Source organism: Tyto alba, unplaced genomic scaffold (assembly GCF_018691265.1).
Source record: "Tyto alba isolate M040663 unplaced genomic scaffold, T.alba_DEE_v4.0 Super-Scaffold_20, whole genome shotgun sequence".
Taxonomy (NCBI): domain Eukaryota; kingdom Metazoa; phylum Chordata; class Aves; order Strigiformes; family Tytonidae; genus Tyto; species Tyto alba.
In genome coordinates, this window is record NW_024881283.1 from 5,945,638 (window position 1) to 6,191,510 (window position 245,873).

General features: G+C 48.1%; 6 protein-coding genes across 40 annotated transcripts in view; 4 read left to right on the forward strand and 2 right to left on the reverse strand.

Moving 5' to 3' along the window:
- MECR (mitochondrial trans-2-enoyl-CoA reductase) overlaps positions 1 to 2,057 on the forward strand; it is an 8,337-nt gene extending 6,280 nt beyond the window's left edge. The window contains exons 7-10 of the mRNA XM_042793941.1: positions 247 to 320; positions 820 to 880; positions 1,337 to 1,409; positions 1,708 to 2,057. Of these exons, the coding sequence (XP_042649875.1) occupies positions 247 to 320; positions 820 to 880; positions 1,337 to 1,409; positions 1,708 to 1,871 (372 nt within the window). The 3' untranslated portion in view covers positions 1,872 to 2,057. The remainder of the gene's footprint in view (positions 1 to 246; positions 321 to 819; positions 881 to 1,336; positions 1,410 to 1,707) is intronic.
- A 9,885-nt stretch (positions 2,058 to 11,942) lies between these two features.
- On the forward strand, positions 11,943 to 24,547 carry SRSF4 (serine and arginine rich splicing factor 4). Of its 2 annotated transcripts, XM_042793721.1 has the most exons (6): positions 11,943 to 12,092; positions 18,905 to 19,047; positions 19,925 to 20,037; positions 21,809 to 22,023; positions 22,850 to 22,933; positions 23,110 to 24,547. In XM_042793721.1, the coding sequence occupies exons 1-6, from the start codon at positions 11,986 to 11,988 to the stop codon at positions 23,885 to 23,887; spliced, it is 1,440 nt and encodes a 479-aa protein (XP_042649655.1). In that variant the 5' UTR covers positions 11,943 to 11,985; the 3' UTR covers positions 23,888 to 24,547. The 2 variants fall into 2 exon arrangements, with proteins under 2 accessions (XP_042649655.1, XP_042649656.1); XM_042793722.1 differs by lacking the exons at positions 11,943 to 12,092; positions 18,905 to 19,047 and adding an exon at positions 19,407 to 19,602.
- A 6,919-nt stretch (positions 24,548 to 31,466) lies between these two features.
- Positions 31,467 to 100,578, forward strand: LOC104358393 (lethal(3)malignant brain tumor-like protein 3). 5 transcript variants are annotated; one of them, XM_042793583.1, is made up of 21 exons: positions 31,467 to 31,552; positions 49,801 to 49,909; positions 50,469 to 50,640; positions 52,092 to 52,149; positions 53,209 to 53,297; positions 54,570 to 54,674; positions 55,286 to 55,421; positions 55,921 to 56,012; positions 56,981 to 57,132; positions 58,752 to 58,828; positions 60,261 to 60,346; positions 64,098 to 64,208; positions 65,404 to 65,518; positions 65,630 to 65,729; positions 66,568 to 66,747; positions 68,141 to 68,272; positions 68,676 to 68,737; positions 71,021 to 71,187; positions 75,746 to 75,808; positions 97,805 to 97,898; positions 100,530 to 100,578. In XM_042793583.1, exons 2-21 carry the CDS (start codon positions 49,848 to 49,850, stop codon positions 100,538 to 100,540), a joined length of 2,064 nt encoding a protein of 687 aa, XP_042649517.1. In that variant the 5' UTR covers positions 31,467 to 31,552; positions 49,801 to 49,847; the 3' UTR covers positions 100,541 to 100,578. The 5 variants fall into 5 exon arrangements, with proteins under 5 accessions (XP_042649517.1, XP_042649515.1, XP_042649516.1 ...); XM_042793581.1 differs by lacking the exons at positions 97,805 to 97,898; positions 100,530 to 100,578 and adding an exon at positions 79,150 to 83,404; XM_042793582.1 differs by lacking the exons at positions 97,805 to 97,898; positions 100,530 to 100,578 and adding an exon at positions 79,153 to 83,404.
- A 3,486-nt stretch (positions 100,579 to 104,064) lies between these two features.
- TMEM200B (transmembrane protein 200B) lies at positions 104,065 to 114,219 on the forward strand. 2 transcript variants are annotated; one of them, XM_042793584.1, is made up of 2 exons: positions 104,065 to 104,229; positions 112,431 to 114,219. In XM_042793584.1, exon 2 carries the CDS (start codon positions 112,454 to 112,456, stop codon positions 113,771 to 113,773), a length of 1,320 nt encoding a protein of 439 aa, XP_042649518.1. In that variant the 5' UTR covers positions 104,065 to 104,229; positions 112,431 to 112,453; the 3' UTR covers positions 113,774 to 114,219. The 2 variants fall into 2 exon arrangements, with proteins under 2 accessions (XP_042649518.1, XP_042649519.1); XM_042793585.1 differs by lacking the exon at positions 104,065 to 104,229 and adding an exon at positions 104,788 to 104,890.
- An 8,798-nt stretch (positions 114,220 to 123,017) lies between these two features.
- Positions 123,018 to 219,818, reverse strand: EPB41 (erythrocyte membrane protein band 4.1). Of its 27 annotated transcripts, none has more exons than XM_042793579.1 (25): positions 219,750 to 219,818; positions 174,429 to 174,880; positions 171,841 to 172,071; positions 169,284 to 169,388; positions 166,182 to 166,224; positions 164,127 to 164,202; positions 163,409 to 163,627; positions 161,131 to 161,218; positions 160,405 to 160,557; positions 159,427 to 159,524; positions 158,903 to 159,075; positions 157,691 to 157,807; positions 156,221 to 156,349; positions 155,043 to 155,144; positions 152,317 to 152,528; positions 151,172 to 151,198; positions 150,483 to 150,539; positions 150,327 to 150,374; positions 149,432 to 149,494; positions 146,336 to 146,515; positions 130,922 to 131,050; positions 129,109 to 129,210; positions 128,562 to 128,642; positions 127,611 to 127,718; positions 123,018 to 126,709 (listed from the first exon to the last, which is right to left on the reverse strand). In XM_042793579.1, the coding sequence occupies exons 3-24, from the start codon at positions 171,892 to 171,894 to the stop codon at positions 127,620 to 127,622; spliced, it is 2,355 nt and encodes a 784-aa protein (XP_042649513.1). In that variant the 5' UTR covers positions 171,895 to 172,071; positions 174,429 to 174,880; positions 219,750 to 219,818; the 3' UTR covers positions 123,018 to 126,709; positions 127,611 to 127,619. The 27 variants fall into 27 exon arrangements, with proteins under 27 accessions (XP_042649513.1, XP_032857995.2, XP_042649506.1 ...); XM_033002104.2 differs by lacking the exon at positions 219,750 to 219,818 and adding an exon at positions 210,639 to 210,795 and having other exon boundaries at positions 174,429 to 174,897; XM_042793572.1 differs by lacking the exon at positions 219,750 to 219,818 and adding an exon at positions 200,788 to 200,860 and having other exon boundaries at positions 174,429 to 174,897.
- A 1,605-nt stretch (positions 219,819 to 221,423) lies between these two features.
- LOC116963983 (CCN family member 2-like) lies at positions 221,424 to 242,597 on the reverse strand. Of its 3 annotated transcripts, none has more exons than XM_033002139.2 (5): positions 242,416 to 242,597; positions 228,916 to 229,129; positions 224,772 to 225,023; positions 223,971 to 224,179; positions 221,424 to 223,773 (listed from the first exon to the last, which is right to left on the reverse strand). In XM_033002139.2, the coding sequence occupies exons 1-5, from the start codon at positions 242,506 to 242,508 to the stop codon at positions 223,465 to 223,467; spliced, it is 1,077 nt and encodes a 358-aa protein (XP_032858030.2). In that variant the 5' UTR covers positions 242,509 to 242,597; the 3' UTR covers positions 221,424 to 223,464. The 3 variants fall into 3 exon arrangements, with proteins under 3 accessions (XP_032858030.2, XP_032858029.1, XP_032858031.1); XM_033002138.2 differs by having other exon boundaries at positions 221,424 to 223,776; positions 242,416 to 242,439; XM_033002140.2 differs by lacking the exon at positions 242,416 to 242,597 and adding an exon at positions 234,256 to 234,381 and having other exon boundaries at positions 221,424 to 223,776.
- Between the last annotated feature and the right edge of the window lie 3,276 nt (positions 242,598 to 245,873).

A 245,873-nucleotide genomic window follows, 5' to 3' on the forward strand; every position in this document is an offset into this window, starting at 1 on the left:
TCCCTGCAGTTCAGTGCTGCAGGGAAAGGTGCGGGGACAGTGGGAAGGAAAAACCTCTCTAGATCAGGATTTATCCCCAGAAGTTAAGGACTATTGCTGCTACCACAAGGGCCAGATCATAGATTTTAACTCTCTGACTCTTAGCTGCTAAATGTTGAAGTTAAGGCAGTTGCTCCCTCAGGAACCAGGGTCCTATCCTCAAAAGGAGCCCTAATATTTGGGAACCTTCTTAACAAACTTTTGCAGAGCATCCCGAAGCCCCGGCTTGCCCTGAACTGCGTTGGAGGCAAAAGCACCACGGAGATGCTGCGGCATCTGCAGTAAGTTTGGCTGGGTGGTGGCTCGGGCATGGGCTTGGGGACAGCAGCTGGCACCAGAGGGTCCTGCTCCAGAGCTCCGGGAGTGCAAGAGGTGGCCAGAGATGTTACTGCCTCGTGTTGGTCATCCCTGAAGTTTTGGAGAGAGGAGATGAGGGGAGAAGAAGTGGTTTTGGAAAATAGCAGTGACTTAAAGTTAACCCATCATCACTGCGTGTCTCAAATGCTGCCAGTGGCTGAAGGCTGGTGAGGTCCAGTTATGAAGGTGCACCTGGTTCTGGTCAGGTGTAACTGGTGTATTGAGCTGCAAATTCAGCTAATGGTGCGTGGGAGCGAGAGAGGAGCTCTGGGAAGTGGAGTCTGAGGGGTAACGGGGGGAGCCCTTGGTGCGAGAGCAGCCCCGTGGGTGCAGCGGTGGGGTTGGGTATGGCAGAGGGAGAGGTTGCAAGGTCAGAGCTGCTCATTGGGGACCACATAACCAAGTACCCCCTTCTTCTTCCAGGCCCAAAGGGACCATGGTCACCTACGGGGGGATGGCAAAGCAGCCGGTGATGGTGCCTGTGGTGAGTACTGGAGATGCTCTTGATTTTCCTCAGGGCACGTCCCCTGTGCTCCACTGCAGATGTCCCCGTCCCCTCAGCTTCTCCTCGGCACTGCGGGAGCTCAACTCTCACTGCCTGCAAACTGAGAGCCTCCAACCTTCTGTTTATTTAACTGATGGGGTCCATCACAGAACGAGCTGCTTTGCATCCCGGTGCAGGTCTCTCGACTTCATTTACGGAGGAATTGGGCTGCTGTCAAATTCCAGCAGGGAAACGGCCCTGCAGATACCAAGCATCCAACCCACCCTGACTCCACGCCTCGGAGTCGCATCTCCGCATCCCGCTGTGTCCTGACCCACTAATGAGAGTGCTAACGGAGGTGCAGGGAGCCTCCTCGCCCTTGCCACCTTTCAGCGCTGTCACACTGGGAGGGGACACGTGGGTCTCACCTGGGTGCGCGGCTCTGTCTCTCCACAGAGCGCGTTCATCTTCCGGGACGTGCGGCTCCGCGGCTTCTGGATGACCCAGTGGAGGAAGGACCACGCGCAGGGTGAGGGGTCGGCACGGGAACGGGTGCCAAACCGCCACGCCGACGCCATCCTCTTGGTTCTTACTTGTGTCATGAGTGCTGGTAGTCCTCAGGGTGGTTGAAACGCAGGCGAGGGGCTCGGGGAGGGACCGTGGTCTGCCACCGTGCTGGGGGCTCTTGCCCCGTCCCACACACCCGAGCTGGGAGCACATCGCGCCCCGTACGGCTTCGGGCGGTGTTTGCCCGGGGACGGCCGGTGGCTCCGGGACGGCGCAGGCGCGGGACGCGCAACGGTGAGAGCTTCCCCCTTCCCTCGCAGACCAGGAGACCCTGACCCGCATGATGGACGCCCTGTGCCAGCTCATCCGGAGCGGGCAGCTCGCCGCGCCGGCCTGCGCCGAGGTCCCTCTCCAGGACTACCAGGCGGCGCTGGAGGCCACCATGAAGCCCTTCACGTCCTCGAAGCAGATCCTCCTCCTCTGACCCCCCAAGACCTCGGCTTGTGGGTGGCAGCGGGCTGAGCCTGGTGCTGCTCCACCACAGCCAAGCATTCCCTTGCTGCCTAGTCCGTAAAAACCCCTCCAGATCCATTGAATTATTTTTTCTTTATTTTTTTTTTTCTCCCTTCCTTTCTCCCGTCCTTCCTTTCTCCCGTCCTTCCTTTCTCCCGTCCTTCCTTTCTCCCGTCCTTCCTTTCTCCCGTCCTTCCTTTCTCCCGTCCTTCCTTTCTCCCGTCCTTCCTTTCTCCCGTCCTTCCTTTCTCCCGTCCTTCCTTTCTCCCGTCCTTCCTTTCTCCCGTCCTTCCTTTCTCCCGTCCTTCCTTTCTCCCGTCCTTCCTTTCTCCCGTCCTTCCTTTCTCCCGTCCTTTCTCCCGTCCTTTCTCCCTTCCTTTCTCCCTTCCTTTCTCCCTTCCTTTCTCCCTTCCTTTCTCCCTTCCTTTCTCCCTTCCTTTCTCCCTTCCTTTCTCCCTTCCTTTCTCCCTTCCTTTCTCCCTTCCTTTCTCCCTTCCTTTCTCCCTTCCTTTCTCCCTTCCTTTCTCCCTTCCTTTCTCCCTTCCTTTCTCCCTTCCTTTCTCCCTTCCTTTCTCCCTTCCTTTCTCCCTTCCTTTCTCCCTTCCTTTCTCCCTTCCTTTCTCCCTTCCTTTCTCCCTTCCTTTCTCCCTTCCTTTCTCCCTTCCTTTCTCCCTTCCTTTCTCCCTTCCTTTCTCCCTTCCTTTCTCCCTTCCTTTCTCCCTTCCTTTCTCCCTTCCTTTCTCCCTTCCTTTCTCCCTTCCTTTCTCCCTTCCTTTCTCCCTTCCTTTCTCCCTTCCTTTCTCCCTTCCTTTCTCCCTTCCTTTCTCCCTTCCTTTCTCCCTTCCTTTCTCCCTTCCTTTCTCCCTTCCTTTCTCCCTTCCTTTCTCCCTTCCTTTCTCCCTTCCTTTCTCCCTTCCTTTCTCCCTTCCTTTCTCCCTTCCTTTCTCCCTTCCTTTCTCCCTTCCTTTCTCCCTTCCTTTCTCCCTTCCTTTCTCCCTTCCTTTCTCCCTTCCTTTCTCCTCTATTTTTTTTTTTTTTAAACTTTTGGGTGTCCACTTAGCCTCTGCAGCTTGGCATGGATGGCAGCGTGCATAATTGCTTCTGGAGGGAGGCTGCAATCTCGCTTTAGCTGGAGTGAGTTTGGGTGCAAGAGAAAGCTCAGGGAGCCCAGGGACGGCAGCTCGCTCGGCTCAGGGTGTCAAAAGAGTAGCAGTTCCCCCTCACACCTGGTTTTGGAACTAGGGGGTCTGCACCGCCAGCTCCTGCCTGGCTTAGCAGCTGTCAGTGTTCTGCTGTTTGCACTGTCCCTCCAGGTGATTTTTGGCTGCTTTTGGGTGACTTTGCAGGGTAACACAGGGCTGGTTGCTGCCATTCTCCCAGCTGGCGTGGCTGCTCTGCGCTGCTGCAGCCTCCAACCCACCTCCGTGTTCCCCCCTCCAAGTTTATCAGCCAAGTGTCCCTGGGCTGGGGGTACTCCCCACATTGAATCGCAGAGAAAAGAAAACTTTAAATATTTTTTTTTAAATTATTTTTCATTTTTACCTGCTCAGCCCCTGCAATGCTGGCAGGACAGGGGCAGGGGACACCTGTGCAGGCTGGAAGACAAGGCCACAAAGGGCTTTTTCAGCCTTTGGCATCAATTCATCTCAAAAATGAGATCAAGCAGCATTAAATTAAAAAAAGAGAAATGCAAAGTACCAGCCAGTGCTGCTGCACCAGTGGGAGATGTAAGACACCATCGTCCCTTTGGGGACAGCCCTGGATGGTGGCAGTCAGGGTGGGGACAGGACTCGCACAGCAGGTCACAGCTGGACCTGTGCAGGGCAAGGGGGGCTTTTTGCAATATCTGGACTTGAATTCAGTTTTGCTGCTGTTCCTGCTGCCACTACTGATTGTGATGAGAACCTCTTGGAAATCAATGTCTAATATACATATATTTTTTTAAGATGCTGCTAATAAATGTTTCTGTGCTCAGTCGGGTGCGTGAGGGTGGGCAGGGGATGGGTGGCATTGCGGGTGGGCACATCCAATGCAGTGGGCTCCCTTGCTGCCTGGCCCCTTCCCCGTCCTAACTCTCAGGGATTTTCCATCCTTTAAAGCTTTAATTACAATCGCATGTAAGCAATTAGTGTCCTGCTAAAAGTGGCTACAGGATGAATGTAATTTTGTGCAGCCAGCTGCTGGCTGCTGTAGGGGAGATGGGGGTGGCTCTGCCCTGTCAGTGCCTGTTGGGCACCAAAACCAGCATTTCTTACCCCAATTCAGTGCTCCAAGGCAGACAGACAAATTTTTTTCCCCCAATTGCAATGGGAGGGACAATGCTCTTTCTCAGGACAAGAGAGCTAGGGGAAAAGAGCCACAAGTCCACTCAAAAACCATCCAAAGCAATGCACTGATGATTTGAATTTACATTTTTGGTCTCAATTACAATATGCAGCAGCTTCCAGCATGCTCTGGGGCCAGCAAAGCCCTGGGGCGAGGGGCTGGTGCCTGCATCGGGGCACGCCTGCCCAGCCTTCCAAGACCCACGGTAAGTGGTAAAGAAACCCCAGGTTATTTATTCCCCCACTCAAACTGGCAGCCATCCGTGTCCTTTTGTTCACCGTGGAGTTTAGGGTTGGAAAAGGACAGTTCAGTCCTGAGCTGCAAGGGTATGAGATGCTGCAAGCACGATGCGCACCTTTACCTTCCATCCCTCAGTGTAACCAGTCTCATCCACACGCTAGAAGAGTGAAAATCCTGAAAATGTGCTATAAACCTCCATAAAACCCAGTGGTGGGATAAGGAGGGGAGAAACTCCTTGTACTGCTTGGGAGTGGGGTTCAGCTCTACTCAACTCTATTAGAAGGCAGACAATCCACACAGCAGCACTTGCAAAAGAAATATTAAGACAACCTGCTGAGGGATAGAGTGGGGTTTTGCCAATCTGGCTGCTCATGGCTTGGACAGATGTACTTCTCGCTGGGTAAAAAACTGGCTGATGGATGGGCCCAAAGAGCGGTGATGACTGGAGCTGAATCCAGTTGGTGGCAGATCACGAGTGGTGTCCCCCAGGGCTCAGTACTGGGGCCAGTTCTGCTTAATATCTTTATCTATGATCTGGACGAGGGGATTGAGTGCACCCTCAGTTTGTGGATGACACCAAGCTGGGTGGGAGTGTTGATCTGCCCGAGGGTAGGAAGGGTCTGCAGAGGGGTCGGAACAGGCTGGAGCGATGGGCCAAGGCCAATTGTATGAGGTTCCACAAGGCTGAGGGCTGGGTCCTGCACTGGGGTCACAACCACCCCACACAACGCTACAGGCTTGGGGAAGAGCGGCTGGAAAGCTGCTGGGCAGAAAAGGGCCTGGGGGTGTTGGTGACGTCCGGCTGAAGGTGAGCCAGCAGCGTGCCCAGGTGGCCAAGGAGGCCAGTGGCATCCTGGCTCGTGTCAGGAGTAGTGTGGCCAGCAGGGCAAGGGAAGGGATCGATCCCCTGTACTCGGCACGGGGGAGGCCGCACCTCGAAGAGTGGGTTCAGTTTTGGGCCCCTCACTGCAGGAAAGGCACTGAGGTGCCGGAGCGTGTCCAGAGAAGGGCAACAAAGCTGGTGAAGGGTCTGGAGCACAAATCCTATGAGGAGCAGCTGAGGGAACTGGGGGTGTTTAGCCTGGAGAAAAGGAGGCTGAGAGGAGACCTTATCGCTCTCTACAACTGCCTGAAAGGAGGTGGTAGTGAGGTGGGTGTTGGTCTCTTCTCCCAGGGGACAGGTGATAGGACAAGAGGAAACAGCCTCAAGTTATGCCAGGGGAGGTTTAGATTGGATATTAATAAAAATTTCTTCACCAAAACGATTGTCAGGTGTTGGAACAGGCTGCCCAGAGAAGGGGTCAAGTCACCATCCCTGGGGCTATTCAAAAGATGTGTAGATGTGGCACTTGGGGACATGGTTTAGTGGTGGACCTGGCAGTGTTGGGTCTTTTCCAACCTCTCTATGACTGCATGGCAATCAGTGCAATAGCTGGAATGTGGCCAAGGGTCTTGCTGGAGAGGGTCAGGGTAAGGAGTGGTCCATCTTGCCATTGCTGTCTGCTATTTAAAACTGTTCTTTTGATTGCACACTCCTATCAGTAAAAAAATTTATAGCATACACCCCCGAGTATATGTGTATTTATTTATAATTCATATATATGTTCTCCTGTACTAATATATTAAGAACCCTATAAGACATACACAGGCAGTAGAAACTTTAAAAGTAGGTGATAAAGATGGACAAAATTTGAAAACATTTTCAAAAATTATATTCTATTAATGGTAAACTCCCCTTGTTGGTCTTGCTAAAAAAATACCATTAATAATAACAATGTTTTATACTGAGGGCTCTGTGACTGCCTATGCTTCATTAGTTTTGAAAATCTTGGTTTAGCATTTTGTGATACAGTCATCCAAAGGGCTGGTTCTAAGTCCAGTATATTTTGATACTTGGTTTTAATGACTGTCACTGCTGAGAAAAATTCCTCACGCAGATGTGTAGATGCAAATGGAAGAACTGTGTCATCAGCTGCGCTAATTAAACCCCAACACTTGTTTTTCAATCCATCCACTGCTTAGGCAAAGGGTTTTCTTGGCTGGTAAATGTCCGTCTTCCCCAGTGTCAGCCAGTTGTGCATGTAAACTAGCTGGAGGTGTGCCACTTTGGGGGTTTTCGCAAATACTCTCTCCATAGCACGAATTTCTTTCAAAAAGCAGCTACGTTCTCACTCGTTCAAACAGCACCTTCACTTTGAAGGGGCACCTGACATGTGTTTATCTTTTGGACAAGATCTGCTAGGTCGCTTACTGATGACAGCAGCTGCTCTTCAGCAAGTTTGCAATACTTGTCTTTTGCAAAAGAAAACTCCTTTAAGTTCGACAGCTCTTCTGAGCCTTTTGCTGCAAGATAAGCAGCAAATCTCCGTGTGGTACGAGAGATGTTCATGGTTGGTCCCTGTCTCATCCCAGCATATTGTAAAGAAGCCATTTACTGTTGAGAATATACCATCTGTGTATGAGAATATATAAATAAAAAGAAAATAAATAGAAGTTCAAATTTTTCCTACTCACATCCTGATGGATTGTCTTGCACATGCCACTGTGGAGACCACTGGCTAAGAAAACCTCAGTGAGGAATGATCTGGGTGTCCTCCGCTGGGGACCGTGTTACAAGCCCAGAAGTCTTCAACACCTGGCTCGGTACGAGTGACCTCCCCGTCTCTGGATCAGTGTTTTTAACATTCCTGACTTCATCGGGTATGCCTCCATCTGTGAACCTTGTTTGAACTAGTGCTCCCACTTTGATCTGCCTCTCAATGACTTTGTGCAGACCTGGAAAGCTCTCAGATGCTGTTGAAGATCTCCGATTTGTGTAACCCGATCCACCAACTGAGCAATACCAATTTTAAAGCGCTTGGGATGGTGCAAGAGATGAAGTAAAGTCGCTGGGACAGGACATGAGATGAAACACATTTGTCTGTTGCTTCCCGATGCCAGCTGAGTTGGCTGCGGTGCTCTTCATCTGGCGTACGGATGCTGAGCTTGGGAGGTGGAATCACACGCTCAGCTCTCACCTTGGGACCTAATTTAGGGAATGTTTCCGTGATCGGACTGTGCCGTGTAGCGCTGCATGTTTACTGTGAACCTATGGACTCTCGATCTAATTTCTCATGAGCGCTGTGATTCTTTTACATAAATGGCCGTGAAGTGTGGAGCATCCCCCACGGCCGGCGTTGCAGGTCTGCTCTGACCAAAAAAAGAAACCCCCTGTTGTGCGGAAAGGAAGGGGATGGTGATGTAGCGTCTCGTTTAAATGCTTCGGTGGAAGCCCCTTCTCTAAGCAAGCCCGAGCAGCTGCTGCAGGGCGAGGTGCTTCCCCCGGTGAGCCCGCGCTGTGGCTGCTGCAGGACAGCCGCACGGCTCTGCCCGCGGCAGGGCTCTCGTTATCCCCAGACGTGCTGCCGGGTGGGCAGGAGGAGCCGCCTGTGCTCCCTGCAGCCCCGCTGCCCCCGGCCCCTGCTCTGAGCGGGGGGAGGACGGGCCGTGGGCTCCCCAGGAGCCGTGAGGGGCTGGTTTGCTCTGCGGGGCCCGGGGTGCTGGTGCAGCTCCGGGATTCGCCCCAGGTTGGCCTTTTGCTGGGTTTTGCTGAGCGCAGCGCTGGGGCCTGGGGCCTGGGGCTTCCGCTGCCGGAGCCAAACCCTTCGTGTCCCTGGAGGCAGCCCCCGCCCCGGGGGTCGAGACAGAGACTGTGGAGCCAGGCCAAGGCAGCTCGAAGAGATTTGTTATTGCGAAGCGGGGGCGGTGTGTCCCCAGCGGCCCCTCACGGAGGCTCCTCCGGCCCTGCGGCGCTCCCTCACCCCTGCGGGTGCATCTGCAGCAGAAAAGACAGACATGGGTATTAAAAAGGACTCTGCGGGGCGTTTTAAACCTCAAGTTTCGGCTGAGCAAAACGTTAGGATAGAGTTTCGTTAAGTAATAACCACCTTTGTGTTTTGGGCATTTGGGATCAGAGAAGTCGAGGATTTTTGAATGCCTGAAAACCGATGGAGGAACCCAAATATCACTAGATTTCAGGCAGCTTAGCATGGAATGCAGGTGTTGGGAATAATGTGATGCAGATGCCACAAGAAGTTTTAAATTTCTGGTGCAGCCAGCTGTGGAGCAAGCCCGAAAAAGGCTTGATACAATGGGACTGTCTTTGTTTCACAGACTGAAAGCAAGCAGAAATAGCCAAAATCTGTTCTGTCGGCATTTCTGCTCCTCCAAAATCCTGCATCAAGAACTCCAGAAAAAGACCCCCAAGACAAAATCAGGCCATTTGCTCCCACCCCCGTCCTTGCTCCCTACCTTGTAAAGGCTTATTTTATCTGAACGTGAACCTCTCCCCCTCCCCACGTGTCCCGAGGGTTCGTTCATGTGCAGAGGACCCGACGTACCTTGCCCAGAGCAGACCCTGCTGCTGCTACTGCTTGCAGCTCCTGGATGGAGGCCGATAGGAGAGAATCCCCTTCCATTTTGCAGAATCCAAGGAGGTTAAGTTGGAGAATGAAGCCTCTCATGGACTCGGTGTCAAAGACCTTCAGGGGTCCCCTCCTCCCCAGCACTTCCTTTCTGAAGAGTTTTTCCCCGATCACGACGCAGGTTCCATCGTCGCCCCACCAGACTGACTGGAAGCAATGGCTGCCGACAATCTTCCAGAGCTTCATGAGGAACAGGCGGGCTGAAGACTGGTTGGTGTTGCCACAGATCATTTCTGGGAGGAGATAGTGTATGATGGGGGCCCAGGATTCATCAGGGGAACCTTGGAGGGCCTTTTCTTCTGCGAGAGGTCCGGTGGCAGCATCCCAAGAGGCTCCCAAATCGCCTCCTGGATGGTTGGGAGAAGATGAAGCTGCCCAGCGAGCTGGCTCCTCTGGGTCGGAAGCCCAGGATGCCTCCCGTGAAGGCGGCTCCATCTTAACTTGTTTTTTCACAGCTTGGCCAAAACGTCCATCCGTGGCCCTTTCCCCGACCAGCCAGGCTTGGTCCTGCGGGTCAGCGGCGTGCAGGGCCCTGGCACCAGCTGCCTGGGAAGTTCCCCGACGTCACCGTGACGCCTGTGTTGCATCGTGGTGACGTCACTGCGTGGCGCCTGTCTCCCGGCAGCAGGAAGCGGAAGACAGAAGAAATTGCTAGAAAGCCCTGTTCCCTTTTCATGGCTCTCCAGCTGTTTTGAGCCAAGAAGTGAATCCAGCTGTATTTGCATTTGGTGTGTCCTGCTGGGACAGTGCTGGTTCCCGTTGCCCCTGGGCGTTGGTGCCCAGGGAGGGATGGGGAAGGCTGCAGCGCTGGGCATCAAAGTGCCCCAGACCTGAAGTTTTTCCCTTGGGCACCTTCCCCCCATGCAGAAATGCCCGTACCCTCTTCTATGGAATAACCCCCGCTCTGTGATTTGAGTGGTGCTGCTTCTGTCGTGGTGTCCATGCACCCAGGAGATGCTGTGAGCATTCAGCAGGCTCTCCGTGCTGCTCCACAGAATGAACTATATGTGAAACACCACCTAAATATATTTTCCAGTTGAAACAAACTGGTGCACCGGCTCAGAACAAGGATTTCGGTTATTTCATACACAGCCATGGTGCAGCGCCACGCCGTGACTCAGGTAATGCCATCTTCCAGCTGAGCATCCCACAATTTCAGACTTAATGCAGTATTTTTTCATTCCCATAGGGACTTTTTGAGTACTGCCAGTGGAGAGTGGTAAATGGCCACTCTGCTCCACGGCTGCCTTTTGCTGATGGCAGAGGAGAGCCGCAAGCGGCACAGTTGCCTCCCTGGAGGGTGACATTTAATGAAAAACACCAGTATGTAAAATTACTGCTACAGCAGGGAGTCTCACTGCAAAAACTCAGCTTTTGGGTGTGAAAAAGGGGACTTAAGTGTCATAGCTTGATTTCTGGGCATTTTCTGTGTCCTGAGGATTGAGAAGTGCAGCAGGGCAGGGACATGGCTCAAGGTTGGAGGGGGCTTCTCTAGAAATATGTGAGCTCTTAGAAGAGCAAACTACTTTGAAATTAAAACTCACAGCCTGTGTTAGCAACTAAATTTGCCTGGACATATCAAAGCTATTTTATCCCCCTTATGACCCCTCACAGTGACACCTCCCTTAGACAAAAGCAAACCAAGAAGCCTACTAGATGTAACCTGTGATAAAGTCCTTGCAGGCATCTCCTCTCTACTCTCCTATCGCTACTTTAAGCCCTCCAATATTTTGCATTTCCGTTATCCCCACAGCAATGGAGCAGAGTTGGAGACAGAGCAGCATCGTGTGCCCCAGCACTTTCCTGATCGACAAAGTGGGGAAAAAAGCAAGAAAATGACTTTGAGATCGTTAAGAGCACTATTAAGTATGACATAAACCAGAAAAATTAATGCAAAGCTTTTATTCTGTTTATTTGACTCGGCAATAAAACCTATCAAGCTTTAGAGAACTCTCTTACTTTCACAAAATGTTCCCGAGCGCTTACTCCTACACCAGGGCACGAAGGAATAAATAATTAAATTTAACTCTACTTGTCAAATGAGCAGGATCACGGTTGGAAATCCAGCTGCTAGCATTGCACATACATGGTATTAATTTGAGGGGGGGGGGGTAGTGGTGGTGGGATTTTTTTAGGGGGGTGGTGACTGCTAAAGCTGAAATGTTCCCGAGAGCCTCTGCTGGGGTTTGCTGTGATTTCGGCATCTGATGTGATGACTGAAACGATAAAAATAAGTCCCCAAAAATGGCACTTAGGGATCTGGAAAAGGGATGTTGTTGCTCACCAGTGGGAATGAGGAATGGCCAAGTGCAGGCAGGGATGGGGGACCCCTGTCCCCATAGCCCAGGGTGCTCAGGGGTCCCCCCATGGCGTCTGTCTTCCCTGGGATTTGGGGAAGGAGTTGCCCATCAGCACCCAGCATATTGGGAAGGGGGAAGCCCCTGGCATATAGGGGACCCCATAGGTACCCTGGCACATGGGGGACCCCCAACCAGTGCCCGGCATCTGGGGAAGGGGGACCCCACAAACCCCTGGACCCATGGGAAGGGGGAACCCCCATCATCGCCGTGTACATGGGGAAGGGGGACCCCCACCAGACCCCCGGACTATGGGAAGGCAGACCCGCACAACGCCCTGTATATGGGGAGGGGGGACCCCACTGGCCCCCAGTCCCGTGGGGAAGGACCCCACTCATGCCCTGTATATCAAGCGAGTGGGGACCCCCATCAATGCCTTTCATATGAGGAAAGGGGGGCCGATACAACCTCTCCATATGGAAAAGGGGGACCCCCACTCCTGCCATGGATGTGGGCAGGATGGGGCCCACACGCTCGCTGTCACATCGCGGACTCCCGCCAGCGGCGCGTCCCCTTTAAGCGGGGGGGGGCGTGGCCTCTAGTGACGCGCTCTCCCTTATCGCTTCGCACCCGCGCCGCGCCGTGACGTCGCTCTGCCGCTTTAGCCCCGCCCCCTCCCGGCGCGCGCGCGATCCGCCGCCGGTGCAGCCCCGCCCCCGCGGGCCGCCCGGCCCCCCCCCCCCCCGCCCCGCCGGGCGCGATGCCGCGGGTCTACATCGGCCGCCTCAGCTACCAGGCGCGGGAGCGGGACGTGGAGCGGTTCTTCAAGGGCTACGGCAAGATCCTGGAGGTGGATCTCAAGAACGGGTGAGCGCGGCCCGGCCTGGCCCGGCCCGGCCCGGCCCGGCCTCCCCCGCCGCCCGCCGGCGGAGCGCGGCCTGGCCCGGGCCCTGGGCGGCGGCCGTGAGGGGCGGGTAGGGCGGCTGGGCTCCCCCTCGGGGCGGGCTGGGGGCCGGGGTCCCCGCCGGGGGAGGGCAGGGCGGCTGGGCCTCAGTGGCGATTCGGGTGGGGGGGGGGGGTGGGAGGACGCCTGGGTTTCCATGGTGACGGGGGGGGGGCAGGATGCTGGGCCTCTCTGGTGGGGGGGAGGGGGCAGAACGCCTGGGTCCCTGATTCAGTTATTGGGGGGCTGGGGGGGGGAGAGGAGCAGGTCAGTGGTGTCCCCTGAGCGGTTCCCCTGTGCCCCCCTCAGGATGAGAACCCAAGGGTGAGCCAGGCTGGAGGCTGGGACAACACCCTCCCCACCCCCCAACCCCCCCCCCCCCAACCTTTTAGGGGGGCAGAACACCCCCCCTTTGCAGGCACCGTTGCAGCAGCAGAGTCTGTTCTCGGAGCCCCCAGAGTGGGAGGCGCGGTGGCAGCAGCCAGGGGGGTGTCCTGCCCCCCCCAAAGCCCCGCGACAGCCCTGACGTACGGTGTGTGCTCTTACCTGTGTGCTGTTCCAGCAACTGACCCCTTCCTGCATCTGGAGGGTTTGGATCCTGCTCCACCAGGACTTGCCCAAGACATTCAAGTGTGGATTTTTCAAGAGAAAACAAATTGCTTTTTTTTGGTGTTTTTTTTTCCCCCCAACACTTAAAAGTCCCATGAGTGTTGGTGTCTTTAGTTTTTACAAGAAACCCAACTTGAAGTCTTGTTTAGGAAGGCTGAGTGGAATATGGATATTATTATTAGCCTGGAGAGCCAATTATTTATTTCACTTTAGAAGTGGAGGAGAGGAATTTCTTGTAAAAGTTAGTCCTTGAGCATATTAAAAAAAAAAAGGCTCATTAAGTTTTAATGCTGGTTGTACTGGTAGGTGGACATTTAACAGGGTCTATAAGATTAATAAAATCTGTTATTAAAGCAAACAAGTGTGCTTGTGTCAGTGTTTTAATCAACACAGCTTCAGATGGTATTGAAGATTGCCCATAACTGAAGTATTGGAGTGCTCCGTTTTCCAGACCCATTGTGTATCCTTGAAGGTGTTTGGGGGGGGGACCGAACAGAGACAGTTTTCCCGTTGCTATTTAAAATCTCCAGATCAAATATTTCTGTTTCATAGAGAGATGATGGGAAGAAAAAACCTCAACTTAGCAGATCTAGAACTGCCAAGTTCTGTGGCTGATGGGGCTGACGGACTTGTCATCTTGCTTTTATTGAAAAATACCTACCAAGGACCAGCCCTACGATCCCAGCTTGTCATTTAGAAATCATCTGTGGGGAGGTGGTGTGGGTGCAGGAGTTGACTTTTGGGTGTGCTTGAGCAGCCTAAACTTGTGGCATCTTAAGAATGAATGGTAACAGGTATAGAGGAGAGGAGGGCACAGCCTGCCTGTACCTAAAATTCAGGTGCAAACGCTTTATTCCAGAGCTAAAGTAATTTTTGTAACTTCACTTGGGGGAGACAGAGTTCAAAAGTTGCAGATAAAGGAAGGAATGCAGGAAATTTAAGATAATGTAATTGAGTTGTCATTCCCCTTGCTGTTTGCTGCTTTTGTAGCACATTGCTTTAGTTGTGGGTTAGATAGAGCTCAGTCTGGATTTCTGGGATTAATTTAACAATTTTATACATTTTTTAGTTTTATATTCTGAAGTTCTTTCAACAGGCTACTGTTGGTTTATAGTTAAATTCCGGTTTGACAAAAAATTTATTTGAGCTCTCAGGTTCTGTGTCTGTTCCTTGGGATAGCCTCACGCTCCACTTTTGCTGGGGTTCTCTGTGGTTTGCTTTGTTTGCCCCCTGATCCTTTCTCCAGGACTTATTTTTAGTAGTGCTTAGCAGATGATTAAAAATTACTGCATAGTGTTTGACTTAAGAGATTCTTCAGTTTCTTCTGGAAATTTGTGGGCTATCTTCGATGCTCAACCATCAGGAGATTAGCTGTTCAGTAGTTTAGCATTTAAGCTGAAATGCTTGAGCAAGAGGATGAAACCGCAATGTGATACAGTGGAGTCCTAAAAGCTTTGCTGGGTCTCACTTGCTGCTGATTGTAATTTAAGCTTGCAATTCAATGGCTTAAAGCAATGTTTACCTGAGAGAAGGATGGAGAAAATAAAAATCCAGTTTCTGTAGGATTCTCCATCGCAAGTTGCAATTTCTAATTGTATGCTCATAGTTTTCTTATTCTTTTTTTCTACTCAGAACTGCATTGGCAATCAGAGCTGTGCATGGCAGTAGTCTGTGTATTAAGTGACCAGAAAATTGGACTTTTCAGCCTGCTTTTTTTATGTCCTAAAAACATGCTAAAAGCTAGCTGTAATAACTCTTAAGAGCTGCAAGCTTTCATTGATGGGGAAATGAATCTGCAATCTCACTATCTTGAAAAATAGTTCTGCCCTGCCCTGCATCACCCTGCCCAGCTTTCAAGAATTCATGGCTTCATCCTCATAAGATATTTGCAAGACAGAGGGATGTAACTTCTCCAACAGATTGAGGAACGCTGATCAAAACTAAAAGCTTCAAACTTCAGTTCTTTCATTTAGCTAGGTTCAAAGTCTGTATTTGTTGCCCAGAAATAAGTGATTTGATTTCTTTGAACCATCCCCACCAAAATATTTAATGCTTATTAATTAGAGCAAATTATATTAAAAAAAAAAATCAAATTGGTGTCACAATGTAATGATACCCAGTATACCTAGATGACAGTAAAGTGACCTGCTAATGAATTGGGTTTTAATTCCTGTAGATTTGTGGATATTTTTTTTTTCCTTTGCTAATATTAGAGTGAATAAGGTGAGATTTTAATTTCTTTTTGCTTTGAGGCGTTCAGTTGTGCTAGAAGACCAGAGATTCTCAGCAGTGTTTGTCATTCGTGCAGAAGCTTACAAGAATCACTACCAAATCTTACATTTTAGTAGTTCAAGTATGGAAATTCCAGTATTTTTTTGAGGTTGTAACTTCAGCGACTCATTTAAATGAGTGTTTTGTTTCAAGCAGCCTGAAGATGCTTTTCCTTGATAACACCCTGCTGCTGGCTGTAGGCTCCTCTGCGCGGGAGGGCTGCGGGGCAGTGCTGCCCGTCTCCCTGCCCTCCCCTTCCTCGCCGCGGTGCGGGCGAGCGTACGGCTCAAGCAAGCAGCCCCAGTGGATCACGAGCTGTCTACGAGTTGATGGTCAGAAGTGTTTTTTAGGGCTGGACGCATTGCATTCTTTCTTCCAAGCAAAGCTGAAGCCAGGAATTGGTTTTTAATGCGTTTCCTCCGCTGTGGCTGGTCATGTCAGTGCCTGCCTGCCCCGACCTCGCTCATCCAGAGGCGCAGGAGGAACGGTGGAGGTGCCATGGGCTCGTTTTGAAAACATCTGTCCATACAAAGCAATTGTGTAATATGAAATTCAGAAAGGTGCCAAACCATCAACTTGATTTGTTGAGATGAGAGCAGGGTGAGAGGGGAGCAGGCCTCTCTTTGTTGGGAACCTGCAGAGCAGCTGCTGAATCTCCCCTGCAGCTGCAGGTCAGGCTCAGACGATTGCCACCCATCTAAACTTCATGGATTTCATGGCAACAGGCAGAGACCGCAGCTTTGAGGCCCTTCTTCAGCACATGGGTGTTGTGCTTTTGGGCTCCAGCAGCAGCCATTGATGAGTAGTGGGAAAAAATTGGCCTATGGGGAATGCCATAGAGGTGGGCTGGTGTGGAGAGGGGATGCAGAGCCAGCTGAGAGGATCCATTGGGCTTTGAAAACGATGCAGGCAGGGGAGCAGCTGAAAGGAGGAGAAAGATGAGGGTCTGCCTTTTATTTCATGTATTAAGCAATTTTAGAAAATTACACTTTTCCTTTCACTTTGGATTTAAAACCCCAAACCCCCACCTTTTATGAGGTTCAGTCTATTGGAATCGCTCAGGGTAAGGACATACTTCTGTGGCTTTTTTCCTTTTTTTGATACATGAACAGAAAATGGTGTAGCTTCACATTAGCTGAAGTAAATTGCATTGACATTTTTAGTAAGTAGTCTTATGCCACATATGAAGTAGTAATAGTAGGCATTTAAAAAAAGATTTACTTGCAGTGCCATCATTGTAGCAGGTTCTGCTTGCTGTGGTTAAGGCTGTGTCAGCAGTTGTGGCTTTCTGTGGTATAAAACTGTGCTTCTGAAGGTTTTTATTAATGTTTTTAGATCATACGGTACAATATTATACATATTTAACAGGTGGATCAGTATTTCTGAGTGATACGGGGTATGATTTTTAGTATTCTTTACATTAATGTAATCTCGAGGTTTGTACGAGCTTGCTTGTTTGTCTTGAAGAAATTAGAAGTTTCTTCTTGTAACTTTTGCTTTTCCATCAGTTATATCTTATTCTAGGGGTTACTTGCATTTTACATATTCTCAGATGAAAGAGGCAAACAGCATAGGGTAAATGATAAGCATTCCCTTTTAGAATGAGTGAAGAGGAAAAAAAAAAAAAAATGCTAATGCTTTTCATCACTGTTTGGCCAGACAAAGTCCTGTTGATGTAGGACTGCCTTGGGAGCAAAATCCCGTGGGAGGCCAAGGGGAGGAACTGGTGTCAGCCCACTGGTGCTGGGCAGTGAGGTGATGCTGGAGGTGCTGTGTTTGTTTGGCGTGTGGTACGGGTGACTGAGTGCCCCCCAAGCAGCTTCTGGGTGCCCTTCTGGGAAGAGCAAGTTCAGTGCTGTGCTATGATCAAATTCAGATATTCCTCCATTACTCTAGCTTCAAATGCCTGTGCGTTTATTGTCTTGCAAGTGTTGGTGTGTATGAGGCACTTCACCTTGTAAGTAATTGCTTTTAGGGTGAGATCTCATTTAAACGTTTGTGCTCACTTGCTCTAATTTTGGAATTGAAGAGAAGAAAGTTGCAATTTGAATGGTTTTCATAATGACTGTGATTGTTGTTATAAATCAATCATGCTTGTTTCTTCCATGAAACTACAGCACTTGCATGCAAAAGCAGCCATCCTATTTGTGGTGTTTGAAGTCATTCTTAAGTATTTTGTTAATACAGGTACCATTATACAGCAGAGCTGGTAGCGCCATGGTTGGAGGGGAGGTAGTGAGAAAGCTTAAAAATGAAGTGACCTGAAAGAGGAGGCCAGCGTTTTTGGATCAGCGGTTTGTTCTTCTGGATTATTTACGACACCAGCACTCACAAAGATTCCCCACTGTGGCTTGCTAAGACCCGAGTTCAGGATTATGTGTTTCCCTGCAGCAGCTGGGGAGGTTGCAGCGAAAGGCTCCCAGTTGTGCGTGGGGCTGCAGCATCCTCAGCTATTGCCTGGGGACTCTGGAGCCTGGATCTGCTCTTGGCAGGTACCTGGAGAAAAAGTAATTTCAACACCAGGCAGACCCTGAACTCTGATAAGCAGCACTCTGGTGCTTTTTGTCATCTTTCCCTGACCCGTTGGGATAATGGGCATCTACACAATGTTGGTTTTTAAATAGGTGTTTAACTCTTGTTAGGTTAGAAATTAACAGGCTCGAGTTTTGCTTCAGTGCTGCTGTGAATTTGCTCTGCAGCCGTAAGCAAGTCACCAGTTTGACCCTGAGTACCAGCTGTAAGAAATTATTTAAAAACCCTATGCTTGGTCTTTTGGGATCCCTAGCCAACAGGGATTAGGCACTTGCAGCAGCCTGACATTGTCACTGATGCCTGTGGCACCTCTGAAGATTAAGCTGGAAGCGCTGGCTTTAACTTTTCAGACAAGCAGTGGTCTGCACGCTTTTGCCTCTGTATTGTGTTTGGTTTTGGTAATAGGAAACCAATGCCAAAATGTTCAGTTGAATGTTGAAATTAAGCATTATATATTTTTTTCAATTTGTACCCTTCCTCTTGAGCTTGATCTGCCCATGACTTCCAAGTCTTGAGCAAGGCTAGTGCAGCAGATGTTTTCAACCGCAAAACTTTGTTCTTCTCTGGAGCTGTACCCTGTGCTGCCCTCGCAGGCCCTCTTGGCTGTTCCTCATTACTGTTGCTGGATTTTAAGTCCCTTAGCAAGGTTTGGACTCGCCATGTTCTCTGGGATGCTAGGACATTGGAAATATAGTAGGCATAAGCTACTTTCTCAGCAGTGCATGGGAAGCTGCAAGTATCTCTGGAGGTTGAAGATCCGGCCTGTTGCATGAGCACATTGCTTTTCTTACCCAAACCATCAGTACTGTCCACAGTCAAGAGTACAATTAGTCTGATTAAAACAAAATCCCTTTTCCTGACCTGCCTTTGTATTTTTTATCTTGTTGGATCTTTAATGCAGGGTGTACAGACCACTTGTGTTTGCAGAGCTGAACGAATATTTCCATCTGAAGTGTAGGAATTAAGGTAGCTTCCTAATAGAACCAGGAATGAACCCAGGGCTCTTCAAAAATCAGGATAAATCCTAATCCATGGAACAGATACTGGAATATCTGTCAGATGCCATTTCAGCTTCACTGCTGTTGAGCAGATTTATTGACCAAAGTGGCATAGCACCATTTTTGGTGGGTTTATGGGTGTAGTGCTCATGGCCTTGATCCCTTACGTAGCCATCGCGCAACCGATGTTCACCTGAAGGACATCATGCAGAGGCACGCTCTTCGGGCTCTGCAGAATCCTGCTGTGGGATGTGGGTTATTTTCGAGTACAGATACCTTGGGTTTAGTTCTTTCCGAGTGATTCTTTTTCTCCCCCCTCTCTCTAGGTACGGCTTTGTTGAGTTTGATGATCTGCGAGATGCAGATGATGCTGTTTATGAGCTAAATGGTAAAGATCTTTGTGGGGAGAGAGTGATCGTTGAGCATGCCAGAGGCCCACGTCGTGACAGCAGTTACGGTTCTGGACGCAGTAAGCACTAACATGCATTTGTATCTGTGACTTACTTTAAATAAAAAAGTTTTTACTCATTTTTTTAAAAAAAGTAATTTTAAAAGAAAATTATATGAAGTTGTGAATAGTTTTCTGTAACTGTAAATGTAACTTGATCTGAATATTGATTAACTTGTTTGTTGTATTAAACTATTTTAATTGATAAATTAATAAACACAATTTCTTGTACCATTTTTATTATTATCATTTTGTTTAACTATTTGAATGGTTTATTTGCAATGTGATGTTTAACATAGATTTAACAAAGACCTCAATGTTTTAATTAAAAGAGTCCTTTGAGGCTAAGATGACTGCCCGTTCCATTTGCTGACCTTGGGTTACCTTTCCATGAGTGGCTCTTTGACCTTTGTGGCCCTTGGCTGACCAAAAAAGGAAGCCATGTGACGACCGCAACCTTTTCCCATTAGACCTGGGTGGTGAGGATCCCAAGGGTTAGAGACAGATGAGATTAATCTGAAATAGGTGCCTGAAAAGCTTTATTCATGTCAGATATTCAGAAAGCCTTTAAGCAATGTAAGTAACATTAGTCAACTGGCTTAATTCGGTTTCTTCTTTCAAACTGCTTTAAATATAACTTAAATTTAATTGCATGTTAACTGTAGCGCAATTGTAATTATGTGCATTGTTTTAATTATGTGCTTGTAGTAAACTTTTTTTTAATGCTTTGGATCTTTTTAACATTTTATACAAGGGGGATTGAATTTAGACTAGCGGGTGGGTGAATTTTTAATGTATTTTGGGAGCATACGGGACAGAAGAGTTGTCGTCCAGGATGTAGAGCGAGCACTCCATTTCCCTAGTTGAAGTACTGCTGTCTGCTTGTCACCTCCTAAAGGTGGATATGGTTATAGAAGAAGCGGAAGAGATAAGTACGGTCCTCCTACCCGTACAGAATACAGATTGATTGTGGAAAATTTGTCAAGCCGCTGCAGTTGGCAAGATCTTAAGGTATGGGGCCCCTTTCTTTACCCTCTCTCTATTAAAGAGCACAAAGGGTAAAAAAGTTAGCTTCCGTTTCAACAAGGAAAACTGGTATACACCTGTGTTCTTTACTCCAACTTGTTAATAAAACTGTGTGCTCGTGTGCATACAAGTAGATTTTGGAAGTAATACGTGCATTAAGTCAATAGGGAAGTGTGTTTGCATATATGAAATCGTTAATGCGACATTGGGAGTTGCACCTGCAGGCTTAGTGTCACTGGACAGTGGGAGAATAACTTTTTTCCTTAACACAAACCAACATCACATACAAATGTGTTTTTTCTTACCTTTAAGCCCTGTCAAAATAGACTTTAATCATGCCAGTGGTAGGACTCACTAGAGATGGAGGAGTTTGCCCTTGTCACTTTGGATTTTACTCATCAACTTGTAAAGTGCCTTTGGAAGCAATAGCGTCGTTCTTGCACAGTCCCTGTTAAGAATTTCCACACCATGTAAAGCTGTTTTAAAGAGAGTTTCAGGGACAGGACACTTCCAGAATGAGCAATCGTGTAAAACCTCTGCCAAAAGCTAGTATTTTCTTAAGTCCAAAGGAGTGGAAGGTGACTCTCAGCAGTGGAAGTGTTGGGTAACACTGTGTAGCCCACAGTACCTCCGAGTACACTGGAGGTGAAGTGTTGATCTGTGATTATCTGCGTCATGGATTGAGGGGGCAGGACAGGGAGCAGAATTTCAATAGTAGGTACAAAAAGATAGTGTTTCCTTGTCAAACTTAGCAGCAACGGTTAAAAACACTTGTTCTTACAGGAACGCTTTCTTTTATGGCTCTCTTTTAAGGATGTGTAAAATTTGTTCTAAACAAACTTTGACGTAGTAGAAACTGGTCTGTAATTGAATATGTAACACTAGTTCAGGTACGTACTGAGATTCTTCAAATGTCTTTTGCTGTTAATGCTTCACACCATCAGTAGCTTGTCTTTGCTTCTGGTATTAAAAATTGTAAGTAGAGCATGGCATGATTAATCCTCTACTGGATGCGTTGCTTTTTTTTGACTAGCTTTTCATTTCAGTGTACTTAAGATGGGAGTAGCTGGGTTGAAACCAGACTGAACTGGAGCTCTGTGCCCCATTTCCACTGCAGCCAAAGTCCACAGCGGCTGAAAGATGGCCCTGTCTGACGGCTTGCTCGAAGCAGGGCAGGGTGGCCCTCCCTGATAAAGAGAGGTGTTCAGTAATTGAAACGGAGAAGCCAGGAAGCATGAAGTGGGGAAATAAATTGAGCTTTTACGTGTGTGGGGGTTTCTTCCAGCAGAATGAGAGCTGTTACCTAGGTGGAGGATGAAGGGTAGTCTGCTTGCCTGTAGTCTTCTTGCCTCTTCATATTCAAACTTGTTTATCACCTTTCCCAAGTTACCTTTGAAAACATGATTTAGAGAGCAAGCATTTTATTTCTTTAATCGCTTTTGTAATTTGAAACTTAACGTAGTCCGGAGAATATTTGATATTCAACTTAAGATGGGAGACCTTAAATTATCATTTGGCTCAAAATTATCAACACCACCTTGGTTCTATTCACACAAACTCTGTGAAATTGTAGCGTGTTATTTGGCTTGCTCAGAAACCTTGGTGTTAGCGCTGCAAATGCTCTTTGGTTAAAACCCTTGCTGACATCCATGTGAATAGAAGAGGCTAAGGGAGCGTCGTTGCAGAAATGAACAGGATCAGCCTGGAAGCCTGACTCTGGATTTGAGGCAATGGTTATTCTGTCCTCTTCCTCCAGGATTATATGCGTCAGGCAGGGGAAGTGACATATGCAGATGCACACAAAGGAAGGAAAAATGAAGGTGTGATTGAGTTCAAATCCTATTCTGACATGAAAAGAGCCCTTGAAAAGCTGGACGGGACAGAAGTAAATGGCAGAAAGATTAGATTAGTGGAAGACAGACCTGGATCGAGGCGGCGCCGCTCTTACTCCAGAAGCCGAAGCCATTCGAGGTATGTCTCTTTATAATGTAGCTTAGGCTGAATCTAGCTGCAATTACATGAATATAGAGGAGGTTCCAAAACGCTGTGGAAGGGTTCAGCGTTGTCAATAAATCTAGTTTTTGAGAATGGATTAGTTACCTGCATGTAAGCAAGGGAAATGAGGCCTCTGGTGAGTGTGCGTACCTGCGAGCTGAATACGCGGCAGCGTTCTAGCCTTGCTGCCTTGCAGGGGGGGCTGCGTGGCAGGTGGAGCTGTGTGTACAGAGAGAAACAGAAGGTGCTTTTAGCACTTTGGCTCTGAACACTGTGTTCTGCTATATAAGCACCAGGACGAACAGTTCTGTCTCAGCTTGGAAACCCCCACCCATTCCCTGTTTCTTAGAGATTTGTTGCTTTTGTTGTATGATTAAAAGAACTGCTTCAGCATGCAACACAATATTTTCCCCTTTCCATTCTGGGGTAGAATTTGGTGTTGCAAGAAAACTCAAACTTCTACTGTTCATAGAACAGATTGCTTGTGCAACCAAAGCCTGAGGTCAAAGCTTTATCTTTGTCACTGTATTCAAACTCTGACTGAATTTGGCAAGTGATTCTTGCATCCTTATCTTAAATAAGGTTGCATATTTTTTTCCAGATTAGCAACCCTGTTCACTTCCAGACGTGGCAGCAGTGGGGAGAAGGGTACTTTCGGTTTGTAACTGTATTGTGTAATGCTCTCATCATTCAGCTGCTTGAAAGGTGCTTTAATACTATGGGGTTTTACCCACAGGGGACCAGGGGATCACAGGCTCTCCGTAGGCATGTGCTAATGCTAAGTTGATTGGTTTTGTTCCAGGTCTCGCTCTCGAAGCAGACACTCTCATAAGAGCAGGAGCCGCAGTGCCAGTAGTAGTCGCTCCAAGAGTAGATCAAGATCCAGGTATGTCTTTGCATTGGAAGAAATGGGGACTACCCACTTAAATGAGAAGCATCATCCTAAGTTTGCAGTAGGAACGCTGTTCTTTCTTTTCCCTACCATATTATGCGCACTATTTAAGTGCTAGTCAAATGCAAGCTGCACTAAAGTGGAGCTGTCTGTTGCCTTTGCATTTTCAGGTCTGTGTCCCGTTCCAGAAGCAAGAGCCGTAGTCGAAGCAAGAGCCGTAGCAGAGGCCAAAAAGAGAAAAGCAGGACTCCAAGTAAAGAGGATAAAAGTAGGAGCCGCAGCAGGAGTGCAGAGAAATCCCGAAACAAAAGTAAAGATAAATCTGAGGGCACTCTCCATAACAGTGATGAGAAAGCAAAGAGCAGGAGCCGCAGCAAGGAAAAGAGTAGGAGCAGGAGTGGGAGTAAGGACAGGGGAGAGACGAGGGAGAGCATGAGGAGTAGGAGCAAGGAGAAAAGTAGAAGCAAAGACAGGGAGAAGAGCATTAGCAAGGCTAGAAGCAGGAGCAGGGATGAGAGTAGGAGCAGGAGCCACAGTAAGGATAAAAGGAAAAGTAGGAAGAGAAGCAGGGATGACAGCAGAAGCAGAAGCAGGAGCCGCAGCAAGAGTGAGAAAAGCAAGAGACGCAGCAAGCGAGACAGCAAACCAAGTAGCAAGAAGAAAAGGAAGGACAGCCACGAGCGGTCCAGGTCAGCCTCCAAAGAAAAGGAGCATCTAAAATCAGATTCTGACAAAAAGGAGGCAAAAGGTGAGGGTGAGGATGCAGCCACACGTCGCGTGTCTCGCTCCAGGTCTAGGTCGATTTCCAAGTCAAAACCAAATGTCAAATCAGATTCTCGTTCCAGGTCTAAATCTGTTTCGAAGCCTAGGTCCCGGTCCAAGTCTAGATCTAGGTCTGCCTCTAGGTCGCACTCCCGATCACGGTCAAGGTCTCGCTCCAGATCCTAACCTTGCTGCAACCACACTTGGAATGGTCGGAAAAGTCTTTTGTACATGTTTAGTAGTTGTAGCGCAAGTGATTGAAGTAGAAAACATGTCGATGCTGTATATTTTTAACAACCCTGATGGTATGTCTGTCACTGGTAACTGCAGCGCTCCCTCCCTGCAATGCTCTCTGGTGCAAGGCTGTTCAGCTCATTTTCTATCCTAGAGAAAGGTTCTCTTTAAATGGAACTCTTCCTAGAGCACCGAAATCGCCCTGCTTCCCAGGAGGAGCCTCGCAGAGAATGAGCACTGCACCTTGGTGGGTCTCTGAGATTGCAGTGATGACTGATAGGTAGGTATGACGGCTTCAACAGCCTTTGCCCTTGAATTGATGCCCTTCGATGTATGCCATTTAGTGGAAGTGCTAAGTCTTAAGTTTCATACTACTTCTGTTTCATATTTTTTGGACTTACAAAGTTGTGAATAGCACAGTCAAAAGGAAAAAGAAAAAAATAGGTATTTGCAGTAATCCATAGGGAAAAGAAGTATAGTTCCATATTCTGGTATTGTGACAATATTCTTGTTTTATATTAAATTTTTTTATTTTATTTTTCCCTGTCTTGCAAAGTACAGTGATTCCTGTTTCCATGAAATTTGAATAAAGACTATTTTTGCTTGATGACATTTGGTGGCGGTTACATGAGGCTGTGTTGTGATTGTCAGTGTTTTATATTGACTGGTCTAAGCTTGAATTTGCAGAAGAGTTACAGAGAATGGGGTCTGGGTTTTGAAAGCCACTTTGTATTAAATGTAGTCAGGTCACTCGAACAAAATCCAGTTACAGTAACTTGTTTCTCTAGAAACACTTACTGCATTGTTTGGAGCTTTAACATTGCAATAAGGAGAAGAATATAGAAAAACAAGCCAGAAGTAATAATGAACGTGACAAGCCTGTTTTCCACTGTCTGTAGAAATGAAATGCAGTGAGCTTCAACTTCCACAGTACAGGGAAGAAAATGTTTCACCCACTTAACTCGCTTGACTCAAGCCAGCTGAAACAATTGTTTGTCCCGCAACATTTTACGCATTGTACAGCTGATGCTGGAGGTAAGTGTGGCTAGCACAGAAAGCGTGCTTTTCTGCTCTTTGCTTTATTCTGTAGATCATCAGTTCAATTGTTTCCTCTTTCACACTGTTGGCCTTTCTTATGGTACCTTTGGGAAGTGAAGGGGAATGAAGCACAGTGCTTTTATGGGGGTTTTCTAGTCTAGCACACTCAGCAGCAGAACACGAAGCCGTCCCCGCTGTTTACTTCTGGTCGTTCTTTGATTTCATGATCCCTGATGGCAAGTTTAGGATTTCAGTCGTGAACCGTGATTTTCTAAATAGGACAGTGTTAGTCTGACCCAGGTGGGACAAAGATGTTCGGGACTTCCATGAACCACCCTTTGCCCGGGGCACTGCACAGCAGCTAGTATTTGTCTTAACGTCCCCCAAAACCACAGGGGGACATTGCAGCTTGGGGATTTCCAATCACAAATTGAAGTTTCAGTTCATGTATGGCCCTTTCCTGGAAGGGAGCTGCTACACAGAATCCCCGTCTCCTCTGAATTTGTGGTGCCCAGACGGGCTCTGCCATCTGACTGAAATTCCCCAGCACTCGCTTTCCCAGTCTGGCTTCTCTAGTTACACCCAGAGTAATTTGGAGTTGAGGCTGGAGCCTCAGCTTGTCTCTTCTCAGCATATTTTCCAGGAGTTTTTCCTCCTAATAAAAAACCCTGTGCTTGGGGGGAACCTTTATAAAAAAAAAAAAAAAAAAAGTATAGGATGTGCTTCTGAGGAGCTCTGGGCTTGGAAATACTGGGAGTGGTGGGAGCTGCTCGGCGGTGGCATGTCCCCAGCATCCCCATGGACATGGGGAAGCAGGCAGCTTCCAGCAGGAATTTTGTAGATGTTCCTGAATAATATCCCAATTTTAGACTTGGGCCATTAGCAAACTGCTCAAACTGAACTTTCCACAAGCTCTTCTGTTGCACAGGCGGCTTTGAATGAAGAACTGACGTCCCCAGCACCCCACTCTGCCTGCCAGCAATGTTCCAAAAAATAAAAGGCAAAATGTGAGTTTTTACTTGGTCTGGAAAAATAAAAAGGTTAGTTATGGCTTTATGAAAAACTTTTTCTTTAGCAAATTTTAAACTGTTAACAATACTTATGATAGCAGTTCTCGCAGTTAGTTGTTAACTTCATAGGTGCAAGTAATAGCGTATAATTTGATCATTTGAAACTTGCACTGCCATATTAAAAAGATGAAAGGGCAATAGATCATAAGAGTTGCTTTCAACACAAAATATTTCCATAGAGTTTAAGAGGGGTCAGGGCTTGGTGAGTGGCTCAGACTTTATCAAATGTCGTATTACTAAAGCAGCATGAGAAAGCTCTGCAAACGTGGTATTTAATTTCTTTAGAAGGAAAAGCCTTTTCCAGCCATATGTATTTAGTGCTTTAACATCTTAGGATCTCATAATAACATTTCTAATCCCTTTTGCTGCTTAATCTTAGTACAGAAACAAACCAGGCTAGGCAAGATGTTTGCTAATAGGGGATAATTAGCTATAAAATACCTTCAAGAAAATCTGCAAATGATAAAGTCTAGGCTAAGACTTTAAAAAGTGACTCTAGCTTTTGCTGTCTGGCTGCCAAGGCTGCTCCTAATGAAGTGAGGGTGGTTTTAGTGAGCCCTTTGGGAGAAACATTTCTTCCTTAAATACCTGAAGACAAGCCTTTGGAAATGGAGGTACGTGGAAAACTGGCCGAGGTGTAAATCTTCATTGTGTGCAGTAAGGGACATTGCCTGCAACAGGAAGGACAAAAATCCTTCGAGGTTTCATGCGTGAGCCCGGGCGATGTTCAAGGTCTGGAGCCAGGACCTGCCCTGCGGGGAGGTTTTTGTGTGTCAGTAGGGTGTTAGTGTGGGGTCTTAATAGAATTACTTGTGAGTTCCCTGCTTTTGGTCCTGCCATTTTGAAAGCAGGTGAATGATTGTTGCAAGCAAATTATTGAGGGCTAAAAAAAACCCCAAGTTTTTATTAAAAAAAAGACATTTGAGAGTTGGGCAGCCTGAGATCAGTGCCTGTTTGCCCAAGTCTCTGCTTCTGTATCAGAAGGAGCCTTTGGCTTATCCTAATGGGGATGGCACATCAAAATATTACTTAAAGATACACCTATTTGGAAGCACTAAAATTTCAGTATGAATTTTAATTTCTGGATTTCAGTAAGAATTTTGTCACCTATCAGAGGCAGGGTCTTCTGCAAAGCCCAAGGTCGCTAAACCACTTCAGGCTCCTGCTACCTCCCCAAACCCTGCTCCGAGGCTGTGATCCAGCTGGATTTGTCCTGAATGTGAGTGACCCCCATGAATACCTGAGACTCTTCTCATACTTGACAGGAAGCCTGTACTTAAGCACTTGCTACAATTTGGGTCTGCACCCTTCTGTGCTTTGGCTTACCCCTAAATGTGTCCAGATCTAACTGGGGGCTGCAGTGACGGAGCAACCCCAGCAGCAGCATTACCTCCGTCCCAAGGACAAGCTGCTTCCTCAGCCTGCCAAGCCCCTTTTTTTTTTTTGTCTGGCTTGTGGTTACCATATCTCATACTATCACATGAAGTTGCAAAAAAAAAAAAAAGCCAGGAACCTGGCTGTGCCACCACATGCACCTGATGCAGCTATAACTTGTGCTGGGTACCCGCTCAGAAAAGTTGTGACAGGAGCAACAAGGGGGAGAGCATCTTCCTGAAGAGGTTTCGTTAGCTGCAACCATCAGGAAGGTGAAAAATTAAACCTTTGCCCCAACTCTGGGCTCTGGCCCTTTCTTGGGCATCCAATACCCCAGTGCCTTCCTGCAGCAAGGTCCCAGCGCTGGCAGCAGGACCAGCAAGTGGCTCTGCTGGGGCTGTGGCCCCATGTGTCCTGCTCTGGGGGGACCTGGCAATGCTCCCGTGGGGTGGATGAGGCAGGGAGGGGATGGCTGTCCCGAATTGCCCTGAGCTGCTGAGCAAAGCTGCCTTCAATGCCCTCATCCTGCTCCCTCCCAGCTGGGGCTTCCTTCCTCTGCTGTAAAGGCAGGCAGCAAAGGCAGCCTTTAGCAACAAGAGCTTTAAAGCAGGATTTAGCACATAAAAGGGGTTGCTGCCACTGTTTGCAGAAGGGAGAGAGGTTTGTATTAAGAAAACAAAAGGTGTCATTTCCTCCACCTCCTGCCTCTGTAGGGTGGGTGACTCCAGATGCCACTGAGTCCTCAGGGGTTGCCCACAGCCTCCTTGTCCCCCCCCTCCTGCTCTGCCCCGGGGGCTGCGTGGGAATGGGCTCCTTCAAGGACACAGCCCTGACCCCCATCACAGCCCAGGGCCCCCACTTGGAAGCTGAGATGATGATGGTCGTTGCCTTCAACATCTCTGCCCGTGGGCGCTCGTGGGTTCTGTGGGCTGGCGGGTCCTCAAACCTCTCCTGGTCCCTGTGTCCCCATCTTGACTGTGATCCCAGCATCTCTGCTCTTGTTCAAGAACTGAGACTTCCCTAAAATAACCCCGCAAGTTGCTGATGGCTGAGATGCTCCAATGTCCGGATGCTCCAGGTCTCATCCTGAGGGCACAGCGTTGCACCACCACCCCCTTTGCCACGTTTGGCCCTTCCCTGTCCCAAGAGAGCTGCTTTGGGCTGCAAAGCCCTCAATCACCTCGAGGTCTCAAGCCCAGGAGGTGGCACAAAATCCTCAGTGATCAACATTTTAAAAAGGCAAAAGAGCAGCACAGAAAATCAAAAACTTTTTTTTCCCACCACCCGCAGCTCAGGGGATGCCACAGTTCATGCAGAGCTGGTCTCCATGGGACACAAAAGCCTGCTGTAATCCAGGTGAGAGAAAACTCTTTCCCAAGCATTTTGGGTGCATTATGCTAAATTCTTACCTGAATTCGGCGGCTCTGGGAGGTGGCATCCAGCAGGACAGCACTGGCAGGGAGCATGTGAGGAGTCTCTTATTTCCTCATTTCACCCCTGCTAAATTTTTTGTCCAAAGGAAAAGGAAAACTATTTGAGACATGTCTAAAAAGCAGAAACAAATAGGAACACAGACACTTCCGTGTCATCTTCTCCTTTTGCTGCATGATCCTGGGTACCTCAGAGGGGCAGAGATGATGTGAAGCCTCAGCTTGCTGTCTGAACAGAGTGTGCCTCAGTTTCCCTACCAGAAGGATGGAAATATTGACTCGGGTCTGTCTGCTCTCAGGGTGATGGGTGTTACCACCTCCCCAGCCACCCTTTGCAGGAGCGCTCAGATGCTTTACCTTTACTGCCTGGGGAAGGGCAGCTGCCCGTGGGTGTGCTCATCCTCCCCAGGATGTTGGAGCAGGAATTTCCAGGGTAAGGACATTCTGGGGCACCTTATTCCCAATAATTAGGCTGAAGCATCGTAAGTGGCCCCCACGGCAGGGCAGAGTGGGTCACCGTGCCCGGCACGCCGCTGCCACCGGCACTGCCACGGGTAGCGATGGGCACGTGCCTCACTGGGTCCTGCTGTGTAATTTAATGTTCGTTACTGTCTCAGGGGTGTCTGAACATCACTGAGCGAGTCCCCCCCACCCCCCACTAATTTTGCATAAAAGGGTTGGGTTTGCATCTAAACCTTTGGCTCACTGGTGCTGGCACTCAGCGTTGCCCAGTCTGGAGCTGCTGCAGTCACGGTGCTGCACAACAGGCTCGAGAAGCTGCAGGGACTTCACTGGCAGCAGTTGTGAAGCCGCTGCAATAATGGTACTACTAATGATATAAAATAATCATAACACTGCATGGTCAGAGAGGAAGAATCAGCCTGCATTATTTCCAAGCAATTTTTTTGTCTGAATAATTAAATACAAGAGAGAAGCCAGCTTTAGGATGGAGATACCTACCCAGATGCACCAAGAGTCCTAAAATCTGATTGAGGGTGGGGAGACCCATCTCACAGGGGAAATGCAACCTGTAAGTGAGCTCTGGGGAGGGACAGAAGAAATTCGTGTGGCAGGCTCAGGGCAGGCTCTGTCCTGAAACAATCAGTCAAAGCAGTGGGATAAAAGGGTGAGAAGCCCCAAAACAGCCTCTCAATAAAACTTAAATTACTGCAATTAAAACCAAAATATTAATCTAAATAAACATGGATAGTTTAGTTATTTATAAGTTTCAGCTCCTCACCATTCCCTGGACCTAGCAGGTCCTTAAAACACTGGCCAGGAGCACCTGCAGAATTAGGGTTGTAACTTGAACTTGCTGATGCAGATGAGGTGAGAAATGTATTTGATTTCTGACTAATTTTAAAGATGGGTATTTTATGTGCCTCGTTCAAAGGATGAAGAATACTATGATGTGTATTTCAAATGAGCCATTTCAAATCTCATTTATTATTTTCCTGAAATCCCATTCCATTTAAGTTGTCACAGCTTGTGGCCTGCTCATGTTCCTTCCTCACTTACTATGGCAAAAAAGCCCCAAAGCATCATTAAAAAAACCTACCACCAGTTCTTTTATTGTTTCAAAATTCAAATACAAAGGAAAATAACATTTTCAGACGAGAAGAAAAACAAGTTTAACAAATGCAGGGAACAGAGGGAAATATTTTATATCAATCCATCAGCGAGGGAGGCAGCGCGACGGAGCAGTCCGTTGCGGTCACGAGCTGCTGGATGCCAGCAGTAATAGCGATTTATATCTCCATATCCCAAATCTCTGTGGATGAGCCTTAATGCCCTGCGGATGTGCCCAGCCCTGTCCCAGCCGGCTCACAGCGACCAGCACCAGGCACGGGGCTGTGCCCCACGGACCCACGCCTGCCAGTTCATCCCCATCCCAGTGCCTGTCTGTCCAGTGTCAGACTTGTCCCAGTGCCTCCCTGTCCCAGTGCCAGCCATCCCAGTGCCTCCCTGTCCCAGTGCCTCCCTGTCCCACTGCAGGCTCTGTCCCAGTGCAGGCTCCATCCCAGTGCCTCCCTGTCCCGGTTCATCCCCATCCCAGCGCCTCTGTCTGACTGCCAGCCCTGTCCCAGTGCCTCCCTGTCCCAGTTCATGCCCATCCCAGTGCCTCCCTGTCCCACTGCAGGCTCCATCCCAGTACCTCCCTGTCCCAGTGCCTCCTTGTCCCAGTGCAGGCTCCACCCCAGTGCCTCCCACCCCAGTGCCTCCCTGTCCCAGTTCATGCCCATCCCAGTGCCTCCCTGTCCCAGTGCCTCCCTGTCCCAGTGCAGGCTCCATCCCAGTGCCTCCCTGTCCCGGTTCATCCCCGCCCCGGTCCATCCCCATCCCAGCGCCTCTGTCTCACTGCCAGCCCTGTCCCAGTGCCTCCCTGTCCCAGTTCACCCTCATCCCAGCTCCTGCCTGCCCAGCGCCTCTTCCCTGTCCAAGCGCCAGCCGCATCCCAGTCCATGCCCGTCCCAGTGACTCTCCGTCCCCGTTCCTCCCCGTGCCAGCGCCAGCCCCGTCCCAGCTCCCCGTCCCGCCCTGCCCCCAGCGCCGCCTCAGCCGGGGCCGGGGCCGGGGCCGGCGCGGAGCGGGACCGCCGCGCATGCGCTCCGCCCTCCCGCGGGACCGCCGGGGCACTAATTGTTGCCGGAGTTAAAGAGAAAAAGACCCGGTACGCGAGAGAGGCACCGGGCGGCCGGGCCGGGGTGAGTGGGAGCGGCGGGAGGCAGGGCGGCGGCGCGGGAAGCCGCCGGCCGCCATCTTGTGGTGGGGGGCGGCGGGGCCGAGGCGGGCCGGGCCGCTTCGCTGTGGCGGAACGGAACGGAACGGAACGGGCCGGCCCGCCGCGGCCCCGGGGTCCGTGAGGGGAAATGGCGCCTCTGGGCCGCGGGGCGGTCCCGCGTCCCCTCACAGTTCGACCCCCGGCGAGGACGGGCGCCTCTCCGGGGGTCTCCTCCCCGCCGGGTGCTGAGGAAACCCCTCAGGGTTCCCCTCAGCGTAAAAGCTCCCGCTTGGGTGGGGAAAGTGTATTTTAAACCACTGAAAAGGGGAAAGTCCACTCTGAAGCTCAGCTATGGATGCACCCAGAAGACGAGTTAAAGTTGTTCACGGGCTACAAAGCAAAATCATAAAATATTGACAGTTTCTGGGTGGTTTTTTTTTTTTGCTGTTTCTCATGGGTCTGCAAGAGGCGGTTGAGAAAATCGGGGTTATCCAGCCCTGGTCCCGGTTTTTCTGGCAGAAATTTCTTGGGAGTGTTGAAAACTCAGAAGTATTAAAAAATACATAAATACAGTGCAACAGCGAGAGATCTTGGAGACTTACCCAAGATCAGAAAGATTTAAGTTTGAAAATAGACATTTTTACATGAGGGGAAAAAAAATCATCAAACTTCCTGACAGCAAATTCAAAGACTAGAACTAATGATATAAAAATTTTATGAACAGAGGGAAGGCCTGTGCCAGATAAACAGAGGAATAGATATAATATTTCAAAAGTATTTGATCAGTGCTCTGGGTAAAGATTGGTATGGAACAATCAACGATGTTTGGTGTTCACAAGAAAGGGATTAGGCCAGTTTTATTGATGCTCGGTGCCGCCAGGAATTGGATTAGACTTTTAATATGAAAACATTAATTTATTCAAATATCACCCAGATAAATTTAAAAAAGAAACAAAAACATGCACATTGGTCTGTAATTGGGATTAAGGGATAAAGAGCTCTGATCTTTTGTGCCAAATTGCGTAAGACCTCTCTGGTTCATGTCTTATATAATAAAACAGAAGTAAAAGGAGAGAAAATGGGTACTTGATGCTGCAAACTCTTCCTACTGTGCAGCAATTAGCAGTCTGACGTGGTCTCTTTAGCGTCAGTGTTTTGCTTCCCTGCTCTTCCTCGTCCCATCTATTTAACTTACATATTTTTGAGGGTGGGGATGGTCTTTTCCTCAGTGAGTATTTCTACTTGGCAGTGTAAGGTATGTAATAATAATTAGTAACAGTCCCCAGGGTAATTTGCTGGATTGTAGTTGTATAAAGTAATTACAGATGCAATTAAAACTGAGGACATTTTTGGCCTCTGTGCTCTAGTTTTGGCCTAAAATTGATTGCACCTTACAGTGCAAATAATCCCATTAAGGCTGAATGCATGTGAAATAAATTGTAATTCATCGTGAGTGCAGAGGTGGAAATAGAGCCTGAATTTGAGCTGCTGAGTACAACTGGGTACAACGACTGGGCAGATTGTGCAGGGCCAGATCCATTTTTCTTGGCCAGAGTTAATTTATCTTGCCTTTGTGGGTTTTATTGCCATGTAAGTTGCAGTAAGGTGAGTAGTTACAAACAGATGTGTTCTGCAGATGATTCCTGACCAACTAACTTCTTGTGGCCCAAGTGTGTGTTTTCTTTGCCTCAGCCATGCTGTTTGCACTTCTTATCACCAATTCTTTATTCACTGGCATTTTAAGGCAGTAGCAGAGTCATGGGTCTTTAGACTGATTATTAAAAGTAGCATCTAAAATTTATTTAAAACAGCATCTGCAATTTTACTTTATAATGCTTGGCTTAAAATTGTGTTGTTTTATCTGCAGGATAAGGTCTGTCTCTCCCTTATCTCACTTCTATCTTTGTGCAAAGCTTTTAGTCTAAACACTTCTGGGTATGATGATATATTCCATTGGTGGGGTGGATATGAATTTGAGGGTAAAGCCTCGTATAACCCTCCTTGCCCTTTTCCAGGTGAACACTGGTGGTTTTTGAGAGGTGAGAAGTGCATTGGGCTGCAAGCCTGACACTGGGAGATGGGTAGTGAAATCAGATTCTCCCAAGGTGGTGACAGAGATGTGGACAAAGATGTGTAGTCTGTTCAGTCTTCCTGTGCCAGCCCATGCCTCATCTCTGCACAGGAAAGGGTTTTGGAGGCCTAAGTCCCATTATAAGAATTGCACAATTTGAATATCAGGAAAACATAGTTAAACTGGGTCAAAACCAGACTGACCACAGCAGCAGTTACTCTGGACATTTATAGTCTTTCTGTGGAATAACAAGGTGGTTCCTGAGTTGCAATGTCAGTTCTTCCCCAGACAAATACTGTTCCCTCTCTCCCTTTGTTTATAATTTTTAATCTATTTCAGCCTTTTCTCAAGAATTCCAGCAGTGTGTTGTCTTCAGGTAGAGGAGAGGGAAGAAAGTAGCACAGTGGGTTGAAAAATGAGATCAAAGACTGGGGGGGAAAATGACCAAATGTTTACTTGTTAATGAAGGCTGGCAGCTGAAAGCTCTGACATGTGGAATCAATTAGCAGTTGAAGCAAACAGAGATCTGACCAAACCCCGTCCCTCCTAATTAGTAGCAGTAACTGTGCTCTGCAGGTGAGGTATGCGTGCAGATGTGTTTTGCTAAATTTAGCAGATTACTTTCCAGAGGATAGTTCAATTTATTGGCAAAATACTTCACCTCCAAGGGAATGGATATTTTATTATAAGGTTTAGCATCTTTTGGCTTATCGCCTGTTTGGTTTTGTTTAACTTCCGATTGGATCCAGCTAAATGACGGGATAAAAGCGTGGTAAATCTCTGCAAACAGAGGTAGAAACTATATTCAAGAATCACATAGGATTTGTTTTGATAGCCCTATCTATGATGTAGCTTTTAAACCAAACAAAATACATGATTTAAGCAAGAAACCTGAACATAAGCAGCAGCAGAGTTCATTCTTGACTGGTATGAGGCAGATCAAAGCTTCCTGGCACGTTACTGTTTGGCTGGTAGCAGGGCTGTGCAGAGCTGAGGTCCTGCTGGCACATCAGATGGTCCCAGGCACAGAAGTAGTCACCACTGTTAAAAGTCGTGTGGCTCGACTGTCTCTTTGTGGTGGGGTTGGTGGAGTCAGGAGTTTTGGAAGGCTTGCAGGGATGTGCTGTGTCTTCCAACCTGCATTAAAATGGCTTTTCAAATAGTACATGGCGGCTCTTCTTGTATTCCCGCTGCTCCATCTCTTTGTGTGACCCTTTCTTTTCTCTTTGCACATAGTTTGTTGGGTTGTTCTTTGTTTTTTTGGTTGGGTTTTTTTTTTTTTTGACTGCTTGCTCATATTTCATCTACACCATGCTACTTTATGGTGTCCCCGGAAGCTGGAACATGAATGGTGAGAACACTGGAGGAAAGAGAAGATAGCTGCAGTGAATTTACAGGGTGAGCTACAGTAGTTTCAGCTTTCACTTCCCTTGTTAATGCTAAACTCAAGTGCCCTTGTCGTGGCTCTAAGGAGCTGCTTTCTTCCCCATGCTGTGGTTGGAAGATGTCTTTATGGCTGGAGAGGGATGGCAGCATGGCACAGGACCTGGGAGCCTGAGCTCCATCCTGTCAGCTCCCACACACGAGAGCCTGGGCTCTGGTTTCTCCATTGGTGCTGGAGCTGTGTCCACTTTGGGGGCAGAATATGTGTAAATTTGGCATAATACAGCTTTTCAAATGAGATAACATAGGACTGGATCACTTAAGTTTTTTGAAAAAAATAAATACATCGGAAAAAGGTCAGTCCCATAAAGGTATATTTTAAAAAAATCTGTTTATTTCAAACAGTGAAAGGCTCTTACTGGCTCAGTAGTCCTTTTCATTGTGATTCACTTGTATTGAAACCAGGTGCAGATTTCTGTACTTCCAGCAGGTCACCCTTGGCTACAGAATGGGTATTGAGAAGGAATTGCCTTTGAAATGCCTGGAGAGGGTCTGCAGCTGCCCTTGCTTGCTCAGTTGAGAGAGTGTGCATGGACAGTACTGGGTTGTCAGAGAAAAATAGCATCTCAAGTCTGGTTTGTAACTCTTACTGTACTGAAGCTGATAGACAGATATCAGAGCCCAAGATATCATTGTTTATCCTTGTTTTATAAATCACAAGATGTTTATACATCACATTTGGAACATGTTGGTACTTCTGTATGGGTTGTGGGTGAGGGGTTTTTATCTTTCTGGTTTTTAAAGCATTAGCTGGAAATTTGGGTTATAACTTGTCAAGGTGAAAAGTTAGGTGATGTAGATAAAAAAAGTGTGGGGCTCTGAGCGTTTGCATAGATGCTGTCAGTGAAGCTCCAAAGCACACACAAAATCCTTTAGGAAATCAGATAGGACTAAGCATGAGTTTAAGTGCATTGTTGGATCAATAACAGCAATATTGCTCATGCAATTTGCATATTTTCTTCTCCTCACCTTTCACAACTGTGATACCAATCCATCTGTACTTGATGAAACTTCTGATGGGAAAGGAGGGATGGAAAATGGCTTATGTATGTTTGCAAGCTGTGCTTTTTTTCATATTATCTGAAAAAGTACTTCTCTAGGTTTTTGTTTAATTAGTTCCTTGACTAAACACTTCACTTTTCAGACTCATATGATTTTCTAAGAAGATTAATTTTTGACCTAACCTTTTCTGCAATAGGGACAGCAGTATTTTTGCAATTTCTCATTGTATTTAACACAAAGAAGGCATGTGATACTTAATTGAAAGAAGTTTGGATGTTTTTATATGGCCATCTGTGCCAGATTTTACTTTAATTCCTTCATTCTGTAGTAATACAAAATCTGCAAATTACAATTTGACTGTATGCTCTACCAAGCTATTTAGAAAACAAATACCAGAAGAAAAATCTGTTTTGCAATTTTTGTTGCACAATTATGTACACAGAATATGGGCACTCTGGCTGGTTCTGCCTCTTGACTTCAGCATCAAATGTATCTGAAAGACAAGCCTACACTTACTTGTATTTTTTAAGCTTTCTTCATTAATTCTGTGCATTTTTTTTTCTTTTGAAATACTTGACATGCATTATTCAATGTGGAACAATTGCAGCTGGTATCAGTATGACACATGAAAAACTTCTGGAGTAGGTACTGGTAGTTCTGGAGCTTAAGACTAGTCCCGTTAACACCAGTCATTTAGAGTTTCGATGACCAACCTTAATTATTCCCCAGAGAATTACGAGTATTCAGAAAAATACAATATAATGAAGTGGCTTCAGAACAGAAGCAAATAAAATAACTAGTGCAGAGATTTGACATCCCTTTAAAATGTCTGTCTGAGAGCCTATACCCAATGTGCAGCTGTTATAGATGTCAGAAATGTTGGAGGACAACAAAACATTATGGGTAATGGTGTGCTCCTCTTGATTGCTTTAATTAACTACTTCCACTTCAAGAGCATGTTTTATTGCAAAATTAATTCTTTGTGTCTTAGTTAAGCATGTAAGTGGTGTGCCTGAACTTTTAGTTTTCCATTAGAACCACTTTTTTTTCCCCACAACTGCAATTTTTATGTTGTCACAAAATTGACTTTATCCTGAATCACAAATCTTACAGCTTCCTTACAGGTCATTAAGTTTTGAATGAAAATAGTTCTGATTACGAGTGATGGAAAGTATTTCTATCTTGCTTCTGTTGTTGTAGAAATTAGATCAGATTTAGAAATGGCTGAAATTCCAGTGTCTTGCTAGGGAGTGCTGTGGGTTGCTCCTGCAGAGCTGCTTCTGAACGCGACGGTTTTTATGGTGTGTGATTTCTGTGTGGCAGTGGCTGACGTTCATTAGTGTGCCAAGTGTTGCACTGGTTAGAACTGGTTTCCTGGGACTGGGATTAGCAACATCATGGTCTCAGGCCTCGAGGAGACGTCCCTGGGCCTCCTGGCTGAGCCCACTGAGTGTGAGGATTGCACAGGGCTTTGGCAGTGGCCAGGTGCCTTCCACAGAGCCGCTGTTCTTCACAAGCAGTTGGAGATGAAGAGCCAGGGAAAAGCAGCTGAGCAGCAAGCACATTTAATGAAAGCTCTAAAAAGGAACGTAAGATACGCTTCTGTTCCTCGCTTTCAGTAAACAAACAGAAAGTGTTAACTCTGTGGGCATGGAAGTAGGTTTTGTACCTTCTTTTGCGTCCCTCCCTTTCTGTTTGGAATAGGTCGAAATGCTCGCCAGCACTGAGTGCCTCATTCAGCTCCTGAAGCAGAATGGACAGGAGAAAGGCTGCTTCCTTGCTGGCTTCAGCTGTCACATAAAGCTAAAGAGAAAGGTAGCAAAGTGAGTATGACTGCAGATGGGGGTAGTTAGACTAGAAGTGAGGCAGCGCCGCTCTCAGCCTTCACAGGGAGACGTGCTACCGCTGACTTGCCGCACGCTTCGTTCTCAGCGCGCTCCGTGGGGAGAGCTGGCTGGCGCGTCAGCAGGGCGGGGAATGGGTTTGTCTGTAAAACGGGCACTTCGCAGAAAGTGTGCTCATGTAGCGAGCAGCCACAGCCTGTGTGGGTGCTTTTCTTTCGACAGCTGAAACAAATATGTGCGTGTGGGGGTATTTTTGACATAACTGTGTCAAGAAACCAAGAGATAGCAGCTTCCGAACTACAGTGTTGGTTTGGGCTTAATACTAGGATCAGCTGCTGGGTTTAGAGTAAACTCACTATATTGCTGTCTGATCTTATAAACTGATCTAAGTTTCACTCCCATGGCGCCTGTTTCTTTGTCTCCCAGCACAATACCACCTAAGCATAATCCATACATTAATGTGTACTTAGGGTAACCTTGGAAGGGCTGTATTGTACAAATGAACGTGGCAAACTCCTGAAAACCAAAGTAGTTTATCTTAGTGGTCCTGCGGCAGAGCTAAAACAGAAGGTGTTTGCTTCTCGTCCATTCCAGCCCATGCTGTGAGCCCAAGGCATCCCTCCTTTCCTAGACCGTTTCCGCCCCCCCCCCCCAATCTTTCAGAGCAGTATTTTCCTTGTTTTGTTGCTACAATTTTTCTCTCTTTTAATGAGAAACAAAAAATTAGTAGGAAGTACAATGAATGGATCCTGGATTTCCTCAGTTCTGAGTTTTATCTTTTTTTTTTCCCTTCACTGACATAGATAGTGAAAGCACTTAATTCTTCACACTGTTAAATGGTTGCCAGTGGCTACTAACACTTTCTCTTGAGGCATTGGTACCGTTCTGTTGCAGGCTCTGAAAGTTCATTTCAATTCCTGACTGAACAACTTCACTGTTGTTTCTGGAGGTAAAGCTGGTTTTTTTTGGTAATGGCATTAGTTCAGCCTTGTAAAATATTACTTGCTCAAGGTGAGTAATAGGTTTTCATGGGTAAGTAAAGTATCATCAGTCATCAGTGTAGCAAAGGACAGGCAAGTGAGTGTTGTGTCTGAACTGGTAAGTGTTAAAGCAGTTCCTGACACCAAATTAGCTGTGCCCTGCAAGAAGTCATGATATACTTTTTTTTTGTTTCTGTTTAAATTGCAGTTCATTTCTCCACTAACGTCATGAGAGTGACTGGCAGATCTAATGTGCTGGGTGTCAGACACCGCTGCCAAATCTTGCAAGAAGCTAGGGATGCACAGAGCACTGAATGCCAGCTCGCTTGGAGTGCATGTGTATTACACTGAATGAAATGACCGGCTTTGCTAGGTTTCCCATTCAGTTTCGGCGAAAAAAGGTGATTTGTAAGGCAGTTATTCCCAGAACAGCACAGTATCAGATGGTTTTCTTGATGCCAGCTGCTTCTCAAATGGAATTTTGCCTCCTGGTACATGGAGGCTTAGCCAGAAGGGCTGCAAACTTCAGTGTTGTTACTTGATTTACAGTCTTTGGGTTTATTGTACCGTTGTGTTTCACATTTACCCTCATATAAAGACACTGAAATCCTCATGTCATTGGAAATAAACCTGGCAGCATCTGAAATGGGATTTCTGCTGAAATGTTTCTCTTCCCAATAAGGTCTGATGTTGTACAGAGAAATACAGCAAACCCCCATCCACCCATTTAGCCTTCACACTTTTATTTGTTTGTATGAACTTGCACCTTTTTTCTTTCTTTCTTTTTTTTTTTTTTTGGTTTGTCTCTAAACTAAAGCAAGATGGATGTTAAAAACCAAAGCTGCTTTTCTACAGTAATGATGAAGCAGTTTCCCAAGGCTGCACTGTGGTTCAGTGGCAGAAACGAGATCAAAACCTGAGTGTTTCTGACCTCCTCTGCCTATGGATTCCCTGTCTAAAGATAAAGCACAGAGGTCTGGGTGGTAGCATATTAATTATGAACCATTATCTCTGCCAGCATGGTAGTCATTTATCATTTCATAAATCTGAATCTGCAACTTGGGACTGAATGACTCATCTTACTTTTGCTGTATCTTCTTTTGCATTAATGTTTCTGAGTCTTAAAATGTTAAAGATGAAAAGCAACCACAAATAGGGACAAATGGGGAACATTCATGCCTGACTACGGCTCTTGACAATGTTTCAAGTTATTTGCTTCCTTTTATTGGACTATCTTGATTTTATTGTAGATTTTACTGATAGGGACCATTATAAGAAAAGTTATTTCTTTATTATATTTTTCTAGGAGTTTTACTGGATTTATAAAATACAGAGATTAAAAAGGCCCATTACTGTATGAGGTCTTCCCTGGTTAGTACAAGATTATTTTCTACACTGTGATTTTTGACAGTTTTCCTGGCCCAGTTTTAAATAAATTCTGCAACTTAATTACTTCTGTCCGAGTATCTTCCAAACTCCTTCTCCCAGAGGGAGGTCTGTAAATAGTCTTGGTGTTTGAGTTTCTTTCTTTTTGAAAGCCTGAATGCAAAGAATAACATCTAAAAAGCAATGGTTTTGCCGTTGCTGAAACTGGCATCAAAACATTGGCTGCAAACAGGTGTTTATAGATGTACAAGGCTGCATCAAATATTAATGTATGGCAAGCCTTTGGCTACAGTTGTTCAAAACCACCTACATAAGGCTTATTTAGTCCGGTTCATAAATCTCCGTGCAGCCGTGGCACGCGGGGCTGGTGCGGGGCTGCTCTGTGTGCATAGCCAAGGACACCAGCTGCGCATCTTCCGCACCTGCAGTTCGGTTAAAACCGGTGGAAGCTGAACTGCCAACTGCAGCTTGGCTGCTGCTCTGCTATGCTCCCGTTTTCACCCTCCTGACTCATTCTGACTAGTTTATATGCCGCTAATCTTCACAATTATGCAGGATTGTAAGTAGCTGGAATTTAATAATTTGGGGGGGAAAGGAGGAACTTCTACAGGGATTAGATTGTGATACCCAAAGATACTTGGTATTGCAGTTCACAAATGTCTGTCCTGCTTTTGACCCAATTAAGATAATCATAAAGAACTGTGACGCTTGAATTAGAGCTGCAGGAAAGCTCAAATGTTGTGTATTATCCTACATCAGAGCTGTGGTTTTGCCTTTGGCTGAATTAAATTTACACTTCCAACCTGTAGGTAGAAGGTCTAGCACGTGGAAGGCTCTAGATCAGGAGTAGAGTTTGCCTGCCCTTATTTAAGCACTCAGCAGTTAAAAACCTGCCCCAGCCATGTATCTTAAGGCACTTTCCAGTGCTCAAGGAGAGAAACAGTCTGCCAAAGACCCGTCAAGCACCTGGTCCTTTGGTGATGCCTGTTCTTACTCTGAATTAAGAGCTCAGAGTGACCTTATTGAACTAAAACCTTGAGATGTCAGAGCAAAGACCCCCACGGTGAGCAGTTTTGACCCATTTCCACAGGAATGCAGTTAGACCTATCAGCTGGACTGTGCTTTTTTGAACTTAATGTCAGTGGTTTTGCTCACACTGCAAAAATTAGTAGAGCTGACAGTTCAAGGGAAGGTTGTGAATTTTTAAATTTTTTTTATTTTTTTTAAAAGCAGTTATGTTCGTAGATTGAAAATATTCAGGTTATGTTCAAAGGGCAGGAACGTACAGTTAATTTATGGTCAGTGCTTGGTTAATGTCTACCACAAAAATAGTTGAGTAATTGGATATGGGGAGCCCATATAGCAGTATGGCTTTTAGTCAAGTCTTCTAATGGACCCCATTAGTTTATTTGCTGGGACGCGAAAGCAATAGGTGGAGCTTAAGCGTTTTAAGAGCTTTATAGTGTTCCTAGCGTAGAGCCTTGACATTATGGCAGTATAGAGGGACCTGGCAACAGCCATTAGATGTTGCTGCTCCCACCTCCCTGTTGTACAGGCTTGTCACTTGTATAAAGTATATGAGTTTGTGCAGGCACCTGTGTGTTTGTGTTGCTGTAATTTTAAATCCTGGTGCTCCTAATATCCAGACCAAAGCTCCTACTGAATCCACAGACCGCAGGATCTTGCCAGTGAACTGTAATTGGCAAAAACATCATACAGATTGAGTAACTGTTAAAATTTTCTGGTTTATCTTTTTTTTTTTTTTTCCTCAAGCTGCACATATGCTTAACACTTAATTTTCTATTCATATTTACTGAAGCGTCATGGGCAAAATGCAAGTTTGCCATTTTTTCCCATCTTTTGAAATTAATATTGCTCTGAAAACCCTTCATGAAATGTAAACAACAGGTCTGTTTATTCTGTGTCTCTTTTTTGTTTTGTTTTGTTTTGTTTTCACACCCTAGTTTTCTTTCTTAAAATTAAATAAAGAGCCCAAAGACTAAGCAGAAAGATGGAACAGAATGTCTCGGAGAGCATCATCAGCATCCTGACAGCAGACCCTGATTTATTGAATGCCTTAGACTGGAAAGATGGCATTGGTACCTTGCCTGGTAGCAACATACAAGTAAGAACCCAAGGACCACAATACTTGAGTGACCACCATGCTTTTGGCAGCGCAGAGCATTTACAATATATTCTGTAGTTTGAAATAAAAGTTGTGCAGGGAGAACACTTTTTTTTTAAACAACTGGGTTGGCATTACCAAGGAAGTGGTGAAATTTTAGTAATGTCTCTGAAAGCCTGGTGATACTCCCTATCCCCTTCTAATTTCTTGCTCAATTGATTTCTAAAGGCAGGAAGTATTTTAAGTAATTGTTTTCTGCTAATAGAAGTTATGGGCCTGATCTTCCTAATTCTCAGTAATGTCCATACAACATACTCAGACAACAAATCCCGTTAATTTCAGCCCAGCATGAAAGAGACATTTTCTCTGAAAGACAAATTTTCTCAATTTGTGGGGTTGAGTCTTTAGGTCCTTTTCACATCACTTGTTTTTTGCAGCTTTTGACAGCTGTCTGTATCTTATGTATTCATGATAGTGACAAATACAGCTCTTGTGTAAATCGGAACTAAGATCTTATGGTCACAAACATGGTGTTCTATGTTAGGAGGAGGAGGGTGAGTGTCTGTTGACAGTTTCCCAAATTACCTTCAACTGTTATTTCAGTTCAGTTGCACTTCTGGTGGCTGAAAATGAATACATAAAATTGCCCTCAGGGCTGCAAGTTCTGAATCTTGGGAGGGAGGCGGGGGAGGAAAGATGAATTCCAAGTGAAATAAATTGGAGCTTAAGGGACTTGAGAGCTCTGAAAAATCAGGTTGTTGGTATCACATCAGGCATTCAGAATCAGGACCCCCACCTTCTCAAGTGTTGACAGTCTTCCCCTTCCCTCTTCCTTCTCCTTCCTTTGTACAGAAAAGTCTTCTGCACGGGCTGTCAGACCTTGCTTAGGCTATGAGGAAACTGCTTCTGCCAGCAAGTCTCGAGAGAACATGGATGCATGCTTGGAGTATTTTGAGATCAGTGGCTTACACTCCCGTAAAACGGCCATGGAACTGGGTCCACTGACTTTCTAGGGGGTCCTTTGGATGGTTATTTTGCAGTGGCCTAAGTTTTGTCCTGTATTTAATCAAAGTCATACTTCTACTTCTTAAAAGAGCTCAACAGTGTATTGCCACAGGTTTTCTCTTAAACAGCAGTGACATTCCTTTGCAGAAACAGCTTCACTTTTATTGATTCCTTACAATGGTAGAGAATTAAACAAAGTATCATGTTATTTATTAGATGGAAAGACACCAAATAATATTGTATTGTTTCATACTAGATGATCAAGTATCGGAGCACTGAGTACCAGGCTTAGTGAGTCTGGTATAAATGTTTAGCTGGAACACTAGCTTCACAGGAAGCCACTTCATTCTTAAGATGCCAAACACTTTTTTTTTTTTTTTTTTTCCACTGCAGAAATGCTGAACACTTTTTTCTTTTTGCTTTTACTGTTTAATCCTTTTTTCCCCTTTCTTCCTGCTATATTCCAGTTCTTGCATGCACGATGAACTAGATTTTTCCTTAATTCCCTTCAAAAAAAATTCTCAGGAAGGACAGATTATTTCTGGAGGGTTTGTGTGGATTTCCTATTAGTAAACATGCTATATTGAACTCCTTTGTGTAAAGGAAGGTGCAGTCCTAATAGTAACACAGTTAGGCATTTCCAGAACATAGGAATGAGGGATATTGCCTTCAGGAGTTTTGGGATGAAACTGGAGGCTGCCTCCTGGTATCAGCCACTCCTCAGCATCAGATCGGAGACTGTTAATAAAGGTGCTTGTTGTGTTTCTAATGCAAACTTGCATTTTCTGGGGCATGGGCTGGGCTTCACCAGTTCATGTGACTGCAGGTATGCCATCTAATTATTAAAAGAGGAAATAACAGCCTGCTGTCTTCACTGGTTTGGGCTGAATCAGAACTGTTAATTTGTATGCAGGAGTGTCGCTACCCCAGAGACTAATCTGCTAATACAAAATGACATTGGCACCCTTCCCTACCTCCAGCTGTGAGCTCTGCTTCGTGTGAGCTCTGCTGCTTAATGGCACGTAGAGCTCTGGGGATGCTCCTTCCACTGACCTTCTGCTCATAATGCTGAGCTGTCCTTATCAGCCATGGCAAGGAACCCCTGGGACCTGCATCATTGTGCTGCTGCTCTTCTGGCATTTGAGGAAAGTGATAGGTTTCTTCTAAACTGGATGGTCTCCTGCAGGAACCTTAGACCACTTAGAATCATCATTTATTTCAAATGAATTGTTTCTCTTCATGCTGAAATAAAAATGATCCTCTGTCTCTTCTGCAGAGGAAGAAGTGAGCTTTTTAGAAGCAAGTCCAGCACCTCTGAAGCTTTAAGAAATACAGGCTTCAGCTAAAAAAGAGGGAACAGGAGGAAGAACTTTTTGGCTAAGGGTGCTGGAGGCAGAATCTGTAGCCCAGGAAGCACACAGGAGTTGGGGAAGAACAGTGCTTCTCAATGCAGTGAGGAGCCCTGCTTCAGAGGTGAAGCAAATGCTTTTAAACTGGGTTTAGCAGCTTTAGAGCGAAGAGCGGATGGCTGAGAAAAGATCTCAAACTCATAAAGTGCTATGAATAAAAGCTTTGGAGCAGAGCTTGCAAATGCAACCCACCTTTGACTTGTCTCTTTCATTCTGGAGTTCAGTAGCTCCGTATTGCAGACAGTAAAGAAGATCAAGGAGTAAGTAATCTTTAGAGCTATTTGCTCATCAGAAAGGTGACTTTTTAAGTAACTTTTTTTTTGGTGCTCAATTGCCTTTGCAGATCAGGGCTAATAAAAGATGAGCATTGACACTATTTGGCACACTTTAATAATTTTATCTGGACCAGTGAAATGTTCCTTCATAGCCTAAGAACTTTTTTAAGCTTAAATGATGAGAGTCTCTGCAGTCTGCCACATATCATTCCCATCCCACAGCTACCTGATGGTGTGAGTGTTTCGCTGTGTGTCTAGAGGGGCTTTCTTGTTCTGCATCTGAATTTACTCTTGGCGTGTAGTAGGACAGGCAGTGTGTGTGCAGGGTTGGCAGAGAGCAGAGGATGAGTGTGCTAGCAGGGCCTCCGTGGGAGGGTCACCTACCCCAGCAGCTGATGGTGGGTTTCTTAAGGGTCAAAACTTGTGGGATCTGGGACACTGTGACTCCTGGCCATACCGGTACATGTCACCTGCCTACCTGCACTGCCTGTACCTTCTGTTAGGTGTATTTCTAGGTTGTTTGGAAACAGCTGGTTTGGACTTGAGACTTTCCCCTCTCTCTTTGGGTCAGCCCCAACCCCCGTGGCTTTCACTAATAAGTGGTACTGTGCAAGGAGGAGCTTATCAGCTGAAGAAAGGCTACTTATTTCTCACTGTCTGCTGCTCTTCAGCAGTATTGCCTCTGCCTATCCTTGCATTCCTCTGCTGCTCTGGGAAGTTAATTTCCCACCAGACTGTCAAGTGTCATTGAAGAAGAGTTGAGAACCGCTTGGCCTCTTGCAGCTCCAGATGCTCACTGTGTTTATGCAGTCCCGGCTGTCGCTGTGCTCTGAGGTCTTTAAAGCCCAGGCAGCACCAGCTGAGGGATCTATTGGACAAGTTCTCTGATGGAATGTGATCCTTCTGTCAACAGCTGGGTGATTCCTGCTTACATTGAGATTTTAGGAAAGTTGCTGTACGTTGTAACTGCAGTAAATGTAATTGTCCTTTGTTGGATGAATTTGAACCATCAGAGCACAGTTTTGGGTTGAACTGCTTTTCCGAGGGTGTTTATTCTGATGTGGTCATCAGAGGTCAGGGTTTTATAAGGGGAGCACATCCAAAGCAGGTAGAATTAACATTGCTTTCCTTCGTTGGCAACAAAATGCATCACTGGGTTTTTTGGGGGCCCATTGGTGACATTTTGAGAAACAGTTGTGTAGGGTGTTTCTCTATTTTATTGTTACTTACTTTTAATGCTTTTTTATTGTACAATCAGCCGTTTCTTTTTGTCCAATACCCAGTTGCTCCTTAGAGAGTCCTATTCCTTCCTGTCCCCCTTCCTTGCCCTACTGCTTATTTGCTTGCTTTCTTCTCTTACCTGCAGTTCTGTTTAAATGAGTTTGGACTGCCAGAATTCATTACTGAAGTAAAAGCAGAAGCCATAAAAACTCTTTCAGCCTCAGCAGTAAATGCCAGTCCAACCAGCTTTGCTCCTGCTGCTATCAACACTTCCGCTGCCTCTAGCACTGATTTGGAAGGTGAGCTTTTTACTGTGGAAGAGAATATACAGTTTCTGAAAAAGCTTCTAGAAACAGGTCTGACTGAAATGTGTGTTTCAGTAGCGTGGTGTTCCCTTGCGCATCATGTGGAGTGAGTCACTGTCTTATTTAGAATATTTTAGGAGTATTTACAGTGAACAGAATTACTGCATAGTCATAACAGTACCTGGCACACGTATTGTGCTCGCCTTTGTGGAAGTTAAGTATGGTTATATAAACGATCTGGGCTAGATTTGTCAATGTAGTCAAACAACCCTCTCATGCTGAGTTTCAACTTACATCCTGGGATCTCTTTAAGTGATGATTCTGGGAAGTTGGAGCCCCTTCTTTCCATGGTAGTGGATCAGCAATGACATCAATGTTTCTCCTTAACACTGGTAATTTACTTGTCATGACAGCAATTAAGTCTGTGTCTGTTAAAACAAACTACCTGTTCTGGGGCTTTGAGAGACCAGAATGGTCTGGTCATATGCACCTTAGTAAATACTCTGAGCCTCCAAAACGGAGTGGTTGTACCCACTGGGCAGCACCTTAGCTCCATGCTAACTCCTGAACCATGCTTGGGAATTGCTTGCGCTGATGCTAGGTGTCCTAGGCCAGAAGTGCCCCGAGGCTGTGCTGAAGATGCATGTGGGTGAGTTGCAGGGTCTGGCACTGTGTGATTTACTCATATAGCTGTGCCTTAGCTGACTGCTCTCCGGGGCGACGGGCGTTTTCAGCGTTATTCCTTTCTCTGGTTGCATGCATTACACAATGTGGAGCATCAATGGATGGCACAGTGCTGTGCTAACCTGGCATTCTGGCTCAGGATGAATCCCCATTAGTGTTAGTTATCTTTGCAAGAACATCCTTGAAAATCTCCTCTTACCTGGCTCATGCCATATTAGCCATAAAAGTTTTGAGGTTTCCAAGGCTACTGTAATTGAAATTAGGGGAAAACAGTTTTAAAATGATAATTCAAGCATGTTACTGAACATGGATATCAATGTAATGGACAAAAAATATCTCTGCTCTTTGCAGACCTGTTCTTCCTCTGTTTATCCAGAAACCAGTAGCTCAAACCAGAATATTTATATGACAACCGCTGAGCTCTTCCATTCCGGACCACTCAGTTAAGCTGGCCAGCCTCACTTACTTTGGTTAAATTACTTACTGTTTCAGTAGAGCTCCCTTGCAGATGTGCCTGAGTGTCTTCCAGAGAGCGCTAATGGAGACCAGTGCTAGGGAGTGAGTGACGATTAAGAGCTCTCATCCCAAAAGTACCATTAGCCATCCAGCACAAGGTCATATTTTAAAGATGCTCTTGGTTAAGTGTGACAGCATGTGGTTGTGGCAAAGGGAGCCCTTGATAGGTTTGCCTGATGCCTTGTACCAAAACAGATCTTCTTCTAAGGTGGTGGCAGGAGACTTTGAGAATTAGCTTGGGACACATAGACACCACAGGACAGCAGATGGAGCCTGTTCAGTGTCTCATTGTTGTCAACATCGCCAGTAAATGCTGGTGCAATAACTGAAAAGATGTTAACTCTTTATATAAGGTCTGTGTTAGCAATGCTGCATCCCTGGTCGAGGCAAAGCCACATCACTGAAGTCATGCATTCCCCATGGAGGGAATTCCTCTGTTGAGGGGGGAATGATATCGTCTTGTTACCTGCCTTAACAAGTGTCTGCCAGTTGGCTTTCCCCGGGATTTTGATGGAACTATTTCGGTTTTCGGGTAGGAAGGCTTTGTACCTGTCTTCCCTGCTGGCTTTTCTCATCTCAGATTTCATTGTAAGCTCTGCAGATTCACTTACGCTTACAGGCATTTGCTTATGCTCCTGCTGGTTGTGGATCGTTCTCCTCGTCTGCGCAAGCTGTGGAGATGTCAATCCATCAGGCAAAGAACCAGCTCTTATATGGACACCTCAGCACTAAGAATTTTTCACACCCTTTTAGTCCAAGCATATTCAATAGATCAGTGTGACTTCTAATTGAGCAGAGATCTTCAAGCACTCTTCATTCTTGCAAGTCTTCCCTGTTTTGTCTTTTCCCTGCTTGGAATCATTAGTCCCCGACAGCACAGGGAGACGCTTGCGATACAAGCAGGCATGCGTGCACTCTGTGCATAGGCAGTCTGTCTGCCCAATTCCAGCCAGGACCATCTGACATCCATATTGGACTACAGGGAGCAATCAAATATAAATGAAAAATGTCAGTCATCTTAGCAGAATGAGTACAAGTACTGGTAAGGAGCCTATGAAAATGGCTTTAAACAAAAAGCAAAGTGACTTACATCTCAGCGTTCTGGATTGTGTGGTTTTTCTGGATTGTGTGTTTTTTCTTTTTTTCTTTTGATGTGTGTAATGGTGCATTCAAAAATGGATCGATCAAACCGGTGCACACAAACAGTGTCACTAAAACAGGAATGATGTATACGTAGGAGCCTCCGTGCGCAATATGAACGTCAGGTTACTTGAGCAAAGCATGCATCGGGGTAGTGCAGGTGCCCAATAGTGGGTATCACTGCCCTTGTGTTTTGTTAAAATATTAAACATAAAATAACTTGCACTAGGAAGAATTGAAATCATAGGAGGAAGTAAGCATAAATGATATATTGGAGTTATTCCTTACATTTTCATACTTTCATTCAGATGAAAGATTGATACATATCCCTTTCTAGATATAGAAATAATTGTTTCTGTTCTCCCATCAATAATGTGCTATTTTTAGAGGCTGCCTATGAAGGATTTTCATATGTACAAAGTATATATAAAAGTGGAAGTTTTTTAACTTAACCAACTGTATTAAAAGTATCAAACAAGATGGACTTGTTTGACACTTCTCTTTCAAGTTAGAGGGTTACTAGGAATAAAAATATAAAAAGATTTGTAATTGTATCTTGGTTGTAGCTTTGAGATTATATCCTCCTTTATCACTTTTACAGGGGGCAGGATTTCACCAGAATTAAAATATGACAGATAAAAGGGGTTTTTCTTTAATGAGGTGGTATACTCCTTCTGTGTGCCAGCACACAGATAATCATTTTTTTCCCTCATAATGGGATACTGAGGGTCACTTAATGAAAGTTGGTAAAGGACTTTGACAGAACTAATTGCATGAAAGGTGTTTTAACATTTTAATTTAATAGTTGTCTTTTTCATTCTTCAGTGCCTGGAGAAGACGTGCCCTGCTCCGATTTTCAAACCTGTGAGCCAATGGATTGCTTTGAGAATGGAAAGTTTTGCACTCAAACAGGTTCCCAGCAGCACAGGGACAGGTAAAGAAACCTCAGATTCTTCCTGTTCTGTGTTTTAAAAACATTATAGAGAACATTGTGTTAGAGAAAAGTGTTGCTGTGAGTAGAATGAAATCCTCAGAGCAAGTGTTACAGTGGTGTGGGTGAGGCAGAGCCACCTGCACAGCTCTGCCAGTGACCTTCCTGTTGTTACCCTTGAGGCTGCCATGCTCGACACAGGAAAGCTCCTCTCTAGAGCTCCATCCTCATTTATCTTTGCAACCTGCAGAAATGCTGGTTGTGTACTTGGTGCCTCAGTTCCCTGTCCTACAGGTAAGGATGATGTCATAACTTCCTGTAGAATTGTAAAAAAGGCAAAGTTAAAAACCCTCTTAAGCTGCTCTGGTGGTGAAAGCTGTGCTGGTGCTTTGGAGTGCTTTTAAAGGATATATATCTGGCAAGTTCTGCAGACACAGTTCACTTCTTTAGGTTCTCAGCCCAGGCATCTTTATTCTTCTAAAGAGGTACAGAGACACTGGGAATACTGCAGGAGTACTGTTGCGCTTTTAATTTGATTTTGTTTTCAATTTTGGATGTTTAGTGATACCAGAGACTTTCCTGATGATTGCAGAAACAGGGGAAATAGTAGAAATCTTAATACCAGCAGTGGCTGTCAGGTGAATGAGGCTGACAGACCTGTCAAACGTCTCAGAAGGAAGAGAAGACTGCTTCTGGAGTCTGAGGATGACGAGGAAAATGCAGATGAGGATGAGGTAAATGAGACTGCATCAATTTTCTTGAAAGAGAACTGTGAAAAGCAGGGACAATTCTGTGTCTCAGATTTCACTGTGCAATGCAAACTGAGCTGAGGGAGATTGTTCTGTACCGATGAGAATGGTCTGGGACTCATCCTGATTTACATCAGTAATGAGAATATCTGTTCTGAAGCCTGAGGAGTCGTAAGGGTGAATAGCTCATGTTGAAGCCAAAGTCAAGATTTCAGACTGTAACTTTATAGGTGTAGTTATAGCCCTGTGCACCAAGTGTATTTCACAGTAATAAAAACACATGCCTCCAAAAATGCTTTATCTAGCTACAGTCAAGTACTATTATGTGATACTGAAGATTAGTGTCAAACCGAAGATTGCTTTTTATTAGGTACTTCCATGTACACTCACTACACTACTAGAAATCTGGATTAATGGCGGATGAATAGAAGTACCTCAGTCCTGACCTGATCTTTTCTTAACTTTCATTAAGCATCTCACTCCCTTTGGGCCCTTCTTTTGCAAGCCTGCACTCTGCTGCCATGTGTGTAGCATCTCAGGCCTGAACCATTTTATTTATATTCACGTGTTGCATATGCTTTTGTAATGCAGAGACGCTGGGGGTGGGTGTTCGTTGGTAATGCAAGCTGAAACTTCCGATGTCATCAACAGTTTAACTCATCTTGTGGCTCAGCTTTTCTCTGTGATGTGTATAAGATGTTTCAAAGGACGGATGCTTTCAGAAGTACTTGCATTCTGTTTCTTCCCCCTTCTCCTCCTCCTCGTTTGAAACTGCCCCGCTGTCTCTTCTGGGGCATGTTTGGCGGGCAGTTTTGCATTTCAGATTTTGCCCTTTTTGGATTGCTTTGAGAAATGACAACCCTGGGTGAATTAAACATGAATTTGAAAACCACATAGAAGAAACGTGAACGCCAGTCTGTCTCGGAGTGTGACACAGGGAGACCACATTTTCTGTGGTGTTCATCGATGACATTAGTTACTTGAAGCTTCTGCTTCCTTCAGGGCTTCATAACTGATTTTTTTTCTGTAGCCATTCTCTGGCATAGATGGACACGAGAACCTCTGAAAGGAAAAGGAAAATGGAGCATTGCAGTAAGGTTGCTTACGTGAGCAGCAAATCCTGCATTGCAGAAATCAAATCCTGTGTATTGTAATGGAGATTTTGGGCCCATGCTGCTCTTCAGTAGCCACATTTAAATGAACTTTAGTAGCATATATTAAATAATTTGTAAAGCACTTTGGGATACTGCAGGATCAAAGTTATATATGTAACATACCCTACTAATGTTCTTGCAGGGTTATTCAAAAGAAAATAATGCTAGCTAATAGTTCTGTTAGTTACATGTTACATCCTTATTGTACCTGCATTGTGAGATGATCAAAGAGGGAGGAAAAAACAATATTGCTAAACTTTTTTTTAACATATCTGTGTCTAGGAGAAGAATAAATCAAATAATATGAAAAGCCGCAGAAACACTAAACCAATAAAACAAGGTGAGCTAAGCTCATAGTCTCTTTTCTTTAATGTTTATAGATTTTTTTACTAGCTATTATAAAATGAATAATAGTAAACAGAAGAGGAAAGGACAGTAGAGCTCATTTCACATTCAGAATAGCTTATTAGGTACATAACCCTCTTACCACAGTCAGTCTTCTGAAATGTATTAGCAAGAATATACTAGATTTGCCTGCATGATGGGCACAGTGTAGAGGATCTAGAAGGAGACAGCCCAATCCAAAGCTCACTGAAGACAATAAAAATCTTTTTTCCATTGACTTTGGAGAGCTTCATAGCCACATACTAAAATGCTAAATAGAAAATAAGTTGTAAACAACATGTGATTGATTATAGTCTACAGGTTAAGTTTATTATATACCTTAAAGGAATTAGCATGTGTAAGCCAGGGGAGATTTTTAATATGCATTTAAGACATTGTTTTCTGTATGTATGACTGTGGTCCTACTAGAATGAATCGAAGCACCTACCCAAGTTGTTGTTTTCATCATCTGTGTACTGGTAGCTGCCTCTCTAGTAGATGGATTGTGGTATTAGCAGGTTATAAATATATGTGTGTGTATATATATAAAAAATCTTGTGAACTGAACAAAAATTCACTTGCTTTTTCATTTGTTTTATTTTAGGTTTATTTCAGCTGCAATTATATGCCTCTTTGTGCTGTCTTTTTGTTTATATCTAACCCCTTATTCCTCTATGAAATATTACGAGAAGGAATTATTTTCCACAATTTAAAATTATTATATCTTGTCCAAACTTTACAGTGGCAAATTTCCATGGGCGGCTTGCCAGCAATCCAGGTGCCACAATTCATTTGATCTGTGATATAATACTTTTTTTTTTAATGAGAAATGAGCATGGTTTCCCTACTGCTGGAATTCATACCTTTCCTCAAAAGTTGGGTAACACTGCCTCCTTTGGGGTACAACAGCAAAGCAGCGTTGGCGTGTACGTGGGAGGAGAGAGAGAGAAGAGAGGGCAGAGCGGGAGGCATCTGAGAGAAACATTCATTTTTCTCTTTGTTTTTGATTGCTTAGTTGTTCCTGGAAGGAAGAAGGTATGGAACTGGGTTTCCTACTTAGAAGAGGAACGGATGCCAGCTGCTCCCCTAAAACTGTTCAGAGAGGTTGGCAGTTTTTTCAACTCTCTTCATATGTTTTTCTCAGGCAACATCACAGAATTGCTAACTCAGTGGAGGTAGGATTGGAGATTTACCCTGAAGCCAGCAGTTACATTTATGAGTTGTTTTGGTGCAGGCAGGCAGTAAAACCCCCACATGTTTGTTTCCAGCCCTGAAGCACTGTGGAAACAAGCATCTGCCCTGTGAGTCTCGTCCTAAACCAGAGTGTAAAAATTGCTGGCTGAATCTCACTCACAAATAAACAATGACTGTTTCAATCTGCTTTGGGTAGCTCTGGATAAATGGGCTGTTAGGCAATCTCCAGGTAGCGTTGGAGAGGGACAGCTTAATGTCTTTCATATGTCCTGTGCTTCATCAGTGGTTGTACAACACTCCTTCCAGCCTTCCTCTGTAGAAAACTGCAAGTTGTTTAGTTTTGTGAATGTTATAGATTGTTTCAGTGAGAAGTGACTGTTAGGAGGGAGCGTGGAAGTTGTGTTCATTCATAGCCTGGTACATCGAAGGTGGGAGAGGATGAATTTAGCCTTGGTGCAGCTGCTTCTGTGCTCCAGTGTACCAGCCCACATTAAAAGTTCAGCTCCCAGTGAGCATTTCAAAGCCAAGGGCTGTTGGCACCTTACAGAGTGAGATGAGAAGGAAAGTCAGGTAACTGCAGTGGATGCAATAAGCCATTTGCAATTCCAGTTCAGATTTCTTTTAAGCCTGTACTATACTTCAGATGTTTAATTTGGATTAACACAGCAAATAAATGAAAACCACAAATGTTTTCTGAATGACCGTGTAAATGGGCTCCACATCAGTCATGCCTTGTCCCTTTCACCATTTGAAGATGAGAAGTTACCTTTTTGGAAAGTCCGGGCTGATGACCTTGTGCCGACACAGCCAAAATGATTTTAGCTTTCCTGGCTCTGTTTCTGCCAGCCCTCCTACATTGGGCTGGGAAGGGGATTCTTTTGTGTTTGAATAGAGCTCATTTCTGCATCTGCTGAAAGATTTGTTCATAGCTAATTGCAGCAGGCTCATGGTTTGGTGTTTTTGAGAGATTAATTAGAATAACAAGTAAATCTGAAATATGGTAATCATGCCGTTATTAATCTCTGTACCTGTGCCTGTCTATTAAAGCAGCAATCATTTAGTGATAGAATTTTCTTCTCTGAATTGAAAATTTGAAGCCTTAAGTATATCTGATGACTGTTCTGCAATAGATGTTGTCTTTAGGAATTAAAACCAAATGTTTCCTTCTTCCCCTGTTCACAGTATCAGTCATTCCCACAAGGCCGAAATGGATTTAAAGTTGGAATGAAATTGGAAGGGCTGGATCCTGAACACCCCTCTCGATTTTGTGTTCTCACAGTGGCTGAGGTAGTTGCTCTTCCTATCTTTGATTCCAAAAGTCCCATGAACATTCAGGATTTTTTTCAATAAAAAGTCAAAACATAAGAATAATAATGCTTTAATTAATTAATGGTTAGGAAGAGTTCTGGGTGACACTGAAGGAGTAGTGTTACGTGGTTAAGGATCTGTACCTCACAATAGGAAACCTTGCATGCAGTGGATAAGTATTATAAAGAACAGTGCAGTGAGACCTTAAGTCTTAGTATACGTAAGCAAGTTGAAATGCATTTATGCTTGTTCAGCTCTCTGAAGTCTGTGTTGATCTGATATAGACATAAATGTTCTTGGACTGCATTTGTGCTCCAGATTGCTGCACAGGAATACGTGCATGAGTACAGTATAGGAGGCTAGGGAAGTTACACTGCCCAATTTTATTTTCAACTGTTTGAATTGAGGAAAGAGGAGCATGGAAACTGGGAGGCATAAATGATGAAAACTAAAACTAGACTTTTGAGAAATAAATGAGATCCTACATTTACCTTTATCTATACATCCAAATACAGAAAAAGCATTTGATTAGTATTTTTCTTAAACTTCTTTATGACCCTTTACGATAATCAGAGCTCCCCTGCTTATAGGTACAAGGGTACAGAATGCGATTACACTTCGATGGTTATCCAGAGTGCTATGACTTCTGGGTTAACGCTGATTCCTCAGACATTCATCCTGTTGGCTGGTGTGAAAAAACAAGTCATAAGCTGCTCCCTCCTAAAGGTATGGAAAAAAAATAGAATGGTGTACAAGAAACCATCAATTTTACTAAGAACTAGTTGTCCTCATTCTGCGTGTTTCATTTTTAGTGTGATTTCATTGTGGAACTCAATCTGAGTGGCTTAAAGGGAAGAGGTGTAACTAAGATAGTGAATCGGAAAAGAACAAAACAGCTTCCTTTTGATATTCCCAAAGATTGCTGTTGTTAGACAGATTAGAAACTCATTATTGGATGAGCGTGTAAAGCACAGAGTCTCTTTGGGGTTCAGAACTTGCTTCTTTCCTGCATTCAATTTCCTAGAAACATTTGAAGGTTGAGATTAATGATTGGACATTATACTGAAAGAGAGAGATGTTTTAGCTGAAATGCATAATCTCTGAAGGTTGTAGAAGGGCAGTTATCATGCAAAGTTCATATTCTTCCCAGGTGATTTCCATTTCTGAAAAACCAATCTGAATATAACAGGGCTCTGTAAAACAATCTTTTTATCTTTCTTTCTAGGTTTCAAGGAGGGAGAATTTAATTGGACTTCCTATTTGAAGAATTGCAAAGCGCAAGCAGCTCCAAAAAGCCTTTTTAAGACCCTCAGCACTGTAAGTGGTCACATTGAATACAAGATGTTCCAAATAGGTCTAATGCTAAGTGAGTTTTGACCAGAATATTTACATGTTTTTAATATGCTCATGTCAGAGGTACAACTGTGGTACAATCAGATGCAACCTATTTCCTGCTGTGATTTATTTTTAAGATGGGAAACTAGTACAATTTTTCTTCCTTCCCCCAGTCACTGGCTTTCCAGAGAGAGAATTTGTATTTCCCTTCCTCCCTAACACTGGAGGAAAAGATTTACTCTACCATTTATTGAATATATTACAACAGTCTGTTTTGCTGTGTCCCTACAGTCAAGATATTTGTGTCACTTTCCTCTAATTTAATCATTTCCAAAATAATTTCTGGTTTCCAGCAGCATACTCATGTCTACCATGGGATTCATTATGAGGCTATGGATCTTGAGCATTTTTCATCCTTCATGCACTGTTGCTTTCTTTTTGGTTGTTAGCCTCAGTTCCTGTATAACACTCACTCCCATTTTGTGTCACTCAGATGACACAAAGTCCATGGTCTGGCGGATTTGATGCCTCACATGGACAGAGCATTGACTTCAGTGGGATCAGGGCCCAACTGTGCAGCTCTGCTCTGCTTCTGACTGAGTCACCTGTTTTACTTGAAGACTCTCTAACTTTTCCACTAAGACAGGACCTGCAGTGCTCGCGCTTGTTCTCAGCCAGTACTCATCACTGCAAGGCACGTGCATCTTAGCCTTTGCATCTGTAGTGTTGTGTACCTGGAGATTCTGTTATTCAAGCTACAATTTTAGAAATAATAATCATTGCCAGAACACGTAGAAATCTTGTCTGTAGACCTCTTGTTAGTAACTATAGTGTGTTTTGGTCTGTGGGTTTGTGGGTTACAGCCTGCAACAAATGCGTTTGTAAGGGTAATTTAAACGGACTGACCTTGAATGTGGCTGATTTCCCTTTTCTGATGTCCTGTTCCTCAGCCTGTCACACCCTCTGGTTTTCGTCTGGGAATGAAACTAGAAGCAGTGGACAAGAAGAATCCGTCGCTGATGTGTGTCGCAACCATCACGGACATGGTGGATAACCGCCTGCTGATTCATTTCGATAACTGGGATGAGAGTTATGACTACTGGTAAAGAGATTTTATTTCTAATCTATATCTGCAAGTAGTCTGTGGTTTATTTCGCTCTCCCACTCAGGGTAATATCTAATACTTCAAATGTAGTCACTAATGTTGGGATCTTCAGTCAGTTTTCAAGGATCTGAATAATTACTTCAGGTTTTTCAAAAGTGCCAGTTGCCTGGTAGCTTCCCCTGCTGTCTGAGTGTTCGTCAGCTGGCTTGGTGCAAAACCAGTGGGGTGAGCTTGGACTGTGAATTCACTGTGAATGTGAAGGATTTGAGGTAAGAAGCTTTCAAGGTAATGCAGCTGGCTGACTTGGGCCGGGTCAGGGGATGTTCATATTGTCTGTTCCTCTGGCAGAGCTGAAGGAAGAGTAAGCTCCACTAGTGACACCACCTGGAATCAGTGACATTCTCTCCTCCAGGACTAGTAGTAGGTGTTGGCATGTCTCTTTGCAGGCTTACACTTGGAAGCAGGCAGTACTGAAGTCAGTAAAAACCTTTTCCATTTGCTTCAGTGGAGTTTGGCTAAGGCCCTTTGAAAATAAAAATGATTGCCAACATTTTAAGTCATGACCTGCACTGCAGTTCTGCATCTGAGACTCTTGATACCCTGCCCTCATGCTGGGGCCAGGTGGAATATTAGTCAAGGAAATGTTTTCCCCCTTTGGTCTGTGTTTCCCAGCCTACATGAATGGAGCAACTTTCTTCATTTTTGTCTGCGAAAGCAACACGAGGCACATGCTTGTTGAAATAGCACTGATTCGATCAATAGTCTGTGTTCACTTCCCTGGCTTTTTTTTTTTTTTTTTTTTTCAGAATAGGCACCTGTTTGGTGGCAAGTTGGTCTTTCCTTTCTTTGCCATAAATACATCATGTTTTGTAACACTGGTGTTTCCGTTTGGAGGACTTTAGATCTCATTCCTTTACCATTTTATCTCACAAACCTTTGTTTTCATGCCATGTTTTCTTTGGAATTTGAAAATTTGAATGGGAAACACAAGCAAACAAAGCTTCAAGGTAGAGCTTGGCTGAAAACACAAAATTTTTTTCCTAGATCTGAAGACTATTCTGGTCTCTTCCTTGGAGCAGATGTGACAAAAGGGGCTGTCTCAAATTGGCCCATTGCCTCCTTCAGGGACTCAGAACATCTCAACATGTAATGAAATTGGGAACCAGACAAACTATCACTAGGTTTCAGCTTGAATGAATGGATAACCTGCAGTTCTTGGCAAAGAACTTAGAAGCAATTTCCCCTTCTTCCACAGTAATGGTGTTTCAGTTAGAGATGAGGATTTGGTTTTTGTTTCTTTGCTTCCTTTGCATTGTGGCTTGGATGATCTGTGTCCAGGCCGAACTGTGGTTGGTATGGTCCATGTGGAGGGTGGGTTTTGTTGTTGTTTTTTTTTAAAGCACCAGACATTCTTATCTGTATTTCCCTGTCTCTTGACACAGCTTGAAAACTTGGTGTTATAAATTCTAACGAGGTAATGCTTGTCTTTTACATCATGATCACACCCACTGAAAGCATCTGCTAACCCAGCAAAGGCATATCAGACCAGCATTTGAAATTCTGTTTTTCTTTTTGCTTTAAAATTGACTAGTGCCAACTTTCCCTCTTTGATTCAGGTGTGAAGCTAGCAGCCCATATATTCGTCCTGTTGGCTACTGCCAAGAAACTGGAACCCCACTGACAACACCACCTGGTATGTTGAAAGTGAGACTTATCTCCTGCCTCCGTCAAAAACCAGCAGGCTTTATCTTCCACATAATTACGTATTTGCAAGTTACAGGTTCCATTCAGTACTCTTTTTTTCTACTAACTGAACAATATTATTGTTCATACTTTTTGCCACTGCATTTTATTTTGTTTCATATCTCTTTCAAAAAATGGAACAGGGTTTGGTAATCTGCAGTTGAATTTGATTTCAGAAGGGGAACAACTTTGAATTATTTGTAGCATTTCCTTTAAGGTGAGCTGGAAGAAAGAGGAATCAGTATCATGATTTCATAGATGATAAGATGGAGTTTTTGGAAATGAAGGCGTAATTGAAGCCACATCTCTTTCTCCTGCACTGGAATTCAGTAAATTAAGAGGATGTTGGCAAATGAGAAAGGACAGAATGTACAGGAAAATCAACGTTGTTTTCAGCCCTTGAAAGTGCTCATTCACCTGAAAAATAACAAATATAAAAAAATGATGTCTGCTCTTTGCTAGGTTGACAGCCCTAGAGCCAGAATTTCTGTAATTACTGCACACCAAGTTTAGTAGAGTGGATGGCACTACGAAATCCCTTTGCATTGGATCCCGCTGTGCTTTTGCTGCAGATGCAAAAGGGATTGTAAGCACTTACTCTTCAGCAACACCACATCTGTTCCTGCCCCTGGAACGCGCAACAAGGCTGTGATGTTCCTCTACTCACATCACGGTTGAGTGTGCCCCCAGCAGAATCTGCAGTCAATTGTGATTTCTCTGCTGAGAGTTTTACACACAGCAGTTTGCAGACTGTCCTGTGTTCAGTCATTGCACCCTCCTGCTGAAAGGAAACAATACTGAGGCTAAAAAATACTGAAATCAGAAGGGAAAAGAAGTAGAACAGTTTCTTAAATCTAGCTGCCAGGGAGAGACGTACCATTGTTGTTAGAGTAGTGCACCCATATAGATGTCTGAGATTATGGTAACAGTGATGGAGCCTTTTGTCTCCAGACTACTAGTTTTACTCAGCTATGGGTGAGTAGGTAGCAGAAGATGAGAAGTTTCTGCAATCTTGCAGGCACTCACACATAGAATAGTTAATAAAATAGGAAATTAATTTAGTGATGCCATTGCATGTCACATAATCCTCTGACTAGCTCTTAATTGGCAGCTTTCTCTAGACAATAAGCATTGATTAAGGTGTACAGAAATGAACTCTTCAGGTTTTTCAGGTCAGGGTTAAAGCCCTGAGTAGAAGCTGGGGAAACCTGCAGTGCTGCTGTATGTGCTGTAAGTGGTGTGTATGAATAAACAGACCAATTTCCAGCACCATCCATTGTAAGTGCTAAATTAACATAACTGTACCATAGCTGCTTTTCTGTTGATTGTAACAATAGATGTGGGGGTTTCTTACTTAAATGTTAATTTTCTGTTTTTTTCAGGATACAAGGATTCCAAAGCCTTCTCATGGGTAAAATACTTGGAAGAAACTAATTCCCAGGCAGCCCCAGCAAGAGCGTTCAAACTGGTTGGTGAATCTCTTTGACTGTCCTAGATCAGGAGGGTAGGGGAAACTGCTGTTACCTACCCTTTCCTTCTAGATGATGGTGGTTCACCACACCAAGAGGGTGAAACTGGGTTTTTTACTTTGACTTTAAGATGATTTCTCACTGCTGCTAAAACAAAACACACAGCAGACTACCAGATATTTTTTTTTTTAATACCACGAAAAGTTGTCTTGGAAAGGATTTTTGACTAAACATCTTCACTTGGTCCGTTAGCAGATTTAAGGGAAGAGCCTTGAGTCCACACAGATAACTGTAGTTTTCAGAGGAATATGTGAAGGGCAGTATCTTGCCTTAGAGAAGGCATGGAGGAGAAAAGAAGCTGGTCTTCTGCTCGAGAAGTGACTTCATGGGCAAAAGGGATCTCCCAGTGGACATCTGAGCAGGGCTGAAGCTGGTTGAAAAGACTTTCCAGACTCTCCCTTCACAGGGGTCAGAAGTGGATATCATTGGCCTGCAACTGGTGACATTTGGTGGGGAAGGAAGGAAGGGGTGGGGGGTGTGGATGTCTGAGGGGGAATAACAAACATGCAGTTTCTCCATCAGGTTCCTCCGCATGAAGTTTTAAAAACTTCTCTAAAGTATTTTCACCTTGCAGTTATGCAAATCCTTTTTCCCCTGGTTGGTGAGGCTGGAATTAAGGTAGAGTGAGAGGTTCCTATCAAGGACCTGTATGTTCTAATATAGATCTTCTAGGGAGGAGCCAGCTGTGCCCTCCACAGAAATAAGTGTGCTAACAGATGATAGAGCATCTCTGCCAAACTCCTAGATGGAGTAAGATCATCCTGCAGACTAAAACTGAAGATGGTTCTCTCAACCTTGGGAGCATGAGCTTTTGTTTCTTACATTGAAGTTCAATGTATTTATCTGGAAGCTCACTGTGAGCAGAAACAAAATAGAAGCCTTTAAAATAACTTAATTTAAAAAACCCCATACTTTAAAGTTTGTTGTTTGTTTTTTTTTTTTTTCCCCTTAGCAGCTTCTTCTGCTCTGCTGTCTCACCTTACTAAACTTTGCAATATGTTTATATAAAATTTTCTGTGCCATTGTGACATTTGTCTTGATTCCTTTTGATGAAGTTAGCATTGCAGGTTAATACCTGCTGCCTTCCCTTATATTTTGTTGGTAAGTTCTTTGGGACTGAGGAGGAAAACCAATCAAGGAGGCCTCAGATAAGGGAGGTAAAAATCCAGCCAGACAAGTTTGATAATTGCTAGATTTCACCAGGTGTCCATTTGAAGTTGTTGTAGGTTGCAAGGTGGGTGTCAGGGAATAGGAAGAGGCTGGTTTTGCCTTTTTAAAGGACTGTAAGGCCACAGCTGGAGTTATCTGCAGCACAGCTGAACTCCAAAACATCCCTTGGATTAAGGTTTTCCAGAGTTGGGCAGACAGCATCTTTGATCATGCAGCGCAGCACGTGAAGCACCTCGGAGCCAGTGTGCAGGATAATGAGTGAAGCTTGTCAGTAGGGCACATTTGTTTCTCCCAGTGTGTAGGCTCAGCTTTTTCTGAGCGGTGCTTGTAATATCCCAACAGTGCTGGAAAACGGGAACCTTCAGAACACAAGAGCAAAAGAATGCAGCAATTCGTCTTTAACACAATAGAGGAACAAGAGAAGTAGTTTTGTAGAGACAAATATTTTCAAAAGTTAATAAAACTCTTCATGAAACAAACAGAAACTCTGAAGTACGACCTACTTAAAACTCCCAGTCTAAATTCCTCAGTAATCTGTCATTATGGCATTCCTTCCTCAGATTTTCAGAATATAAAATGTGTTGAGAAATGTCACCTGAAGATAATAGGGCTTTGCTCAGGACAGGGAGCCTTTTCGGTACTGAGTACTCCCTTTTTTGGATTCTTCCAAAGTGAAATATCTTCCCAGAGGGGAATGCAACTGCCTTGTCTGCCTCTTTTCCTGTTTTACATACATCTCTGCAGCCATTTTTCTGCTCCTTCAGGTATCTGGCTTTGAGAGGATAGCAGAAGGGCCAATTTTGGCTCTCATGAAGCTCCAGAATATAAATTAGTATCCAAGACTGTTTCGAAAATGAGACAGAAAAAAAATGATGACATTTGATATATCAACAGTTAATAGAACTCTTTCATGATCAAACCTCGTTATTTTTCTGGCTTGGTTGGTCTGAAGTGCAAATACATGGCACAGTTATTGATTCTTTTTAGTATTATTCCAGCTAGCAATTACAGGAAATCAGTACATAAAAATATGGGTTGAGAGCCAGAACAGACATTTCTCACTGAATTAGTTTTTAACAGTTTTCAAGAGCTCTTACATAGTCTGGAGACACTGATCATCAGCACAAATAGCAGATCTTTTGTCTGGATTTCTGCCTTCTCCTCTACCCAAAAACTCGGGAGGAAACAGCTTGGTTGTCAGCATCACTATTTCAGCCCATTGTCTTGGGCTGTCAATTCAAAAACATTCATAAGCTATTGCCAGAAAGGCAGGAGTCCTTCAGCAAGACTTAAACAAATAGCTCTGCTCATCTTCTGGGCAGGATTTTGTTCTCAAGCACTTGGGCTCCTTCCTCAAGGAAGACAGACAAGGTTGGCTGGTTCAATAAGATGCTCTTAAAACTAAAAGCAGTTTAGATTGTCTGGCTTCCGGTGTGTTATGTGGCTGAAAGCCTGTGGATAAATGTCTGTGTCCCAGTGAAAAGACCAAAGAGAAACTTGAGGTTTGGAGTCTATAATTGCCTTAGCTCAGAAGTGGACCTCTATCCCTGCCCCCAGCTACTGGTAGTAAAAAGGGTAAGGAAGATTGTGAGGGAAGAGTGATTATAATCATCTCTTCATTAACCTGATCTTGTTCAAAGACAAGATTTATCATCTCTTGCTAAAATCCCAACCTTTGTGTGCAGAAGTGAAGAAGGACATGTTTTGAATGAATATCTAGTGCTCCATAAGCCCCAGCTGAGCAGGTTAGAGGAGGAATGTGCCGTCAGTCAGTTAAAGATAAATGGAAAAATTGGTAAACGCTGTCTGTTACTTAAAGGTTTACATCTATGGGTGCTGCAAAGGGCACTCATCAGGTCAAAGGACATTCTGGAGTTTTTACAAAGTAGTTTGACTGCTGAGGTTTGAAAGAAAGAGTAAGTCAGCAGCTGTAGATGGGAGACTGTGGTGGCTGGAGCTGCTCTTGAGTCCCAGCACTGCAGTCCTCAGCAGTTGTTAACAAGCAGATGCAGTTGTTGTCATAAGAAGTAGGTGGTAACCCACTTAATGAAGGTAACTCTGTAATATCCAGGTGCCAAGAAGGATGTTACATATAGTGTAGTGACGTTGTGGTGGTGTGTTTCATGTGTAAGACAGTGGTGAACTGGCCACTGTCCTTGTGAGATGTGAGATCATCTCTCTGCCGTGTGGGGGAGTTTTGCTGTCAGACTGCAGAGTCTATGTCAGTGGAGCTTGTGGTAGTATCTGGCCTTTTTTCTAGTAGGGAAGTGCCTCTTGCCTCTTGCCCTGGGGATCAAGGAGTTTTGGGCTGCTGGCAAACAAACAGCTTGATCCCCTAGGAAACTCTGATTTTAACCTCTGAAGCAGTCTGCTGAGACTTTGGCCCTTGTGAGATCAGGGGCCAAAGCTACAAAGGCATTTGAGTAGTAGATGAAAACTTCAGTGTATTTTATTCAGAGCAGGTGACTAGCTCTGAACACCCAGAGTTTTTAGCATTCTGCTTACAATCCTCTCTTACAGCGTCCTGCTCACGGATTCCAAGTTAATATGAAGTTAGAGGCTGTGGACAGAAGAAATCCCATCTTGATAAGAGTGGCAACAATAGTTGACAAAGACGACCATCGCATTAAGGTATGACCTTGCTTCAAAGTGCAGAGCCCTTGTGCTGAGGAATACAGTGATTTGCAGTACAGAAAAAATACCCATTTGGTATAAGGAGCAGCAAAGAAACGCCTAGCAGATGATCTAGCCTACAGGCCTGCCCAACTGGAAATAATTTCTGTTGTTTTGTCCTATTGAATTCTGATGGAATTGCCTGGTATTGTTAGTTACTGTTTTAGTGTAACTATTTTGAAATAACATTTGACAGCATGATTTTCCATCTCTTAGCAGTTTCTGTGTGATCTGTGCAAGTGAAGGCAGCATTAATGTTCTGCATTTGGGAAGCTACCTGACAATTTTTTTTTGCTGGCATACTTAAAGGAAAACCCAAAGCAAGTTAAACCCTGGTACATGTGGGAAACAGCTTCATTCTCCACTCTGCATTTGTTACATAAATGGATTTTAACTAATTATTTTCACATAAATATATTGCTAAAAAAATCTATTGTGCTTTGGCTTCTGAGAAATCATGTATGAGCCAGCTGAAGTGGAGACTGCTCTGGTGGAGGCTCCTCGGTCACAGACTTCTTCCCAAAGGATGATTATGTGGGCAGGAGTGTGAGTTCACTCCTGACCATTTGATTCTCAGTCTCGTCACTGTGATTGAAAGCAAAAGGAAAATTTTACCAATATATAGTAGCATGATACATAGTTCATACATTTGGAACTTTGCTGCATAGACAACCCAGTAGTCTAAACTGCAGTGATCCTTAGTCTCTGTTAACCTGACCTGGACCTGAGCTGAATACTGCTAATCTCTTCGTCCAGCAGAAAGTTCTAGCTTGATCACTGCAAAATTCACTGAACTTGTTGGCTTTTATGGTGTTTTGGGATCCTCAGAAAACAAAACAATTGAGTAAGCAATTGTATTTGCATAGATTTAGTCTTTGAGTATATAGTGTGCTGGAGCACCCCATGGTCTGTGCTTTCTTGCAGACTCTGTGATTTGACTGTGTTACCAGAATCTGTTTTTTCTGTAAAACAGAGATGCACAGGAGTCAGGAAAACAAATAGTTACACTGAGCACAAAGGATGATTGTGCTTGACTGAAAGATTGAATGAATCAGCCCCAAGCTGAGCAAGGTGAAACAAAGGGGGAAGTTAAAATAAAAGCTGAGTCATGTCCTGAACTGTATCTCTCACAGAGACTGTGTGCTTCTTTTAGATACATTTTGATGGTTGGGACCATAATTATGATTTCTGGGTCGATGCAGACAGCCCTGATGTTCATCCAGTAGGCTGGTGTGCAAAAACTGGACATGCTTTGCAAGTCCCTCTAGGTAAAGTAGACGTCATATTGTTACGTTGAATAATTTTCCTAAGTGCCATCTGCTCTTCAGATACAGGGAGCTTTTTACAAATCTGTTTAACTTTTTCTTTCTTATTACCAGGTGCTGTTGATCGAGTGGGAACAGTGGGGCAAGCGTGTCCTACTCCAGGCTGCAACGGTATCGGTCATGTCAGGGGACCACGATATGGAACACATTACACGTATGTATATGAGATCTTCTTATAAGGGTTCTGCCTGCGAGAGGCTGACTGCTGTCCATAATAATAATGCAGCAACAAGCACCTGCACTGCACTGAAATTATCTCAGGGTGTTTATTCTGGAGATAGTTATAACTGCAATTGCAGCTCCCTCTTGTGTCGAAATGTGCTGTTTCATCATAAATTCTGTTTATACCGGTATAATCATTACAACTGCAGTGCAATCCAGCATAGATTAATTCACCCCGATTTCTACATTCCAGCATTGCTGAAGGAATTTTTTTTGGTAAAATAATATACCCAAGAACAGCATGCAAGGAGACAGTTATAGAGGGGGGAGAGTATGGGTAGATGATTAAAGTATAAGAATGAGGAGAGCTAGCTCATGTTTACTGCTCTGCATTTTGATTTCTTATGTGCGCTTGGAAAAGGAAGGTTTGGTTTTACTCAATTAAACTATATTAAAGAGCAAGAAAGGTGGGAGTTCTGAAGATCTCGTAGTATGTAATGCGGTAAAGGGCTTTGAATTTTTCTGAGTGAAAGTTGCAGGACTCTAGTTGCATGAAATACTGTTCAGACAAGCCGGTTACAGCGGAAGAGCTCTTCTTGTTCTCTGAGGTGACTCTTCAAAAACAAGACTTTGTTTTCAATTCTGCCATGTAGTCCCCTGCTTTCCCATACCTAAAACTGGGTAATAACATCTCCCTGAGTGTCTCTGGCCTCATTTTTTCTGGGTTTGTTGATGGATATGTCTGCCTGAGTCTGGTAAAACTGTATGACTTAAAAACATGCATCATCATATCTTTCTCTCTGTTTTTTTTTTTTTTTTATTTAACACAGGTTAGTTGGCTGCCCATATTCTGATGTGAACCTCAACAGAGAAAACTTGTTACAGGACCGCCTGAGCGGGGAGAGACCTTCCCCTAGCAATAGCATGCAGAAAGCCAAGAGGCTGGAAACTCCTGCCCTGTTCCTGCTGGGAGCAGGAGAGTCTTCTCAGGAGGACTCTCCCCAATCCAGGTGAGCTGAACCCTTTTCTTGAGCAGGTACTGGGGAGCTAAACCATTTTATAAGGCTGAAAACCACAGGAATTGGCAGAGAAGCAGCAGAGCATTGAGTTAATCTGTCTGTAATATTGACCCATGCCCCAGACACTCTTAACACAGAGCAGTGCACTTTTATACCCTCATATGCCTTAATAGGTTTCTTGATTCCTTAATCCTGCTGCTCTGGTCACATTCCAACAAAGGAAATTGCATTCTGTCTCCATAAATTTTTCCTTGCTGTTTCAATTTTAAATATATTCTTTTGCTTCATTTCCTGTCCTAAAACTGTCAAGCAAGGTTATTTTGCACGACTAAACTGTAACTGCACTCCACCCCAGAGTCGGCTGCATTACACTGGCAGGCATAATGACTATACGTGTATCACTTGGCAAACAAGTTAAGAACCTTCAGATACTTTATTTTCTCAGATGAAAATCTTGGAATTGACTGGCATTGAAGCAAACTGTGTTAGTTCTTGGACTGCAGGAGGCAGTTAAAGTTTTGTGTCATGGGACAGACCTGGACATGAAGGCTTTTATTGTTGTCACCTTTAGTCTGTATGAGTCCAGTCTCGCTAGGGCAGACTCCAGCAATACTTTTGGTAATTGTTGTATATGAAGGTTTATATACATTTTAAAGTTCATTTATTTGCTTAGATTTATAACATTTTCGAGATATATTGGGCCACAAAAAAAAAAAAAAGGAATATTTCTCTCCCCTCCCTGGCATACATGGCCAAAGTTTGCCTTCTCCCATCCCAGAAATGTGCAGGCATCTCCATTTCCTAATTTTAACACCAGAATTGATTGCATTTCAATGGCACTGTTACCGTAAAGCATTCTCAAGTGCTTTTGGATTCTCCCAGAATAAATGGCATTCTAAAACTGTAATATATTTCTAGTCTTCTAAGTATTTAATTTCCTGATAGTGGGAGGTCTGAATTCGGTATCCAAATCTGGTAACACCCTACTGCTTGTCCTTCCTTGGGCAACTATGTGGATCAATTTATGCATCAAGCTCAGTCATGGAGATTCTTAAATGTTACCCAGAAGCATCAAGATTCAGAAATCTTAACTCTCTTGATTTCACCATAACACATGCTTCAGTGGGTTTCTTGTAGCTGCTGAGATCAGCATCTCAGTCCACAGGGGCTGACTGATTTCACATAATCTCTCTCAATCTGCACTGAAGAGTGAAAAAGCACTTTGTACTAAGCCAGTGATGATGGTGTGGAGAGGAAGGCTTCTACCACTAGGTGGTAGTTGTTGCTCTCACTTGCAAGGAGCAGCCAGGTTTCCTTTGCTCTCCTGTGGGAAAAGGGAACAGAGGATGTCAACTAAGGTACTATCATTTATCTGTCTTTCCAGAAAATCTGCACAAGACAGTGAAAAGTCATGTCAAAGCAGTGTTCACAGTCTGTCGGAACAGTCTGAAAACAATCAAGAAAGAGACTGGGTAGAAGAGGATTCCTGTGCAGACATCAAAGCCAAACCAAGAAAGTAAATAAGATTTTTGTGATGTATTTTCATGCATTAACAGTTGTGCTTTTTGATGCTGCTGCTATGTCTCAAATACAGATGTAAATCATAACTTAGAACAGCCAAATTTGATCAGAGATTTACAGCATAGGGTTTTAGATTGACATCGTAAATCTCCTCCCTTCCTCCCATTATTTTGGGCCCTCTCTTTCCTGCAATAAACTCAAATCTGAGTTCTAGCCATGAATTTAGTAGCACAGTCCTGAGCTTAGAGAAGGAGAGAGGTCAGGGACGGAGCAGTGCTATTGCCTGTTTTAAGGGGGGAAAAGTTTTTTGTTCCTAAAAGTCTCACTGATTGCTGGATAGAGAAGGAACTATATCAATTTGTGTATCTTTTCAAATTTTTTGTAATTGATGCTTTCAGGCTTGGGTGTTCGCATGCCTATATAAAGTTCCAGCTGGTGAAACAGGAAAGCAATGGGAAAGGTTGGTTAAATTTTATTTCTTTTTCTCTCTGTGTCCATATATGTGCAATATTCCACAGTCGCAAGGAGCATTTAAAACTTGTAATGGTAGTCTTTCCTCCTTTAAAACGGGGAGGAAGGGTAAAATTACTTAGAAATGAAAGGTTTAATGCTTTGTAGAGTGAAGCCTCATATTTATTAACTGAGAAGACAAGCTTGCACCATCTCTTGTGCCACTGCATACCGTTCTGCTGACAGAGCCAGCAGAGGTGTCAAGGGAGACTTGCTCAGAACCTGGCAAATAGTTTAAGTTCTGTCAACTTCTTTTTTTAGACCCCCCTGGGTATTCAGAAACAATCTGAATCATTCTGAGTGCTGAGTTTTTTAAGGTTCTCTTAAGGATGAAAAAGAAAATGAGAAATTAAATGAAAAAACAATGCCTTTATTTTTTCTGGTATATGACAGGTTAAGTTTTAAGAGAAGCTTTCTGATATCACTTTAGCAAACCATATGCTTAACTTTCAGATTTACTATAAAAAGCCATTTCAGAGAACCGAGCTGACCAGGCTTTTAGGAGGATTTAACATAGTAATAAGTCTCTAATCAGAAATAGCTAAGGCGGCATAAACTGGGACAGGTGGCTACCTTTTCTTTTTTTTAATACTCATTTTTACCTAGTGCTGACTTCTGCAGTCAGAGCTGGAGAAGTCTGCCAGCTATGAGCTGCAGTCGCAGCTGGCAGGGAAACCTGTCTGCTGTCTTCACATTCACCTTAAGCAGAATGATGGAAATCAGTGGGGGGAAATTCTGCAATAATCCACTGACCTGTAATTTCACAATTACCCAGAGCTTTCATCCCATCTGCATTTGAACTATTAGAACACTGCTTCTTTTTCAAAGGGCAAGTAATTTGTTTAGATTGCGGTTTTGGATGCTTACCCCCAAGGGTTTGGGCTTGGTGAAGGAAAGGAGTCAGTCTGTGATAGAAGCAGTGCCCACACAGCAGGGATGTGGCAGTACGTAAAACCTTGGGCACCTCCAGCAGGGAGGTGGGGGCGAGGCCAGCTGCTGCCCCCGCTACCGGGGAGGTGGGCAGCCCTCCCAGGAGCAGTGGCCTCTGCCCTGTTGGCACCAGGAGCATCAGCTCCTGAACTGAGCAGTTCTTACTCAGGCTTTATTTTTTGCTAATCCTCCCTCTTTGGTCTCATTATTAGAAATAGAGATCTGTATTTGATGCTGTCCCACATCCTTTAGGAAGGTGGAAACGAGGTAAAGTGACACAGCTGGGGACAGGGGAGTGAGGTTTTGCTAGGTCAGGCTTTATCTTCAGCACTGCTTTCACCTCTGCTGGTGAGGAGCAGGAAAATCATGGAAATTTGCTTATTCTTTATAATACTGTTTTCCTTTGTGCTTTACATGTAGCGACTGACACACCCCCACAGATCCTTACACACCAGCCTACTAACAACTGTTTGTGCTAACGCTGAGCAAGCCCAGCAGAAGCCAGCAGCAGCCGTACCGGCACAGGGCATGCTGAACCTTTCTGAAAGCAGGAACAAACCGGGAATTTTGTACGGTTGCCACGGGATGGCGCCGGGCAGGCTGCACACAGCCGGGCAGGGCGGGGGGCGAGGGGACAGCACACGATAACCGCTGTAAACCAGAGGAATGTTTCCCATCTTGTTTCCATCCTCTGCTTCGCTTCCTGTTGTATAACCAGGCAAGTCCCTGTAGGACCATGACTCTGCACTACTCGAGTGATCTCATTAGGGAGGGGTGATTTCTTCCTTTTTTTTGCCTTGATTTTTAAAGCTTCCGTCACTTGACACATGAGGAGGGAGTTGATGTCTGGAGGTAAGGTGATACACTCCTGGCCTGGGAGTCTCCTGGGGAGGTGGCAAGCCCAGGCCATCAGCTGGCTCTCATACTGCTCTTTGCAGGCTGGCTACAGCTGTGAGCTGGAACAATGCCATTAGTTTCCAGCCGAAGATGCTGTTACCAGAACTCCTCCACCTTGTCAATAAAACGCTGCAAACATCTCTGTTAGCAGCATGACATCATTTTCCAGGGAAGAAGCTAACGATAAAGCCTCCAGCCTGGCAATCTTATCTTTTTTTTCTTTCTTTCTCCTTCTCAGAAGGGTGGGAAGAATGCCCTGAAAGCTCAGCATGCCATGCAGTAGCTGTGCCTGGCCGCCTGCTCACCCTGCCTTTCTCTTCCCTCCAGAGTGTGACCCTTCCTCCCGCTTTGTTGTAACTGCTCCTATTTGAAGCCTCGCTCTGACTTGTCTCGTTTCCTTTTCCAGACCCTGATTTGGACCTCCAGCAGGCCCTCCACCAGTCAATCTTCATGCCTTCTCTGGCCTCTAACCCGACCCACCGCCTCCATCTCTGCTGGGAGCAGCACTGCAAGCTCTTGCCAGAGGTCTCGGGCCTCACAGCCAAACACGTGGCCAAATGGACTGTGGAAGAGGTGAGTTACCTGTTCCCTGTTCTGCTCTCTTGGGGGGCGGGACTGCCAGAGCCCTCTTCTGCCATGCTAATTGGAAGATATCTTTATTTTATTTCCTTTCCTAAGCAATGCTCTTCTGTTTGCTTTGCATATGCCGTAGCTGACTCAGCTACAAGTTATACCCAAGTCCCTTTGTAAGGGAGGGGAAGGATCCCTATTAAGCCTCTGGTGTCCATGACTTACTTCCCTGAATAGGATTCCCTCCCTTTGTTTGTTTGTTTATTTACCCCTTGATCTTTTAGTCCTCAGGCCTGAAACATGATTCTGACAGTAGATTCTGTTTCTCTCTGATCTCCCTCCCCCTCTCCTGTGACTTTGCTGAAGATTCACTTTTACATTGCATATAATTCCAAGCTGCACTGTGCATACTCACTCCTCTTCTGTCTCCCTGCTTGTTCCCATGGAACAAAGTGCTCACAGCCTGACTTGATTTCTGAGAGGGGTACCTGTGCAGCTGGGAATATGTCCCTGCAGTACTAGCTCTTGAGATGTCTCCTGTAATTAGGTGGCATGTGAAAAAGCTTCAGTCTTTTGTGTGCTGAGTAGCTGGGTTTTGCCTCAATGACTTGTGCATAAATAATATTTGTATCTCCACTTGGGAAGTGGTGACAATGTGGATCCTGGCACTTAATCACAGGCCACTTAATTCAAGAGAAATGTGCTGTAATGTTGTGCTTGCAATGATGTAGGTAATCTGCAAAGCAGGAGAAAGGTGCTGTTCTTCATGATGCATAAAGGATCTTCACAGACTTTTAGAAAGTGCATTTTCCCTAAGAGCCTCTTACATCCAGTAAATCCAATCTTGACTTTGCTCTTCATGCTGGAGAACTGCTAGGAGTCTGGTGGGATTGTAGTATCATAGGAGATGGGAACCACAGAAACTGTGAAGGGTATAGGGCAATTAGTGTTGCTGTTTTAAAACTTGATCAGTTTTTTTGTTGGGTTTTTTTTTAGTAATGAAAATGTGTTTGAAATAAATCCATAGCAAGGAGGAAAAAGATATATCTGAAGGATTTGCTGTTTGTATCCTTCTTTTGAGAAAGCTTCCAAGGATTTTTCCAAAAGGTCTTTTAGAAAATCAGTAAAGGCAGAAGCAGTTAATCCTCTGACATGAGAATCAGAATCTCTTCCTTTTGGATAAAACATGGAGGCTGGTTTGTGGAAGAACAGAGTCAGGATAGAAGCCAAATAAAATTTGTCCTTTGTAGTTGACCTTTAAAGCAACTGCTGGGTAAATTTAACTGGGATATTAGTTTGATAACGGATGAATGTAAGCAGGGACCACAAGGCAGGAATGCAGGGCACTCTGGATATAGCGATTCAAAACCCAGAATGCACTGAACTGTGCTCTGTGCTGCAGCCTGAAACAACTGATGAAGTTTTGGACTGCCAGTAGGAGTGTGAATGGCACATTAAAAAGATCAGTTGTGGCACCACAGTGGACTGGCTAAAGTCATTAAAGGTTTTGTCTTGAATTTCAGTAAAATGGATCTGGTTTTGCAAATGATGTTCATCACAGATTCCCATGGGAATCAATTTGGCCTCTGTATGAGCACTTGCAGGATCAGCATGTGCAGTGAAATGTAGCCGCAGGTCTGGAAGATGAAAGCAGCAGGACTTTCTGTGTTTTAGTGAGTCCAAAGTAGATTTGATCTGTCGGCATTTGGGCTCCTAACATCTTCCTAGAGGGCAAACATTTGCCTTTGGGTTGTGCTTTGAACTCTGCTGCACAAAGGAGGCCATTCTGCTGATCTGAAACAAGAGCAATGAGGGTGTAAAATTGTCCTTTAGTTTCAGACCGAAGAACTGTTTTTATTTTATAAAACCCACATTAAGGAAAAAAATGTTGCTTTAATTCTCTGTTGGTTGAGAACAGATGAAATGACAGAGCAGCAGCAGCGGTATTTAGGGGCCCTCAAGCTAAGAGACTCTTGGTAACACTGAACAGTCAACAAGAGTAGTTACTTTAATGCAGCTTTGTTATTTATTGAAAGCTTCCTGTCATGTTCTCAGGGCACAACTAGTGAAGGATATTGAATCACAGAACATTAATGTGTGCTAGAATCGCATTGTTCATTAGTTAATCCTGAATCAGATGCTAATACCTTGTGGGGGGACTGTCCTTGTGCTAATTGCATATGCGTTACTAAATCCCAGTTAAACCCAGCTCCCCTCTGCACAGACTCGTGAGGCATTGTCAGTTCTGCTATAGCTGGATAGGAAAGGGGTGCTGGATGAGGCTACCTTCCATCTTTACCAAAAAGGTATACCAGAACTGTGCTGATTTCAATATGCCACACACATCTGGGCTTGCACCAGCACTTTCCACATGAGTTGCATGGAGTTTCTAGGGTGTTCTCAGAATTACATAAAGCCTTTTTCAATCCCCTTCCCTTTACCAATATGCAGGTGTAGTGTAAGGTGCTTCCACCAGACAGGTCTGTGAGCATCGGGGTTGTTACCAGCAGGAAGGGCAGGCAGGCGTTCAGCTCCTCAGAGGAAAAGCCCTGCTCTGCCTGATCTCAGCATGGTCCTGACCTGCCCAACACCTCTCCCACCCTCATCTCGAGCCCTCCGGCCTCATCTTTTCCCTTGGTTCAAGGCTTCACTCTCACCCTTGTGGGGCTGTGTTGGCTTCCTCTAGCCCATGGTGTTACTGGGTTTTGGCCTTGTGCACCCGAGCCTGCCTTGTCCCTCAACTGCCACATCTCAGTTTGGGGGCTTTCCTCCCACAGCAGCGATGGACCAGGCAGGTCACAGTGGCTCAGTGGAACCCAGGGTCTGGCTCGCATCCTGGGGACTCCCTCTCCTGTATTCTCCTCTTACATCCTCCTTCCTTCTCTTTTCTCCGTTTCTGGTAAACCCCAGGACTCGTGTTTGTTTAAAAGGCTACTCCTGTGGTGCAGAGTGCTGGCAGTGTCTGTACAAATGACTTCTGGGACAGATCAAAGGCCCGTCACTCAGTGTCCGTGGCAATAGCCAGCAGCAGTTGTGCAGGGAAGGGCACAGGAGCAAGGCAAGCTCAGATCATTCTCCAGAGATTTCTACCAGCCTCTCAGTACCACAGACTCTAAAGGGCACTTACCATCTTCCCCTGAGGGGTCCAACTGTCTCTTAAATTCTGGAAGGTACCAGACTCTGCAGAAGGATTTTCATTTGTGTTTTAATTATAAGGAGGGAGGGGGGATTTAAAAGGAAAGTAGTATTTTGTTATTTGCTTGTAATAGGAGTTTGCACTTCTACAGAAGAAAATTTGAAGTCGCTGCCTGATGGATTTTGGGGTTCCCTTTAAAATGGAGCTGTCCCTACTAGCAGAAAATAAGGGAGAAACATGAGAGGAATGCTCTGCTTTTAGATTACATAACAGAAACAACAGGAGTTAGAACTGTTCACCAAAAATCAGCTTCTGCCAGGGTAAAGCAAAATGAGAGGGCACACTGACAGCTCTGTTCCTGCATGGTCAGAACTGGGGGAAGGGAATGAGTATTAGTCAAGTGGTGGGATCGGCTGGAGATGCAGTGGCACAATTTAGGAGAGAGAGTCTGACAATCCTGAGTTAAAGGGAAGCTTGTATTTGACAGTAACCCCTCCTAACTGTTTGCCTGTTTGTGTTCATGGAAGAAATGTCACATCTGTAATAACTCAGATGAATATGCCTCCTGAAACAGAGCTGTTCCTGCAAGGGAGCATCCAATTAGCATGAGATGTTTGATCTGATTATGCCTCAATATACAAATCTTCTATGAGCCAGTGAAGCTACAGCTGGAGAAGACAATACGTATTAAGTTATCTTCCACTGCATTCAGGACTGCTCCTTGCACGGCTTAGTGTTATATAATGTAATCCAAGGGCTGCTTGCATGTCTCTGGGGAGATTATTCCGAATGTTAACAGATTTCCTGCTTAGAAAGGTTTTCCCTAATGTGAAATGTAAAATTAACTTTTACTTATTTAGTCCTGTTGGTTCCATGGATCCTGTGCACCCACCACGGATTAAATAAAACCAAAACTCCTTTCCTTCCCTGCCTTTCTGCCTTCTGTATGTTGGTAAACCAGCAGTACTCATTCGGTTGGTTTGTCTTGTCTCTTAAAGGCATGTCATCATGAACAACTGTCTAAATCCTTTTTTCTTTTAATTTTCCACCAATACCATAAAGAAAGTGAAGTTGTGGATGGGTGAAAAGTAGTATAGCCATATACAGATTTTAATCTGTGAAAGTATTGTCGATATTTTATGTAGATCCTTTTGAGCAATGGAGAAACTGGGCTTACACAGCAGGATAAATGGTCAAAAAGCAATATGGGAAGTATTATAGGTTACCAGAATACACTTTGCAGGGGTATTGCAGCAACAACCCAGCAATATTTTTCATATATACCCTTCATTAATGGGAGAGTTATAAGTATTTAGATTTTAAAAATTCTTCTATATAGAACTCTTGTACAGAAATACAATCTTTCTGCTTGGTGATACTCCATTTTAATCATCCGTGTTTCTCTTTTCTCAAATGTAATTCCAGGTGGTAAGCTTTATCCAGCGTTTACCTGGTTGCAAAGAACAAGCATCTGTTTTCAGGGAAGAGGTAAGTCAAGTCTGCCCAGCTCCTGTGCCATGCCACTGGTGGGTCTGATGGCAGCAAGGTGTTTTTGTACCCCGTTACTCTGGAGTTACAGTGCAGAGAGCATAGACGCGTTCAGACTTGTCATGAAAGAGCCTGTGGCATTTAGGAGGCAGCTTCAGCACTGAGCTGAATTCCAGCATGGCTAATTGCATTCTGCTGCTTTAAATTTCCCCTGCAGTTCCAATCACTGAGCTTATGCTTAACATCCTGTCTTGGGCTATTGTGCAGTGGGTTTGGCATCGTTATAAAGATGTCCTGTTGCAGCGAAGATCTCATCTGCTCCCTCTAACGAGCACATATGCCTGCTTCTCTTGGTGATGCTGGCAGTCACAGGGTTTCACAGGAATTGCTGGCTTCCCCCATGGGCTGAGGTGAGAGCAGGAGGGGAGCCTTTCCTTGAGCAAGCACTGGTTGGGAAATCAGAGCATCTCCTGCAGGCAGCGTGTCCTGTCATTGCTGCCACGTGCTGGGCTGGACTCTGGTCCTTGTTTGTGGTGCATCCACCGTGGCTTCTGAGCAGCCGCAGCAGGGGCAGGATATGTCAGTCCTGGTTCTTAGCACACTACTCTGCACGGATCATAGACACTTAGTCTCTGTTGAGTGCTTTGGCTTCCAGTTACATTGCATGTATGACTTGGCAGTTCTTTAGGAGTCTCTGATTAATTTGCACAGACATACCTCCCTTTCTGTCATCACAGCTCTACAGGAGGGAAGGGGCTGTACTTTCTCTCTTCTGTGCAGTGCTGAGTGCACCCTCTGGACTCAGGAGAAGCATTGCACATTGTAGCAACTGTAAAGGGCAGGTTTTTAATAGATGACTGCTCTCCAGAGCTGGCTTCCTTTCAGGATGAATCAGGCTGTAGTGCATTTTATGGGATTTATGTATCTGTATTTTGTTTTCCCTTACTTTAAAAAACTTGCACATACACAAAATAAAAAGCGAAAGAAATGGAGGCTTGCAAAAAGCACCATTCACAATGTAACAATATACTGGACTACTGTTGAATATAGTGGAAATAATTAAATTTATTCCGATGAACCAATCTTTCAGTGTATCTGAGTGTAAAAGATGCATCCTGATTTCTAGTGAAGATGTATTTGGAGGTGAGTGTTTGGTAGGTAAGATGTAACTAGCAAATCTAATGAATCCAGCCATTCTCAATGTATTTTATTTCTTCTAGCCATAGTTTACATGGGTCCTGAACACAGTGACAGTTCTCTGGTTCAGAGAGTGGTATAGCCATGTTCTATTTGAATACCTTTCTTTCTGCAGCCTCCGAGTAGGTTTCCCTGTGCCAAATGAGAGGGGCTTGGGTTGTTTTTCAGGTTTATGCTCACACTAAATTGTCAGTTTGAAATTAAAACCCTTTTAGCAGTTTGGCTTTGGCCAGAATTCAGGTGTGAGTGACGGGACTGCTGAACTCTACCCGCACTGTCCATTAGCTGTAATCAGGCCTTTGAGTACTCGCCGTTTAGGATAAATAAATCCCTTGCAGATTTCTCTTGGCAGGGGGGAGAAGGGTAAGTTGCTGCTTACATTAGGAACGAAGAGAACAAATTGTGCACAGAATTTTAAAAACCATCCAAATAAGATGGAACAAAGATATGAATAATAAAGCACAGGCACTGATATTGTGCTTGTTTCTAGGTCCAGTTCAGAAAAGGTCTGTTTAAAATAAGCATCTTTAAGGCAATGCTATGAAAATGAAGCATAGTAGTAATATTGGACTCAGAAGCATTTTAAAATGTAGGACTGTTTTCCAGCAGCTTTCTGCCACTCTTAGCTCTGTATTATTTAATTTAAACAGCAGTCCATTTGTTTCAAACTATTTTTAACATGTTCATTGCAGTAGTGTAGACTCTAGGCAGCTTGCAAATAAGATTTGGGGATGTTGTGTGGCCATCTGTGGACTGGGAGCAGTCATTTCCAGTGTACATACTGGGAGGTGAAGTAACTTGCTAATGGCCTCTTGTGTGGTTAGAGAAGAGGAAGCCAAATCTCCTGGCTGGAAGCTCTTTGCTTTAATTATATGTGTGTCCAAGTTTATTCAATGTATCCTCTTTCACCAGCCTTTGACGTCGAAAAAAATTCTGGTTGGGAAGACTACAGAAATAGAAGAATTGTTATTCTGAATGAGTTGAGTGTCCGGTGTTGTCTGCTGCACTGGTGAACATCAAATGAGAGGATGAGATGCTGTCAGTCTCTGTAAATGGACTTTAATGGAATAACTTAGGGAGACACATATTGTTTGTCTGTGTCCATTAATCTTTGGCTTCTTCCCTGCAGCATTTGGGGTTTATATTAATTATATCTGTGTTGTCTCTGTTCTTGTAAACCCAAGTAAATTTTTAACCTCTTAAAATAGTATGTTACAATTTCACTCACTGCCACTTAGGGCATCCTGTATTTTCACAAGGTAGTATGTTTTTCACTTGCTTACTTTGAATCTAATCAAATATCTTTTTGCTGATGGATTAGGAAAGTGTGTGAGCAAATCCAGACAGGCATGTCTTTACTATGTCTTATTTTATATTAGCACATGATCTCTTTCACCATGTGCTAAGCAAGCCCATTTAGTGTCATTGGAAATGATTTCACAATAGTCTCCTGTTCCTCCTTTAAACAGAGATATGTTGTCTGTGGGCACAGTACATCTAGTTGTGAGAGCAGCCAGATGTTCACATCTCAGGCATTTTTCTCATCTGTAAGGTTTTAGCAGAGCTGACCAAAAAAAAGCGGGGAAAAAAAAAAAAGGTGTTTGGCTTTAAATTTTATGCTGAGCAGCTTAACAAGCATTGAAGAGTCTATGCAATGACAGTATGTAATGAATGCACTAGGAAATGGTGATTTTATATTTCTAATCATCGTAGATCAGTGTGTAATAATTCTTGGGTAGCTTCCTCTTGAAGTCTTGCATTCTGGATTTCCTGTTCTAATTTCTGGCCACCATAGGATTTTTGACAGTTGTTGGCTTTTTAGAGCAATTCTAGTGAATATAAAGCCTAATGAACAAGTTTCCTCCTCATGGTCTTTCAATAAGCCTTGTCCACACTTGGGCTTCTCTGTGCCTGGAAGAAGGGCTGCTAGGTGTGGTCTGAGGCTCTTAGAAAGGGCAACATGCCTGGGAGCTGGGGTGTGGGTGCCAAAGCTAGGGAGAAATACAAGGTTTCAGTCTTCAGACCTCTGTTTATACTTTTATTCCTCAGTTCAAAATATGTTGTTTATTTGAATGACCAGAAGTGAGAATCCTGCCCACCTCTTGATGGTAATCTTTGTCTTCTGTTGTGTTTCCAACTTCTAGCAGATAGATGGTGAGGCCTTTCTACTCCTGAACCAGAGCGACATCGTTAAAATACTCAGTATTAAGCTGGGTCCTGCCCTGAAGATCTACAATGCCATTCTCATGTTCAAGTCTGCAGAAGACAACTGAGAAGAGCTCTTCAGCAGAGGCCACGAGGAGTTGACAGGGAGTGGATCTTCAACTGCGAGCATTACAACGTGCTGAACAGGCAGATGGGGACCTAGATGTATTTTAAGTAGAACTTGTATTCTGAGGACATAAAAATCCTGCCACAGTCTGGAATATGGGGCAGCTTCACTTCCAAGAAGAGGATATTATTATATTTTGTAATTGAATTTGGTTTTGATATATCAATCTCTTTTTGAGATCTAGAAGAAACCTCCAGTTATAAGGGGAATCCAGGGTAATATTGGTGGAGCTGCAATAGCAAGGAGAAAGCTATGAGTAAAATGACTGCTGTGTCCAATGATAGTGCCTGAAAGAGAGACTGAATTATCACCAGCATGTTTAATATATTCTGTATGTATAAAAACTGAGAAGAGACAGTAAGAAAATAGGAAAAAGATGCACTTCAGAGCAACTCACCTGTATCCTTCAGTGCTGTGACTCAAGAGCTGACCTTTTCAGGACTGATTTTTAAATTCCCGTTTCTCCTACTGATCCTAGCTGTTCTAATGCCCCTGGCTACTGGGCTGCTTACACCACAGCAGAGGTAGCATGGGCACAGGGTTTCCATCAGTGATGGCTTGTATCGTTTCTGGTAACAAGCAAAATATTCTCATTCATGTCACCAGAGGGCAGGAAGCGAGCCCTGTGGAGGTAGCCTTTGGGTAGGCAAAGATCTCATAAAGATACCTCCCACAGGAGAAGAAGATAAATATTTGAGCTGTAATTCTCCTGTCAGTGCTTTTGTGCAGCTGCTGTTGGGACCAGGATCATCTTACAGCAAAATGGCACAATCAGGAGCACCTGGGAATTTGATGGGCTCATTCTTGTCCTCTCTACTGTCAACCAATTGCTAGGAATAGGAGTGGGAAACACAACAGTGGCCAGCATATGTGTACAGATGCAAACAGATTTCTTAGAAACAATTTGCTTTTAGTTTTGTACAGTCAAAACTCGTGAACGCTTAGTGCTTTAGCCTTTTCAGCCTCTGAGTGGGCTTCGGTCTGTTCTGCAAGAGTCAGTGTGCTGTAGCAGCAGGGCACCGGCTTCTCTGCCTCTCTAGTGGCAAGGCAGGCAGAGCACGCAGGGAGGTTTGACTGGAGGGGAAGCAGGGTGAAAACAGACAGCAGAACGAGGTAGGAATGACTTCTCAAAAGAGAGAGCTAATCTGTGTCAGGGAGGAAGCAAAGCCTGTGGCTGTGTTCCTGTGCATGCAGTCCGTGCTCTCCGGACGGGAGGGGAGCATGAGCATTTCCTGCTCTGCTCAAAGTCAGAGCATAGTTTCCTAAACGTGCGCATGGGACTGCGATGTCCATGGTGGAGGATTCCCACACCGTGATTTCCAGAGCCGTCCTCTTGCGATGGGAGCCCTGGGAGAAGTGGTGAGCCCTGCTGGGGCTCTGCGCAGTGTTACCGTTCGGACCTGGCAGCATGTGAGCTCGTGACTCTTCCTCTGGCCGCTCTCCTTCATAGATGTTTTGCTGTTCTGGAGTTTAGCTCGAACCACCTTAGCTAGGGAAGCCTTTTCACCCCTTCATTCAGAGCTGCCGGGCTGAATCCCACGTGTGTGAACCCTTCGAGCGCTGTGTGTGTGTTTACACGGTGTTGCCGATGGCAGGCGTGCCATCAGCCTCTGCCCAGGGTTGCATGAATTTCTCAGGGCACTGCATGATGAGATATGATCCATCCATACGCACCTCGAACTCCCTCCTGTACCTGGTATCTCTGTGACCAGTGGTGTTGCTGTAGCCCCAGCCCTGCAGCTTCTCGGAGAGCCCTTGGGCACAGAATGAACACGCTGTCCCTGACCATGCGGTGACACGAGGAACGCACTTGGTCTCCCTTCCCTGATCACTCCATGCCCTTTGTCCAACCTTCCAGCTGCTGAGAAGGTCCTTGTGACTTGCCTAAAGTAGTAAGTTCCTTAAAATTGTAAATAGAGCAGAATCCACACCGCTGAAGCCATTCAGTCCTGGATTAATATATAGAGCAATTTGTCTCCATACTTTCTATTTTTGTATAAGATGCCAAGGGCTTTAAGCCTTCCACAGAGAAGACATAGGGATAGTGGGATATTTGATAGCTGAAACATTAAATATTAGCCAGGCAGCTGCAAGAGTGTAATTTATTGCAGTGTTAAGGACTAGAGAAGATATGAATTTAATTTATTAAAATACTTTTTAGTCGGATAGCGAGGATATTCACCAAAGAGTCACATTCCTTTATCCCACTCTGCGCATGCAGCGTTAATGTAAAGACTTGAATTGTAAGCGGCATGTCCTGGACTCTGACACAACTCGCCTCCTAGGCAAAGCAAAATTGTTTCCTGACAACTGGAGCAGAGGATCCATAGCTGGACTGTTTTGTTCCTGGCTCTCCACCCACTTGCTAAATAACCTCGAGCCCTTTTTTGCTCCAGTTTCCCCCTCTGTGACACCCAGCCAGGCGCAGTGAGTGCAATCTCACCTTGCTTTTTTTTTCTAGCAAGCAGGTCCTGCCAGATTTTCTGTTTTACCTCCTTCCTTTGGGAGACTGAGTTGGGGGACAGCAAATTGCCTCCAGCAATAAAACAAAATACAATATTATTTCATCTCTTTTACTATATATAGATAGAGGATGAAGAGAATCCGTGAACCAAGCAATGAGATTCTAGTCACTGAAATTATTCAAACAGAGAGAAATCTTTAATCCTAGAGGCTTCCAAGCCAGCTGGATCAAAGAAGAAAATGTGTACTTGGAGTTTGTTCAGTGACAGCAAGAGTAGTGCTTTCAGCAAGGAGGAAGGAGGAACCCTTTTAGGGATAGAAGAAGGAGGAATGTGCTTCTTGTGCCTTTTTTTGTAATCCGATAATTGTCTTTGCAGAGCAAGCAAGAATGTGCACACATCTATTACTGACTCCTTTTCCAAATATAGCTATATTCTAATAAAGTCAAGCAATTTCACAATAACACAAGGGCAAAAAGATTTCTAGTGTCTTCACTGGACACATTTAAAATTTCCTAATATTTACAAGACAGAAAACCAACTAAACCAGCTCATCTTTTAGCCCCATCACTTATGAATTCACGGGTTGCTGATGCCGTTCCGCTTGCGTCGGGGCGCGTTGCTTTAACATGCGGCTCAGTGACTTCCTTCTGCTGTCAGACTCTGCCCGCACAAATGCGGCTCTGCCTCTTCCCAGTCCTGGCCAAGGCCTGTGGCAAGGCGAGGGGTCTGCAGATGCCTTTGATTGTCTAATGCCTCGTTGTCTAATTTGAAACATGCACTTTGAAGCAGAAAGCCAGAAGTTGTAGTTCTGTGGTGAACAAAGCTGAAACTGGTTAATGCCGCCTGGTTTTAGGAGGCTTTCGTCGTCTGATAAATGTCAGCAGAAACCAGCTGTTGGCCCAGCTGAACTCAGAAGTCACTTAGAAATATAAATATATTAGAAGCAACCCAGAGCTGTGACGACTTCCTGTGGGCTGGCAGTGCAATTGGGAAGTCTCAGTTCTCAATTAAAATGGATCTTATTCCTGGGTATGTTTTTGTTCCTGTATCCTTGGTTTTGAAATACAAAGCAATCAAATTTTTCTTCTTCTTTCTCAGTAGGGAGTCCTGTTAAAATGTTTCTGTGCTATCACCGATGATCATTCTTGTAATCCAGTAGCAGCAAATTTCTGCTCTGGTTAATGAACCACATTAAAGTTGGACAGAAGTGTTTGGCAACACTGATAGCAAAACTCTACAACCAAAGGAAAAAAAAAAAAAACAAAAACAACAAAACATTCAGCCCCAGGGGATAAGCCAGTTCAGCTGTAGAAGATTTCCTGCCTGCTACTTTCATGCCCTGCTTAGGGATTTATACAGCAGAAAGCTTTAAAGTTTTTGACATCCTCTCCATCATGTGATGAGCTAGCTTATTTTTGAAATTCCTATTACTTGAACTAGAAACACGTGCAGGGGAAGGGAGTGTGCGCCTGTTGTCTCAGTTCAGCCTCTGAAATGTTTGCCTGTTTTAAACCAAATACTTGAGCTTTTTGACACTAGCCATGACATTGCACTCCACCGATGCTTTCTTCTGGAAATGTGAATAAAATTAATATAAGTTCAGACCTGACTTGTTCTTTCCATGTTGGGGGCTGACCCCGGCACGTGCTCGCAGGGAAGCTGGGCTGGCTCGCTGCCCTGAAGGGCTGTCACCGCGGAGCTTTGTCCCCTTGTTTTCCTCCCCCTAAACCTGGCAGTCAGAATGCAGGCAGCATTTTCATCTCTGATCTCTCTCGTCAGGCAGAGCAAAGCTGTATATTTGAGCTCTCTTCGATTCATACACAGGACAGCATCAGCATCGGCCGGCGGGGCTGTGCCTGATCCCCCAGTCCCTTGCCGTCCTCTCCTGCTGACAGGGTATTTTAATCCTTCACGGTTTCCTATTGCAGACCATCCCAGGACTCTGCTGCCTTCCTAAAGCAGCTTCCAAATTTAAGTGTTTAAAACTAGTGAGAACTTGTTACCAGTACGAATCAGTGTTAAAACTCTGCATGTTGGGGGCTTTGTGTCTCTTTTGCCTTCCTGAATGCCCTCCTGGGTTTCTTCACTGTCCCCCCCATAATAATTTTAATTAACTCACCTGGGCATTTGCTTCCGCTCTAATTGTAGTTAGGTGACAAATTGCAAAACACTGTGCAATATGCCATCAGGCTGGTTTTCTCCCACAATCAGGTGGTGGAAGCTTTCCTCCTGATCTTTGCCGAGGGGTTTCTGACGGAGCCGAGCGGCACCTGCAGCGCGTCGCCGAGCCAAGGGCGAGAGGAGACCAGGGCCCAGATTCACTCGGGCAGCTGAGATTAGCAGACCTTTCAAAACTAAAAATATTGGAGAGTTGGCACCCAGCCATAATTTCTAAACTATCCCATCATCAGGGTAAACATTTGCTCTCATTGGTTTTTCCCTTCCAAGGTTTTTTTGCTTCTATTTAAACCCTGGCTTGTTTGCTTTTGTTACCGTGATCGGATTCCCAGTCTGGTTAGCTTGGATGCTTGTTGCACACTCAGTAACATCAAATTTTGCTTTTACTTGCTTGTTAGTTCCCCCGGGGTTCTGCTGGGACGCATGCTTGTCTGCATCGTTGCACCTGTGATACCTGAATTTCTCTGTGGAAGGGATTCTTTTTAACCAGGATTTTGATGGAGAAGTCTTAACAGAGCAGGGTGCATTAATCACCCAAATGGTTGATTATATTTGCAGATTATTCTGCTCAGGCAGACATAGAGTTTTTTTGTCCCGAGTCATATTTCTCCTTAGGCAGAAAAAACCTGTAGTTTATTTTTTGCCTGCTTGAATGCTCAAGTTGTTCTGCGGTCAGCTCTGACCGTGCTCCTTGGGACTGACTTCTCCCTCGTGCCGAGGCACTTACACAATTCCCTGGGGGGGTTTGCACACCCACGCAAGGGCTCTCGGGGGGTCTCTGATTGAAGGTGAGGACAAAATACGGTGGATGTGCCACCCACGTCGCTCCTTTGCGTCATCCTTCAGCCAAACACCTCTCTCCTCGCCAGCCTGGTCGCAGTCCCTCAGACCGGCTCAAGCCAAACTCCTTAAATTCTGCCTGTCCCAAATGCTCATCAAACCCTTGTCCTTGCACTGAGCTTCGGCAGCTGTGACTCAAGGGTTGTGTTTGAACACACACCGTTGCAGCAGGAGGGCGAACCCCTTAGCCTGGACCTCCAGAAGAGACCTCTTCGTCCTCCTCTTCATCCTCCTACTCCTCCTCCTCCACCTCTCCAGCAGCTCTGCCCCGTGGAGATGGTGATACCCAGCTCTGCGGTGAGGTACGTGCACGAAACTTCACTTGTTGCCCTTTCTTTGCTGAAAGCTTTTCCCATCAGCGAAGGGGTGACCTGCACTGCTCACGGCGGGTTGTGTGATTTTATCGCTTGCACAGAGCTTCGAGCTCCCCCTTCCAGCAGCTCCTTCGTTCTTGTTCACGCTGGTGTGAAAATTGGCCGAAGGGGCGAATGTGGCTGAAGGGGGTAGAGCCAGCAACGGGGAAAAGGAGCATCCTGCTCCCCTCGGCCCCGCGCGGCGCATCTCCCGCACCACAGAACAAGCGACCACCCGCCCTCTCCTCCTCTGCCTCTCCCCTCGGAGGAGCTGGCAGAGCCGCAGTGCTGCGTCCGTGTCTGTTGGCCTCAGCCGCGTGGTTTTGGCGTTTTAAGAACTGGTACTTGCTAGGCTGAGCCCTGCTCCCATCGTCGCCCAGTGAGATGGTGCAGCACAGAGGGGCTGCGGTGGGAGCGGTGGCGGCAGCGGGTTGGGGTTTTGCGGTTGGGATGGCGTGAGCTGGTTGCTTTCAAAGGTGACTAACATTAATTTTGAGAGAGAAGCTTGTGCTGGAGTTGTGTTGTTCCTCGGAAAGGTTGACTGTAGTCTGTATTCCCTGCACGTGTAACATGCCCTGGGCAGATCTGGGGGGCTGCAGTGGGGTTGCTCTGGTGATGAAGGTGTCCACATCCCCCCCCCCTCCCCGAGGTTCACCCGTGGGAGGGAGCAGCCCAGGGGCTGCTTCAAAGGTTGCTCTGCTGAGCATCTCCTTAAGTGAAAAAGAAGCCAAGCCCATTCACCTTTTAAGTGCTTTTAAGCACTTGTTTTCTTTGCTCTTTTGCAGCGGGGCTGAGGTGTTAATCAGCATTTTATCAGGGCTCAGTTAACCTGCTATTCCCAGGGGGTGTAAAAGAAGGTGTGTACTGAGCTCGATGCCAGCTCTTACCTCCTCATACGCCCCCACGGCTGGCCAGATCCTGCACCTCCAGGGAACCCCCGCAGGGTCTCTGCCCTCAGTTTCCTACACCCACTTTTCATCTGGCCACTTAAAACTCTCAAGCCCAGCAGCCTTCCCAGGAGCAGGGACTGTAAAGGCAAACATCTTTGCACTGCCCTGACAGCCCAGCCCCAGCGGGGAAGATGGATGCGGGGATGGAGGGGGGGACCTGCCCTCTCCATCCTGCACCTCTGAAGCTGACGGGAAAATTCCAGCTTCAGGACAGAGAGATAGCAGTGGCATGAAAGAAGAATGTTGTGGCTGGAGGGGGTTCAAGGATGAGGCTGGCTGTGCTCTGCACAGGGAGGACTTTAACAGGGTTCACTGCACCCCAGCCAGCAGCAGAAGTGCCGGTCCTTTCTCCAAATAACGTACTCGCTCCACTATTTATTGGCTTTGTGTGTCACGTCCCCTAATACTTTCTTACATCCTTGCCACCAAGTACAGCCTCAGCTTATTAACTGCCCCACAACGCTTTCTCCTCTCTACATTATTCACCAACCAGACACTGTTAATGTAAGCAAGATATTGTTGTTTTTCCCTTTTGGAGACGGATACATTTGCTGCTGGAATGTTTCCAGCCATTTCTCCGAGAAATGCGATGAAGACTTGTGTGAGCAGGGTGTCTGTACCACGGCCCCGGGAGATGCTGGCACGGGGAGGGGGGGCTCTGGCATCCCCTGGGCAAACCCCCTCCTTGCTGACCAGCTCCCATCTCAGAGCGCAGCACCGATGCCTTCGATCACACGGGTGTTGTGCTTGCAGTAAGGTTTGTCCTCAAAACCAGGGTTACGGTTTCACCAAGGTCAACCTGACGTCCCCAAGTGTCATCAGTGGTGGGCCCTGTTGGGCCAGAAGGTGGCTTTTTGCAGCAATGCGGATTTAAGAAGCTTTTCCACCCACAGAGCATTATCCGGGCTCTCTTTCAGCTCTGTGCTTGAGTTATTTCAAATTACCCAAGTGTTAAAAACAAAACAAAACAAAACAAAAATGGTTGTTCCAAACTCAGATGGTTTCCATGGTTGGGGCCGTGGCTGTGCTGGGAGCCAGCAGCTCTGTGGGTCAGGGTTGCCAAAATGCCTCTGCTTCATGAGCTGTCCTAAAACCCAAATAAAGCTCTTCCACTCTGGGCTCAGGTACCTGGGGCACGCGGCTCTGGGTTTTGTTAGTTCTGGCAGAAATGAAGCACAGGGAAGCTGTGGTATGTCTCTGTGTTACAAAGTGGGACCACACAACTATTCAATGAGTCTCTCTAGATGGTTTTTGCACCGTCTTGAACTTGTCTCTCTTATGGATGGAATTGAAAAAGGCCAGACGAGAGGCTCGAATATGAATTTCCCTTTTCCCAAGCATGTCTCTGCTGCTAGTCGATGGCTGGGGAAGGTCTTGCCCTTTGGTTTCAGTGGAAAACTTTTCAAGCGTCTTCATTTCAGAAGAAACACAATAGTTGAAATGTTGATTATTTTTTTTTTTCCCCATGAAATGGATTTTTGTCCTTCTTGCACTGTGCCAGAGCACCACAGACTGAAAGAATTAACTGAATTTGTCTTCCATTTTTCTCCCTGGGTTGTTTCTCCTCTCCCTGGTCCCGCCTGAGGGATTTCGCTGCCTGCTCAGCTCCGCTGCTCTGTGAAGCTGCTTCCCCATCAATCAGTTCTTCATGCGAATCAGTTAATTCTGCTGCTCTCCCACAGTCAGTTCTCTTCCCATCCATGAACGTTGCACACACATGCGTGAGCCTATAGGCTTCCCCTTTATCCCTGTCCCTCCTTTCCCCACCTTCCCAGCAACATCTGCTCTCCCAAAGGTCCACCTTGACCCTGCATCCCTCCCAGAGGTGGTTGGGCAGCAAAGGATGGGGAGTCCTTGGGACATCGCAGGGTAAAGACAGACCCACGGCTTTCCCGACAGCTCTTCCAAATCCCCTAACAAAACAGCACGAAGATGCTCTCAGACATCAGCAACGCAGCCCCAGCAGCAACACAGCCTCCCCTGCTCCCACCGGGCCGGGCTGCAGACCCTTCCCATGGCTGCTGCAGCCCAGAAAACCCAAAATAAATAGGAGCAAAGAGCACTGAGCCCACCCAGCCTGAGCGAGACCAGGAGCGCTGTCAGGAATCCCACAGCACTCGAGAGGAAGACTCCTCTGTCAGCACAGGATGCTGTCGGGATCTTTGCGCTCCTGTGGCGCTCAGCAGTTAGCGACTGCAGGCTGGGCTGGAAGGATTAAGTGAGCATCGGAGACGTAGCTGGTGTGAGTGGGAGAGCGGTGCTGGTGGTTGCAGCATGGGGCTGTGTTGCTCATCTCGTTGCAGCATCCTTGCAGCAAGACTCCAGCAAAGGCGGCCCTGGGAATGTTTTCCCCAGGGATGGGGAGGCCCCTTTCCCACCCTCTTCTCCATAAATCAGCCAAGAAGGTTTCCGTGTCTTCCCTGCCTTTTTCTCCACTTCCCCATGATTTTGCAAAACTCTGTGCTGAGCGACCCATTTGGAAGGAAACTGCCCTGAACAACTTGAGAACCAGACAACAGATAAAGGAATCATTTACATCTCAAATAAATAAAGCATTTTTGGCTTTGGATCAAAACATAGTTGTGTTTAATGTTATCAGTTTCAGAGTGAGTAATTTATTTTTTTTTATACCCAGGCAGTTACTCTTAAAAAATGCGCATGAGGACTTGATGTAAGCAGAGCAGGAAGCAGACTGTTTTTTTCACTATTGCACAGAGTTATCCCCATGACAAAGCTGCCAAAGCTCTTCTCTTGCCCTAAAGCCAGTGCTTGTTTACATCTATTTACAATCAAATTACATTAAACAGCCGGAGTGATGCAGAGGATAACACTCTTGCATGTTGCCACCATATTTCCAGCTGGATGTTGCAAATAACTTTACATCCACTACAAATGGAAAACCTTTATAAACTTGGATCAGAGCTCCTGATCATGGAGCCAAGGAGCCTTCTTCCAGACAGGATAAAGATGCAGGGGTTTGCCCCTGTAACTGCAAAGAAAAGGGCTGGATGTGAGCACAGAAGGTAACAAAATTAAACCTGTCCACTTGTAGCCACAAAGAGCTTGTGGTGGTAACCAGGAGGAGCATAATATGTTAATGCCTCCAAAAAACTGATATCCACCCCAGCTGGAGACTCTTGGCTCGGCAGAAGGCAACCATGAGCCTTGGCTCTCGTTCCAGGTGTTGTGTTTAACTAACACCCAAGCCATCAGGATGTCACTGCTTTTATGGTGAGATGATGGAGCTTCTGGTAGCTGCTGCTGCCCACCTCGTCCCTAGGAGTTTTCTGTCACCCAGGTGAGATGGATGTGATGTTTGTGTATGAACTTCATCAATGGGAAGAGCTGGGAATATGCGTTCAACTCCTGGATGGTGGAAATATGGTAACGACGTCTTTGCAGAGGAATGTGATGTAGTAAAGTGAATTCTCAAAGCACCATTTGATCTTCAGAGTCTTCATCCAGAGCAGTAGCAACTGCATCCCTTTAAGGAGACACGTCTGGTTAAGATCATCTACCATTTTCTCTGAAACAAGATTTAAAATAGGAGACCTCCCCTTCAAAGAGGTGTATTTGTTTAGCAGTAAAATTGATTAATTACTGGAAAGGATAAAGAAAACAAAATCTTCTGTTGATCCCACAGGGTGAGACCTGCTCTGGCAGAATGCAAATAACGGATGGTTTTACCTTCTGTTACCCTCATCACACTCCTGCTCTCGGGCAAAAGACAAACAGCTCTGGGACCATCATGTGTTGCTCTTGCCCAGTTTCAAGGGAGGGCATCATCCAGATAGGTGTAGATCTGTCTGCTGGTAGCTACAACATGGAGCATCAACTTCTCAGCTCAAGGGCAAGTGAGGACAAGAGCTCCAGCCTGAGCCCATCTCTACCACGTGCAAGTGCTGTCTGCTTTCATCCCTTCTCCCTGGCACATGAAGGAGAGAGGGAAATAAGATAGGACAGGGTTTATGTGATCTGGTGTGGTCCAGAGATTTACAGGGCAATGTCCACAAGTATGATTCATTTCAACTGGCATCAGCTGAACGTCTCATCTGAGGCATCTCAGCTCCTGTGCTGGTCAAGGGAGAAGAAACCAGCATCTGCGGAAATGAATTAATCCCCCTTTCCTTACACAGCTGTTTTGGGATCAGATGTGTGGAAACACCGACTTTCCCCCTTAACTCTTGGGAGAGCCCAGCGGACGGCTGATTTTCTGGTGACTGAGGTCAGACGTGGTGAATCCCCACAGGCAAGATGTACGGGATGCTTTCAGTATTTTTTATTGCACGTGGTATTATAATAACATGGCAGGATTTTTCTCCTCTCTCCTCTTTCCTTATGCCTGCCTGCACAGGCTCTGAGTGTGATTAACCCAGAAAAGCTCCTTGCAATATTTGGCAAGCACTGATTAACTTTGGGAAACCATTGGCTGGGAAATATCCCTGGCTGGAGGGGCCAGTGGTGTGGGCACGTGGCTCAGGTAGTCCCGGAGGTGAGGTGTGTTGGAGCTCTTTCCTTGCAGGGCAAGAGGGTCAACTAATAATTCACTGCTGCTCAGGCAGCTCAGTGTAAATCCATAGATGGAAAAATTCAGTAGTTGCACATGAGGTCATGAAATAGTCCCAAAAGAATGAAAAATCTCCACCCTGATACTCCCGTGGGAGCTCGGCTTCAACAGGATTCATAAAATCACCACTTGAGCCCCTTGGCAGAGTGTTAATTATTTTCCTGCCTACTAGAGCCGCCTGTGTAATTGTTCCAGGGCCTATTAGTGAATTCCTCTCCCAAATGACACCTTTTTTTTTTTTTTTTTTTCCTGGTTTTCATCTAGATACAGTCACTTGGAGACCAGATCCAAGTCTTCTACTTGGTGTGGTGTCAAAAATCATTGCTCATCAGATGATCCCTTTCCCCTGCATCGCTGAGAGGGAACGCATTTCGTCACGTTGAGATGCCGAAAGAGCTTCCACTGTTGCCTTGGGAGGGTTCTTTTCCCTTTTCTCCTGAAAATCATCCCAAATTTCATGTAATTTCCAGGACGATTAAGCAGCACATAGAGGAAAACAACACTCTGACAGCTGAGCTCCCTCTTGATACAGGATTGTTTCCTCCCAGAAATTCTTTCTCTCTGGGTGAGAGCCGAGACCAGTGCTATTCTTCAGTTGCCATTTAATTAGTTCCTAAATTCTTCTAGTGCAGTGTAGATCTACATAAATTAATGATAATAATCTGTATAAGCACCTTTGTAAGGAATGGAGCTTTGCAAGGTCCCTGCCTCACAGCACAGATTCCCCACCTTCCTTTTGGACCTGCACATCATCTCTCCTCCCTGTTTCTTGCTATTTTTACCCTGGTTTTAGCTCCTAGTCCTTGCTTCTTGCTATCCATGGCTGGGTCGGGATCTCCAGCCAAATATCCCATGGCAAGGGGGATGGGAACCAATGAGTTGGGTAGTTCAGACCCCTCGTGGGCGGCTCTGCCACCACCCAGCTCCACTGAGCCTCCAGCAAAGATGCTGCTTCTGTTTTTCTTCTGCAGCCCCCCGAGATGCTCTAAAAAAACTGAGCTTGACTCCTTGACAGATTTCAGCTAATAATCACACCCAAATGTGCCTGCAAATATAATCAGTGGTAAATGTGCAGATATAATCATGCCAGGGAAGAGAAGAGGTGCCATTTAGCAGCTCCAGAAAAGCCTGCAAAGAATCAGCTTTCTTCAGACTATCGGTCCTTGGGGAATGATAGCACATGCAATATTCAGTGGGACATGGAAAGCAACACTGAAAGAGCCATAAATATATCCAGGAAAAATATCACTGATGGAAATTATGAAGCTGAAGAGGATCAGGGGTCTGGAGAGCCTCCCTCATGAGCCACCACACCTTGAGCCCTTCATTGACTCCCCTCCAGCCCATGCTTACAGTGGGAGAAACCCACAGCTTTTACCCACAACATGATGGTGTTTTGGGCACCAGGAGGGTTTCCAAGTCCCGAAATCTGTGTGGGGAGCAGGAGAGGCCAGAGGGGAGCAGGCGTGCGGGATGGCCTGTACATGTTGCCACGCTGCTCACTGGAGGAGCCCAGCACAGCCCTAATCTCATTACAGTATTTTCCATAACATTACAACGCGGACATAACTATTACAGGATTTTCCATTACCCAGTCTGTAATTGAAAACTTTCTGGGGGAAACAGTGTCAGGTTCCCTAAATGAAAGTTATCCCTTTTGCTCCCTGAAAAACCCTTGATTTCTGGTTGTTCCCGCTCAGTCCATCTTGGGTTTGTTTGCTGGTGTCTCCGCCCTTGCTCAGCCCTTAGGTGGCCATAAAGTGTCTTCATTTCTGAAATCAGCATGGCTTAATCCTCTCCAGAGGGGTTATAGTCAGCATTTGCCATGGTTGTTGTTGTCTTTGCACTGGTGGCCGATCGGCTGTGACCGTCTTGGGATTTGCACTGGGGTGCCGGGCTGCCACGACCCTCCGGGGTTATGGCTATATATACAGGCACATATGGACTGGGATGGGTTGTATGAGGCTTGATGTTTTCTAGGTAAAACTTCTCAGCAAAGCATGGTAACTTGTGTTATTTCACCACCTGAAGTTCTGTCTGTGCATCCAGCCTCCTCACCTCTGCTCGGTGCTGTCGGCCCAAGCAGCCGAGTCCTTTCCAGTGAGGCTCTTGGAGAGGAGGGGGAAAACTCACCCAGTGCCAAGAAACTCTAGCCAAGGGCTTTGAAGCTCGCTGAGGTCCAGCGGCAAGAAGTACGACCTTGCAATGGAAAGGGCCGGGCTGTTTTAATTGCAAACAGCGTTACTGACTTTCCTTGTAAAACGACTGCATGCGCTGCCTGGCTGCACCAGCGCCGCGTCCGAGCCCGTCCCAGGCAAGCAAGAGCTCACGGCGGCTGCTCCCAGGGTCTGGAGAAGCAGATTTTGGATGTTTCTCCCCAAGAACCAAAGCACACGACAGAGCAGGGAAAGGCCGAGCCGTCCTTTCTACCGGGAGAGCTGACACCGGACTCCTTTCGGCAAAGGCGAGTTGTGTGCCAAACGCTCTCTGTGGGGGAGGCAGGTTGGCTTTGCACGCCTGCTCGTTAGCATGTGGGGTTGATTATGCACAAGGAAGGGCAGGAGGCTGGCAGGGGAGGGAGCGTGTGCGTGTGTGTGTGTGCGCGCACTGTTCCGGTTGCCGCGAGCGGTAATGGTTGCCATATGGAGCAATGCGCTGAGGATGCTTGGCTGGCTGGGAGCGGGCAGAGCCTAATTCTCACGACGGGTTTAAGCTGCAAAAAAATGTTATTTGTGGGGACCTTTTCCCTGGAGAACACCAGCCCGGGGGAGCCGGCAGAGCAGCTGTTTCAGGGATGTTCATGCGAGGCAAGTGCAGCCGATGTGACGTGAAACCATCCTGGCACCACTGGTTCTTGCCAGTGCGCGGCGTGGGGCAGGCGACACCGGGATGTCTTCTTGTGTTGCGTTCAGGTTGCACGTTTGCCCGACGCTTGGGCCTTGCAGGAGGCAGGGGCTTGCACTGAATTCCAGGTTTCCACTGTTTCTCCAGATAGGAAAATGTGAGATAAATGGGCATCTGCTGGCACATCGCGGCTCTCAGGAGTTTTGAGCCTCTTTGGGCTTCTCCTTGCAAACCCTCTCCTGCGCCACAGCAGGGAACACTCTCAGTGCTGACCTTGCGTCCCAGCAGGATTTAAGCCATCTCTCCCCTGGGGAGAGTCCGGAGAAGGGAATGGGAGGTTTGTCCAGCTGATGATGGTGATCACACCCAAAAGGGTCACAGATCTCAGCGGTTAACTGGGGCGGGAGGGTGCCCTGCACCCCACAGACAAAATGCAGAGCTGGGTGGTTTGGCTGAGGCTGGAAAGTCCCCAAGACACATGGGGGTTGATTTAACCCCCAGCCAGACGCTGTTGTTCCATTCATTTCTGACTGATCTGTTGGGGCTGAGCCTTTGGGTGCAAATTTATAAGCTACCCTGCAAGAGGTGTCTGGAGAGGCACCAGCTCCTGATGTACAGAGACATCGAGGAGGCTGAGGTTGGGACTGGAGGAGAGGTAGAGCGGGGGGAACTTGCTGTAAAGAAGAAGGAGAGCAGCATTTATCCATCACATTCTTTTTTTTTTTATTATTTATTTTTTTTCCCTCTGTCTTATTTTTAAGGTGAAAACGCATTTGCTGCAAAAATTCTGACTTTAATCTTAATTGCAGTCTTTAGCAGGGAAATAGTCTGGGGTAGCAAGCTCACTGCTATTTCAGTGGCCTAAAACTGCATGTTTCTGGATCATTTATCACCCGTGTGTCACCAGCAGTGCTTGTGATGGCGCGGGAATGAAGGGGGCTCAGGCAACAAGGACACAGCGGTACAGCCTGGTCCCACAAGTGCAGTCAGCTCACGGATGCTGCCGAGCATCAGCACGATGAGAGAGGTCCCACCTCCCCATCTTGCCCCATTTCCAAAGCCATAACTACCTCTGCACTCCCGCACAGGTCCAACAGTGTCCTACTTTATCCCCAAGCTCATTGCCTGTCCCCAGAGCCCTCTTGCTCTGGCAGTTTTACCTGGGTAAGCTCCAGCTGTCGGTTCCATTTATCTGGGCTGAGTTCAGTGGCTGGCAGGTTCCATTATTCTTTAAGTGCACATAGTTCTTCCAAAATTCATCTTCTTCCTAGTGAGGTGCAGCAGTTCCCACAGGCTAACAGTGGTGAAATTTTGCAACATCCCAGACAGTGATTCCCAGTGACCTTCCCCAGCTGGTCAGTGCTGTTGGATGCTGAAACTCCCATATTGTGCTTTTTCCTGGTAAATACGGAAAGGCAGGATTACAACTTCACCATTTGGGCTTTTCCTTGTATCCCATCAGCTGTGGATCTGCTCGTTTTTATCTAGAAAATAGCATATTGAAGGTATATACCTGTTGCTAATAGATTTTTCAACTGAGGTCAAAGTACAGTCCCTCATGACAGCTCAGGTGGTGGGAAAATGCAATTAAAAGCTGACTATTCTGCTAATAATAATTAAACAAGTATGTTTATTAGCCAGGACAGCTCCATTTCTGCTTAACACTGGTAGGATCTGGGGATGACTAGAGAGATGGCATTAATGGTGAAGTGTCCTGCATCGGGACTTCTGTTCTGGAGTGAAACATGAGATGTCCAGAGGAGGTGTAGCAGGCTGGGGCGAGGGAATGGAAATGGATTTTTATATCCCAGGACTGGCAGGGCATCAGCAAAGCAGAGCTGGGACCTGAGCTGGGTACTGCCCAGGAGCCAGCGCTCAGAAATGGGGATCCTCAGCCCCCAGCTCATTGCTCCGCATCCCTCTGGCTCTGTCCCCAGTTCATCCCACTGCCACTTCCAGTGCTCAGCATCCTGCCTTGCTCACAGCCTGACCGGGACCCGGGACCCTCCCCAGCACCAGCCCAGGAGGGGGAGATGCCTCCAGCTTTCCTGCGAGGCAGGAGAAGACATCAAAGGCACCAAACCCCTGACTCGTCCCTGTCCCGCCTCGGCCCCTCTCCCCCCCCCCCCCCCAGTTTGCATCATGGAAAATAATGTCCGCAGGCCGCCAGCCCAGGCCGCTGGCTCGGCTCCACGGAGCTGCTCGGCTCCCTCGTGCCCAGGGCTGGCTGAGACATGAACACAAGTTCCTCCTCTGTCCGGGGAGGGGGCATATATTCCCCTCCCTCCCCTGATGCTGCATCTCTTCCTCTCTCCTGGAATAATTATAGCTGCTCAGGAAACACCAAGGAAAGCCGGCAAAAGAAACCACTGCCTTTTTGTCCGTCCTTCCTTCCTTCTCCACCAGCCAGAACCAATTAAACCCACAGAAGCTCAGCTCTTCCCTGCTTCCCTTTTAATTTCAGACCCCCTGGCAAGGGGAGACATGATAAAAAGTAAGATTAAATGCCTAATACCTAGGATTTGGGATTACTGAAGCCAGGCTGGATGGTTGGAGGTAGAGGGGGTGTGTGGTTAAAGGGAGGTTTGAACTGGTGAGTCCTCCCCATATCTTCTCTCCCATCTGTGGTGTCAAAAGGGCAGGGCAAGGGTGAAACCCCTGCACAGATCCAGCCCGGAGGCATCCAGAAATTAAAGACTTTGCTCGCTGATGTTCAGAAGTGGCCTTGGGAGGGGGTTTCTCTACAGGGCTGGGGTTGAGGTCCAAAATCCCACCCCATGGCAGCAGGGTAGGGGTCCATGGGGCCAAGTCTCCTGGGTTTGTAGGTAACAGCATCAAGTAGTTCCTATCATAAACCAAACATACATCAGCTTGGTATCCCCTCTGCCTCTCGCTCCATACTGAAGGGTTTCAGGCTTTGATGGCTGGAAAGATGCTGCTTACTTATTCATGGCCACTTCCTACCCATTAGCTTTAATAGCTCTCATTGCTCCATCTATGCAGCCCACTCCTGTCCCTGCCTGGCCTTTACTGGGAAGGTCAAGCACAGTGAGATGTTGGAGCCTGAATAGTTTCCTGGAAACAGCCATTGTGCCAGGTTTCCATCCTCAGCATCTGACCTTTCCAGCAGGCAAGGAGAAGGATGCCAGCAAATGTCCCCTCTCTGTTTCTTCTGACTCAAGAGAAGAAAATTGCAAAGATGAAATTGTGGAGAGCTGGTCTGCCTTCCTCCCAGCTGCTCGCCAGCCGCGCCATATGGCAAACAAGCTCGGCTCTGACTTGCTTTGGGTGGAAATGTGCTCTTTGGGTGAATCCCAGCACTATGTGAGCCCCATGGCTGTTGATGAGGCCACCACAGCGCATCTCGCTGAGCAGTCAGGGGGTCCCCAGGACCCTCACAGCGGGGGGAAAATCTGATGTCTGAGATAAACCTCCATGTCTGAGCTCTCAGAGTGAAATGAGCTCCCTGGAAGATGCTGTTACATGCCTGGGTGCTCCTGCCCTTTGGTTCCCTCAGCTTCAAACCCATTTCCCTGATCTTGCTCCATACCTCCACCCCTCATCTGTAATTTTACCACCATCACCTTTAAACATGACCAGGATGCAGCTCCAGCCCCGCTGCCGGATTGGTATCCTTGAGGACCAGGATAGGAAGAATTCGGGGGTCCGTGCTGGGGTTCTGGTGCTGTAGGGCTGAAATCCCCTGCTGAGACCCTCGGGGGGCTGCCCTGCTGGGAGCATCACAGCGAGATGCGTGGGAGCTTTTCGCATCCTCCCAAGCCCTAGAAAGTGAGAGATGCTCTTTGTGTGTGGCAGCTCTGTGCCTGCGAAGCGATGTGGGTGGGGGGGATCTGAATCTGTCGAGGAAAGGACTGCAGAGGATGAGCTTATATCCAGGGATGAAGCCAAATATCCCAAATCAAGAATGCTTTGTGTCTGAGCTTCAGGTTGGGCTCACCTCCTTTTCTAAGGGATCTTGCCCAAGTCCTCCCCCCTGCCAAGGTCTCCACTCCCTGCCTGTGCCCTGGGATGTTGTTTGAAGCAGGGATGTGGATAAATGCAATAACATTTGAGAGATGCTGAAATGCAGCTGGTGGGTCAAGGAGCAGATAAATGTGTTAGTGCTGAGACACTGCTCAGGCTCCTCCTGCTCCCCCAACCTGCAGTAACTAACTTTAATGTACCAGAAAAGGCTGTGGCCATTACATTGAGGAATTTTTTTTCTTTTTTTTTTTTTTTTCTTTTTTTTTTTAAATTACTAATCCTTTAGAGGCTTGATAGCAGAACAAGAGCCTTCCCTGGGGCTGCCTGGGGAGCTGCTGCTCAGACACAGCAAGAGACACCGTTTAAGCAAGTAAGTATTGGTAAGGGCACATCTCTGCTTTGGGGACATTTGCTGCATTTGGGAAATGCAAGGCTCAGTTATCTTAATAGATCTATTTAATGTGCTGACATAAGGTATGTCCTCAGCTTGTGGACCATGGCAGGTGAGGGAACATTTTCCTCTCGTGGCTGCCCAAATGCCTGAGCCCTGCGGTTTTCCTCATGTGATGGAGAGGAGAGGCTCGGCTTCTGCATCAGCAAAGCGAATACCGAAGCATTTTGGGAAGGGGGCATTTGGCACGGGATGGCTCCGCGTCTCGCTGGAGGGAACAAGGGGTGGGGACGTTGACAGAGCCCGTTGCTGTCACCTCCATTGAGAGGGTCCCTCCGTCAGGCTGCCAGCGGGGGACAGCCCTCTCCCCCTGCCACACCAGCACAGCAAACTGCTAATGAGGGTGTGATTTAATAAGGGAGGGGACAAACAAGGGGCAGGAGGTGTGGAGGGGTCGGGGAGGTGGATGCCAGCTCGGGTCAAGCCTGCAGCAGAGCAGGTCTCCCACTGGGGTGAGCTGGGCATGCAGAGGACAAGGCTTTTGTGCTGTGCCCCGTCCCCTCGGAGCGCCGGTGCCGTAAGGGCTTCTGCAGCTGCAGACGTCACCCCCTCGATCGCGTTCGTCAGCTGCCGATGCAGCACTTCTCCATCAGTTTGAGTTCTCCTCTTTTGAGCTCGTTTGTGAGCTCCTACGGCAATGGGTTCAGCAATTCAAATTAAACAGGGTCTGAAAACGCGTCTTCCTCTGTGCACGTTAAAATTCGGCCCTGATGGTTTCATTGGATTCCCTCAGGATTTCTCCCGTAGGATGAGACATCAGGAAGATCCCTCGCCTTTCCCCTGACCCGCCGGGGTTCTACTGAGCTGCTGTACCTGCCTGCCATCAGCGAGAGCCCAGCCTGCCCGGAGACCTGCCCTGCCCACGCTGGCAAAGCAAGAGAGGGTTGAAAATACAAATTACCTTCCCCCATGAGCCATGTGGAGCTGGAAATGTTATGGCTCATTTTGAAATGAAAAGGCAATCTCAGAATATTGCATTTGTGTGAAATATCCTATCCCAGCTTGAGCTGATGCACTTCGTTCCAGCTTTTATTTTTGTTACTTCAAACATTAGCAAGTACTAATGCTTCGTAATTTAGAACATAACTGAGATGACAAACCAAAACATTTTGATGCACAAACCTCTCCGAAATCTAGGGAAGAGCTAGAAGGACGAGCCTTTTGGCGCATTTTGGGATAATCCTTCCTAGATGGTTCCCTCTTCCTATCAGGATTTGGATCTCAATCCCTTGTGTGATCAAGCAAATGAAGCAATGGCCAGATGCAGCGGCTCCAGAGCAAAAAAATCTCTCCTGAATTCTTCTGGCTGCTTAAAATTAGGGCACTGACCCCCAGCGCGAGCCACCCACCAAGGTGGTGGGTACAGACACAGTAGGAGCGACCTTCCCTCTAACTCTCTATTCTGTTCATAACACAGTATGTGTTCTGCTTTAAAGAGACACTGGGTGGAATTAAAACCATCTTCAGTGCAGATTTCCTGCCCCAGCTTGTCCAAACACTGCGTTGTCAGAGCTGGAAATGCAATGGCCAAGTGGCTTCTGGCTAGTGCTGGCCCCAGGTCTCCAGTGTCTCTCTCCCTGCTCCTCCTCCTCCTCCTCCTCCTCCTCCTCCTCCTCCTCCTCCTCCTCTCCTCCTTCTCTCCCCGAGTGGCTGCTGGAGCATCAGGAATGTAAATGCAGCAGGCAGTGTTATCTTCCCAAATACTTTCTGTCAGATATGGATATGTTTCTGTGGACTTTCAGTTGCATAAAACCTCACAGAGCTGCTTTTTGGCCTGAAGTTATCTGCTTGATGTTCCCTTCAGCTGGAAGATGCTTCTTTGTGGTTGCTTGTACGGAAGGAATAATTCTTTACATGGAGCTCTGCAACCTGTGAGCCTGGTCAAGCAAGGGGGAATTGCTTTACACGGCAGTGGAGGAATGATCCCATAAATCAGATCCCACCTTGTCTCCTGTACAAGTACGACTGGGTAGGGAATAAAATACAGCATCAAACAGTACAGTATGATATGTGCAATACAGGAGAAGTTTGCAAAACAGGATTATAAATCACTGGAAGGAGAAGAGGCATTTAGCTTAAAGCTTTGGAAATATATTAAAACTCTCTCATTTTGTAAATTTGGTTAACTTGTATTAATCTGTGAAAATATGCAGGTTTTATTCTATGTGGAGATGGATGACATTTCCAGAACTCAAGTCTTTAGGCTTTTCCAAGTTCTTACTGAAAAGCCAGAGATAATTACTTTTCCAGGGACATAAAGATAATGACTCCACATTTACAGGACATGATTAATAACAAGTCTGTTTATATTTACAGTCACTTCACTTACCCCTGAAACGGGGCCACCTCCAAAGCAGCCTATGGAGCTTTTTATCCCATGGTGCTGGGAATCTGGCGCTGTGGTTATTTCCAGGCGTGATACCAAAAAAATATCTCTGAAAGGGACTTTGGGAAGATGCCGGCTCATCCTCCTGCTCCTAATGCCTTGTCCAAATCCCCTTCCCTGCCTGCCTTGGCTTTGGTGGATGAGGGGAATGGTTTTTCCCCCTTCTCTCTGCAGGAACCTCGTGAATACTGGGGAAGCTGTCACAGCCTCGCCGGCTGCCTGGAGGCTGGGTGAGAGCCCTCGTGCCCTGCACGTGTCGGCTGCGGGCAGCCCAGGAGGGGATGGTGGTCTGACTCCTCAGCCAGAGATTGCTTCCAGCCACAAAACGATGCGCCTCTTCCCAGCACGAGGAGCGTGTGACCAGCGGCCAAGGATGCAGCAGTGAGCAACAGCCGTCACGAGGCTTTTTTTTTTTTAACCTCCGCAGCCGACTTGGTGGAGGGAATACGTCGCGCCCCCCGCTCTGTGCCTCGGTTTCCCCATTACCAGGGAAGGGAGAGGGACGTCTGCTTCGTACCTTGTACTTCTTCACAGCTGCAGCCCCAGGGCTGAGCAGAGCTGACCCATCCCATCTCCACTGCTCCGATTCCCCCAGGGCAACATCACCAGCCCCAGCCAAAAGCAGACAAGCCCCTGCAGGTCCCTCAGCCAGAAGGGACCCTGCTCACAAGAAACCTCCCTGCTAAGCCCTGCCTGCTGCCCAAAATACCTCTCCGGGTGGTGACCCTGCTTTGACAGGCAGCGTTCCCCTCCGCATCACCTCCAGCACAGGTTGGCAGATGCCTCTGCCAGATCAGAGACACCACGGAGGCTCCTTTCTCCCCTCTCTGCTAATGGGGAAGGCTCCGCAGCCTCGGCGAGCCAGTGCCAAATCCCGCTCCAACAGCTGTACGTTCTCCAGCATGAGTCATCCCCACCCCGAGCTTTCAGCCTCTCCATAACAACATTCCTTCTCTCTGATCTCAGATCCTGGCCGTGATCTCTCCCTGTCTAGTTCTCTTTCCTCCATCCACACGGTTCCTCCTGTCCAGGCTCAGTCCCCAGCCGAGGCAGCAGAGAGCAGAGGAGGCTTCTCCAGGATCACCAGAGCCTGAAACAAGGCGTATGCAGATCCTCTCCCTCCCCCCAAATCAGAAGAAAGTGCCCAATTACCATGAGATTCATTTTCTTCCCTCTGAAGAGGGACAGTGACGTCAATTCTTTTTCGTATTGTTTTTTGTTGTTCCTCCCCATCCAAGGCGTGTCTGTAAGAGCAGCTGCTGCCCACCCTCTCCCAGAGCATTGGGGAAAGTTCTCTGAGCCTTTGGTCCTGCACATCTCCTGTCCTGCCACGATCTCTGCTCCAGAGCCTCCTCCCTGACCCCCTTCCTCTCTCTCCTGCTGTCACTTTTGTCCCCAGTGGGCTCTTTTCTCCTCTTCACCTCTCTGCTCCTCCAGAGGTGATCCTACTGCCTGCAAGGACACAGGCAAGTCTGACATCCACCTCCCCCTCGGGGAGCTGAGTACTGCAGGAAGAGTGGAAGAGCCAGGCTGAGCTCTTCCTCCTCTGCAGGAGCTTTTCCCCTGCACAGTCCAGCTTTAACCCCTGGAGGCATCTTTTACCACGTTAGCGGTAGACCCACAGGGAGACCAACCCGCTCGGGGCATCACTGGGTGATCTGCAAACAGAAAACTGCTTTTGAGCCATCTCCTGCGTAGGGATGGGCAGTGCCTTGAGCACGACAGCCCTCTGCCAGCTCCGTGCTGCCAGCTCCCCTCCCTGCCCGCGCTGCCGAGAGCGCTGACCCTCGCTCCTAAACCCGCCGGCGCTGAGCTCTTGCTGCTTCCCCCTCCGGCTCTTTGGCCGGCTCCGCCTGGCACAGGTACAGCCTCTGAATAGGAATCAAATTTTGTTCAAAAGCATTAATTTCTTCTGGATCATGGAGTGCCCAGATGGTCTCCAGTGGTAGCGAAGGGAGACCTTGAACGTGTTGCTTGAACAGCGTGAAAAGCCAAAGTCAGATATTGTTCCTGCCTGGGCAGTTGTGTCTGTCATCTTGCCGGGGTGGCCAGGATGAGCGAGGCACCGCTCTGGTCCAGCAGTGCAGCTGGAACCTTGAACCCACATCTATAATCCTTCACCTTCCCCAGTGGTCACCGCTCAAGAAGCTCCAAAGTTTCCCAAACGCTGCTTTAACTGAGCCTGGCAGGGGGTCGGGGGAAGACGACCCCCCGCAGCATCTCCACAACATAACCCAGAAGTGGGGATTTTATTTCTCTCATCATTGACTCACTGGATGATGCTCCCCTGCCAGAGACAGGTGAGGAACCCGACATCCTGCGCATCATTTCTGAGTTTTACACCTAAAAATCTTTCCTGGGCAGTGCTCCCTGCCATAGAGCGGGCCGGCTGGATTCTGCATCTGCTTACAGACCATGGGGTGGCAAAGTCATGTGGGGAATTACAGAGTTGGGTTTTGTGGCTCCCTGGGGAGAGCAGGGGTCTGGTTTGATGCTCTTCAGTTTACCACAACTATGGGGAAGAGTAGGAATGCAAGCTCAGTACATTTTTAATTAAAGGCTGATAAACAGCCTTTCTGCCTGCAAACCATCAGTGGCTCGAGGATGTAACAGGGCCGAATCTCCTCAGCACTTACCAGTGCGTTGTGTGGGGGTGTTGGTGCGTGAATATGTTGGTGAAAGCTGGGATCAGCTGTTTCAGTGTTTCGCGATGGGTCAGCGCCAGTTACAGCTGTGGGACGCTGCTCGCTGCCCTGCAGGGATGGGGATGTGGGGATGGGGATGTGGGGATGGAGATGTGGGGATGGGGATGCGGGGATGGGGATGCGGGGATGGAGATGTGGGGATGGAGATGCAGGGGTGCAGTGCCATGATCCTTGGGGCTGATGGAGAGCTCTGTGTGTGTCTCCAGCAAGTTCAGGGGAAGAAAAGCAAAGCATCTCACGCAGAGCCAGCTCCTTGCAGCAGCTCTGCTCTTCCTGCCTGCCTGGAGCAGAAAGTGCCCCTGGAACCTCCTTTAATCACCGGCTGGGGGGGGGGGGGGCGGGGGAGGGGGGGCTGCATCAAACGTTTCTGCCTCCCCAGTTAACTTGGGGTGATGCTTTTATCCCAACTGCCGAACTCCCTGTGCGCTCACAGCTGGAAGGGGGAAACCACCGCAACCCCAGTCCCAGCGCAGGCTGGCCTGGCTGGGAGAAATGGGATCTGTTGGTGCATCTCAGGCCACGGGTGGGGCTGGGGGGGGTCTGTGCCGTGGGAGCGGGAGAAGGGTCTTCTCTGGGCTCCGGTAGTGGGGGGGGTCCCATCCTGCGCAGGGGGTGCCGCTGGGCAAGGCAGAGAGGGGACCGGGGAGAGGCGGGGGAAGCAGCCGGGCCGGGGGGCTGCCCGCCCTCCTCCCCGCCGCTCCCCGGGGCCCGGCCGGGCTCCGGCCCCGCTCGGAGGCAGGAAAATCCCCCGCGATCCCCGCAAAACGATCGCAACTTTCCCACGGCCGGGGACCGGCTGCCGGCCCCGCCGGAGCCCGTAACCCCACGGGGGGGGGGGGTGGGGACGACGACGACGGACTCCGCTCCCGTGTCCCGTGTGTGTCCCCCCCCCCCCCACTCCCCGCCATCCCCGCGCTCCGCCCCCCCGCGGGGCCGCGGCCGGGGCCGGGCGGGGCGGGGACCCGGGCGGAACCCGCCGCCCCCCCCCCACCCGAGTCCCCCCCCACCCCACCCCACCCCAGACGTCCCGGCGGCGGCGAGGGCGAGCTGGGAGCCGGTTGCCGGTCGCCCCCCGCTGCTCCATGGCCCCGGCCGCGGCGGCGGAGCCCAGCGCCCGCCACCCCCCGGGGGAGCGGCCCCGGCCCCGGCCCCGGCCCCGGCGGGAGGCGGTGAGTGAGGGACGGGGGGGGGGTGTGGCGGGGAGGGGAGCACAGCCCCGGGGATGGGGGGGATGTTCGTGGGGGTGGGCACCGGCGGGTGGGATACCCACGCGGGTACACACGGAGACGACACCGGCCGGACACACTCACATCAACCCCGGGGACACAGGATGCACAGCGGGCACCCACGGCCACGGGGGGGACCCACGGCCACAGCCATGCGCCCGCAGGCACCGGGGACACGCGTGCGTGGGCGCACCAGACGCGGGCACACGCCTGCAGCCCGGCACACACGCACACGCTGACACGCGGGCCTGCACAGCCGGGCACGCACACTCGTGTGCAAGCCCACGCACGGACACGCCACCCCCTCGCACGGCCAGAAACCGGGACCTGGGAAGCAGCCGGCTGTAGTACCCAAATCCCAGCACTTTTTGCAGTTCCCCGAGTCTCCTCGCAGGGGGTTGAGGCGAGGAGCGGTCGCGCAGCTAATCCCCACGCAGGATTTGATGTAGACACTCGAGAGAAGAGAAGTGGGTGGAAATTATCCCGGGAGCTCCTGGAGTTTGGGACCGGGGAGGGACTTTCAGCACAAGGGGCTCAGCTTTGCAGCTTGGAGGGGGGGTGGGAACGACCACAGCCAGACCCACGGCTCCCATCGCGCTTCCAGGTGGGTTTTGATTCCTGTTCGTGAAATCGGGGAGATGGGGGCCGGGGGGGGCGGGGGTGCATTTCGCAGAGTAAGGAGTAGGGGAGATGATGGGAGGTTTAAATTGCTGGAGGCAAAAGTAATCCCAGCTGGGAATACGGCCGGGAACTTCACTGCTTGCAGGCAGAGTGGGCCGTGGGTCCCTGGGGTGGGAGGAGATGGCTTCTGTGTGTTTGTACCCGCCGGATAACTTGGGCCGTGCCTGGGAGCAGGGAGGACTTGGCAGCCCCCCGAGTCCCATCCCCTCCCTCCCTCCCTCCACGCTGGCAGGGATTTTTCAAAGGAGCAGCAGGGAAGGTGCCAAATTCAGAAAGAGTTTGGTCCTAATTCCCTGGAAATCCCAGCCTACGGGTTGGTTTTTTTCCCTCCTTCCTTTTCTCTTGGCCGTGAGGATTTGCAAGGTGCTCGGCCGTAGCCTGCATCCCCGGGTGCCCTGTCACCCTGCACCGCTTCCCAGAGGCAGGAATTCTCCCAGGAAATCCCCCTGAGCTCCCCACTCCTCCTCCTCCTCCTCCTCCAAGCAAGCAAAAAGCTGCCATTAGAAATACGCTCTGTTTAAATTTAGATGCCTGCATTATCTTGAATTTGGATTTATTAATTATTTGCATCTGGTTCATATCAAAAAAAGTTGAGCAATGCAGATGTCCCGATTTCGGCATCAGCTTGGAGGAGAAACACAGAATTTGCCGGCATTTCTATTGTCTCCTTAAACAATGGCCTGTCAGAAGCAGCCCGGAATTATGATCCCCTTCGCAGGGGTCTGACATGAGTTAAGCATCCATCCAACTTGCGTGATCTCCTCGCTATGGGTGGCTGCGGCTCATTTCCCAGCCGTAGAGATTAGTCTAATTAGCAGAGCAAATCTGGGTAAGGCAAGCTCTTGTAATTAGTAATCAGTTGGATGTTTTCGCACACTTTCTTTGCCTGAGGGGTAGAGAGGAGTTTAGCGGATGGCCCCGTTTTGGGAGCAGGGAGGACTTTGGAGAAGTCAAGGTGAATGGAGCTGGAGCTACTGGTGGCACTGGTGGCTCTCCTCGCTCCCAGGTGTTGCTGCATCCCATTTGCCCATCGGGACCTTCTCGCCCGGTGGAGCCCCTCAAGCGCGGGGTGGAAAGCGAAGGGACAAACCCGTCTGTGTCCCCAGATCACCCCAGCACCACCTTTCCCCGTAGCCTGCTGTCCTGGATCGCGTCCCAAGGGACAGTGGTGGCCCCGGTGGCTCCTGGCTGCTGTCTGGGACGTGCGACCTGAAGATGGAAAGCCAGCAAGATGTTTCTCCACGTCTCGGCCAGGCGTGGAGCTGGTGTCTCCATCAGCAAGCGCGTTGTGGAGGTGGTTGTGTGTTAACATCTCGTCCATCCCGTCCTTCGCTTGGGAAATTGAGGTCTCGGCTGCTGCGGAGAGGGAATCGAGGGATGTTTCAGACTGATGAGCTGTCACCTTTGGGTGATGGGCAGAGGGTGGTCACGCCTGGGGTCCTCCGTGCTGCAGCAAAGGTGAAAATCTATCACAAGCCCAGTTAAAAATAGGCATGAGACCCCCCAGCCCAGGACCAGAATGTGATTCCCGCTGGAAAGGGGGATGATCTTTCCCACACCGTGACAATTCGCATTCCTGGGCTAATGTGGAAGATTCTATGAGGGAATGTAATTAATTGTGATTGATTAACAGGTGTCCCCAGCCAAAGCTGAAGCTGGAGAGACAGATTTTGTCACTTCGTTGGGAACATGTTTGTGCTGGGGTCACGGCAGGGAGGTTTTACCCCTTGGGACAGAGCCTGGAGGAGGCTTTGCAACTTTGGACTGGGAGCTGCAGGTGGGAACTGGGATGGTGACAGAGTTTTCTCCTGCTGGGAGAGACCCAGAAAGACGCCCGGCAGCTTTTTATTTTGTTTCTTCTCTCTGGACACCTTCAATGTGTTAGCCAAGGGGGGGAAGTCTGAAGCAGACTGAGAAAGATAGGAAAGGAGAAGGCGGCACACAGGGGAGGATTTGGGGCCTCAAACCACCCCGAGCATCCTCCGGGGTGGGAGGGGAGATGGGGAGAGCGGAGCCGGGTGCTCTCCACACGATCCCCTCCCTGCCCCGTGCCGGGGGCGGCGTTGGAGGTTAGGCTGAAAAAGGGAGTTATTTTTAAGCGTCACATCTCGGCGCAGACTGTCATTACCATTCTCTGTACCTTCCCCGGGGGGTGGGGAAGCCGGGGGGGGGGGGGCCCTCGCAGAGCAGCTCGGTGCATCCTCATACCCAAAAGTCTCAGCTGCCTGGGTCCCCCTTCCCCGCGGAGGGGGGGGTTTGGGGGAGCTCAGCCACCACGGGCTTTGGCATCACGGGCTCCCTCGGGGGCTTGGACGAGGTGGAGTGGGCTGTGCTGTGCCACGGAGATTTGGGGGGGGTCTCACCCATCACTGCAGCCTTTAAACACGCTGTGGGCTTTGCTGGCTGATTCGGCACAAATTTCAAAATCAGTTTATTCCTAAAATCAGGAGAGCAGCTTTAAAGTCACAATATTTTAGGAAAAGAAAAGGAAAGAGGAGGTGCTTTCTGTTTGTCAAGCGTTTCTTGAGTGTTTGTTAGAGCTTGGGGTGCTCCCAGTAGCAGCTCCTCGAGGTGATGCTCTGGAGACGTGACCTGCGGAAGACGCGTGGGATGGGATCAGGATGGGATCATGCTCCGAGGATGGGCAACGCAGCCTGGAGTGGGGCAGGTGGCAGCGATGGAAATGCTCTCCCTGGGGAGATGCTGGGGTTTAAATCCCTGCTGGCGTGGTGGAGTCCGTCCCACAGCGAAGCCCTTTCCAGGTGCGAGCCAAGCACGGTCCTGGAAAGAAAACTGGCAAGGGGGGTAAAACTGCAAGGGGGGGGGCAGCTGCTCTCACTGCTGCCTGCACTTGGCCCTTTTCCAGAGGGTGTTTTTGCAGCTCCAGCACATCACCGAGCTGGCTGGGCGCTGGCTGGCATCCCCGGTGGCACGGCAGGAGATGTCTGGGCATCTCCCAGGCATCAGCGCAGCCCCTCATCCTTCGGCTGGAGGGAGATTTTGAGGCCAAATCTGCTTTTTGATAGTCAGTGGCACGCTGCAGACTCAAGCTGGCAGCGTGGTCGTGGCACCCCTGGGGCACCCACGGGATGCGGGGATCTGCCTGCAAGAGGGACCCTTCCCAAATTCCGCTTTACCCCCAGTCCAGCTCTGCTGGCTTTGGATATGTTGGGATTTAGTGTCAAATTTTAGGAGCGTCTGTCTGTGAAGGTGGCGGGAGAGGATTGGGGTGGGAAGGTGGAGCCAGCAATATGATGGGGGGGATTAGAGAAATATTTGAGTTTATATTAATGCCAAGCTTATTGCGGGGATTGGAAGCTTAACTCTGAACCAGGCAGCAGAGCAGCCCTCATCTCTCTGGATAATGCTAACGGCATTTACATTTCTATACTGTCATTCCTCCCCACTGGGAATCGAAACCTCGAAACTGGAGGTGTCAGTCCGGCGAACGGCGGCTGCCCCGGGGCTGGAGGGAGGTGGCTGGGAGCCCTGAGCCACCCCCCGTCCCCGCCAAGGGACCGGGCTGTCCCCCTGTCCTGGCAGCACCCTCGGGACCCCCGGCCCTCCGGCTGAGCTGTGTCTAGTGTCGCGGCTCCAACATTGAATTAATCCATTCGCGTGAGTGTCGGCATCTGGGAGTTGCAGAATTGGATGGCAACGCTGGGGTTTATGTTTTTTTTTTTTTTCTTTTTTTTTTTTCTTTTAATTTTTTTTTTTTTTAAAGAGCTTATATAACCTTGGGGATTCTATTAATAAAAATAATGGTTTTGAACTCTGGGAACAACCAGCCCTGGCGATGAGCAATTAAATGTTCCAACTTCAGAAAGCAGGCAGTTATCCGGTGGCGAGGAGATAAGGGGAGAGGCAGGAAAGGTGGCAGGGGGCTGGGGAGGGGGTGAAGGGGATTCCCTGCCTGGGGGCAGATCACCCGGCATCTGCCCGTCCCTGTGCCCGGGGAAAGGGAGCGGAGCAGGGAGTGGGGTCTGGGCTGGATCCCGGGGGTGCGGGGTGGCTGGGCACCCTCTCGTCCTCCTGCACCCATTTTTAAGCACCCTCAGGTTAACCCCGGGCCGTATCCAGAACAGAAGTGTGGGACGAGCAGCCTGGGCCCCAGGGGGATGCTCGTGGTCCTGGGGGGGGGGGTGGGGCTCGGCGAGGGGGTTAGAGGAGATAATGGTGGAATTGGGTTAAAGAGGCGCAGCTGAGGCTCAGGGCCAAAACCAGGAGGTGGGTGGTGTGTGTGTGTGTGTGTGTTCAGTGCCACTTTGGGGGCCATGAGCCCTGGGGGGTTCTCGTGTGTCCCCCCCAGCCAGTATCAAACAGGTTTTGCTCCGCTCCTGCAGTTTAGGGGGTCTTATTTTTTTTAATCCCTAAGTAGCCAGCAAGGCATTTAAAGGGTTTGATATCAAATTAAGAGAGGTTGTATCTAAGATGATAATTAGAGAAAGCTGGGACATAACCTAAATCAGAGCATTTGGAGCCAAAAAAACCTCTATAGTCTTAGGGATGCATTTGAGTGCCTGGTTGTTTCCCTTTAATAGCAAAATATTTAAAACCTCATTTCCCCATTCAAGGTGAACATCACATTAGGTTTATTGTGTTTCCCCCTTTGCAATGCAGGATTATCAGCTTGTTTCATGGAAAAGTTTAACACCCCACTCAGCAGCAGGCTGTGGGTTTGGGTTGTTTTCTTTGGGACTTTATTTTTTTTCCTTTAAATCTCCCCTTTTCAAATTGTCACAGCTTGACAGTTTTGTGCCAGGAACACGCTGTCATCCTGAAACTCATATCTTTAATTCCTTTCCTCTGATGCTAATAACACCTTAAGATGATTAAGACCGGGAAAAAAACCTCAGTATCTTCTTTTTCTGCCATCGGTGATGCTGGCTGCTGGCTCTCGGTCCTTCATTCATTTCGGGGAGTAAAATTAGAGCGGTCGCCCTCCTCCTGCCGCCCATGCCGGGGTGCTTCTCCTTGGTTTTACCTTCTGGCTTTTAATTGCTGTTAAATGCAATTAATCCTATTGATGCTGCCGGGCTATCCAAACGCTTTTCTTTTGCGATGTAAGATGCCACGGCGCAGGGCCCCCTCCCGCAGCGTCCCTTGGCTGGGGGCCACCCCGCAGCGCTCCCCGCTCACGCCGGCGGGCCCCAGTTTGGGAGCAGCCCGGGCAGCGTGCCCGCACCAGCGCCGGCGGTGCCAGGAGCCGTGGGGAGGGCACGGACACGCCGTCCTGCCCGGGACGCCCGCTCTGCCGGGCATCGCTGGGCACGCAGCAGCCAGCAGCCAGGCTGCGAGGACACGGAGTCCTGTCAACGGGAGGTTATTTTATTTATTTATTTAATATATTGTCGGTCTGGGGCGCGTTTTAGCTCCCCCATATCACAGGGCACCACTTACCCCGTGGCACGACGGTGCCAGCCCAGCTGACGCTTCCCTGCCGGGCTGGTCACCAGCTGGTTTTGGCAGCGACTTTGACACCTTCTTGCTCATCTAGGAAACAAGGTACTGGATAAAATGAAATACCATGCGCTCTGGAGGGGCCCGTAAATCCCTGGGTGTGAAGCTTTATCTTGGTGTGTGCGAGGGCAGGAGCCTGTGGATGCACTGAGCAGGTCGGCTTCCCCCCCGGAGCGGGAGACAGCAGCAGATTGTGAAAAATGCCTCATTCGGCCTAAATCCCGTCTGGGTGCTGGGTCAGTGGGTCCCAGAGTCTGATGAGCGGCTCGAGGATGGTGGGACATTGGTTTAGCTTTTTAGGTCGTGTTTGGATAGTGAGTGGAGCAAACCGGGGAGCTGCATCGCTTGCAGGGCCCTATGCGGTGCCGCTTGGTCAAGACCTTTGGTTTGCGTTTCCACGTGCAGTCGTGCCTCAGTTTCCCCAAAGGGCAAATAAATGGCCCCTTCCCTCGCGGCTGTCAAGCTGAGCTGGCTGGTGGCACTTTCTGGAGGTTTAGTGGGACTTGGTGACCCAGGACAGGTCGTTTGGGCCCCCCGATGCCAGCGATTTAGCTGTGGCACAGCGGGGTCCTGGCCATCCTCGCTGCCCTGCGCAGCCCAGGGGCTCTGGGGATGGGAGTTCTGAGGGTTTGGCAGCGCGGCTGGAGGGAGTTCGGTAGCCCTGCCCCTGCTCTCGAGTGAGGAGAGAGAAGTGACCAGAGGAAAGGCAGGCGAGGGAGGAAAGCAAAGCTGCTGGTCCTTGACGTGCTGCAGCCTGCGGGCTGTGTCCCCTGTGCTCCTGGCATCCCCGTGTTCCTGGTGTTCCCGTGCCCCCCATGCTCCTGGCATCCCCCTGCTCCCAGTGCCCCTCTGCTCCCCGTTGGCTCCATGGTCACAAAAGACTTGTCAGCAGCTCGATGTCCAAGTGGAGAGCAGTGACAAGCGCCGTTCCTCAGGGGTCAGGGTTGGGCCCAGCGTTTTTCAACGTCTTTGTCAGTGACAGGGCCAGTGGGGTGGCTGCACCCTCAGCAAGTTCAGCCACGACCCCGAGCTGTGTGGTGGGGGGACACGCTGGGGGCAGGGATGGCATCCAGAGGGACCGGGGCAGGCTGGAGAGGGGGGACTGTGCAAACCTCCTGGGGTTCAACAAGGCCAAGGGCAAGGTCCTGCCCGTGGGTCGGGGCAATCCCCAGCACAAACCCCGGCTGGGCGAGGGGTGGCTGGAGAGCAGCCCCAAGGAGAGGGACTGGGGGGGCTGGTGGGGGGAAAACTGCCCGTGAGGCAGCCCCGTGCGCTCACAGCCCAGAACCCACCCGTGCCCTGGGCTGCAGCCAGAGCAGGGGGGGCAGCAGGGCCAGGGGGGGGATTGTCCCCCTCTGCTCCGCTCTGGGGAGACCCCCCTGCAGTGCTGGGGCCAGCTCGGGGGCCCCCAACAGCAGAAGGACACGGAGCTGCTCAAGCGGGGCCAGAGGAGGCCACGGAGATGCTGGGGGGGCTGGAGCAGCTCCCCTGGGGGGCCGGGCTGAGAGAGTTGGGGGGGTTCAGCCTGGAGAAGAGAAGGCTCCGGGGGGACCTTCGAGCGGCCTCCCGGGGCTTAAAGGGGGGACAGGAGAGGTGGGGAGGGACTCTGGATCAGGGGGTGGGGGTGGGACGAGGGGGGACGGTTTTGCACTGAAAAAGGTCAGATTTAGATGAGCTCTAAGGCAGAAATCCTTCCCTGTGCGGGGGGTGAGGCACTGGCCCAGGGTGCCCAGAGCAGCTGTGGCTGCCCCCTCCCTGGAAGGGTTCAAGGCCAGGTTGGACGGGGCTGGGAGCCCCCTGGGCTGGGGGAAGGGGGCCCTGCCCGGGGCAGGGGGGGGCACTGGATGATCTTTGAGGTCCTTTCCAACCCAAACCAGTCTGTGAGTCTATGATTCTATGTTCCCAGTATCCCCGTGCTCCTGCCATCCCCATGCTCCCAGTATCCCAGACCTGCAGCCCCCCAGTGATGCCTCCTCACCTTTTTTCCCCTCCCCATCCCACAGGAGGAGTGGCCAAGCCGGAGACGATGACTGCCAAAAGCGCTGAAACCAACGGACCCATGCGGGAGCCGGAGGCGGGGGGGACGAAGCCGCCAGTGCCCCCCGCCCCGCCGCGGCGCCGGGGCCGCAGGCTGCGGCACAAGTCACCGCCGGAGGTTTCGGTGAAAGGGCAGCTCCGCATGCGCTCGCCATCGGGGGCCTTCGTCATGGTGGGCATCTCGGTGGTCCTGGTGGGCATGACCATCGCCGTGGTGGGCTACTGGCCCCACCGGGGACCCGGGGGCACCGGGGCCAGCGTGGGGAATGCCAGCATCGCAGGGGACATGAGGAGGGAGGTGGCCGCCGGCCGCCACGTTCCCCACAGTGAGAAGCTCAAGCTGATCGGCCCCGTCATCATGGGCATCGGGCTCTTCATCTTCATCTGTGCCAACACCATGCTGTACGAGAACAGGGACATGGAGACCCGCAGGCTGATGGAGAAGGGGCTCTACTGCGCGGCGGCGGGTGTCCCTGAGGGGGCCGGCCCCGAGGACGGGCGCTGCCAGCACGGGGACAGCCAGCCCGTCCCCAAGGCCAACGCCGAGTGCGTGGAGGGCTGCTACCAGGTGGATCTCTCCTGCCACCCCTGCCCCAGCCCCGGCAGCAAGTGGTCCGACTGCTACGGCCCCAACAGGCTCCAGACCACGGCGGAGTTCCTCCAGCACCCAGCAGCATCCCCCGCCACCTCCCTCCTCAGCCTCCGCTCCGGTGCCTCCGCCGAGGCCAACCTCAGCCTCCCCCGCCGCGCTGGAGCCGAGTCCCTCCTCTCCTCGGCCGTCGGCGCCTTGGCGCTGCCCGTCATCAAGCTCAACAACCGCTTGCTGGATGCGGCGGCACGGGGGGCCGGCGAGAGGGTGGAGGGGGGCCCCACCGAACCCCTCCCTGAAGCACCACCACGGCTCTCCCGGGCTCCGCTCTCCGACGGCAGCAGCATCGCGCCCCGTGGCCAGGGCCGTGGGGGTGGTGGTGATGGTGGTGGTGGCCACATCATCATCGCCGTGGAGGGCGGCTGCCCCGGCGTGGAGCCGGCGGCAGCGGAGCTCGGCCCCAACGTGCAGCTCCACACCCCAGGACACTCCAAGTCCCTGGACCTCGGCCGGCCGGGGGTGCTGCTGGTGGCCCCCATCAAGGACCGTAAGAACCGGAGCTGGCCCCGGCTGGATCACATCAGCCTGGTGGGTTACGCCAAACTGGGAAGTACTGGCGAGTCCTCAGACCGGCTGCTGGACCCCAACGAGCCCCCGAGCCGGGGCGAGCCCCGACCCAGCTCCTGGGTGGTGGGGATGGAGCGAGGCGCGCAGGTCTGACATCCCCAACACCTTTGGGGACCGTAACGTCACAGTCCCTCGTCCTGACCCCCAGCACCCACCAGCAAGCCCGAAACCCCACGTCCAGGAGGGGTTTGGGGATGGCGTTTTTAAGTGGATGCCAAGAGGGAGGGTCCTGACCTGCTGCTCCTTGGGAAGGACTCACCCGGGGTGGGATGTCCTCTCTCAGTGGATGCTCTTGGCCGTACAAGCCCTTCTCCTGGTGGCTTTTCCAGAGGAGCCCTGGCTTTGAGACCCAACACAAACTGGGGGATGGGGATGTGGGGATGGGTGAAGCCCCACCAGCCCCCCGCAGCACTTTATTTCAGCAGGGTTGTGGGGATGTTTTGAGGGGTGGTGTCCCTTTGCCCAGCCTCAACCCACCAGAAAATTCGCTTGACCAGAGCACGTAAGCCCGATGGGGCTATTAAATATTATCTTGATGCCTTGTGGTCCCACCTTGCCTCGTCGTCTTCCCTGCGAGATGCTCGGGGTGGGCAGCGTGCCCGCGGCAGCCGGTCCCCGAGGGTCTCGGAGCCCCTTGCTGCCCCCACCCAGGCTCAGCTGGAGAGAGCTCTATAACCAGCTGCTGAATATTTGCAGGGTAAGGTGATAAGCTCAAGGTTTGGGGGTTGTTTTTTTTTTTTTTTTTGCAGAGTAGTGATGCAAGAGGTGCCAAGGGGAGCTGCAGGCAGCGAGCGAGGTGCTGCTGCCCACCCTCCTGCTATCCGGGCAGCCACGAAATTAAACTGGAGTCACTGGGGTGCAGCGGTTCCCAAAGCCTGTCTGTGGGTCGGGGTTTATTTGTGCTGTTTTCTGGTGGGGTGAAGGATATGGGTAGTGGGAGGAGGGACGTGATGGGGCAGAGAGGTAGGGGTGAGGGTTGGTGCTGGTTTTGCCAGGCCCTGTTGGGTGCTGTTGTGTTATTTGGTGCTTTTAGGATGCAGAACAGGAGCTGCATGAGGTGAGGCCAGAGAGCCAGCCTTGGTGCTGGGGTGGTGCAACCCCTGGGGAGAAGGTAGCACAGAAACAAAACCCTCCAAAAAAAAAGGTCATAGCAGAAAAATGCAGTAGGAAAATGTGGATAAAATGAAAAATGAAGTAGAGAAACAGGATTCACTGTGTTGGGCGCAGATCTGCTGCGGGATGCAGCTCACATCCCATGTCAGGAGATGGCTCCAGGCTCAGCAGCCGGGAGAAGGGAAATGTTGGCTGCTCATTTTCTTGCAGATGAGCAATTTTTCTCTGGCATTTCTTTTCAGGTCCTTTCCCAGGGCCTTTGCCATGATGGCCCCTGGGGAAGGTGTGGGCTGGTCACTGCTTTGGTGCTCAGCCCTGGTTGCTGTTGATTCCCCCCAGCATATGGCTGCGGCGTCCCTCCGATGTCCCCTGGGAACCCAGGAGGGCTTGGGGGGACAGGGGGGTGTCAGGTCCCACCAGGCATGGCACGGCCATGAGGCAGCAATGATAGAGCCTGGTTAAAATAAATAGGAACTGGAGGAATATCCTTCACCTTTGTATTTTTAAGGCAGCAGCTGGAGCATCCCAGCTGTGCCACTAGCTCATGCGAACGCAGGGACAAACCTTTGCTGGGGTGTCCTCCCTTCACCCTTGGAGGCACAACACCAGGGTTGGACCTTGTCCCAATAAAACCCCCTTTTTTTAACACCAAGTCCATCCCTGGCTCTGGTGGAAGCCTGGGGTGGGGGCTGAAGCACCAACTGAGGGCACCGAGGTGGGAGCATCCCCACAGGCCCCCCCGGGGATGGAGGGGCACCACTTGGGCAGACGGCTGCGTCTTCCCAAACCATCTTTTTTCTCTTTTCCTGCTTCTTTTCCCCCATGTCCGGGGAGATTTACCCTACCAAAAAGCAGAGGAGGAATTTTTGCAGCAGCAGCAGCTCTGCTTTACTGAAGCACCCGGAACCAGCATCTTGCCAGGCGCCCAAGGCCCACCCTGATCCTGTTCTCCAGCCAGAAACTCCCAGTCCACCCGCAGCAGCCGTGTCTGCTGGTGCTGGGGGCTCATCCCAGTCCGCCCCGCTCCCCCCAGCGCTGGGGCAGGCGGAGCCCCGGGGTGCCGGGGGGTGTCGAAGGATGGATAGAAGCGAGGGGGTGAGGATGGTTCTGCTCCCTGGTGACCCAGGAGGCTTCAAAATGTGACGTTGCATCTTAGACGGGATCCCACCGTGGTGTGTGTAAATGGCTGAAATATGTTTTATCTGTATGAAATGTTTTGTTTGGGTTTTTGGTTTTGTTTTTCTTTTTTTTTTTAATTCATTCCTGTCTCTGCTTCTCCCTCTCCCTGGTCTGAAGTGAGCACCGAGCCTTGGACCTTGCAAACCTCTGGGACAACATCCTTCTGCAGACCAAAACATCCCTGCAGAATGGCTTGGAAACTGCCTTTTCTGGCAAAAATACATTCCCAGCACAAGTGTTCCTAGCAGCTTGGAGACTTACGTCCCCCTGGCCAAGGGCTGGGGCTGGGCAGAGGGGAACCATCCCTGGCCAAGGGCTCCTGTCACCCATTTTTGTCACCCCATGGGGTTGGGGTCAGGGAATGGGGCTGCAGGAGCGACGTGCTGGCGATGCTGCTGTCTCTCACTTGGCTTTCAGCTCCTTCCACATCACCCCACATTGGCACCAGGACTGGGGAATGGCAGATTAAAGCCTGCAAGAAACAAAACTGCTCCGTGCTCATTTTAGAAAAGTCAGGGTTTCCATAACTTTTTTATTTTTCCCCTCCCTTTGAAAACTCAGCATGCTGTGTTTCAATTTTTATTATTATTCTTTCATTTTTATTTCTATTTTGCCTTTCAAACAGGAGCAATATCTGCTTCGTGCCCTGTTGCCTAGAGCAGATCTGTCCCCATCTCCACCTTCCCCGTGCCTTTCCACCTGCTCCCAGCCTGCCCCATACGAAACCCCCTCCGAGTCTGGGGCTGCTGAACCCCTCCTTTCCCAACAAGCAACCCCTAAGCTTCCCCCACACCCCTGCAGTGTTTTTTTGTTGGTTTTTTTTTTTTTTTTTTTCTTGCTTTACAAGAAAAGGCTGTCTCTGTTACTGATGCAAGCTCTCCCAAAGAGGTTGGGTACCAGCATCGCCCTTTGCAGGGAAGCAGAGCTGGGGCCGCCGGCTGCGGTTTGGGAGTCAGTAGCATCCCCGAGGTTTTGCTGGGAGCGAGACCAGCCCACAGCTCAGCTATTTATTTGGCTGCTTAATCTCAAAATTATTTAGGCACTGGTTCAATGCAATAAACAGCAACAACAGAAGTCACCGGCGGGGTCTGCCCGAAGCAGCATCCCAGAGGATGTGCCAGGAGATTGTTTTTAGCTGGAAATAACTTTTCATTCGGGCTTAACCAGCTGCAGCCAGAGCTAACGCCGGGCCCTGAGCCACACTTCGGAAAGTGGCAGCAAGGAATCAGAGCCCAAAATGCTGCAAGGAGCTGCACCAGGAGCTGCCTTAGGGCTGGGGACTTTTGTTTTAATTTTCCTGCTTCATTTTCTGGCTGGAGCTCAGACCAGCCTTGGGAAGTGGCTTCAACCCAGCGTGGCAAATGATGGGGGATGAGAGGGGAACCTGCCTGCAATGCCTCCTGCCTGGACCACGCAGCCACTCCAGCATCCTCCTCCTTCCCAACTCAGCAGCATCCTCTGGGGAGACATTTCTGAGCCACGTAGGGATCGTTTCAAAATGCAAAGCTGCTTTATTAATTAATCCAGTGGGGTGAGAAGACCCGTGTTCTCTCTGGGGAGAGCATCATCTGCACATCCCTCACCTGCAGTTTTGCCTGTGGACATGGTTTCAAGAGTTGGTGGGATTTTAACAGTGCTGGTTTCAATGGATGGGTGCTGTGGATGCTCTCACCCCCATGCTGCTCCCATAGTGTGCTGGGAAGAAAACTGGACAGGAATGGAGCTGGGTTAAAACCAAAAATTTTTAAATAAAGTAAAAAAAAAAAACAACCAAACCCTGGATCCCTCTGTTGACCCCACTCGGCTGCAGAGCTGTGAAGTTGAACCATCCTGGAAACATTGGAGATCTCGTGGTGTGCGGCTTGTGAAGAGTGATACTGGATGGTGCCTTCTCATCCTGCCCAGGAACCGGCTCTAGAAACTAGATTAAACATCCAGCCGTTATCAACCACCAGAGTATCCCCACCCCAGGAGGTGCCTGGGGCAGGAGGAGATTCCTACCAAGAGAAGGGGGATTTCGCCAGAAACACCAGCAACAGAAAATAGTGGGGTTGTCCCCAATGCTGACACGTCCAGGCTGCCCAGGAGTGACCATGGGTGTCCCTTGGGCCACCACGGTAGAAGACGGAGGCAGGAGAGGCCCCGCCCATTGCAATTAGTCCCACATCACCAAGGGACCTCTAGGCTGGGGCACGGCTATGGGACAGATGTAGGTTGGGCCAAAAATGGACAAAATGTGGACAATGGGTAGAGAGAAACTGCTGCTGTAGGCTGTGCGGGGGAGTGATGCCCTGGGGAGGGTGCAGACCCCCCCTCAGTGACTCTAAAAGGGTCTCCCATGCCCCGGGCTGCCCCAGCCAGTGCTGGGGGGGCTCCAGGTTTGCTGCTGGGACACTTCTATCCCCAGGGGAGGGGGTGGGGGGGTTAATAACAGACCTTCAACCACCTCCTTAACAGGTCACATACGTGGAGCTGGAGCTAAGGACTGTGCAGGGGGTCAGAGCTGAACCAAGAAACATCCCCCCCAAAGGAGCAAAAAGAGGGGGATGGAGGGAGAAGGGCTGGAGCAGCCACGCCACAAAGCAGCCGATCCCAATTGCAAAGGATCCAGACCCAAACCCCCCAGCTCAGCCGGCTGCGGCCGCGCTCGGCAGGATCAGCCGCAGCTGGGGGATGCTCACTCCCACCCCACACCTGATGCTGCTCAACCCACCCGGTCCCACCAAGCTGCCAGCCCTCGGGCTGGTTTGCAGCCCTTCTTCATCCCCCTTCTCCTTCCTCCTCCTCTCTCCACAGTGAGGGAGGCCGCAGCCACGGGGCTGTTTGACTGGTAAGTCCTTCCTTAGGGTTTTAAAGTCCCTGCGAAGGGAAGCACTCTGTGAGGGGCTGCGCACTCGTGGTGCAACCAGGGAATGCAAATGTTGGTGTGTTACTTAGGGCAAGTGCTCTCTGCTATAAATCTCCTTCCCCAGGCACTGGGAGGATGAAGTGTCAGGGCTTTCCATGACGGGGCTGAGGCTGGGGCCACTGTGACCTGTGGCGAGCAGTAGTGCGGCGCTTTGCGCCTTATATTTAAAGGTGAGGACCCCTAAGTGGAGGTGATGGGGCGTGGATGTGCCCACCTGTGCTACAAATCCTTGTGACCTTTTGGTGTGGCGTATAGGGTGCTGCTTTTGGGTGCTTTATTTAAGAAAAGGGAAGGAAGTGTGAGGCAAAATGCCTCTCTGCATTGCTGAGCCAAGGGTCTTGGTGCTTCCCAGCACTCAAGGACGGGGCTGGAGCTGGGGTGGGTTTGGGGGTAGTTGCTTGATTTTATTTGTTTTTCTTTATTTTTAGGCGCTTGGCGGGGGTTGGGGGTGTCCGTCACAGAGTCACTGGCACCTCAGGCCCTGCACATTTCTCCTGGTGCAGGAAAGAGCTGATTCCCCCACCCTGGGGCTGGTTCTGGGTGGAACAGGGTGAGCCGAGCTCCAAAGCCAGAGTCCCCCATCAGCAACCGTGTGATGTGTGATGTGTGCTGCCCCGGCAGCCGAGCACCGGAGCCCAAATCCTCGTGGCTTTGGCTTGAAGCCCATCAGGAAATGCTGCCCATGCTGGGGGCAAACCAGGGGAAGGAAAGGATGCATAGATAATGTGGTATGTCTGGCATGCGAGGGGCTCACTGGGGCTTGGGGCATTGAAGGGCGGGGAATTTGGGCTTTGGGAATCCATCCTCACCCCAGGAAGCTTGGTAGGATGTGCGTGTTGGGGAGCAGCAAGGGAAGGCTGGTGCCTTGACATTGTATTGCCACAGCGGCGGGTGGGGAACATCCCAACGTCCCCCCGTGTGGCTCCCTGGGGACTCCTGGACCAGCCTCGGTGTCCCACAGCGGGCAGGGAACGGGCTTTGGCCGGGGAGCTGCCGTGTCCCCGGGTTTGGGAGGGGGAGGTGAGGTGGTGGGGATGATGGAGCGGGCTGGAGGGATGCGGCTTCAGGTCAGCGGTGCGGCTGTGCTGGTGTGCACTTGGGTATAATCCCGCTGTTGGTTCGGTTTTCCAATCTCCCAGGTGCTCTGTGGAGCAATGGGGATGCTCTGCTCCCCCAAACCACCTTGGGGGGTGGCTCCTGGGGGAGCATTGACCCCTTAGAGCCAGGGTGGGAGTGAAGAGCTGCTGGGGCTGATGTCCCCAGACCTGCAGGTGTCCTGCAGCGGTGCTTATCCCAGAGGGACAGGGACAAAGTGGGCATGAACCCTGTGCCACCGACCCGGCTGCTGCAGGACAGGAGGTCACTCCCTGCCTCTGGCTTTGATTTCCGTCCGTTCCCCTCCCCCCCCCCCCCCCCCCGTGCCTCAGTTTCCCCAGTTATGGAGCTCAGAGCTGAGCCTGGTCTGTCCTACCTGGCCCGTTGCAAATGCAATTCCCCCTTTCCAACCCCGTTTTTCCCAGACCCCAACCCACCTCGGGCTCTCCCATCTGCAGGTGACAGAGTCGACCCCAACTGCTCTCCTGGCTCCCGCAGCAATTCCCCTCGGGGCCCTGGGAGCAGCCCTGACCCCGGGGCAGCACGCTGACCCGCCAGGAACACGACTGGCTGCCTGAGCCCCCGAAACGAGAGCAACGACCTAAAAATAGCCTGGGCTGGAACAAACTGGGGTTTGAATGGGAACTTTCTCCTCCCGGCGTGACGGCTGCTCCTCCGGGTCCCGGGTCCAGCTCCAGGGTGGAAACCCGAGGAAGGACCAGGGATGGGGAAGGATGACAAAGGGAATTGTTTTTTCGTGGCTCCTTCCCAAAGGATGGGACCTCCAAGACGGAGCTGTTGCCTTCAGTGTGGGGTCTGGGGGCTGGAGCTGGTGTGGGGCCACCCAGGAGCCCGGGCTCAGCCCCCCACGACCCTGCGGGCTGCTGCTGCCTTCTGCTGGTTTTGAGACAGGGGATTTGTTGGGTTGTTTGTTTGGTTTTTTTTTTTTAAACTTATTTATTTGCATCTCTCTAGATTGCCATGGTGTTTGTTTACCTAATATTTTCCCTTGCTTGTAGCCAGGCGAACTGCCACGCAGCTCTGGGCTTGGCAGATTTTGTAGTTTTGAGGGGGAAACTGAGGCACGGAGCTAAAGGGAAGCAATAGTGACCCCCACACACACACTCTGGCTGTGAAGGGGGGTAGTAAAGGAATCCTGTGCTTGGGACACCCACCCTGGGCGAGGCTTTAAGAGGGGTGAGCTTTAAGGAGAAGCCTTTTGGATCGTGGTGGTCTCGTGGTTGCCAGCCCCAGGGCGCGGTGGCAGAGCGGCAGTGGTCGGTGTTTGCTGTCCTTGTGCTTGTCCCCTGGGGAAACAAGCTGGGGGCAAATTTCACCCAGGCGTTTGAGATGGGGCTTCAACGTCCCCTGTGCCGTGGGTGCCCTCACACCAGCGATGGCAGTGGCCCTGCCTGGCAGAGCACCGTGGCTTGGGCGCATGGGACCGGGTCCTCGGTGCCACCGATGGGGAGGGGACAGGCTGGGACCCCCTGGGGGGGGGGGGGGGGACACACACACACAGGGGTGGGCATCAGCTCAGCGTCCCCTCGCCATAGGGCTGCCCTGGTGTGGGGCTCCCAAGGCTGATGGTTTTGCTGCCAGGACACACTGCTGGAGTCCAGCACTCCCCAGTAAGTGACGGCCCCCCCCCAGTATCGCCCGATGTGGGGCCGGGCTGGGACCCACCTCAGCTGCGGGGCAGCTCCTGGGAGCCAGGCAGAGCTTGGTGCTGCTCCCTGGGTGCTCTTAAATAATTCATAGAAGGGGCAGGTGATGGTTTGGCTGCTGAGTTGCGGGACTGACACCCCAAAGTGCTGCTGAGCAGAGCCATTAAGCTCATTTCTTGGCCAGTTTTGAGCTGCGGTTCGTGCCCGGCTGTGGCTCATCACACCAGCACCTTGTCTAAAGGAGCCTGGACCTCTGCAAGCTCCAGCTCCTCGGGTCCGGGATATTTAAAGTGAGTTTTGCCGTGCTTGGGGGACACCCTGACCCTAAAGTGAGGAGCCCGGGGCTGCCCCAGCCCTGTGCAACAGCCCGTGGTGGCTTGGGGAAATAACGTGATGCCTGACTCTGCCCCGCTGCTGTAAGTAAACCAAGTTGCTGTGACATGTTACAGACAGGCAGCTCCAGCAGTGGCCGTTTCCCAACTATCCGGGGCTGAATTCTGTGGCTCCTTTGTAATTTTTGCTTTAGAGTACACCCAGATGTAATCCTTGGAGCGGCTTGAAAGCAAACTGGCCAAAGGCAGGGCGGCAGCAAGCTACGACGACTTGTCCCTGGAGCAGTTTGAATTAACGTTGCTTGTAGCATGTGAATAGACGTGTCCATGAGCAGCAACTGGACCGTGTAACCCTTCCCTTTGTGTCTGTTGGGGAAACTGAGGCACGGGGTGGGTGGTACCGCAGCCGGCTCTGGGCTGCCACTGCCCACAGGGATGATTTCCCATCCCACCCCCAGTCTCTGGCTGCCCTAACTGGGCCAACTGGCTTTTGTTCTCTCAGGCTGGCAGCCAAAATGCCCCGTCAGCTTTTCTGCTCTGTATTTCTGTCCCTCCTGAAGTTGCTGGAGTCAGAAAAAAATGAGATAGCGGAGAAAAAAAAAAAAAAAAAAAAGAGAAACACCACACACAAGAAAATGCAGGTTAGACCATCTCCTGGGGTTCCAGTTCAGTCACATTTGCTTGGGGTTAAGCAGCAGCTGCTGAGCTGAAGCCCTCACCTGAGCTGACCCCAAATTCATTAGCACAAAGGGTTTGCAGCAAGCGATGGTGCTTTAGGGAAAACCTGGACTCTGGGGCTCCCTTCTGGGGACTTTGGTCTCACACGTGTCCCTGCCAGGAACCATTTACAGTGTCTGAAGCCACCAGGAGCAAACGCAGGCGGCAGAGCCCGGCGGTCACAGCACCGGCTCTGCCGGGATGCGCTGGGGAGGCGACAGGTCTGGCTTAGGTCAGGAAAAGCAAATTGCCACAAAGCCTGGCTGGGGAGAGAGACCTGGAGGAGGGCGAGGAGGAGAAAAAAGGCTTCAGGGCCAGGGAGAGGATTTTGTTTGAAAATTTATTGAAAAATGCAATACAAGAAGCAATACTGAACACTTACATCTGTCTAATTGCTACAGCAACTTTCCCTTTGATTTACTATGAAAGTCCAAAGTAACAGCTCCCATCACTAGTTGATCTATAAAGATTTGCCAATTTTAAAAGTTTCTATTTTTATAAAGAAGAGTGTAAACAGCTAGCCTAGACAATTCACAATTGCCTTTAAAAAATTTTACAAAGCTCCTTCATATTCTCAACTAAATTTTTTTTTTTTTTTTACAAGTTTCATCTCTAAGGCTGGGACACTACCACCTCTTAAGGTAATTGTACAATTCGAAAAATCAGCAAACCACAGTTTATTAAAACCAGAAATCAGTAAATCAGTCAGTCCTTTGCTAACACATCTGTGTTGGTCAGAGATTGCTATTTGGCAGCCAGAGCTGCCGTTCCAGTTTAATGGAGGAGAACATGAGCTCCTTGCCTTCCTTTCTATAAAAACATTCATTCATATATAAATAGCTTCCATATAATGTATATTATACAATCAAGACAGTCTCTGGGTGAATTTGTGGAGTGGGAAGAGCTGGGAACATTCATATAAATAGACCTTACTCAGCTGGTTTGTCCCTGGAAATAACACAGCACGCTAAGAGCCAAGGATTTTAAAAACCCGTTGGAGGTGGAAGGGGTGCGGGCAGCCCCGCCGCGGCCCCGGCTGAGGATGGAAGAAGCTTCTTCTGCTCTTAACTTTTATCTTCTCCGCAGGCTGCTGCTGCTCCTGCCCAGCTCCTGGGCTCGGGCGCTGCACGAAGGCGGCTGCGCTGGCTGGAAATCCCCCGTGGGGTCAGACAGCGGGGTGATGGCAAAGGTCAGATGAGGCTCGGGGCGAGGGATGAGCTCGCTCCTCTGAAACCAGCTCTGGTCAGCGCTATCGCCGTGAAGAGGCGGTGACTTGTTTAAAATACTCAGGGAGAAGCAAGAACTTAAAAAGGGGAAGTGTGAGAACAAACCACCTGGAAACAGCCACCCAAAATGTGGGGCGGGGGGTGGGGGAAAAAAAAGGGTTATTCTACTCTATGGGCCCTTAAAAAGGGACATACGCAGCCCTGGGGAGCACATCCTTTTGGAAAGGAACCACCTCTCATGCCAGCAGGTTTCTCACCACAGAAATCCCCTGCTCAGGGTGTTTTGTCCTGCTCATCGTGCTCAGGGCACAGGACACCCCAACCGAACACCCAGGGCCAAGCTGCAGCCTCGCACCACGTTCTCCTACATTCTCGTGCCAGCCAAGTGCCTTTAAGTGCTATGGACAAACTTAATTTATCACACTGGCTTTTCCTAGTAAAGCTCAGAAAACCTCTTACTGACTACTCGGCGTGCCTGTTTACTCCTCAGGTAGCTGCTACAGGGTGAGAAGGAAGGACCGAGTGGCAAAAAGCTGAATTCCCAGAAACGGGACCTTGCCAGAGGGAAGCTCAGCGCGACGGGCATTTAAGGCAAGCGTTACCCAGCTAAGTTGAGGGCAGCAGGGACACAGACCTGTTAAAGGACCTGCGCTGCAGAAGGAGGAAGGAAAGGGCTGTTCAGACATAAATAGAAAACTTAATCTCTACATTACAGCTGCAGAGCCCAGGACTCCCTAACTCCCCAGAGCAGGATGCCCGGTACCCAGCAGAAGGCAGAGCATCATCACGGGAGGGGACCGGGCACCCGGAGCAGCCCCAGAAGCAGCTACCAGCATGGGAAGGCTGGAGGCTGGGAAGGACCCACAGCCAGCAAGGCTCAAAGAAAGCAAAAATCCAGCAGCTCCAGCGTTTTCAGCATAGTCTCCAATCAATACTGACAGCTTAATTAAAATTGCACCTGAATCTGAGAAGCTACACTAGCCCCAGTGTAGTTCAAAGGCTGTTTGCAGTTAAACAGCAAGTCCTTGCAGCCTGAGCTAAATCCAGTGACTTCTGAAACACATTATTCAAATTTGAAATAGCAGAGAGCTTTTTTTTATTGCCATTTTCTTCCCATCCTCGACTGAGGAGCAGCAGCAGAGCACTCCATGCCCTGAGCTACCCCTGTGCCACACTATATATATAAAAATAAAAAGAAATCACAACCTCAAAGTGTACTAAAGTGTTCATAAGTGTCTGGGCAGACTCTTTACAAAGCTTGTGGCTTTTTTTTTTTCTTTTTGAATTTACATGCTGGAACGAGAAACCAGGGCATGATTAAAACATTTCCATGAAGCTCAGAAAGCAGCAGCAGGAGCTCAGCGCCCGGTGCCGTGGAGGGAAGCACATCCAGCCCCAGAAAAGATGTTTTCTGGTCATCCCCACCACGCTGGGGCTGGCCCCAGTGATCTGTAAGCTCAGCCTAAAGGTGCAGACACTAACCCTGGTATTTCATTCCAGCACAGCGGTCACGAAGCCAAAGTACAGACCCTTAAGCCAGTGTGGAAGAGGGGGCAGCAGCACTTTCCACAGGGCTTGGCTCTATCACGACCAGCAACACCTGACACCTTCTAAGATTTCTTGTTCAGCCTCTCCAAATACAGCTTTACAGGCCTAGGAAGGATTGTCTAAAGGACTTTAAATTAAATGATAGTAGAATATATGCCCTGGTGTATGGGTAACGTGTTTAGCTTTAAATAGCACTGTGAGGGGAGGAAAAAAAAAACACAACCCATGACTTACAAAAAAAAAAAAAAACAACCCCAAAAAACCAAACCCTAATTTAAAAATCCTGAACACAAACAAGTGAAAAACTACAACATTGAAAAAAGATCAGTTACTGTGAATGCTGCATAAGCCTACCTTAATAGCATTCAGAGTCCAAACACCTTAAACGCACACTTCTAAGGGCTTTTTAATTTAATGGCATCTAGAAAACACAAACAGGTAGGTAGCACTCAGCAGACACACAGAAGGCGAGGTGCTATCACAGTCCTCTTAAAGCTCTAAAATTCACAGTATAAGATACTTGAAGCAACTTCCAGTATTCCTTAAGTCTAGTCAACTATTAAGATGTGTGCATAGGCTACACCACAAAACCCTACTGTGTTCACACACTGGGGGCCTGAAACCCAACGGGGAGGAAACTCGGCGCGGAGGCAGCAGCTCTGCTGCGCACGCCCAGGTATCACGGCTGGAGTCTCAAGCTCCCTAGAGCTAAAAATAAAATCAAGAGGCAATCGGAAATGCTGCACAAAACTGAAGTCTGATTTTTTTTTTCAACTGACTCTCCCAGCAGAAGGACCCATGGCTTTCTGAAGGCGTGTACGGATCCCGCACTCGGAATATGCACGGATGTGGCTTATCTCCGTTATCCCTGACGAGGCGGAGGGAATACGACTTAAAAAAGCGTCCCTTTGAGTCCTGCGAGGTGTGTCTGGGTCTGTATCTGAAGAGGCTATGCGTGAGAGGGAATGCAAAATTGAAAACCTGTAAAAAATATTCAGTACAGTTAGAAATATGGCATACTTTTGTCACAATATATATATAAAAAAAAAAAAAATCTATATCCAATAGGATCCAGTGGAGTCTGGAAAATCCCAAGTAAAATGTCATAGCATAAATCCTAATAAAAGATACTAATGTCTCTGAGTGTCAAGTCTTGTAAATCCGAGGTCTCTGTGCTCCAGGTAGTTTCTTGGTAGTTTTGCTGGGTTTCTTTTTCCTGGTGTTGTGTCTGGCAGGAATGCTTCCTAGAAAGAGAGAAACATGATAAGTTATAGCTACCAAGAGCCAGCTTTCCTGGAAAAAGGAACCCACTTCCCTGAAGCTGCTGGACAACTGAAATCAGGTGAGTTACCATCAATAGCAGGTGTGAATTCCGGCTCAGAGCCACCACCAGGCACCTGGCACAAACACCACCCTGCTCCCATCCCTGAAGGACCATATTTTAAGAGCTGCAAGTCCAGGAACCATTAGGAAACTTCTGCCATTTTTACGTAGGTTTGAAAGTGAAAAAGCTTAACCACAGTGTCTGTGAAACCATGCTGTCTCTCCTCTCACCTAAAAACTTCTTGTTCCACCTCCCAAATCTCTGCAAGCACCAGCTTTGTTGGGATGGGGCAGGACACAAGCAGGGCCACGCATGGCACCAACTTGGGCAACACCAACATCACCGGTGTGGGGCAGGACGGGCTTCACAGCACCGATGCACAGGCAGAGCTCCTGGATTCCCTGAGCAGCTCTATCCCAAAACCATCGAGACTGCAGAAGAGGGATCCTTCCAGGCAAGTCAGGAGCTTGGGCTCCACCCAGAACCAATGCAGGCAGGGCTCTACACAAAACCTACAGCTCAGTGTGCTGCTGGTGCATCGAAGGTGTTTGGTAAAGCAGAACAGCCTCATCGCAGGCACCACGTGGCTTCTTTTAGACTTTCCTGGCTCATTTCTACTGCAGGATTAGTCTGTATTTGTGACTGCTTCACCAGCCTTAAATGATTTAATAGGAACAGCCTGAGTGGGACTCATCAGCTAACTTACTTAAACTCTGACCATATTTAGCCAAACCTTGGCTTGCACAAAGATCAAGCCCCCTGCCCCGGGGAGGGGTGAACGCAGCACCCGTCACGCACTTGTACCTGGCCCCCCTACCTACACAGCCTCGCTACTCCTCCGCGATCTCCGTCTCCTGGTGCACCACCACTTTGGTCACCGACATGTCCGGGTGCTGCTCCTTTGCTGCTTTTATCGCCTGCGCTAGAACCTGAAAGAGAACACATTTCAGAGCATGCCACCGAGGGTCCTCAGGGGCTCAAGTGACTATTTCTAACCCTGGGGAGAGAAAAAGGAAAAGTGATTCCACTTCAGCTGCACCGTTTGGTGACTTTTGGTAGTATTAGATTAATTCTGAAAGGAAAAGCTGTTTTGTAATACACTACATCTCTCCACTGCCCCATGCTACCAGATGGATCTATTCTTCCAGCAAGTGTGATGAGTACATTTCAGACAACATCTCAGACATTTTCTTTTGGAATTAATAAACTAGTTCTTGTTGTACGAATATTCTTCAGCCCCGTGATACTTACAACTAAAATTAAATTCAAAGTAAAATTCTCTGATGACAAAATCATCACTTCCAACACGCGCTAGAGGCCAATGAGGCTGACTCATCAGAAAAGCTTCATATAAAGCCGGTGAGATTTAATGCAGGTGCTGAGTGCTATGAAATGACTCCTGGCACTATACAGCAGCAATATCACTTCAAAGTTACTGGAAAATTAATGCAGATCACCCAGATGCAAAGGAACACATTTCACATTTTTGTGTAATTTTTTTTTTTTTTTAAATTGCATTTGTCCAAAACAATACTGGAATCAAAACTCTACTGCCAGCACCAGTTTCAGAGCAGAATTAAGTTTTGCTGGCCCGGCTATACAGCTCCATACTGTCAAAGAGGAATTTATTACTGAAATCAGTTTTGAAGTTTTATTTCTACCCCAATAGAATTTCCCTAGGTTGTTTTCTGATTAAGTTGTCTTTGGGAAAGCAGCCTGTCTAGTTCGTGCCAGCTCTGAGCAGCTCTTTTGGACCACTTCCAAGCTCCTACCTGGTCGTGATCTACATCTGCATCTCCCGTGATGACAATCCTCTTTTCAATCCGTGTCTCTGAAATGCCACCTTTTACAGTCTAGTACAAAAGAAAAAAATACTGTTAGTCTAGAATTGAAAAGGAATTTGTACTGGGGCTGCCTGTCTAAAGGCAGTATCCAAAAATAGCATTACCAACTACTGCCGTCATACCACAGTATCAGAATCATGAGGGAAAACTGCTGCTGCTCAAAGAGAAACTGTCAAATATTCATTTTCTTTTAACTGAGCCAGGAAAGAGCTTTGACTCACAGCACAGGTCTTACCCGTTGTACCACAGAACAGTCAGGGCCCATGTCCACAGACTGCACTGCAATTAATGCATAATCTAGTCTTAATTCAATGCTGAACCTGAGAACTTCTTGCTTTGTTTCAGGTATTAATCACATTTTTTTTGTAAAGAAAACTGGGGTTTAAGCTTTTTTTCCCATTATTCAGCTCCGCTGATCTCTCTATCATGGTGCTGGTTTAGCTGTTGCTGTTTTACCGTGTTCCTGTGCTGTTACCTTTGTGATCTGGGTGGTGGTGGTGCTGCTGGTGGTTTCTGAAGTGATGGTCTGAGCAGTCAGCAGAATGCCAGGGTCTAAATCTCCATTGCCACCATCTGTCTGTGGGACAGAAGAACAGGCCATCACTCTCTGTGGGCAGTGTGGACAGAAGCAGGGTCTCCACACCACCAGAGCAGGACACAGTCCCAGGACAGAAACTCCTCTCCATCACGGACCGCGGGACAGGGCAAGCCGACCTGCAGCGGGCCGAGCTGCGCCCAGCTGCACAAGGACCGTGCGGGTCTCTGAAGGCTCAGCACAAAGTCCATGGACTTTAAGGCTGGAAATGCAGGGATCCATAAAATCCCCCAGGCTGGACCTACGACACCCCTCAGACCAGGTGGGCTGGGATATACCCAAATGTGGGTACGCTGCTCCTCCATGCCAAGCGGCATGCTTTGGACCACGAAGGGAAACCAAAGCAGACACCTATCCCAAATTACACCTGCCTGGATCCACGGAGCTCCTTGAAGTTAGGGAGCACAATCTAATTCAGAAAGTACTTTCTACCCTTCCTCCCTCCTGACACCACCTTGCACACCACTCGCTTTAAACACTGCAGAAGCAATGAATGTCCAGACACTGGCTGAATTAGGAACGACTTCTTTTAGAGCTGGTTACTTGGTTCCCACCCTGCATGAGCCGTCGACCTTTCAAGGTCTGCTGAAAAACCTAAAATAAGTCATCCTTGCCAGCTCATGCTGGCTGTGGCTCCTGCACGGTGCACCGCTAAGGAACGCTGGGCAGCGTCCCCGGAGCCGCAGTGGGACAATATCTGGAGTTACCACAAGGTGGGACCATTTTCCACAGACTGGGAGAAATCTCACCGCACGTCACAGGTCAGTGCACGCACGGCCGACTTCTCCCAACCCCGGAGACACACTTTTCCTTTTCATTGCCCAGTTAGAAATGGTAACAGCAGTCACCGGAGCAGAACTGCTCTAATTCATCTACTCACTCGCTGAGAAATAGGGCGACACTCGCCGCCGCCCGGTGCAGGCATGCCTGAAAGCCCCCTCTACTCCCGCAGTCTGGAGGATGCTGAGCAGCCACAGGATTCCTCGGGAATCCCAAACTATACCAGTGTGGTCCATGGGCTACCCATACCTGAACCTACATCCCACAGTCACTTCACTCCAACAGCAGAGCTCCTAACAACCACAGTTATGACAAACCCAAAGCTAACAGACTCCAAATTCTCAAATAAAACCTATTTTAGATTGAGGATTAATTTTAACATCAGCAATGAAACCATACCTGCATATGCTGGTATCACTCCACAACATTTCTACGTTTCAATCACTGATACCCACTCTGGTTGCATTTATACAATATTTTTGGTTTTCAACACCTGTTTCAGGGTTGAAACCTAAAGGACAATCCACAAACGTTTTCAAAATCATTTACAAACCAAGTTCTGAAGAGGCATCAACAGCAAGGAGAGCCGGGGAAAGCAAGACAAGGCATCTCCTGCAGAAAACAGGCCCACTCGGGTTAACTCAGTACAGTCTAATCTAAATCCCAAATCCACAAGTGGCTGAAGATAAATTCTGTTTGCACACTCAAAAAAATAATTACTCCTCAGGGATAGTAAAACCACTGATCCTCTGAAAATACCAGATGCACCTGGAAGTATAATCCATAACACTGGGTAACTCCTGTGCTGCGACTCAGATGCTTGGAGAAAGACAGGTGCTGCCATCTCATCCAGAGGATTTGGAAATCTTGTGTTTAATTAAGCCCCTGGAAAATTAATCAGAACACACCTTACCTGTGCAGCTTCGTAGGTGATGGTCTTTGTCTCTGTGTGGACAATGGGGACTTCTTTTGTGGGAATTTCGCTTTTGACGGCGCTGGACACGTCGGAGATGGTGACCGTCTGTGTCTTCACTAGTGGTGGCTGTGAGACAGGGTTAAAAACATCTCCGTGAAGACCCAGTTAGCATTTCCACATCACGACTGTGCTGCTGGCAAACATTCTGACACTGATCTGATAAAAGCACTGTGGGAACCATGGACAGCCTGGAAATCTTTGGTCTTAAGCCTCTGGTACAACACACCGCTCAGAGGGCAGAGATCATGCGTGAGGATTAAACAGACAGAAAAATCCTCCAGACCTTCCCCAACACCGTGCCCTCAGGTCAGCCCAATGGAGGCATTAAGGGTTTAACCGGTGTGTCACAATACCACAAAGAAACTGTCTCCACTGATTATTAACCTTCTAATTAGTAGAAGCTCATTGCCAGCTGCCAGTAAAAGATGACCCTGATCTACTGATGACAGTGTCAAGAGTAACACAAACCCTGGGCAAATAAAGACTTGATCACAGCTGAGAAGCCTTATCCTGACTGCAAGTGAAACACTATTATTAAAAATCTTCATCAGATGCTAGGTCTTTAACTTTTATTAAATCAATGTCAGACAAAACAGAAACATGACATCTCAAATGAGAAAGGGGGGGGGAGGAGGGAAGAAAAATCAGTTGCTCCACCACCTGATAATTATCCAGAAGATGAGAGAGTTAGTTCAGACCCACAGTGTTTTCCCAGATGACTCGATTTCTGCTCACCATCCCCAAACCTGACAAACGCCACCGTGATTGTTAGCAGGGGAAGTGGACATCTACTTAACCGTAAGCAATTAACATCAACACTGAAGCAGGCAAAAATACCTCCCACAGTGGGGAGCAGAAAGGGGACATCAAAGCCCATGTTCACAATGTAAAAGCATGTTTGACAGTGCTTCGAATTGCTCTGCTGTGCTAAGGCTCAGCCTCCGGTACAGCAAGAGACAGCAAAAACCTTGAGGAACTAAAATTATATGCCTTTGGAGCCTAAATATTTCCCTGTTGGGGGATGAAACGGGATGCTTTGATCAAAGAAAGGCAAAGGGCACTGCACCGCAGCAACTGCATTTAATGCAAAGATAAATTGAGAGGGGCTTGTGTGCACTGACTGCGGGAGGTTAACCGGCTAATTAGCTCCAAGCACGAGTCTGAGCCAAGCAAGCACAGCTCCTCTCCGGATCCGTGGCCTCTGCTTGCTGCAGTGTTTGGGTTCCCGCTCCCAAGCCGGCCGGGGGGGGAGCAGGCGCTGGGGCTCACTACCTGGAAGCAGCGAATGACTGCCAGCAGCCCGTTAGCAACCTCCGAGTCGTGGCACTCGCCATTTAGCTTTCTAAGGGTGAATCTGTCTTCGCCATCCTCTGCCACCTCCTCCTCTGCTCCCCAGGGCTGCCCGGGAGGTGTGCCAGGGCTGGCGGGGGGCTCCAGCTCTGAGAGCTCCGAGGCCTTTTCCACATCCGCGCAAACCCCCTTTCCACAGCTCAGGTCCTCCTCGCTCACAGGGGGGCTCGGAGGCGCCTCCTCCTCCTCCTCGCTGCTTAGGGAGGAAGCACCAAAGCCACGGCTGGGAGAAGGCTCTGAGACAGGTGGCACTGGGGTCTCACTAAAAGCTACTGATTGCTTTGAGCCCTCAAATGCAAAGTTAACACTGCTCCTCTCTGGCACTGCAGCCACATCCTCTCTGGAGAGAAAGTCACTCATTTTCTAAAAAGAAACGAATACACAAAAAAGGCCAGAGAGAGAGAGAGAGAGAGAGAAAGCGTTAGGGAGAACAGGAGGTCATGAAGCATAAAGGCAAAACATTGTTTTTTTATATCACATCTCCAGTAATGCATGCAACAGCAGTGGGTTTGGACACTTGAAAGCTTGAAAACCTTTGTGCTATGTGATGCATCCAGTGTATTTACTGACACAGCCTTCCTGGTAGAGCAATAATCCACTCTGCTAAGTTTAAGATATTAAAACAATTCTCTGCCATGAAATGAAGAGCCACCACTAAGCACTTTTTGCCCAGTTTGGAAACAGGAATAATTTCAGTGTAGTAAGTGGGGACTTGTGCACATCCAAAATTCACATGTGCAACAAAACCCACCGACTACATCAAAACCACACCCCAACTCTGCTTTTAACTCCTTGAAATATTTTATGTTGTATTTTATTTTGCACACGGAGGTGAAGAGAATAAGCCTAGAATTCATGGGCACGACAATCTGCAGAGCCTGTGCTTTACTCTTTTCTTCACCCCTGGGAATGGTCACACCTCCGAGCACCCTCTTTGCTGCTGCAGTCTCCAGGATAACGAACACAGACTTGTCATTATTGGCATTGATAACATTACTGTAAGAATAGCTACAAGCTAGTATTGAAATCATCCGCTTCAATTACCAAGAGGCTCCTGAATTGACGATGCAGTCTGGTCACCTGAAAAAATTTGTATTATTTTGTCTAGACAGACCAGTTCAATTAACTCGCACAACTTAGCACAAAACTTTTCAGCTGAGGAACAAAGAAATGCTGCTTTGAACTGAAAAGCCAGATGGTCACGTTGATGTCTGCTGAGCCCATTGCCACCGAGCATGCAGTTCAGTTTATTGCCCAACAAGCTACCTTTGACCATTCACTCAAGACTAACAAAACACTTGTAACATACTTTATCCCAAAAGCAGTTGGCGCACGGAAACCTTTGCAGGAGCTAAACATCCTGAAGGTGCAACATAATTGGCATTTGTGATGGTGCACGGGAGAGAAGACACGTAATGAAGCAACTGAGCCCTCCGAGAAGCAAGCAAGCATGTCTAGAGCACCTGAGGTATTTGGGAAGAGCGTGCCAAGCCAGAGGGTTTAACTAAGGCTGGTGCTACTCTGCTCCCCGTTCAGCTCGATAGCAAGGTCTCAACTAGGTCTTCTCACACCTCTGGGAGCCCTCTAGCCAGGAGGGAAGCAACAGTGACAGAAGAGAAGAGAAGAGTTAAAACATGAACAAGACAGAAAGCTTTAGCAAAAATCAGCTGTTTGCCCAAATGCCCGAGTGATAAATATTTCATATGCACAGAGAAGCAGCATTTCAGTCACCAGCAGCGAATGACGGCTACAGTCCTGCCCTGTGCTAGAAATTGTGTTTCTCTCATTACTGACATGAGAAGTTGCCTTCAAGGAAAGGCAGAACAAGCAGTTACAGGCACCTACAATTTTACATATATCGAAGCAGTCACATCATCCAGCATCAGGGAACAAAGAGGGGAAAAAACCCAGAGGGATGCTACTTAATGCCATTACTGGTTCTTCTCAATAATTAACCTCATGGTTGATTTCTGATAATTTTTTATAAATATAGCCACTTTTCTGTTCATCCAAAACCAGTGATTAAATCTTCATAAAAGCATGGCAAGTTCATTTTGTCAACTGTTACTCTAATTTTGGTGGTGGTATTAAGATGAACAGAAACTGCTGCCTCGCTTTCTATTAAGAAGATTCTCTGGGCAACCGAAAAAATGTAATTTGTGCTTAAAATGTGAGGTGTGAAGCCTGTGGGTTATCCAGTACAATTAATTTTCAGTACACCAGAGGCTTTCACCCTGACTGACCTCATCCAATGGCACAGTTCAACAGTCTGTCAAGAATAGGAGCTGCTTTATATAGGAACAAACAGATGCTTATTTTAGTATAATTTCAAGAAATGACTCTTCCACCATTCTTCCCGGGTGTTTTTCAGTTCCCTGCTTCTTTATGTTGCAGATAGATTACCTGTAAGATTTCTATCCATTATTATTTCCAGCCTCTTGGGCTACTCTTAATTTCTTGGGATATTGCTTAGCAAAACCCATTTAACAGGAGTGAAGGGACAGCGATCAGCACTGTGATGATCAGGTCACTCCACACACAGGGAAGAAGTGTTATTTCTGATCAAAAGCCACTTCCATACATGCTCCAACAAAGGTATATCCAGATCCCACTCACATTTTGCCTAATGCAAAATACTACACTGCAATATTTCACAAGACAAAATAGAAACAAAGGTTACCAGCTTTGAACACCTATGCCTTAATCTTGCTTTAAAAATGGGATTTATATACTGCCAATATACTGATCTCTCCTTAATTATATATGCTAAATCTTGAAAATTAATCATGGGATCTTGAGAAGATGCCATACAGCTTCTGGAGTTTAATGGAGAATGCCTTAGGAGCAAGAATTTCCTTAAATACCAGCTGGGGCACTATTTTGACCAAGAGGAAGAATGCAACCCAAAGATAAAACAAAGCAGATGAAGCAGCTACATAAGTGCAGATCTATTTAAGAGACAAACATTTGTACCCAGTCAAAACAACTTCCCAGCTCCCTTTTGTATACAGAAAAATAATTTGCATTTTAGAAGTATCTTGTATGGTAAAAACATAAAGGAAGGGAAAAGCTTAAATAAAGCCTATGGGATACATATACTGGTTGTCAGTAGCGCAAAGTGCGACAATAAACATGCAAGCTATAAAGACAGAATGAAATCCTGATAAGATCAACTGATCAAAAGCACTTTTTTTCTTGCCCTCCTACTCCACTGGGAAGAAGAGAGACTAATTGAAAGGTGTTTGTTTCTATATAAAATTTTCTATTTACACATACTTTTTTTTAAAAAAAAAAATACAACTATGTTTGTTCCTATACTTAAAAACGCAGTTTGCATGTAGGCTAGAAAAGATTATCTTTGTATAAGAAAAAAAGGAAACACAACCCAAAAACCCCCTAGGAATTTGAACAACTGTTACGAATTCTGATCTTATCAAGATTTATTTTAATTTGCAAATACAAAAGCATTTCTTTTTCGAGCGCTCAGATTTGCAGAGTTCCAAGCTCTCCTTGAGACCCAGGAAACCTGGGAGTGCCTGGGCTGCAAACTACTCATTTCCAGAGACACAAAACTAAACCAGGGGTGCCTAAATCAAACACGAAGCAGGCTATTCGCACAAGCCATACGCAGTGTAAAGAAAATACAGGACAGGATGCAGCACCCCAGAAGAAACAAATTGAACCAGACATGAATGCAACTAAAACATTACCCTGCTAAATACAAATCTTTGTGCACCTGATGTTGACAAATACTGACAATATAGCTTAATTTAAGCATTACAGTGTAAAAAGTGACACACAGTAATTCAGAATGGGGATAAATTAATAACAGGCTTAATTGCATGGCTGATACCAGTGACCAAAAGGATTTCTTTTTCTTTAAAAATGTTTTTGTATAAAATCTGTATTTTTTCAAGAACCTACTACTTTGGATCAGGATATATTCAAATGATCCAGCTGCCCTGAACTGCCAGAGTGGATCCCCGTTTTCTGCAGCCCATGCAGGCATGCTGCTGCCTCTCTCCCCAGAAATATTCAACCACCCTCATCCCATACCAGACTCCTGTCCTGCAGGGAACTTAAGGAATACTAAAATGAAGTCAATCTCCAAATACCAAAGACATTTGATAAAAATTGATAAAAACATTAAATTACAGTGCATACTAACTCCCTACAATGACCACATTAAATGCTAGAAATCCCAGCTAGTTAGTACTTCCCAGTCCCCTTCTTGTCCACTGCGGCACTGCCGTCCTTCGTGCTGGTGCGTGTTATTAGGTTATCCCCGAACACGTATCCACAGAAGCTGACAGGCTCGGTGTGACTGTCTACAGATGCACAAGTAGATGATGATGTTGCTTTTGCAGCAAAACACACTCACCAGTGAGAACTCCCAGATCAAATGATGCTCAATCTCACAGTTGTCAAAGCACTTGGTAAAAAGTGTTATAAAGCAGAAAACAAGAGATCCTTATTTTACAGTACCTGCTGCCCCTTATAGAACTGCTTTGCCTTAAAGATAGAAGTTAAACAGTTTAGAAGCCATTCAACAAACACTGGCATTTGAAAATGATGGCCATTACCTACGGATTCGCAGCTTCGGATGGATTTTGTAATTGCCATTGATCTGATCACAACACCCTGACCAGCCCAGTCAAAATCAAGAAGGATGAAAGAATTTCACCAAAGTTAAAACTAAGGCTAGAAAATACACATCATGCTACAAGCTTAAAAAGATTAAACTGTTGTCATGAACAAGAATCCCAGGATATTACATGATACACAGCAGTCAGCCTACTGCATCAACAATTTGGCAACACGAAACAACCTCAAGATCAATACTTAGATTATTAAAATAAGGTTGCTGAGCAATATGATTCCTCTCCCCATCCATCCTGATCCCCTTCCCATCCCTTCTGTAGGGCAGATACCCTTGGATGAGAGGCTTCTTATTCCAAATTCCCTCTGCAGACAAGCTGCTGCTAGTAGCATTGCAAACACCGTCTCCGGTTTAGCGTAGCAGCAGCAAGTGAAAAGAGTGGGGATACCATCAGGGTTTATCACTGACATCAAGTTTATGCTGCTGCATTTCACTTGCATTATTTCATAAAGTTACAGCTCTGCTCTGGTGCCAGCCTCATCCAGGAGAGCAGCAGCACAATCACAGCCAGACTTGCTTTCCTGTGATCACTCATGACAGCACAGGATGAGCCCAACTGTTTATCCAGAAGTAAATATTCTCACAGATGAAAAGGTGGGAATTAAAATAAAGACTGCCTCTTGATACAACCCTAGATACAACCTCAGGCAGCTTCAACCAGCTAAAACCCAACCAGAGCCTTGCATTGTATTACCAAGCAGAAAGGCGCTGGTTAATTAGGAACATGGTTTCTTCACTTAAAAAAACAGAAAGGCACATTTGTGTCCTTAAATTAACACAACGTGCAGAGCAGAGACTCTTGCAGGTGCATTGTGCAGGACCTGCAACACTTCTGCTCCAGGGACAACTTTCTGCAAGCTGTTTTTCCTGTCCTTCAGTCTCAGAAGCAAAGAGGTAGAACTTGGTAGTGTTACATTAAGTATTTGCTAGAGGGCTGAACCTTTTGAACCCTCTGCAAACAAAGCCTTTCTTGAACCAAACTAGATTTAATCCTCAATCAAATTATTCTGGACAGTTTGAGAACATGCACTGGTTACAGCCACAGTCTTGCATGTGCCCTCTCCCCAGGAGCACAAAACCCACACTTGAGAGTGTCCAGCAGACCCAACACCCTGAATGCAAGCGGTAATGACCTGGGGTCTGATGGCTCCTGCTTTGAGAAAGCAACACTGAGGGTTAGTCCCAGGAAGTCGTTAACACAAGTCACATATACCTTTTTTGTTAATAAGCAGTGGAAAGAAGAATCTGATTTGCAATAACATTTATTAATGATAAATGTACATATTTACAAAGAAAAATCTGAGAAAAAATACAAAACCGAAAAGGTGTTCCAAAAGAGAGCATTTTAGGTAAAAAAGAAAGTGGTTTTAGTCCCCACAAACTGATCCAATGTGACATGTACCACTGGTAGAAGATCCCAAAGTGGCATAAACCAAGGCTAGTCATTCCCTCCAGCTTCACAAACCAGGACAGATGCAAACCGGGACCCAAGAGAAACCACTATTGTGAGGTTCTCCAAAGTCACCCCCTGGTAAATGCAGATTAAAGAGTTTCTAAATGAATCCATTATCTGTCTTTGGGCTAAATTTTTCCAGAGAGCATCCTACCTCAGTCTGTAAATCAGAACAGGTGCCGTTAACTCATGGCCAGGAGAAAAGAAAACCCAATAAACCAGTGGAATAATTCTCAGAGTGACACATTACTGACTCTTACGTGAAGTGAAAAACACTTTACCCATAACCTTCCTGAGAAGCCCCACGGAATGGACAGAGCAAGGCCAGCCCAACCTCATTCCTCCAAACTTTGGTGCCACACCGAGGAAATCCACCTCTCCTCATTATTTCAGGATAGGAGATAAATATTGAATACCTACTTTTCAGGGTCGTCACTAGTTACCACACAAACTGCAAGGAAGGAGAGCTCATCTGAGCTTAACTCCATACCCTAAACCTGACCTGCCCACAGAGAGGCCTCAGTTCATCATCTTACTGACCCACAGTGCAAAGCAGCACACAGCAGGAGATGCAGACAGTACCCTCATTTGTCTGTTCACCTTTAATAACAGAAAAGCAAAAAACGGATGTTATTTTACAGTAACCTACACCTTGAATATCAACAATGATCATCACAGACAGAGCCCGATATCTAACGCAGCCTCAGAGCTGAATCCGGCTTTGAAGCAATCAGCTCTGGCACACTTGCTGCTTCAAAATACTAACGTCCACCTTTTCCTGAAGTATGAAAGCACAAGAATCTACTCTGCATTTTATCTCATGTTGAGAAGAGATGGTATCAGGGTAAGAAGATTCAGAAAGTGAGTGCAGAGCAAACCACCAACTTCGTGATGGAAAACGCTGAAGCCTCAACAGCCGCTAAGTGGATCTCACACATGAGCACCAAAGAGCCCTGCTGCAGCCGAGTGGCCACACCATGAAACACTGGGAAAGTCTAATTAAACACCAAAACTGCTGGTAGTCTTATCATAGCTATGACACCGGCCTGGCAGAGTCATTGAAATGTCATTTTCTGCAGCATGTCACACTGAAAAATCAGGATTTCTCACGCCAACCTGGATGAGGTTACGTGCTGTGGACATTTCCAGCTTCCCCTTGGACGAGACAATTCAGTTCTCCCTCACTCACAGGCTGGCCCGGCACCAGCCACGTACAAACAGGGTCCATCAATCCCACCACCGCTCGGGGTCAGTGGCAGTGTCGGGGCAGGCAGCCGGGAGGGCTGCCAGTGCTTCCCAGTAAGTTTGTTCCTGAGGAAAAAAGGGAGCAAAGTACACGCGTTGGTTCCTCTACGAAAACCCTGAGACCTCTGCCCTTACACAAAGCTACAGCAAATCAACTCTCCCGGTGCACGGGTACAACAGCAGGCACCCCGAAATCCCTTCTTTCAGCACCGCATCCTGCGGGGACATCAAGGGAAAAGGGTGAAACCAGGAATCAACCAGCACAGCACCAATGTGTACGAGATACATAATGTGCAGGAACAAGACCTTATGTGGTCTGTAACTTCCTTTGCCTTACAAGCAAACGAGGAATAAAAGCAGAGAAGGGACTGGCAAAGGGGCTGGAGCAGAGCGGGCACATCACTGCGGCATCGAACGGATGAGGTTTCTGTTCCTGATAAGCTACAGGCTTCCTCTGTCGGAAGAGATCATATCCACCCGGATGAATATAGATAACTGGACTCTAAACTGCCATAGAAATATAAAGCATTTGTTCAGTTTCTTTATACTCTGCAGTGATAATTGTTATATAAATCTCCAAAATGTTCCTGAGCATTCTCAGAATGTAAAGTTTCAAAGTATTTTTGCTGATGACACCCAGCCTTATCTCAAGATTTAAAAAAAGAAAAAGCAAGAGAGACACCGTTTTAATTAAGAAGATAAAGAATTGCGTTTAAGTAACAGAGTGCATCTCTCATCACTCTGCGATGATACCCTGAGCACTATATTCAAACATTGCTCTGGGCAAAGATTTCTAGACTTCAGGTCCTTTAGAAATGGTATGATAGAGCTACAGAAACCACAGCTTTGCAAGAGCCACTGGTATGGCTTCAAAGTACTTATCATCAGTTCAGAAAGACAGCATGCAGTAACCTCAACTGCGCTCAAAGCAGCATCACAGCAGCTAACCCGAGCGATGGCTTTTGTAAAGGAAGCAGGTGTGTGTTTAAGCTGCTCTTCTCCAGGAAATATGGACAGAAAATGGACAGAGAAAGATCCAACCAACTCCTGTCCCTTCCCTCTCCACGCCGGGTTGGCAAGAATGAACACTCCCTGGTTTTCATCATGTCTGTTCCAACTTTGGGAAGGAGATTCAGGCAGGGAACCTCAGCCAGAAGCATCCCCCAGGCATCTTCCATCTTGCACCTTCTGCACAGCATGTGGCACCTCAGCATCCTCCCCCACCTCTCCTCTCCAGGGCCCACCTTCTCCAGATAGTCTTCCTAAACTTCACGCTGAAGCTCACTGGAGTTCAAGTGCTTTCTAGGGCGTGCTCCTAGGATGCAGGCACGCAGCCCAGCGAGCAGCACCGTCCGTCCGCTGCCTGTGCCGAGCACGCCGGCCGGCCGCGCCGCCGACAGCTCTCCCTCGCGCCACGGTACGCCTGCGCCACCACCCAGCGACTTCTACACTTCCAACTGCTGAAAGAGGAAGACTGTGTATTAAAGGCAGTGCGTTAAAAAGGGAAGAATACTTTCTAATGAAAAATCAGCATCCTCACAAAACAAAGTCCTAAAGGCACAAACTGGTGAACTCATTGGAGCAGGTTACAAGAGTAATTGGAAAGATTCCTGCAAGATTAAAGTGAAGGGCTTCACTAGCAACCTAAGTTTCTGAGACAGCATTTAGAGAGCCTCAACCTGTACACTGAGAGCAAGAGAGGCAGCTCAAGTGGTCCGTGATACACCACGGCCCTTCAGATCAGACAGCACATGCCATATTTGCTTTAAGTCTTCTTCCTGCAAGCTTATCTGCTAGCTTCCTAAATAACACTGTTCACACAGATACAGATCTATAAAGGGATATAAATACATGTATTTATAGATATTCACACATTTTAGTCCCTGTAATAAAGGTCTACTCCTTTCTCTTCTGTGCTGCTGGAGCAGCTCCCAACAATGATGGCACTGGTGGCTGTTCTCTGGAGTAACTGTGTCTACACCAATCCTCCAGAGAAAGCAACAGAAAGCAGATTACTACCGAAAGGAGAAGCGGTTGGCTCAGCTCAGTCCTGTAAGTACTATATACAGAAAAGAAACCCCTTAGACACAAAGTCCCATCTTCCCTCCAGCTCGCAAACCAGTTCTGCTCAGCCCAGCTGGGCAGCTCATCTTGGAGCCTACACAGCTCAACCAGGGTAACTCGGATAAATGTGAGCATCATCCAGACATTTACATTTGTAGGCAATAAACAACAGGCGGCATGCAAGGGTTTTGTTAGAGAAGTCAAAACAATCGATGGCTTTAACATTAGAAGTGTGTCCTGATGTGGTAAGGTCAACATGCTAACAGAGGAGACGTACCTAACAGCAGGTTACTCCATTCCTGTGACCTAAGCAAACATGCGTCAGTTAGTTCAACACAAATTAAATAAAACACATCTGAAGCATCAAGACCACCAGATTCAGAAAAACGATTAATCTATGTTTACAATAAATATTTCCTTGCAATGGGCTTTGTCCTATAACACAACGTATTTTCTTGGAAACGAGAATAGGGGTGCAAGAAGGAAGCTGCGATGCTTTGCAAAAAGCTTCCCCCACTGGGAAAATGAAAACTTGCCTGTCCCTGTCTCTAAGTTAACACTAACAGCAGCATTGACAATCAGCACTTTTTATTTAAATACCAATCTTAGTTTCCTAGAAAAGGAGTGGTTATGGATTAGATTCAACAGATTACTGTAAAGCCTCTGTCGGATCAGTATCAAATGTTCTTCAGCTTGTGAACATATAACTTTTAAAACAACAAGCTTAAAAGCAAGTCTTCAGCAACTCCTATGTGGCATCTCCAGGGGCTGAAGAAGCAAATGTCTCCTCCCACGTGTTTACACTCCCCGCCTGCCCTCTTACAGCAACCAGGAGCACGGTTCAGAGAATTTGTTTTTGCGCACTAGGAAACTTCAAAATGGAACTGGCAATCCATGACCACTCCCTGCCAGGTCCCGGATCAGAGCTACACAATGACACACAGCAGGATTAACACGACAGTCGCGGGCTGTCCCTCCCCAGGACAGCGAACTACGGAGATCAAAGACCAGGACAAGGAAGATGCAGCAGAGGCTACGGACAAGAAATTCAGGAGCTTTGGTCTTGAGGTTTCAACATGACCCTGTTGCCACTCAGAGAAAGAGCAGCCACCAAACAGTCAGTGCTACGACCAGGAGAAAGGACATCATAAAGGGAATATGTGGAGAAGGAAAAATGCTAGAGTACAGCTGACACTTTTTGAGTGATTTCTGCTCTTCAGGAATTGGAATAGAAACCTTTGGAAGAGTTTCTTCACTTGCTTGCCGGGGAAAGGCTGTCTCAGGAGGTATCGCCTGCTTTTTTAGTTTGTCTTCATCCTGTACTAACAGAGGACGTTCCTGTGTCTGCTTTCGTGGTAGAAGATCAAGAAAGACAGAGAGAGATGAACAAAAATGACAGATGGAAAGTGCCCAAAGTGATACTTGGAGGTGTGCAAAGCGTTAGGGGCAGCCTTCTCAACATAAAAATAAACTGCTGTGGAGAGCAGAGCTGCTGGTTGCTTGGGTTGCACCAGCCTTAGAGCTACAAAATCTACTCCTCCCTGCAGAGCTCATGAACATCTGGATCAGGATCGTGTGTGTTTTGTCCCAAACTTCTGGATCATGATCACACGGGCTTTGCACCTGCCCTCCCAGAGAAGTGTATGCTCAAAACCTACTGAAGTCTTCTGGAATTGGAATGGTTGAGAAAAAAGTTTGTGGCATTAGAAACAGAAATGGCGTAGTACAAAATGTGGTCTCTGACAGCTTCCTAGTCTACATTGCCCTTAAAAAATAGCATTTGTTAAATATCGTTGAACATCCAGACTGCAGTGAAGATACAAAAGGCTTTTTCAAAGTTCTGACAACAGTATCAAAATTTCGATGGTTTTGAAAATTCTACTGGAACAAGTGAAAAATTGTTGATCTTAGAAATCCTGTGTGTGGAATAGCCAGGATGGCAGTAGGAGCATTGCAAACTCCTTAAATTTTCCTCTGCATTTTAGCTCTTTTTTTTCTGGAGTCTAAAGAATGTAAAAAAACAGAATGAGTACATCGTCACACGGGATCATGCAAGGGCTCTAGCACTTCTGTTGAAGAAAGAAAAGATTGTGGGAAACATTGCTGTTTAGTATCTCTCCATCCCTTTAATTTGCCAGACCTGGTCAAAGCCAAGTGCGCCTAGGAGAGGAAAAACTTGGCTCTGAGCTCTCTCAGTTGAGCTAGCCTCCTTTGATCAGTGCGGTATTTTGGGACTGTTTCTTTGCACACCCCTAAGTGATGAGTATCAGGGAGAAAGTAGCTGGGAGACTGGGCAGCAAAAGAAAATATAAAATGCAAGAGTAACATGATCATTAAAACAAAAAACGGAAAGAAAGACAACATAAAAAGAACAGGGTACAGTTAAACTTTCATAATTGCTTTTCTCTCTCAATACACGGTTATATCTTTCATGCAGCTTTTTCGAACCAGCCATGCACCAAAGTAAGCAAAATCGAAAGCTGCAAAAGCTGCAGCGGTGCAAAAGTCCTCTCGGTGTGAGTTATGAAACTACTTCATGTAGCCAAAAGAAAAAATGTTATCCAGCAGCTGCTGTTGAGTTTTTGCTCGGTGCCATTGCAATAGCAAAAGTCTGGTTCAGAAGCACATATCAGAACAGCAGCTTTACCTCAAGCCCACCAACCTGTCTCTCAGAAGATAGGACAGTGACTTTCTTGACCTGGACACACAAAGCGTGTTAAGGTTCAGTTGTCTTGCAATAAAACACACAGGAAGAGCAGAAAAGCAGCCCCTGGCAGAATACCCTCCAGCCACTACAGTAGGGTGAAGATACCACCAAGAACAGGAGAAACAGGATTGCTTTGCATCTTTAAGCGACTCACCATCCTTCAACATTAAGTGATCTTCCGTAACCAATAGTAATGGTAAGTAATCATTAAGTGATTTACCATCCTTTAACATGTGCAGGTGAAAGAAAACACCCTCCCCAGCAGGTGCCTGCTGAAGATGCGTTTCTGGAAGCTCATGACAGAATGTGTCCACCTTCACCTCAGAGCAAGACCACTTCAGAGGGGATCAGATTAAGAGGGAATTTCCAGAAATGCAAATCCAGGGCTGACACCAATTCTTGCATCGCTGTGGCCCACTGCAGCCTTAAATGGGGAAAGCCCACAGCATCCAGTTATCATGAATAGCAGCCCCCCAAAACCTCACAATGGGCTCACCATGCAAGAAATTCTTCATAATAACCAAGAATGTAATTCCTGAACTGCAGCTGTGGAGCTCGAGAGCCCCTACTCCATCCCAGCCGCACACCCATAAATCATGTGGCATCGCGGGCAGAGCTCTGCTTCGCTCTACTGCCCAAATTCCTGCTGAACTTACACTGAGACTCAGCAACCAAAGAGAAAAGCCCATCCATGGGTTAAACAGGGTAATTCCAAGGATAATGACCAACACTCATTAGTTCATTTTGGGGGAAAAGCAGCCCTATAATTGTCATGGCTTTTCTCTGTGCTTTGAGGAGCCTGTAAACTTGGCCATTAAAACCCCTTGTACCTGTTCTAAAAACCCTCCATCCACTGCAAGATTATTTCTGTTCAAAAAGTATCTCCCTTGCAAGGGTTTGAAGATGAAATGCAAGCTTGTCTGAAGTGCTTTGGGTAGCAAGGGGAGAAGCTAGGCTTAAACCAGGAGAGACTTTATGACTGCCACCACTGCGGCCAGGATGCAATTTTTCAGTTGTAATGAAAAATCGCATTTAGTATTTAAGAGACTGATTACCATGGACTCTAACTACAGTTTTACTCAGAAGCTTCAAATCTGAATGAGGTAACACCGGTATTAAACAGAGCAGCTGTCTGTTATCCAAGAAGAAACCAGTTGGCAGGCAGATCTTTGCTGCTCCAACTTGGTTTCTTTGAAAAATTACCTTTTTAAGGGAATTAGCAGAGAAACAGTGAGTGTATGTGGCTACTAACATAAAGGCACTGTTCCTGTAAGGAGAAAGATTTCCATCATATATGAGCAGCCCTGCTGTAGCCACCTGAGGAGTCTTCTTGACGCCTCCACAGCAGATCAGCACCTGCAGATCCTAATGCAAGACTAAACCCAATGACATACTGGATTAACTGGAGAATAAAGTGACTTTTGAAAACTGAAAATACCATCCTAGTGCTTCTTCACGGGGTTATCTGTAATATTATCTCTGAAGTAGTAAGTCCCTTTAAACTTGGGTGTCCGGGTTTCAGGGGTTTTTTCCACATTTTGGGGAGATGCGTTCCCTGGTACCAAGAATATGCCAGTCCCCAAAACAGCCATGTGAAATAAAGTCTAGCATCATGGATGACAGCAACACTAGGAAAAGCAGCATCAAAACCAGGTAAAGAATCCTGACATTCTTTTCTATCAAAAAGATCACATTTTTATGATACTACAACTAAAGCATCGATGCTCTCAGAGGTCATTATACATGTTAGAAGTCAATATTAACTATTAAAATTCAGTAACTAGGGGGAGCTGGGGCTGAATCCTAGGTTGCAAAGCTGTCCCTTGGAACAATGCAGTGCACCCAACACCCACACGCCGCCGAGGTACTCACTCCATCTGCTCCCATGGGAATCTGCCCGTTGACATTGAGGGTTCGGAAAGGGGAGTGAGTGGACAAACGTTTGTCCCATTCACTCGGCCGAGGCTCCGGGACGGACTCCATAAAGTTCTTCTTCAACTCACTGATGTTGGCGTGATGCTTCTTTATTTCTTCTTGGGTCTTATCTAGATCCTATTAGTAAAAGGACACGATAAATGAAGAGACACGGAGCTGACACCTGCGATTGCCTAGGCGGCTGCATAGCAAAGCTGCGCTCAGCAGAGTTGTTGCCGACTTCCATCCATTGTGCTCACACTGCAAGCACACAAAGGGAGCGTCCTCTCTCCTCTTTCCTCTTGCATTAATTGGGATAAGCTGCAATGGGCACAGAGTGGGGTTTCCTCCACGAGCGGGATGTGCCGCCGGTTCATCTCAAGCCACACCAACAGAGATGACAGCTGAGGTATAATCTCACAGGTTTTCCCCATAAGGGATATTTTTAGGTTGCAAGACTATGTTTGTTTGAGTTATTTAATTTAATGCCTTTAAATTGGGTGGGTTTCTTTTCTTTTCCCTCTGTTAACCTGAATATTCATGGGTATAAATGCAATTAATGTTTAAGAAAAAGTTTTTCCAATTTTATTTATTCTTTTCATACCTATTTCTCTTTCATCCTACCAGGAATTATCTTGGTCCCAGAATACTCCTATTACCTTTTTTCCCCCCCTCATCTCATCACTCCAGGAGCTACCACAGGAGGTTTCAGACTTCTGAAATAAAGATGAGATGATAGCCCTTTAAAAATAAAACCGAGAATTTACTTTATGCTAGATCGATCAAGAAACTCCTGCTAAAATTCTTAATCTGGAAAAAGCCAGATTTCTATTCTTTGATGCTAGTTTACAGCATAAATGCCCAGACTTCAAGGCAAGTCAGCTCTCTTCAACTTGTTTAAAAACAGCTTTTCCTTGCAAGCAAAGAGTTTGTTGAAAACAAAGCTTTTGCATAAAATAGGCACAAGCCAAACAACAACTTTTCTGGACAGTGACAAAAAACAGCAAGCCTCACCCATCAGAAAGAGGGAAATTAAGGTCAGTAAAAGCATCACTGGAAAATTTAACTTTTTTTGTTCTTGTAGTTGTTACTCAGCCCACTGACTTTAGATGGGAGAGCAAATGCATCCCCCTAAAGGAGGGTGCCCCCCCTCAAATATCTGCGTCCCTGCAGCTTACCCAGGACACAGCACCCTCCCTCCACAGGGCTGTAGCCCCAAATGCTTCATTAAACAAGATCTGCTCTTTTTGGCATGGTTCTTGGGGGAAAAAAAAAAAAAAAAAAAAAAGGCTTGGGCATCCAACCCGGATGAAAGCACAAGGCAAGTGCTTGCTAGTTACAACAAAACAAAAGCACAAGTCAGTCTGCTGAGGACTCCAGGGTAAAGCCCTGCCCGGGTCCAGGACCCCTACAGCTGCTCCTGGTTTAGAGAAGAGAGAAAGACCACCTTGGCTATTCACCACTGCGCAAGAGCTGGTCCTGGGAGGGTTTGCAGAGAAGCTAAAGCCACGAGGAGCTACGTGGAGCCACAACGGGTCGTGAAAGCATCTCGAGGAACAAGCTCACTACGCATTAATGCTTTTCCTCCTGTTTTGCCCTTTTTGTAAGAACATGGAGCGCAGGTTATCAAGCACAGAGTGTTAAACAGCTTTCAATAAAATCAAGCGGCAGCTTTGAGAGTATAAGGTCTGCTGGAAAAAAAACATCTACTCTGCCAAATGCATGGATTTAAAAAAGAAAGAATAAAGGGGGTGAGCTGCTGGGGTCAGCCCATTTCTAGGGGAGGGCTGGAGCACCTGCAACAGAACCAGTGGGAAGGGCAGCGGAGAGGGAACAGGCTGGAGAAGGGGCTGGGTGCCAGAGCCAAGTATTGCACTCACAGGAAAAAGGGGTTTAGAAGCAATGAAAAAGCTCTGTTTGGGCTTGGGGAGATGGAGCTGTTTGAGTTGGGCAAAAGAAAGCGACAGGCAGAGTCTTCAGAGCGCTCTGGCGGCAGCTGAACCCTGCCCATGGTGCTGCAGACCCTTCACTTGTGGCTGAATGCTTAAATTGTAGCAATCAAAACTTAAAAAAAAACCCAACCAACCAACCAACCAAACAACAAAAAACCCACCCAAAAGCTGCAAAACTTTTAAAATTGAGATTAGGAGAAGGCAGTTAGTACACTTCACTTGCAAGAGATACCACCAGGGAAGCCCTACCAGCTGCTGGTGCTGCAATTTTGAGTAGAAACACATAACACAGAGTATCAGAAGCCACAAAACATCTTCTGTAACACAGTGTATTAAAAAAAATAAAATATACGATTGGCGTGGTCTGTTCTGAGACTGTGCTTAGGCGAAACCAAGTGTAGAGGGCTCCCAAAGCTGAAGGGAACAGCTGTATGCAGAGGGATAAATGGCTTGTTGCCCACTCGCAAGCCACCCATGACCACCGAGCCCCCGTGTCAGCTCCAAGGGGATCTGGCACCGATGCAGGATGGAGCTCTGGGGGAGCGTTAAGATGCTGCAAGGCAAGCAAGCCCTGGGAGGAGGATTGCAATGCTGCAAGCATCGCTGCAACGCCAGCAGCAACGTCCGAAAGGAGGACACACTCCTGCCTGAAGCAACATGGACAGCGTGGTGGCCTGAACACCGTGGAGGTGACAATTTTACCTGCAGCTTATCCTGAATTTTGCATTTTCATAGACTGCCCCAGGAAACTAATTTACTGCAAGCAAGGAGAAACTTGTAAATGAGCCCCCTGCCCTGATTCATGCCATTGTGAGCACCCAGCGGGTCCAAGAGCAGACCTGAGCACACAGCTCTGCCAATCATATATTCTGGGTAAGTATGAGAGAATGAAAGTCAGAAGAGGTAGAAGGAAGAATGCCTGCACATTGTCATGTTCAACGTCATCATGCAAAAGCATATTTAAAATTAAAAAAAAAAAAAAAGGTCTTTCATGCAACCGCATGCAAAAACAAAGGTAGCGGCAGAAGAGGAAGGAAAGTTCAGCGCAGATGCAGAATGTCTAGGCAAACGCAACTGAAAAAAGCTTCAAGTTCATACAAACCTCCAACATTAAATTGCTATGCCTGATATAAATGTTTTCACCATCTAGCCTCTTTGATCTTTTCTGTGAAAATGAAAGAAAAGGGGGAAACAAAAAAGAAAAAAAAAAAAAAAAAAGAAAAGCACAAAAAATTAAAATGTTGTTCTTGCGGGATTGACAAATTGGCAAATTAAAAAAGTTAACTCAAGGTTGGGAGTGCAGCGCTGGGCCAGCGTGGGGTGGGGACCCGGCGTGGGGCCTCCACCAGGAAATGGGGGGTTCTTGCTCATGGAGAATGGGGAAATGCAATGAGTCCTTTAAAGAGACAGCTCCCAGGGGTTCGGCGGCTTTTGCCTTCATTTACGTCTCTCACCACAAAGAGAGTTTACTGGTTTTCTGGGGAAGCCTTGCACAAAGTCACCACTTCGTATTCCTGACAGCGACGCCTGCCCACCCCAGCGTGCGAGGCTGAACTGCCTGGTGTAACTTTGACAAGTCCCAGTGTGCACAGCAACTATGTCTTAATCACCTTTCTCATGTTGAATATGTCCCCTATTACTTAATCAATGCAAAAACCGCATTATACTGTGGGGTTTTTTTGTATTTCCTGGAATGCACACTGTACAGTTTTCTTTGGTTTCTAACTAAATTTTTTACAGAGAAGATAAATTTTATAAATTAAACCAAATGTGTTTCTCTTCAACATTCAACATGCGTAATTTTAGCAATCGGACTAAGGGACAAAAATATTGTTCATTTTGAAATCAAATATTTGATAGTTGCAGTTTAAAAAACAAAACAAAACAAAACACAAAACCCCAACCCAGAGCACATTAAGTTGGAGCACTGTCTTTTTAAACAGGTCACAGATGCATGAATGATATGGCAAATTTGGTGAAAGTGTAAAATGGCTAACCTTCCTCATTCTTATCAGTTCTTCCTCTTTTTCTGCAGGCTGCTGCTGTTGGGCAGTGATAAAAAAAAAAAATGTTGGTTCATTTAACTGTGTTGAACCTCACTGTTTCACCTTCAAAAAAATGTGAGCAACCTAACTGAATTAATTAGCACAAACCTGGGGCTGGTCACCATTCGTGGTGGGTACTGTGACCTCAATGTGCGTTTTCCTCACCTACATTTAAGAAATAAATTGGTAAAAACATTTCTTGTTAGTAGACTTCTTTCAAGAGACCATTTAGTTTCAAAACACAGCTGCATAAAGTTGGTTTTGAAATGCTGGGTGAACATGCAAAAACCAACATGCAGTCCTCCGGAAAGAGTTAACGACACCGCAGCTCTCACAGTCTGTTAGTTAACAGCACATTTACAATAATTCCTTCAGCTTGAGAATTATTTGCGTTTGAAACCAGTGCTCTCCAGTGCTTCTGAAGAAGGGCTTTCCATTTGCATTAGCTTTGCCAGGCAATGTTTTCAAATTTCATTTGCAGCTGGACCTCCCAGTGCAATTTGTACCAAAAGCAACATGCTCAAATTAACACAGACCTTCTCAAAACTAGAAAATTATTTGTTACGCACAGGTATTATATTCACAGAGTAAGTAAGAAGAGACTTATCTACAAAATGAAGTCTAACATCACAAATTAAGTTCTTTACTGTCCGTAAGCAGAGAGCCAAGATTGTTGTAACACTTTAAGGAAAGTATTTTAGGGAAACTGGATTGCCAAATACTCTGAAGGCAAAAGCACTGGTGGGTGTTAAAAGAAGCAATAAAGTTACATTTGAGAAACAGGGTAAATTTGGCACCTTCAGATCCATAATTTCCTCCCACATCTACATTTAAAGAAAAAAAAAAAAAAACAGTGTTTAAGCATTTAGAAAAAAATCCTGTAATAAATGAAATGGGATGAATAAAATATACTTGTTCTCAGTTTAATGCTAGGGAGGGTGAGCAGCCATGCAGAAACAGCATTACAGGAACTGTGTGCCATGATGCACACTGCAAACTGCCAGCCTGAATATCCCTTCAGCATTTTCATTTAAAAATTACTGGTCACACAGGCCACAAAAATTTTTGAAGCAACTGTCCTTTCTCCACCTCCATCTCCCAACCTTAATTAAGAGTGATCTCCCCTGGAGTATGTCATACAAAACCCACTGTGTGATATGTTCTAGCAAAAACATGGTACCAGTAATGCTGAGAACAGCTAAATATACAGAGTAATGTGAAAATTGTATCATCTTCTGCTGCAACACTGGAACGTTTTAAGATTTGCAGAATATTAAGGACACTGTAATATGAACAGTGATTTTGCATATTATTTTGACTTATGAGAACAATACACATGTATCAACATCAGCAGAGGTCTCAATCTTTTGTAGAAAAATCAAGTAACTTATAAAAAAATTTCATTTAAACAATAAACCCCCCAAGGTCTTAACAGTGCCATTCAAAACCAAAGTTTTAGTCCAGTTTGCAGAAACATATTAACAGCTCTCCCAGAGAAAGCCTATCAATGTAAAAAACATTTGCATTCAGACGCTGGGCTGTGGACCAGATCTGTATCACTGATTTCACTGGAATTGCTCCTGCTGTCGTAGCAGGAATCAGCAGAGACAGCCCAGCAGTGAGTGAGCCCTAAACTGAAGTACCATGAACCCCTGTGCAATTCTTGCCAGCTTTTTTAACCATGTGACAGCAAGCTGCATTTAGTTTGACCGCAGCCACCCCGAACCTCCTCCCTCCTTGCACCCAGAGGGTCAGGGCAGGGATTTCCCTGGGACCCAGACCCCTCCGACCCCACTCCCACCCGATGCCTGGGTGAGGAATAAACCCCTCACTGCCTGGGAGGGGAAGGTGCACAGAGCTGCTGCTCTGGGGCAGCTTCTAGAGCTGATGTTTCAGGCGGCACAAGCGCAGCCTCCTCCAGGAAGACTCTGGTCTGACATACCTTCGATGCATCGGCTGGTTCCGGCTTGGCTTTCTCTGGTGGGATTTCTTCACGTCTCACATCGTGTTTCACTGTTTCCTTTTCTACTTTAGATGCAGCGACCGTGTCCTTCACGCCAGGCTTAGCTGGGACTGGCTCTGCAGCGTGACTCTGAGCGATGGCTGGGGCAGAGGTGGGACGGGGACTCCTCTCAGGGGTTATCACGGCCACTGCTGAGGATGGGGGAGAGACAGACAGGGACAAGGTTCAGAGCAGGCAATGTTTCCAACAAACTAGTCAAAATCTTTCTAAATTACAGTGCTGTTGCTTAAAAAGAAAGGGAGGAGGAAGAGGAAAAAAGGGAAAAGAAATACAGATGTTGAGCAAAGCAGCTTGTGCATTTAGTATGGGAAAGTTGAGATTATTTTCCTTACGGTTTAAATAAAATAAAACCCCACAACAGATGGTTTACAAAAAGCAAGCTTGCACTCTGCTGAGAAGCCACACCAGAAACGCAAATCTATTTTTGACACTGTGCCATCAATTTCTGGGTCCTTCACACACAACAGACACAGAAGTCCATCCCAGTGCAGTCATTAAAACAGAAACACTTATAGCTAAGGGGAGGTCTTGACTCATTGGCATCTCCTCAACCAGAAACAGATGCTTTCTAGAAGGGCAACACAGGCTCTCTCTCATCTCCCCAATTTTTTCAGCAATTAAAGCAAAAAAAATAATCGACAAGAATTGATCTATAAAACTTGACAGCGACTTCCAGGTGGGTTTCAAAGCAGGCTGGGGCTGCATGTTCGATGGGTATCTCCTGCTGCAGTCCAAGGCACTGCTGCAAGAAGATACCCAGCATCTCCAGATCAGTGACAGTGCAGAAATGAGTATCATGCTGCCAAAAAATCATCTTTCCAGGGGATGACAGTCCTAAATACAAGCACTAAGTACACACAAAATCAACTGCCTAGTCCTTTGCTTTGATTCCTGACTTCCCAGACTGTTCCCAATCCCTGAAAAGCCCAACATCTCCAAAATATTCGTAAAATCATAGAACAGTTTCAGTTGGAAGGGACCTCAAGGATCACCCAGTCCCACCCCCCCTGCCCCGGGCAGGGCCCCCTTCCCCCAGCCCAGGGGGCTCCCAGCCCCGTCCAACCTGGCCTTGAACCCTTCCAGGGAGGGGGCAGCCACAGCTGCTCTGGGCACCCTGGGCCAGCGCCTCACCCCCCGCACAGGGAGGAATTTCTGCTTTACATCTAATTTAAAGCTACCGTCTTTCGGTTTAAAACCATCCCCCCTCATCCTACCCCCACCCCCTGATCCAGAGTCCCTCCCCACCTCTCCTGTCCCCCCTTTAAGCCCTGGGAGGCCACTCGAAGGTCCCCCCGGAGCCTTCTCTTCTCCAGGCTGAACCCCCCCAACTCTCTCAGCCCGGCCCCCCAGGGGAGCTGCTCCAGCCCCCCCAGCATCTCCGTGGCCTCCTCTGGCCCCGCTCGAGCAGCTCCGTGTCCTTCTGCTGTTGGGGGCCCCCGAGCTGGCCCCAGCACTGCAGGGGGGTCTCCCCAGAGCGGAGCAGAGGGGGACAATCCCCTCCCTGGCCCTGCTGCCCCCCCTGCTCTGGCTGCAGCCCAGGACACGGGTGGGTTCTGGGCTGCGAGCGCACGGGGCTGCCTCACGGGCAGTTTTCCCCCCACCAACCCCCCCAGCCCCTCTCCTTGGGGCTGCTCTCCAGCCACCCCTCGCCCAGCCGGGGTTTGTGCTGGGGATTGCCCCGACCCACGGGCAGGACCTTGCCCTTGGCCTTGTTGAACCCCAGGAGGTTTGCACAGTCCCCCCTCTCCAGCCTGCCCCGGTCCCTCTGGATGCCATCCCTGCCCCCAGCGTGTCCCCCCACCACACAGCTCGGGGTCGTGGCTGAACTTGCTGAGGGTGCAGCCACCCCACTGGCCCTGTCACTGACAAAGATGTTGAAAAACGCCGGGCCCAACCCTGACCCCTGAGGAACGGCGCTCGTCACTTGGACAGCAAGCCAATACTGTTCAACAAAGGAAGCCCCTGGGTGTACCTACAGACATAATAAGCTATTTAGTTCTCCTGATGTTGGTTTTTATGGCCATTCCACTAAAAATATACCTAGTCACGTAAAATCATTTCTTTGACATAGTCTCATATTCCTAAATGCTGCAGCAAGGGTCACATTGTGTAACCTAACCCAGCCAATACTAGGTTATTAGTGCCCATCCAGCTAGTCAAAGACACTAGAAAACTTGGGTGTTAAAAAAGAAACTGCAATTTTAAGTAACTCCTTAGTAAGAACTCCTGTTTCACTGAAAAGATAACTGCATCTCATCTACTTTTATAAAACATTTATAGAATAAAGTATCCATGTGGCCAAAAACATACAAGATGGAGGCGCAAAAAAGAACCTGATTTTTCAGAGACTGAAATTATATTTTAAGAAAAACTCCTAGACACCACATCTTGCTGAAAATCCACCCTAACACCCATACCACCACTGCCGTCTCCATTACCCCCCCATGCTCTTCAGTACAGCAGTTCATTTCTGCGAGCCAGACATTGTGCTATCCTTTCAGAAGGACAACCGGTGCCATGTCTTGGTGTATTTATGCCACAGAAGCAGTGACAGCCACCAGAGAGGTTGTACAGGGGTACGGTGAGATGGCAGGGACAGTCAGGATTAGGAGGATGCCAGGTGTGCAAAGCTGTCGCGGTGGTACCTGACTCCTTCGGGACCGGCTCTAGTTCTCTCATCATCACCATTTTTTCTTCCTTCTCCTCTTCAATAGGGCTTATCTCAACATTGCCAAGAGCACGTTTGGCTAAAAAAGTTATGAATGTGTTAAAATGCCACCTCAAAGATGAAGTAGCAAAGGCAATACTGCCATCAGTAAATCTGCACGGTCACCTCTCCTGCTTCTCTCACAGTGCTTCAGAGCATCAAGACATGCAGGAAAAGTAACAGATACCAAGCTTTTCCTTTGCCACTCAACGATGTTCTGTGCTGTCCAGAACTGTGTTATTTTAGTTACATTTTCTTGATTAACTACCTTTGACTATTTTGACACATAACAATTTAAACACAGTAAAAAGCACTGCTCCAAAATATAAGATATAAAATATCAAACATCATCGCCCTGGCCAAGAAAATGGTCCCTACTGGGAACAAAAGTGTCAAGAGGAGGAAAAAGTGCAGGAGGTCAATAAGAAGAGGCAGCTGCAGCAGGAGACCCCTGGATGTGCTCAGGTCTGACACTGGCTGCTGCCCATCCTATGGAATATCCTGAAGTCTAAGCGCAGGGGCTGGTTTAGTATTTTTCATAATATTCAAGAAAACAGGTGAAGTTCCGAGTTACCTCCCTCCATGGCTTCCATCTCTTCATCCTGCAATGACTAACTAACTCTGCCTTTAATTACTATTAGGGTGGAGCTGTCTGCTGCAGTGAAATTGCTCTGAAAAAATAAAACCCAACTAGGGAAGAAGCAGGCTTCCTAGCAAAGAAAAAATCCAGCAGAATGTAGGTGACCTCCAGCAGTCCCAGAGCACACAACCTGATTTTCAGGCACCGCACGTTCCTACAGCTCAGGGGAATGAACCTTAGGAGAAGGGACAGTAACAGAGGAGCGTTAAGAGGCCACTGCACACTCATTTCAACACACAGGCACACAGCCAAGCCACGGCACAGCACCTCCTCGTCTCGACCAGAGGCACACCCCGATAAAGCAGCATCCGTGTATTGCAGCGCACTTGCAAAGCTGAGTGTGATTTTAATGGCAAGGAACACCACCACAAACAGTGCAACCTCTGTCCTACAGCACTGCATCACTTCAACCCAGCAGGTCACAGCCCGGGCGGCCGGGGCAGCCACGCCGGTGGCAAACACTGCTGCGGCTGTACCTGACCGCGGCTGCAGCGGCTCCGGTAACTTTGGCTTGGCAATGGGAACCTTAACCACCTCTACCTTCTCCTCCTCCTCTTCCTCCTCTGCAATGGGTTTCATTTCAAAAGCTTCAAGAGCGTGTTTGGCTAGAAAAAGGTTTGCATGCATTAATAAAGTGGTTGGAGAGCCACATGGACACACAACGGTTGCCACAGCAGAGGAAAGAGCGAGAGGAGATCCCTCTCCATGGCAGCAGCTGAGAACAGCGAGGAGGTTTTTAAAAGAGGCAGCTTAACAGTAATTTTCCACCACACAATTGTGGATCAGTCTTTCTAGTGCTGCCAGGCCCAACAGTGTATTGGATGAGAAGGGTAAAAACACAAGCGAGCTCTGCAGGCTTCTTGCCCAGCAGGGATAGATGGGGACACTCAAACGGCTCTTGAGTTTGGTACTAGGACTGGCTTTGCCTGACAAAGTCAGGGGAGATGCAGGTGCTGGCTGGTAAAATCCAGGAAAAACATACCCAGGCACTTCTAGATAACAACCCGTATAAAAACTAGCAGCTTTAAAGAAACTGAGTACTTGAGTGATCAACTTCAAATCTAAAAATTAAGAACATACAGCCATTTACTCTGGTGTCTTAAATTCTCCACCTTCTGTTTTTACAGCATCAGGCTTTCACTGCCAGGCAATGCTGAGTAGCGAGAACTCGAGGCAAGACAGGGGTGGGGAGACAGTCTGTTGCACTACTTCACAAAAACTTGATCTAGATTTGATACTAGAAAAACAGTGATGTCAAAAGCATGCTGTAAAAAAATCAGGGTGGAAGAAGGGAAGTGGAGCAGTACACAATGCATTTGCATACAAATTATCTCCAGCTCTAATGCACCACAGGCATTCGCTATTTAAGTGATGAAGACTGCAAATATTTGACAACACTGCTGCTGTGATATGCTTAGCAGTATTCAAATATGCTGTTGTACCTATACACCTCTTAAAGGCATTAATATTTATTGACTTTACCTATCTTAAGAGAAATATAAGCTCCATGTGGCAAAATAAGTGGCATTTCTCAAGCCCCCCAAAAAACGCAGAGTAGGCTTTAAAAATGGCAAGCAGGTCCCAGGATGAAGAATTTCAGAAACTTTACAAGAAGTTTCAAGATCGAACTTTAAAATTTTCTAATCCACATTTACAAAACCACTCAAATTTAGTGAGGAGACAGTTCTCAAGTGCCAGCACATCCTAAACTTTTCCCCACCTCCCAACAAGAATTACAGTCTAACGAGGTGCAAGGCGGAAATTTAACCAGTCTCCCAGAGCCAGGGCTCTGCTGGGCTGTCTCTCCTCTGACTGCAAAACTCTTCTTGCAAAGAAACGAAAAAAGAAAGCTGCCAGATTTGGTGAAACTTTGAGTTGCCAGGAACAAGCATGTAAAGGATAGGAAAGGCGCTGCAGAAGAGTTGTAGCCACCACCACAGCTATACCTGGCTTCTCTCGGATCTGATCCATGGGTTTTGGTTCGGGAACCTCAACCACCACCACCTCCTCCTGCTTCTCTTCCTCTACGGCTCTGAACTCAACTTTTTGAGTCGCACGTTTCGCTGAAGAAATGGGGCACATGTTAACAACTGCCCACACGGCAGATGGGAAAGGCTGCGGACTTCAACGGGCACAGAAGCATTACATTCACAGGCTGCTCTTTTCCAAGCTCTGACATTCATGTGAGGGATTGCAGCGGGGATTTCGCTACTCATACAGGGTCTTAACAGTCTACAGGGCATGGCCAAGGAGCAACCAACAGCACAGGTCCCCTTGTCTCCATGCAGCGTGCCTGGGTAACCTTGCATGCCCAGACTGCAGGCAAGCAGGCATTTTGCTTTGCTGTGGTACGGAGCTCAAACCAAGCAGCGCTTCCCTCCTGGCTCTGAGGCATGAAGCCCAGGCTTGGGGTGTTGCTGAGCCCTGTAAAGCCACGCCAGGAGCAGGGGCAGCCTGGCTGCTGCTGGCCACAGGGCACTGGGGCAGACCTGCTCCCTCCCAGCTCGCAGCACAACCTCGGGGCTCACAGCAACGTTGTTCCCGCTCCATCAGGTGTCCTTGGTGCAAAGCAATTCTCCCCTTTTCCTGGATCCTGATTTTATAAGCATCCCATGATCCACATCAAGGGGAATAAACTTAGGCACTCCCCCTTCCATGCCTCACCTACTCTAGCCTGCTGCTATCTGGCTCTTAAAAACGTCAGGGATGAGCCCACCTGATCAATATGCCACAAACCAACATTAGCACTGCTTTAACAGGCACCGAAAAAGTTTCAAACAGTTGTGACAAAGAATCTCCCCCTCAAGGAAAACTATGTAATTTAAGAAAGTACGTTAAACAAAACAAATACTAGAATAGCTTAATTCCTGATTCGCTAGAAGGAAAATGTGTTGAGATTGAATGAGGAAGTATCTTTACAACCAGAACTTTGCCATAAGCCTTCAGCACCCACCTACATCCTTTTCATGTCAGTCAGTTCTTGCTAGTACTACTATCAGTTTGCATTTTATATCCAGGTCTCTGTATTAAAGTGAGATGTTCTTTTTTTTTTTTTTTTTTTTTTTTTTTTTAAGCAGAGAATTTAGGTGGTATTTAAGGAGTATTCCAGCATTCTGCTGAATCCAGCCACGGAGAGGGAGGAGGCACCAGACACTCACCTCCATCGAGGCTCCTGGAGGCTCGCTTACTTGCCGTCCGCTCGAACTGGGGAGCGGGTCGGTCGATCAAGGCACTCGCCTGCCTTGTCTGCGCCTGCGTCCGGCCGCTGTAGCGGAACTTGGAGCCCAGCGCTAGGAACCTGCTCTTCGGGATGGCCTCGGTGGAAGTCAGCCTGAAAACCACACGCACAATTTAAAAACCATACCTCCAGTTATAGGAAGCAGCAGGTAAAGAGAAATTAAAATACAAATTAAAGAAGTCTCTTGCATACATCTGATTAACAAAACAACATGCACTAACAATAAGCCCCACATCTACGTAAGCTGCAAGACCTCTGTCTTATGTACCTTAGGAAGCAAAAGCTGCCTAGATATTTATTGCAATTTAAACAACTTAATGTCTCTGCAAGCATTTGACTCGATTTTTTTGTGAAACCTTAAGGAACACTGAAGGAGGGCTCATTTTCAGCAGCTAACCTAAACCATTAGCTATTCAAGGTGAACCTACCGTCTAGCAAACCCACCTGAAAAATGTGTGATGTTCAACACATACTTTCCACAGCTTCTTTGCTGCCCGGTAACTTGGCAGCTTGAACCCAATTGTACTTTCATACTGTTCTTGCTGTGGAAAATAGAAGTTATTTAGGTATAGCAAGAAATAAATGCAGCAGGAGTCCAGTCCCCAGCCCATCGACCTGTTCTGCTGTGGCACAAACTGCTGGTGTAGCCCAAGAGCAGCTGAACTCACTTCACAATGTGCAGAACGAGCTCAGATCTGAGAAAAGACAGGGCTTGGCCACAAGCCTGGGCATCTCTCAGGATGCACCAGGATTTGCAGAGGAGCATGCCATGGATTTTGCAGCTATTCAGACTCATTTACACCCCTGTCATACACCCAGCTGGAGCGGGGGGCTGAAAATTGACCTCCCTGCAAAGCTGCATCATGGCAGATCAAAACAGGAGGAGGAAGAAGAGGAGGAATGAGGCAGACCCCCACTGTAGCCTCTCTCCCCACTGTTTCCAGCAACCAGGCTGCTCCAGGGATATCCCTGTTCACAGGAGGCAGCATCAGGGCAGCCACTCCCTGCCTGCTGCAGTCTAAGTGAAAAGGTATGTGTCTGTACTTTCTTTTTTTTTTTTTTTTCCTAATGAAAGTGAGACAAAGAGCCTTTGTCTTTCCCCATTTCCAAAAAAGGAGTTAGTCCTCTCCCAGTTTCAACTGTGAACTTCCCACCAGTTTCCTCTGGATGCTGGGAATACCGTATGGTGCCAGGAGGTGGTGCTGGATGACACGTTTAAACTGTCATCTGCTGGTTTATAGCTTCAGCAAGGTCAGCAGGGCTCTACCTGAACTTAATACCAAGCCAAGACCAGAAACCCTCTGATGCTCATTCAGAGAAAAGCTTGCTCCCTTCCCCAACTTTGTTTTAGTGAAGTATACACGTTGGTGATAACTAAAAGGCAATTAAAGATGACATGAGCACAAAGAAGTCTGAACATACTTCCCCTGGCCGAATCTTTATAAAGAAGCTGCTGCGTTTGTAGGAAATCTTCAGGACTTTGGGCCAAGGGAAGCGGTTGATTCTCAGTTTATCTTTGTAAACAAGAAGGCCACTGGAACAGACTCCCAGAGTGATATCCACTCCTTCCAAGTCCTGGGAAAGCAGATGAGGATTTAAGCAGTGTCAGAGTTACAAGTTTCAGGTCAATATCTGCCTTCCAAGTTACCCCTTTGGTCTTCCCCCAAATTCATCTCCCCACCACTCAGACTTCAGACTCCAGCTCCCTATGCAGCCAGGGCCAGGCTAGCTTTTCCTTCATGTTTCTCCTTACAAGCTCCTCCCTTCTGCTCATCTCTCCTGTGATGGTGTTTGCTCAAAGGGCAGGTCTAGAGTCTATCCTGCATTTCCCTGAGCGGTCTGGCTCACCTTGCAGGATCAGAGACTTATTCCAAGTTCCTCAGATCAAGGGCTTGTCTGTATCAGTAGTTCTGCAAAGCTTCCTGTATTATATAAATAATAAGCAATTTGGAAGAAACACTTCTCTGACAACACTTGCAACAGCGCTGGAGGCATTTCTGTTGTGTGTCTATTTCTGTACCAGTAACCAGCTTACTTCCTATATCTTTCAAAAGGAGCTTCCTGAAATAGGTAAACATGCTCCCGCAAGTGAAGGATAATCAAATTGCAAAATCTACAGGCAGGTGCATAACACGTGCTGATTCTCACCTTGGCTTGGTGAAGGTCAACTCCATACATAGACAGCTTTTTTGCATTCTCAAGAAACTCCAGGTCTGCTTGGGCTGGAGTCATGGATCTGGGGAAAGAGAGAAAGGGCCTGGTACTCCCCTAACTGTTGCTTTTAGCATGGGACAGATCAGACTTCACAAACCATTTACCCATTAGATTTTCTTTTGCTTTCAATACAAACAAATCTGTACCTAGGTGATGAATTATTAAATTACTCTGAATACACGAATTTGTGCTTTGAGACATCCTCATAAAACGGATGCACCTTATGTTTGTGGAGTTGTACAGACACTGGAGAAGAAAGCAAGGAAGTACAGTGAGGGGTACAAAACTTGATTCAGTAGAAGAAACACCAATTCAGCCGAAGGCAGAGGGTGACAGATCCTCCCAGACCTCCTGCCTCCAGACCTCCCCAAACCCAGCTATTGTTCTCCAAACCAAACACAAGGACAACAGCTGAGACCTGTCGGCAGCGAATCCTGCTGGGGCAGACCAGATGAATGAGACGTTTTCTGGGAACAGATGGTACCCTGTCTGCAGGAGGGGCAACACAACACAACTTTGCTTTACAGAAACACCCTGATAATGGAGGCTATTATCAACATTATTGAAGTGCCCATGTTAATAAGTTTCTGGTGTACAAGGTACATCTAACAGCTCTGTTGGGAGAGTATTCAGCTGTATACATTTCATTTTGTTCCCTGCTTTGATGTCTTCCTTACTGAGCGCTTGCATACATCTTGTGTGCGGTGAAAATAAAGGTTTTAGTGGTGGGAGACAGAGCAGGCAAAGGCAACTGTAAGGATAATCCTCTAGGAAAGACCCAGGAGCAGTCATCATCTCCAACACGTGCCTTGTGCTTTGCAAATAAAGAGGTGGAGCATGGTTTAGAGAATTTTCCCACTGCAAACCCTCTGACAGTTTAATGTTCACAGAATACAGATCAGAAATTAAATGGGTACACGTTGCTCCCTCGTGCACGCACGAGCAGGTTAAATATAACTACATCCTATATTTTGAAGTATCCTTCTAATGAAGCCATGAATAATTCAGCAAGGTGATCTGCCACTTCTAGCACAGCTAACGGCCTTTGACTTCAAGTCACAAAGCTTGTCAGCGGCCTAATACTTACTTTCCCTCATTTCCTCTCCTCTCAGTGCAAATGGAGGAGAATCAATTTAGAGTATTGATTTGCAGGGTTGAGCGAGGTGTTAATTGTAGCGTTGGTCACAGCTGGGGGCACACGTCCACCCTTCCCTACTGCACTTGGGTTATTAGTTCCCATCTGCCTGCAAGAAGATCTTGTCTTTGCCCTGTTCTGGTTATTAGTGCATCAGCCAACAGCCTTTCACAGGTCAAGGGTCTGCTGGTTGAAGGCCTCAGTATCACCAAGTGGTTTTATGGGCTTTCCCCCCCCACCCCCTCCAAAGTCCAAAGGTGACTCTGGGAGGGTGCAGAAGCTGCCAGCTGGCTGCTCTCCACACTGGCCCTTTGCACTGCCGAGCACACAGCTCCACACAGCTTCTGCAAGCCAAGCACTCAAAAGCATCTATGAAAATAAACTCAAAATAAGATGAGGATTACTGTCACCCTTGAATCTGGTACCAGGGGGACTCCCAAGTGTCCTTCCAAGTGTTGTGGCTGCGCTGGGAAACACAAGGAAGAGAGCCTAACTGCAGCATCATCCGGAATACTTCCACATAAGAAAGTGCTACTCATTAAATGTGACAACAGAAAACCTCAAACAGGCTGCAGGCTACAGTACATACACAAAGAGACAAGATCTGGTCCAACCAGACTGCAATCCAAAAACTACATAAATTCCAAAGCAAGTATTTAAAAAAAAAAAAAAAAAAAAAAAAAAAAGAGAAAGGGCAAGGTTAAAAAAAGCAAGCTTTGTATTTTCACATGAAATAAACCCCACTTTGACAACTATCCTATTGAAAAAGAGCTTATGTTAATAAACAATTGCAAGACTTTGCACCTGCTTTCTGAAAACACAGTTTCTTCTTCACACAGGAAAAAAGAATTGCAGCTTCTAGGAATGTTTTGTTATAAAGTATTAGATCTTTTTTAAAAAGCTGATGTTCTCAGTAGCTGAAAATTCACACCTTACTGCTAAATCTTCTGCTGCAAACATCAAAAAATTGGTGCAGCAGGAAACCAAAAGCATACAACAGAAGTTGGGAAAATATCAGAAAGCCCCATTATTTCAGGCTGCTGTGCACAAATAAGCCCTCCAGCTACCACATCTTACCTGTATGTTTTATGAAGCTCCACAACCTTCTCTTCAAGCTCTTTTGTCTGGTTTGGGGCCAATTTAAATTCATTGATGTAATCCGGGCTGTGTAGATCAGGATCATAGTCTCCCAACTCAGACTGGACTGTGTATGAACCCAGCAGAGCCAAAGTTGCAAAGGAACAGGGCAGCCGCCCTGTAATGATGTCTTGTCTAAGCTGAAGACACAAGTAATACCTGGGGGGTTGGGGGGGAGAAAATACTATTTACAGAGAGCATAGAGAAACTTAAGAAACTCAAGGATTAAACAGAATCTCATTTTTTATGCCACTGATGAATGCAACATGATGTTTGTTTCTAATGTCTACCTGTATTTTTACTTATGGGTTAATATTCCCATGGTAAACAGAGTGGAGGACAGGAGGACTTAAGGTTACCTCCACTCTGCAAAGCGAGTACAGGACACTTATGATCAGAAAAATATTTCTTTTAAACAAAAAATTACTTTCCTATACTCATGTCAGGATTATAAATGACACTGCTTTACACAGTGGAGAGCAGAAGCATCCCACACATCCACTAAAAACAAACAAAAAAATCCCCTCCAAACCGTTAAGACATCTGATCTCCTTGCTGAAGGACGGAAAAATACCCAAATATTTAAAATTTCTATTCAATATTCACTGCTTTGCTGAGAGAGCTCCCTGGCTGGCAGCAAGATTCCCAGGTAATTCACCTGGTTATGTCCTCTGTCAGCTGCGCAGGATCCGGTGGATAAAACTTGACATTGAAGGTAAAATCCCAGGGGCCTCCTGCAGTTACAAAGGAGAGGTTGAGAAAAATAAACACACCAGAACATCTTTGTGATAGTCATTCGTTACAAAAAAAGCTGAGAATATCCACTCTGATCTTCAAAATGCAGCCAGCAGATCATAATACTGATTTTAATACTGCCCGCTCGCACAGCTAGCTGCTGCTTAGCAGACAGTATGATATGATTTCATTTACAGGAGCTAAGATACAAGCAGGGCAGGCAAATACACACGAATAATCCACATCTTGTGGACAAAATACAATTCATTGGTAAGAGCCTAAATTACGTATTTTCTTCATTGATTGGAAAGAAGGATTCATGAAGAGAGGTCAGACGTGTGCTATAAGTTAATGAATTAGTATTGTTTTATCACTCAACCCCATTTTCAAATTTCTCTTCAAGAGCAGATGTGCTAATTCACTCAGCAGCCTAATGCACTGTGGTCGGGTGGTCAGACCACAGGTTAAACTCAGCACAAGCATCAATCTCTGGATGAACCCAGCAAGCAGAGACAGAAGGAGCTTTACAAGTCCAGGCCTAAATGCTTTAAATACAGGTTGCTGCAAATCTTGTACAGCACCATTACAGGCATTAAGTGGGGCAAGAATCCACATAATCACACGTAGAACTGGTAGTATTTGTGGTATGAACAGTCTAGATGACACAGTTGAAGGGGTTACTCTCTCTTTCTTGAAAATAATCACATTTATGCACAGAAAATAGTCCTGAGTGACCCATTAAGCACTCAAAGTAATTTTCATAGTTACATCTGCCCCCTGCTGTGCCCTTTCACACTAGTTCAAAATAATATTTATTTCAGAAAGAGAAGATACCCCTGCGCTTAATTTCCTCAGAGATTTATCTCAAACAGGAAAGAGGGGGGGGGCTAGCTAGCATTCATGGATTTATTTCTTATGCAACACCATAACTGGGATTAAACACAAGGCATGTTGTTTTCATTATACACAGTTCAAAACAAGCTATTCCAAAAAGACATTTTAGGTAGCAGAGGTTAGCTAAACCAACCCACACTGGTGTACACATACTCATATAAACATTCAACGTATATTCAAGAAAAATCTAATAATTTGCCATTTAACTCATCTCGAGGGATCAGATTCTCTCGCAGGTTGCTCATTACACTTGTGAGCTGAATTTCACCTGCGCAGCACAGCCAGAGCAGCTCATGCCCTTTACACACAACCTGCTATCGATTCAAAGAGAAGTTGGTAACAGCAGGATCTTTGCGTGCTCCGCAGCCCTGCGGCATTTCCACCCTAATCTGTACTTAATGACATGCTTTGTTCTGCGTCCCCCACCAAAAGCATATGTAAAACAGTATTTTACTTTCATAAAACAGTATTTTACTTTTGAAGCAGACTTGCTCCTGAGAGAAAACAAAAGCCTCTAAAATATATTTAACTTTGACACTGCCCTCATCTTGAACTAATTTAGTGCTAGCAGACCTTAAAATACAACTCCGGATAGCATCTGGTATTTGCCCTGATACTACTCGAGCCATTTATCATTCCAGTACCCTTATTTGGATACCAAAACAGCCTCAGAGTCCGTAACACTTTGCCACAGCATAAAATTTTGCTCAGGCTCTCCCAGCCTCCTTTGAGATTTAAACAGTTCCCACCAACACCTATTTTCCCGTTCCCCAACAGGGAGCAGATCTCCCATTTCAGCATCACACAGTAGCAAGGACAGCCTGGGTTTGCATGGGGCAAACACAACCCAAACTATGTTTTCCCAAGGAAATCACATTTTCTCCTAAATCTAGAACCTCACTAAGTACTTAAGAAGAGGAGAAATGATGCACAGACTGCTCAAGCTTGTGCTGATCCCTGCCAGACACCCTCACTTGAACTCTCACCCATCATTGGGCCCCCCGGATCATCCGCCAGAGTCATGCTTATTTAGGGAAGGGGGGAGAAACCACACACACCCACATGATAAATTCGATCTACTTACCATGAACCTGTTTTTTTATTTCTTTGGCGGGATCCAGCCATGTCTGTAAGAGGATAAAAACATTCAGTTTAACAGATGTTCCAGGAACACCACAGAAAACTGCAAATTGCTAAAAATACAGCAAAAAGACAACATTTGACATGAACACAGCCGTGGAAACTGGAGACAGTGCATTTTTCACAACTTTTACTCCAGTGCATGGTGCTGGTGGGCGCAATTCCAACCCTTCACCTACCAGGTACTCACAGGGGAGGCACAAGGAGCAGGAATAAAAAATAAAATCAGTATATTAGGGCTGCAAGCATGTAGCAGTAGGTAACACTGCAGCTACATCCAGCTACAAGGAGCACTTCTGCAACACTTTTTTTTTTCCTCTAGAACCTTTAATAATAGACAAATAGGATGTCTTCATTCATTTTAGGCACCCTATCTCCAATATCTACCCTACTCAGAACAAAGATCATCAAGACTTTCTATTATTAACTATAGTTTTTATCAGCCTAATCACCGAAATACAAGTGAAAACCTCCAATTGCTGGGGAAGGCTGGAATCTTTTACAGAAGCGTGACAAACTTATGTCTTTTAAGTATGACTCAAGTTTCTAGTAATTATCTCAGCTACAAATTTAGAAATATATCCTTCCCCCCCCACACTCTGTAATTTGGGGTTTTGTGGGATGGTGGTGCAACATAAGCCTCAAAAAAGAACTCCTGCTTTTGCCAGTTTGGTGTGAGCAACAACTGGCACGTCAAGTCTGAGCCTTTCCCTTTGCAGAGGTCAGGGTCTGCCCCGCTGAAGGGGACGGCGCGGTGCTAGCAGCCTTCCTGGAGAGGCTACATTAAACCACCTTCTTCATTTTCTCATGTCCTGAGCAGGATTTGGACATCCAGGTCTCCCAAGGTGAAGGAATTAACTCATTGAATCCCCCAAGCTAATCTGTCTTGGCCAGAAGGACACGTAACTTCATGGCAGGGAGACAGCGATACTTACATTTAATCTGATCTTTTTATATGCTTGCCCCTCTAACCTATAAAACTAGGGGTACAAAGTCCATTTGAAAGGTAGACATGCCCCTTGTTGTCATTTTAGAGCCACCGTTTTAAGCAGAACATCTCTACATCTACGCTGGTGCCACTGCAGTGATAACAGCTGGGTTTTGAGCAGCCAAGCCTGGGGTGCAGTCACACATCCTCGGCACTGGCCCTGCCTGATCCAGCAGACAATGACAGGTACAGCAATTAACGGCACTTCTATCCACACTGCCATGAATCAGTGGGAAACAATCCTCCCTTTCAGAGCAGCATGAGCATCAAGCTCCTTCTGTGCTTACCAGCTGCTCAACCCACTGTCGCAATCTCCTATTCCCACTGTCACCCTCTGCTATTCCCATGTGGGAAAACGCCCATCCCCAAGAAGGTTTATTTCCTAAATATCAAGGTGGAAAATGCCACATACAACCCTTCCCTGTCCAGGAATACACACGTGCACCTCCACCTGCTCCACACTGCTGCGGGTAAGGTGCAGAACTCATCCATTGGTTTCCCATTAACATCATTTCTACCTGTGAACCAGCAACATGGTGTCAGGTCTTGTTTGAAGTTACAGCAGGAGAGAGATGGAGCTTCAGATTTCAAAGTTCAATGAAACATAACCAGAAAGATTAAAAAAAAAAACCAACAAACAAACCAACTTAAAAATGGTGTTTTCCCCCATCAGAGCAAACCAGACTTTCACCAAGCAGCTTACTCTGCACTGGAGTTAAACCCATGAAAAGTGGCTTTACTCTTCTCAGCTCCCAGCTCTGGGACACAAATCTGACAAAACTATCTGTTTTCAGTCCCTACGGTTAAAAAGCTGCACAACCTCTTAGCCCTTGTCAGCTGAGGGGGAAGGAGGTACATGCTTTTGCATTCGGAAGAATTGATGCCAGCACGCTTGGACATGAGAAGAGTCCTGGGGGTCTGGGAAATGCAACAGTGAGCACAAGTGTGAGAGGCTGAGCTGCAAACTCTTTTTGCTCTTAACTGGATCTAAAAGCACACCTATCCCTCCCTCTGCAAGCACAAAAAACTCCTAGAGTAAAAAAATCCGGGCTATATACATGGAAACAAATTTCACATACAAGAAAATAACAAGACACCAGAGACAGCAAAACAAACCGAAGACAGAGCTCTGTCTGCTTCAGATAGTGATGGGATGTTATTTTGCCTGTGTATTAAAAATTCACACTTGCAATTATTAAGTATAATGACAAATGTCTGTCAGCCATAGTAACCTGCCCATAAGCGACTGCTGTAGGTGAAGCACAGAACAGTCAGAATGTGGACCACTGTAACTGGTCTAAGGGATGTAAAAGTGGGCCCTTGATTTCAATTTAGCACACTTGCCTACTTTCATGAAACAGAGCTTGAGTAGTTGCATGAGTTAAAGCATAACCAAGGGTTTAAGAGGTAAGACACTGCTTGAGTCTAAACAAACAAAGACCTTCAACTGAAACCATGACTAGGAGTTTTGGTATGAAGAGTCACGTGTGTCCTTTCACAGGGTAAAGCCTCAATTCAAAACTGCTCTGCACGGCTCCAACCAAACCTTACAGAAAATGACACCAGTGCCAGGGCAGCCAGCTTTTAGTCCTGCTCACTTTGGGGAACACAGGCTCCAGGACTCTCAAGTCCACCTGCAGTGTGTCAACATTCAGGCTCATCTTCTACAGCCTAACCTAGCAGTAAACCTCTTCTTATAATCACAATAAAAAAAAACCTGCTGCTTTTCTAGATTGAAAAAAAAAAACCTTATCTTCCCCTAACTTCCTCAGCTATAGCTTTACAAATTAACAGCATCATTTTGCAGTAAACTAATATAATGAATTTTCTTCAGGTGAAGATACAAGTTCACATAGCTTTTTTACTAAAACCCAGACTCTTGTAGTCATTTATTCACAACTTCTGCCTCTGTGATGACCCTCTTAGTCCTTTTATAGGGAGAACACCAAAAGCAGTTTTAAGAAGAATTTATGTACCATCTCCTCCCTGGGGGAGATGGTCCTTCAAAAGAGCTGCACCCACCTGGGTGCAGAACAGCACACAACGGCAGCTGCTTACCCTGGAGGTTGGCGTGTCCCATATGGCCAAACCAAAGTAGTCTTCTTCCAGGAGATTGAGGTGGTCGCAGACTTTTTTAAGTAGATCCTGCCCCTTGGCGTGTTTCTGCAAATAGACAAAAGCAATTCCGTAAGAAGGACTGGGTTTTGCCTGCCCTTGTTCACAGGAGAGGCGAGAAAGGGAACATAATCAAACCACACTGTACACTGCCAAGAAGTCCTGAGTAGCTCAAAATCAGACCTCCTGCCTGTTTCTGAGCAAGTACCCCTTATAGGAAAGGCCATGAGGCATAAAATTTCAAACCAGAGAGGCAATGGGAACTGCAGCAAGTCTCTCAGCTACCACCAGCTCCGTGTCTGAAGCCCCCCCCGAGCTGAGCTTCTCAACACAATTCAATAAACACCGAAGATCTGTATGGATGTTCCCTCCCAAAGTACATCTTACTGGACTGGTATATCCCAGCTCCAGGCTGCCAGACAATCAGGCACTGATCAAAAGATGATCAATGCAGGGTATGAAACTGCTTCTACAACCCACTGCTACAGTGTCTCATTTTGGGGGCAACCTGACTTAGCAGGGTCACAAAAGAAACAGCAGCTCAGAACCAAAGACCATCATTTCCATGGCCTTTTCATCTACCCCATCTGCTGATGAAACCCAGCCTCTCCTGTTTTGCCTTATGCACCGAAAGCTGCTTAGCACACAACTTCCTGCCTCAAGAAATACACTGTGAATACACTTTGAGCATTTCTATTTCCTCTTTTTTTTTTATTTTTCAACCCCCTCAAATCCTGCAGAAGTGAACTGGCCCTAGGCACAGATAGCCTTTTAGTCCAAAAGCATGAAGGAAAACATCTCTGAGGCATACAACTATGGTAACCAGATGCAGCTCATTCTATTGGAGGCTCTACTAAAAAGAAATTGCAATTCCAGTGACGCAAAATCAGCTTTACTAATGCACTGCTTGTGCCTGCATCTCTCCTTTTAGTCGTATTTGCATGGCAATTGATCCAAGATCACAGCCTTGTTTTATTCCAGTCCTCCAGCTGTAAGGTCTTTAGTGCATACATTGTGACTCTGTAATATAGTGCATGTGTTAGCCTGGATATTTCTTAAGGAATCGGCACTTAAAGACATACAGGAATTAAAAACCTTCCATGGCCATCAATTGAAAAGGATGTCTGAAAGCACTTCTTGGATAAAGGCATTTGTGCTGGTCTTTGCCTACACCTGTGCAATTCCTTCCCAATTAAATGCTGGTCTTTGCCTACACTTTTGCAATTCCTTCCCGATTAAGTCTCAATAAATTCTCAAAATGATACAGTAGGATTATATCAGCGTTAAACTAAGGTTACTTGTCAAGTCAAGAGGGTCTCACCAACACAGCAGCCCCTCCTAATCCTCTCTGCAGTGCCCACCGCGACCCTCGGGACCTACAGAAAGAGACTTCTAACATCCTGCTCAAGTCAGGACCAACCACACCGCCAGCAGCTCTCCTGCCAACACTGTCCGCACAGCCTGCCAGTATTTGAAGGCACAGCTGCAGCAAACTCACGCACGGAGCCACTGCAGGCTGTCACCAGCATTTTGGGGAACAGCTTCTTTTTGGGGGCTGTGTACAAAATCCCCAGCAAAGGGGCAGGCGATCGGGGCAGTGACGCTCCGAGCTGATCCCAGGCAGTAACAGCAGCAACGCCGTCACACAAACAGCCAGCGCTGACCTACTTGCCCAGGATCACCCAAGGTAACTGCTTTCACAAGGAGCCCTGTGCCCAGATACCCTCTCCTGGCCCATTTAGCCAGAGGGACTGGGGAAAAACAACCTGAGGGGAATATGTTCTAATGGCGAGTACCAGATTATTAATATTCCGGACAAGCACTTCAATACTGAAATGGGCATTTTTGCTAGCTTTTTATTGCCCTGACAGCAAGGCAGCCCTGTGAGAGAATGCACAAAATAAAGCAGAAGAAAAGCTCTCAGATTAAGGGTTTTGCATGGCTGTAAATCAACATAATAATTTTAAATTGTTTACTGCAAATATATTTAACTGTAGGCAAAACACAGCATGTTTTTCTTTATATCCAAGCTCCAGGAGTTATGTTAGCCAGCAGCCAGATAGGTGAAGGAACCTTGGGTGAGCAGAAAAATCACAAATCAACCTGACAATTCGTTTTATTCAAAGGAAAGGAGCAGAAGATATTTACACAATCCCAGCCTAACACAAAAACCTTAATTCTAGTCTGGGATACAAAACGAGAGAGAAGATGAACAGCAAGTAAGATTTTTTTTTTTTTTAAACTGCCCTCCACCCTTACACAGCAAGGTACCCTGAAAATTGTAGAACAAATAAAAAAAAATTCCTAAGTACCCAGAGATTTTTACAACGCACAAAGTTGTTATAGCTTAGAGCAATACTGTTCTGCAGTAAAGCCTGTCATGTAATTCACTGGCAGCAAATTAGGCCGCTATTAAATTGTGTTTGTGGCGATTTTTTAAGGGGGAGGAAAAGGGAGAGGTAAAAAAGGCACAGCAGAAACAAACCCCAAGACTACTTACATCCACGGCGCACTCAAAAATGGTGTCATCCAGCAAGACGACTTTGCAGTACATGTTTCTGTGTCTTTTTACTGCTTTCTGGGCAGCTTTCAAATCCTTCTCTGCTTTGGTCTCCGGAGTCTCTTGTTTTGGCTCTGGCTTGGCACACTCTTCCTTCGCTTCCCCTCCTTCCTTGTCCCCGAGGTCTTTGCTCGCCGGCTCCTGGTCGTCCCTCCTCTCCTCCTGCGCAGGCTGAAACCCCCAAATCACCCAAGGTGCAATTTAGATGTGTCAAGCAAAAAAAACCTGACATGAAACAAGCACTGCATAGGTAGGGCTGGGATCTCACCCCAGAATTAGTATATCCGAGTTAAATGTGTAACCCAGGACCTGAAGCAGCAGCTTGGGTGAGAACTGTAATGATATTAATTTTTAAAGCCCTTCAAGTCATTCTCAAGTCTTCATTTAATAAAGGATGTAATAAAAAATAAAAAAGGGTTGATTAAAGAAATCAGGGCAGATTTCATCATGCAAATCTTCATGGTCTTAACAAAAATCACCTTCTGGACTAGTAAGTTTTTCCCCTCCTGGGCCAGACACCCAACACACCCACTGCACGGGCCTCCGCGCTCCCACTGCCACCCTGGGCGACGGGTTTTGCTCCAGTGCCACCAGCCCTCAGTATGGCAGCAGTGGCATTAAAAGGGGGGGGTCAGTGCTGAGATTTCATGGCCATCTGAGTTGATCAAGCAGCTCTCTGCCTCCAAAAAGGGAAGGCAGGCTTCACATCACTCTCCCTTTGCCTACTGAAGCACTTTGTAAGCCAGTTTAATTCACTAAAATAGGAGAAAGAGATGCAGTTTGCGGGCAGGAGGAGGAAGGAAGCTGTGTTTTTTTTCCCACTGCCATTTCAGCAAGTTAAAGGAGTTCACAGCAGGCTCTGACAAGTGCTGGAAGTGGCTTGATGCAGCAGGAGCACGCAGCCGTGGCAGAGGAAGAGCAAAACCCTGTCTTTTCAGCCCATCGCATCTCATGAAATCACACCCAGGCACAACTGCACGGAGGTATTTAAAAACTAAATAATGTCCGCAAGCTGCTGACTTCTGTTCCAGCAGGGCCGGGACAATTAGGAGCAGGGAATCAGTCAAAGCTCGTAATGCCCATCGGTCAGCATTTATCAAACAGGCAGCACCTCGCAAATGCTTTCACAGCAAAAATATCTGCCGAGTGTCACAGTTCAAAAAGCCACTGACATTGATCTAAAATAAGAACTAAAAAAAAAAGGCACAAATGCTTCATTTGAAATGAACAGTCCATGGTGAAGGAAGGCTGTGGGTGCACACTCACATGCACTCAGAAGCAGCAAATCACAGTTAAGCATGCATTTCCTCTTGAAGATGTGATTTCAGGGTTGAAATTGCATGAAAATTTCCAGCTCCTCCCCATTCTGCTAATTCCAACTTTTAGAGGTACAAAACACAATCAGAGATCATCACATGACTTTCACAGGCTCAGAAATTTGGGTAAAGAAAGAAAAAAGTGTTACCTACTACCTTTTCTACAACTTCGTAATTTTAAGGAGGTGGATTTACAATTACTGCCTACAGTTAGCAATGCTCTAACTTGTAAAGTATTGCTCCAAAAGTCAGAGTTTGCAGATATGTAATACCTCGCTGGGGTCCGTTAAAAACTTAAGGCGGCGGGGTAATTCATTCAGATTTTCACACAAATGTGCTATGATTATAGCTATAGACACAGATTGGCTGGGTGGTAAGAAATCCCCATCTCAGGAGAAAGCGCACCCCGCCTTCCTCTAACTCCAGACAGCCGCACACGTAACAGCAGAGCTGCAATTACCCAAGTAGTAAGAGCGGTCATCCAATACCCCCCAAATCAATAAGTAGCTGCAGCCTTGTGAATGTCTCCCGGGGGGGAGAGTCTGCCTCAGTTTCTACCACGCTTTAAAAACTTTAAATTTTGCATGAAAAATGACCCTGGCTGTAAAGAGTAGACCCCAGATGGCTACTAGGAGCTGGGCTCAGCCCACGTGCTGTGCAGAAATCCCTGTCTACACGATGCATAAGCAGAAAATATTTGTATTTGGCAGGCTCAGCACCAGCCCAGGCTGAACAGATGACCATGTCCTGAAATGCCAACGCTTGTGATCCCTGAAGTTGAAGAAACCCTTTCCCAAATCCATGTCCTCTTGCAATCTCCACCTCACACCACTGACCTGCCTTTATTCTACACACACCAAGGACATCCTGACAAGCAACCGTGAATTATGTTATGAATTATGAGTCTGAACCCTAGTTCTGATATGACTTCCCATGCCTCAGCTGAGTAAAGAGTCAGAACGGGGCATTTTGAGTTATGCTGTGAAGCGTGAGCACAATTTCAGCAGCAGGTACTGTGCAAGACAGTCTGCTAATGGAATGAAAGAGTGAGAAGCACACAGTGCCACACAGGGAGCTGACAGCCTTTTTAGCATCTCATGAGTTTTTCTGATCAAGCTTACCAGCCTAGGATATGAAGTTTTTATAGTTTTGGCTAAAAGACACATTTTCAAGAGCAGAAGGGAATTTGCCACATGGAACAAAGTGTTTTACCTGTGTTTCTGCACTGCTTAAGGAATGGAGATCTAGTGATGGATCAGTTTTGAGCTCAGGCTCAGGAGCTGCAATTGGGGCTTTCACCAAGATGTCTTCATCAGGGCTGGCTCCTAATCCTGGGTCTTTCTGGTCACCTCCCGCCTCTCTAGGAGCATCAGTGTCTTTGTCCTCTTCTGACACCTGAGACTTGGGCCTCCTGAGAAAGGATGAGAACAGGCGGGAGAGACCCCGGCCCTCGGAGGTGCGGCGCTCCTTCTTGCTCTGCTCCTCGTGCGTGGGTGTATCACCGTTGGAGGCCGCCTGCTTCTGCCCCACTGCAGCCTGTCCCTCCGACGTCTGCTGAGCCCCTTCCTCTAGGGAAGCCTCTTGCTTTTGTGTTTCAGAAGCTCCTTCCTCCTCCTTGGTTTGCTGCTGATCCGAATTGTCGGCGTCTGCCGCTGGACTCTTCTCTGTTGTCATGATGATGCTGTAAGAGAGGTTCAAAAGGTCTCAATGAAGAGTTTTTCAATATTCAAGTCTGCATTAAGCTATTCAAACCAAGCCACAAGCACAGACACACCATATTCTCCAGTCACACACCCCTGTCCTGCCAACTCCAGCCTACAAAATCATTAAGAGCAAAATCATTCATTTTGCTAAGGTTTGCTTTGATAGAAACATCTCTATCAACATTTGCCCATATGTCTTCCACCATTTGGACAACATTGATTCCAAACTGCTGAATGCCCTGGCACCAGGTCTGCAGCCTGGCAAGAGCAAACGATTAAAAAATGGAAACAAGATTAGGGAAAGCAGAGGAGGTGGCGGAGGGTCTTGTTCCACGGGGCTGTCCTGAGGTCCTCTCTTCCTCCAAGTCCCTGTTTCCCCCTGGCAGCACTGGCTGTGGGAGCGGAGCAGATGAGGACACACGCATGACCAAGCAACCCTCCTCCATGCCAAAACCCCAAGCAGCCTGCAATGGCTTGCAGCATCAAAACACCCTTTACCACCACTGCAACTGGAAGGAGAAATCTGCTGCTTGAGAGAAAACTCATACAGCCAATGAGAGTCAAAAACTGCATGGCCACAAATTTTAACAGCTGCTCACTTGTAAATGTCCCTGAAAGAGGCCACAGATCCTCACCATGAACTAAAAAGGGGGGGATCTAGACATGAAAAAACACACTGCTGCTCTGCTTGGGACCATTCTCATCAGTGTTCATCAGCTTTGTTGATCTGCACAAGACAGGTCCAGTGGAGCCAAGCAAGCTTCAGGATTCGTGAGATCTTTGCACTGCACGCTGGAAAAATGTAAAACAAAAAGGCTTCCAAATAATCTCCATAACAGAGAGCAGAGCCTGTGCTACTAAACTGATGCAACGTTTATTTCAACTTTAGCCTGAGCTGTTGACACAAAAAGATGGAAATCACATGGGAAGAATATCTATTTAAGGTATAAAGAGGACCCAAAATAATCATGCTTTAGAGAGGATAGAACTAATCTTTGGGTGTTGCATCACATGTATCTGCAGCAATAAATTGCCACTGCTTACACAGAACAAAGAACATATAATCCAATATGCCTTTCAATCCCTCCTAGCCCAAGCCTCGGCATACAAATATCTGCTCAAAAAACATACTTAAAATTAAGAAACATTTCAAGATGTCACCCTCCTATATATTATTGCATTCAACAATTTTAATTTAATTCATCCTGATTGCCAAAATAACAAGAGTGCTTGAAAGAGAAAAGCCCTCTCCTAGCCTTCCAAAGTACTCTTCCCTCACATTTAATGCAAAAGCTTAATATTATTCCTAATGCTGTGGTTAAAACAAAGCAGCTCCAGAGACCTTCACTGAATTTGTTTCTCCAGCAGTGCAAATTTCCTGAGTTTAGCAGGTTTGTTTTGGATTTGGTTTTGCCTTTTTGGGTTTTTTTTTTGCAATAAGGGCTTTTGGAAAAGCAGGGATGGTAACCCACAGGGTCTGCTCCCACCCGAGTGATCTGGAGCTGCATCAGATTTGGGACAGGATCTCTGAAACCTCTTCACTTGGACTCAGTCCCACCAGCCAGCTTTGGGGACGAGCTGCAGGGCCCACTTGAGCCTGGTCTCCTGTAGAAGTCAAGTTTAAGGCATCACACTCTACATGCGACCATCTGCTTGGTGAGCTGCTCTGGGTTTCTCCAAACATCACGGAGAGGTGGAGGCCACTGAAACAGCAGCTTTCTACCTGCACTGAGAAAACAGGGATCCAAGCAGGCAGCCTGCACAGGCATCCACGGGCTCCTGAAACACCAGGGACATCCCAAGGCAAAGATGGTGATGAAACTCAGATGTGGCAAGGCTCTGAGCTAGATGAAGATGCAAATGTGCAGAAAACCACACTGCATTGGTACTCCTCCTCCAGTGCTTTGCACAGGAGAAAACAGAACACCTTGGCGTAACCCAACCAAGGCAGCGAGAGCACCCCAGGGTAATTCTCCAAATTGCTTTTGAGTTGGGCATTATGTCACCTCATTTCCCCCAAAGTCTTGCAGGAGTTTGTTTTTGTAGGATTATCATAAAACAGGAACTGCAAGAAAGCTGTAAAATCCAAGTTAAATGAAAGTCTACAGCAGATTCATGCAGCACCCAGGTGGCTCCCACCACCACCCTTGGGGAGGGGGCAGCTCATGCCTGCTGATTGTGCAGAATTTCCTTTTCCACTAAATCAGAAATGTCAACAAGAAGGCAAAGGAAGTTAAACCCAACCACACACGAGACATGAGAGCTCTCAAACCAATGGCTCACCACGCACAGAGTACACACCATACAGTGAATACAATAAAGCTGCAAATAGCAGCAAACTAAAAGGGTGAGGGATGGCCGCCAGTTCGCAGGGGCAGAATTGAGGTTACTGCTGCTTTAGCAGGGCCAAAGCAGGATTATGGTGCGAGTGGGGTCTGCGGTTTGGTTCAGGAGAGGTTTGGAAGGGGCTGGGGGAGTTAAGGGGCAGCAATCAGTTTGCAGCTGGCAGCACATGGGTCATTTGCCTCTGCAGCTCTTATTGATGTTTCTCTTCCTGCCATGATCCCTCGCTAGGGATGCTGCCGGCCCCATAAGCAACTCAGGGTGTCATCTGCAAAGACACCCCAGCCACCATGAAGCCAATTCAATCACTCAACTACTCCCCAAAAAACTCCTAGAGATGCTACAAGGCAGTGCAGGGTGCAAAGAACTGTGTTCAGCCAAACGCACATCACCCCAATCCCATGATGCAGGACAGACTCACCATGGCCAGCTCCCAGGGCAAAGCTCCTGGTGCCCCGGCACGCACGGAGCGGGAAGGACGCATTGCAAAACTGACAATAGCGAGCTCCCTTCTGCACCAGCTGCCAAAGCAGCCTGCTTTGTAGTTGCTTCCCACTGTGTTTGTTTTGAATAAATACATTTGCAAGAATCATTATCAAAACACACAGCATTGGAAGCGTGTTGCTCTTAAAAATTAAAAAGGCAGAATCAAGGCTCTTGAGATGATGACTGCGGGGAGGGCATAGCTGAAGAGCAGCTCTTATCAGCCGTGGTAAACAACAGAAACAGTCCGCAAACAAACATTTCCTCTGTACATAGTTTTCTCTCTTTAAATACCAACGTTCCAGGAACAAGAAATGTTTATTTCTTTGGATTTCAAAGCCACAGTCATGGACCCTTCCCAGTGCAGGAAGGTGGGTCTCGCTGGAGATGAGCAAATGTCTCCACATCTTTCCTCCATCCCCCGGGAACCACCTCACAGCTCGGCCAGATCCCCTCGGCAGGACTGGGGATGCTGAGATGGGCACGTACGAGCCCTTCCCTTCGTGGCCCTTCCCAATAAACATTTAATAGCGGCAGCCAGCACCAATAATTCACTGGGTGCAGGCAAACATCTTGCTGTAAGACCCGAGTGCGCATCTCCGATGCGCAGGCTAACGGCTGGTTCCTGCTCTTTGAAGTTTTATGTTCATAAATGGTTTCCCAAGCGCTCGACTGAAAGCAAAAAGATCTGTAAAGTGAGCAACATAACCGAGAGGCTGTATTATTTAAAAAAAAAAAAAAAAACAAAAAACAAAACCACCAAAAAGAGCACCTTTGCTGCACTGAGATCTTTGCTGAGTAGTGTTTTGCTCCAACCCAGCCCATAGCAAGGGCCAACACGAAAAGCGAGGTTCCAGCTCTTCAACTTGTTATTTGGAGAAAGCACTGCCCACAGCCAAACCACAAGCATGTTTTTATTTAAATTAAATTTTCCTCCACTGCTATTCCACCAGGCAATTCTGCAGAGCCTGCAGGTGCCGTGGGAGCTCCCTGGATGCCGGAGGAGGATGCTCTGCCCTTCTAGGAGAACCCAAGCAGTGCTGCTCACCTCCTGCTCTGAGCTGCCACACTTGTAAATGCTGGATCTGGGGTTTTGTTTTGGTAGAGGATGAGGGTTTGATGCCAGACAGCCTGTAAAAGGCAGGCTCTTCACAAGTCTAGTGTAGAGAAGGCGTTTAATGCTACGGAAATACGCAAATCACAGCAAAACTCAGATATGATCCCACATAGAGATTTCGGAGTAAGAATCTCATCAGAAAAGAGTTCAAGTATGTATCTATATTTAAGCATTTTTAATTTTAAGAACATGCTACTCCAAACAAGAAGACTTCAGCAACAGGAAGCAATCTCAAGAAAAGGTAATTTAACATACCCAGAGCAGCCTGTGGGGAAACAAATAGGCTTCTCCCCCCCCAGGAGACCCCACGCTGCAGGTCGACCTCCCCACCAAGAGCATCCCCCCCTTCGCCTGCACCACACCAGCCCCTAGAAGAGGACCTGGACCTCCTGGTGTCCCGCAGCACCGCCGGGAATGTCGGCGCTTCGGTGATGAAGAGAGAGCCCCACACATCGCTTCTTAAAAGGTATCAGCAACTCTGAAGACCAAGTGTCAAAGCAAACTGCTACACAGGCAACTTAGGAACCTGCTGTCCCCTGCACAGCAGACCCTCCAGCCACACAAATACCCTGAGACCCCCAACCTCAGGGCTCACCCCTGTTTCTGTCCATGAGCATGGCTGCAGGGAGCACACAACATCTCTGCAGGCTTGCTGTCACCTGCTTTTCTGCATCAAAATCCTTCAAAGAAAACAGACTTGAGCCTTAAAAGGAGGGCAAGGGCCCACTGCTCATCCTGTTCCTAACACCAATGGTTCAATCCAAAATTAATTAATATCTGGCAAGCAGAGGATAGCAAAACTCAGCTTCAACCCCACACTGATCTACGGGCTCTGCTCTCGCAGATATCAAAAGACAACCACACTCCAAGTCAAACCATTCTCCTTTTCCAGCCTGCACACATGCATGACAATTTATCTAAAATACAGATTTTAGAGTAGCTCAGCAGACCCCGATGGCTCCCTGTTGAGAAAGCCTTCAAAAGCCTGGAGCATGCCGAATTACTCACTGCGCCTGTGCTCCCAGAAGTTTGTCATTAAGTGATGGTGCATTAGTTCTCTGGAAATAACGATGCTGCTCATTTGGGCTGTTTCATGACAAGTTACAGAGCCTCAAAGAAACACTAATATTTAGATACACATCCATCACTGTCTCCTACCTGTCAGCATGCTCCAGTCTCTCTTATTTAGGCACACCAATAAGCATAGTAATAGTGAAATCCAACTTATCCCTGCTTCCAAGCCTTGAAAAATGATTTATGGCTCACACCATAACTGACTTAATTCCCACTGTTTTAGTCCTTCGGAGAGAAAAGAAAAAGGACTGTCCACCAGGAAAGTTCATTTCTCAGAACCACAAACCGTTTTGCAGCAATGTCCAACGTCAGATAATGGTAATCACGTTGCTGGAACAAACTGTCTTGACCTTCCTACCCAAAAATGCATGGCTTCGCCAAACACTACTGCAACAGCAAGAGCTGGAGACAATGATAAGAGAGAAATTTCTGCCAAAAATAGGAGAAAAATCAAATAGTTTCAACAACAGCGTGTATTTTAAAATGTGTTTCTTCCCATTTCATAATGTGTGTGAAAAGCACACAATTCACCAGGGAAACTGTGCAGAACATTCCTCTGAAATAGCACAGGCTGCAAAATTAGTTTTTTCAAGACTTGTGCATGTGCAACAAACCTGTGTCTGTGGGTGGGAGAGGAGGAAACTGCAACTGCCACAAGCAGGACTCGCCCCACGCGTGTGTTCAAGTTACATATCCTACATGTGATTTTTACTACAGTTAAAAAACAACATAGCAGAGAGCTGTTTGGAGCTTTTTACTCAAATTAAGAAATTCAAATGCAATAAAATAAGCCTCTCAATAAGAAATTCAAACAACTTTAAAACACCGTAAAGCACCAGAACCTTTCAAAATTTATTTAATATATTTTATTAGAGGAATAAATAGTGCTGGCATTTTATGACCCCTGTTAGAATTAACATACATCATCTTTTTGTGCTGGTACTTTGGATCCCGAACAAAAGGGATGCTGTCACTCAGCTGGCAACGCTGCCTTACCCAGAGGGTAACAGGAGACTTCAGGAGCCTCATCGAACAGGGGAAAAATAAACCACCCAACACAACACAGATGGCACATTACAACCGCCCGGATTTAATTCTCACTAGACCAGCCCTTGTAATCTACTGTATGTCAGCAGCACCATGACCCTCTTTCATCTCCTGGTATCGTACAGCTTTCCTATTTAAATGAGGGCAAAAAATAGTAGCTCACCATCTGCTGAAAGCAAATCATTTATGTCAAATTGAAGACTGGGCTTATAAAATGACCTGACTAAATGGAGCAGTAAGTGCATTACAACCAAAGGGAGCTGGAGGTTCCTCCCCTGTATCCTCAGAAATCCTTCTAGATGCTACAGAATTCCTTATGCAGGAATTCATGGGCTTTGCTCATCGGTAAAGCACTGAAATTTAAATGAAAACATGTACTTGTCACTGGAGCCTTGTCCACAGCAATGGGTTTGGAAAGGCTGCCCATGTGGGATCTGTTAAGAAAACTCACTTGAACTTGGAGCAGTTGGACCCAGAATAGAGCCACGGGGAAGGCACATGCACCAGGCTGCCAGCAAACTAAAGCTGCTCACAGACTATCCCTTCTCACATTGCAACACAGAAGCAAATCAGTAGTTTTCTAAAAAGACTAAGAAAACCATCAGTTTAATACAAGTGTTGCTTCCTACCCCACAGTGAGCAGCAGAAGTGACTCTCCGGGCTCCCCCCCCCCTGCTTCTACAGAGGTCGGAGCAAAAACAAGGTTTTGCCTCGAACGCACGGTGTCTGCTGAAGCTTTCCCTTTGCGGGAACAAGTCTCCAAATCACCCGACCGCACCAAACTCCCAACGGAGGCAACAGCGAGCTCAGCCTCACCGGCGAGAGGCTGCACCAAACGGCTCCTCTGCAGAAGGAGCCGGTATCTGCCCAACGCCTCGGAGGAAGGGAGGGACCCCCCCGGCACCCGTCCCCACCCCGCAGGCAGCTCCGGCACCTGCGGGCTGCAGATAGCATCCCCCGAGGGCTGCTCCGTCCACCAGCCTCCCGCCCGGGCAGCCCCAGCACGCACGGAACCAGGCAGGCACCAAAAATCTGTGCGAATAAAAGCAGCGGGAAGCGAGCGAGCAAAGCCAAGGACGTGCGGGCTTCGCCCCAGCAGCTCGCTCTGCTCCGCCACGACCGCTCCCGACTCTGCGCTGGAGGAATACCCAGGGTGGCGATGGCAGCAAAACAGAGACAGTAACGCCGGCGCAGCACACGACAACAGCCTTCCTCCTCCAGCAGCACACTGCTTCCTACAGCAACAGTTAAACAGAAATAAGCAACAGATCTCAATCAACCGACTAGGAGGATTTTTTTCTATGCATTATTCATAAGGGTTTGTTTTTTTTTTTTTTTTTTCCCCCTGCCTGAACACAGATGTGTTTACTCACACTGTGCTTCATTTACACTCAAGGTTTAGCATAACAGGGCTTATTTTCCTTCCTTACAGTTTTTCAAGCACAGGGGTAAAGCGCTTTTTGCTTTTGTCATTTTCCCTTTGGCTGTTTCCAAACCAAAGCTATAATTAGAACCCAAGAGGGACCTGCACACTCCTTTGATAAAGAGCTGCCTGCTAGATAAATACCACCCGTGCACACGCACACACAGGCACCTGCCAAGTACGTACCGCTGCAGCACCGAGAGCCAGAAGGATGTTCAATGCTAAAAGCTCTGAACAGGCTTCATCCCCTGCTGCTGCTCTGCCGCGGGTACCGACGGCTCCGGCTCACACGCACGGGCTGTTCCTCTGCTGCCTGCTGGGGACATCCTCCTTAACTGCTTCATTTGTAGTTACGTGGCTGCAATGCAATTTACATTCATCCGAGCGCCTCAAACACACCTGCCACACCCTGGTTCAACACCCAAAATTCATTAAAAATAACCTATCGCACCAGTTATTTTTACCTTATTAGCTGCACAATAAATGCACAGAATTTAAACTATCTAAGGGGAACCACTTACTACAAGGGCTGGCATGGCCTGAGTCACGCTAGGCTCACGCTCCACCAAGCCCAGGTAAAAGCTGGCTGAAAGCATCCTCAACGTGGGCTTTAAGTTGGGCTTACCACTTCTGGACTGCCACTGAGTATGAAGGATATTTCAACAAGTTAACACCTGTGCTACCCTAAGCTGATTTCAAGACCTTTCATCCTGTAAATCGGCCGTTGCTTCTCTTCCTCCTGACACCAACACTCCAAAAATATTCAGTGCAAAGGAGACTCATTCTCCCCAGCAAGAGTCTGCAGTGAGGGATACCCCCAGGACACACTGTCTAAATCAAGGCTCTGCCCAGAGGCAGCAGCAATGTGGGGTTTTTGCCGTTTTAACAAGTTGGTACCAGCTGCCAGGCTGAGTTTATTTACAGAGTTTGCTCTAGCATGCTCACCACAATCACGGAGCAGCAAGCAGTGAAATGGGGGCTGCAAGGGGACAATTACCTTTACAGTAACTACCAGCAAGCCCTGAACAGTGCACTTCTAATGACTCCCACCTAGGAGTGCTGAGAGGCAGTGGCCAGCTGCAGATTGTCCTACTAAATTCATCAATTCTTAGTTTTCTCAACCGGATGGCCAAGCCCCAGTCACTTACACCTGCAGAGCTATACAGGGGATGGAGAAGCTGGAGACCTCCTCAGCATCCACCAGCCTGGAACGATCCAGCCCCATCATGGCCACAGCCACTGGCTCTGGAAACACAACTGAGATGGCTGCAAAAGCTTTGACAAGCCCAGGATGACCGAGTCAGCTAGCAGGGAGGTTTGTAAAGCTCAGTTTCACAGGGTGGGTACGTACCACCACAAGTATCATACTCACTTTGTTTCAGGAAGGTACCACCCTTTGGTGTTTTCCCTTTTCTGAAGTCTCCTCTTCTCCTTCCAGGGCTTGCCATCACACACAGCAACACCAGGACAGGGAAGGAGAAGAAATCTGTTCCCACCACAGACCTTGAGCTGTATACTCCCAGTATCACAGAAAGAACCCAACCTTTAACTATTTGAAAGCTCACATGACCATGTAGCTTAGCTTCAGAAACCACTAAGAGCTAATTAAAGTCTCCGAACAAAACGGGAAGAGCCTGCAGAAGCACAACCCTCACAAGCCCTATCGAAGCTGGCTGCAGCTCCCCAAGGCACATAGCAAGGGGGAATGCAAATTGGGGTGCAGACCCCCAGCCTGCTGCTGACCTTGCCTCAAGGCTAGGAACAGCAAAGCATCTTCTGTTGGCATTGTGCACAGAGGAGAGGGTGGGGACACACCTGCTCCAGAAAGCTCCCCTCTTTTTTTCCTTTAAGAAAAAAAAAAAAATAGTACAGGTAGTGAGTTAATTCAAACTCTGCATCGTTCCCAGAAAAGCATCCCATAGGGATGATCCCATTGCACATCTCCAGGCTCCTGTCTGGGCCCAAGGATAGCAGGCAAACACCAGCACCATTTCAAGCCTGCGAGCAACCGTGTTCTCAACCAGACCTGGTCCACGAGTAATCAACAGGCAGGCCTGCGAATGAGTCACTCAGATGTTTTCCCAAATACTTGTACACAAGAGTCAGATGCTGTTTGTAAAGCCTCAAGGTATTGACTCAGTTTGATTGGGACAAACTCAAAAGCCACCAAGGTCATAGAAGGACATTGCCCTGATGAATGCAGCACCATGTATTACAGAAGACTATTGGCACGCATCCAGACACTTAACACCACCTCCACAAGGATGTTTTTTTCCCATCTTTGCTGCTCGTGATGCCCAGTGACCCCAAAGTCACCCTTCGCCCTGGGACAGCTTCACAAGCTGGAGAGCAAAGGAGGAGATGGTTCCTGGAAAATCACAGCAGGCATTGCAACACCTCCTGCACAGAGGGTGTTCCCCCAGCAGCCCTTCAAGGATCCTGCACCCCCACAGCACCCAACACCCATCTGGAGTCAAATAAGCAATGGGAGATCATCATGTCACGATTAGTGAGACATCCTCATTAGCAGCCCCCATCCCACAACAAAGTAGTTCTCCTCTTAGCAAGGATAGGGAGAAGCCCACGTTGAGCACAGCTTCCTACAATTTCCATTACACAGCATTCACTGTCCCAGATTTGGCACAATACTGCCCATTTCATGCATGCAAAAATCACCTCATGGATGCCTGAGGGTCCTGCCCTGTGTCTAGCACCTCATAAACACATTTTGCTTCTGCTTCTATGCAACAAGATCCCAAACCACCATCCCGAACAGCCAAGAGCTGGTGATGGGTACTGAGAAGGTGGGGGGACACCAGGGCAAAAACCCACCATGGGTTGACACGACTGTGACCTCCCTGAGGCTGCACCGCAGCACAGCTAGCAGGGGATGAGAATCCTCCCATCCTCACTAGGAACAGAAACCAAATGGGAGGGAGTGCAAAGCAGAGATTAAATATCTCCTTCTACACTCAGCAGTCAATTATGCAAAAATTACAGAGCAGCTCAGTCCTGTTACCCTCCCAAAAGCTGCTCCTTTCTGTACCCCTGATGTGGCTGCAGCAAAACCAACCTACCCAAGACTTGGCCTCCCAGCCGTTTCTACCAGTCTCTGTTTGTTTTTTCCACCCAGCAGTGAAATCAGGCAGCTTTAGGTTTTAATCCCCTTAATTAGGGGTGTGCAGCAGTCTTCATTCCTTAATTACATCCATTGACACATCTGATGCAACACATTTACAAACAACCATTTTCACTGGAGATGGCTTTGAATCAAAACTGCCGTCTTTCCCACACTGGCTGCGCTGTGTCGCCAATGGGGAGAAGACACGACCCAGCTTTCCAGATGCTTTAACAAGACACGCTCATGCACAGTTCGGAAATGCGATTTCCATTAAATAATCACCTGTTTCTCTGGCAGGATTTGAGCACAAGATGACTACAGCACTAAGAAACCACTGGCAGTCTGCTCGAAGCAGCAGAGCGGGAGCACAGCTGTTAAAAGTTTGCACCAAAAAAGTCACCATTTCAGGCAATACTTTCGATATTGGCCACAGGATAGAGGGAAGGCATTTCAATGCCCAACCCAGTTATTGTGGTACATCGCCTTTTGGTAGCTCGGTTAAAGGCAGACAATGGCACGCTTCATTTCGGTTACTCAGCTGTCAGGAATCCCTTTGATCCTCTGGCACAGCAAATACCCATCGAGCACTTTATTACCACCACTTCTGCTGCTGAACCAAAATAATCGCTCTGACACCTTCTGCCTGCCCACGGAGCCATCACTGTGTTATTCCACAGGGTGCCTGTGTTCACTCTTGCCTTGAATTACTACACCAGAGTCCCATCTTAATGCACTAATAGCTCACTAGGACACAGCAGCTGAGCTCCAGCATGCAGCCTGTCCTATCAGTGATAGGAAATAGTAAGCAGGATATTAAATATCGTCTTGGGGAGAAGGGAGAGAACGGATTTAAAAAATGGGAAGGAAGGTAACATGGCATTGTGAGTTTTTTTTCCCACTGCTAGAGACACAAGCAAGAATCCTCACAGCACCCCCTGCTCAGCTCCCGCTCATGGTCGTTGCAATCATTTGCATGGAGGAAATGTGCACAAATGTTGCTTTCTTCAAACTACAGAAAGGAAATGGAAGCTGTGCTCACCCTGCAGGGAGGGGGTCAGAAACACACTTCGCACCCACATTACAGGGGATGTTTGCTTATATTCTCGGTTGCTGCCTTCCTTTCTGCATGGGTTGGTATGGGAAGGGTTTTGTAGGTTTTAATTTCACTCAACAAGCACTCACACTGCCATGTTTGAGCAGTTCTTGAGAGGTATTTTTTACTTCTTCAGCTCCCACCTTTGCCACCCAGCAACCTAGGAGGACAGTATTAGTGCTGATGCTCCTGGATGGCCCTTGTATTTCTGAATAACACACTGCATCTTCCTTCCCTCCAGCCATGCTTAAATTCTGCTAATCCAAATATCGCTCCACCCAAGAGTCTGTACGCTGCTCGTTGGACAAGATGCACTAAAAGGATCTCTCCCACCCTCCTGTCCAGCTGCACTAGACCTGCTCTCCCCTCCACCACCCCACTGGACCCCTCCTGCCCTCTCCTCACTCTCAGGGGCTGCCCAGGTCCTCCATTCCCCAGCCCGCTCACACCTTTCCTCCACAGCCCCTTCAACCTTCTCCCTTTCATTCTGCATTAAATGTCGCACCAGGAGAAGCTTAACATCCCTAAAGGCATTAAAGAGAGCCTGGGCATAAAGACAGGCAGGCAGATTGCAGGCATGCACGCTGAGGAAACCAGGGCACCTCTTTGAAGTTGTAAACCAGCTTTCTCCGCTCCCACCGGTACCGATACACACCACTGTGGCACAGCCAGCATGTTGCCAGCCACCATCCAGCTGAGAAGACAACAGCTCACAACTTCTTAAACATTGCAATATTGAAAAAAAAAAAAAAAAAAAAAAAACAGAAGAGCCCTGCAAGACAAAATATTTCATTTGGTAGGGATAAAGCATATGCAGAAAAGAGAAAGCAGCTGGTTTAAATATCTCCTCGTTAAAATAAATTGTAGCTGAGGCTAGCACTGCTTTCTGGATAAGCTACTGGTCTTGTGTACACAATTTAGCATCCCATTGATACTTATTTTACAAGTTAGGTCTCAGAATAATCCTTACTCTATTCAAAGTGTAAGCATGTGTGTGTGCGCGCACACACCCAACAATACAAAAGTGGTATGAATAACTGCATGTTTTTTTGGAGAAGCTTTGCTTATTTTTCCCTTTTTCATATTTAAATCCCGGTTGTGCAATTGCCTCATGCACAGCTGAAGCCTCATTGAGCCCAATGCTGCTTCATCCAGCTGAAAGCTCCGCAGACTCATGGGGACTCAGTGTGGCATCAGGTATTTATCAAGTACTGAAACCACTAGAAAATTAAGAATAAACCTTTTTATCCTTGGTATTTTGGACTCAAAACCTACTGGTCTTGCCCAGCACCCAGTACTGAAGACTGAATGGAGAGCCCCAGCTAAAATTATGCTGCAAAAGGGCTGCGAGTGCCACAATCGCAATACCAGACAAGTGAGCTACTCTTTTCACTGTGCTGCTGACAGCAGGAGCCACACAACAATATTGCTGAAATCCACATTCATGCAGCACAAGGGAATAAAATGCCACACAAATCCTCTTTTCTGCAAGCTCTGTTGATATCATTGTTCAGGCTAAAACTGCGATAAGAAGACCCTTCAAATGAGGCGAGGGAGAAAGAGTGGAGAGAGCAAAAAGCATCAGTGAGCTCACCCACCCAGGCTCCACGGCCAGGCGGCTCGTGCCAAACCAGTTTTTTACTCCTCCAATAAATATGTTCTTAAACCAACTCCTTTGCATTTCTTTCAGGTTCTCTTTCTATATACACAAGCTGAAGGTAAATGGTCACCTGTTCCTTCATAAGACAGAAATAATGAGCATGCAAACGAGGTCTGACCAGGGTCCAGCTCACTCTAAGACACCTCCTTGCCAGTGTAAGCTGTTACCAGAACAGTCTGGAAAATGAGATTAAAGGAAAGCCACACCAACTCCAGAAAGCAGGTTGGGTTTTGCAGCCCTCACAGTGGCAAGAAGAGTGGTTTAAGAGTAAAAAGCAAAGCAAAGACAGAGACCAATGTCACGAGCTGGTCTCCCATTTAGGACGTTGGTACATACACACACAGAGAGAGCAGCCTGAGCTCATTCCAGCTCCCCAAACTAAACAAGTTGCAAAAAATGTTTAGAAAGTGAATTACAACTCCACATCAAGAACATTTCATTATCTTATTCCTAAGCGAGGGAGATGTTTAAAAAATATCTGTCTTACCAGGTGGTGTTCCCTCTTCAGCACCCAGGGAAGGAGGAGAGGAGGTGCTCCTGCCCTGCATCTGCATGTTTCGCATTCGCTGGGTTTGCTCTGAAGCATGCCCACGTTCAGCACGGACCTTGCTCACAGATGCTCGTAGCACGCATCACTGCCATGTGGATTTGCCATTTCTCAGGCCTTTTACCCACTGACAGTACGATTGCAAGGCTGCTTGTTTTATTTAACCATGCTCCTACTCTTAAGCTACCATCCAATTACTGCTCCCAATTACTCGGTGCTCAAGAGCTGACATTAATTACAGAGTTCCCTGCGCACGAGGCTGCTGCCAGCTGCGCTGCATGGAGTTGGAGGCACTGCTTCAAACCTGCCAGCATCCAGGACCAGCCTCTCCACTGGGACAAGAAAAAGAAATTCCTGGTCTCGGTGGTGAACTAACAGCCCTGAGCAAGAAGAGCAGGTTTGGTGAAACAGCAGATGAGCAGAAGGTTGTCGAAGCCTCAATGCCCAGATTTCAGCAGCCTCTGCCAGCCCCTCAGATCCCCCATGTAGTCACAGCACTAATGTCTGTTTTCTTCTTTGGGATTCAACAAAACACAGCACCAGTTCAGGACCGGGGACATTAACCTGGAAATCTCTGGGATGTGGGGCATAAACCATCAGCAGCCAGCGCCACAGAAATTCATGCAAGTTGCAAGTGTCTTTGGAACACCATTCAAAAAAAGGAGGATGGAGAGCCTAAACTGCCCAGACTACTGGAGAAATGCCTGAAAACCATCTCCCTCCAAGCACGAGTCACCTTAAACCGTGAACTGCAACCGTTCGGGCATTAACACCAGACCTGGGAGGTAAGACCCAAAATAACTCCCTGCCACAGAGCCTAGGGACAAGGGAGCACAGTGTGAGCCTTCAGAAATGGCACACGACCCTTTGCAGCTTGCAAAGCCTTCACAAGCACACTGGCATCTGCAGAGAGCAGCACAAGAAATTACTTTGCAACTCACATTGCTCAGATTTAATAATGACTCCGGTGCAAGACAGCCTTCTGGTGGATTTTGAAAAAGATCCATAAACTTTGGTCTCTTTTCTCTTTCTACAAATAGATACCTATTGCACAAAGGACTGATGCAGTGCCACTTGTGTGAAACAGCCACACGCCTGAAGGAAATATCTCTTTACCACAATTATCTGTTCATTTTTTATTTGATCATTAGACTTAAAAAAAAAAGTGCTTCTCCGTGGTGCAGTGCACTTTCAAAGTGTTTCACAAACAGCACTGCAAAGCTCACTCTTGACAACAGCAGGCAAGGTCAGTGCTAGACAACTTTTATATACAAGAGGAAAAATAAAAAGGTAAATAGCTCTTCTCTGTGCTTCATTTCTGCTCCCAGCCCTTGCCAAACACAAGATTTTGGAGAATAATCCATCTCATTGCTACTCAGCAGCAGGGCTTGAAGACCCTGCTGGTTCACAAGCAGGGAACACAGTGGTGGCATGAACTGCTCACATCAGGGATGTGCCTGCATGGGGACATGGGGAACATGGATGACTCGTGCACATCTGGGACCACTTCAGTCAAGTTTTGGGGCAGCAGAATGTGCCTTTCTAAGCCACATTGTATTTCATATTAAGAGCGGCAATTAAACCAATTAGTGGTCACCCAGTGAGCTGCTAGTTTACAAAAGGCCTTCATTTTAAGCAGCAAAACCAATTTCCAGCAAGGTTTAAAATAGGAAGATGCTATGCAAACATAAACATGCTCATGCCATTAGGAATTAGACAATGACTGCATAGGCTTTTACTGCAGGTGGCATATACCAAACACTCTTGTTTAATAAAAGAGATGGGTGGATCTCAGATTTCGAATGAAACACACACACCTCCATTTACAGTGATTCAAGCATAAAGCCAGTCCACCTACTAAAATGCAAGTGCCACATCCATTTTTCCTCGCAGTAAATGCAGATCACATGTATGATCACTGCAATCCTACAAAGCCATAAGGGGCCATACCGGGTACCACACTGGCTCATTACTTGCACGACAAACTATCAACTTCAAAATCAAGTATCTGCACTGCTCTAAGCTGAATTTGTTCCAGTTTGCATTTAAAAAAAAAATCATAATTCACTGCTTGGAGCTGCAAAGACAGATTTTTCCTTAAAACAAATTTCAAGCATTATTTCCCAAAGTAGCATTAAAAGAGCTCATAGCTGCCAATACCAAGAGGTCTGAATCTTTTTCTGTCTTGGAATCAACCCTTAATTTTAAGCTTGTGCAAAGTCTGGGCATCTCCCATGTTGTTTTCAAGAAACCTGCCCCATCCCGAGATCTAGTGACTCACTCCCAAACATCTAACTCGCAGAACCCAAACTGGCTGCACCCACAAAACACCTTGTGACTAGGCAAAACCACAGTAAATAGGTGGGAAAGCAATGCAAGGAGAGTAACTCAGAAAAGCAGATGAGAACTGCTTGTTCCCCAGCTGCTGTTTCCTCTGGAGAAGCGCTGGGCTTGGCTTATGAAGGGATGTTGAGACGATGCTCAATTTTGCGGGGTGCAGATGGCTGCATTTCTGCACCGTTTTAACAAATCCCAAATGCTGTTGCTCCATTAGAAAAGCTAAGATGATATTTTCCAACTGAAGGAATAGAGAGGCTTGTGCTTTTCTCCACGTGTTTTTTGTTTTAAAGAAATGTCTCAAAATATTTTCTCAGGGAGTGTTTCTGCTGAAGTAGATCAGGATATTCAACACAGAAGGAAAAATAAGCTGACCCTTGAAGTACACAGGAGCGACTCACCCACAAACCTTGTGCTTCAGAGGTGCACGGCTACAAGTTCAGCCTATGTCCTCTCCATCCCCAGCTAGATTATGATAATGCTTATTAGAATAGGTGTTTTTAATGAAAAAATTAATGTTCTTCACCTAAAACTGAAATGTTAGAAAAGTTAAAATTAATCAAACTTTAGTTTCAGTATAAGTAATCACTACTTGTTTTTTTGCCAGAGTCATAAGTTTCAGAAGGTTAAACTGTTTCCAAAACAAGAACAATCTATCAACAGTTTTTCAGATGATTTTATAGCTAATGCATCCAAAGGGCACAATTCTGTTTCCTTAAAATTCTGTTTTCAATTTAAAAGACCCAGGCAGGAGGTGGCATGCTGCACAACAAAACCAGGGCTGAGAGCTGTTTGCATCTGTTCCTACTACATGAGTAAATCACAACTGTTTGCGATGAGAAATCATGCAAAATAGTTAATGTGCAACCACTTCCACAAGCAGCATTAGCCCAGCAAACCAAGCTAACTCAGTAATCAGGCTTGCACCTCGCCAAGCCACCGATTAGCTCAGTGCAAACCTTACGACCTACTGAACTTGTGCGTGATTGATCTCTGGGCACAGGGTGCTCACATGTCTCCCCACACCAGCTCTGCTTATCACTTCACCTGTGTTTGCAATGAATCTAATCAATGGCAGAGATGCAGCTGTGCATCTACCACAAAAAAAAAGGAGAAAAAAGTTTAAGCCCACTGTTTGCATTACTGGCTCACCTGCCTTTCCCGCGATTAGCACTGCACGGATCAAACCCGGTCTGAACAACTCCACCAGTGTAATAATCAGACAATACTCATGATGGAGAGTCCAGTTCAATTATAGAAAGAAATAAAGCTGCAAGAAAAGCATCACAGTGAAATACCAAATTTCACTGTAATTGCAAGCCTCCTTGCTTTGCTGAAGTCATCTCTCATGTTCATTATCTAGTCTCATTCCTGCCTCTGGAGGCACACAGGCATGTAACACTAATATATTCAGCTTCCCCAAGCTCTCGCTCTCTATTCATCATGTGGTAAGAACTCTTTTTAATAAACTACATCTTTACAAAAGGAATATCGTCATTTGTCACCATCAGGTCAGATGAAGAGAGTCAATCTTCATTTTTACATAAGCCAAGAGCAGCAGCTGCAAAATATGAAGCCAGTAACCCTGCCCCGTGCCACTGCTGGTTCCTCCACCAGCATCCACGATGCTGTTCAGCTGGACATTTGCGGGTGGGGATCAACTGTATCTGAATGCAACTGAGAAGAGGACTATCTTCTGCATTGGTGCCCCAAAACTGAGGGGCTAGGAGACACCAGCTACTCAAAGCATCTCACTTCAGAAGCAAAATAAAATAGAAAAAAACTTGCTCCAACATGCAAGCAGGGGGAAAAGGTCATTCTTTCAGACAAACAGCTCAGGCACTACTAGTCCTTTGGGTTCTCATTACTGTTTCTAACGAGCAGTCGAAGCATCCCAAACCAGGCTGCAGAGAGGGGAAGGGACACAATCCCCGCACTGGGACAGGCGTGACGGCTATTCTGACCTGATCAGCCAACTCCAGCTTTTTTCCACCATTTCCTGGGGGAGGGAAGGGAAGCGCAGAGACAGGTGGGAGCAAACAAACCAGATACTGCCGCCCATAAACAAAGGAAGAGTTTTTTGATGACAGCATGTAGGTAGACAGGAAGGAAGTAACAGAAGCAGCAGTTACAAAAACAACAACAATTTAAAAAAAAAAAAAAAACAACAAAAAACCTCAATGAGAAGGTCTAAAGAAACTATTTCCTCTAACAAAACATGCTGGAAACGGTATCAGACACTGCTGAAGTCAAAGGAGTTCAGTACATGGCCATTTTCCCGTCCTATCAGCAGCACACCCTTCCCCTGTTAATGCAGTCGCCCCCGTCACTCCTCCTGGCTTCACCACAGATACACGCCCCTTCTCCAGGGTCCATCCTGCCCCCATTCTCTATAATATTAAATTATTTTCAAGAAACTCCTGAAGAATTAAGTCAGCTGATCTGTGTAATTAACTCAGCAAACCCATGCGTCTGCAAGAGCTCTTTTCCATCACATTTAAACACCCCAGGGGGCCCAGCTGCACACAAAAATCGATAGAAAAGCAACACATTTAGCCTGCATTTTTCCCCTCCCAAACTGGTTTCTCTTTCTAGTTGCTCCCACTCTCCAGGAAAGCGTGGGGGTCCTTAAACCCTTTTGAGTAGAGCTACGTACAACAAACAGCTGAAAACAGTCATTTTCTCTGCAGCTGGACTCCTCCTCAGATCCCAAACATTTCCGATTTGTACCTAGATGAAAATTATTCCAGCAGCTGTACCAGACAGCCCACACTTCGATTTTATAGTATCGCTATTTCATAGGCTTTTTCACAAAGACTTTCACTTGCTTCTCACCACACATACTCGCTTTCAAGTTAGCAGTTGGAGATAAAAAAGCAGCAATATTGGCATCAGTCACCAGCACCAACCCCAGGAGGGATGGAAGGACACTGGGGCAGTGCTGGTCCTCCCCAGGAGGGAGGGAGGGAGGGAGGGATGGACAGACATCCTTGGGAGGATACATCCCCGGGAGGGATGGAGGGACACTGGGGCAGTGTCTGGTACTCACCCCATCTGGTTTCTCACTGCTCAAGTTTTACTACTTGCTACTGAGGATCCTAAAAATGCTGTTTTCTTGCATGGGATGTGACTCCTTTCTCTTACAAGAAGCCTGGGAACACATCCTCTGCCTTCTGCCCGTGTCAGGGCACATTTATGTTGTAGATGGCCTCTTTACTGCCTCTGCTTACACACACTCACACAGGAGAAACCGAGATGTTTAGGCAGTATTTCTTTTGACTTTGCACAAAGAACAAACCCCTGCACAACTTTAAACACGTAATTTCCATCTTGCACATCAGTCGCTGCCAAACCTAATACAGAAAACTTTGGCCTAATGCTGGATTTTAGGACTTTTCAGACAAAATGAACAGCTGTGCTTACATCTATGTGAAGAACAGGAGGGCTCCCCAGGCTGGGGAGGATTACAGCTCACCATCGCTCTTCACCCCCGTCCACCCAAGGGGCTGCAGCCCCATAGGGTCCCACCAGCTCGTGTCTCTAACAACTCATGTGCACATAAGGGCAATGCCAGTGGGATACATGTGCTTGCAAGCAGCACTAGAAAACTACCAGCACACAGAATCCAGTATTAAAAGACAAACTAGCAGTTTTTGTTTGGGGATTCAAGATGGTTTTTTTGTCAGACTGAAAAATGCCACCCTGAGCTGCCTCCGTACCTTCCTGTAAAGTTCCAGGGCATCCTGCTCTCCTCTGGCCCTCATGTTAGGGAGAGAAATCAGGGATATTTGGTTGTAGGGCCCCCTTATCGTTTGTTTCAGAAACTGGAAGGCACCAAGCAAGTCAGGGCTGCAGAAGGAGAAACATCTCCTAGCTACAGCAGCTGAAGCTAGACCCAAAAGTTTTTTACCCTTCCATGAACCAGCCCCTGCCCAATGACGAACGAGTCTGAAAACTCCCCAGGAATGGTCACCAGCTGCATGTTTCTCATTTTCCGAGTGCCTGGCTTGAGGCACTGCAGGCAGCTCAGAGAGGCAGAAGCCAGGGCTTGAATATAAAATGTCCACCTGTGGTCTGCATCTAAGGGATAAAACCAAACCACCCTTCAACATTTATACCATTACCTGTCCCGAAGCATCCAGCCCTGTCTCACAAGTAAACTGCAAACACCACCTTGCGCTTTTGATGCATTTGCACACAGGCATCACAGATGAACCCGCGCAGGAATTATTAATCCTGTCTTCAGGGAAGAGTTTGAATAGCTATAAATAAATACAGCCTGTGGCCCCGTACACAATGGGACGGACCGTTCCCGCTTAGCGGGTGGCTTTCTCTTATATTTAGCAATATGCAAGCCCTGTGGGGAAACAGCCCGTATGCAACCACGCACCGAGACCACGCCGGTCTGCGCTCGCACAGAAAGGCAGAGGAGATGCTGCGGGACCAGCAGCAGCACACGCCATCTTCCACCTTCAAGTGTTTGACTCTGCAATTCTACTTATAGAGCTGCGTGAGAGGCTTAGTTATTTATTTAACTAAAAGCTTTTAATTATCTCTCTCACACACACGCATTACATAGGGCGGGGAAGGAGGGGGAATAATCAGCCTACAACTGGTGACCCACAGGTTCAAAGGAATTGGGTTTTTCATAGAAATAGCTAACTAACCCAAATCTTCCCTTGCTGCTTCCAAAATGTGCTTCCATCCGTGGTGTATTTTGCTGTGATTACAACTCAGGATGACCTGATCACTGTAAGAAGGACCTTGGTTCGGGCAGAGCAAAGGCTCCTCCCCAAGTCTGGGCTGCAGGTTTCCTCAGCTGGCCACAGAAGATGTTATTTCATGATGTGAACCTGCCTGAAAGCCCAGCTGACATCCCAGGCCACAGAAGATGTTACTTCATGGTGTGAACCTGCCTGAAAGCCCAGCTGACATCCCACGGCACTCATCCTTGCCAACAGATGGAAGGGACCAGTCTCCAAAAACACACGCGTGGGAGGGAAGCACACAACACAATGGCCACGGCCACACGACCAACCAGCCACAGAGCTCTCCCACCACCAGAAACACACTGCAAGCAGAAACATTCCCCAGAGCTGCTCTTCTTCCTACATCTTCCAGGCTCTGCACTGAGATCAGGGAGACACAAAATACTTGGTCCCCTCCAAAAGCACCAGAGTTCAAGTACTGCGCAACTTAATAAATTATAAATTATGAACCACTGCTGCAGACATTTGCTCCAAGCACAGCGGCCAAAGCAAGCTGGCATGGGAATCTGTTTAAAAAGCCCGTATCAGAAACACAGAGGGGTCTGGAGGAGGGTGTCCTGGAAGAGTACGATTGCTTGAAACACATACCCCAAGCCCATGCAATTTTCCTCTATGTGGAACTGCTTCATTAAGACAAAAAAACAAAACAAAACAAAAAAAAAAAAGACATTTAGTCCATCTAAGCAGAAGAATTAAAAGTATTTGCTTTTAATACATAATGTTAGTGGCTTTACACAAGCAAAAAATTCACATAAACAGAAACCAAGCGTAAACAACAGACTGAATTTATAGAAACTAATAATATTAATCTGGATTAAGTACAAGCCACGAACATTCCTACCTAATCCATCTGACGGACAAAGATAAATCCCCGCTATGTCATATCCTACAGTTCTTTGCAACTTAAGGAACCGTAGTACTGATCAAAACAGTGTAGCAGATGAGAAGTATAAGGTGAAATCTTTACGTATAGCTGCCTGCTTAATCTACACAAGATTACATCAAAAACCAAGCACCCAGAAAGCAGAACCATCATTGCAAAAGATCACTAAACCCAGAGTGAAATTTCCACTCAAGATGGAAGGCTTCGTGTTGAGCTTCCCCAGAGAGATGCACAACAGCAACAAAACACAGCTCCAAATCTGAATAATCTGAATATCTCCCACTTCTTAATGCTTCAGAAAAGTTGCATGGGGGTGAACCATGGTTAGGCAGAAGCCAGTAGATCTGCAGCATTAAAAGCACAAAATAAGGTTTATAATAGGAAACGATTTGCACCATAGAGCTGCTGCAGGCCCCTCAAAGACTACCTTTATTAAAGCAACACCTCTGATTCATCACAGCTTATTACCACGAATGTCAAAGCTGCTTCAGCAAGCAGAGCAAGTCCAGACACTAACCCTGTGCAGCACACAAATACAGCCCAGCTCGAGTTCCCCGTCCGCGGCGCCGTGGGAAGCGCCCGCCCTGCCTCCCGCTCCACTCAGGTTTCTGTTCCAGGCAACCCCCTGGCCCAGACACCTGGAGAGCCCCGAGCTCTCGCCGTCCATCATGAACACAGCACCTCTGAGCAGCAGGAACTTCTCAGGCTTTTTCCAAAAAATAGATGCAATGTGACAGTAAGAGGCTGAAGAAAAACTCACTCGGCAGCAGAATGGGTACTGACATGGTCCCGCCAAATGAAGAGGCTCTCATCAAACACCCCTCATTAGAGAACACAAGGAAAGGTGTTTGATGAGAAACTCCTGGCCAGGTGCTGTGGACACGCATAACCCAACACCTCCACAAACTTCCCCAAGGATAAAGAGCCAGAGGTTTACTCACTGACACTGAAAATCCAGTTCCTTTGATATACTAAATAACTCCTGGTGAAAACCTAGTAAAGAGCCACTGTCTCCCATCAGCAACGCTTTTATACATACAATCTTATTCCAGCATGTTACATGCCACATTCCCAGCATCATCATCCACCCATCAACATATCTAAGCACGCGGAGCATCCCAACATCCCGTGGCTGGAAGTCTGCAAGCTACCCCAGCACAGCAACACTCTGATCACTAATGAATGAATTTGTAAACGTGGTTGCTTACTAGAGAAGCCACGTACCTACCAGCCTACCTCCCATCAATTCAAATATTTGCTCAACAAGCAGTAAATGGGGTGTCAGAATAGATATGTTTTACCACTTGCAGAAAATCAAATGCTGTCAAGTGAAAATATCACATCTACTCATGCAAAGCACACGAGCAGTTGGCAGCACATTTCCGAAACCAGAAGCTGTGGATTTGGAGTATCATTGTCTAAAGCATTTTTAGGCTTTGGGAACATACGGTGTGTGAAACAGTCTGAGAAGAGTCCTTCTGCCCCTCACCCTGGCCGGGGGGCCCAGGAGAGACTGCTGCCTACCACCTCAAACACTGCTTTTGATAAGAATTTCGTTTAAATTGCAATTGTGAGATCAGATGAAAACGCAGATAATTCCTGGTTTTATAATCTAAACTGATGCAGGAAATAATGTGTTTATGTTAGGAAAAAAAAATAATTTTCTGTTTCATAAGGCTCTAATTGGGTTTTAAAGGAAAGGAGCGCTATGTTTATCCCGATATTTACCTTCTGCAGCAGATTATGTTTGTCCATGGGAATCCTACAAAATCCTCACCTTCTTTATTAAGGCCATGTCAGCAGAGATATGCAAAGGACCCCACTGTCTTTCAAATCACATCCAACGCTCAAAAATGTCACAGAAACGTAACTGAAGATGCCAGGGGTTGGCACCACGATGTAAAAAAAATAAACATTAGCAGCATTAACCCCCAATACACACCACAAGCAGGACATCCCCGTTAACAACCACCACATTGCAGGAAAACCTTCAGTGAATTAAATACAGTTGTGCCAGCCAATATAAAAAACCCCTACTATTGCACCTCCACAAAGCAACCTTTCAGGCGAAGGGAGCAGCTCCTGGGGCAGTGACACGCCAGTCAGCTAATTGTGAAAGGAACTGCACTCCACAGCATCGCCACAGCAATGAACAGCAACAGCAGCCAGGTCAGAGCCCCTCCGCGTCCCCCATCAATGCACGGCTGCGTCCTCCTCCCCCGCCGAGACCTTACAGGGATCATTTTTACATTCAGTAACTCAACTGTGAAATAAGAATCAACTAATTCAAAGGGCCATCCCTCCACATCTACCTAACTTAGGCAAACAAAACCTAGCATCTTTAGAAAGCCTTAAAATCCTAAATAAGCAACAAAATGCAAAAATTAGTTTTGTGCTATTGCTCAGAAATAAGATTTTGATTTGCTTCTATTTTTACCAGTATCTTAATTATAACACAGATAATTTAATTATAACTGACCTATAATTTCCAGCACAACACCTGCCCCAGAATTTGGACAGTCTGTAAGAAATTTTCTTTGCAGCTGGACATGCAGTTCTTAAATAAACATTTACGCACTCACAGCTGGGAGACCTGCCGGCCCCTCCCCAAAACCAGCCCCTCCAAACCACACACAACCCCTTCAGCGCACAAAGGGGGAGCAAGTGCCTTTTCCCCAAGAAACACTTAAGCGAGGACAGCGCTCGGGACACTTGCAGTTGCTCCACTCACAGATGTGATCAAGGTGCGATTTTAACTCATTCCTGGCCCTTTGGAGTGGTTTTCATTGTAAATGTTGCCTCGCTGAAGATAAAAAAAATAAAAATATGCCTTGAAGGAAAATCCTTTTAAGTGAAGAGCGTTGCTTCCCAACAGGCTGAGGTGTTTTCTTGAGCTGAAATTCAGAGGGAAGCGGGATGCACGGCTGAGAAAGAGCCTTCACCCGGCTGGTGCCAGACCACGGCACCCACGTTCATCCCACGAGTGGGTGAGCGGGGCCCCACCGGTTCGCAGAGCCTGGAGCTCTTCCCCACCATGTCTCCTTCCTCTGCCTCCTCCTGCACAATGGACTCCGGACAGAGCTGGGGACCCCGGCTCGGCCGCCAGCAGCCCCGGGCATCCCCGGCAAGGGAGGGGGGGACACTGGGTGCCGGCTCCCCTGCCTTGTGTCCACTCGTCCCACCATCCCCACGCCCGATGGAATCTATCTCCGGCTGAACCTCAGCCTTTCGGCTTTCACTTCTCCGTGACACACGCACCCCTACAGAGACCCGGCACACCGCGCTGTGCACACCCAGGCACAGCGTGCACACCCACACCGTGCACACATGCAGAGACCATAGCAGACACACACCCTGAACCCCCAAGACACACACACACACCCCCCCTCCCCGCACACACAGGGCCCACGCAGACCATGCATGCACGCTCCAACCCCGTGCACACGGATCCCTCACGCGCGCAGAGGCACCGAGCACACAGCCCGTGCTCGCCAGCAGACACCGAGCCACCTTGCACACTGACCGCGCACGCATGAACACACGCACCGTGTGCACGCACAGGGACGCCGTGCAGAGCTACCCACACACACACACACGCACATATATATATATGTATATATATATATATACACACATGCCCAGACGGCACAGAGACCGCGGGCTCGCACTGATACGCCGTTTGCACACACACACACCCCGCGCAAAAACCACGCGCGCCCAGATAGCCCCCGTACGCACAGACCGTGCGTGTACGCACATACACATACACACGGTGCACACACACGCACATACATACACACATACGCTCCCGCGCGCGCACCTACCCGGCCGCCGAGAGCGAGCGAGCGCGCGCGCGGCCGCCCCCGCGCGCGCGCGGCGCCCCGCCGCCCTCACGCCAGGCCGCGCAAAAAAGCGCGCGCGCGCGCCGCACAGTCACACACACCCCCCCCCCTCCCCGCCCGGTGCGGCACCTCGGGGCCGGGTCGTGCCGCTCCGCTCCGCTCCCCGCCCCGCACCGAGCCCCGCACCGAGCTCCGCACCGAGCCCCGCTCCGCCCGGCCGCCGCCGCCGCCGCCCGCCGCGCCGCGCACCCCCCGGCCCCTTCCCCCGCCCACAACACTGTAGTAAGTTCCCATTGGCCAACAGCAGGGGGCGGGGCGCGAGCACCGCCTCGCTATTGGTGGAGGGGAAAACCGCGGCTGGCGGGGAGGGTGGGGGGAGCGGGAGCGCGCGCCCCCTCATCGCTTCCCCCCCCCCGCCGTTTCCGTCCCTCAGGGCCGGGGACTCGGCGCCCGCGGGCGGCCCGCAGGGACCGCGGCCCTGCCCTGCCCCGCCTCGGCCGCCTCCCTCAGCCCGCCGCAAAAACACCCCCCGCGTCCTGGGAGGGGGAAGGCTGAACGGACAGAATTACCGGCAGCCCTCCCCCCGCCGGCCCGGCGCTTAAACTGATGGAGACGGGCGGAGCGGGGGAAGGAGGGAAAGGGCCGCGATAATTTGGCGCCGCCCGGAACCGGTACGAAAGGAGCAGGAGGGGCCCTGTCGGCCGGTAACGCCGAGCGGCAGCGAGCTGCTCTCCTCCCTCCGTGACCTAGATTTTAAACACAGTTCGCTGTCTCCCAGAGAAAGTTGTGGCCCAGCTCTGAAAGGAGGAGCGGGGTTGGTGGTGGGGTTTTCTTTATTTTTTTAAAAAACATAAGGCCCTTAGGAACCAAACAGGTACTGGCTCAGTGGAAGGGGTGCCGAGCTGATTAAGCAACAATTGAGGTGGTGAGCGCTTGGTCAACAAGAATACCCCACAACCAGCCTGGTGAATGTGCAAAAACAGGAGCACCAGCACAACCCCACAGGGGCAAGCGACCTGCCTGCCACTCTGAAACCATGCCTGTAACAGCATGGAGTGGCTTTTCCTCGTCTACAGCCAAATTATAAGCTATTTTTGTCAGCCAGATCTGCCCAGCTCTCTCCACTCCGTACACCAGAGCAAAACACTCCCCAGCTTCTCGTCAGCACTTCCACAGGGCTCCAGCAAGGTTGCCGCCAGCACACCAGCCTGACCAGATTGGGGGGACCCAATCCCTCTCAAATATTTACACAACCCCAAAAGACATATGGCACCAAGGCATCTCCGTTTACCTCTCAGAATTAAGCCATCAGACACATTATTCTGCTTGCATTAAGAGCAACTGTCCTACCTCTTCATCAACAGATAATACCCTGGGCTGATATGCACCCTGGTTGGGACAGCTTCATCCTCGTGAAGCCCTCACTAGTACCGACCTAGCAAGGACCTCTCATACCCTAAGGACGCTTTTACTCAATGGGAGCCAAACCAACCCAGTTTTCTAGAAAAATTAACATGTTTCTCACAGCTCTTTGTCTATATGTCTGTCACTCATTTCTGCCAAAACCCACAGAACAGGGCAGCTCCCCCTTTCTCTCGGTGTTGAGATCACTTGCTAAAACCTCCTTAACGGGAAGGAAGAGAGGTAATTTTGCCCCAAATCTGGACTATCTGGTGTTTTCTTTGGACGCAGATGAACATTTGGTTCAAAGACACAGGCTGGGAAAGGGCTGGCAGCTGTAAGTCGCTGCTCCTACACCAGGGACAGGCAGTTCCCCTGAAACATGCCCCAAAGCTCTGACTTTATTCCCCATGGCCTTAAATTAACACATTTTAATAGCCCAGGCTGTGAATGGAGGAGGCTCAGATGTTTGGTGCTGACCCACCACAGTAACTGCTGCTTTTGCTACTGCTCACTCACGGATGAGCTGAAAACAGACTGTGTCAGAAGAGAAATGCGAGTCCAAAGGGCTTTAAAGAAAAAAACACTGAGCAGAGAAGCCACAATTTTTGGATGCGAGGGGTTGGCAATAACTTCTTGCAATTAAGAAAAATAAGCAAACAAAATCACATTGCTGCATCGTAACACACTGACGGCAGCTTGCAGATTACATGGAGAAGAGACCAGGGCAACAAAAACTTCACATCAAAATGGTGATTTAACACCACACAACGCGTCATCCACCATGCGCGGATCACCAGATGATCCCCAACTCCATCTGCCAGCATCTGAGCACTGAGAGCAGCAGCTCCCATATTTTGAGCCATTAGTTCCCAGGTGTCTCATTTATCCAAAGGGAGCACCAGTGCGAGCTGCCATACATGCTGTGCACGAGGGCAAAGGATGCTGATACCTCTTCAAACCCCAAACAAACCGGCGAGAGTTCAAATGGCAGGAGAAACTTAAGACCAGTAGAGTCATCAGACATGAAGAGATGCATGTGGTCTGTGCCAGCAGAGTGCCCTGAAAATGTCTTTCTGTGGCAGGAGGATTTGAACCTAGGCCAAGGCAAGGCAATCCTTTTGTAGGGAGCCGAAAAAAAGGAAAAAAAAAAAAAATAAAAAACCCAAACCCAACACACTTCTGCATATGGAAATACCACCATCAACACCACACTTCTGCTGTAAATTGCTGGCTTAGCTTCTAACCTTTTCCTTCCTACACAGCCCCAAACTGACCTCTGAAATCCCATAGGAAGTAATGGAAATTTCTTAAATTCTTCACTATATGAACAGTTTGCCCTGTGCCAAGCCCAGATTGCAAATATTTAAAGAACTCTCCCAGTTATAGCTGGTTTAAGTCGCTTTATAGAAGTCAATTAGAGACTGAGAATTATTTTCATAAGTCAGGATTTCTTGGTATTCAGCTGCTGGATATAGGAATAAGGAGAGGAATTATATTTATTTTAGGCATGCATTTGTGGTCTCTGCAGCAGAAGCTGTTCCTTGCAAGCTGAAAGGCCACTCGGCAAGCACTCAGATCCCAATGGACTCGGTCCCTGCAAATCAACTGGGTCACAACAGAGAATGATGCCAAACCCTACCCTCTGCCTATTTAATGTGCATGTAGCTAGCAAGCGGCTCAGAAGTACATACTCTAGCATCTTAAGAGCACTTAGACAGTAGCTTAAATCCAGCTCCAGTAAGTTCTTAATTTAAAAAAAAATCCTTTGTAAGGTGATCCAGTGTTCTGCAGGCCCTCACAGGATGCACTACTGGTAGGATTTGTTACAACAAATTTGTTAAAACGTCTCCCAGCTCACACCAGTGCTGGTGAACACTGTGCCTACAGCATTACGGGCACAACAATGAACTGCACAGAGCCCTCCTAACCCCGAGGAGCTTCTCTACGTGAGGAATTCCCAATCAAAACAAAGGAACTGTGCATCACACTGCTATCTGTGCTCCCTCCCCCCAAAGCAAGCAGGATTTAAGGTGAAGAGAAATACTCAGGATTATGCCATATTCTAGGAAAACAAAGAAATTAAGCTGGTCAACGGAATCATTTATCCACTGCTGCTCTAAATAAGATGGTTGTGTCTGTATTCTGCATACATGTGTGTACACACAATAGGCATATTCAGTTTACGTGCCACATTCACACACTTCACTAGCAAGTGATGGTCTCCAAAGCAGCAGCAGCCATTTCACAAGAGCAAACAAGGTGGGAGGAGAGCAGGTGGCTCAGTTTTGCCAGCCCCTGGCCCTCTGCCCTTGGCTTCTCGTCCGAGATTTACTGTCACCATCAGCAGTGCTGATTTGGCTGAGAGCAGAAGGCCAGGATGAGGTGTAAAGGAAACCTCCCTTCGACTTCAGGAGCTTTGTTTTACTGTAAAACTGTGATCTAGAACAAAGATATTTCAGGTAAATGATTTACCTAAAAGGAATGGGTGCTTCAACTAATGCTGTGTTTCTTCAGTGCTCACCCCTCAGTTTAGCACACAAAGTGGCAGGCACAGCAGAATTCACTGCCAGAAAAAGCCTCTGACAGGCTGAATTGCAAACTCAAGAAATTTTCACAAAGAACTGGAACACGCTGCACCGCTTTGCTACAACACGTGTGTGCACAGTGAAGGCAACCTGGAACATCTACACTCACCTGGCTCTGTATCAAGTATTTAACCAAAGATTAAATCTAGTCCAGCCCATTGTAGCAGTCTCCAAAACCAACAATCGATTCATTGTTAAGCAAGTTAATAAAGGGCCAAGCAGCACCCTCCATAGTTAAAGAGACTAAGTGATTTTGCATCATGGCATCATGGCAGTTAGCCTCAAGTTTTGCTAAATCCAAGCTGCTTCTCCTATCCTTTTCTGTGTGGTTTCCTACTGGAAAGCTTTCCTTTGTTGTTTAACAGCAGGAGCTGTGCCCTTTAAAGGCCATTGTTGCCAAACTAAAACCGCATGTTCTTTCTTGTGGGCAGAAAAATCCAGTTTTCAAGCCACTATATCTTTCTGGTACTGGGCTGGCTTATGCGGATGCCTTTTGGAGAGATGGGGAAGGCAGAGGGAACAGCTGGGCAACTGAGCCTACACACCTAGGAATTCCCATCCCACCCAGAATCTGGTTAATTTATGCAAAAAAGTTCCCACCGCAGGTTTCATCGGTTTGCACAAAGTTGATGTTCACTTGAGTCAGTGTCTTGCAGCACAGCAGACTATCTCCAAGAAGAAAGAGGAATAAAATAGATGAAAAGGAGCATCGGCTCGCTCCAGGCTGCATGCCAGGGCAGGGAAGAACAGCTCCCTGGAAAGTCAGCTTTGTTCCAGGGCTTAGAGGTGGTGCATAAAGCACGTTTCTGCCAAGATGCACCATTTAAAGATTAGAGGAGGGCAGCTTCAGATTGCAGGATCGTGTTGGAATACAGTAAATGTTTCTACATTGAGAGACAAATACTCTTCCCCTCAAGTATGGGTAGGAAGTATTAAATGTATGAGTGGATGCACTTAAAGGATCTAGAAAGTGCTTAAAAAAGCCTGGAGTATAGATTACAGGCGATGCTGCAAATACAAACAGTGCAGCCTTGGGAAAAAGCATCAGTGCAGCATGAGCCTAAACTCCAGAAAGAGCCTGAGAAATGGACTGAACCACAGAAAGAGCTGTCACAAGAAACACAGCCAGCCCAACTGCACGCTGACCTCCATCAGGTCGTGAGCTCTCCCTCATTTCAAGCATTTACCAGATTTTCATTCCCTAGAAGTCTTAGTGAAAAGAAGACACAACTAAAAATAGAGGAGCGTGCTCACAGAGAGCTCGACTCCCTGCCCCTTGTTAATAAATTCCAGGAGACGCTGCTGGAAACCTCTATGTTTGGGCAGCAGGAGGAAGTTCAAGCCCTTGCGCCAGCCTCCTAAACCAAACACGAACAGCCAGCTTGGCCAGAGACACAGCTGTCACTTCAGCAGGGGACAAGCTCAGCTATGCAGCCTTTGTTGAAATAAACCCAAAAATAACAGTCAGTGCCACCTAGGGACCAGTGCTAAGGCAGGGAGGCAGAAGAGCCATACCACAAACAAAGGATGTCAGGGGCTGATTTACTCCTTGCATAGATGAGAAGTCAAACTGCAACGAGGAAAGGCTCTGGTCTATTTAAATAATACCAGGTGGGTGCTTTTTGAACTGCAACTTCTCCCCAGAGGGGCACCAGTGAGGCAAAGCTTTCACAAGGGGCTGCTCAAGCCCAGAGTTAACTCCATGCTGTTACGCTCTCAGTTTGGGCAAAGAGCATCCCTTGGCTTCAAAATCCTCAGAGCTCGCTGGTTCAGGGAAGGAAAGTTTCAAGATGAGGGTTTATTTAGGATTGATGTGTACAGCACCAAGTTAGAGCTAGCTCCTCGGTGGAGAGCCCTCCAGACTGTCCTAGCACATCGCTTGTAATTCAAAGGCCGGGCAGAAAATTCACCCAAGCCATGAACCCAGCACTAGATAACTGACAGCTGTTCGTTATTGCAGGCTAGATCTGCACATCAGTGAGGGACACCTGGCAAGACCTAACATTTATTTAATTAAGACATTAGGTATGGAGACCAAATACAATTTCTAAACAGAGCACGAGCTACCTTATTTCTTCCAGAAACAAGAGTTGAAGCTCTGCACCACTGTTCAGTGCCGCTTCCCCTACCTGCTATCTCCTTGGACCTTGCAGGGTTTGTCTTAAGCTACTAACTGGATCAGACTCGTCACCCTGAGTCCTTTCTACAGATGATCCCACAACCTAATACAGCACAGCCAAAGTCTGCTGAGAGAGGCATTTCTGCAGGTGCGCAATGATTAATTGGTGCACATTTCCGTATCACAAATTTAAAAAGACTTTTCAGCTTGGTTGAAATGCAGTATATTAACCTTTGAAACTGGCAGTCATGAATACCAGCTTCAAAAAGATTAATATCAATACGACAAAATCACAGAGGATAGCATCGCATTGCTGACAGTTTTTCTGGAGCTTTAGAAAAATAAGGCATTTTGAGGCTTTATTTAAGGTCATATCCTTCCATACTCATTTTATAAAGAAAACCCAAAGCAGTTCAGATTTATAGGCAGAATCCAAGTACTGGGGGGAGGGGAGAGGCAGGGAAATCAGAAGTAGGAGAGGAAAGCTGTGGGTAGGGATGGAGAGACTGGGAGGAGAGGGCTGGAAGCATGCTTCATCTGAGCTGTTGCCATTGTCACAGTTAATTGCCAAGAGTCATCGTCTCTGAAAAAGATTTGTTACTGAAATAAGTAATATAATTCCATTCAGCACATCCTGCAGGTCTGCAGGGGCTGCAAGTTAACACGGTGTACACGGTAAATCTTTTGAGCAAGAGATTGCAGCAACAGTTTCAAGATGCACACTAGCTGGATCTTACCCCTGCATTCACCACAGACTGCAGCAGAAAGAAGCTAATAATCATTAAGCTGCCATCTTTTATTTCTAATTATTTGTCTCCACAGCAGGGTTCCTCCAACCATCAAGCAAAAGGGAAGCAAGTCTCAAAGGAGTAACTGTTTTGAAGAGGGCTTGCAGCTGCCACCACATGAATGGCTCTCCAAGAACAGTAGCAACTGCTACAAACTGCCCACAAAGCTAGGAGGAAAACATCTCTGTTTAGCCTGGTTTTCGATGTTGGTTTTTAGGTCAACTAAAACAGCTTTTCTTATGCAACAAGAGATGCAGAAAGCTCACTTGCTTTTGAGTTTTTGCTTTCATTTAATTAGATGGTAATTCAGAAGGCAGCACCGCTATTTTAAACACCACAATGAGAACTATTTCACTGCCTTACAAAGCGCTAAAGTGAAACCACTGAGCTAAGCCAGCCCTAGAACTTGACACCGCGTTGGATTCTGATGGTGTCTTCTGAAGGGGTGGGACAAGTGAAAGTGATACCCTGTTACCACATTTCCAGAAGAGTTTCAAAGCAGAAATCTCACTGAAAGGTGGAAAAGTAGGAGACCTTATTTGTTCTTTTTCTTTGAGCTATGCATGAATAAGAATTCAGACAAGACCCAAGTTGACAACCCAACTGCTGTTCAATGGCTTCGCGAAGCAATGCCCTTCTCTAAGTGACCCATGAATTAAGGGTTAGAAAGAAACAATTTCACAGCTAGGTAAATTTTAAGATCCTAACATGTGGCTCCCAGCATCACCAATGCCAATGTATGGCAAAACACAGCCCAGCCATAGCCCCGTTAAGAGGCGCACCGCGCTCACCACCTCCTTTGCCACAAACATAGCTCTGAACATTTTTTCAGCCAGCACGCATGACCTCACCTCAGATTTCTTGACAGCCTTCAAAAAATGGCAACGTATGTGAATCTTAGACTGAAGGTCAAGAGCACAACCTCAAATGTCACAGGCTCCTTTTGCTCCACTTGCATCTTCAGCTTTTTTCTTGACGGTTTCTACCCTCCAGCTTCTCGCAGCAAGTCCTGCCATGGAAGCTGCTGGTGTGTTACTTTTAGGACTGATGCCCAACACTCTTATCAGACCAGGAGAAGAGATTCATTTACTACAGCTCCCATGCATTTTATGTTTACCTAAGAGATAAGCCAGGCTTAAAGATGGAAAGGCAACCTGAGCCTGCCGATTTCTCTGCTGGGTGAAGGTCAGGGCTGTCCCTGATCCAGTGAAACTGTACCACACCACCTTTATCTTTGCCATCGTTAACAAGGTACCACTTAGCTTTCTTGTTTGCTGACCAAGATTAAGACCAAGTATTCAGCAAGCAACAAGTTTCATCTCGTATCGGGGTCAAAACCCCAAAAGCCTCTAATAAGCAGGACCATTGAAATGCAATTCTCTACCCTCTGTGCAGTACATGAAAGACAGCAGATTGCTTACACAGACAAAAGTTGTAGTGAGACTTCTCTGGGGAGAGCAAAGCGGGGGCTGCCCAGGGTACCTGCTTTCCTCAAGGAAGAAAGTCACCCTTGACCAGAGACTTGTCACGCAGCAATAATCAGATGGGTGACTGTGTCCTGAAGGTCTGCTCAAGCACGAAGCGGGAAGATCCTGATGCTGTTCACCCCGTCCAGGACACCCTGGCCATGCTGGCACAGTTCTAGCTGCTGCACATGCCTCTTGCTAACCCTCTCCGACAGACACGCGAGTGAGCGCTTGCGTTTTGCTCCAAACACGAGCTCCCAGCCAGCGCACTGCCCGCCTGCATTTCTTGCAGCTACGCCTTCTGTGCAAAGGAGTTTTATTCTGCATTCAGATGACCGATGGGTGTTTGGTGGGGACGGGAGCTCAGCACCTTCGATCAAGGCAGTTTCTGTAGTTAATTAACGACCCTTCTTTTAGGGATTTGGTAGCAAAGAACTACTCATTCAGTACAGCAGACAGCTGCTCATCTTCCAAATATAGTGCTTCAACTCCTTCTGTGTAAGAACACCAGGTCTATGCTTGGATTTGATTCATCTCTCCTGCCCTCCCCTGTGAGGCATCATATAATAATACTGAGTTTAAGAATAAAGCAATCTGTTCCCAGCACCTTCCTCTGCTTTCCCTTCAAGTCTTTCATCAGTGGCTGGCACTACATTGAATGCTTGGGAATGGAGCAGAGCTGCTCTAAATATGCTCAGTCCTTCCCATTACTAGGAGAGGAGTGGATATTACTGGGGAGGGGGAGACGGACAGGAAAAGGGAAAGCTTAGCAGGAGTATACTTTAAATTAAAAAAAAAAAAGGTCTGTTAAAACCTTCTGAAGTTTCCAGAGATAGCAACCTCAATGCAGAGGCACCACTGCATCCAGAGAACCAACTTTACCGAGCAGACGCCTTCCTTTCCTCTGCTTTGAGCACACACACCTTATTTTGAGAGGCCTTAATACACAAACAGCACCTCACAGCCCTGCTCAGGGGCAGGCACCAAACCTCTTCTGGGAAGCCACAAGAATCCACCCCACCAGGACGATTTTCCCCCTGTGCAAAGCAGGATCTCCATGAACGCAAGCTGGAACATCAGTGCCCACTGCACTTCCCCAAGCTCGACACGCATTTCCCCTCCTCCCCTGCCAGAAGGGCCCCAGGCTCCCCCCCGTGCCCTGCAAAGTGCCGCACACCTGCAGGTTTGCAAAGGGGAAGCCAGCCCAGCGCTGCGCTCCGGCCTTCAGAGAGTCCCTTACACAACCACACACAGACTTACCATCAATAGCTGCCAGGAGGCATCTGGGGAGAAACAGGGTGGATTGCTTTCCACTACCAAAAAAAAGAAAAAAGCACTTGGTGTGCTTTTATGACCAGGTCAGCGCTCCACAGCCCAGGCTGGCAATAAAAACTACTGCCGTGGCTTTTTCATGTTGTGAACTTGGCCTGAAATTTGCTATATTAAGTGCTTTTCAATATCCAAAGTCTTCACACACACACAGAGCATAGATCCCACTGTTTGATCACAATCAATGCTCCAGAGTTTAAGACAGAATAAACAGGTCAGTTCATTATTTAAGTCCAGGTGAGTCATTTCAGCGATCTCCCCTCACTGATCTAACGAAGCAGGTACTTACCCAGAGATGGGACAGCCGGGCAAACCACGCACGCGAGGCACCAAAATCCATCACGGGGACATGAACAGAAGAGAAAGGAGAAGAGACACTGGTTAATAAGCAGTTCCAGCTAAACATGAAAATCCCCACGCACCTGCCGGAAAAATCCCTCGAACCACAAAGCCAAGTGCTCACACTTGTATTTTACACAAGCGCTGCAAACAGAGTTCAAATAAGCGAACTTTGGTGTCTGACTCTTCCCAGAACTGAAGCTGGAACCGGACGTTCACGTTGAGCCACTTCTTAGAAATGTAAACACCAAAGAGGGGAAGGAAAAAAAAAAAAAAAAACAAACCAAACACACCACCAAAAAAAACATTAGCCTGACATTACTTAACGCTGATAACACAGCGAGCGGTGACGCAGGCGTCCCGTGGCTGCCAGGCTCTGGCAGGTACAGCCCCTGGAGCCCCAGCCGGTGCCCGGGCAAGGTCAGAGCCGGGCTGGAGATGCAGCGAGCGCGGTGTGGAGCTGCAGACTGGCCCCCTGTGCTCCAGCTCCTCCGGCCTTACATAACTTCTCCAAACTTCTGCCGGGGTTGGACAGCCCAGCGCCTCCAGCCCCAGCTCCACAGGGCTCCGGCTGAGCCCTCTAGTGGGCTTTAAAAACTCAGCAAAACACCCAGAGACTTAATTTAATTAACACACTGCCAGAGGCCTCTAAACCCTAATCCTCTCAACAAAAGGATCATTAACTAAATGAAGAGATTCAAAGAGAGCAACGGTGCTCTCAGCTGCGGCAAGGCGGGCACACGCCGGGGCCGAGCAGGGTACAGAAATCCAGCCAGACCTCCAGCCCACGCCACAGCCCCACTGAGGGTCCGGGGACCTGCTCGACACGAGCGCACGGACGAGTGCTCACAGCACCCAGGGCAAGGCCGGCACAGCACCACGCACCTCTCCAGCCGTCCTGCCCACCCGAGAGACGGGCGCCAGCCCACACCCGTCCTCTGGGATGCACCGCAATGCTGACAGCCTCCGTCGAGACTGAAAGCCCCAACTGCTGAACCTGGAGAGGATTTAGCTGGAGTGCTGGTTGGTTTTAAGTGTTATTATCCATCGATGTCAAGAGGCTGGCAAGCAGGTGAAAGAGAGCTCTCCTTTCAAGAGGCGGCCTCGGTCCTTCAACTGAAGGCTGGGAAAACATCTCTCCGCCCTGCCAGCATGAAGGGTTGCCCTCACTTAAGAGAGGGGTGTATGTTAGCAGACAAATTTACAGCGTGCAGGGTGCAGTCTGGTAAGGTGCAGTCAGGGAAAAGCCTTTACAGTCAAAGGTTCCCAGCCCGTGAGCCTCACCCCAATGAGACAGGGGTGGAGCTTTGGGGTTGCCCTTTCTCTTGGAAAGCCACCTCCAGCTCCTGAGCCACACCGCGGATCCAGAGCAGCTGCAAGAAGCACATCCACAGGACTACGCATTAGTATGGTGAAGAGGAGCAGAAGAGAGCTTAATTACAGGGCAGGGATTGTTCCCTCTGGGTTTGGATGGCAGCAGCAGCTTCGGCTCACCCGTGCCACGTGCGGAGCCTGTGGCCAGCGAGATCCTGGTTGGGGCTCTGGATGAGCCACGGAGCCTCAGGCTCACAAATGTGAGAGCCCAAAACAAGGAAGACTTTAGGTGTTGCTTGCAAAAAAACCTCCTCTGTCAGCAGCAGCCTGCACAGGTCTCTTTGGAGATGCTACTGGTCCCTTGACTTCAGTGCTATAGGTAAGCACCCATCTCAGCAGCAGCTTCTGAAGCTCAAATCCAAGCTCCAGCCGTGGCATTCACCAGGGCAGAGACTGCAATAGCTGCTGGTGGGGCAGGCTCATACCCCGGAAGGCTGACACAACCTGGGGCAGGGCTTTTAGGGTGGCCAGGAGATGCTTTAGCACGCTACACCTCCCCAGACAAGGCAGCCTTCCTTGGAGAGGCCTCAGCCCTCCCAGGTGCCAGCCAAGCCCATCACAGGCCCTCTGGGTTTGGATGCCGGAAAGAATTCACAGAAGTCTCCATTTTCAGTAGGTGCCTTTTGTCCCTGCTCCCTCCCTACAGCTTTTCAGGACGTGACTCCAGGATAGAGCTGACGCGTCGCCACGGCCTCCTTGCCTGAAGATGCAGGAACAACTGTTCCCAGAGCTAATGAGCTGTCCTGCTTTGACCCAAGGCAGTTTTCAGCAGACACAGAATAAGCAGTCCTCTCCATGTTCAACTCCTGGAATAAATCCCAAGAGCTCCTGTCTCCCCAGCCCAGGCAAGAACACAGATGGTCACAGAGATTAAAACATACGCAGAATTAACCACCCTGTGCAAATGAGCTTCTTCATCCAGCCCAGCACTGCCAGGTGGTTTGAGGTACAGAGCTTGGATGTGATCATCACGGTTTGCTGAGCTCCGATAACAGCCTCGTATCAACCAAAACAGTGGGCCAGAAAGCCAAGAAGTTTGAAGGCTATGAAGGCAGTTTGTAGGGGAGGCAAGATGCAAACTGCCAGAACCAGGCAGCTGCCGTAACCACATTTGCCTCCTGCTACAGCAGTAGAAGAATAAACAGCAGCACCAGGAAAAAGCCCGGCCGCAGCATAGATCAATTCCACACTTGGATATCTTGTGTATTCCCACCGAAAGGCAGCTCGGGTGGATCAAGCAGCACTGCAACCCCACCGTGAGCCAGCTGCAACTCAACGCTGCTCCGATACCTCCGACTGCTGCTCACAAGGCACTGGGCACCCACAGGCTGGCAGCGAGCAATGAGGGAAACCCACACCGGCCCCCGCCGCCTTTCCTAGAAGGATGAAGTCTTGGCACCCGGCTGAGGCACAGGATTTGTCAGCACAGCACACCAGGAAGGATCTGACCGTCGCACGGGGCCAAGCAACCTTCCTGAGAAAGGCAGGGGTTTCTCCAGGCTGCCTCCCAGGGAGGAACTGCACCCCAAACCCATAAGCACATCAGCATCACCAGTGATGGGTTTAAACCTTTTTACTTTTACTCAAAACCATGGAAAAAAAATCTGAAAGGAGCCGACTTTTTGCCCAGCCACATCTCAGCTGCAAGTCAGTATTTTTAAGGGACGGGTTTCAAGCTATGCGATGACACAGGCGACCACGTTTGCTGTTAAAAGCCTCCACCTCACATCTGAGGAAATCCCCCATCTGCCAGCCTGCAGTGAAGCTCCTCGCAGCCACAGATTGGCCGAGGCCGATCCCGACCGTACGGGAGATGCCCACCTCCACGTCAGACACAGGCACCTCCAGCACAACAGCAACACAGACAGAGAAAATCACGTCACAGCCCAACGCGGCTCAGGGCTGGGCCAGCATCTGTCCTCCACTGCTCCCATGCTCAGAGCTCGAGCTCACACAGATGCCAGGAGGCGACTCAGTGCTGTTCTGATACAGACCCTCAACGCAGAGAAGGAGCTCCCCTCAAGTTGTGAAGTGTCCACAAACAGCTTAACCCACCTCCAAGGGTTTTTAGAGAGCAGATATAGAAATACAAGCCCTTAAAGGCTGGTGCTGCCTGGCAAGCAGCTAAACCACCGCTGCAATCGGGGGACAGCAACCAAGCAGGGATCAGCTCACGGAGGTCACGTACAGCGTGATAAATGCTGCAAAGCATCAGCTGCGCTAACGCCCTGGCTACGATGATGCTTCAAGGCATCGGTCTACCTCAGCTCCCACCCATGAGCACAGCTCAGCACCGACACCGGGCTCGCCAGGCTGTGAGTGAGCCCAGAGCTTCCCCACATCTCCCGTCCCATCACTGCGACGCGCTGGCTTGTCTGCAAGACCTACAAGGTTGCTTTAACGCCTCTTGCAGTCGAAGCTCGGTCGCTCCAAAGACTCCCCAGCAAGTGTCGAGCCTCACACACACCCCTTGCTCAAATCCAGCTCAGCTCAACCACGGCCAGATGTAATTACCTGCATGAAAGGAGCTGGAAGCCACCTCTACTAAGATGTATTTGTGCCATCAGACCAGCGTTCCTCCTCCTCTTTTGCTGCTTACCAGGGTGCCAAAACTTGCCTCACGTGAAGTGGACCAGCAAGAACTTAACCTCATTCCTTGCTACCAAACGTGGCTTTCCCAGAAACAGCAAGAAGAGGCAGGTTTCTCAGTCACCTACTTACAAACAGGAGTGGAGAACATTTTAACAGGATTTTCACTTAATTGAGTAGTGCAAGGCGACAGTGGCTTTAGTCTCATTGGCAGAAGGCTTTGGGATGAGCAAGGGTAGGCCCTGCACCCCAAAACACTTCCCAGGGCCAGGCAACATGCCGCTGTTGAGCCCGCAGGCCGGTGTGGGGCTGGGGTGGTTCCCGACAGCCTCAGCATCCTCCCAGGTGCCTTCTCCCAGCTGCTCCCAAATCACCAAGCTGCAGGAAGCGGCAGCGATCACCTCCAGCCTAAGGGGCACAGCAAAATAAGACGTCCCGAGCTCCCTTCCAGCCTCTCCTCCTAAAATCCACAAGCAAGACAGGCAGCTTTAGAGCCTTCCCAGAGCAGCAGGGTCCGACTCACATGAGCCTCAGACAACACAAAGCCATTCTGACCCGGCGTTTTCTGTCCCTGAGCAGCCACTCGGGCCGGGAGCCCAGATGGTGCCTCTGTGTGTGCTGCCCACGGCGCCCCGTGCCTGCACGGCTGATATTTCAGGATTTTCTCGGGGGGCATCAGGAGGGGCCTAGAGACAAACCATGCTAATTGGATAGACGAAGAGTCCTCCGCAGCCCTATAAAGCTGCAAGCAGCTGCTCAAAACCTCTTGTGAACCACAAAAATAGTTTCATCTAAGGAGCGGGCGTGGATTAAACACCGCAAACGCCCTTTTCTTTTCTCTGTGCAAAGTGCATTTTTTTTTTCCCCATTGCGGTCCCGAAACAAAAACCAGACCTGCAGATCAAACCAGGAAATTCAGCGAACTTTGAGCACCAACAATAGCAGGAGGATTTTCCAGACCTTCAAGCTTGTTTTGCAAGTCCCAGATTATGTAAAGCGCTGCTCTGCCATTGTCGGGGAAGCCGCGCTGGCTGCTCGGTGCCGGAGCCAGCTGGCACCGCGCTGCCCTCCCTAAGCGGGGGTCTTGTGCAACACCACAAATTCCTTCCTAGGCACCTTCCACTGCATCTACTGCCATGCAGCAGCAACGGCTTTTTATTTTACACCTAATTGTTATGTGATTCATCATCTTCCCAGGGTCTGGGTTTGTTTTCCAGACTGCCATCCTGCCCAGGCGTTAGGAAGCAGAGTCTCCTTTGTGTCTACAGGGCGGCTTTACCGTGCCGTCGCGGCTGTGCCCAGCGGCGAAGTATCCCTTTCATGGCTTAACTAATCCTTGGCTTTTCTGCCAGTTGGGATACACTGGAGGGGTGAAGCGGCTACCACTGCTCACACATCCTCTGGGAAGACAATACGAGGGGCTGAATTCATCCTGCACTCAATACGAGGGGCTGAATTCATCCTGCACTCAGCGCCCGGCTGGAAAAACCCCGTGGGCACCCCTGAGGCAGGCAGGATGAGAGCCGGCATCCCCGGCTCCAGGCATGATCCGTGTCCCCTGGCAATGGCCTCGCACATGGTCCCGGTGCATTTGCCTAATTAAGACCTAATGAAGCAGGGAGATCTATTGTGGGCCTGGCAGGGGAGCAGATGTGCCCCCTGAACCCGGTCGCTGACGGGGGAAGCCTGCTGCTGTCTCCAGGGTGAATCAGCAGGAAAAGCTCAGGCTGGGATGCTCAGCCCTGTAAATTCAACACCCTGCTGCTCTGTCAGAGCCAGGGAAAGAAAAATGCTCTGATCATCAGCAGCCTCTAGTGGGGAGAGGCACGCAGACCGGCCCGGCGCTTCGGACAGACCCCACCAGCCCCCGCCAGCACAGCCTGGCTGTCCTCACCAGCTCAGCCCCGATGCTCACGGGGTGTAAGGGACCCCGAGAGCCGCGAACCGAACCACCACGGCCCCAGCGGGGCACCCAGCACGCGAGGCTGCTCAGAGGGGTCACCCCCACACTGCTGGCTGCGGCACCTCCCCGCAAAGCCTGACCCAGAGCCTCGAACAAATCACTAGGTGAAGAAAAATGAGTAAAAAGGGACAACCGGCACATCCCCGTCCTTCCTGGGCAGCTCACTGAGAGTCAGCTCTGCGGGCTGCTAGTGGGTGAGTCCCTGCCCCCCACCCGAATCACACCTCCGCCAGCTCCCACCCCGCCAACCCGCAGCATCCAGCACGGCCAAGAGGCAATTTGGACCCCAAACTTCCAGCCACCACAGCCTTGAGTCTCTTCCCACCGCTGGGAACATGCAGGCAAGGTAAAACACTGCTCGTCACAGAAAGGACATCTGCCCTCCGGGGTAGGGCCCATCTGCAGCCTTGCTCCCCTCCTTGGGGAACGGCGGCAGACGGAGCTCAGAAGAAGCTTTGTTATATATTAAATTAGTGACATATCTCCAGAGTTCCCCGCTCGGAGAACGGCTGATGTTTCGCTTACCCTCCGAGCAATCTTCACCCGCCGAGAGGACGGTGCCAGCCCGGGAGGGACGCGCGGTGCGGAGAGATGCGGCTGCAGGCAATTCCAGCAGCTGCCAGGCTGCGCGCCGGGAGGAGAGCCTCGCCAGAGCAGCACCGCCGCCGATGAGAAGGCACTTTCTCTCCTCGGCAGGGTTTCAAACCCTCTCGAGAAGGCCTGAAGTTTCTCTCAAGCGCCAGGCAAAGCCAAGCAAAGGGATGGGGGAGCGCCCCCCCCCCCCCCCCCCCCCCCCGCAGAACAGCTTGAGCATGACCACGGGGAAGCAGTTGGATGCACGGAGGAACTTTTTGCTGCCGCTGACTCGTCGTTACCATCACGACACGCGGAAGCGGCACGTGCCCGGGGGGACACGGACACCCACGTCGACGCACGCCCCGGCGCTCGGGGAAGAGCCCCGCACCCAAGGGGGACACAAATTGCTCCACAAGTTTTTGTTTGCCTCCTTTCGGGGATGGGCACGGCGTAGCTGCATCACCCACGGGCACGTTTAGCAACGAGCAGGGCTGCAGGGGAAGGGTTAGGCAGGAACAGGGAACCTCGGTCCCATGTCACCCGGAGCTCTGGCGCAAGTCACTCCCACGGACTAACCAGGTTGCTCCGGCAGAAGGAGGACATGGAGGGGAGCATGTGCACTGCTGCCGGCAGCCCTGACCCCGGCTCTTCCGGAGCCGCATCCGTGCCTTTGTTAAAGCCTTAGGAAGGGCGCAGCAGAGGGGTGGAGCGGGTTTTGGGGTGCACCTTGCAAGAACCTAACTTGCTCCCACGCCCTAAGGCGGCTCCTTTCCCACAGGGCAGCAGAGATTTCCTCCCACCGTCACCCTTCCCGTTTGCTCCGGCTCACCCTGTCCCGCTGCCAGGCGGTGGCAGAGCAGAGGTGAGGGTGCTGGGGGGGGGGGGCCCGGTGGTGCTCCCCACATCGCCCCACACGCCCCTGAGCAGCCCGACCTCGCGTCGCCTGACGTCAGGGCCGGCCAGCAGCCCCGCTGCAGGCAGCTGCCAACACCGCCCGACCCCAGACTTCAGCCCCGCACCGGGGCCAGCCCCACAGCCCTGCTACGGACCCCCACGGAGGACAGGGCACCCCAACAGCCGCTCCCACAAACGGCAGAGCAAATGTTGATTTTTCTCCAGGTGGGAGCCTTGGCCTAAGTCAATCCTCAGGCAAGGAGGCGGCTGAGGGCAGCGCCGAGCCAAGGCACACCCCTCCATTGCAACACAAGCCCTAAAGATAGCTGCTGTCCCCTGCGACTCCGGCCGGCGGCTCGGACCCCGCAGCACCTGCCGAGCCCACCGGGAAGCGGGGAAGGCAGAAGCCCCCGGCACGGACTAACCAGGAGGTTCACTGACCCCTCGCCCCACCACGGCTGCGGGAGGGTGAAATTCGGGAAGGGTAGAGATTGCAGGAACCGCTGGGGACGCCGAGTCCTGCCGCACGCTCCTCTGGTTGCGACATCAGCGCAAAGCAGCCCCGTCTAAAAGGGGATGTGGCGACATAAATTGCCCCGCTCCGGCTGCCGCGCCGGGGGGGGGGGGGGGAACGGAGCAGAAAAGTCGATGGCGAGGTTTTAGCGCTGCCCGGTCGAGCGCGGCATCGATCCACGCCGGGACAGGTATCGACGGGGGGGGGGGGTGGCCCCCCGGCACCCCGCAGCTCAGCCGCCGGCTTCGGGAAGGGTCTCGGCGGGGTCTTGGAGAGAGGGGAAACAGCGGGACCGGCCCGGAGCGCCGGGCTGAGGTGCGTCCCCAGCGAGCCCCAAATATCGCTGGGAAACCAGAGCCGGACCCAGATGCCACCGCGGGAGCTGTCACCTCCTGTGGGCCCCCTCTGCTGCCCCCACCCCATATCCTCTCCCTCAGCCCCACGCAACCCCCCAGCCACGCTCAGGGTCCCTGCTACAGCTCCAGTGCACGCCGTTCCCCCCACATTTCCCTCACACCCAGCCTGACCCCACTGGGCCCCCCTACCCACCCCAAAGCACCCCACTTTCCCCCCTTGTGCCCCACACGCTCCCTGACACCACTGTGGGTGCCTCCCTGGTCTCCCCCAGCCCCAGGACACCCCTCATTTCCCCATAACCCCATTGCCCCACACCTCACTCGCTGTGGGGCCCCCACACCCAGCCTGGCTCCCCCCCAAACCCCAGAGCACCCTGAAACACCTCACATCTAGCTCGACCTCTCTGGGTTGCCCTGGTCTCCCCCAGCCCCAAGACACCCCATCCTCCCCTCACACCCAGCCTGACCCCACTGCAGGTCCCCCCCACCCCACAGCACCCCACGGCCCCTCATAACACCCTCCCCCCCAATCCACAACCAACCTGACCCCCAGAGCACCCCAAACCCTCCTATAACCCCCCACCCCAAAACCACAGAGGCCCCTCTAGGGAGCCCCAAATCCCCCCACAGCCCCCCCCCGTGAACCCCATAACCAGCCTGACCCTACTATACCCCCCCCCATAACCGACGTGACCTCACCACGGGTCCCCTCCCGCCCCACGGCTTGACCTTGAACCCGCGGGACCCCCCAACCGCTTCACGCCCCCCCCCCCCGCCCCGCCCCGCTCCGCTCACCCGGGCCGGGGCCGCCGCTCCGCACCGCGCTGCCTCCACCTGCACCGCCGGCCCCGCCCCCCCGCTGACGTCAGCGCGCCCCGCCCCGCCCCGCCGCGCCGCCGGCCGCGCCCACTGGCCGCCACCGCCGCCCGTCAGCGCCGCGGAGGGGGGCGGGGCCGCCAGCGGCGCGGCGCTGCAGTGGGCGGGGCGGGCAGGTGACGGTGTGACGTCACGGCGGGCGGGGGGGGGTGGGGCGAGGAAATTCCTTCCCTACCCCCCCCCCTTCGCCTCGGGGGGCGCGTGACGTCACCGCTCGCCTCCGAGACGTCTCCACCCCATATAAGGAAAAAGTGCTCCCGCGGGTTCCCCGCGGACCCCCGGAGTCCCCGGCTGCCACTGGCGCTGCCGGCAGAGCCCCAAAACCCAGCAGAATCGGGTCTTTAATACATTTTTATGCTCGTTTTCACCCGTCTCCTTTTTTTTTTTACCTTTTTTAAGGACATAAAAAAAAAAAAAAAAAAAAGGCAAAAACTCTCCCTGCGCGGGGAGCCGCTGTCCGGAGCTCGCCCCGGGTGACGCTGCGGCGTGGCCGGGGCCGATAAGGGCAGCGCGGGGTCCGACCCCCCCCCCCCCCCGCCCCTCCCCGCGGTCCCGGGGCGGCTCCGGCTGCCGCAGCCCCGGCCGCGGGGACCCGCCGGGGCTATCGTGCCTATCGTGCCTATCGTGACGGCGCAGGCGGCGGCTGCGGGCGATAAGGGGGGAGCGGGGCTCTCCGGGCCCCCCCGGGGGTGGCAGCGGGCTGGAACGCGGCCCCTGCGCTGGGCTGGGGGCGGGGGGTGCTGCCCCGGGGTGCTGCCGGGTGCCCCCCGCACCCACTCGGCTCCCCAGGGGCTGGCCACGGCCCCGCGCCCCCCCTTGGGGACGGGGGAGGGAGGTGCCTGGTGCCACCTAATAGCCCCCGCCCCTGGGGACGCTGGCAAAGACTGTCCCCGTGTCCCCCGTCTGCTGCCCCTCCAGGGGCCCCCCCCGACCCCCAGAGAGAGACGGGACAGATCCTGCCCCGGGCTCAGCACCTCGACCCCCCGCAGGCACTTGTGTCCCCCCCTCCCATCACCTGCCTCTCCCCAGGGAGCCCTAAACCTTTCCCGGGGAGGAGGAAGATTTTGGGAGGAGGAAGATTTTGGGAGGAGGAAGGTTTTGGGGGGAGGAAGGTTTTGGGGGGAGGAAGGTTTTGGGGGGGAGGAAGAGCCTCTCGCCCCCGCCGAGGGGGGAGCCCCTGGTTGATGTGCCGGGAGGGGGATGAAGCCGTAAGCTGTTAAGCCACCACAAAATCCCCCCGTGTTCTGGCCCCGTTATTGCCGATTTCTGCTCACATCTGCTCCCAGCGTTATTTTTAACCTGGTATTATGGATTTCTGGGTCCTTCAGCAGGCACAGGCAGGGCCCCACTTGTGTGTGTGTGTGTCCCCCCCCCCCCAGACAGGAGTTGTGGGTGCCTGTGAGACACTAACACCAGCCCCACTGCTCTTTGGGAGGGGGAACAGGGCCCCCCCCGAGACCCCCCTCCCCTCCACACCCAGCCATCAGCTTTGCAGGGGATCCCAGCACTGGTCCCAGCATGCTGATGGCATTGGGGAAAGGCAGGAGGGGAAGCCAGGCTGGAGCCTTGCACAGAGGGATGCTGCCAGGGATATAAAAAATAAAGCAGTATTTATTAGCGTTGAGTAAAGTGCAACCTCGGCGTAGTTTTACACTCAGAAGCCGTTTAAACGGCAGGCAGAAAAGTTCAGAGCAGACCTGGAGGGCAAGGGGAGAAAAGGCCCCGAGCAAGGTTGTGCTAAAAGGATACAAGAACTGTACAAAGGCCTCTAAAAAAAAAAAAAAAAAAAAAAAACCAAACAAAAACAAGAGAAAACATCAGATAAATTATTTACAGTTCAAATTGATTACAGGAGGCTGAAGGCTCACGAGCTTCCGCAGGCTGGGAGAGTAAGAAAAGAGGGGCTGAGGGGAGACACGGGCCCCGAGGTGGCGTTTCGGCGGGGTTACGGGCCGCGGGGCAGCGGTCGCGGGCGGCTGGGATTGTCCTCGGGCACCGGGTTCTGCTTTGGGGGGGGGGATGTGGTGGGGTAAAGCCTCGGAGCTGCAGCGTGGCCCCTGCTCCTGCCCGGCGGGGACAGGAATGCATCGCGATTTCCAGTGGTGAAAGGCAGGGAAGATGTCAGGAATGAGATCAGGCCCTTTACCTGGATGTTCCTGCTAAAAATCAGCAGAGGCTGAACGCAACGGGATGACGGAGGCTTCGGAGATGCGGTGGAGCTGCCGAGGTGCACGGAGCTGGGCCAGCCGGGCTGGGGGCCGGCACTCGGCACGTCCTTAACGGCGGGGACACTGCAGGGGTCTGGCAAGAAGGGAATCCCACAGCTGCAGACCCCGGCACCACGCAGCTTCCCGTGCCACTGCCCCGGGAACTCCAGGAGGGATCCGCTCCATTTACAAATACGGGCATTTTTCTTGCCACTGCCTTAAACTCCCCCCGGGGAGACCGGGGCTGAACCACATTCCTCCGACTTCTGACCCACCGGCAAAGACTCCGGAGTTGAAAACGGAGCTGCAGCCCCACTGTGGATGTATGAGCTGGTGGACTCCAGCCCCTCTCCCACCCCGGAGCCATTTCTGAAGAGATTACCAAAAGGGACAAGAGGACACGCTCATCACGGCACCAAAAACTGTCAGGAGCAGCACCCGCAGGGGACGTGTTTCAGCCTGGAAGAGCTCCTCAGGTCTGAAACAGGCCCCAGGGACACTGCCCTGCGAGCCCCAGAGGCAAAGCTACAGCCTGGCCAAATCCCTTCTTCTGTGAAGAAACTCCTACCTGGGCTCAGATCTTCTGGGGAAGTCCCTGAGCCACAGTCTCCTGCAGCGACACGACACAGCTTGTTGTTTCCTTGTCCTCACTGTCACCCTCACTGCCACACGAGGCTAAAAGGAATTTAAGGGGGAAAAAAGGCATCCCAGCCTTGAGCTGCCCAGAGAGTGGGTCACCCAGCAGATGATCCGGCCTCTCTTAGGAGCAAACTGATCTGGGACAAAGCTGCTGGAGGGAAAGCACGTGGGAGGGTGAAAGGTGGGCACAAGGATGGGGAAGAGTTTTTGCCAACTGATCCAATTTGCTAAAAAACAATTGAAAAACTCAGCAGGAGCCCAGCACGGGTCCGGGACCACTTTCCTCACTGAGAAGCTTCGCATCAGCGCGCAGTGGAGCCCCGCTCTGCTGGCAAGCAGGCTGCAGAGCTTGGCTTCAGCTCAGGCCTCCTGGGCTTGCCCCGTCCCACGCTCGGGGTTCGCCGCATGGGTTTGGCAGGCCGGTGGCCACGGGCAACTGCACCCGCTGTGCTCTCAGCTGGAGACAGGCTGGAGCCACGCGGCTTTGATCCACTCTCCCATCTGGTCAGTGGGAACATGGATCAAGTTTGCAGCTCAAGCCTGTTTCTGGTTCCTTCAGAGACCTTTGCACCACCACGGGTGAAGGTCAGGAGCCTGGGGCAGGCGGGGCTGTTCCCTCACACACCTCGGCCTGTTAGGAAGGGCCACTGGGACCACTGGTGGTGAACGGTGCTGTCCTAAAGAGCACAGCCCCTCACAGAGGGGGAAGAGGCTGCATTGTCCTACAGCCACGAAAGCACTGCAGAGCCCTCTTGACACCTTGGCCTGTGGATCTGGCACGGAGAGGGCTACTGCCTCTCTGTCTTGACGTGATCTCCAATCATCCTCCTGTGATACGTGGCCAGGAAGATGTCGTTGTCTCGGGGGCAGTCGTAGTGGCAGGAGCACATCTTGATGAACATCATCTTCCGCTGGAAGAAGTCCCCCTCGGGGCAGCGGAACTCCACCTCCACGGTGCTGGTGAGGTACGGGGTGCAGCAGCGGCCGTCCGTGCAGCTGCCGCAGAACTTGGGCCGGTAGGAACGGGTGCTGGTGCAGCCCGAAAACTCGAAACGGAGGCTCTGGCGTGGCTTTGGGGTCCGCACACACTTCTTCCCCTTCTAGGCAGAGAGCAGGTGGGTTAATAAGGACAGAACAACCGGACAACAGGTCCACCCAGGCCTGCGCTCTACCACTGGGCAACAGGACACCGAAAAAGTGGAAGCCCTTTGAGATGGGCTCATGCCCGACAAATACCTAATTAGGTTCTCCCTGGTGTTCCCGGTGCTGTGTCCCCTCTCCCCGTGCCCAGTACCTTGGTTTTCTCCACGGGGAAGTCGCAGGGCCGGACCATGCAGAGCCGGGTCTCCTTCTCCAGGCGGCACTGGGGGTTGTCGTTGGTTACTCGGGCAGAGATGCCCATGCCGCAGCTCTTGGAGCAAGCGCTCCACTCCGTGGTCTGCACCAGGCAGTTCTCCTGCAGGTTATTCAGCTCCGGCTTGTGTGCTGGATCCTCCCTGAACACTGAGCCGCGGGGAAGAGACACAAGGCAAGGTTCAGGGCTTGGGACGAAGTGTGGCAGCTCCGCGGCTGCTCCCAGCTCGGTCTAACTCTTCAGGGCCAGCCGGGCTGGGGGCTGGCACTCGGCACGTCCTTAACGGCGGGGACACTGCAGAGGTCTGGCAAGAAGGGAATCCCACAGCTGCAGACCCCGGCACCACGCAGCTTCCCGTGCCACTGCCCCGGGAACCCCAGGAGGGGTAGCAAAGGTCTGGTCCACCCCACGAGCTCCTCGGCCTCTCAGCGGAAGGAACACACAGGCAAGCACGGGGCCGTCTCCTACCTCAGCCCAGCTCCAGCCAGTTCTGCTGGAACATCAGCGGGTGTGCGAGCCTCCCCCCGGCACCACCAAGGTCTCGCCTTCGTGGGTCTGGAGTCTGGAGTACCCGCTCCACACCTGGCACCCACACCCCCGGCGCACCGAGTGAGCCGTCACCGCCAGTCCCAAAGCAGACGTGACGCAGGGCCCCGGGCCAAAGGCAGTTTGGATCCACCTCCACACCCCCCCCCCCCCAGCAAACAGCCCCCAGCCCCATCGCGCCCGCCCACCACTCACCCGCCATGGCGGTTTCGAAGCGGTTTTCCTCGCTGCCCTCCTCGCAGACCCACTCTTCGCAGCACTTGTTGCGGAACTTCACCCGCCGGGGGTTGGGGCACTCGGGGGACGGCAGCCGCAGGTCGTCGGAGCAGAGGGGGATGCAGCCGATGGCCCCGTCCATGCAGATGCACTGCAGCTTGCAGGTGGGCTGGAAGCTCTCCCCGTTGTGGTAGATCTTGCCCAGCAGGTCACAAGTTGCGCCCTCGTGAGCTGGGGGAAGGGGGAAGAGGAGGAGAATCTGAGGAGATGGCAGGGGGCTGGCAGCACGGCCTCTGCCTCGGGGGGGGCCCCTCCTGATGAGGGACAAGTGCCCACGCGCAGACTCTCCCCGGCTCTGCCATCCCAGTGCTGGATGCAGCAGAAGTTGGCACATTTAATATTGGGCTCCCTGGACCCAAGGCTATTCCTGACATTGATTTTTAGAAGTTGGCTCCAGCTGTGCCAGACCTCCCAAAGTTCTCTAGAAAAATCTCTTCTTCACTTGGACGAGCTACTAAGTGGGACTTTGTCTTTACGGCTTGTAAACAGCCTGTTCTCCAGTCAGAGGTCTTCCTGTCCAGCTCAGTGCCCCAGTCAGTGGTGTTGTGCAAGATGCATTCCTGACACGACGCGTGAGCCAGCGGCTTCGCTCCTCGACACTCCTAGGAGACCAAAAGGCAACATTCTCCTAAGAGCAGCTGGTTCCCCACATGTCTAAAAGGTACCTACAAAAGGAAAATAACACTTTGGGTTTATGACCTTTTCGGCTTCTCTGTGATATGTGAATCTCTTCTTCATTCCTGCCACAACTTTTTCTATTTCTCTCTGTTCTGATCTCCAGTTCTCTCTTCTCCAGCCCTCCTATGAGTCTTTTACTCCTTCCCTGTAAAACTTAAACGAGCAAAAAAGGAAACGCAACCATATCTGACACACAGGAGCAATCCTCAGTCTGTGGGTGCAAGCAATGCTCACAAGTTCTTACGTCTGTATTAGCCAAAATTTTTCCAGTGGAAGTTTTCCAGCAGAAAAAAAGTTTGATTAAGAGTTTTGCAGGCACGGATCAATGTCAGGAATGTTTTCAATGAGAAACAACTGAAGCATTTCAATTTGATATCAAAGATTTCTTTTATGCTCTTACAATAGCTCAACCAAAATACTTGTTGGCCAGTATCCATAGGGGGGAACATTTTGCTCGGGTAATTATTTTAGATACTATAAAGATCAAGATGAAACATTTTGATATAATGGAAGTGGAAAGTTCTGACATAGCCAAATGAGTATTCTAAATAACTCATGAAAAGTTTTGAGATTTTCATTTATTTTTTTTTTTCTTTAGCCTGAAATGAAATGTTGAAATCTCAGAGTTGTTCACAGGACAGAAATCCTGCTTTTGGACAGTTCTCATCAGCTGCTTCTTTCTGCAATCCCGACCCTTAAAAAAAACAAAAAAATCCATGCAAACCTCTACTGGGAAGTTACCAAAATGAAGGATTCTTGGCTGCTTGTGGAGGCTTACCAGGAAACCTGATCTATTTTCCCCTTAGTCCTGCTCGCCCGTGGAACATTGTCTCAGACAGAAAGAGTTTGGACCAAACACGGAGCGAGAGCCACTTTCCATCCCACCTAGTCCTTGAGGGGACACAAATCCTTCTGGGCTGCTAATGCCTTGTTTCTAAGCAGAGCTGGATCTCAACTTGCAACTCTGTTCAATGCCATTGGTATAAAAATACTCCTGTGCTCCTACTTAGAAGTTTCAAAATCCTCACTTTTTCCATCAAAGTGGAAGCCATCCGCTTTCCCTCTACACAACCATTCATACTTATTTTTAAATCCTCTTTCACTGTTTTTTAGCCCAAGCCCTCTCCCTTCCCAATGAACTGATCGTGCTGTTCCCTCAGCAGCACTCCTCCCCACCCAAGGAATGGCAGCCCGCTTGGGAGTTTTATTATGTTTTCAAAACTCAATCGTTTTGTCATGCCCTTCATCACCCTACAATGACCTCACTTTCCTGTTGACCTGATCCAATTACAGCACCAAAACGGATTGCTCCAGCGGAGAGAGACAGCTCTTTATTTACCAGCTCCGCCTGGCACCAGTGCCACCTCCCGCCTCCAAACTCCAACTCCAGCCAAGGAGACTTTTGCCCTTTTCCGAGGGGAATATGGCAGAGCTCAACTGAGCTGCTCCAGTCGCTGCAGCTCTGCCAGCTCCCTGCACCCACCCAGCCCACCCTACCCCCTTAGGCGCTCCTACGCCAGAATTACTACAGGATCATCTCTACCTTTCTGATACTCCAAGGTCTCAGCAGGAAGGGATGAATTGCTCTGCGATACGTGAAGTGCTACATACTGGGACAACTTTAAACAAACATACAGCGATTTTCACCCTGATGGTTCCTTTCGTTTCTCTTCTGATATGGCTTTTGGGCTGGTACCCAACCTAGAAGCCTTTCCCATGACGCCTGAACACCTCTCTGCTCCTTTCAGCTCCCATCACATCTCTCCTATTTGGATGCCTGCAAGTCTTCTCTAATCACAAACACTGATCCTTCCCTTTGTTCAGTTCATCACTCCACCTTCAGTTTCCTTCGTTGCCTCCAAAATCGCCCATCTTCCAAGAGGTCAGTGTGGACATCACAAAAAGATCACCCAAGGACATTGTATCTCAAATCTTCAGACCAATTTAGGGAGATATCCTGGTCTATGTTCATCTGGGGCTTTCGCCATGAAAATCTTAGTTTCTCATTTAAACACCTGAAGGGCAGTTGTGGTCTTCAAGTCTGATTTTCTACACAACAGGCATCTGGGATTCTCACTCCAAAATCTCTGTACCAAACCCATACGTCATGGTGACTACAAATCTTTTGAAAGATGTCCAGTCTCCATGTGAAGTCTCTGTGAATGAGACTCCTCTATCCTCCTGAGCAAACTGTTCCAGTGATTTAGCTGTCTTTACTCTGCAAACATACACCTCATTTCCAGCCTGAATTAGGCAGTCTACAGCTTACACCCTCTGGATGTTATTACGCCCACGTTTACCTTATTAAGCTTCAATCATCAGCTCTTGGGTGCACCAATGCCTATAGAAGGTAGTGACTTCTAAAGATCACAATAACTGGGGGAGGGAAATTAAACAAATAACTTATAAAAACTTCTCAAAAGAAAGGAGAAAACACATTCTCCAAGTTAAATTCATTATTTAGTGGAAAAAAAAATTGGATGTGATCCGGGCGCTGCAAAACAAAGCAGTTCCACCCCAAGCCCCCAACGCCCCTGTCTCGGGTTGGTGCGAGTGGTGCAGCTGCTGGAGCATTTCCAGAGATGCCCCGTGCGGTGGCTGAACCCTTCCCAAAGTGTTCACATCAGCCTTCCAGCCTTCGTGTCTTCCTGACTATCTTGAAAACCTTAAATTAAACAAATGGTCAGCTCCTGGCAGAGACAGGGGCAGAAGAGTCTTGTTTTTAAACAAAGAACAGGAGACTGAGGAAATACTTTTTTTTTTTTTTCCTTTACACCAAACTAATGTTTGCATGATTTAAAAATAGCTGCTAGAAGAAAAAAATCAAAAATATTTCTGGCTGAAAAGGGAAAACAGGTCTGCATTTGTATTTACCTGGCTCAGTAATTCCCATGTTCTACATATACGTTATTTTGCAGACAAGTTGTTCAGCTCTTTACACCCACGTGCTACAGCCAGAAATACAGTATGCCTCTTGCATGTAAGCAGACAACTGCAAAATGCCAATCTGTCGTGCAAGGCAGTGAGATTTTGGATAAGATTTTCCAAGCAACTGTACTTTCCAGTAAAAGTCCAGATTGCTGATATTCACCCGCAGGCACTACGGGGGTAGGGGATGTCTCCTAACAACGTCACAGGAACAAAGGAGAGTCCCAAACCCCGACTCGTGCCTTCGGAAACGTCCCTCATTGCAGGAGGAAGTAGGTTGCGTGTGTATTGGTATCAGTGAATCTGTTGGCTCGCGGGGCTGGCGCAGCATCTCTGATGCTGGACGGAGCTCCAGGCACTACAGGAAATTCTGACGATGCCGCGGGCTTTCTGGGAGGTCTGCAGGCAGAGGGGGGCCACGAGAAAACCGCACAATAACAGAACATACAGCTCTCACCTAAGCAGATCCCGCTGCCTCTGTGGGTTTTGGAGAAGTCGCAGTAGAGTCCCTTGTGATGATCACAGGGTTTCTGCAGGGAACAGAGCTCGCCAAGCTGCCTGGCACACACCTTGCAGCAACCACAGGCATCCAACACATGGCTGGTGCCAGCGGGGCACTGCAGAGGCTGGGAGGGACACTGGCATGGATACGTGCAGGCCTGCGGTTCTACCTGGAGGGCAGACAAGCCGTGGAGAGAATGAGTCTCCCGCAAGCCAGCCAGGCAGAGAAATGAAAAACACGATTCTGCTTCAAGCACAGACACCCCATCCAGAGGAGGGAAGACTGGCTTCGCCCTCCACCGGGGAGCCCTGCTGCAGAGGATGTGCGTGCAGCTCCTGAGGACTCGTGGGACTAATCTTTTTCTCATCCCTAACTCATCTGGAGCTCAAGGAGAAAAAAAAAAAAAAAAAAAAAAAAAATGCCTCTGGGAAGCAGGGCCAAAACAAACAGGACAAGCAGTAGCTTGGAGTCCCATGCACAGCTCAGCCCCCCACTTCCCTGGAAGCAATAAAACAGTGATTATTAACAGTAAGCAATTCCCAGCTCTTACATAGCACTGCACAGGAGAAAACATCAAAGCACTCCGCAGCAGCAGCAGCCTCAGTCCAAAGATAGAAAAACTGAGGTGCATAGCGAAAGGACTTGCCCAAAGTCAGCCAGCAGGACTGCGGCAGTGCTGAAAACCAACCCAAAAGCTCCCGAGTCCCATTTTGTCCCCTGGATCTCAAACTTCCTTCATTATTCCCAGAGATGTGCCCTCTTCTTTCCCCTTTCCAGAGAACGCAGCATAACCAACCTTCCTTGGGACCTTGTGAACCTACAGCCGCCCCACCTGGCAGCGTTTCAGAAGTGCTGGGCACCTCTCGAAACCCACTCTTGGCTTTTATGCCACTTCGGATGCTAAACAGAGATCAGGCTATGTCTGAAGGAGCATTACCTGCTCTGAAAAACCCAGGATGCTTCAAGCGCTCCAGTAACTCAGTCTGTGGCCTCCTTGTCCTGAATCAGCTCGGAGCAGGCACACCAGCCTCAGCTCTGGATGTGCCCAGATTTGAATAAGGTGTAAAACCATGACTGTGAAAGGTGCAGAGCGTATGGGCTCTCAAGGTCCTCTTATAACTCCTCAGCAACACCAGTGTGCCACCTCTAGCCTGGTTTTCTGTTGAGCTTCTGCCCACTAAAATTCTCCAGGTAGCAGGGAGGGATGCAAGAGCACTACTGAACGTGCTGCGCGGTGCTTAGACAGGGGCCAGCTCCCAGCCCAGGGGCAGCTGCTGCCGCAGGGCCGATACAACCCTCGCACGGGGACGATGCCAGCAAAACGCTTTGGGAAGCTGAGCTGGGGTGAAGGGGACAGCACCCCACGGCACAGAGGCCTCACAGCTCCACTGCCACCCAGGGAGAGGGGCTGCAGCAGTGGGAAGGAGCCTGAGGGCAGGCAGGAGGGGGCACACCTGGAACGGAGGTCAAAAAAATATCTTGCTACGGCTCTGTCTGCACTTGTTATATCCCATCCAGCCCTTGCTTGTGAAACAGCTTCCTTGGATATGGTGTTTGTCACCAATAACAGTAGTAAAACTGTTCCAGCTGTTTTGACTGTTGCTCAAAACAGCTGCTCTGACTTGAGCTCACATGGGGTCAGAAGATGCCAACTGCTTTGTACTTCTGTAACAACCAGCGCAGTATGGTGTAGGACAGAGATCAGACTGAATCTTAACTCGCAAGTCCTCCCAGAGTCTCTCCCTGCTCAGCAGGAATCGGTAAAATTCTCCTTGAAAACTCCGAGCGCAAAGTATTTTGGAAACAAGCCTCTCCTGCCTGTAGCCCAGCTGTTCTCAGACGGCAGTCTCAGAGCCACTCGCTGGGAGCTGGCACGTCACAGGGATCTCTTCCCGACTGCTGAAGTGCATTAAAAGACGCTAAAAATACATAAATGCTTTCCTACTGGTTTTCATGTATGCAACCGCTGTAGCTGCCAAAAGGACGTGTTATTCAACCATGGATGAGTGGGTGGGGGGTACATGAGATCATAAAAGAGGCAAAGCATTCCTAACACAGGACCTATATTAAGATGCAATCCAAGCACTTAAAAAAAATAATGACAACAAGCATTTTCCAATGCAGTGTCAGCCACAGGCCATATAAAGAAACACTCTCAGAATAGCTCTCCTACTGAAAAACCAACCAAAACAACCTCTTTCAAGATAACAGAGAATGCAATGGAATTAACCGAGTTTTCTTCCTCGCCTTCATTAATCATTGTTAGCGCTATTTATTTCTTTTAATAACTCACCCAAAGAAACCAGACCACCTGGTTTTACCTTCTGTTCACAATCAGCTTCACTTCCTCATTATGTTACAGCTGCTTTTCAGCACGAGAACATCTGGATTGCGATCTCCAGCGTATCAGAGACCCGCTGGGAAGCTGCACCCCTGCCTCTGCTGTGCCTCATTTCCCCCACCTGTGAGCAGAAGCACAGCTTAAAAGGCCCAATTCATCCATGTTTGCAGGGTTCTTTTCAATACTTCGAGGTTTTCTAACACTTCAAGATTTTCCAATCAGTCAGCTCAGACATGCCTCTTCATCACCCAGTCCACCGGGCGCTAGGGTGTGTTGGGGCTCCTCTTTGCTTGTTTGATTAGTGAGCAAAGTCAGCTCATGCTATTTATGATTCCCATTCCTCTCACGAGCCCAAGAGACAAGAGAATGAGCTGAAATCTTTTTTGGCTCATGCACGCTCAACAGTGAGCACTGAATAACTTCTTCAGTTGGGAACAGCTGGTAGAAAGTTACTGTTGAACCAACTTCCTAGAGTTCTCCATTACTTAATTTGCTTTCACAGCAATTTCAAGTAGGCTAAATAATGAATTATATTGCAGTGGCATGGAGCACCCTTCAGCCTTCGATACAGTGTGGAAACTGCCCAAACTGTCCCCAAGAACTGCAAGGACCCGCATTCAGGGCTTGGCTACAGACCCATAAGTAACACAAAGACCAGCACAGAATGTGCCACTGTCCTGGGTGCAGAGGGATTCAACTGCGAGAACATTTCATTTTCTTCCCTCTGCAGAAGGGTCTGTCCCCAAAACTACACTTTTACCTTCCTTGAGGAGGATCCTAACTTCACATTCACTATAGCCTTGACCTTGTTTCTGTTGAGGCTAGCAGTGCATTTCTGTGAACTTTGAGAGCAGCAGAACGGAGCCAGCGTTAGAGATCAAGGCTACAGATTTAGGAAAGCGCTAAAGCCTGGAATATCAGCTCTCCCTGCTCTCGGCTTTGCTGGCAGCTCTCATATCAACGACAAACACCACGTGTGAATCTGCCACTCCCGGGACCCCCGAGCGATGGCCAAGCCACAGCAGGAGTGCAAACAGTCTGACTAGAGGATTCCCTTGCCTGTGCTCCACGCATGTGCTCCACCACTGACTCCCAGGTCCCATCTGCTCAGCTGACAAGCCAGAACAAGCTTCCTCCCAACTGCCAGCACCAAACCCAGTTACCTGGGGGGAAAGAAAAAGTTAGAATGTTCTTCCTGCTTCATATTCACAGAAAACCTCTTCCCCCTACACCCTCAGGAAGGCATGAGCAGGGCAAGATGAGCTCACACCACTGCAGCCGTCCTGTGGCATCGTCAGGACTCCTCATTCCTGATCAGACAATGTCCACGTGAGCCCAGGGAACCAGCTAAGAGAGCCAAACCAAAGAGGATTTTTAAAATGCGTTTGGGCTCATGACTGCATTCAAAGGGCTTGGAAAGGAGCATTTTGAAGCTGAGCTAGCTGTTTGCAAAGTGCTTTGAGAGCCAGGGGTTAATGCTGCAAGGTAGAAGTAATATAACAAACCCATAACTGGTTCTCTTTCACACTCCAAGACTGGCAGTAGACAAAGCAGCCAAAACGCAGCTATTCACATCTTCCAAGCACCGAATTATCATGGATAATACCTGCTCTCCCTCCGTCACGGGCTCTCAAGGCACCTTCCCAACGTTGCTGCAGCACGTTGTACAACAGCCTATTATGAGAGACAAGAACCACTACCCCCATTTCACAGACAGAGAGCCGAGGCGTGGAGACTTGCCCAAGCTGAGCCTGGCAGAGCTAAACATAACTCCCAGCAGTCCTGGTTCTGCTCTCATCTCTGAACAACACAGGAGGCAGATGCGGTAGCAACAGCTCTCATTTCCTTGCTCAATCCACTAAACATCACTCCCAGAGCTCAAAGAAAGTCAAAAGTCCCATTTCTGAGGCAGTTGACAGGTTTAGAGAAAATGACATCACTGCAGAGTAACTGTAGAATCATAGAACACCAGGTCGGAAGGGACCTCAAGGATCACCTGGTCCAACCTTTCTTGGCAAAAATAATACATTTGGTAATCATAAAGGGTCACAGCAGTGGGAGTCACTGCTATCACCTGTATGACCAATCTGATGCTGGCAAAGCTGGCTCTCTGCAAGAATCAAGAAGATCATCCCAAACCACAGGAGTTACCCTGAGATCACAGCGGTGTTCGGTGCACAGGACACCTTGCCTGGCAGGACAGGGGCTGGCACACGCTGCGTGCTGCCCCAAGCAGCCAAACAGACCTTGTCAACCAGAAGTTTATGGCACCTACCCGCACAACAAGCCGTGCAAGGCACAGCGGCTCTGTGAACCTCATTTCTTCACTGATCCAAAAGGCACTTACTGCAGTTTAGATACATTAATGACCGCAGCAATGCTCCTGCTATTACTGGCACTGTAATAGCACACAAAAGTCCTAAGCAGAATCAGCTGCTCTGTCAAGCACTTGTATTAACACAAAAACAGGCACAAATCCTGCTCTGGAGAGGCTGCAGTCTAGTTTCCCCCGTGGGATCACTCTTTTTGGGAACACATGGGTGGATTCAGTGGCAGCTGGGGAAGGATGGTTATGGTAAGGAACTGGGATATGAGACTTTTATTCCTTGCAGTGACATAAACTCAGTGACTTCACCTCTCTCTGTTCTCTTCTCCCCCCTTGTAAGCCAGAGCTGGCTTCTAGCTCACATGAGTGGAGTGAAGCAAAATCCATTCACATTTGCCAAGAGCTTTGAGATCCGTAGGTGACAGGCGTTACGCGCGGTGCAGCTCCGCGCGTGATTTAGTTACACGGTGCATTTGCACTGCTCCGCTAACAGCCAAACTGCTCTCAGAAACCTTCGGAGGCAGGTGGCAGCTGGGAAGAGTTATTCAGCCTAAAGCATTCACATGCATCAAAGCAAGAAGCTGCAATGCCCAGGCAGCAAACGGAGCTGCTGCAGTGCAATACATACCCAGCCAGGCGCAAGGAGGAGGAGGAGCAGGGTCCAGGTCACTGTCCCCAGGTTGCCAGACATCCCGAGTAAAGGGAAGGGAGGGGATTCAGGCTGCCGACTGACTCACTCCTTCTCCTTCGGAGTTTCTCCTCTCTCTTTGGAGAAAGTTGCACACCAGCTCCTCTTTAAATAGCCTCCTGGAGGGGGCGTGCCCCGCGCTTGAGTGACAATCTGGAAAGCAAGCCGAAATGGGTGCAACAAAAAATGTCCAAATTCCAGGGAACATGAGCAGATTCCTGTGGCCCTGGCGGTTACGGGGCTGCCGGCACAGCCTGCAGCTTGGTTACTTTCCACGTGGGTAAATCAGATCCCAGTAAAAGCAGGATTATTATTTTTTAATTTTTCCTCTTCTTAACTCCAGAAGTATGAAGCCTGTGACAACTTTCTTGACACAACCCCCCTTTCCATACCTACATCCATTCCTCTTTGGCTGCAAGAACTGAGGACTTAAATAAGTACAGCTTTGTGGTGCTCAATGTTTTTCCTTTGAACAGGAGGGAAAGATGGAAAGTTCAGCACTGTTAGGTGCAATTAGGTACCATAACTGACCGTGCATCACCAGTGCTTGCTGCTGCCAGCTCCAAGAAATGAAAGTTTCATGACTATAAAGGCTGCTGTCTGAACTCCTGCAAGGAGGAGCTGCTTGTTTTACGAGGCAATGAAAAGCCATGGGGTGACAGTTATTGATAAAGGGCAGCAGTTCCCCATCGTGCTTTATTTGCACCTTGGGATAGATGCAGGATATAACATATTTTTATCTCAGGGCATGATCCTTTCTGTTTGCTGCTGAAATATAGAACCAGGCTTCTGCACAGCCTGCACAAGATGACTTTTAGAATATGAAAGAGTTGGTTTGTGTATTAAAGAGTTGTTTTGTTTATTCCCAAACAGCAAGAGGAATGCTGCCATGGCAAGATGAAGAGAAGGAGTGCAGCAGAGGGCACTCTTAGTCCTCACTGGCCTGGGGCGTGACAGAGCAGGTTGGGTACGGGACAGGAATCCTCTGTGCTGCACATCAAGTGGCCTTAAAAAGATGGAGTCGTGCCTTTGAGTCAGGGACCTTTCCAGCGTGGGAGTGCTGCAAGATCTATGGGCTTACTTTGGGCCAACATAAAGCAGTGCTGCAAGATCTGTGTGCTGCCTTCGGGCCAAGATAAATCAAGGAGCAGGCGAGTATGCAGAATGCACTGTGCCATACAGTCCCTACCACATCCCAGCAGGGGGTACTGGGAAGTAGGACAGAAAATGAAGAAAAATACAGGGAGTGTGCAGTGGGTCATTTAAATTCAGTCTCCTGCCTTCCTCCCTCCAAGTGTAGGGCATCTCAGCTGGGAATCAAGTGCTGCATTTTACTCAGGTCCTTTCAGGTGCCTGTGCAACACCAGATCAGCCTCCACACTCCCTATGCCACTGTTTGTCCACTGCTGAAAACAGACAACTCTGACTTTTAATTAATTAGCACCTGGAAAGCCGCTTGGGATTTGGGGCTGGAGGGCATTAGCACAGTGCAAACCACCTCAGATGCACCTCCTTCTCTTCCGTAAGATGAGGGATTTCACAATCATTTCCACAACAGCTACCTCTACTAATGTCACAATGAAGGATTATGTTTCCACACAAAAGATTTGATGTACTGGAGGTGGCATAAACATCCAGTGCCCTAGAGCAGCTCAGAGCTAAAGGCAGTCTACCTGGATATACATTTCCTCCCTTTTTGGAAGGCTTGGCACTTTAAACTATGTTGTTGCCTCACAATTTTGCAGGACGTTTTCCCACTGCTCGTAAATAAAACAGGGATAAAGTTCTACACACCTCTGTTCTCGTTTTCTCACACAGCAAGAATATAAACCACAGCTGAATTCCAAGTCATATGGGGCATTCGAAGGTGTCGTATTTGTGCCTTTTTAAAAGGACAGTGTGTAATGTATGGCTTGATTCATACATTGCTCTTCGTCCAAGAAGCAGCAGTTGCACCTTGGACCATGATCTTCCAAATTCAGCTTTTAACATAAACCTGCTGCATGACCTCGAATGAACTGTTCAACCAAAGCCAGAACACTTGCTCACCTGTCAGTTTTGTGGGGAATATTCAGCACTAAACCACATTATGATGGCTGATTAAGTTTTCAATCTACAATAAAGGAATAATTCGATTATAAAACATCCTTACCAAGCTGCTCATCATCATCCACCTGAATGCTTTCATCTTCCCAGAGCAGTAGCATAAGCAAAATGTACCGAGTTGCAATCCTGCTCATCCTTCAAGCCACCTTAGCTCTGCCACAGCCAGCTGCCTCCCCTTCCTCGCCAAGAGACGAGCATCTGGATCCACTCCAGATCCTTTACTGGACAGCAGAACCAACATTTTGCACCGGTCTCTTCACTGCACGGTGCCAGGAGCGGTGCTGAACCCTCCAAATGAGGGTTGCTGGGGACAGTGGAGCTGACTTTGCCTCTCAGAGCCCAGAGCAAGTCTGCCACAAAGGCACCTTTTTACTGCAAGCTGAAAAAAAAGTAGAGGAGCAGCAGGACACGAAGGACAAGTGTCAGCTGGAGATCCCTGGATTTTGGGAGCCCTCTGCACCCATGGTGCAAGATTTTCTTAGGACAACCAAAACTACCCGTAGTGCTAACAGCTGAACTGTTCACCCCACTGGACACGCCAGTTGCCAAGAAGCAAGAGAAGAACATGAAGGTTAAGTGACTCAGAATGATCAAAGGAAGGAAACACCCAAGTTAACACCAATTTGCATCTCTTCTTTTTGCCTGAGCTGCCTCAAGTGAAGGGATAAAGATGTCAACCCTGCTTAAAATCTCCCCCAAGCAAAGAAAAATGGGTGTTTAATTCACCTTGTTACGTTCTTCTGGGTTCACTCACCATGCCCAACCAGTAGCTTTCCTGAATTTATAGTAATTTAAAAAAGACATTTAGATAATTGCTAAAATTCACATAAGGATAAGGAATAAAATAAAGGCAAGCACACACACAGTTTTTTGGCCTAGCGCGATCTCTCCCAGTGGCACTCTGCCTGCAGAAGTCAAAATAAAAAGCCGGTACAAGCAGCATGGCAGGGGGAATCATGCTCATCCAGCCCTCAATGACTTCAGAGCTGTCCCCTGTCTCAAAGCCGCTCGGTTGTCCACAGGACGTGCTGGTGGCTCTCAGGACTGCTCCTTACGGGAAGGTTTTCATTCTCACAGCTGGCCAGTCTTGGCAGAAGTCACTGCTGGAGTGGATCACAGGCAATCACTCTAATTTGGCACTCTTTTAACTTTATGAGTCTTGCTGCAATTATATCAAACATAGATTTGGCCCAGCAAAGATGGTGAGGTTCATCCAGCTAGACGGTCTGAAACACAGGAATTTCACTTAATTGTTCATTACCCAACTACTGACACCTGCTTGATGTGTCCTGCTCACATGCTCAGGCTAAACTGATTGCCAGATCTGGGGCCATGAAGGAGTCCCGTCCCCTGCTTTTTGCCTTCTGTAGTTTAATGATAAGGTTCAATTCTTAAGATTGGCTGGGCACTTTCACCCAGTTTCTCCCCTGCTGATAAAAAAGTGACACTGTTGATTTCTCCATCTGTGGTATATTACTAATAAAAGACCAAGCCCCATCAATGTCTACCAAGGTTGTAAGTCTGCTGCAAGTTTGGGAAGTAGTTCTGCAGGTCCGTGTGCTTTGGGGTAGGACAGGTGAGCAGCCTCAGAATGCTTTTGGGCTAAACATGATTCCCAGAGACTTAACAGCTGAGAAGGTCTCTTCCAGACCGGTGTTCCAGTTCAAGTTCAGTTCTAATTCAGCATTTGCCTAGAGGGACATTTGGGGTCAGATTCACACCATCTAATCCTTAGGCACTTAATTAAGGCATCTACATGAGAAGCCTGATCTCTCTAGGTGCTCTTTATAATCCATGGAGAAGGACCGAAGCTCCTGAACGGCTTTCTCATGGTCCCTGTCTCCATTGCTCCATATGCACCAGCTGTATCATGATATTATTTGCTGTAAATTTTCAAGAAAAAGTGGCAACACCAGAGCTCAGCAAAAGCTAAATGGGACGGCATATCTGACTCCAGTCTGGGTGGGAAAGGCTACCCTGCCCTAAGAACGGAAAGGGCAGGAAAATTCACCCCTCCCCACTTCAGCCCAGCCTTGGGATGAGATCCTGACTGCACGGAAACACCCACTGGCTGCAGCAGAGCTAGGATTCCCCTCTCCCCCCAGCTTGCCAGATACTGCAGCCCCGAGAGAGAGGGCACACTGCTGTGCCCATCGTTTAAGGGATGTCAAGCAGGGAACAAATTTTGTCCCTGGCTGCAGAGTTCACTAATGAAGTCTACAGTTGTTTTAGTTCTGGAAGGAACACTCCATTGTATTTGAGGATTTATTGTGAAATCGAAGCCTATCAAGGGATGCAAAACTTGGGATGGGTGGGGTGCCTGCTGATGTCCTTACAAAGGAAGTAAATATGTAAAAATGGTCTTGGCATCATGAGTTTGGAAAGAGCCAGTGCTAAGATTCAGAGCTTGCCAGCAACAGCACACAGTCTCTTCTGAAAAAAAAAAAAAAAAAAAAAAAAAAATGCCCCTTTGGAGCCTGATCTTGACAGGATGAAAAAAGCCTGTTCTGCAGCTTCCCAAAGAGTGTGCAACCAAGGGCACCCAGGGGGGCTACCAGGAAGGACACTAAACCCCATTTGTCAACGCATAGGATTCCTATTTCAGAACAAGTGAACAGTAAGGAAGTCAACACTTCTAAGGAATTGTTGCACATATACGCAACAAGAAGCCTTCCCAAAGCAGAGCACCTCAGGCGTTGAGCTCTTTGCAAAAAATGGGCCTTGGTTTTGGAAGCAAAAGACTTGACAGTCTTCTCCCACCTTTTTGCCCTGTTTCTGTTGTGAAAAATCTGGGCTTTCACCCCAATGCAGGGCTTAGCCAGCTGGGAGGCTCTCAGGCCAGCTCGGACCGTTCTAATTGTCTGACCTGCCTACTTGCCTAAGGTAGGCTGGAGGATTTTGCCTAAATAATGCACAAGATCCTGCAACAAAGGTTCCTGTGTCCAGCTTCTGTATTCTGCCTCCTGGCAGGCTGCAAGCAGCTCTGAATGCGGCGAAGAGGCAGAAGCTCATGCACAGCCCGGGCTCTGGGCTGGAGCTCCGGGGAGCCCGACCTAACACCCAAGACCTGCGTGACCTGGGCACAGTGTGGCTTCAGCCCCTTCAAAGAGGGGTCCAGAAGGGGCTGTCAGCACAGCTCGCTCCCGGACCTGGCAGTGCCAAACATCAGCCCTCCAGGGAAATGCCGACAGAGCTGCCAGCAATCACACTGAGCCTCAAGGTTTGTCAAGGTGCAATAAAAAAGTACCTGTTGCCTGCAGACTAGCACAGGTCTCCAGGTGGTAGTGTAACAGTGGGTGACCTGATACCCTTAACAGCTGCAAAACTGGAATACAAAGGTGAGTCGCCATCAGGGCCAGGAGCATTTGTGCCAAGACATTGGCTCGCACGGAACTGCAGGAGGAACAGGCCCTGGGAGGAAACAAGCAACTGCACCCACCTGTGAAATGGATGCTTCCTTGGGTTTTTCCACTTCTTAACTTACTGCATGCTTAATTATCCTGAAGGAAAACTGCAGGGAGGGAGGGTATGTTTAAGGTAGACTTGGGCAGGCTCATTTAAGGAGGCCTCCTGATCTACAGGAGTCTTTTGGTGCACAGCTCTGCTGTGTGTGAATAGCACTCTGTCTTTCATGAGATTTGGTCGTCACAACACCTGCACAGATGAGGCACTAAAGGATGTGCTCAAGGTAATATGGCTTGTGAAAGAGAAGGAACTAACATGAGGTCTCTCTAGCTGTGGGCTACTGCATTGATCACCGGGTTCTACCACCCCCTGACTAAGCAGCCACTCTGCCATCATTACCAGGAGCTTTTTCTAGTGCCTAAGTGCACTGCTGTGTCTACACAGCCACATGGAAAAGGGTGCAAGGTTGAATTCTCCACTGGACCCCATCTCTCCACAGACCTCTGTCATTACCTAAGCTCAAAGGCTCTCTGCCCTAAAATCCAGGACTCTGCCCCTCCATCAAACAGCTCTGCTGCAATCAATAAGTCTTCCCTAACTTACCCCAGCTGCACATCTCACACTGACTCAACAGGCAGCAACAGGTCCCTGAGCTCTGCCAGGCTGGTAAGACCTGGAGGGGTGGGTGGCCTACCAGGACTTGTGTGCATCTCTCATTAGGGATTTGGGCTTCCAACAGAAGCCTGCCCACACCTTTCCCATTCAGGTTTTGGAAAAAATCCAGCTCATTACATGGAATCAGTGAATAATTTAGATTGGAAGGACCCTTAGGTCACCTGGTCCCTCCTGCAGGTGATCCCAACGCAGAGGAGAGAGAGGAGGGGTAGAGTTCCAGCCCACTGAGAAGGGCAGGTCAATGGGGTCTGCAGGTTCAGCAAGGTAGAGCTCTTGCCATCCTGTTCCTGTGGCACAAAGGAATCTCAGCTTATGAATCTCTGATTAGCTTTCCAGCCCCTGGGGCTGTAACTGTGAGCCAGCCTTAACAAAGGGCTTGCACCTTTAGAGGCAGGAACTTCTCGCAGCTGAAGGGAGTGTTAACTTCGGAATGTAATGCAGACACCCTCGAAATTAGTTGTAAACCACCTACTTCACTGCTGATTAATGAACGTGATCTTCTTCAGAAGGTCTGCACAAACTGTTGTGTTACAAACCAATGAAAAATAATTTGGGAAATGTTAAGTGTGAGACTTTCACATACATGTTCCTAATTCTTTATTTTTGTTATAGGCACACATCTATGAGGTTGATCTTTCATATTTATTTTTCTCTTTTTGTTTCCTTAATAACAGATTTCTTAGAAGTTTCACATTACAAATGTTTAAGAAAAGACAAGTCCCAAGCTCCATTAATAGCCTTGTTGAAAGAATGGCATAATTTTACACAATATTAGTAAGGAAATAGTCTGTATTCGCAGCCGTCATTGCCTTCAGACAGACCAAACTCACACAATCTGAGGAGGATGAAATGTTTCATCAGGCTGCAACCCGTGAGAGGTTTCTCTCCTCCTCTAGCCCCTTGTCCTAAACAATTGCCCTAGCTCTCTCCCCCAGAAACTTGTGTGATATCAGAAATCCTCTTGATATATTCAGAGGTGACAGTTTTATTAGCTAGTAGTAGAACATTATTAGTTCTGCCTACAACACTACATTTTTTCATACCAGTTTATGCACAGGTACAACAGCATTACTGTTACAAACCTGCTTAAACCACTTTAAGTTCAGAGTCTTCATTTTCAGTATGGTTTTTGCCATACTGTCTTTTAAATACCCTGTTGCTGGTAAAGCAACCACTGTGACATACTATAAAGTTTTTACAGTTTAGGCCATTTTACCCTAGAGATGCAGCCACAGACACTTTCAGGTAAGTTTTACAAAGCCCTAGCCTGCTGTTGTTGTTGCCATTTTAAGGAAGTTATTTGAACCAATAATTTTCACCTCTATAGTTTAAACTGTTTCAGCCTCAGAAGCATGATGTCATCTGGCAACAGAGGTGCACAGGGATGGGTTTGAAAGCAGAATTTTGGTGAATAATATTCACTTGGGTTTTTTTCTAATCTGATCCCTGCAATACAGCCATGAGTCAGGTAAAAGAAAATCTGTAGCTGGTTTAACTTCTTTGCCAGGCAAATAGCCCCAAATCATCTTTACTCTAATGCCTCTTTATGCAGTCATTTCACAATGTTCTCCCTTGTGCATTAGACTGGAAATTAATGACCTGCCTGGCAGAGATAGGCCAATCCGTTAGGTCAAGAGGCTTTGTAAAATAACAGTTATTGGGGATTCTCAAATTATTACAATTTTAAACCCAAGGTGTCCTAACCTCGAAAAAGGGATAGGTGAAATGAAAACTGTGGAGCCTGGCTACGTTTCAAGGAGGTAAGGAAAAAAGACTTTTCCTGCTCTTGGTCACTTGGCACCTAACACCTTCAAAAACCACAGAAATGTTCTCAACTCTGGCATTAACTGTTAGAGCTCTGTGTGTCCTTGGTGTTCCAAGTGGGGAAATAACTAACCAGCTGCATGGACTCACCAGTGTCATTGCCTTTCTGCTAAAACAGGGAAACTTGCACTCTCCATGTGCAAGTCCTCTGGACCGGTGAAGTTCCTCCTCTGCTACGCTCATCTTCCTTCAGAGGAAATGCTGAGGGCCAGGACACAGCCCATACGCCTGCGAGCCTGTTCATTCGGCCCCAAACAAGGAGGACTGTCAGGGCAGCGTGGATCCTTTTCCTAGAACAAAGGAAGCAAACAAAATTACTTCCAGCTTCTCAAATTCTTCTCAGAATAGTATGTCAGCTTCATCTGTACTGCTATCCTGTAAAAAAGAATCTGGAGAAACAAAAGGAATGAGACAAATTCCCATGCTTTCACCAGGGCTATTCTCTGTACGAGAATGTACATGGGAAGAGCTTGCGGTGCTATTTTAAGCCCTAGGTGTATTTCAAGGGGATCTCAGCTGAAGAGCCCAGGCTGTGCTGAGTCAGAGGGGAATCCCATGAACCAGCCTCATGACAAGGATGTAGGACCCTTTTTCATCCTTCACATGAACTAAAATTAGAGTTGAAAGAAAGAATCCTGTGGCAGAAAAATTGCCCGCAACAAAGGGACCTCAGAAACAGAAGCATGAGGTTAATTTGACACTGCACTGATATAACAAAAGCCAGAACTTTAGCCCTAGCATTCCTGTGGCAACTGCACAGTGATTATGCTAGTCCCTGGTTTCATCAGAGAATGATTTCAGCTGGCAGTGGGGCTCAAGTGATGTGTTCACTGCAGGATGAACTTCTGAAGTTATATACACAGCGCTGGCAGTCACTCCTCTGGTCGTTTTGAGGCTAACTTTATGGATAGTCATCTCACAGCTCAAACCAAGTGTTATGAGGTACAGAAGAACATTTAAAGCAGCATTGTTGTGACCGGCAAGGCTTTCATGTTCCAGAAAGATTACTGAAACATTCTGCCTGGTCAGTGCAGCTACTGGCCTTGTGCCTTTTCATCAGCACCAGCTGGCCTCCCAAAGGAGACGTAAGGATCCCTGCTAAGAGTGAAGCCACATGAACAGCAGGCAGAGAGCCCAACCCTTTCTGAAGGGGGGTTCCCACAACACCCGTCTGTGGAGCCATGGTAACACCAGGTTTCGGTGACCTGGTGCTGGACTCAGATCGGTGAGCTCAAGACCAAACCCATTCTCCCTTTCCAGTCTTACAGCCCGAAATGGTGTTTACTGCCCGGCCCCCCACCAGGCTTGGCTGGCTGCTGGCGCAGCTTGTGCCAGCGTCTGCTCAGCTCCTTCCCACACTCAGAATCTCATTTCTGCTGTTCCACAGGCTACAGCATAACTAGCCTTTAGGGGAGACGTGTCAGTGCCTGCGAGCTCGGTCTCATCTGCTGCCATGAGCTCGGTACAGCCTCTCCTCCACAGCCAGCGCTGGGAGGTCATCCCTTGCCTTGGGTTTGAATGCCAGAAATACCCAACTCAGCAGAGATTTCTGGCTCAAAAGCTGCCACTTCCATAGGAGCCTCCAGGGAGGGGAAGGGATAGGCTTCGCTTCATTGTTTTGTTTTTAAAGTAGCACTCTCTCATCCTATTTTTGTCCTAGGATTGTTCTAATTGGACAGCTCTGAAGCTTTTTGCAGCTCATTCAAAAGGAGGGAGAGAGAGACCCTTCAGCTTTGCCCCTTCCCTACGGAGGGATTGTTGCTGTTCCAAGTCTTCCCACCTAATGACTTATCAGACAAAAGGGAAAGTCCTTGTTTGGGGGCAATGACTCCAAAGTGACGTGGGGCACAGCCGGGTTGGGAAGGAGACAGCGTGAAACTGTCTTCTCTCTTCTTCTGTTTTCTGTCTTCTCCCCCTGAGTTGCCTCCTGAAGTCACTGTGCCCTGAGGCAGATGACTGGCATGGCAGGGGGCAGTGATGTAGGATGTACACACAGCATGCTTGGCAAGAGGTGGCTTACTTGTAGCTGGAAGACAGAATAAAGCAGATCAGGAAAAGACACCTTAAAACAATCTCGTCACTCAGGTCTCTCAGGTGAGGCCACAAAATGAGCTTGGGGAAACAGCAGTTCCCACTTCTTGTAAGGTTTGTTGTTTTATTTGGTTGGGGTTGAGCTCTCTTCTGAGTGCAGGTGTTCCTGTTTGCACATTCAGCAACACCTCCCATCAGTTCATGACAGAGTGAAGCTATGAGGGAACAACAGTTCTGTTCCTGATCTTCAGTGACACCGTCACCTCGGCCTCTCCTCTAGTCAAGTCTCTTTTACACACAAGATCAGAACCAGGTCCTTTCTATTTCCCAAGAGAGACAGACATCTGCATTGGGGCTCCTGGGCAGACAACTCCATGTACAGCTTTTAAAGACAGGAGCTCCTAATTCTGGAGTATCTGGGGTTGTTCTGCCCCAGGCGAGAGCTCCACGGGCAGCGTGAACCTCTGGATTCTGGAGGGCATCAGCAGTCATAGCAGGAACAGTCAGCAATCACCAATCCCTATGTTTCTTCTCATGGTGACAAGAGGGACAAGGTACAAAGGAAGGTCTATTTTCATGTTGTAGATGCAGTAAAATTAAACTGGAGGGAGCATGCTTGTGTCGTGCAAGCTGATGAGCTCCTCTATAGTAACAGCTCTTCGCAGGTGTCACGTGCTTGCCATTTTCTTAGGGAAAAAGAGTGTAAAAGGCATTGAACAATGACAGACCTTGCACCACAGCAGTCTGCTTAGTGGCTGCTGGAAAACATAGGGCATCTTCAGTGCTGGGGGCAGGAGCAGGTCCAGCTGCAAATCTTAGCCCTGCTTTGTGGATATACAGCATACCTATCTCATAACACGTCCTAGGGCCAGCAGCCTGCATGGCTACAGCCCATGCCCGCTCTGGTGAGCCAGGCTTTAGTGGGAAAGCTCATATTCTCCGAGCAGGATTTGGGCTTTCCCCAGGGCATGGGAGGGAGGGTGAAAGCATTTATCCTGTCCTTTCCTTTCCTGTGCAGAATGGAGAAGCAACCAGTATCCGACCCTGCTGTTCCAGTCCCAGATAAGTGAAATACTCATAAAAGCATATGTTTGAGATATGAGTGAATATGAGGGAGGGCAGGGGCTCTATGGAAGTTGTATTATCCTTCCACATCCTTTACAGGAAGATATTCACTCCATAAATATCATGGGTTATGGCTGGGCCTGGAGTTCATGCTGAGTTTAATGGACTGTGCTAAGCAAGCAGCCTGCATGTGAATGTGCATGTGTATTTCTTCTCTCTTGCTGGAGGGAAGCTATTCTGGGTTCTCCCTACCTGACTGACAGCTCCTGAGTCAGGGAGCTCTGCGGCTCTCCTTAGGATAAATTGGCATTTCAAAATAGTGCTGGTGTATTTAAGGAGGGGAAGGAAGGCAAAACCATCCATTATCAGTGAATATGGAGTTTATTCACAACAGCTACAGGAACCTGAGATCCGGGGAGAGCTAGAAAACACTGATTAGAGGTAGGGTTTGG

Coding starts and splice junctions, on each gene's coding strand:
- LOC116963983 (XM_033002139.2), bottom strand. CDS start 242,508: ATGAGCGTAGCAGAGGAGGAACTTCACCGGTCCAGAGGACTTGCACAT. Junction 229,130..242,415: donor GCAGAAAGGCAATGACACTG/GTGAGTCCATGC, acceptor TCTGCCCTCCAG/GTAGAACCGCAGGCCTGCAC. Junction 225,024..228,915: donor AGGCAGCGGGATCTGCTTAG/GTGAGAGCTGTA, acceptor CCCTTCCCCCAG/CTCACGAGGGCGCAACTTGT.
- TMEM200B (XM_042793584.1), top strand. CDS start 112,454: ATGACTGCCAAAAGCGCTGAAACCAACGGACCCATGCGGGAGCCGGAG.
- LOC104358393 (XM_042793581.1), top strand. CDS start 49,848: ATGGATTGCTTTGAGAATGGAAAGTTTTGCACTCAAACAGGTTCCCAG. Junction 57,133..58,751: donor GATGAGAGTTATGACTACTG/GTAAAGAGATTT, acceptor TCTTTGATTCAG/GTGTGAAGCTAGCAGCCCAT. Junction 68,273..68,675: donor ATCAAAGCCAAACCAAGAAA/GTAAATAAGATT, acceptor TGATGCTTTCAG/GCTTGGGTGTTCGCATGCCT.
- EPB41 (XM_042793570.1), bottom strand. Junction 155,145..156,220: donor GCCGCTGCAGCCGCGGTCAG/GTACAGCCGCAG, acceptor TAACTTTTTTAG/CCAAACGTGCTCTTGGCAAT. Junction 129,211..130,921: donor TCACCTACGAAGCTGCACAG/GTAAGGTGTGTT, acceptor TCTGTCCCACAG/ACAGATGGTGGCAATGGAGA.
- SRSF4 (XM_042793721.1), top strand. CDS start 11,986: ATGCCGCGGGTCTACATCGGCCGCCTCAGCTACCAGGCGCGGGAGCGG. Junction 20,038..21,808: donor GCAGTTGGCAAGATCTTAAG/GTATGGGGCCCC, acceptor CTCTTCCTCCAG/GATTATATGCGTCAGGCAGG. Junction 22,024..22,849: donor AGAAGCCGAAGCCATTCGAG/GTATGTCTCTTT, acceptor GTTTTGTTCCAG/GTCTCGCTCTCGAAGCAGAC.